This window comes from Coregonus clupeaformis, chromosome 30 (assembly GCF_020615455.1).
Source record: "Coregonus clupeaformis isolate EN_2021a chromosome 30, ASM2061545v1, whole genome shotgun sequence".
NCBI classification, from domain to species: Eukaryota; Metazoa; Chordata; class Actinopteri; order Salmoniformes; family Salmonidae; genus Coregonus; species Coregonus clupeaformis.
In genome coordinates, this window is record NC_059221.1 from 31444053 (window position 1) to 31732410 (window position 288358).

General features: G+C 44.3%; 6 protein-coding genes, 1 long non-coding RNA gene and 1 other non-coding gene across 10 annotated transcripts in view; 6 read left to right on the top strand and 2 right to left on the bottom strand.

The window, feature by feature from the left end:
* The first annotated feature begins 20118 nt into the window (after positions 1-20118).
* LOC121546863 lies at positions 20119-20274 on the top strand. The gene has a single exon (XR_005996452.1). It is a non-coding gene; the product is annotated as a U1 spliceosomal RNA (small nuclear RNA).
* A 16498-nt stretch (positions 20275-36772) lies between these two features.
* LOC121545424 (cadherin-4-like) lies at positions 36773-183696 on the top strand. Its single transcript, XM_041855951.2, has 15 exons — positions 36773-36806; positions 43181-43401; positions 62606-62818; positions 106309-106464; positions 113109-113253; positions 114831-115003; positions 116641-116778; positions 126652-126837; positions 133289-133542; positions 157087-157229; positions 169275-169511; positions 169614-169847; positions 175618-175757; positions 175965-176129; positions 181280-183696. Exons 1-15 carry the CDS (start codon positions 36773-36775, stop codon positions 181484-181486), a joined length of 2646 nt encoding a protein of 881 aa, XP_041711885.2. The 3' UTR covers positions 181487-183696.
* A 37176-nt stretch (positions 183697-220872) lies between these two features.
* LOC123482297 lies at positions 220873-222656 on the top strand. Its single transcript, XR_006657662.1, has 3 exons — positions 220873-221364; positions 221400-222347; positions 222417-222656. It is a non-coding gene; the product is annotated as an uncharacterized LOC123482297 (long non-coding RNA).
* Positions 222657-222668: 12 nt separating this feature from the next.
* LOC121545421 (transcription initiation factor TFIID subunit 4-like) lies at positions 222669-235901 on the bottom strand. The gene is made up of 16 exons (XM_041855946.2): positions 234983-235901; positions 234036-234830; positions 232003-232157; positions 231755-231877; positions 231519-231656; positions 231304-231426; positions 231097-231186; positions 229094-229336; positions 228173-228308; positions 224931-225042; positions 224664-224833; positions 224168-224298; positions 223539-223664; positions 223387-223443; positions 223045-223164; positions 222669-222833 (listed from the first exon to the last, which is right to left on the bottom strand). Exons 1-16 carry the CDS (start codon positions 235212-235214, stop codon positions 222669-222671), a joined length of 2916 nt encoding a protein of 971 aa, XP_041711880.1. The 5' UTR covers positions 235215-235901.
* Positions 235902-236307: 406 nt separating this feature from the next.
* LOC121545422 (protein LSM14 homolog B) lies at positions 236308-242288 on the top strand. Of its 3 annotated transcripts, none has more exons than XM_041855948.1 (9): positions 236308-236516; positions 236840-237003; positions 238163-238295; positions 238446-238634; positions 238960-239049; positions 239203-239364; positions 239610-239748; positions 239897-240069; positions 241754-242288. In XM_041855948.1, the coding sequence occupies exons 1-8, from the start codon at positions 236396-236398 to the stop codon at positions 240048-240050; spliced, it is 1152 nt and encodes a 383-aa protein (XP_041711882.1). In that variant the 5' UTR covers positions 236308-236395; the 3' UTR covers positions 240051-240069; positions 241754-242288. The 3 variants fall into 3 exon arrangements, with proteins under 3 accessions (XP_041711882.1, XP_041711883.1, XP_041711881.1); XM_041855949.1 differs by having other exon boundaries at positions 239897-240061; XM_041855947.1 differs by having other exon boundaries at positions 239897-240057.
* A 45-nt stretch (positions 242289-242333) lies between these two features.
* Positions 242334-256890, bottom strand: LOC121545423 (proteasome subunit alpha type-7-B). Its single transcript, XM_041855950.2, has 7 exons — positions 256574-256890; positions 245239-245365; positions 243470-243594; positions 243280-243402; positions 243075-243194; positions 242904-242966; positions 242334-242797 (listed from the first exon to the last, which is right to left on the bottom strand). Exons 1-7 carry the CDS (start codon positions 256667-256669, stop codon positions 242696-242698), a joined length of 756 nt encoding a protein of 251 aa, XP_041711884.1. The 5' UTR covers positions 256670-256890; the 3' UTR covers positions 242334-242695.
* Positions 256891-266342: 9452 nt separating this feature from the next.
* Positions 266343-280788, top strand: LOC121546440 (calcium-responsive transactivator-like). The gene is made up of 6 exons (XM_041857722.1): positions 266343-266388; positions 278217-278318; positions 278896-278988; positions 279216-279335; positions 279522-279649; positions 279874-280788. Exons 1-6 carry the CDS (start codon positions 266343-266345, stop codon positions 279898-279900), a joined length of 516 nt encoding a protein of 171 aa, XP_041713656.1. The 3' UTR covers positions 279901-280788.
* Positions 280789-285427: 4639 nt separating this feature from the next.
* Positions 285428-288358, top strand: part of LOC121546545 (mitochondrial ribosome-associated GTPase 2) — a 3079-nt gene continuing 148 nt past the window's right edge. The window contains exons 1-6 of the mRNA XM_041857798.1: positions 285428-286105; positions 286473-286620; positions 286907-287022; positions 287385-287603; positions 287750-287888; positions 287975-288358. The exon at positions 287975-288358 is cut by the window's right edge and continues 148 nt beyond it. Of these exons, the coding sequence (XP_041713732.1) occupies positions 285869-286105; positions 286473-286620; positions 286907-287022; positions 287385-287603; positions 287750-287888; positions 287975-288358 (1243 nt within the window). The 5' untranslated portion in view covers positions 285428-285868. The remainder of the gene's footprint in view (positions 286106-286472; positions 286621-286906; positions 287023-287384; positions 287604-287749; positions 287889-287974) is intronic.

Below are 288358 nucleotides of genomic sequence, written 5' to 3' on the forward strand. Positions count from 1 at the left end.
TGTTTTCCTCTTTATATTGAATTTGTGACCCACCGCCTCGATTCTTATGTAGCAAAATTTGAAATGGTGTTTTTACATTGGATAAAAGTAGAGACTCAGAGGTAGAAAATGGTATATCATACACTGCAGTTGAGGAACAATGGCAAAGTTATTCAGCTTAGAAAGTTGATAAACTTGTAACCCCACTTTTGAGAAAATGATCCTTGAATGTTTTGGTACAGCTACTGGATAGCTCTTCTTTGTCTACACCCATTCAGCATCGTTCGCACCCTCTTAATCCTTAGCCCAACCCATCTCTTTAAGGAATCACATGTGAGGACATGTGGTAAACACACACTATATCAAATAAAATCTAAGTTTATTTGTCACATGGGCAGGATGCAGTAGGTGTAGCAATATCAAAAACAGAAAGTGTCCAGATACAAATATTTTATCGTTATTAGATGACGCTTACCCAACACACTTGTCTAAATTGATGGGTCATGTGAAGGAAATGGTATAACTACATTTTACATTTTAGTCATTTAGCAGACGCTCTTATCCAGAGCGACTTACAGTTAGTGAGTACATACATTTTCATACTGGCCCGCAGTTGGAATCGAACCCATAACCCTGGCGTTGCAAACGCCATGCTCTACTAACTGAGCTACACGGGACTAACTACCCCTCACCCACATCTAGCTAAGTGGATGGGTCAATATTGTCTAGACATGTACACATGTTCATGAAATACAATCGATGGCCGTAATCACCACCAGACACACCTGCTAATTTGATGGGTCATGTAATAATCCGGCCAAAGTGGAGTCTTTTGTTTAGACATGTAGCTAGCTAGGTAGCTAGCTACAGTGCCTTGCAAAAGTATTCATCCCCCTTGGCATTTTTTCTGTTTTGTTGCATTACAACCTGTAATTAAAATGGATTTTTATTTGGATTTCATGTAATGGACATACACAAAATAGTCCAAATTGGTGAAGTGAAATGAAAAAATTACTTATTTCAAAGAATTCTGAAAAATAAATAACGGAAAAGTGGTGCGTGCATATGTATTCACCCCCTTTGCTATGAAGCCCCTAAATAAGATCTGGTGCAACCAATTACCTTCAGAAGTCACATAATGAGTTAAATAAAGTCCACCTATGTACAATATAAGTGTCACATGATCTGTCACATGATCTCAGTATATATACACCTGTTCTGAAAGGCCCCAGAGTCTGCAACACCGCTAAGCAAGGGGAACCACCAAGCAAGCGGCACCATGAAGACCAAGGAGCTCTCCAAACAGGTCAGGGACAAAGTTGTGGAGAAGTACAGATCAGGGTTGGATTATACAAAAATATCAGAAACTTTGAACATCCCACGGAGCACCATTAAATCCATTATTTAAAAATGGAAAGAATATGGCACCACGACAAACCTGCCAAGAGAGGACCGCCCACCAAATCTCCCGGACCAGGCAAGGAGGGCATTAATCAGAGAGGCAACAAAGAGACCAAAGATAACCCTGAAGGAGCTGCAAAGCTCCACAGCGGAGATTGGAGTATCTGTCCATAGGACCACTTTAAGCCGTACACTCCACAGAGCTGGGCTTTACGGAAGAGTGGCCAGAAAAAAAGCCATTGCTTAAAGAAAAAAATAAGCAAACACGTTTGGGGTTCGCCAAAAGGCATGTGGGAGACTCCCCAAACATATGGAAGAAGGTACTCTGGTCAGATGAGACTAAAATGTAGCTTTTTGGCCATCAAGGAAAACGCTATGTCTGGCGCAAACCCAACACCTCTCATCACCCCGAGAACACCATCCCCACAGCATGATGCTGCCCCCACCATCCTTCACTGTGGGGATGTTTTTCATCGGCAGGTACTGGGAAACTGGTCTGAATTGAAGGAATGATGGATGGCGCTAAATACAGGGAAATTCTTGAGGGAAACCTGTTTCAGTTTTCCAGAGATTTGAGACTGGGATGGAGGTTCACCTTCCAGCAGGACAATGACCCTAAGCATACTGCTAAAGCAACGCTTGAGTGGTTTAAGGGGAAACATAAAAATGTCTTGGAATGGCCTAGTCAAAGCCCCGACCTCAGTCCAATTGAGAATCTGTGGTATGACTTAAAGATTGTTTCTTGTTTGTTTCACAATAAAAAATATTTTGCATCCTCAAAGTGGTAGGCATGTTGTGTAAAACAAATGATACAAACCCCCCAAAAAATCTAATTTAAAAACAGGTTGTAAGGCAACAAAATAGGAAAAATGCCAAGGGGGGTGAATACTTTTGCAAGCCACTGTAGCTAAACAATGAACCTGCATAACCCCAACTCATACTACTACCAATACAAACATTGTCATTGCTGTATGAATCTGCAGGTAGCTAAAGCTAACAAACTAATATTATATAATAATATTATTACACAGATCATACATGTAACGTTATATCTTTTAAAAACGGCGCAGTAGAAAGGACTGTCAACACATACTGAGCAGCTCTGATCTCCACTAGCCCTTTGTGCTGATGGGTATAGGGTGACTAAAAGCTATTTTATGTTCATTCCGGCATCTGCATTGAAGTCAGAGTGTCACGGTTTCGGCCGAGGCTGCCTCTCTTCCTTGCTCGGGCAGGCTTCGGCGTTCGTCGTCTCCGGAATACTAGCTGCCACCGTTGCATGTTTCTATATTCGTTTGCTTTTGTCTGATTGTTGTTACACCTGTTATCGTTTAGTGTCATTAGTGTCCTATAAGTTCTCGTTGTGTTTGTCTAGTGTTGTGTGTGTTTGTTTTACTGTCGTGCGGTTGGCTAGTACTTCTACTGTTTGCTCGGTTGAGCTGTACTCCATAGTGTTTGGAGTGTTTTGTCACACCTGTGTAGTGCGCCCGTTTGTTTTCGCCTGCGTGCGGAGTTCTCGCCTCAGGGCATTTATTCGTGCTTGTGTTTTGTGCATCTACTAAAGTCTTTTGGACTAACGTTCTGCGTCCTGCGCCTGATTCCACCACCACACCCACCTACAGCTACACTGACAGAAACACACACCCGCTCGAATGGAATCAGCAGGAGCCGCAGCCGCACAGGAGACGTTGGAGGACAGAGTCCGGGAGCAGAATGACCAGATCCTGCGGATGGGGTCCGCCCTGCAGGAGGTGATCACCACCCTCCAACGCTGGGAGACCCGAGGGGACACCCCCAACGCCATCTTCCCTGCCCTCACCATCGGCAAGTCAGCCCCTTCCCGCTCCGGAACCCAGAGGAGTTCGACTCTCGCTCCCGAGGGCCTACGATGGGACCGCTGCCGGGTGTCAGGGCTTCCTTCTCCAGGTGGAGCTTTACCTGGCCACCGTGCACCCGGCGCCCTCGGGACACGAGAGCGTGTCCGCCCTGATCTCCTGCCTTTCCGGCAAAGCGTTAGAGTGGGCCAACGCTGAGTGGAGGAGAATAGACGCTACTACCATCACGTACGCCGAGTTCTCCCGCCGCTTCAGGGCGGTGTTTGACCGGAGGGGAAAGCGGCGGGGGAGCGTCTGTTCTGCCTCCGGCAGGGGAGGAGGAGTGCCCAGGAGTTTGCGTTGGAATTCCGGACTCTAGCGGCGGATGCAGGGTGGAATGAGCGGGCCCTCATTGATCACTACCGCTGTAGTCTACGTGAGGACGTCCGTAGGGAGCTGGCCTGTCGGGACACCAGCCTCTCGTTCGACCAGTTAGTCGACATGTCCATCAGGCTGGATACCCTGCTAGCTACCCGCGGACGTCCCCGAGGGGGTCCGTCCATTTCACCCTCCAGCGCCTCCGAGCCGTGCCCCATGGAGCTCGGGGGCGCTGGCACTAGAGAGAGGAGGGGTTGGAGTACGAGGGGGTCCATCTCCTGCACCAACTGTGGTCGGGGAGGACACACCGCGGCTAGGTGCTGGGGATGGCCTCCTTGGGGAGAAGACGACAGGCCCCGCACTGGGGAGCCCTTCCAGGTGAGTAGGCGCCCCACTCACCCAGAGCTCTCTGTTGCACACTTCTGTATACCTGTGCGTTTTCCACAGGTCGCACCTCATTCCCAGCATAAGGCGCTGGTAGATTCAGGCGCGGCTGGGAATTTTGTTGATAAGAGATTTTGTTTAGCCTTAGGGATTCCCCTTCTCCCTGTTGACGTCCCCTTCCCCGTTCATGCCCTAGATAGCCGTCTGTTGGGTGCGGGCTTGATCAGGGAGGTCACGGCGCCACTTAGGATGTGTACGCAGGGGGGTCATCAGGAGATGATCCAGCTATTTCTGATCGACTCGCCTGCGTATCCGGTGGTGCTGGGCATGCCCTGGTTGAGTACCCATAACCCGTCTATTTCGTGGCAGGAGAGGGCTCTGATGGAGTGGTCTGCCCAGTGTGTGGGTCGATGTTTAGGCGTTTCCGTAGGGGCTACCTCGGTGGAGAGTCCAAACCAGGTGCCCGCATTGCACGTTCCCCCTGAGTATGGGGATTTGGCTATTGTGTTCAGTAAGTCGAGGGCGACGCAGTTGCCTCCCCATAGGTAGGGAGATTGTGCGATAGACCTCCAGGCAGGAGCTGCGCTCCCACGGAGCCATGTGTATCCTCTGTCTCAGGAGGAGAAGAGAGCTATGGAGACTTACATAGACGAATCTCTGAGACAAGGATACATACGCCCTCCACTTCCCCCTGCGTCCTCGAGTTTCTTTTTTGTGAAGAAAAAGGATGGTGGGTTACGCCCGTGCATTGATTACCGTGGTCTCAATCAGATCACGGTGAAGTACAGTTATCCACTCCCGCTGATTGCGACCATGATGGAGTCATTGCACGGGGCGCGTTTCTTCACTAAATTAGATCTCAGGAGCGCGTACAACTTGGTGCGCATTAGGGGGGGCGATGAATGGAAGACAGCCTTTAGTACCACCTCGGGCCATTACGAGTATCTTGTCATGCCATACGGGTTGATGAACGCTCCTTCAGTTTTCCAATCATTCGTGGATGAGATCTTCAGGGACATGCAGGGGCAGGGGGTGGTCGTGTACATAGATGACATTCTCGTGTACTCACCTACCCGAGTCGAGCATGTGGCCCTGGTGCGCCGAGTGTTGCGGAGGCTGTTGGAGCACGACCTGTATGTCAAGGCAGAGAAGTGTCTGTTTTTCCAGGAGTCGGTCTCCTTTTTGGGTTATCAGTTGTCTGCGTCAGGGGTGAAGATGGACGTAGACCGGGTGTCAGCCGTGCGTAATTGGCAAACGCCAACCACTGTGAAGGAGGTGCAGCAGTTTTTGGGGTTTGCGAATTACTACCGGAGGTTTATCCGGGGTTTTGGACAGGTGGCAGCTCCCATAACGTCTCTTTTGAAGGGGGGTCCGGTGCGTCTGCAGTGGTCAGCCGAGGCGGACAGGGCGTTTGGGAGGCTGAAGGACCTGTTTACCTCGGCCCCGGTGCTGGCACATCCGGATCCCTCTTTACCATTTCAGGTAGAGGTGGACACGTCAGAGGCCGGTATAGGAGCCGTGCTTTCGCAACGGTCCGGCGCGCCACATAAACTCCGCCCCTGTGCTTTTTTTTCCAAGAAGCTCAGTCCGGCGGAGCGAAATTATGACGTAGGGGACAGGGAGCTGTTAGCCGTGGTACAGGCCCTAAAGGTGTGGAGGCACTGGCTTGAGGGGGCTCAACACCCTTTCCTCATTTTGACGGACCACCGTAACCTGGAGTACATCCGGGCAGCGAGGAGACTGAACCCTCGCCAGGCGAGGTGGAATATGTTTTTGACCCGGTTCATATTTAAGATCACGTACACAGAATTTAAGATCCCTGGGTCACAGAACGGTAAGGCAGATGCACTGTCTCGGCGGTATGACACGGAGGAGAGGTCCGTGGAGCCCACTCCCATACTGCCGGAGTCTTGTCTGGTGGCACCGGTAGTGTGGGAGGTCGATGCTGAACTCGAGCGGGCGTTACGCACCGACCCTAGTCCACCTCAATGCCCGGAGGGTCGGAAGTACGTTCCGCTCGAGGTTCGGGATCGATTGATCTATTGGGCTCACACGTCACCCTCCTCTGGACACCCTGGTATCGGCCGGACAGTGCACTGTCTTAGTGCCAAGTACTGGTGGCCCACGTTGGCGAGGGATGTGAGGGTTTATGTTTCCTCCTGCTCGGTGTGCGCCTAGTGTAAGGCGCCTAGACATCTGCCTAGGGGTAAGTTACTACCCCTGCCCGTTCCACAACGACCATGGTCTCACCTCTCGGTGGATTTCCTCACTGACCTTCCTCCTTCACAGGGGAATAACACTATACTGGTCGTTGTGGACCGGTTTTCTAAGGCCTGTCGTTTGCTCCCTATGCCGGGCCTTCCTACTGCCCTGCAAACCACCGAAGTGCTATTCACCCATGTGTTCCGGCACTACGGGGTACCCGAGGATATTGTGTCTGATCGAGGTCCCCAATTTACCTCCAGAGTCTGGAGAGCTTTTATGGAGCGGTTGGGGGTCTCGGTGAGCCTCACCTCGGGTTACCACCCGGAGAGTAATGGGCAGGTGGAACGTGTGAACCAGGATGTGGGTAGGTTTCTTAGAACATACTGCCAGGACCGGCCGGAGGAGTGGGCAAGGTACGTTCCCTGGGCCGAAATGGCCCAGAATTCCCTACGCCATTCCTCCACTAACCTAACCCCTTTCCAATGTGTGTTAGGTTACCAGCCGGTTCTGGCACCTTGGCAGCAGAGCCAGATCGAGGCTCCTGCGGTGGATGAGTGGGTGCGGCGCTCGGAGGAGACATGGAACGCTGCACACGTCCACCTGCAGCGGGCCCTCCGTCGTCAAAAGGCGAGCGCCGATCTCCACCGCAGTGAGGGACCGGTGTACGCACCTGGTGATCGAGTCTGGCTCTCTACCAGGAACCTGCCCCTCCGCCTGCCCTGTCGGAAACTGGGTCGGCGGTTTGTAGGGCCATTTAAAGTCCTGAGAAGATTGAACGAGGTGTGTTACAAATTACAACTACCTGTTGAGTATAAAAGTATTAACCCCTCGTTCCATGTGTCTCTTCTCAGGCCGGTGGTAGCTGGCCCACTCCAAGAAAGTGAGATCAGGGAGACTCCTCCGCCTCCATTGGACATCGAGGGGGCACCGGCGTACTCCGTGCGGTCCATCTTGGATTCGAGACGTTGGATGGGGGGTCTCCAATATCTAGTGGAGTGGGAGGGGTACGGCCCGGAGGAACGGTGCTGGGTGCCGAGGAGAGACATTTTGGACCCGTCTCTCCTGACGGAATTCCATCGTGGGCACCCGACGAACCCTGCTCCGCGTCCTCCTGGTCGTCCCCGAGGCCGGAGTCGGCGCACGTCTGGAGCCGCGCGTCAAGGGGGGGTACTGTCACGGTTTCGGCCGAGGCTGCCTCTCTTCCTTGCTCGGGCAGGCTTCGGCGTTCGTCGTCTCCGGAATACTAGCTGCCACCGTTGCATGTTTCTATGTTCGTTTGCTTTTGTCTGATTGTTGTTACACCTGTTATCGTTTAGTGTCATTAGTGTCCTATAAGTTCTCGTTGTGTTTGTCTAGTGTTGTGTGTGTTTGTTTTACTGTCGTGCGGTTGGCTAGTACTTCTACTGTTTGCTCGGTTGAGCTGTACTCCATAGTGTTTGGAGTGTTTTGTCGCACCTGTGTAGTGCGCCCGTTTGTTTTCGCCTGCGTGCGGAGTTCTCGCCTCAGGGCATTTATTCGTGCTTGTGTTTTGTGCATTGTGATGTCACGAGAGGCTACACAGCTTTCAGCGGGATTGCTCAAGTAGTGCAAGGAGACCAGGTTCAACCAAAACAAGGATTTTATTAAAGGTCTTGGGAAACTAACGAAAGTATAACACAATTCTGTTCTCTGGTGGCTCTTAAGGGTTAACAGTTCAGGGATGTCTCTTCCACATCCAAAATCATAACTCTCCCTCGCTCAAATAACTTTTCCCCAGTCTTACTGTATTCCACGTTGCAGCTAGTGGCCAACCCAGCAAAAACGTCCTTCCAAATGTCCCACACGTATTTCCACAGGTGCATATATCCAAAGGTGAGTATTTCCCAAAGGTAAGTATCTCCAAATCCTTATATTCCTCATGGAAGTGGACGTGCAGCACTCTTGTCCTCCAGAGAGCCCAGCTTGGAGACCGTGTCTCTTCCCTTCCAACAAACCTTCAGCTCATCAGCTCCTGATTGGTTTCAGCTGCGTGGGAAGATTGGCCATAGAGGGTTGGAGTTCCCGACCATACCAGCAGATGGAGCCATAGCTGTCTGGGTTTGCAGCCATCTCAGGGGGATGTAACGTCCCTCCAGGACACAGCCTCTCGTGACATCACACATCCCCCTCCTCGGGACCGACGTCCTCGTCGGGGTAAAGGCAGCGAAGAAGGCATCACGCCGGGAGAGGGCGTCCGCATTGCCGTGGTGCTTGCCAGCCCTCGGCTGTTTCCACTCCATCCGGTGAGTTGGTGCTGTGTTGTACAGTGCCGGTCTCTGGGGTCTCTCCTTGAGTTTCTTACTGAACGCATCAGCCTTGGTTTTAGCAGAGTTTAGCTTCTGTTGAGCAGCTTTCAGTTCCTTCTCTCTCTCTGCCTCCGCATTCTTCAACTTGTTCTCCAACACCTTGTACTTCTCCTCTGCCTTCTTCTGGACCTCCTTACTACTGCGCAGGGTCTCCTCACACTCCTCGATGGTCCTGCGCAGCATCTCCAGCTCCTCCTGTTGCTTAGGGAAGGAGCTCTGTTGGAGTTTAGCCTGGAGGATATCTAACTCTTCTGTCTTCATGTCTAACTGTTGCTTTAACAAACGATACCTCTCAGCGGTCCCCTTCAGACCAGACAGTTCTTTGTCCAGATTCTGTAGCTCCGTCTCTGTGTCGGTCTGGGCACCTGCCATCCCTATCAGAGCCCGGGCGGGAGTGAGTAATTCGGAGGATTGCACCGGAGCCTTCCCAGGATGAGTCTTGCCTCTCCGTTTCCGAGGTACTCGGGTTATCCTCTCCTGAGACTCTCTCCAGAGTGGGTAAAAGGCTGGGCAGTCTCGTCCAATTAGGACAGGGACGGGGAGGGGAATCAACCACCCCCGCCGTCGTGTGTATGGTTCCCCGTGTGCTGGTCAGTGTAAGTTCAGTAATGGGGTATTCTCTGGTGTCCCCATGGACACAGGAAACTGGGAGGACTTTCCCCGGGGTCAGACACGTTGGGCCCACCAAATCCCTTACGCACCAGGGTGGCCCGGCTACCAGAATCCAGTAAGGCCTCCACATCATGGTGATTCACAGTTACCGGGCAGGTGGGGGTCGATCTGGGCCGCCATCTACGACTCCCAAGAGCGAGGCAAAACGGTGTGTGGGTGCTGAGCTGGAGGACTCCGCAGTGGGCATAGGTTCATCGGCTGGTTTCCCACACTGCCAGGAGATATGTCCCATCTCCCCACACCGGTAACACTGTCGAGTTTTCCCCCTCCTGGTGTACTCTTCTTGGACCCGCCTGGTTTCTGGCTCCCCCTGAGCCGGGATAAGTCCTGACGTGGCTGGGTTCGAGACCTTGGGGTCCTTTGGACGGGGTTCTTCCCATTTGTGGTGGGGCCGCACTCCTGGGGTCTTTTTCGGGAAGCATTCAGCATCTCCGCTGTGGCCTGGTACTTTTCCACAGCTTCCACGGTCAGATCAGCCGTGGTCAAGGCCTGTTGACTGATGAACCGTTTTGCCTCATAAGGCAGGGCGCGTAGGTAACGATCCACCACAACGGCCTCCACCACCGCCGCTGCTGTATTCCTCTGCGGATCCAGCCATTTCCCTTGCGATTCGGACAAGTTCATGCATCTGCGCCCGAGGAGGTTGGTCTGGTTGGAAGGTCCAGCTGTGAAAGCGCTGGGCCATACCAAACTTTGTGAGTCCATATCTGCTGAGGATCTCAGACTTCAGGGCATCATAGTCAGTAACCTGGTCAGGGCCCAGGTCCCGGACAGCATTCAGCGATTCCCCGGTTAGAAAGGGGCCTAACAGACCAACCCACTGTTGCTTGGGCCAGGCTTCCCCTAGTGGCCGTGGCCTCAAATGCATGCAGGTATGCCTCAATGTCATCGGTAGCTCCCATCTTAGATATAAAGTCACTTGCCTTTATTGGGCGGTTATTTTGGACCACCCTCTGTCTCTGCAACTGCAATTCCTCTGCCTTCAGAAGGTTGGCTTTCTTTTGCTCCTCCAAGAGAGCCACGTTTGCTTGCATCTGGGCTTGCTGGCCAGCAACAAGGGCTTTCAATATGTCCTCCATTTCAGTCGGCGGGAGCCTACGGCCAACTTGGAAAACTGGGTGATCAAACCTTCGGTATCCTCCTCTGACATGCACTATTAACGCTTGAGCGTGCCTGTATTCTCCATCATCTGTGATGTCACGAGAGGCTACACAGCTTTCAGCGGGATTGCTCAAGTAGTGCAAGGAGACCAGGTTCAACCAAAACAAGGATTTTATTAAAGGTCTTGGGAAACTAACGAAAGTATAACACAATTCTGTTCTCTGGTGGCTCTTAAGGGTTAACAGTTCAGGGATGTCTCTTCCACATCCAAAATCATAACTCTCCCTCGCTCAAATAACTTTTCCCCAGTCTTACTGTATTCCACGTTGCAGCTAGTGGCCAACCCAGCAAAACGTCCTTCCAAATGTCCCACACGTATTTCCACAGGTGCATATATCCAAAGGTGAGTATTTCCCAAAGTTAAGTATCTCCAAATCCTTATATTCCTCATGGAAGTGGACGTGCAGCACTCTTGTCCTCCAGAGAGCCCAGCTTGGAGACCGTGTCTCTTCCCTTCCAACAAACCTTCAGCTCATCAGCTCCTGATTGGTTTCAGCTGCGTGGGAAGATTGGCCATAGAGGGTTGGAGTTCCCGACCATACCAGCAGATGGAGCCATAGCTGTCTGGGTTTGCAGCCATCTCAGGGGGATGTAACGTCCCTCCAGGACACAGCCTCTCGTGACATCACAGCATCTACTAAAGTCTTTTGGACTAACGTTCTGTGTCCTGCGCCTGATTCCACCACCACACCCACCTACAGCTACACTGACACAGAGCATTCATACTTCTTGCGCTTCGTGGAGCAGAGCTGTTGTGAAGGAAGTTGTTAAGGAAGTGAGTTTGTGTTTATACAGGTCGTACTGCACCCACCTACCATCAACCAATAATGTAAACGCGGAGATATATGGAGCTATACAGAGCCCTCCGCATTGTTACAAAATTTGGGAGGCGCACGGCGATGTGGTACGGAGCTTGATTTGGCCTCCGCCAGCCTCCGGAGGCTTCGCAATTGCATCACACCCTCCATTTTTGTTGTTGTTTACCTTTATTTAACTAGGCAAGTCAGTTAAGAACAAATTCTTATTTACAAATTTACAATGACGGCCTACACCGGCCAAACCCGGACGACGCTGGGCCAATTGTGCGCCGCCCTATGGGACTCCCAATCATGTCCTGTTGTGATACAGGCATACAGAGCCTCTGGATCACATAATTCGTCTTTCACTCTGGACAGAAAGCGAGGAACAGCCAATGGAGGAAGATGAAAAGGGAAAACTTTTAATTAGGTTTTGATAGGACTTTGATAGGACCACTGTGTTGTATCATTTACCCTTTGATACAGAGGGCCATAGAAATATGACACAGAAACTAGAGTTTATATGCAAAACCAAACCCATCTCATTCTGTGGGACAATGGGGAAAGGGAAACTGTCATTAGTGAGGAAGTCAGTCTGTGAGTTTCTAGATGATAACTTAGGCCCGGGGTTTGATGTATGTTTGACATGGTCTGACAGGCTCTTTGTGTCTGTGTCTCCCACAATGCAAAGCATCTCCATCCCAACTGACAGCCTTATTCTTGTTGCAGATCTAATTATCTGCTTTCAGAGTGCCATGCTTTAGCTTTCGTCTCTCTTTTCTTACAGTGTTTTTCTCTCTCAACCTCTTTGTCTCACGGTGGCGTTAAGTGTTGTCTTTGGCGGTTGGTCTGTCGATGTCGTGACTGGGTATCTCAGCGAAGGGCACGAACAAGCACAAATCACATTCCAGCAGGATTCCAAAGAAATTTCACTTCTGTTACACCCAGGGAGACAAGTTTATATTTGTTTGTTTGTTGGTCTAATGTTAACCAGCCATGGTAATTAGCCCGGTGGCTGTGATGGGTCCATCTGTCTCAAGTCTGACAGCCAGAAGAATACAGTAACCTAACCCTCATTAAAGCAGTAGTACAGTCTCTGCTCTGCTAGATAAGAGGCTATTTATTTACTGGTGAGGTCGAGGGCAGCTCACTGGGGTCCTGGCATCATAACACAGTAGGAGGCCGTCATGCTTCTACCTCCAGCCTCAGAAGTGCTACTCATTATGGACTCTTCCAGGGAACCTTACTACTGTGTTCAGAGCCATCGGTAAACGCTTCTGTGTGTGGTTAATGTGTTTGTATTGATTGAGATCCTTGACCATCTTGAGACATCTTTGACACAGCCCTGAGAGCTGCTTTAGCCTGTTAGCCTTGTTTGTATATGGATCAACCGCTACTATAGCCCCTTACTCCTCCAGCAGATGCCTGTAGTATCCATGCAACATACGTTCCGCGCCATTGGCTCCATGCAGCCCCCTCTCCTCCTCTCTCCTCCCATAACGCTATCCTCCTGCCCTCCACTTCCTCTTTCATGTGCCAAGAGATGGTGCTGGAGGCGAGCGCTGACAAAACGTTGTAATTATCTTAGCGTTAGCGGGGCCGCCCACGCCACGCCTCTCATTCATTCCACAGCTAGCCCAATGGCCCAAGAGGGAGAGAGAGGAGCATGTGGGCGAGAGAGAAGGCATTCACTTCTGAACACATGACACCCTCATCAGTGCTGCTTCAGGCTGGACTGGGAAGGCAGAGAGAAAGAGAGAGATAGCGAGGGAGAGAGAGAGAGAGAGAGAGAGAGAGAGAGAGAGACAGAGAGACAGAGAGACAGAGAGACAGAGAGAGACAGAGACAGAGACAGAGAGAGACAGAGACAGAGAGAGAGACAGAGAGAGACAGAAACAGAGAGAGACAGAGAGAGACAGAGAGAGAGACAGAGAGAGACAGAGACAGAGACAGAGAGAGAGACAGAGACAGAGACAGAGACAGAGACAGAGACAGAGAGAGAGACAGTAGTAGTAAAATAATACGACATATGAAAAGAACAGTGATTTGATTGTAAGCCAAGCTGTTCTAATAGAGATAGAGTATATAGGAAATAGATCAAGCTAGTCTCGAAGTAACAGGCGTGAAATGGCTATGATGATTGTTGGGCTGGCAGTTATAACATAGACGAGAGCCTGCAAAAGAGAGCCATTTTCGATATATATCAATATTGTCCGCCTTTGTGCCACTTGCCACCACCCCACACTCTGTCTTCCCTGTGGAGTGTCATTGATATGGGTATATATCACAGCACCTAACATTAAACACAAACACACATGTATGCACAAAAGCCATGTGATTTGTCCCACAGAGAGCAGTGTCTTGCTGGGTGTTTGTGACAGCGGTATCAGTAGGAGAGAGAGCGTGGGCCAGACTAAGAAAAGACAAGTTCAGTGCTGGTGATTCAGCTCTTAAGTCCAGCTGTGAAAACTGATTAATTTTCTCTTTAATGGCAATCATAACTCACTGTGCATTTGTAATGTCTTATACATGAATAGTAGGGGAGCTTTATAATGGCCCAGGCCTTCGCTGGCTGAGTGTGTTTAATGCACTGCTGCAGGGTGTAGAGTTCTACAAATGCTGTGTTCAACAATCACTTTCCTCTTTCCAAGAGTCATCATTTGTTTTCTTAGTGCAATGTGCACTCGAGGGGGTTTTGAGTAAAAGTTTTTAGAAGTACTCTTTATTTTAGTGCAGCTATTTTTGTGTTTGGGTTCTTCTGACAACTCCAGTTCGGTAGTTCCTAATTTAGCGAACAGAGGTTGGGGTTGCTCATTATGGGGTGATTGGACCGTGGTAAAGTGTCACTTGTCGGGGTGCAGAGTGTGGTACGATGCTAATGAGTTGAGCTGGAGGACGTTTCTCTGGGCCCGTCTTGGGAGAGTGTGCGAGTGTGATCGTACGTGTGATCTCACTGCTGGAAGTGTCCCTTGCTGTATCTAAGAATCGAATGAACCAGAGCTAGGCTATAATACCGTATATTTGGTGAGAATGTGAGACAGCAGGACCATTATAAATGTGTTCAGTCTCAGGCCCAACACTGGTGAGGAAAGATGGTTCCAAGTGGTGAAAACACACCATGAGATGGCACATCTATCCCACTCCTGTGTACAAGACAATGGCTTGATGTGTGATTTCAAGGAGAGACATTCACTCATTTTCAGTCTCTAGAATAGCCTAACAACTATCATAGTAAGTCTTGCTTTCACCCCCCGCCCCCAACCCCAACCATGTTAAACCCAATGTCCTTAGCCTGAACTCTCGTTAGTGTGACCCCCCCACTCCCCCCACCAGAAATCTCCAGTGCCCCTAACCCAGAAAACTGTAATTTCTCCTTCAGCATTAAATATCATTCAATTTATTTCCTTTCCCTTCATCTTCCTCTCCTTCCTCCTCCGGGGAGTTTTCCTCGCTTGCTTTTGACACGGATAAACTTGTGAGGGCTTCTAGAAGTGACAAGGTGTGACTGACAGGGGACTCTGTCTAATCCGTAGCTACATATTCCCCCACCCCCCACACACACACGTCTACCACCCAGTTTACCCCCTCCCCTCCCCTCATCCCCAGGGTTATACAACTTTCCTTCCACTCTCTCCATGCCTGTTTTGCCAGACGTGTGGTTGGGATTAGCTAAAGCGATTATCAGGAGCTTTTGCAGTTTTGTGCAGATGAATCATGGTAATGCTACACAGTGAAGCGCCTCATGCATTCCTAAGCCCCCTCTACATTCCTCTATGATTCTTCCAAACGACACGGCGAGCAAGTTGGCTTCACCTCACTAAGCCAGGTGGAGGCACCTTCAAACACACACACGAGAACGTGCACACATGCGCACACACACACACAAACACACCTGGATCTGTATGGTTGCCAGGACAAATACAGGAATAAGAATCAATGGGCGCTAGCGGACAATTCTCACATATTACGTTTATTGTGAGGAAGGATGTTTAACATGTTTTTTACATTTGTATCACTAACAATTTTTTTTGAAAATCCCGATACATGCCTCCTGTAAGACCCTATGATCAAATCAAATCAAATCAAATGTATTGGTCACATACACATGGTTAGCAGATGTTATTGCGAGTGTAGCGAAATGCTTGTGCTTCTAGTTCCGACAGTGTAGCAATATTTAGCAAGTAATATCTAACAGTTCCACAACAAATACCTAATGCACACAAATCTAAGTAAAGGAATGGAATAAGAATATATAAATATATGGATGAGCAATGATCTGTGAACCGTACATGATACAGACAATATCTTGGTGTCATTATACTCCAAGTGTTCTCTAAAATATGGAGTATGTCTAGATTCTGAAATACACATTTTCACATTCATTTATTCAACATGAAAATATAAAAACGTATATCTCAAAACTACCCTTTTTTGACTTTGCATATTTTTTTTTTACATATTGTTTGTAAGAATATACCCTTCAAACAAGTCACATATCCAGAGTGGGCTCTCTGTTACTTTTAATGATATGACACATTTTATACATATAAATTGACATTATAGGTCATTAAAACCCCTTTAGGTCTAAGCCCTTAGATCGCAATGTGTACGAAGCTAAGATTTTGAATTGTTTTAAGATGGTCATAAAATGCATGTGGTTATTGTAGAGCGAAACAACCAACACTGTCACTGTTCGTGGTGGTGACTTATTAGTTTGTAGCTCAAACGGTTCGGATTTTACAGACGATTTCGTGACAATTTTATTTTCCGGATCCTCTCATGTGTAGAAAAAGATCGCTTTCACAAGCCCCATGTTATGGAATAGGCGCATACTTTATATTGGCAGAAAGAGTGGATTGAGCTGCAGCCACTACGGTAAGTCATTAAGTCATTAACATTAACACACCGGGAGATATTCAATGTTCAAAATGACATCACCGCGTGATGCACGGGTGCGTCAATCCACTCTAGGGGTTTTTAACCAATCACAGCCCTCCTTTAGGATTACACATTCAGCAAGTCACCAGCAGAGGGAGTTCCCTTTGAATCCATTTTCCCATTTAGTGTGTTGGTGGTGCTCATAAAATGGATCATACTTTCAGAATTAGCAGAGAGCCCACTCTGGAAATTTGATGTAGGCCTATTTGTATAGTATTTTGTTCCAAACAATATGTCCTAAAATGAACAAAATCAAAAAGGGTTGTTTTGAGATACTGTTTTTTATGTTGAATAAATTAATGTGATTATAAAAATAAATAAAAATTAAGACATAATATATATTTTAGAGCACACTATAAGGAGTATAATGACACCAAAATGTTTTCTATATCATGTATGGTTCACAGATCATAGGGTCTTATAGGAGGAATGTATAGGTCTAAAAAGGGCTTAAAAATGGCCACTTTCATCATGATTTTCTCAAAGATGGTTTGTGATACAAATGTAAAAAGCATTTCAAACATCCTTCCTCCTAATGAAGTTTCTATGTGAGAATTGCCAGAACAATCTGAGATACCAAAAATGGTTTCCGCTCCCTCTGGCGTGGAGTCGCCTCCGATGCGGAGAGAAAACTAGACTGTAAGATATTTCACTGCTGTGTACAGTTGTAATTTATTGGATTCGGATGCACACTATATCCTCCCCTGCTTCTCTAGTCCTAGGCATTAAATGTGACATGATAGCTTTGTTTTTTTACCCTCACTCAGATCACACACACCCTGTGGGGGAGAGGAATGCCTTTGGCACTTTCTGACTTTGCTACAATGTTAAACATTTCTCAAACATGTTCGCCTTAAGGGTAGTTTAACTCCAATTGGCGTGTACTGTTCAACATTACCATAGTCGATTGCTATCAAATGTCCATACTTCAACACAAACAATAAACTATTTATAATATGCACTTCTGATCACAATCACTGTCACCATTGTGACTTCTGTCATCAAGTTGAAGTTAAGAACATTTTGTTTCTCTCCCTTTTCCAACTCTATCTTTCTTGTTCTCTGCATTCCTCTCCTCTCTCGATCAGACTTTTTGCTACTCAATAACTCTGCTCCTACAGATGGCTTGGACTAATTGCAAAGCCTTGTTGCGGTTCTTCTTCACACTCCATCCTCCTTTCCTCACAAACAGATAATCATGGCCCCTGTTTTTTCCTGCCTCTTCCAAAAACTCTTGAGGATGTTCTCATTAACAGGACTTGTCAGAGCAACCTGCTAGGGCTGCTCATTTATTTCCCCCCCTTTCAACCACCCGCCACCCAGCACCCCCTCCTCCTGGCGGGTGCGTGTGGTTTCTCCCTGGAAGCTCCAGGGCCCTCTCCTTCTAAACCACACAAAAATTAGCTGCAATGAAGCCATGTGGCTTCTCAGACAGCCGGTTTAAAAGAGTATCTGTGCATGGGGGGTGGATGGTGTAAGGTGTGTATTTGTGTGTGTGTGTGTGTGGGTGTGTGCGTGAGTATGTGTGTTTATTCGTTTTTGCGTGCATGCACACGTGTGTGTGTGTCAGAAAATAAAATGTGTATGTGTTGTACAACTAGGACCTCTGTATGCTATCTGCCAGGCTCCTCAGGCTCAGCGGTGATATCAATCCTCCTCCTATAGAAACACTCTTACACTGGCGTGTGTAGACTGGAGTGTGTAGACTGGTGTGTGTGTAGACTGGCATGTGTAGACTGGAGTGTGTAGACTGGTGTGTGTGTAGACTGGCATGTGTAGACTGGAGTGTGTAGACTGGTGTGTGTGTAGACTGGCATGTGTAGACTGGAGTGTGTAGACTGGTGTGTGTATAGACTGGCATGTGTAGACTGGAGTGTGTAGACTGGTGTGTGTGTAGACTGGCATGTGTAGACTGGAGTGTGTAGACTGGAGTGTGAACTGTAGAGTGTCTCTGAAGTGTCTGTATTGTGTGAAGGTGAGTGACGTGGCAAGGCTAATTGGTCCATCATAGGAGTGCGTGTCTTAACAACAGCTGCATTCCCAGTCACACAGGGAGAGATGGAGAGAGGAAGAGATAACAAATCACTTCCAAACTGTATGACTCTGCCTCTCTGCTACTGCTATGTTTTTAAATCAAATAAAAAATCCAATCCAATCCAATTTTATTTGTCACATGCGCCGAATACAACAGGTGTAGACCTTAACGAACAATGCAGTTTTAAGAAAAATAAGTGTTAAGAAAGTATTTACTAAATAAACTGAAGTAAAAAAATATATAGAAAAATAGAAAAATAAAAAATAATTAAAGAGCAACAATAAAATAACAGTAACGAGGCTAAATACAGGGGGTACCGGTACAGAGTCAATGTGCGGGGGCACAGGTTAGTTGAGGTAATTGAGGTAATATACATGTAGGTAGAGGTGAAGTGACTATGCATAGATAATAAACAGAGAGTAACAGCAGTGTGAAAATGGGGGTGGGGTCAATGCAAATAGTCTGGGTAGCCATTTGATTAGCTGTTCAGGAGTCTTATGGCTTGGGGGTAGAAGCTGTTAAGAAGCCTTTTGGACCTAGACTTGGCGCTCCGGTACCGCTTGCCGTGCGGTAGCAGAGAGAACAGTCTATGACTAGGGTGGCTGGAGTCTTTGGCAATTTCTAGGGCATTCCTCTGATACCGCCTGTTATAGAGGTCCTGGATGGCAGGAAGCTTGCCCCAGTGATGTACTGGGCCGTACGCACTACCCTCTGTAGTGCCTTGCGGTCGGAGGCCGAGCAGTTGCCATACCAGGCGGTGATGCAACCAGTCAGGATGCTCTCGATGGTGCAGCTGTAGAACTTTTTGAGGATCTGAGGACTCATGCCAAATCTTTTCAGTCTCCTGAGGGGGAATAGGCGTTGTCGTGCCCTCTTCACGACTGTCTTGGTGTGTTTGGACAATGATAGTTTGTTGGTGATGTGGACACCAAGGAACTTGAAGCTCTGAACCTGCTCCACTACAGCCCCATCAATGAGAATGGGGGCGTGCTCGGCCCTTCTTTTCCTGTAGTCCACGATCATCTGCTTTATCTTGATAACGTTGAGGAAGAGGTTGTTATCCTGGCACCACACTGCCAGGTCTCTAACCTCCTCCCTATAGGCTGTCTCATCTTTGTGGTATCAGGCCTACCACTGTTGCAGAGGGAGGTGTTTAGTTCCAGGGTCCTTAGCTTAGTGATGAGCTTTGAGGGCACTACGGTGTTGAACGCTGAGCTGTAGTCAATTAATAGCATTCTCACGTAGGTGTTCCTTTTGTCCAGGTGGGAAAGGGCAGTGTGGAGTGCAATAGAGATTGTATCATCTGTGGATCTGTTGGGGTGGTATGCGAATTGGAGTGGGTCTAGGGTTTCTGGGATAATGGTGTTGATGTGAGCCATGACCAGCCTTTCAAAGCGCTTCATGGCTACAGACGTGAGTGCTACGGGTTGGTAGTCATTTAGGCAGGTTACCTTGGTGTTCTTGGGCACAGGGACTATGGTGGTCTGCTTGAAACGTGTTGGTATTACAGACTCGGTCAGGGACAGGTTGAAAATGTCAGTGAAGACACTTGCCAGTTGGTCAGCGCATGCTCGGAGTACACGTCCTGGTAATCTGTCTGGCTCTGCGGCCTTGTGAATGTTGACCTGTTTAAAGGTCTTACTCACATCGGCTATGGAGAGCGTGGTCACACAGTCGTCCAGAACAGATGGTGTTCTCATGCATGCTTCATAGAAGTAATTTAGCTCGTCTGGTAGGCTCGTGTCACTGGGCAGCTCGCGGCTGTGCTTCCCTTTGTAGTCCGTAATTGTTTGCAAGCCCTGCCACACAGCTCTACCCTTTAGCTCAGTGCGGATGTTGCCTGTAATCCATGGCTTCTGGTTGGGGTGTGTACGTATTGTCATTGTGGGGACGACGCCATCGATGCACTTATTGATGAAGCCAGTGACTGATGTGGTGTACTCCTCAATGCCATTGGAAGAATCCCGGAACATATTCCAGTCTGTGCTAGCAAAGCAGTCCTGTAGCTTAGCATCTGCGTCATCTGACCATTACTTACCTGGCAATGGAGATACCGTGATCAAGAAGGCGGTTCACCCAGGGCGAGGCTCTGCCATTGCACTCCGGCTGTGCTGACCCTTGCGAATTTCCCAAATATCTCGATTGCATAAATTCTGGTAGTGGGGGAGGTTTCTACTGTATCTTACATACGCTCACATATCCACTCTGTCTGTCACCCACAATGACAAACAAACACAGATATACACACATATGCATGCACGCACACACACAGACACTAAACTCACACACACACACACGTAGACACACAGACAATGTAGGATTTACTCTCCTAATGCCTCCAAGCTCTTGGAAACATTTAGCTGACAGGTTTAAGACTGATTGATCACTGCTCTGCAAAGCCTCCTCATTCTGCCTGCAACAGGGTCTCAATGATGCAATCTGGCATCAACACACACACACGCACACTCACCATACACACAACACACAGACACAACCTTGAGGAGGTTTTGTTAGCCATAATCAGTGACAAATGGCTCTTCTTCACCTCAGTCATAAGACACCATACCCTAAGCACACAGGTTGAGGGCGCATTGCACTCTAGTCACTGTGAGGAAGGAGCAGCACTCTAGTCATTTTGAGGAAGGAGCATACACACACACACACAATCACTGTCTCGATGACCTTACCTGTGTCTGGTGTGACCGCAACTGTTACCTCGATTACAGCTGTAGGCTACATATAGACATAGTAGGTTAGCTGTGTCTTAAGCTGTGGCCTGTAGTCTCTTTTGATTGACACAGTGCCACTGTTGCTATATTGAAGTTTTTATTTTTGGCAGTACATGGATGTAGTTAAGCTACAGATGTAGGATCTTAATTTGAAACAGTTTTCTACAGCAAAAAAACGTATCATACAGCAACAGGAAATGTGAATTATTATGTAGATTATAATGAATGGACATTTTTGTAGGGGTTGATACCTTTTTCATAGGGAAAATTAAGTCTGAAATTTCAAAGTGAAAATTACAATCTTCAGTAGCCTTTAAACCTCAAATACACACGTTTTAATAAAGGGGAGTTTTCCTGCAACAGGGTGATCAAATTAAGATTCTACATCTGTACAGCGCGCTACCTCTAGCATTGGATTCTGGTTTGACCGTGTCCTGAACTTTTCCCTCATGGCTACTGTCTATGGGAAACTTTACAACCACTAATTGCACGGTTCACCCACCCCAGTCTCCTTAGTACAGGACCATAGCCTGATGTGAACATGTAATTACATGTGTATGTTTTTGTAGGGTTTGAGTGACTCAAAATGTATTTGTTTTCTCTCTACGCAAAGCTAATAGGACCTCTGTTGTATATTGCCTGTCCGGTCAAGAAACGGAACATCTGAAACACTTTAGAAAACAGTTGATTGAAGATAATGTTGATTAGACTACAGAAACAAAGTCTTGTTTCCTCCAACAGTTTGAGGAAGTAAGTGCCTTAGGTATGTGTAGTCCTCCACAGCAGAGCAGTCTGTGTGAATAGTGTGTGGGAGTGGGTTGGGTTGTGGGTTGGGTTGGGTGGGGTGGGGGTTTTGGGAGTGGGGTGGGTTGGGTTGGGTGGGGTCAGTGTGGGTGGGTTGGGTGGGGTCAGTGGGGTGGGTTGGGTGGGTGGAGTGGGTTGGGTGGGTGGAGTGTGAGTGGGTGGGTGGGTTGTTTGGGGAGTTGGTTTTGGGTGTGATGGAGTGACAGGGCGCATTGGCAGAGTGGGCATATTGGCTGGGACTCTGTTCCCTCAACACACAAACACACACACACATACACACTGACCTTGAGTGCCCTGTCTCAGAAAAATACTTAGGAGGATGGGGGACGGGGTGGGGACGGGGGGATTTAGAATTTGTTGCTGCCTGAGTGGAGAGTGCTGAAAGCAGCAGTCTGTGTCAAAAACATGGTGTTCTCTGAAAAGTCAAGACGCCCCCAAACACACACTGAAACCCCCTCTCCACATCTCTGACCACAGAGGACACAGCAGCATAGGCATACAGTGATCCAATAGACACCAGACCCTCATCAAACTAGCTCTCTCTTTTTCTCTCTCTCTCTCTCTCTCTCTCTCTTTCTCTCTCTCTCTCTCTCTCTCTCTCTCTCTCTCTATATATATATATATATATATATATATATATATATATATATATATATATATATACTACCTACTCATTCAAGGGTTTTTCTTTATTTTTACTAGTTTCTACATTGTAGAATAATAGTGAAGACATCAAAACTATGAAATAACACATGGAATCATGTAGTAGCCAAAAAAGTGTTAAACAAATCAAAATATAATTTATATTTGGAGATTCTTCAAATAGCCACCCTTTGCCTTAATGACAGCTTTGCACACTCTTGGCATTCTCTCAACCAGCTTCATGAGGTAGTCACCTGGAATGCATTTCAATTAACAGGTGTGCCTTGTTAAAAGTTAATTTGTGGAATTTCTTTCCTTCTTAATGCGTTTCAGCCATTCAGTTGTGTTGTGACAAGGTAGGGGTAGTATATACAGAAGATAGCCCTATTTGGTAATAGTCCAAGTCCATATTATGGCAAGAACAGCTCAAATAAGCAAAGAGAAATTACAGTCCATCATGACTTTAAGACATGAAGGTCAGTCAATACGAAACATTTCAAGAACTTTTAAAGTTTCTTCAAGAGCAGTTGCAAAAACCATCAAGCGCTATGATGAAACTGGCTCTCATGAGGACCGCCACTGGAAAGGAAGACCCAGAGTTACCTCTGCTGCAGAGGATAAGTTCATTAGAGTTACCAGCCCAAATAAAAGCTTCACAGAGTTCAAGTAACAGACACATCTCAACATCAACTGTTCAGAGGAGACTGTGTGAATCAGGCCTTCAGGGTCAAATTGCTGCAAAGAAACCACTACTAAAGGACACCAATAAGAAGAAGAGACTTGCTTGGGCCAAGAAACACGAGCAATGGACATTAGACCGGTGGAAATTTGTCCTTTGGTCTGGAGTCCAAATTGGAGATCTTTAGTTCAAAACGCAGTGTCTTTGTGAGACGCGGGGTGGATGAACAGATGATCTCCGCATGTGTATTTCCCACCGTAAAGCATGGAGGAGGAGGTGTTATGGTGTGGGGGTACTTTGCTGGTGACACTGTCTGACACTGTCTTATTTAGAATTCAAGGCACACTTAACCAGCATGGCATCCCATCTGGTTTGGGCTTAGTGGGACTATCATTTGTTTTTCAACAGGACAATGACCCAACACACCTCCAGGCTGTGTAAGGGCTATTTGACCAAGAAGGAGAGTGATGGAGTGCTGCATCAGATGACCTGGCCTCCACAATCCTCCGACCTCAACCAAATTGAGATGGTTTGGGATGAGTCGGACCGCAGAATGAAGGAAAAGCAGCCAACAAGTGCACAGCATATGTGGGAACTCCTTCAAGACTGCTGGAAAAACATTCCAGGTGAAGCTGGTTGAGAGAATGCCAAGCGTGTGCAAATCTGTCATCAAGGGAAAGGGTGGCTATTTGAAGAATCTCAAATCTCAAATATATTTTGTTTAACACTTTTTTTGGTTACTACAAGATTCCATACAGTGAGGGAAAAAGGTATTTGATCCCCTGCTGATTTTGTATGTTTGCCCACTGACAAAGACATGATCAGTCTATAATTTTAATGGTAGGTTTATTTGAACAGTGAGAGACAGAATATCAACAAAAAAATCCAGAAAAATGCATGTCAAAAATGTTATAAATTGATTTGCATTTTAATGAGGGAAATAAGTATTTGACCCCTCTGCAAAACATGACTTAGTACTTGGTGGCAAAACCCTTGTTGGCAATCACAGAGGTCAGACGTTTCTTGTAGTTGGCCACCAGGTTTGCACACATCTCAGGAGGGATTTTGTCCCACTCCTCTTTGCAGATCTTCTCCAAGTCATTAAGGTTTCGAGGCTGACGTTTGGCAACTCGAACCTTCAGCTCCCTCCACAGATTTTCTATGGGATTAAGGTCTGGAGACTGGCTAGGCCACTCCAGGACCTTAATGTGTTTCTTCTTGAGCCACTCCTTTGTTGCCTTGGCCGTGTGTTTTGGGTCATTGCCATGCTGGAATACCCATCCACGACCCATTTTCAATGCCCTGGCTGAGGGAAGGAGGTTCTCACCCAAGATTTGACGGTACATGGCCATCGTCCCTTTGATGCGGTGAAGTTGTCCTGTCCCCTTAGCAGAAAAACACCCCCAAAGCATAATGTTTCCACCTCCATGTTTGACGGTGGGGATGGTGTTCTTGGGGTCATAGGCAGCATTCCTCCTCCTCCAAACACGGTGAGTTGAGTTGATGCCAAAGACCTCGATTTTGGTTTCATCTGACCACAACACTTTCACCCAGTTCTTCTCTGAATCATTCAGATGTTCATTGGCAAACTTCAGACGGGCCTGTATATGTGCTTTCTTGAGCAGGGGGAGCAGGGGGCACTGCAGGATTTCAGTCCTTCACGGCGTAGTGTGTTACCAATTGTTTTCCTGGTGACTATGGTTCCAGCTGCCTTGAGATCATTGATAAGATCCTCCCGTGTAGTTCTGGGCTGATTCCTCACCGTTCTCATGATCATTGCAACTCCACGAGGTGAGATCTTGCATGGAGCCCCAGGCCGAGGGAGATTGACAGTTCTTTTGTGTTTCTTCCATTTGCGAATAATCGCACCAACTGTTGTCACCTTCTCACCAAGCTGCTTGGCGATGGTCTTGTAGCCCATTCCAGCCTTGTGTAGGTCTACAATCTTGACCCTGACATCCTTGGAGAGCTCTTTGGTCTTGGCCATGGTGGAGAGTTTGGAATCTGATTGATTGATTGCTTCTGTGGACAGGTGTCTTTTATACAGGTAACAAGCTGAGATTAGGAGCACTCCCTTTAAGAGTGTGCTCCTAATCTCAGCTCGTTACCTGTATAAAAGACACCTGGGAGCCGGAATCTTTCTGATTGAGACAAATACTAATTTCCCTCATTAAAATGCAAATCAATTTATAACATTTTTGATATGCGTTTTTCTGGATTTTTTTGTTGTTATTCTGTCTCTCACTGTTCAAATAAACCTACCATTAAAATTATAGACTGATCATTTCTTTGTCAGTGGGCAAACGTGCAAAATCAGCAGGGGATCAAATACTTTTTTCCCTCACTGTATGTGTCATTTCATAGTTTTGATGTCATCACTATAATTCTACAATGTAGAAAATAGTAAAAAATAAAGAAAAACCCTTGAATGAGAAGGTGTTATAAAACTTTTGACCGGTAGTGCATTCGGAAAGTATTCAGACCCCTTGACTGTTTCCACATTTTGTTGCGTTACAGCCTTATTCTAAAATGGATTAAAAACATATTTTTCCTCATCAATCTACACACAATACCCCATAATGACAAAGATATCAGGTTTGTAGATATTTTTGCAAATGTATTAAACATAAAAAACAGAAATACCTTATTTCTATAAATATTCAGACCCTTTGCTATGAGACTCAAAACTGAGCACAGGTGCATCCTGCATCCATTGATCATCCTTGAGATGTTTCTACAACTTGATTGGAGTCCACTTGTGGTAAATTCAATTGATTGGACATTATTTGGAAAGGCACACACCTGTCTATATAAGGTCCCCCATTTGACAGTGCATGTCAGAGTAAAAACCAAGCCATGAGGTTGAAGAAATTGTCCGTAGAGCTCCGAGACAGGATTGTGTCGAGGCACAGATCTGGGGAAGGGTACCAACACATTTATGTAGCATTCAAGGTCCCCAAGAACACACTGGCCTCCATCACTCTTAAATGGAAGATCTTTGGAACCACCACGACTCTTCCTAGAGCTGGCCGCCCGGCCAAACTGAGCAATCAGGGGAGAAAGGCCTTGGTTAGAGAGGTGACCAAGAACCCAATGATCACTCTGACAGAGCTCCAGAGGTCCTCTGTGGAGATGGGAAAATCTTCCAGAAGGACAACCATCTCTGCAGCAGTCCACCAATCAGGCCTTTATGGTAGAGTGTCCAGACGGACGCCATTCTACAGTAAAAGGCACGATAGCCGGCTTGGAGTTTTCCAAAAGGCACCTAAAGGCTCTTTTCAGGTCTCTCCAGATATGTTCGATCGGGTTTAAGTCCGGGCTCTGGCTGGGCCACTCAAGGACCAGAGAATCTTGTTTCTCATGGTCTGAGAGTCTTTAAGTGCCTTTTGGCAAACTCCAAGCGTAATGTCATGTGCCTTTTACTGAGGAGTGGCCACTCCACCATAAAGGCCTGATTGGTGGAGTGCTGCAGAGATGGTTGTCCTTCTGGACGGTTCTCCCATCTCCACAGTGGAACTGTAGAGCTCTGTCAGAGTGACTATCGGGTTCTTGATCACCTCCCTGACCAAGTCCATTATCCCCCTATTGCTCAGTTTGGCCATGCAGCCAGCTCTAGGAAGAGTCTGGGTGGTTCCAAAGTTCTTCCATTTAAGAATGATGGAGGCCACTGTGTTGTTGGGGACTTTCAATTCTGCTAGGTCAACTGTGGGACCTTATATAGACAGGTATATGCCTTTCCAAATCATGTCCAATCAATTTAATTTACCACAGGTGGACTCCAATCAAGTTGTAGAAACATCTCAAGGATGATCAATGGAAACAGGATGCACCTAAGCTCAATTTGGAGTCTCATAGCAAAGGGTCTGAATACTTATGTAAATAAGGTATTTTTGCTTTAAATGTTTTATATATATTTCTGTCTCTGTCTCTGTCTCTGTCTCTCTCTCTCTCTCTCTCTCTCTCTCTCTCTCTCTCTCTCTCTCTCTCTCTCTCTCTCTCTCTCTCTCTCTCTCTCTCTCTCTCTCTCTCTCTCTCTCTCTCTCTCTCTCTCTATCTCTCAAACAGACAATCAAACACACAAACACCAGCAGTCACTGATTGCTCCTGGGAACGCACTTGGCCCTTGTCTTTGATAGTTAGTTTCATAAAAGTGTCTAGACTTCAGTGAATATCTATCTTATCATTGCTTTAGCATCTCAGCAGCTGTAAGTGATACAGGATCTGGGCTGTATGTCAAGGGAATGCCACGCTACGTATTAAATTCATCATTGAATTTGTAGGTTATCGATCCACAGAACCCAATGAACAGCAACCACCAGAGTGCTTTACGTCTCTTTCCCCATAACCACAGAAAGCCAGCGTAAAAGGCCACATTGAATGAAGTGGAGACATGATTGCTGTGTGGAAATGAGAGGTGCACATGGGGGATGTGGGTTTTGGTTATCAGTGTGTGTGTGTGTGTGTGTGTGTGTGTGTGTGTGTGTGTGTGTGTGTGTGTGTGTGTGTGTGTGTGTGTGTGTGTGTGTGCATGTGTGCATGTGTGTATGTGTGTGTGTTTGAGCTGCAGCACTATGTCTGACGGTCCAGCCTCCAAACCTTGACTGATGGGGAGGTTCACATACATGCCGACTAGGACTTACTGTGTCTTGACTGGGGCTTTGGGCACAACTCAACAACAACAGACTAGATGGCTGTAAAGAAGAGTTGGAAGTTGCTGCTCACTTCATCTCTATTCTTCTCCCCTGTTTTCTCTTCCTCTGCAGTGAGGCTTTCCTATGCCTAGGAGAGGCTTTATTGTGTCTGATTCTCCTCTCTTTCCCTCTCTCTCACTCTCTTTCCCTGCATACTCTTATAATCACTAATAATGCCTTTTCTAATTGCCAAAAGAGTCTGCTTTCTCTCACAGGCCTTCTCTCTCTATCTTTCTTTCACAGGCCTTCTCTCTCTTTCTCTCACAGGCCTTCTCTCTCTCTTTCTCTCACATGCCTTCTCTCTCTTTCTCTCACAGGCCTTCTCTCTCTTTCTCTTCTCTCACAGGCCTTCTATCTTTCTCTCACAGGCCTTCTATCTTTCTCTCAAAGGCCTTCTCTCTCTTTCTCTTCTCTCACAGACCTTCTATCTTTCTCTCACAGGCCTTCTTTCTCTTCTCTCACAGGCCTTCTATCTTTCTCTCACAGGCCTTCTCTATCTTTCGCTTCTCTCACAGGCCTTCTATCTTTCTCTCACAGGCCTTCTCTCTCTTTCTCTTCTCTCACAGGCCTTCTCTCTCTTTCTCTCACAGGCCTTCTCCATCTCTTTCTCTTCCACCACTGCTCCCTCTACTCTATTTATCTTCTCTCTGTCTCTCTCTTCCTCCCTCTCTTTCTTCTGTCTCCATCTTCTTCTCTTGCTCCCTCCCTCTCTTGTTCTCTTTCTCTCCTTTTCCTTTCCCTTCCTCAAACCCCAAGAAAAATATGAATAATTAATGAAATCTATGAATCTTTGTTTTTAATCATTTGAATGTGATTTACTAAGAAATAATAGTTAAGAGAATTGGTCTCTTGAGAAGAAGAAGGTGGTTTACAAGTGTGTGTGTGTGTGTGTGTGTGTGTGTGTGCACACGCGTGCGTGTGTGTGTGTGTGTAACTCTGGCTCACACACACGGTAGATAGTTTGGAGTGTAGATGTCTGTTGGGGCTCTTCTTCAGTCCACTCTGTGGGAGTAGGGATAATGGGGGAGAATTGATAAAGCCCAATCAAGCGTTCCAGAGCTTGTTTAGACTAATACTAATCCTTCATTAGTGAGGCACTGATTAGCCAAAACAACGTGTATGTATTTGTGTTTTTTTTTCTGTTTGTCTGTCTGTGTGTGTGCGTGTGTTTGTATGTATGTGTGTGTGTGTGTGTGTGTGTGTGCGTGTGCGTGTGTATGTGCGTGTGTGTGTGCCTATGACTGTGTTTAACCTCTATGCCTCACTCAGTACTGTATAATGCTGTACAAGTCAACAGAAGAGAAAATACCAGTATGGTAGATAGAATATTCTAGCAAATCAGGAAAGACTGGAGGATTTCTTAGTTTTAAAATGTTTCTTTTTTTAAATATTAAAACGCTTATAAGCCTTCTGATGGACCTGACGTGGTGTGTTGCTGACATTTTCCCTTTGTTACCCGAAGAAGATTGAGCAGTGAAGTAAAGTGTATCTCTATGGAATGAAAAACAGAGTAAAGCTTCTTAATTTTAAACAAGACCCTAAAAGCCTTCCATATAAAAACCACACACTCCACCACAGTCTAGTTCAGCTCTCTTCTATTGGCTCGCTGTTAGCCTGTCTTTGTGAATACTCATAATGGCAAACAGTGGGCTAAAGTCCCCTGTAGCTCAGTTGGTAGAGCATGGCGCTTGCAACGCCAGGGTTGTGGGTTCGTTTCCCACGGGGGGCCAGTATGAAAATGTATGCACTAACTGTAAGTCGCTCTGGATAAGAGCGTCTGCTAAATGACTAAAATGTAAATGTAAAGAGCCAGTCATGGTTAACAAATATGTTCAAAGTTGGACTTCTGGTCTGGGTCCATTGTTCAAGTGGTGGGTTGAAAGAGTGTGTGTGTTGGCAGACAGCATGATAGGTGCTGCGTCTGATGATAGTTCTGTCTTAGGAGCTGTCTGCAGGATCCCTAGAGTACTACACACACAGTACACGCACAATGGCAGAGAGAACCAACATACAGCATGCAGTTGTGTGGCAGTACTTATGGCCATGCCCAGTCAGTCAGCCTGTCCTTAGCCAGCCTGCTCTAATACTCTGATTATACACTACACACTGCCCACAGTTACTCTGATCCCCAGCCATATCCCTCCCTCTCTCTCATACAATCTATCCATCTCTCACTCCCTCGCCTTCCATTTCTCACTCATTGTATTGTATTGTTGTATGTTTTAATTCTGTAATGTATTGATTGTTGCTGCCTTCTTGGCCAGGTCTCCCTTGAAAAAGAGACGCTGGGTCTCAATGGGCTTGTCCTGGTTAAATAAAGGTTAAATAAACAATTTATAAAAATCTCTGGGGAGGCCAGGCCATTGAACCTGTTTAAACAGCTATCTGAAGAAGCCATCCATTCCTGTGTGAGAGAGAGCCAGTACTGTCAGCCTGAGTCCCAGCTCCAGTCACCATCAAATCCCCCTCCTCCTAAATGAATGGGCAGGCCCACAGTATCACACTGTCCACTAGAGCATAAATCTCTCTCTTCCTCCTTCCTGTCCCTTCTCTAACAGTATCCCTCCATCCAATACAGCATTAATTTTCTTCTGACTCATTTCAACTCACTCTCCTCTCTTCCTTTCCTGATTGTGTCCACTAGAGCATCCATCTCTCTCTTCTTGCCTAATCACTGTCCCTCTATCCACACACTCCAACTATCTAGGCCTACTCCTTTCATTCCTGTTTTCTCATAGTATCCTTCCTTCCACCACAGCCTACATCTTTCTCTGCCTCTCTCTATCTTCTCTCTTCCTTCCCTGATTTTGCTCTTCCTCACTTTCCTTTCAACAGCTGTCAGACTGACTGGTCATAGAGGACATTGCAGCAGATCGAGGCCTTAACAGACTTTCTAACTAAGCCTGTTCTAAAACCCTGTTAACAACAAGAGGAAGAAAGAGAAAGAGTGTGAGAGAGAAAGAGTGAGGGAGAGAGGCAGAGAGCGAGGGATTGAAAGAGAGAGAGAGAGAGAAAGGGAGAGATGTAAGGGTTGGTGTGAGGTGTGGGTAGCGGTTTTTAACCGTGATGTCGTTGAGCGCCCGGTAATCAATGCACGGCCGCTGCCCACCGTCCTTTTTCCCCACGAAGAAGAAGCCCGCGCCCACGGGTGAGGTAGAGGGACGGATGTGACCCTCGACGAGTGCCTCGTCGATATGCTCCCTCATGGCTTGCATCTCCAGCCGGGACAAGGAAAGCAATCAACCTTGTGTGGGCATGGCGCCCGGCAGGAGATCGATAGCGCAGTCGTATGGCCTGTGAGGAGGTAGGCCCTTGGCACGCCTCTTACTAAACACCTTCCCCAGATCCCAATACTCCCGGGGAACGCCTGCCAGTTCTGGGCCGGTGACGGAGTCTGTAGCCGCCATCCTCCCGCTAGGGCGGTAGACAGTTCGGAGAGCGGGACCTGGGGCAAACTACCCGCCCTCCAAGACACCTACAGCACCCGATGTCACAGGAAGGCCAAAAAGATCATCAAGGACATCAACCGCCCGAGCCACTGCCTGTTCACCCCGCTATCCAGAAGGCGAGGTCAATACAGGTGCCTCAAAGCTGGGACAGAGAGACTGAAAAACTGCTTCTATCTCAAGGCCATCAGACTGTTAAATAGCCATCACTAGCACATTAGAGGCTGCTGCTGCCTATTGAAATCACTGCCCACTTTAAGAAATGGAACACTAGTCACTTTAATAATGTTTACATATCTTGCACTACTCCTCTCATATGTACAGTGGGGAAAAAAAGTATTTAGTCAGCCACCAATTGTGCAAGTTCTCCCACTTAAAAAGATGAGAGAGGCCTGTAATTTTCATCACAGGTACACGTCAACTATGACAGACAAAATGAGGAAAAAAAATCCAGAAAATCACATTGTAGGATTTTTTATGAATTTATTTGCAAATTATGGTGGAAAATAAGTATTTGGTCAATAACAAAAGTTTCTCAATACTTTGTTATATACCCTTTGTTGGCAATGACACAGGTCAAACGTTTTCTGTAAGTCTTCACAAGGTTTTCACACACTGTTGCTGGTATTTTGGCCCATTCCTCCATGCAGATCTCCCCTAGAGCAGTGATGTTTTGGGGCTGTCGCTGGGCAACACGGACTTTCAACTCCCTCCAAAGATTTTCTATGGGGTTGAGATCTGGAGACTGGCTAGGCCACTCCAGGACCTTGAAATGCTTCTTATGAAGCCACTCCTTCGTTGCCCGGGCGGTGTGTTTGGGATCATTGTCATGCTGAAAGACCCAGCCATGTTTCATCTTCAATGCCCTTGCTGATGGAAGGAGGTTTTCACTCAAAATCTCACGATACATGGCCCCATTCATTCTTTCCTTTACACGGATCAGTCGTCCTGGTCCCTTTTCAGAAAAACAGCCCCAAAGAATGATGTTTCCACACCCATGTTTCACAGTAGGTATGGTGTTCTTTGGATGCAACTGAGCATTCTTTGTCCTCCAAACACGACGAGTTGAGTTTTTACCAAAAAAGTTATATTTTGGTTTCATCTAACCATATGACATTCTCCCAATCCTCTTCTGGATCATCCAAATGCACTCTAGCAAACTTCAGATGGGCCTGGACATGTACTGGCTTAAGCAGGGGGACACGTCTGCCACTGCAGGATTTGAGTCCCTGGCGGCGTAGTGTGTTACTGATGGTAGGCTTTGTTACTTTGGTCCCAGCTCTCTGCAGGTCATTCACTAGGTCCCCCCGTGTGGTTCTGGGATTTTTGCTCACTGTTCTTATGATCATTTTGACCCCACGGGGTGAGATCTTGCGTGGAGCCCCAGATCGAGGGAGATTATCAGTGGTCTTGTATGTCTTCCATTTCCTAATAATTGCTCCCACAGTTGATTTCTTCAAACCAAGCTGCTTACCTATTGAAGATTCAGTCTTCCCAGCCTGGTGCAGGTCTACAATTTTGTTTCTGGTGTCCTTTGACAGCTCTTTGGTCTTGGCCATAGTGGAGTTTGGAGTGTGACTGTTTGAGGTTGTGGACAGGTGTCTTTTATACTGATAACACATTCAAACAGGTGCCATTAATACAGGTAACGAGTGGAGGACAGAGGAGCCTCTTAAAGAAGAAGTTACAGGTCTGTGAGAGCCAGAAATCTTGCTTGTTTGTAGGTGACCAAATACTTATTTTCCACCATCATTCGCAAATAAATTCATAAAAAAATCCTACAATGTGATTTTCTGGATTTCTTTTCTAATTTTGTCTTTCATAGTTGTCGTGTACCTATGATGAAAATTACAGTCCTCTCTCATCTTTTTAAGTGGGAGAACTTGCACAATTGGTGGCTGACTAAATACTTTTTTTCCCCACTGTATATACTGTATTCTATTCTATAATATTCTACTGTATCTTAGTCCATGCCGCTCTGTCATTGCTTGTCCATATATATGTATATATTCTTAAATTCCATTCCTTACTAGATTTGTGTGTATTGGGTATATGTTGTGAAATTGTTAGATATTACTTGTTAGATATTACTGCACTGTCGGAGCTAGAAGCACAAGCATTTCGCTACACCCGCAATAACATCTGCTAAACACGTGTATGTGACAAATAGGAAGAGGTGAGGACTGGTAGGTGGTCTGGGACGGTGGTTTGGGCTGATGAGTGGTCGGTGGAGACCGGAACAGGTTCTCCCATCTCTACAGAGGAACTCTGGAGCTCTGTCAGAGCTCCCTGACCAAGGCCCTTCACCCCCAATTGCTCAGTTTGGCCGGGCGGCCAGCTCTAGGAAGATTTTCTTTTGGTTCAAAACTTCTTCCATTTAAGAATGATGGAGGCCACTGTGTTCTTGGGGACCTTCAATGCTAAAGACATTTTTTAGTACCCTTCCCCAGATCTGTGCCTCGACACAATCCTGTCTCAGATATCTCCGGACAATTTCTTCGGCCTGATGGCTTGGTTTTTGCTTTGACAGGCACTGTCAACTGTGGGACCTTATATAGACAGGTGTGTGCCTTTCCAAATCATGTCCTATCAATTGAATTTACCACAGGTGGACTGCAATCAAGTTGAAGAAACATCTCAACTATGATCAATGGAAACAGGATGCACCTGAGCTGAATTTAGAGTATAATAGCAAAGGGTCAGAATACTTATGTAAATAAGGTATTTCTTTTTTTTAAATATAAATTTGCACAAATTCTAAAAACCTGTTTTTGCTTTGTCCTTATGGGGTATTGTGTACAGATTTATGAGAAAAATGTATAATTTAATCCATTTTAGATAAGGCTGTAACGTAACAAAATGTGGAAATAGTCAAGGGGTCTGAATACTTTCCGAATGCTCTGTATATCAACAAATTGGCAAGGGCACTAGAACAGTCTACAGCACCCGGCCTCACCCTACTAGAATCTCAAGTCAAATGTCTACTGTTTGCTGATGATCTAGTGCTTCTGTCCCCAACCAAGGAGGGCCTACAGCAACACCTCGATCTTCTGCACAAATTGTGTCAGACCTAGGCCCTGACAGTAAATCTCAGTAAGACAAAAATAATGGTGTTCCAAAAAAGGTCCAGTTGCCAGGACCACAAATACAAATTCCATCTAGACACCATTGCCCTAGAGCACACAAAAAACTATGCATACCTCAGCCTAAACATCAGCGCCAATTGTAACTTCCACAAAGCTGTGAACGATCTGAGAGACAAGTCAAGAAGGACCTTCATACGCCATCAAAAGGAACATAAAATTCAACATACCAATTAGGATCTGGCTAAAAATACTTGAATCAGTTATAGAACCTATTGCACTTTATGGTTGTGAGGTCTGGGGTCCGCTCACCAACCAAGAATTCACAAAATGGGACAAACATTAAATTGAGACTCTGCATGCAGAATTCTGCAAAAAATATCCTCAGCGTACAACGTAAAACGCAAAATAATGCATGCAGAGCAGAATTAGGCCGATACACGCCCAATATCAAAATCCAGAAAAGAGCCGTTAAATTCTACAACCACCTAAAAGGAAACGATTCCAAACCTTCCATAACAAAGCCCTCACGTACAGAGAGATTAACCTTGAGAAGAGTCCCCTAAATAAGCTGGTCCTGGGGCTCTGTTCACAAACAAAAACAGACCCCACAGAGATCCAGGACAGCAACACAATTAGACCCAACCAAATCATGAGAAAACAAAAAGATAATTACTTGACACATTGAAAAGAATTAACTAAAAAAATGAGCAAACTAGAGTTGGACATAAACAGAGAGTAGAATACCTGACCACTGTGACTGACCCCAAAGGAAAGCTTTGACTATGTACAGACTCAGTGAGCATAGCCTTGCTATTGAGAAAGGCCGCCGTAGGCAGACCTGGCTCTCAAGAGAAGACAGGCTATGTGCACACTGCCCACAAAATGAGATGGAAACTTAGATGCAGTTCCTAACCTCCTGCCAAATGTATGATCATATTAGAGACACATATTTCCCTCAGATTACACAGACCCACAAAGAATTTGAAAACAAATCCAATTTTGATAAACTCCCATATCTATTGTGTGAAATACCACTGTGTGCCATCACAGCAGCAAGATTTGTGACCTGTTGCCACAAGAAAAGGGCAACTAGTGAAGAACAAACACCATTTTAAATACAACTCATATTTATGTTTATTTATTTCCGCTTTTGTACTTTAACTATTTGTACATTGTTACATCACTGTATATAGCCATAACATGACATTTGAAATGTCTTTATTCTTTTGAGCTTTTGTTTGTGTAATGTTTACTGTTCATTTTATATTGTTTATTTCACTTTTGTTTATTATCTATTTCACTTGCTTTGGCAATGTTAACATACGTTTCCCATGCCAATAAAACCCTTTGAATTGAATTGAGTGAGAGAGAGAGAGAGAGAGAGAGAGAGAGAGAGAGAGAGAGAGAGAGAGATACGAGAGAGAGAGAGAGAGAGACAGAGAGAGAGACGGAGAGATACAGAGAGAGAGAGAGAGAGACAGAGAGAGAGACGGAGAGATACAGAGAGAGAGAGTGGTTCCTTCACACATTGTCCTGACCTGCCTGCCCATGTCAGCATGTCCACTGAAGCAACCCCTTTAAACGTTTCCCTTTTATTCTCTCCAAAGGAATATTGTTGGAGAGAAATCAAATAGATTCACCCCTGGGGATGGAACATTTGTAGCATAGCTGTGGCCATAGCCGTAGTGGTTTATTGCCGTGACTGCTCTGAGTGACTGCCTTCTGGGTTAGCGGTTTTAGCGATTGAGTGCTAGCTGCTTTGGCACTGTTGGTGTTGGGTCTTATTTGTCCGATCAATGCAGAGCACCGTCCAGCTTTAGAGGGCTTGTTTATGTGCAGCAGTGAAGTGGACCATTGGGCTTCAGTGCCGCTGTTGTGTGCAGATTTGTATAATCGCTCTCATTCTGCTATCGACCTGACATAACCATTAAGAAGTGGCACTCTTTGGAGTTTTGTATAAGTGCGTGTTTGTGTGTGCGTGTGTGTGTTTGTGTGTGTGTGTTGTGCTGTGTATCGGGGGGCTGGGGGGCTGTTGACAAAGAACTGGAACTGGCAGTGTTCTTTTATTTCTGATTGTTCCAACAATAGGTGCCTCTAGGTACCTCTGGGTATTCCAATTGGATACTTGGCCTGTCATTCATGTAGATTGTTTGTTTGTTGTTGCAGAATCTGTTTGTTCAGCTTTTGTCACCACGCGACAGACAGACACACTGGCAAACACACGCACAAACACACACACGGACACAGGCACACACACACACTGACACACTCTACCTCTGTCACACATAGAGAGACAACTGAAGAGAGAGAGACAAAGGAACAAATGAGGTTGCCTCCGTTGGGGATGGAGAGAGAGAATGGCGAAGGGCTCCACACAGAGAAAAAAACTGGGAGATATTGGCAGGCAGCAGTGGTGCTTGTTCAGCTGGTATTGACACATCCAGCAGACAGGTTCTCATACAGCTCTCCTTTGGCCTTGTTGTGTTTTTATGAACACACAGAGATGCACTGTGTAAACCCAATGTAAAAACAACTCTCAAATCAAACAAAACCCATGACAGAGGTACAACCAAAGTGTAATCAGCCAGTTCAGAGGTGGTCCTCCACATGCCTGTCCAGAATGCCGTAAGGGAGAGTGTCGGTAAGAGGGGAAAGAGAGTTTCCTCTTTCCTTTGTTGTTTAGGCATCTGGCATTGTAACACAGGGAATGTATTAGGGTGGATATAAGGGCTGTGAAGGTGAGTTAGTATATCAGGTAAAGGCTTTATACACACCTGCCTATTAGCATGTCTGAGTTACAGTTTTTCTCAATTGCTAAAACACTAAACCCTATTGTCTGAACCAAATGCTCAGTTGCCTGAACCCACTGATTGAATCAATCACTCTTTTGGCAAAACCATAAGCACTTTTCACCTGTTTAGACACAACTTGCCAACACATTTTCATTGTGATGCACCCGTGCTGCATAATGGTGAGCACAGGTGACAAAAGTCAAACACAATTAGAGCACAGGTATCACCACTTGAACACAACAACTCAAAATTGATCACACTTGTGGCTAATGATGTGAGGGAACATATACAGTAAGCCAGTTCAGAGAGCACTGGTTTGTGAGGCCCCTACAATGGATAGAAATATGAGAGGAAGAGTTCGTGTGAGAGGAGGTCGAGGTGGTCGAGGTGGTCAGCGAAGACAAAGAACAGTAATATCTGATGAAATCAGAGCTACTGTGATTGACCATGTTCTTGTCCATGGTATGAACATGAGGGAGGCTGGACAAAGGGTACAACCAAACATCAGTAGATTCACTGTGTCCACCATAATCCGAAGATTTAGAGAAGAGAACAGGTAATTACCTTTTTTGACATTATAGTACAGTATGTAAATGTTGACAGCAATTACTGTATGACATACTATATACTGTACCACAGTATACTGTAAGTGAATATATGTTTCAGTACATCACTGTACCAATGTACTGTAGTATTGTAATGGAGGGTTGGTCTAACTGTTTGTAGGCCTAGTATTCCATGTATATTTTTTGTAACTCCATGTTCTCTTTTTGTAGAATTGAAAGACTGCCACATGGGGGTGGGAGGACAGGTATGTTCTCCCCACACCAAGAGACCCTAATTGTTGATATGGTCCCGTGAGAACAATGCCATTAAACTGAGCGAAATTCAGCAGAAGATCATTGAGGACCATTTACATTTTGAGGGTATCAACAGTGTCAGCCTCTCTACTGTTGATCGTGTCCTCAAGCGCAACAGACTGCGCATGAAACAGCTATACAGAGTGCCCTTTGATCGCAACTCAGACAGAGTCAAAGAGCAAAGATTCCAGTATGTACAGGTTGGCATATATCCAGACACATTCAATGTTGATTACTCTAAGTAGTGATTTACTGTAGTGGCCTAAATCACTTTTTCCGTATCACTTACAAAACTATATCTATTTCTACAGAGGGTTTTTCAACTGGATGCAATGGAAAGACCCCATCAATACATCTACATGGATGAAGCTGGGTTTAATCTCACCAAAAAGGAGAAGGAGAGGCCGAATGTGATTGGCCATCGGGCCATTGTTGGTGTTCCTGGGCAGCGTGGTGGCAATGTCACATTATGTGCTGCCATCAGCAATCATGGGGGTTGTCCACCATCATGCCAACCTGGGGCCCTACAACACTCACCAGCTCCTCATTTTCCTCAATCACATGCGAGATGCTTTGTTAGGGCAGCAGGATGAGCATCCCATCTATGTTGTTGTTTGGGACAATGTGACTTTTCACAGAGCCCTCCAGGTTAGAGAGTGGTACAATATGAACCAAGGTTTTATCAATCTTTGCCTTCCACCGTACTCCCCTTTCCTAAACCCCATTGAGGAATTCTTCTCCTCATGGCGGTGGAAGGTATATGAACGCCAACCTTACACCAGGGTAAATCTCCTGCAAGCCATGGGACTTGCCTGTGGTGACATAGGTGTGGAGGCATGCCAAGCCTGGATACGGCATGCCAGGGGTTTTTCCCCGTTGCCTGGCCAGACAAAATGTGGCCTGTGATGTGGATGAAGTCCTGTGGCCTGACCCAGTACGGAGACATGATGCTGTGGCTGAGTAATGCACTTATTTGTATATTTTTGTACTTTATTTTTACATGGGCTTACTGTACACAAGTGGCAAACGCATAAGATTTCTGTTTGTTTTTACAAGTGCTACATGTAAATGCACAAGATTTCTGTTTTGTCTTTTTGTACAAGTGCTAAATGCACAGTTTTTTTTGTTTTGCAACATGCATTTAGCCTACAGTGAACAATAAACATTTATTTCTCCAGCTTCATGTCCTGAGCATTGTGTTTTCTATTTTTCTACGTAGTGTTTAGTGACTGTTCAGTAGTGTTTTTATTTTGATTGACTCGGGGCACGATTTGAAAACATAGTTCAGTTTTGAGCACAGATTGAACTGTTTTGAGGTGAAAGTTTGGTTTTGCAAGAAGAGTCTGAGGTTTTGTGAATGTAGCTTGAAAATTGGGTTTTGTGTTCACAGTTAAGAGAAAATGAGAGCAGCTTTCAAGAAATGTGTCTTAGCAATCGAGAAAAACTGTAAGTCCCCATGCAGTCCATCAAATGGCTGGAATGACCCCCCTACACTCAAACAAACACACACACACATGCAAGTCTATCAGATTGCTAAGCTCTCCCTCCCTTTCTCTGTGGTTCTTTTGTATAAGGCTGCCAACCACAACTGCAATACTACTGCACCACTGGCTCTGTGCCCAGAGAGAGAGAGAGAGATGGAGAGAGAGAGAGAGAGAGAGAGAGAGAGAGAGAGAGAGAGAGAGAGAGAGAGAGAGAGATGGGAGAGAGCGAGAGAGAGAGAGAGAGAGAGAGAGAGATGAGAGAGAGAGAGAGAGAGAGAGAGAGAGAGAGAGAGAGAGAGAGAGAGAGAAGGATAGAGAGAGAGAGAGGAAGATAGATGGAGAGAGAGAGGGAGAGAGAGAAAAAGAGAGAGAGAGAGAAAGAGGGCGAAACCCCCTGCTGCTCTTTATATGCACATATTTGACTGCTGCATCGATACATGAGCACTTGTCATTACAATAAAACATTTTTGAATTTGAATATGACTTCCTCTTTGCTAATATAATCAGGCAGCTTTCCAAAATGGTATCAGCGCTTGTTTGCCAACTGTAGCGTTTGTTTGTCCAAAAGCTGATCTCTGCCAGAGTGGACAGATGCTGAAGAGAGAACAGAGAGAGAAGAAAGAGAGAGAGATCAGAGAGAAGAGAGAGAGAGAGGGAGGGTAGAGAGAGATAGAGAACAGAGAGAAAGGAGAAGATAGAGGCCAGGGAGAGAGGAAGAGGGAGGGAGAAGGAGGGGACAGAAAGAGGGAGAGGAAGTGGACAGAGAGAGAGAGGCAAATAAAAAAAAATACAGTGAAAGAGAGTGTTGAAATGTGTTGAGATATATTGATGTTTATGGTGGATGGAGACACAGGACTCATCTGTTGTATCACAAAGCACAGGGCCACTACTGTTTTGTCCTCTCTCTTAGTAATTTACAGTAGCCTCTTCAGTTCCCCTAACACCACAGTCTAGACTGGGACCCCTGTCCATAGACAACACCTGTTGCCAGGCATTGACTGAGTCATGTTCTGTCTGGGCTCAGTTTCAGAGAGAGGGTTAATGATGTTATAACATATATGTCACCAACACTGGGCCCAGAGGAGGGAGAGGGAACATGGTTAGTTACAGAAAGATAGTTCATACTGTACTGTACATGGAGCCCTGGTTCAGTTGTTGTAGTGGTGGAGGTGGCTGGGGGATGGAAATCTTGAGAAAGGATGGGAATGGGAACAGACTGGTGAGTTTCATCCTTCAGCCCAAGGTTTCTCTCTCAAGATGCTGTCTAGACACGGTAATCCCTGGGAAGGAGGGAGGGAGAGAGAGAGAGAACAGAGAGAGAGAAAAGAGGGAGGAGAGGTAGAGAGACAGAGCGAGACATACACTGAGTGTACAAAATATTTAAAAAACCTGTTCTTTCCATTACAGACTGACCAGGTGAATCCAGGTGAAAGCTATGATCCCTTATTGATGTCACTTGCTAAATCCACTTCAATCAGTGTAGATGAACGGGAGGAGACAGGTTAAAGACTGATTTTTAAGCCTTGAGACAATTGAGACATGGGTTGTGTATGTGTGCCATTCAGAGGGTGAATGGGCAAGACAAAGGATTGAAGTGCTTTTGAACAGGGTATGGTAGTTGGTGCAAGGCGCACCGGTTTGTGTCAAGAACTGCATTGCTGCTGGGTTTTTCATGCTCAACAGTTTCCCGTGTGTAACGATAATGGTCCACCATCCAAAGGACATCCAGCCAACTTGACACAACTGTGGGAAATATTGGAGTCAACATGGGCCAGCATCCTTGTGGAACTCTTTCGACACCTTGTAGAGTCCATGCCCTGACGAATTGAGGCTGTTCTGAGGGCAAAAGGGGACGGGGGGGAGGGGGTACAACTCAGTAATAGGAAGATGTTCCTGATGTTTTGTAGACTCAGTGTAAGTTGACTGCCCTGGTCCCTGGGCTTGGAGATGGGTGTGGAGGCGTGGATGTGTTGGTGGTGGGCCGAAGGCAGAGAACAATAGTCTGGCTCTTCCAGGGGTCTGTAGCTGGTGGGAAAGTGTTTGGACACAGAATAATAAACCCATAATAGGAGATAACACATACATATGACGAGGCCTTCTTCTTCTTTGATTTGATGTCTACATTGTGTTATGTGGGGTAACTGAATCTCTCCCCTCCCCTCCCCCCTCCCTCAATTGTTTAGTTTTTCAGGGAGGTGAAGGATAAGGACATTTTCTCAATTTCATGCTAATTTGCTGCATATTAGCCTGTGGTTGGAGTCAATAGTGTGTTCAGTCAGCCGCGGAGTCGGGAGGTTCAGACTTATAGTTGGGTTTCAAGTTTCATTCAATCTCTGCTTCCGTCTAATAGGCTGTTCCACTGCCTCTGTTTAATGATTGTGTGTAATTAGTGAAACTGGATATATACACATCTATCTCTCTCTCTCTCTCTCTGTCTCTCTCTCTCTCTCACTCTCTCTCTCTCTCTCTCTCTCTCTCTCTCTCTCTCTCTCTCTCTCTCACTCTCTCTCTCTCTCTGTGGAGGAGTGTCTAGAGGTTATTTCCCAGGGAATTAAAAGAGGACTTTATTGAATAGAGATAATACTTATCATTAACATAAATCTAAACAGGAATCGTTGATACGGGTCATTTCATATCACATTCTCTGAATACTTTATTGTATTTGTTATGAATAGAATAAGTGTGTGGAGTGTTTATTTGCCTTGTTTCCGTGGCCAGTGTGCAAGACCTTATAGGCCAATGTCCATTACATTGTCATATTTGTGTCTTGGTCTTTACATGTACAGTATGTCTGTGTTCTGATTCTATAAGTATTGTATAGTAGGCTATTAAATATTGTATAGAAGGTTATAATATATTGTATAGAAGGCTATAATATATTGTATAGTAGGCTATAATATATTGTATAGAAGGCTATAATATATTGTATAGTAGGCTATTATATATTGTATAGTAGGTTATAATATATTGTATAGTAGGCTATAATATATTGTATAGAAGGCAAGGATATAATATATTGTATAGAAGGCTATAATATATTGTATAGTAGGTTATAATATATTGTATAGTAGGCTATAATATATTGTATAGAAGGCTATAATATATTGTATAGAAGGCTATAATATATTGTATAGTAGGCTATAATATATTGTATAGAAGGCTATAATATATTGTATAGTAGGTTATAATATATTGTATAGTAGGATATAATATATTGTATAGAAGGCTATAATATATTGTATAGTAGGTTATTATATATTGGATAGTAGGCTATTGTACTGTCCATTAACTTGTCATATTTGTATCAGAGCTTTTGTGTTTTGACCAAATGCTATGTTTTCTAATCTATACTGTAAGTCTGTATGTGCTGTACAGTATAAAAGCCTATTATTCTCTCTCCAACAGAGAGGATAAGATGTCAACGTGAAGCGCATCTCATTCTCTCCTCTATTTCTACCCTGTTCCTTTAGTAAAGTTGTGACATTATCAGTGCTATTTCTCCAAACATAATGACACAGAAAGACAGGCAGGCAGGGGGGAGAGATGAGGATGTTTGGAGGGGAGGGGAGTGGAGACAACATCAAACAGCTCATTGCAAAATACCACACTGCTGTAACCTTTTTATTGAATAAGCATGGTATCCACGACCATGAATGAATAATCATTCACAAATGATAATGCAGACCATGCATTAGTAGTATTAAGAATATGTTCCAGTCAAAGCTATGCATTAATTACATATCCCTCCTCCTCCCTCCTCTCTCTCTCTCTCTCTCTCTCTCTCTCTCTCTCTCTCTCTCTCTCTCTCTCTCTCTCTCTCTCTCTCTCTCTCTCTCTCTCTCTCTCTCTCTCTCTCTCTCTCTCTCTCTCTATTTCCAGTGGGTTTTGATGACTGTATGGAGAATGAGGGGGTGGTCTTTCAGAGCAGTGACGCCAGGTTCAGCATTGGCGCTGACGGGTCCATCTACGCCCAGAGAGAGGTTACCAGCCTGACTGCACCGGTCCAGTTCACGGTCACTGCCAGCGGTCCACACGTGTGGGAGACCACGGTCAAACTGGCCCTGATGGAGCTACCCACTCCCTCACCGCCAGGCAATCAGGTATGAGAATCACTCGGTTCATAGATATACATACGTGCACAGGCAAACACACACACAGGAACACATACACACATATACACACACACACCTTTCAAACGTAACTCTGCAAAGTAATCAAGATTCATACAAACCAACCATACAACTCCCATCCTCAGTGTCAGTCAGCGATGAGCCCAGTGTGCTCTCCCTTACTCCCCTGTCTTCTGCTGGGGTCTGGAAGTGTGTTCAGAACACATTTGGTTCAGAAGGAAAGTAAAGGTGTGATAGCAACATCCCACTCCCACAGGGAAGAGTACGGTACTCATCCGTAAGCTGTTATTGGAAAACATTCCTGTGTCTGTCTGTCTGTAGAGTCGTTGTCAAAAGTTTTGAGAATGACACAAATTCTAATTTTCACAAAGTCTCCTGCCTCAGGTTTTATAATGCAATTTGCATATACTCCAGAATGTTATGAAGAGTGATCAGATGAATTGCAATTAATTGCAAAGTCCCTCTTTGCCATGAAAATGAACTTAATTGCAAAAAAAACATTTCCACAGCATTTCAGCCCTGCCAGAAAAGGACCAGCTGACATCATGTCAGTGATTATCTCGTTAACACAGGTGAGAGTGTTGATGAGGACAAGGCTGGAGATCACTCTGTCATGCTGATTGAGTTAGAATAACAGACTGGAAGCTTTAAAAGGAGGGTGGTGCTTGAAATCATTGTTCTTCCTCTGTTAACCATGGTTACCTGCAAGGAAACACGTGCCGTCATCATTGCTTTGCACAAAAAGGGCTTCACAGGCAAGGATATTGCTGCTAGTAAGATTGTACCTAAATCGCACCTTTCCCCCTTGCGGCAGATGTGGATGCGGGTGTGTTTGCACGCTCGGCCCATTTCTTCCGCAGTCAACCATGTGGTGTGCATTTTTGTGTTTGAAAAGGTGCTTTTGACCACGACTGTATGTCCCTCTCTGTCCCCGGTTGCCCCTGGCTGACTTTCTCTGGCGGTGTTAAAGAGCAGGTAGTGACTTCAGAATCCTGACTACAGCATGTTGCCTCATCTGATAGACAATACCATCCTAGAGGAGAGCAGGAGCGCTGCTAATGTCAACCACATGAAGTAACAACAACACACACTGTACTGATGTCACAGCGAAACTCTAGAAGACCACAGGAGGTAGAGGGGACAAGCACACACTCACCCCCTGATGGGAAGGTGTCCAGCCACCCAGATCAAATCCATCAGATACTGGCTTACAGTCTTAATGTCTGACTGCACTCACACTTAGGGCTCTATTTTGGGCTGGCGTTAAGGCGGCACTAGTGCCCTAACGCCAGGTTTGGCAATATACCTGTCTAACATCAGCATGCTTGATGGGAAAACATGAGTGCTAATTTCAGGCAGTGATGGTAGGGATATTTAAGACCAACCAAAAGCTGGTTTTAGCGGTAACGCAGTTGGTTATGGCATGAATTTTGACAGCAGAAACGCAGCCTATCCAGCCGTGACACACACTGCCAATATGCGCATGGAACAAGATGTGATTTGGTGCCTGTATACTTCGTATTTAGAAACATAAGAAACACTAATGTTTTTTCCCCATTTCATTTTGTTTGATTAAAAACCATGTATAGCCTCCCCTCCTCTCAATGAAGTCTGTTTTCTTTTTGTCCTGCCCAATGTAATCAAGACCGTTGATAAAGTGTTTGGTTCGTAGTGAGACCGCTTGGAAATAAATCTTAATCACCAAAGCTTTATTAAAATATCAAGTTTAAAAGGAGCAAAACAGTGAGCTGATGTTCACTTTTTATATATGTATGGTAGGCAGGCCTACATTATTTTAGTCATGCTTTGGAGATGCATAAAACCCCCTCCATGATGTAGGCTACATGTGTCCATGCCCATCATGAAATGAAAGAGGAGAACCTATGAATATCGGTGAACCTCGTATTTAGAAGTTATTTTCCAGTAACAATTCTTTGTTTTCTGTAATATATTGTTAAAACCCAAGCCTTCCGTAGGCTACCCTTAACCTAGGCCTACTATAACGAATGCTGGTTCAACAGCAATGCATTGTGTCTTTTTTTATGATGCCAATTTTATGATATCATTATATTTTACATTTATTGTTGTTGAAAACAACGAACAGATTGCTTGTTTTCCGTTGAATTTTATTAAAACCAATCGTAATAAAATGATTCACTGTCCTGGTTTTATGGTGAGAATGTCCGTGGCACGCATGCAATGCAACTTCTGGAGAAGTGTGAATGCGATCTGTAAAATGGTTCCAATATGTATATAAAACATTCTATTTGGGAGAGGTGTAACGGTGAGTGGACATTCTCCCTTTCTCTTTACAGTGGGGAAAAAAAGTATTTAGTCAGCCACCAATTGTGCAAGTTCTCCCACTTAAAAAGATGAGAGAGGCCTGTAATTTTCATCATAGGTACACGTCAACTATGACAGACAAAATGAGAATTTTTTTCCCAGAAAATCACATTGTAGGATTTTTAATGAATTTATTTGCAAATTATGGTGGAAAATAAGTATTTGGTCAATAACAAAAGTTTCTCAATACTTTGTTATATACCCTTTGTTGGCAATGACACAGGTCAAACGTTTTCTGTAAGTCTTCACAAGGTTTTCACACACTGTTGCTGGTATTTTGGCCCATTCCTCCATGCAGATCTCCTCTAGAGCAGTGATGTTTTGGGGCTGTCGCTGGGCAACACGGACTTTCAACTCCCTCCAAAGATTTTCTATGGGGTTGAGATCTGGAGACTGGCTAGGCCACTCCAGGACCTTGAAATGCTTCTTACGAAGCCACTCCTTCGTTGCCCGGGCGGTGTGTTTGGGATCATTGTCATGCTGAAAGACCCAGCCACGTTTAATCTTCAATGCCCTTGCTGATGGAAGGAGGTTTTCACTCAAAATCTCACGATACATGGCCCCATTCATTCTTTCCTTGACACGGATCAGTCGTCCTGGTCCCTTTGCAGAAAAACAGCCCCAAAGCATGATGTTTCCACCCCCCATGCTTCACAGTAGGTATGGTGTTCTTTGGATGCAACTCAGCATTCTTTGTCCTCCAAACACGACGAGTTGAGTTTTTACCAAAAAAGTTCTATTTTGGTTTCATCTGACCATATGACATTCTCCCAATCCTCTTCTGGATCATCCAAATGCACTCTAGCAAACTTCAGACGGGCCTGGACATGTACTGGCTTAAGCAGGGGGACACGTCTGGCACTGCAGGATTTGAGTCCCTGGCGGCGTAGTGTTTTACTGATGGTAGGCTTTGTTACTTTGGTCCCAGCTCTCTGCAGGTCATTCACTAGGTCCCCCCGTGTGGTTCTGGGATTTTTGCTCACCGTTCTTGTGATCATTTTGACCCCACGGGGTGAGATCTTGCGTGGAGCCCCAGATCGAGGGAGATTATCAGTGGTCTTGTATGTCTTCCATTTCCTAATAATTGCTCCCACAGTTGATTTCTTCAAAGCAAGCTGCTTACCTATTGCAGATTCAGTCTTCCCAGCCTGGTGCAGGTCTACAATTTTGTTTCTGGTGTCCTTTGACAGCTCTTTGGTCTTGGCCATAGTGGAGTTTGGAGTGTGACTGTTTGAGGTTGTGGACAGGTGTCTTTTATACTGATAACAAGTTCAAACAGGTGCCATTAATACAGGTAACGAGTGGAGGACAGAGGAGCCTCTTAAAGAAGTTACAGGTCTGTGAGAGCCAGAAATCTTGCTTGTTTATAGGTGACCAAATACTTATTTTCCACCATAATTTGCAAATAAATGCATAAAAAATCCTACAATGTGATTTTCTGGATTTTTTTTCTCAATTTGTCTGTCATAGTTGACGTGTACCTATGATGAAAATTACAGGCTCTCATCTTTTTAAGTGGGAGAACTTGCACAATTGGTGGCTGACTAAATACTTTTTTTCCCCACTGTATATTGGATCTTTGTCCAGCTACTGTGAAAAGTATGGATGTGTATAAAACCCTCCAATTATGTTGCCTGTAAGTGTATTTAGACATAGCCTATTTAAAACAAGTTGTTGTTTTGTTTTGTTTAGAATTTTATCTTATCAGGATTGAATTTAGTCTTGCTTATTGACAACATTTGGCATGTCCATGCTCAGCTATAATGCAATTTACAGTAGGCCTAGTCTCTATATCAGGGCAAATGCTATGTGTATATTTCCACATTGAAGCCATGCAATTACATAGAACATGTGGACTGCAAACATGTTCAAGTTAACATATTTAGCAAAGAAGGGATAGGTCTGGATTTTGTTATTTTGCTTCTGTAAGCTGTTTAACAAACTATAACGGACTAACATTGGAATTGGAGTAAATACACAACTTGAAGCAACCACATATTTAGCCATGGAGCACGTTGGCCAGCGAACAGCCAAGCCTCGAAACACCCACAAGTTGTTTATTCATCAAAACCCAGCCCTTTCGCGCCAACTCCAGCAACAGTGCCATAATTGTGGTTGTGAAAATAGCACAAATATTTCTGACACCCCCCGAATCCTATAGCACTACCGCCAGCAATTAGCTTGACCATTGCGTTAGGTTTGTTAAAATAGAGCCCTTACACTCAATTAGTAATAGAGCCAGGGGAACACAGATAGGAGATGTGCAATGCATTGTGAGATTTAGTCTCCTCAGGGAAAAATCTGTTGGGTGTCAGGGATGTGTGTTCCTGGGTCAAGGGACATGTGTGATACATTGTTAAGACTGAAATAATAGGTGAATGAGGGTGTTTCTTGTGTGTGTGTGTATGTGTTTCCACAGAGGGTTCTACATTGAACCCAAAAGGTTTTTACCTGGAACAAAAAGGGGTTCTGCCTCGAGCCAAAAAATGGTTATTCTATGAGGACAGTCAAAGAACCCTTTTAGAACCCTTTTGGAACCCTTTTTTCTAAGAGTGAATACAGTGCATTCAGAAAGTTTTCAGAACCCTTCCCTTTTTCCACATTTGTTACGTTACAGCCTTATTCTAAAATTGATTAAATGCATTTTTTTCCTCATCAATATACACACAATACCCCATAATGACAAAGCGAAAACAGGTTTTTAGACATTTTTGCAAATTTATAAAAAATTAAAAACAGAAATACCTATGAGACTCGAATACCTAGTATTCAGACCCTTAGCTATGACACTCGAAATTGAGCTCAGGTGCATCCTGTTTCCATTGATCATCCTGTTTCTACAACTTAATTGGAGTCCACCTGTGGTAAATTCAATTGATTGGACATTAATTGGAAAGGCACACACCTGTCTAAATAAGGTCCCACAGTTGACAGTGCATGTCAGAGCAAAAACCAAGCCATGAGGTCGAAGGAATTGTCCATAGAGCTCTGAGACAGGATTGTGTTGAGGCACAGATCTGGGGAAGGGTGTCAAAAAAGGTCTGCAGCATTGAAGGTCCCCAAGAACACAGTGGCCTCCATCATTCTTAAACGGAAGAAGTTTGGAACCACCCAGACTCTTCCTAGAGCTAACCACCCGGCCAAACTGAGCAATCGGGGGAGAAGGGCCTTGGTCAGGGAGGTGACCAAGAACCCGATGGTCACTCTGACAGAGCTCTTGAGTTCCTCTGTGGAGATGGGAGCACCTTCCAGAAGGACAACCATCTCTGCAGCGCTCCACCAATCAGGCCTTTATGGTGGAGTGGCCAGACGGAAGCCACTCCTCAGTAAAAGGCACATGACAGCCCGCTTGGAGTTTGCTAAAAGGCACCTAAAGGATTCTCAGACCATGAGAAACAAGATTCTCTGGTTGGATGAAACCAAGATTGAACTCTTTGGCCTGAATGCCAAGAGTAACGTCTGGAGGAAACCTGGCACCATCCCTACGGTGAAGCATGGTGGTGGCAGCATCTGACTGGGAGACTAGTCAGGATCGAGAGAAAGATGAACGGAGCAAAGTACAGAGAGATCCTTGATGAAAACCTGCTCCAGAGTGCTCAGGACCTCAGACTGGGGCGAAGGTTCACCTTCCATCAGGACAACGACCCAAAGCACACAGCCAAGACAAAGCAGGAGTGGCTTCGGGACAAGTCTCTGAATGTCCTTGAGTGGCCCAGCCAGAGCCCGGACTTGAACCCGATCGAACATCTCTTAAGAGACCTGAAAATAGCTGTGCAGCTGTGCTCTCCATCCAACCTGACAGAGCTTGAGAGGATCTGCAGAGAAGAATTGGAGACAGGTGTGCCAAGCTTGTAGTGTCATACCCAAGAAGACTCGAGGCTGTAATCGCTGCCAAAGGTACTTCAACAAAGTACTGAGGGAAAAGGTCTGAATACTTATATCAATGTGATATTTCAGTTGTTGTTGTTTTATACATTTGAAAACATTTCTAAAAACCTGTTTTTGCTTTGTCATTATGGGGTATTGTTTGTAGATCGATGAGATAAAAAAGAAAAATACATTTAAGAAGAAGGCTCTAACAAAACAAAATGTGGACAAAGTCAATGGGTCTGAATACTTTCCGAATGCACTGTATGTATGTGCGTGCCCGTGAGCAATGTATATGTTTCTGTATTTATTTATTTTATTATTTTTTTATTTGCACCAAAGAAAACAAGTGATAAACAACAATACAGATAAAAAAATTATTTCAAAAAGAGAAATGGTGTGTTGGTGTGGTTGGAAGCCCAAGGTCTTATATGAAAACCACAACACAAGAAAACTATATACAATACATAAGTACAAAAATAAAAAAGGTTTGTTAAAACAGATTTTAAAAAACGACTAATTATAAATGTATTCATTAATTGATCAGTAATCACAATATTTGTTTTGTTTAAATATATGTGTGTATGTGAGTGTGTGAGAGTTGGGCTATATGGAGGAGATTACTGAGTAGTTTGGTTCATCAGGCTGACCCCCAGTCTTCGCTTGAAGTTATTGAGGGATGATGATATTTTGGCAATGTGAAGATAAGAATTCCAGAGTATGGTACCTCTACTGTATATCTGATAGAGAATTGACTATGTGAGGTGCGGCAGTGGGGAGGGTGAAGGTTATCGCAGTGTCTTGTGTTATATAGATGGATTTCAGAATTAACCTGGAAGAATCCATTGAATGGTTTAGGTAAACTGTCTGGGAGGTATGAGTATTTGTAGATTGGCGTACATTAAAGTCGTAAATAGACATGATATTGAGTTTCTTAAACAAAGGAGCCAGGTAATTAGAGGAGGTGGCTAGTCTTGCAAATGTATTTTGTATGATGAGTAATTTGTGTAGGTAGGAGGCATATGTACTGGCCCAGACAATATTACAGTAAATTAGATATTGGTAAATGAAGCTATAGTACAGAGTTAGGAAGCAAGCCTGATGACCAAAACCACTAATCTTTCTGATGATACCAATAGAGTTCATCACTTTGCTGCAGACAAATTGAATATGATCTTGTGAATATTAATCTAGTGGATGTGACTTGTTCCATTTAATTCCCACCAATTGAGATTCTGGCATTATTTTGTATTTATTTATTACAATATTTGTTATTCTTACTAGTGAATACAATAATGTTTTTTAAACATTTAAAGATAATTTGTTTATCTGGAACCATTCAGAAAAGTTGGCCATGCCTGAGTTGGCTTCATTAATTGCTGATTCCAAAGTATTGTGTGATAAAAACAAATTGGTGTCATCAGCAAAGAGAATGGGAAGTATGGTAGAAGACAAAGCAGCAAGGTCGTTGAAATAGATTACGAATAACAAAGGTCCAATTATCGAACCTTGTGGCACACCACAGGATGTCTTGGCCCTGGTAGATGCACAGCCATTTGCATAAACAAATTGTTTTCTATCATAAACATAACTATATAGCCAATTATATGCATAATCCTGAAAACCGTAATAATGCAATTTAGAAAATAATATTTCATGATCAACCGTGTCAAACGCTTTGGATAAATCAAAAAAAATGCCAAGAGCCTATTCATTGTTGTTCAGGGCTGTAAAGATTTTATCCACACGTTGCAAAAGAGCCATATCTGTGGAGTAGTTTTTAAGAAAACCATATTGTTGTTCATATAGAATACAGTGTTGAAACCATACTGGTGATCATATAGAATACAGTGTTGAAACCATATTGGTGCTCATATAGAATACAGTGTTGAAACCATATTGGTGATCATATAGAATACAGTGTTGAAACCATATTGGTGCTCATATAGAATACAGTGTTGAAACCATACTGGTGATCATATAGAATACAGTGTTGAAACCATATTGGTGCTCATATAGAATACAGCGTTGAAACCATACTGGTGCTCATATAGAATACAGTGTTGAAACCATATTGGTGCTCATATAGAATACAGTGTTGAAACCATATTGGTGATCATATAGAATACAGTGTTGAAACCATATTGGTGCTCATATAGAATACAGCGTTGAAACCATACTGGTGCTCATATAGAATACAGTGTTGAAACCATATTGGTGCTCATATATAATACAGTGTTGAAACCATACTGGTGCTCATATAGAATACAGACAGTGTTGAAACCATACTGGTGCTCATATAGAATACAGTGTTGAAACCATATTGGTGATCATATAGAATACAGTGTTGAAACCATATTGGTGATCATATAGAATACAGTGTTGAAACCATACTGGTGATCATATAGAATACAGTGTTGAAACCATACTGGTGCTCATATAGAATACAGTGTTGATTTAAATGTTTCAACGTTCTCTTATACACCCATTGTTCTAGGATTGATAATGGGCGATAATTAGTGAAAGATCTGGGATGCCCAGATTTATAGAAGGGGATAACTTTGGCAATTTTCAAATATTTAGGAACAATACAAGTTTGCATTGATTTGGTGAAGATATATGTTAGAGGCTGTCACGATCGTCTAACAGAGATGAGGACCAAGGCGCAGCGTTGCAGGCAAACATACTCTTTATTAGAGACACGATCAAAACAACAAAACGATAACGTGACAGTTCACGGTCTAACACAACAGACTAGAAACAAGATCCCACAAACTCTGTGGGGAAACAGGCTGCTAAAGTATGGTTCTCAATCAGAGACAACAAGCAACAGCTGAATCACGTTGCCTCTGATTGAGAACCACACTGGCCAACATAGAACAACAATACTAGAATGTGAAACCTAGAACAAAACACATAGACTTTACACACCCTGGCTCAACATATTAGAGTCCCCAGAGCCAGGGCGTGACAGAGGCGCAGTAATTGAGGAAGACACTGATTTCACCAAAGAGGTACCAATCTAATCATGACCTGCTGCTGATAGATTTAAGTTACCAATTACCTCCATCACCTCCATTACATAAGGAGGATCAAACTGAAGCAGAGAAGGGAAGGGATTTCCATAAATCCAAGGGATTTCCATCAGTTTTCTCTATTTCCTTTGACAGAGAAGAACCCACATTCACAAAAAAAGTTATTAAATTCACATGAAATACCATCAGGATCACTATAGGTCTTATTTCCAACAATAAATTGAGATGGGATAGTTGTAGAGGCCTTTTTCTTATTCAAAAGTTGATTGATGATTTTCTTTATATTATTTAAGGATTCTTGGAATTTGTTAGTAAATATATATATATATTTTTGGATATCCAAAGTAGATGAGTAAATTTGTTCTTATACTTTTTGTAATTTGCAGAATTCAGGGGAGAGGAATTTGTGAGAAACTTAATTTTTTGAGACCGGTTGTAAACCAAGGTTTCCAGAACCCTTCTGCTGCTCTCTTACGTGTTTTAACTACGGGAAAGCAGTGCTGAAATACAGAACTGAAAGATGTGAGAAAAGTCTGGTAAGCAGATTCACATCGGCCTGATTATTAAAAAAATCCCATGAAATATCATCAATCAACATCTTAAAGCGCTCATGATTACTTTTGTTAAATATTCTACCCTTAATGCTACTAATCATTCCCATCTGTTCATTTATGATCAATAAGGGTGGCAGATGAACTGGTCACTCTTGTGGGCTTATAGATGAGGGGATACAGATAGCTGGAGTATAAAGTATTAAAAAAGTCAGATGTTGGTGAGTGGTTCTCAGTTTTAAATAGGTTTATGTTGTAATCACCCAATAGAAAACACATTTTGCCTTTATTATTAATCAAATCCAAGGTTAATGCAAGGATATCAATTAAACTACCAATGTCAGAACCGTGTGGCCGAAAGATGCATCCAATTACCACTTTTTCACCACCAAAAAATGAACAGGAGGAAATTTCTATAAAAAGAGATTCAACATCAATGTTATCAGATGTAAGTGTGAGGTCCTCTCTTACAAATAATTGAAAATATTTATGAACAAAAATGAACACTCCTCCTCCCACTCTTGAGGTTCTACAGTGGGGAACAGCATTATAAGGAGACATGTCATAAAGCATGGCTGTCTCTTCAGTGTCTGAAAGGGCAACAATGGAAAATTCATGATTGAGAGAAGACAGATAATGAACAAGGTGGTCATGATTTTTAGGAAGAATGCTAACGTTCAAATTAAAGGTAGAAAATAAGCTTGTCTTGGAATTAGATAAACAGCTGTAGAGGTTGTTAAATTGCTTAACATTATAGTAATCACAAGTGATAGACTCATCTCTGGTAAATCTCAGGAAATTTGAATCTGGATCAACGCAATCATTATATTTATAATTAGCTTCATTAATTTCTAATGGGTTGAAGAGCATGTTATCAGGGTTGATATCCTGCCCAACTAAGAGAGATACACAGTCGGAATGACCAGCTGATCATACTTTTTTCATTATTCAATTAGTCGTGGCAGCAGTTCCTTTCTTTTGGGGCGTACCTTTTCGGAGAAGTCTTCATTGATTAAGATTTTGGTTCCCTTCAGGCACTTGCCTCTCCTGAGAATCTCCTCCTTGTCTTTTAACCGGAGCAGTTTCACAACTATAGATCTGGGCCGTCCATCGGGGAAGAAAGTGCCATTCTTGTGCGCTCTCTCCATCTCAATGAGTTTAGGATCCAATTTGAGTTGATCTTTCAGGAGTTTCTTGGCCTTGACTTCTGTGTCATGCCAAGTTTCAGTCTTTACGTCATCAGTTCCATCGATTAAAATGTTATTGCGCCTCAATTGGTTTTTGAGGTAGTGTCCTTCGGAAGAGTGCTTGTCAAGTGTTGTTTGGAGAATTGCGAAATCCTCAGACATGGTTTTGAATGTGGTCTAGCTGGTGACATTCACTCCCTTTAGCTCCTCCACCTCTGACTGCGTAAACTCCAAACGGTGTTTAAATTCCATTACATCCTTAAACAGATCATCAACCCTTTTGTTGGTAGAACCCATAAAGAGTTGCAGGAAGGACTTAAAATTATTTTCCTGCAGATCTGTTAGATCTTTATTGAACTATTTTTGTTGATCGAGTAGTTCATGGAGTGTAGTGCTTGATACTTATTCCTTTTCCGCATTGACCTTTGCTGAGTTTTTCTGTCTAGTATTAGCCATGCTATATGCTTGTTGTGAGCTAAAATGAGTTTGCAAACACAACCCACTTCCCGCCTCCTGAAAACAAGCTCTGCCAGTGAAATGGCAAACACACACACAAGCAACACACACTTGATCTAAACAGAGAGAAAGTGGAGAACTTGCTCACTGTATACATCCTTGCTGCACTTTACTAAACGAGCGGAGATTACCAACTCACCAGTTAGTGCTGTGGATACAAGCAGTGCGCAGGACAGTAAGCCAAAACACCGGTCAAAGATGCCTGGGAGAGACAGTGGTAGAAAAAAACCCACAACTGATTTCACGCTGCTGCCTACACAGAGACTGTCACACATAGCTAGTCAGCCTGGACTAGGAGCCGGACACTGGGTTCATCAGGGCTTGGCATGGCATTTATCTAAACCATTTAGAGTAGAAGTGAAGGCTATTCTAAGGAGTGGAATGTAGTTAGAGTGACAGTAGGCTTTGAGCTCTGGCTATATCATGAGATCCAAGACTCATCTCTCTCCCTGAACCCCATTGGTTTATCCAGCATCTAATCAGCATCTAATCAGTGCAGTGATTCCCATGTATCCCTGCCACCTGGTAACACATTTCCCACTGAAACAGAGAGGGGTAGAGGCAGCCTGGGCACTCTGAATCACAGGATCATCCAGAATTATCCATGTCCAGAAGAGCCCATGTGTCACTCAGTTCTCTGCCATCACACTGATTCACCAAGAGGACCTCTTACTGTGGGCAGCCAAGATGGGGTCACACTATGGCTGCCGTACTAGAGACCAGAGTATGTTTGTATTTGTATTTATTATGGATCCCCATTCTTCCTGGGGTCCAGCAAAATTAAGGCAGTTTATACCATTTAAAAAACATTACAATGCATTCACAAATATCACAACACACTGTGTGCCCTCAGGCCCCTACTCCACCACTACCCCATATCTACAGTACAATATTCATGTGTACGTGTGTGTATAGTGCATATGTTATCGTGTGTGTGTATGCATGTGTCTGTGCCTATGTTTGTGTTGCTTCACAGTCCCCGCTGTTCCATAAGGTGTATTGTTATCTGTTTTTTAAATATAATTTTAATGCTGTCATCAGTTACTTGATGTGGAATAGCGTTCCATGTAGTCATGGCTCTATGTAGTACTGTGCGCCTCCCATAGTCTGTTCTGGACTTTGGGACTGTGAAGAGACCTCTTGTGGCATGTCTTGTGGGGTATACATGGGTGTCGGAGCTGTGCGCCAATAGTTCAAACAGACAGCTCGGTGCATTCAACATGTCAATACCTCTCATAAATACAAGTAGTAATGAAGTCAGTCTCTCCTCCACTTTGAGCCAGGAGAGATTGGATGCATATGATTAATATTAGCTCTCTGTGTACGTCCAAGGGCCAGCCGTGCTGTTTCCTAAGTCCCTTTTTGTGGCACCTGACCACACGACTGAACAGTAGTCCAGGTGCGACAAAACTAGGGCCTGTAGGACCTGCCTTGTTGATAGTGCTGTTAAGAAGGTAGAGCAGTGCTTCATTATGAAAAGACTTCTCCCCATCTTAGCTACTTTTGTGTCAATATGTTTTGACCATGACAGTTTACAATCCAGGGTTACTCCAAGCAGTTTAGTCACCTCAACTTGCTCAATTTCCACATTATGTATTACAAGATTTAGTTGAGGTTTAGGGTTTAGTGAATGATTTGTCCCACATACGTTTTTCCAGCAGCAGACTATGATCGATAATGTCAAAAGCCACTCTGAAGTCTAACAAAACAGCCCCCACAATCATTTTTATCATCAATTGAGTCCAAGGGAGTGTGTGTGCGAGTGCCCATGGACCCAAGGCATCTCCACAGGGAATTTAACACCCAAATCCAACTGGGTTCACAGACTTTGCCCCACAGTAAGAGGCATCGATAGCCAGTCGAACTAAAGAGCAGGTCTTAGACCCTAAGCAGCTAATCCATTGTGTGTCCATTACACATTCATACTATTTAACTTAGATACTGAAGAGGGAGAAGAATTCTACTACAGCTGTAGTAATGCAAGCTGTTATATAGACAGAAGAGACAGCAAGGACACTGAGCACAATGTGATGTTTCATTATGGACATAGCGTTTTGTGGCACTCTGCTAGTAGAATAATAACTTCCAGATGTGTGTGTCGCCAAGGGCTGACTCATATCAAAGTGAGCGGGGCAATGGGAGGCTGGTAGGGGAGGGGAGGGGAAGGCCGGGATAGGAGCCAGCTGGCTGGTTACTGGTGGTACCGGAGCTGGGGGCCGCTTCCATTTCACACTCACTGACTCCTGTTCACACAGCGGGTGTCTGTGAGAGAATGGGTGTTTGTTTCTGTGTGTGTGTGTCTGAGAGAGGGATTATGTATGATCATGTGTGAATATGTTAAGTGTGTGTGTTTTAGTGTACATTTGTGTTTGTGGATAGAGTGTGTGTGTGTGCGTGCATGTGTGCGTGTGTGTGAGCTTGCATGCGTCAGTTCCTGCATGTGTGTGTATGTGTGTGCATGCATGCATGCAAGCATGTGTGTGTCTGAACTTGTGTTTGCACGTGCATGTGCATGCTTGTGTCTCTGTATGTTTTTGTGTGTCTCTGTGTGTGTTCTGTGTGTGTTCTGTGTGTGTCTCTGTGTATGTGTGTTATGTGTGTGTCTCTGTGTGTGTTCTTTATGTGTCTGTGTGTGTGTGAGTGTGGGCTAGAGAAGGGAAGAACATGTTGGAAATCTGTTGACTCTATTAAGCTGTTGTTCCAAACTTTTGAGCCTATGTCTGGCTTGGTTCTCTTCCTCTCCTCCTCTGCCATCCCTCTGTTCCTACAGCGGATGGAGGGAATGTGTTTAATTTGCTGCAGAGGAGCGCAGGCATTTCCCCTGTTAACACTTAATCAACAGTGAGTTAAACATAGTGGTCTACATGGTCGTGTCGTCTGGGCTGGTTGTGGTACACTGTTAATTTTTAAGTGCTCAGACCGTGCAGCCAGACACTGGTAGACCTCTTAGCAGGCTGTTCTGATAGGTCTGATGATGATACAGTCAGAACTAGGAAGGACAGTGACACCCTTTGAGTTAGCCCCTTGTTTGATGATTGACAGTCTAACACAATCCCCTCACCCACCAAATTATTATTATTTATTACTATCTAGTCCATTGTCTTGATTGTGTGTGTGCATGTGTGTGTGTTCATATTCATGTGTGCATGTGTGTTATTTCTGAGTTATCTCTCTGTCTCTCTCTCTCTCTCACTCACTCTCTCTCCACACACACACACACACACACACACACACAAAGACACACACACACTTACTCACCCTGTTAGAATCTGCAGATGAAAGGATTTGGAGCATGACTTATTTAGACAGGAGGGTCACATCTGCTTCTTAATATAACCACCCCCTATTTCAACCTTCCTCTTCCCCTCATCCTCTCTCCCTCCCTGATCCAATCCCTAATAACCCCAGAACCCTCCTCCCTCCCCTCCCTAGTCCCCCCACCGTGGCACTCTGAACTGGGGCAGCCAGCCCCTGCAGTCAGGCCCACTAAGCCCTCCTCCCGCTGAAGAAATAGAATACATTTGTCCAGAACCCAGCGCACATCTGTCTCCTCTTTCCATCTGACAAACCCAGTTTGGATCCATGTGCCGTAGCTGGCTAACACACTGGGTACCGGAGAGAGAGAGAGAGAGAGAGAGAGAGAGAGAGAGAGAGAGAGAGAGAGAGAGAGAGAGAGAGAGAGAGAGAGAGAGAGAGAGAGAGAGAGAGAGAGAGAGAGAGAGAGAGAGAGAGGTGTCCCCCTGAACACACACCATATGGATCTGATTCAGGCAACATGGCACATGATGACATATGATGACACATGTTACATGCGTGTTTGGAAGGGTAGTCTGTGCCTGGCACAGGAGAAGAAGAGGGTTGGATTAGATAACTGGTGATATCTGGATCGTGAAAACTTGGAAAACCATGCTAGGCAGAGAGACAGAGCTTGGGCTGTATGTGGGGCTGCAGCTCCCCTAGTGGCAGAGAGATGAAGCGCACCAACTACACTCATTCCTATGATGTTGGATACAGGAATAATTATTAATTGAGGCTGAAATCTAAATAGATGAGTCACCAAAGGAAGCATGGAATTTAAGACCAACTCCCACATTCTCAACTCCAAAAAGATTGGACAATATATTGGACAACGTCAAACATTCTAAACACGAAATGGCCAAAAGATATTTGACAGCAATGACAGAGCCAAAAAATGTCTTGCCTCTCTCTCTCCATCATGTTAACCACCAACCCTTTCCTTCCCTTCTCCCTCACCGCTCCCCTTCTTCTCACTCCTTTCCAAACACTCATCCTCCTCCCTCCCATGTTCCGTGCCATACCTGATGTTTGAAATTTGGAGCTGGATTGAAGAAACTGAACACTAAACGTTTACCCATGGGCATTGTCCCTCCCCTCTCCCCATTTCCCAAACACAGAGCGTAAACATGTCAACCTCTCCAACAGACAGGCTTCCTTTAATGCAGCTTGAAAAGCCTTTCTCCTGGACCTCCATCTGATGAACTCAGCCTGAAGGCATTGTTTCCACTGGAAGGTACAGTCCACCTTCGGAGGCATCCAGACAGCGGGGCATACAGGGGGGAGAGAGAAAAGAAGAAGTGCTTTATAGACTGTGGAAAGTTCCACGGGGCGGTAATTAGAATAAACAGCTTGTGGTGCACCAGAGCCCTGAACTTTCAATGTGTGCCAAGATCCCCTTATTTTATTCTTCCACTGTTGTATCCCTGTTCCTGCATACTTCCTGGGTTTCCCCTTGACTTTTAAATAGCGGTAGGAATCCGCAAGGCCACACATAGCAAGAAGTTTAAAGAGCGAGGGAGGTAGTGAGGGGAGGCAAGGTAGAATGAAATATTGGAATATGTATTAAAACACAAGGCTCTTTAAATGTCAATATATGGTGATTGGACCTCTCTCTTATCCGAGGAGCGGAGTTTGTTCTCACAGTCGTGATAGTGCACACACACACACATATAAACACACACACACACTCACTCACACACACAATACACTCCTGGTGGCACACAAAACCTTATCTTGCCACTGCATCTCACCCGTTAAGGTGGAAATGTCTATAACAGCTCCCTGCCCTGGAACAATGAGCAACATGAGAGCAGATGATTTGGTGAGACCTGGGGAGAGCTAAGAGACACCTGGGGTACTGTGCGTTAGCAAGGCATTATCCTAGCCCGCTGGCACACTTAACCTGTCTCACACTCCATCCACCTAGCAGCATAACAATCCCCAGCTTCTGATGAATAGTTATTATTGAGACAAGCTGTCAGGATCAGCCTACAGGGAGGAGAGGAAAAACAACAAGATGGAAATGGAGAGATGGAGAGGGCTGAGCGATGTGGTGAGATGATGATTCTGACTGAACTCTGGGCATTTGTATACTTTGTGTTATAACCCTGAGGTTTGTCAGTTTACACTGAAAACCAGAGGTGCAACTGCATGCTATCTCCATGTTAATAGCAGAGTTACCATATCCCCTGGACATACAGGATACAGTGTGTTTCTCCTAGCATAGCCTTGTATTATTCATGTGGATCCCGATCCATACAGGACACGACCCTGAGAAGCTAAAAGACTGGTTTTAGTCATACAGCAGCCCCCAGATACACATACATGAGTGTTGACGTGACATACAGTACCAGTCAAAAGTATGGACACATCTACTCATTCAAGGGTTTTTCTTTATTTTTTACGATTGTTTACATTGTAGAATAATAGTGAAGACATCAAAACTATGAAATAACACATATGGAATCATGTAGTAACCAAAAAAGTGTTAAACAAATCAAAATATATTTTATATTTGAGATTGTTCAAATAGCCACCCTTTGCCTTCATGACAGCTTTGCACACTTGGCATTTTTTCACATATGAGTTCCCACATATGCTGAGCACTTGTTGGCTGCTTTTCCTTCACTCATCCCAAACCATCTCAATTGGGTTGAGGTCGGGGGATTGTGGAGGCCAGGTCATCTGATGCAGCACTCCATCACTCTCCTTCTTGGTAAAATAGCCCTTACACAACCTGGAGGTGTGTTGGGTCATTGTCCTGTTGAAAAACAAATGATAGTCCCACTAAGCCCAAAACAGATGGGATGGCGTATCACTGCAGAATGCTGTGGTAGCCATGCTGGTTAAGTTTGCCTTGAATTCTAAATAAATCACAGACAGTGTCAACAGCAAAGCACCCCCACACCTTAACACCTCCTCCTCCATGCTTTACGGTGGGAACTACACATGCGGAGATCATCCGTTCACCCACACCGAGTCTCACAAAGACACGGCGGTTGGAACAAGAAATCTCCAATTTGGACTCCAGACCAAAGGACACATTTCTACCGGTCTAATGTCCATTGCTCGTGTTTCTTGGCCTAAGCAGGTCTCTTCTTCTTATTGGTGTCCTTTAGTAGTGGTTTCTTTGCAGCAATTCGACCATGAAGGCCTAATTCACACAGTCCCCACTGAATAGTTGATGTTGAGATGTGTCTGTTACTTGAACTCTGTGAAGCATTTATTTGAGCTGCAATTTCTGAGGCTGGTAACTCTAATGAACCTGTCCTCTGCAGCAGAGGTAACTCTGGGTCTTCCATTCCTGTGGCGGTCCTCATGAGAGCCGGTTTCATCATAGCGCTTGATGGTTTTCGTGACTGCACTTGAAGAAACTTTCAAAGTTCTTGAAATGTTCCATATTGACTGACCTTCATGATGGGCTGTCGTTTCTCTTTGCTTATTTGAGCTGTTCTTGCCATAATATGGACTTGGTCTTTTACCAAATAGGGCTATCTTCTGTATACCCCCCTACCATGTCACAACACAACTGATTGGCTCAAACGAATTAAGAAGGAAATAAATTCCACAAATTAACTTTTAACAAGGCACACCTGTTAATTGAAATGCATTCCAGGTGACTATCTCATGAAGCTGGTTGAGAGAATGCCAAGAGTGTGCAAAGCTGTCATCAAGGCAAAGGGTAGCTATTCAAAGAATCTCAAATATAAAATATATTTTGATTTGTTTAACAGTTTTATGGTTACTACATGATTCCATATGTGTTATTTCATAGTTTTGATGTCTTCACTATTATTCTACAATGTAAAAAATTGTAAAAATAAAGAAAAACCTTTGAATGAGTAGGTGTGTCCAAACTTTTGACTGGTGGTGTATGTCTGCTTGTTACGGGCTTGTCAGATATTTGATTAGATATCGAACCAATAAAATATGCAAATTAGCAACTTATCTAACTTCATACTTGGCCCTGGAAAACAATAGTTTCATAGATGCACCCAGAGTTTTGAATTGACTAAAATGTTGAATAAATGAAATACTGCATTTACGTTGTATTTACTTTGTAATTATGGATCTCAACAGTTGCCAATGCAATTCAAACTTTGTTGATACTGCATCTCACTTGATTGCACCCCACCAAAACCCACCTCACTGATTACAATCAAGACATCATTAACAACAAGACTAGGGAATGCAGGTTCCTTGTAGCCATCTTTTTCCTGATGAGAACACTAGCCTGTGGATAGAGAGTGACTCACAGTGTCCCTGGCTGTGCTGAGGGAATAGGGGTGTAAATCACACACGCACATGTGCACGTCACCATTTTATCACATAGCAACCCGCTCAACTGTATCTTTGTCCTTTTTGTCATGTTTTTCAGATCACAGAGGAAGAGGGGAAAGGAGGGGAGAGGAAGGGGGAAGAGGAGGTCAAAGCACCACCAGAGTTCCAGGCTCCACCCACTGTCATCATGTTTCCCAGGCAACAGGAGATAAGCTCCAAGGGGCTGCGGAGACAGAAGAGGGACTGGGTGATTCCACCAGTCAACGTACCTGAAAACTCCAGAGGGCCCTTCCCACAGATGCTCGTCAGCGTAAGTGACCTTTCTGATTGGTTAACTCCCAAAGTTAGACAGGAAATACTCATGACTTGAACCCTTTTTTAAAGCCCTAACAATAAATGGTTCCATGTATGGCAATTGCTATTTTAGCTACTGCAAAACACCTCATGCACCTCAATACTTTGGATTGCACACTAATGCTAACAAGTGTAATTCAAATGTCGCTGTTAGCATATCAAGTCCTTGGGTGGTCAAAACCATTTAAGAAGCAATGACCACAATGTTTTCATGAGTGATGTAAGTGTATGGTAAAAAGCCCTACAGGAGAAACGAAGAGAAGTTTATCACAACTGGTTTGAGCCTACTTCCTCTCTTTCCTCATTATGACTGGCTGTCAAGCTTGGAAGGTGATTATGCTGTGTATCTGTGATATGTGCTCAGGTATTCTAACTCCACTGATTGGGCTAAGAGCTTTTCCCCTTGGACTGAGAGCTCTGTCGCCAGACACACCAAGGCTCTCTCTCTATCTCTCTAAGCCTATACACAGTCTTTATTTTGTCTGCTGGGCTTTCACTGTGAAATAACGGTATATTGTCCCCTTTATTCAAACAATTCAGGAGTTCAGTTTTCACTTTCATAATTTAGTAAGAATTGTGGTGCCATGTTTGTAGACTTAGATAGGGTTGGGTAATGATGCATAATTATCTCAATGACAGAACTCAGGCCATCAAGGTAGATGGGGTCAAATCTGAGTTCCTTGAGTTACATAAAGGGGTGCCCCAAGGTTCGATACTCGGCCCACTACTGTTTACAATCTATATAAATAACATTGGTAATGCTGTAAAAAAGCCTTTTCACATTTCAAGTCTGATTTTCAAGCACTGCATTCAAGCACTGCCCCTATTGGATCTAAAGTTAGTGCTAAATGAAAACAAAACAAAATGCATGCTTTTATCTAGGTCCCATAACCCAGCTTTAAATGAATTTGTAATGACTGGAGTTCCTTCCTACAAATATCATGTTATCTGGCTTGATGACAAACTGTCATTTAAAAAACATGTCACTGAGCTGGTGAAGAAGTTCAAGTTCAAGGTTGGTTTATTTTACAGAAACAAAGCATGTCTGACTTTTGTTAATAGGAAGGAAATTGTCCAGGCCACTTTTATGTCTATTTTAGATTATGGGGATATTTTCTATATGCATTCAGCAGCATCTACACTTAAACCACTAGATGCTGTGTTCCATTGTGCCCTTAGGTTTATTTCTGGTGATGGTTATAAAACTCACCATTGTGTTTTGTATTAAAAAGTGGGTTGGTCCTCTTTGTATGTAAGAAGAGAGCAGCATTTTCGTGTGTTAATCTACAAAACACTCATGCAGAAACGTCCTATGTATCTATCATCATTAATTCAATTTAGCCTTACAAATGACCAAACCCGGTATCAGGTTTGGATAACACTGGAGGCCCCTTCAGTCTCCACAGAGTTGGGTAAAGCTGCTTTTAGTTTTTTTGCACCCTTTATGTGGAACAACTTACAGAGCTCTCTGAAATGAGATGTTCTGGTCCCCCTTGGTCAGTTTAGAGTAATGATTGGAGACCTCTATGTTGATAAAGGTGTCTGTTCTTCTTAATATGTTTTGTCATTTTGTATATTGATGTGTTTGATGTATTTATGCAGGGCTCATCTGTAAAAGAGATCCTAGTCTCAGTATTACTTCCCTGTCGAAATAAAGGTTAAATACAAATTTAATAAAATAATAATATTTGCACAGCTCCTTTTACTATGTAATTTGCCTCAGAAGAGTAAGTAAAAACCTTGGTCTGGATCCTGATATAAAGGAAAGTCTTGAGCGACATTAAGTAAGACAAAGTCCCTACAGTGTATCTTCAGCTAGCCAAACCAGGGCAAGAGTTCATCCCTCAAGGTGGTTTTGGGGCATTTACAAACCACAGATATAAAGCATGTTGTTTTGAACTGGGAAGATATGATACGCTTGTTGTTCAGATAGAAACCACCCCCGCAATTATGTGTTCCCATGGCCTAAACCATGCACATATCTTTCATACGTCTGTGTCCTGTGAACTGGGGATAAATATGCTCTGATCCACAAGTCTGCTGCCTGCACTATGTTTGATCATTATTCAACGGAGCTCTGCTCATTTCATATTCAAGATACGGCAGCAGTGAATAACACAAGTGACTACCATCGTAACAAATTACATTTCAGCAAAACTGCTAGTTTTCAAAAGTATGGAAAATAAACAGAAACACAGAGGGGGTTGGGGGTCGAGATTGTAAAAGCCGCACGGAAAAGAAAAGAACATGATTAAATAAATGCTTGTGTAAATGCGTTGTTGTGCCGAGCACTGCATAGTGCAGAGTCTTTCAAATTCAGAGGTTCTGAAGGCGAAAAACCTCTGGAACCCAGGCCTATGCTGTGTGCCATAGTTAATCAAAAAACATCCCTGCCAATGAATGAAACCCTACTGTTTTTTGCATCCCTTTCCCCTCTTTCCCTCCCTTTCTCTCTCTCTCTGTCTCTCTCTCTCTCTCTTTATCTGAAATATCTAGCCATCAGCTTTTCTCCCTGTTTACAGAACCCTCGTAACTTTGTGTTTGGGTTTAGATTGCGCAGAAGTAGCATTTTCCTTTTCTTTTTCTTCTTTCTTTTTCATCGTTTTTCACCATGTTTTCATTCCCTCCCAAGGGAAGGCCTGCGCAGCCACTTGAAGGAATCCCCCCCAAAAAGACAAGTCTGGGAATGAAAGGAGGAGGAGAGAAGTTTCTCTCCCTTTGTTAGACAGCAGGAGGGAGGATGGGAGGAGTATTTATAGATCTAATGTGTGTGTCCCATCTCTCCCTGGCAGGGTCTGTTCTCGTCAGAGCCCCGAGCCCCCGCTGCAACGAGACAGCTCTCCTGGGTCGAGGGGTCAGTAAAAACCAGAGAGCTGAGGAGGGAAGGAGGATAGGAGAGGGGGGAGGAATGGAGGAGAGAAAATCAAAGGAGTGTTTGGAAACGTTAGCGTGCAGCCAACACAATCCACTGCCTGTGCTGTAAATAGGCCCTGTAGGAGCTGGTGGAGGGCTGAGAGTAAACAGTTAGGAGTAGAAGAGAAGTGATGCATGCTGATGCCTCCACCAGGTTCCTATAGGCTCCTGTCTCTCTCTTTAACGATGACTGGAGGGCAGTCAGGGCCATCCTGAGACTGAGCTCCACGTACCGAGGAGAGATTTTAACAAGGCGCCAGATAGCTTTTTGTGGGGGTTTGATGTCGTTATCCTTTTTGTTGTTGCTTTGTGTGTTTGTGCTTTTGTTTTGAGGCAACCGTTCAAAGATGGCTGGTCAACATGTGAGGCAGATCATCTTTAACGATTCCCTGGTTAGACAATCCAGGAGTGTGCATTTCAATGTTCACTCTTTTATTTGACGCTATTGAGACCAGTGAAAGTGAAGATAGCTAGCTGGATAAAAGACTGTATACGTCAAGGCATATGTTTCTTTTTAATTGCTTTAAAGAAGTCTTACTACTTCAAAACTAAACCATATGACTGAGTTATGGCTATTGTCAGTTGTAGACGTCTGATCATAAAAAGCATTGTATGAGTCCCTTTGCTGTAGATGATGCCTGTATGTCAGCACGGTCAGTGTGCGTGTGTGTGTGTTTTAGAATTTGGCACAGAAGAGGGAGAGTGAGAGACAGAAACACAGGGAGGAGAGAGATAGCGCAAGAGAGAGATAGCGCAAGAGAGATACAGAAGTCCAACAGAAGGATGGAGAAGAGCAATACTATGGAGACAGACAGATGGACAGAGACATAGCTTTCAGATTGTATGTGGTGGAGGAGAGAACACCATTCTGCAGAGCTATGCCATTTGTGGGTCTCTGAAGCCTATACCTTTCTCTCCTCCCTCTCCTTCTCCCTCTCCCTCTCTTCTTTTCACTCCCTCTCTGTCTCCCTCCCTACCTCACCATTACTCAGTGCTCTGTGTGGCGTGGCTGTGAGGCTGACAGTATGATGCCTACCTTGCCTAATGGTCTGTGAAGCCAATCCGATCCTTAATGGCCTGTTCTGTCATCCGCCGCCCAACTGAATGACATCCCAGAGATGCTTTGGTCCTACCATCACACCGCTACTCTCCCCTTCTCTCCCCTGCCTGGCAGAGGGGCCGTCAGCGGGACAGACAGGGTGACAGCAGCCCTCACTTCCCCTCTGCCTCTCCGCCAGACCAGGCTCTGTCACTTTGATCAGGCCACCGCTGCAAGGGACAGGTTTGGTAACAAGGCCGCGGCCACTACCCAGGAGTCTTCCCCAGGCCCTGGGCCCTGTCAGTGGGGTTGTGACTGGGGGAAGTGTTGATTGGATGAGTGAGGTGCTAGTTGACACGCCGAACAGTGCCCAGACTTGTTGTACTCCATGGCCAGGGAAGTGTAAGCGAACTCAGAGAGACTGCTTTAGGCCCAGTGCCGAGACTACTGCTACTGTATCGAGGTCCTTAGCCTCTAGCTAGCATGTGTTAATCAAGGCTTATTGCCATCAGTCCTACTGTACTGTACAAAGCCCTACAGCGTTTAGTGTGTCTGTATCAACACATATAGCGTTGTACAATTGAGTGCTCAAATATCTGGGCCTGTAGACTGTAGTCTCTAGTTCGACTGTACGAAGAACCTTAACCTTTATCTCGACTGGCTACGGGGTCCTCATGCCAGCAGCTCTGTTTGAGGCTGTTTTCAGAGTTCCCAGTGAAGTATCTTTCTAGCACTACTCTTCTCTAGAGCAGATGGAGCTGAACGATACACAACTTTAACAAGCTGCAAGAAGAAAGACCAACAAAGAGACAGGCTTGGACAAGGCAATGAAAACATGAGAGCCTTTCTAGAAGAAGAAGTAAAAAGCAAGAAAGCTAAGAAAAGGAGAAAAAAAGCAAAGAAAATAGGGAAATAATGAAGCAGGAATGTTATGATTTAACTGGATAGAACCCAAATGCAGACAAGTACACCAAGCCAGAGAAGTTTTAACAGGTTTATTATAATGTTCAATAGTCCAGGTTTCCAATAAATGGGGAAGAGCAAGTCCAGGTTACAGGGAGGGTACAGATCCAGGTCAGGGCAGGTGTGGTACCGTAATGTCCTAGTGTCCGTGGTGAGTCCAAAGGAGAGGCCCGATAGTGGAGAGCAGGATGGTGGTGGCAGGAGTGAAGCGGAGGCAGGAGTCAGGTTCCAAATATCTGTGGCACAGGAGAAAAAGTAAATAAACAGTCCAAAAAAACACAAGAGCGAAAACAGACAGGTTGAGTCGGCAGCGAGACTAACATGGTTGTCTTGACTATGATCTGACGATGAGTGGAAAGTTTGACCGGGTCTTAAAGGCTGAGGTGATTATGGTGAATGAGCTGCAGCTGGAACCCTGACTCCCGCACACCAGACTTCACTCCTGCAATCAAGGACAGACAGAGGGGAGGGGAGAGCAGAGAGAGAGCTACCTAGCAGCAGTAGGCCTAACAGTACCCCCCTCTACGGACGCCACCTGGCGGCCGACAGGGTTTATCAGGATGTAACCTATGAAACTCACGAACCAGAGCAGGATCCACAATGAAGCTCCTGGGCACCCAGGAACGTTCCTCAGGACCATAACCCTCCCAATCCACCAGGTACTGGAAACCACGACCCCGGCGGCGAACATCCAGAAGTCGCCGGACAGTGTAGACCGGACCCCCACCCACGATCTTGGGCGGAGGAGGGGGACGAGAGGGCGGGCACAAAGGGCTAACCGACACAGGCTTAATCTGGGAAACATGAAAGGTGGAATGAACCCGTAGGGAGGCAGGAAGCTGTAGCTTAACCGCGCAGGGGTTAACAATAGACAGTATCTTGAACGGTCCTATAAAACGAGGCGCCATCTTCTTCGACTCCACCTTCAATGGAAGGTCCCGTGACTTCAGCCATACCTCTTGACCAGGAGAGTAACCGGGAGCCTGGGACCGGTGACGGTTGGCTTGCCTCTGCATGTACGCGAAGCTCGGGACAGAGCTACCCTGGCCTTCCTCCAGACCTTGCAGCAGCGGCGCATGTGGGACTGCACCGAGGGTACCGCAAGTTCCCTCTCTTGGGAAGGGAACAGGGAGGTTGATAACCCAGAGCACACAGAAAAGGAGACAAACCAGAGGAAGCGTTAGTCAAGGTGTTATGAGCATATTCCACCCAGGGGAGCATGGAGCTCCATGACCCAGGGTTAGACCCAGTGACACAGCGAAGTGCGGTCTCCATCTCCTGGTTCGCTCTCTCGGCTTGCCCGTTGGTCTGGGGGTGATATCCAGAGGACAGGCTGGATGTAATGCCCAAAGCTTTACAGAAAGCTTTCCACACCTGGGAGACAAACTGGGGACCCCTGTCAGAGACAATATCCGTGGGTAGACCATGAGAGCGGAACACATGTTCAACCAAAATATCAGCCGTCTCTCTGGCAGTGGGCAGTTTAGGTAGGGCCAAAAATGAGCGAACTTAGAAAAACGATCAATCACCGTAAGAATGACAGTCTTACCAGATGAGGGGGAAGTCCAGTGACAAAATCCATAGCGATATGCGACCAGGGCCGGCTGGGTATAGGTAGAGGTCGTGAGATGACCAGCGCTGGCCTGGGTGGAGTTTTTACTTCGTGCACATACCGTACAAGCAGCAATGAAGGCTCGAGTGTCCGCCTCCATCGTGGCCCACCAGAACTTCCGTCGCACAAAGTCAAGGGTCCGCGAAACTCCAGGGTGACAGGTAAGGGAGACGAGTGAGCCCACTGAAGTACCTGGGAGCGAGCAGACTCAGGGACAAACATCCGGTTAGGAGGACCCCTCCCAGGGTCAGCTTGATGATGTTGAGCCTGTCTAACAATCCCCTCGATGTCACATGTGATGACTGCAATACTGCAGGTAGGAGGCAAAATGGGTTCAGGGTTACTACCAGTATCAACAGCCGAATGAACACGAGACAGGGCGTCAGGCTTGACGTTGCGTGACCCAGGACGGTAAGACAGAGAAAAATTGAATCTCCCAAAAAATAGTGCCCACCTGGCTTGACGGGGTTGAGCTGCTTCGCTGACTGGAGGTAAGCCAGATTCTTATGATCCGTCCAAACGATGAAGGGTTGTTCCGCCTCCAACCAATGTCGCCACTCCTCGAGAGCCAGCTTAACGGCGAGCAGTTCACGATTTCCAACATCATAATTCCTCTCTGCCTGAGAAAGTTTCCTTGAGAGAAAAGCACAGGGATGCAGTTTGTTATCTTCAGGAGAACGTTGTGACAACACTGCACCTACCCCAGTGTCGGATGCATCCACCTCCACGACAAACTGGCGGTCGGGGTCCGGCTGCATCAGAATGGGAGCCGAGGCGAAGCGATGTTTCAGTTCTTCGAACGCTGATTCGGCCCCTTCATTCCAAGCAAACGGTCGTGAGATGGAGGTGAGAGCGGTGAGTGGCGCCGCAATGCGGCTGTAGTCCTTGATGAACCTCCTATAGAAGTTCGCAAACCCCAGGAATCGTTGAAGTTGTTTGCGGGTAGAGGGAGCTGGCCAGTCCGTGACAGCAGAGATCTTAGCTGGGTCCATCCGCAGCTCCCCCTGAGCTATGATGTAACCCAAAAAGAGGTCTCAGACACATGAAATTCACATTTCTCCATCTTCACAAACAGTTTGTTCTCCAACAACCTTTGCAACACCTGGCGCACATGCAGTTCATGTTCCTGGGAGGACTCTGAGAAAATCAAGATATCATCCAGATAGACAAAAACAAACCGATTCAACATGTCCCGAAGGACATCATTGACTAGTGCCTGAAAAACAGCAGGGGCATTAGACAACCCAAAAGGCATAACCCGATACTCAAAATGTCCCAAGGGTGTGTTGAAGGCAGTCTTCCATTCATCACCCTTACGAATGCGCACCAGGTGATACGCATTTCGTAGATCCAGTTTCGTAAAGATGGTAGCACCATGAAGGAGGGGAAAAGCAGAATTAATCAAAGGCAGAGAATACTTGTTCTTAATGGTGATGTTGTTAAGTCCACGGTAATCAATACAGGGTCTGAGGGTCTTATCCTTCTTAGCAACAAAAAGAATCCCGCTCCTACAGGTGACGAGGAAGGACGCATAATACCTGCCGCCAAGGAGTCCCGAATGTAGTTCTCCATAGCCTCCGTCTCCGGCCGGGAGAGATTGTACAGGCGACTGCTGGGGAGCGGGGCTCCTGGCTGGAGGTCAATGGCGCAGTCGTAAGGCCGGTGAGGAGGAAGAGAAGTAGCTCTGTGTTTGCAGAAAACGGATGCCAGGTCATGATACACGTCAGGAACAGCAGAAAGATCCATGGACTCCAGTGGAGGTTGAGGCACAGTACTGGCAGGGAGTCTGAGCAGAACACAAACAATTCACATGACAAAATGTGCGCCATGAAACAATGCTACCTGTCACCCAATCAATGTGTGGATTGTGTTTTATGAGCCAGGGGATACCAAGGACCAGGGAGTCTGTGGGCAGTCGATAATATGGAATTGAATGTTCTCCTGATGATTTCCCGACACTCTAAGACAAACAGGAACAGTCTGATGGGTAATGCGGGTCAACAATTGTCCATTTAGACCCTTAGCCTGCAGCGGACAGTCCATAGGAACAGTCTCCAAATCCATTTGTTGAGCCCACTCTCTATCCAAAAAGCTTTCGTCGGCACCAGAGTCAATCAGCGCACTAACAGAGAAATTCTGGGACTGCCACTGGAGGGATGTCTGGAGCAGAATGCGGGGAGAAGAGGAAGAATCCGCTGCTCGGCTCACCAAAACTTCTCCCATAAATGATGAGCCGGCCCTTTTCCCGGACGAACTGGGCAGGAAGGAACGAAATGACCAGCTTCTCCACAATACAGGCAGACCCGAGCCTGAATACGACGTGCACGCTCCTCTGAGGACAACCGTGCACGACCCACCTCCATGGCTTCGGGTTCCAGTGCTCCTCGTATCGACTCGGGAAGACACGGCTCTCTCCGTAGGGACGATGCAGGGAGGAGTTTGTTGATGACAGACAGGTTGCTTGGAACTAACACTCCTCTCCCGGCGGCGCTCCCGAATCCGATTATCCAACCTGATAGTGAGTGAAATAAGATTATCCAGCGTAGGCGATTCATCATATGACACCAATTCATCTTTTAAAGTCTCAGACAAAGCATTGATGAACACTCCTTGTAATGCCTCGTCATTCCAACCACTCACTGCTGCTAAAGTCCGAAACTCCACTGCCATCTCCGCCACACTACGAGCCCCCTGCCGAAGAGAAAACAACCGTTTCGCAGCCTCCTTGCCTCGTACGGGGTGGTCAAAACCTTCCTCATCTCCGTGGTGAAGGCCACGTAAGCGTTGCAAATGTCCGACTGACTCTCCCAGACCGCGGATCCCCAGGCACGAGCGGAACCGCTAGTAGAGTTGATAAGGTAGGCAATACGGGCTCTTTCTGAGGCGTAGGTGAGGGGCTGTTGTTCAAACACTAACGAGCATTGAGTCAAAAAATCGCCACAGGTTCCCATGTTCCCGTCATAGCGCTCTGGAGCAGGAACAAAAGGCTCTCTGATCTGGGCTGAAGGGGTAGTAAGGGCAGACACTTGATTGGTGAGTAATTGAACCTGATTAAGCAGCACCTGACTGTCCTCAGCAATCGTCTTAAACAGGGTATCATGTTGGCCAAGTAGAATGCCCTGATTGGCTATGGCAGTCCAAATTTGAGTGCACTCTGGGGTGGTATCCGAACTACTGTCTGCTGGGTTCATGTTGGTCAGATCATACTGTTATGATTTAACTGGATAGAACCCAAATGCAGACAAGTACACCAAGCCAGAGAAGTTTTAACAGGTTTATTATAATGTTCAATAGTCCAGGTTTCCAATAAATGGGGAAGAGCAAGTCCAGGTTACAGGGAGGGTACAGATCCAGGTCAGGGCAGGTGTGGTACCGTAATGTCCTAGTGTCCGTGGTGAGTCCAAAGGAGAGGCCCGATAGTGGAGAGCAGGATGGTGGTGGCAGGAGTGAAGCGGAGGCAGGAGTCAGGTTCCAAATATCTGTGGCACAGGAGAAAAAGTAAATAAACAGTCCAAAAAACACAAGAGCGAAAACAGACAGGTTGAGTCGGCAGCGAGACTAACATGGTTGTCTTGACTATGATCTGACGATGAGTGGAAAGTTTGACCGGGTCTTAAAGGCTGAGGTGATTATGGTGAATGAGCTGCAGCTGGAACCCTGACTCCCGCACACCAGACTTCACTCCTGCAATCAAGGACAGACAGAGGGGAGGGGGAGAGCAGAGAGAGAGCTACCTAGCAGCAGTAGGCCTAACAAGGAAGGAGTAATTCCTCACACTAAACAGTTCTTTGTCATTTCCTTTCTGCTCCAGCCAATCAGACATCAATAGCATATATTGATTTTGAAACTCTCCATTGATCTCCTGCGGCAGAGAGGCATCGATATCTCCTGCTCGGTTAAATAAAGACTCAACTTGGCCCCCTCTGATCGCAACCAACCACCTTCAGCAAAAAGCCAACAACACCTCTGATGAAAGAATACGCTTAACCAGAGAACATACTTGGAGTACTGTATCTACCAACAGCCTATTTGTATCGTAACTCACAGTGGAAGCTGTGTGGTTTGGGGCATGAAGAATAGCATGTTTACATGGGTAAGATAATGATGGGTATGGGATACCTGGAAGGGGCTTCCTCATTGCTGCTTGTTAACCTTTTACTGGAGTGGGTTAAATCAGGGTCACACAGAGAGTTTCTTGGTAGTTTTAAACAAATCTACTTTGAAACAAAAGCATACACCTCACACACATGTTTTTTTTTTAACATTTTAATCATTTAGCAGACACTCTTATCCAGAGCGACTTACAGTTAGTGAGTGCAAACATTTTTCATACTGGCCCCCCGTGGGAAACGAACCCACAACCCTGGCGTTGCAAGCGCCATGCTCTACCAACTGAGCTACACGGAGCTAACTCTCCCACTTCTTTTCCTTTAATCTCTCCATTTTCTCAATCCTCTCTCTCTCTGCCCTCTCTCTCCTCTCCTTCCACTCTGAGTGAGAGCTAATGGCTCCATGTTTTTTAAGAATCAGTCTGGTTATGTGAGCAGACAGACAATTATCTAACGCAGGAGATGAGCCCTGAAATTATACCTCTGAATAATGCTGCAATTTCAGCCAAAGCTCCACCACTCTGAGTCGGAATGCTGCCTGCACTTCTTTGGGATGTTATCTTTGGTTTGGAGAGTTTAAGGAATTGTCCTTGGGGTTGAGTAGTTTTATCTGAGGATAAAAGTCAGTAGACATGATCTTGACTGATGTGCCACAGAAAAAGGGTTTTGTTGTCCACAGTTAGGCTGAACGACTGCCCTGGTACAAGTGGGTAATTGTCAAAGGCCCTTATTGATTTGGAAGAAGGGGAACATTTTGATTCAAACATTTATTTGTCCCATAGTGTGCTTTTATTGACTGTTAATTCAGGCCTTACAGAGTCAGTCCTACTGGACGGTTGTTGGGATGTTCATGGTGGAAGTTAAAAAATCAAAGCTGTTGTTTCTTATCAATGTCCTCTTGTGTTTCTTTGTGCAATTGCCCCCACTGTCACGCTCGTCTAAGGAGGAGGACCAAGGCGCAGCGTTGAAGGCAAACATATTATTTATTTAATAAATGATCACACGATCAAAACAACAAAACGAAACCGTGACGTCCCTGGTTACATACACCAACCAACACGGAACAAGAAACCACAAATAATGCATGCCTAACGGCTACCTAAGTATGACTCCCAATCAGAGACAACGAGCTACAGCCGTCTCTGATTGGGAGCCACCCTGGCCAACATAGAATTACAACAACTAGAACATAAACAAATGAAAACTCACACCCTGGCTCAACATACTAGAGTCCCCAGAGCCAGGGCGTGACACCCACTTCATAGCTAAGATATAATAAATAAAATAATATGCCATTTAGCAGACGCTTTTATCCAAAGCGACTTACAGTCATGTGCGCATACATTTTTACGTATGGGTGGTCCCGTGGATTGAACCCACTACCCTGGCAATACAAGCGCCATGCTCTACCAATTGAGCTACAGAGGACAACAAGATGAGTCATACTGGTAAAGTATTCTGTGTGGTGTGTGTGTTTATGTGTGTGTATAAATGTGTGTGTGTGTGTGTGTGTGTGTGTGTGTGTGTGTGTGTGTGTGTCTGTGTGTGTGTGTGTGTGCGTCTGTGCATCTCTGTGCTTACAGTACCTGCCAGAGCACCTGTGCTCCAGTTTCTCCTTCTCTCAGGAGCTCATTTAGTACACCATTTTCAGAACCCAATGAGAGAAACCCCCTGAGGTGGCTGCTTTCTTTTCAGCGTACATTTACCCTTGATTAATGACTACAGCGCTCCATTGACATACGCAGCAACAACAAAAACAGCAAGCAGAAGAGAGAAAGAGACAAAAGAAGAGGGGGGGGGGGACATTGAAAGACAAAAAAAACTAAGGATTGTGATGTATTGGAAGCGATGGGTGTGTTTGTGTGTGTGTGCCTGCGTGTGTGTGTGGGTGTCACTGCGTGTGTGTGTCCCTGTGTGTGTGTGCATGTGTGTGTGTACAGGTGTGTGTAGGGAGACTCCAGAAGGATTAAACGATAGGCTGGGTCTGTGTTTGGGTCTGATAGACTTCCCAGAGCCCTAGCAGCCATGGCCTCTTCCCCCAGCTCTAATGAAGCCTTCTGGCCTATGCCTCCTCTGGCCATGCCAACACTGCACCGCTCCAATCTACCACTTCACCCTTCTCTCTTTCTCTCCCTTAATCTCTCTCTCTCTCCCTTTTCGGTCCCCTGCTGAGTCTTACAGCACTTAAAATCACACTCATACACACACATAACACATACAGCTTGTCCTAAACAGACTGCAAACTGGGTGTGTCATGCTGCTGCCTTTGTACACACACATTGTTTGGTAAAAAATGTTTTATCCTGGAACAATGGGACCTAGAAAGTTGAGCCAAGTACACAACCATCTTCTTTTGTCGAGCCAGTCCACCACAGAGCGTGCGGGAGGGGAGAAACACAGGGTTGAGAGTATTTAAGAATCACAGGCCCATCCAATTCCCAAGTCACCAGGAAACCGCAGTGTTCCCCATATGGAATGCTTTATGAATGTGAAATTACAAATAACTAATTTTCTGGGCAAAATAAGTCCAGGCTGTGAAAATAGAAAACAGTGACGCACACACGCATGTATGCACGCACATACACGGATGCACCAGTGGAGGCTCCTCAGAGGAGGAAGGGGAGGACCATCCTACTCAATTAATTTCATAACAATAAAAATGGTGAAACATTAAAAAAGTTATCCTTTTTAGATAAAACAGTACTAAATATATTCACGTCACGAAATAATTGATTAAAACAAACTTTTTTGCAATAAAGGTCTACAGTAGCCTCAACAGCACTCTGTAGGGTAGCGCCATGGTGTAGCTGGAGGACAGGTAGCTTCCGTCCTCTTCTGGGTACATTGACTTCAATACAAAACCTAGGAGGCTCATGGTTTTTACCCCCTTCCATAGACTTACACAGTAATTATGACTTCCAGAGGACGTCCTCCAACCTATTAGAGCTCTTGCAGCATGAACTGACATATTGTCCACCCAATCAAAGGATCAGAGAATGAATCTAGTACTGAAAGCATAAGCTACAGCTAGCTAGCGCTGCAGTGCATAAAATGTGGTGAGTGGTTGACTCATAGAGAGAAAGACAATAGTTGAACAGTTTTGAACAAATTAATTTATTCAAAAATGAAGGAGAAGCAAGAGCGAGAGAGAGATTTTGTCATTTGTTTTCACTTTCACTTTCAGTTACTTAGCTAGCAAATGCAGCTAGCTAGTTTAGCCTACTCAAACACCCGGCTCAAACAGAGGGATGTTATGTTAGCTAGCTGGCTATGACTATCCAACACAACACTGGAACTCTTCCAAGTCAAGGTAAGCTTTTAGTTGAAAAAATGTATTGCCACCGGGGCCCGCCGGTGTAAATGCTATACTGCTTACTGACTGTACACTGTACTGCATGATTGTAGCGGGTTTACTAACGCGTTAGTTCTATTAGCTGTGTTGACTATGACATTGCATTAGCTAATACAGTGGGGAAAAAAAGTATTTAGTCAGCCACCAATTGTGCAAGTTCTCCCACTTAAAAAGATGAGAGATGCCTGTAATTTTCATCATAGATACACGTCAACTATGACAAAAAAAATGAGATTTTTTTCCCCAGAAAATCACATTGTAGGATTTTTTATGAATTTATTTGCAAATTATGGTGGAAAATAAGTATTTGGTCAATAACAAAAGTTTCTCAATACTTTGTTATATACCCTTTGTTGGCAATGACACAGGTCAAACGTTTTCTGTAAGTCTTCACAAGGTTTTCACACACTGTTGCTGGAATTTTGGCCCATTCCTCCATGCAGATCTCCTTAGAGCAGTGATGTTTTGGGGCTGTCGCTGGGCAACACGGACTTTCAACTCCCTCCAAAGATTTTCTAGGGGGTTGAGATCTGGAGACTGGCTAGGCCACTCCAGGACCTTGAAATGCTTCTTACGAAGCCACTCCTTCGTTGCCCGGGCGGTGTGTTTGGGATCATTGTCATGCTGAAAGACCCAGCCACGTTTCATCTTCAATGCCCTTGCTGATGGAAGGAGGTTTTCACTCAAAATCTCACGATACATGGCCCCATTCATTCTTTCCTTTACACGGATCAGTCGTCCTGGTCCCTTTGCAGAAAAACAGCCCCAAAGCATGATGTTTCCACCCCCATGCTTCACAGTAGGTATGGTGTTCTTTGGATGCAACTCAGCATTATTTGTCCTCCAAACACGACGAGTTGAGTTTTTACCAAAAAAGTTCTATTTTGGTTTCATCTGACCATATGACATTCTCCCAATCCTCTTCTGGATCATCCAAATGCACTCTAGCAAACTTCAGACGGGCCTGGACATGTACTGGCTTAAGCAGGGGGGACACGTCTGGCACTGCAGGATTTGAGTCCCTGGCGGCGTAGTGTGTTACTGATGGTAGGCTTTGTTACTTTGGTCCCAGCTCTCTGCAGGTCATTCACTAGGTCCCCCCCGTGTGGTTCTGGGATTTTTGCTCACCGTTCTTGTGATCATTTTGACCCCACGGGGTGAGATCTTGTGTGGAGCCCCAGATTGAGGGAGATTATCAGTGGTCTTGTATGTCTTCCATTTCCTAATAATTGCTCCCACAGTTGATTTCTTCAAACCAAGCTGCTTACCTATTGCAGATTCAGTCTTCCCAGCCTGGTGCAGGTCTACAATTTTGTTTCTGGTGTCCTTTGACAGCTCTTTGGTCTTGGCCATAGTGGAGTTTGGAGTGTGACTGTTTGAGGTTGTGGACATGTGTCTTTTATACTGATAACAAGTTCAAACAGGTGCCATTAATACAGGTAACGAGTGGAGGACAGAGGAGCCTCTTAATGAAGAAGTTACAGGTCTGTGAGAGCCAGAAATCTTGCTTGTTTGTAGGTGACCAAATACTTATTTTCCACCATAATTTGTAAATAAATTCATAAAAAATCCTACAATGTGATTTTCTGGATTTCTTTTTTCTCAATTTGTCTGTCATAGTTGACGTGTACCTATGATGAAAATTACATGCCTCTCTCATCTTTTTAAGTGGGAGAACTTGCACAATTGGTGGCTGACTAAATACTTTTTTTCCCCACTGTATGGTGACAACGATGTAGGTGATATGGTTTGGCTTGGAACATTTTATTTTGCCTGGTCACATACAGCTGATGTATTGTGCATTGAAGTCCACAAGCGAAGGGAAAAGGTGAGCGGAGAATAGCACATAGATGCGAGAAGGAATGCAACGTGGCTGCTAAGGAGTGTATTTATTTTAGCAGATTCTGTTGAAAAACGTTTCTTAAACGGATGTAAACGGAACGAAACGGGGATAAACATACCTGATTTTGTCCAATAGAAACTCTCGTTTGCAACTGTTGGACTAATGATTACACCCCAGATCAGATAGATGCAGGCAAGAGTGTGCAAGGTGGTATTGAATATGTCACTGTCTGTCCATGTTTCACTGGCTGTCGCCTCAAATATTTATCTCAACCTGTGTGCACCTACGCTGTAAACTTTCATTCATAAGCTAGGTTATAGCAACCTCATGATGGGTATCGGTAAAATTTGATTATCATGTAAACCTATGGATGTTACATTGAACTGGGTGAATGGAATATGAATGACAGTCATCCAATATGCTGTAATAGAAATAAGGCCATGCTCATGAAAAAAAATTATCGTCTTCCCTCATCTTAAACGGCACCGACCGCCTTTGGGACGCACAAACACCCCCCACACACACACACACACACACACACACACACACACACACACACACACACACAGAGAAACACGCACACACACACTCACATACACACACACACACACACACACACAGCCCACAGCCAGCCAGGAAGTAAGGAGTTCATCATGTCAAAGGGAAACAGAGGGATCAGGAAAGAGAAGAAACAGCCTCTTAAAAGACAGGGGAAACGAGGGAGGAAATGGAGGAGAGGAGATCGCTGTCTTTAAATCTCTCCTCTATTGGAGCAGGGGCCAATAGCAATGTCAACGTTTCATTCACTCCTTGTTTTATTCAATAACACATCTTGGCTCATTTCTCAACCTCTTTGTTTGATTTAATCTCCTAAAGAATTCACATTGAATGTTTTCCTTCCAAACCCCATTTGTGTTTCTCTTCCAGCTTTCCCAGTCTGAGACGCAGTAAATCACCTCACTAAATACACACTCTAATATTTATTTTTCGTTTCAACATGACAGTTGAAAAAATGCCTTTTCAGCGATCGTCTTTGCTCAAAATGTTAAGCGATAATGTGCATGAGGCTGACGAAAGGAGCTCTGGCAGACCTCTCTAGGATATCAGAGGTGCTGGTACTCACACAGACTGAATATTCATACTGTGAATAATGTAGAATAGCCCTCATGATGCTATAATCATAATGGGGTTGGAGGAGCTCATCTTTAAATTCTTAGAGGTGGCCATTTTCCATTTCCCGACTGACCCAGTCCATCAGTCTTTAGTGTATGTGAGTTATGATTACATTAGAAGAAAAATAATGGGAGAAAGATAGAGAGAAAGTGAAAGTGCTTTACATTATGAGCTAGGCTAATGGAGTCAGCGGAATGGAGGTTGCTGTGTCCTCTGCCGTTAGCTTTGACAGATCAGATCAAACCGTTGGTGTAACATGCAGGGAAATATAACCATTATCTTGATAGCGTGACTGGATGGTCGGGGCAACAAAACTGTAGATCACCTTTACTCCACACACAGAAACGCATACAAGACTCTCCCTCGCCCTCCCTTTGGCAAATCTGACCATAACTCTATGCTCCTGATTCTTGCTTACAAGCAAAAACTCAAACAGGAAGTACTATTGACGTGCTCAATACAGAAGTGGTCCGATGAAGCGGATGCTAAGCTACAGGACTGCTTCATTAGGACAGACTGGAATATGTTCTGGATTCATCCAATAACATTGATGAGTTTACCACATCAGTCACCCGGCTTCATTAATAAGTGCATCGAAGACGTTGCCCCCACAGTGACCGTACATATATACTTATCCCAACCAAAAGCCATGGATTACAGGCAACATCCGCACTGAGCTAAAGGCTAGAGCTGCTGCTTTCAAAGTGTGGAACACTAATCCGGACGCTTATAAGAAATCCCACTACGACCTCCAACGAGCCACCAAACAGGAAAAGCGTCAATACAGGACTAAGATCGAATCCTACCACACTGGCTCTGACGCTCGTCGGATGAGGCACGGCTTGCAAACTATAACGGATTTCAAAGGGAAATCCAGCCGCGAGCTGCCCAGTGACGTGAGCCTACCAGATGAGCTAAATGCCTTCTATGCTCGCTTCGAGGCAAGCAACACTGAACCATGCATGAGAGCACCTGCAGTTCTGGACGACTGTGTGATCTCACTCGCCGTAGCCGATGCGGGTAGGACCTTTAAACAGGTTAACATTCACAAGGCTGCAGGGCCAGACAGATTACCAGGACACGCACTCTTAGCATGCGGTGACCGAGCACGCCCCTATCCACATCGATGGGGCTGAAGTGGAGCGGGTCGAGAGCATGAAGTTCCTCGGTGTCCACATCACTAAGGAATTAACATGGTCCACAAACACAAACACTGTCGTGAAGAAGGCACAACAATGCCTCTTCCCCCTCAGGAGGCTGAAAAGATTTGGCATGGGCCCTCAGATCCTCAAAAAGTTATACAGCTGCACCATTGAGAGCACCTTGACTGGCTGCATCACCTCTTGGTATGACAACTGCTTGGCATCTGACCGCAAGGTGCTACAGAGGGTAGTGCGTACGGCCCAGTACATCACTGGGGCCGAGCTCACTGTCATCCAGGACCTCTGTACCAGGCGGTGTCAGAGGAAGGCCCCAAGTCACAGACTTGCGGCAAGCGGTACCGATGCACCAAGTCTGGAACCAACTAGATCCTGATCAGCTTTTACCCCCAAGCCATAAGACTACTAAATAGTTAACAAAATAGCTGCCCGGACTATCTGCATTGACCCTTTTTGCACTCACTTTTTTGACTCATCACATACTGTATGCTGCTGCTACTGTTTATTATCTATCCTGTTGCTAGTCACTTTATCCCTACCTGTATGTACCTATCTGCCTCAATTACCTCGTATCCCTGCACATCAACTCTGTACTCCTGAGTGGCGCAGTGGTCTAAGGCACTGCATCGCAGTGCTAACTGTGCCACTAGAGATCCTGGTTCGAATCCAGGCTCTGTCGCCGCCAACCGGGAGACTCATGGGCGGCGCACAATTGGCCCAGGGTAGGGGAGGGAATGGCCGGCAGGGATGTAGCTCAGTTGATAGAGCATGGCGTTTGCAACGCCAGGGTTGTGGGTTCGATTCCCACGGGGGGCCAGTATAAAAAAAATATGTATTCACTAACTGTAAGTCGCTCTGGATAAGAGCGTCTACTAAAATGTAAATGTACTGGTACCCTGTGTATATAGGAAAGTTATTGTTACTCATTGTGTATTTATTCCTCGTGTTATTATTTGTTCTATATTTTTCTCTCTGCATTGTTGGGAAGGGCCTTTGAGTCAGCATTTCACTGTTAGTCTACACCTGTTGTTTACGAAGTATGTGACAAATACATTTTGATTTGATTTGGTACTTAAAAGGAGGTTAGAGTGTGTGAAGGAGTTGGGTGCCTCACGTGAGGAGGAGAGAGAGGGAGGTAAAGAAGAAAAAGAAGATGATGAAGAAGTCTGAATATCCCCTCCCAGCCTCCCTCAAGCTCCCCCATATCTTGTAACCAGCTCTCTGTGATAGTAAATGACTTAGAAAGTGAATTTATTTTGCTCTAATTGGCAGATTAATGTAATTACTTTTATCGGCCCCAGGAAGTGGAATCTCCTACAATCCCGCATTTAGACAGGAAAACTAATCATTACTACATTTATATAATTGTCAAAAAAAATCCACTTGGCATTTTGCTGGCGTGTTTGTCGAGGCAAGACTAAAAATCTAATCAAATCAAATTTTAAGTAAACAGCAGGTGTAGACTAACCCAAAAAATGCACAGAGAGAGAAAATAGAGAAATAATAGAAAAAGTTATAACACATAATAATGAATAAAGTAATTTTAACTTGGCTATATACACGGGGTACCGGTACTGAGTCGATGTGCAGGGGTACGAGGTAATTGAGGTAGATACTATATGTACATATAACTAGGAATGAAGTGACTAGGCAACAGGATAGATAATAAACAGTAGCAGCAGCATATGTGATGAATCAAAAAAGTTTGTGCAAAAAGGGTCAATGCAGATAGTCCGGGTAGCTATTTGGTTAACTATTTACCTAACTATTTAGCAGTCTTTTGGCTTAGGGGTAGAAGCTGGCTTGCCGTGCGTTAGCAGAGAACAGTCTATGACTTGGGTGGCTGGAGACTATGACAATTTTTAGGGCCTTCCTCTGACACCGCCTGGTACAGAGATCCTGGATGGCAGAGAGCTTGGCCCCAGTGATGTACTGGGCCATACGCACTACCCTCTGTAGCGCCTTACGGTCGGATGCCAAGCAGTTGCCATACCAAGCGGTGATGCAGCCAGTCAAGATGCTCTCCACGGTGCAGCTGTATAACTTTTTGATGATCTGAGGGTCCATGCCTCCTAAGGAGGAAGAGGCGTTGTATTGCCCTCTTCAGGACTGTGTTGGTGTGTGTGGACCATGATCCTTAGTGATGTGGACACTGAGGAACTTGAAGCTCTCGACCTGCTCCACTACAGCCCGATTGATGTGGATGGGGGCATGCTCGGCGGTCCGTTTCCTGTAGTCCACGATCAGCTCCTTTGTCTTGCTGACATTGAGGGAGAGGTTGTTTTCCTGGCACCACACTGCCAGGTCTCTGACCTCCTTCCTATAGGCTGTCTCATCGACATCAATGATCAGGCCTACCACCGTTGCGTCGTCAGCAAACTTAAAGATGGTATTGGAGTAGTGTGTGGCCACGCAGTCATGGGTGAACAGGGAGTACAGGGGGGGACTAAGCACGCACCCCTGAGGGGTTTCCGTGTTGAGGGCCAGCATGGTGGATGTGTTGTTGCCTACCCTCACCACCTAGGGGCGGCCCATCAGGAAGTCCAGGATCCAGTTGCAGAGGGAGGTGTTCAGTCTTAGGGTCCTTATCTTAGTGTTGAGCTTTTGGGCACTCTTTTCAAGGTGGGAGAGGGCAGTGTGGAGTCCAATAGAGATCGTATCATCTGTGGATCTGTTGGGGCAGTATGCGAATTGGAGTGGGTTCAGGGTGTCTGGGATGATGGTGTTGATGTGAGCCATGACCAGCCTTTCAAAGCACTTCATGGCTACAGATGTGAGTGCTACGGGGCGATAGTCATTTAGACAGGTAATCTTGCCGTTCTTGGGCACAGGGACACCAACTTCCGGAGACACTTGAAACCCCACCTCTTTAAGGAATACCTGGGATAGGATAAAGTAATCCTTCTACCCCCCCCTTACCCCACCCCCCAAAAAATAAAAAAAATAAAAGAATAATAATTGTAAAGTGGTTGTCCCACTGGCTATCATAAGGTGAATGCACCAATTTGTAAGTCGCTCTGGATAAGAGCGTCTGCTAAATTACGAAAATGTAAATGTAAATTAAACATGTACAGTGGGGAAAAAAAGTATTTAGTCAGCCACCAATTGTGCAAGTTCTCCCACTTAAAAAGATGAGAGAGGCCTATAATTTTCATCATAGGTACACGTCAACAATGACAGACAAATTGAGGAAAAAAAATCCAGAAAATGACATTGTAGGATTTTTAATGAATTTATTTGCAAATTATGGTGGAAAATAAGTATTTGGTCAATAACAAAAGTTTCTCAATACTTTGTTATATACCCTTTGTTGGCAATGACACAGGTCAAACGTTTTCTGTAAGTCTTCACAAGGTTTTCACACACTGTTGCTGGTATTTTGGCCCATTCCTCCATGCAGATCTCCTCTAGAGCAGTGATGTTTTGGGGCTGTCGCTGGGCAACACGGACTTTCAACTCCCTCCAAAGATTTTCTATGGGGTTGAGATCTGGAGACTGGCTAGGCCACTCCAGGACCTTGAAATGCTTCTTACGAAGCCACTCCTTCGTTGCCCGGGCGGTGTGTTTGGGATCATTGTCATGCTGAAAGACCCAGCCACGTTTCATCTTCAATGCCCTTGCTGATGGAAGGAGGTTTTCACTCAAAATCTCACGATACATGGCCCCATTCATTCTTTCCTTTACACGGATCAGTCGTCCTGGTCCCTTTGCAGAAAAACAGCCCCAAAGCATGATGTTTCCACCCCCATGCTTCACAGTAGGTATGGTGTTCTTTGGATGCAACTCAGCATTCTTTGTCCTCCAAACACGACGAGTTGAGTTTTTGCAAATGCATCCAAATGCACTCTAGCAAGCTTCAGACAGGCCTGGACATGTACTGGCTTAAGCAGGGGGACACGTCTGGCACTGCAGGATTTGAGTCCCTGGCTGCGTAGTGTGCTACTGATGGTAGGCTTTGGTCCCAGCTCTCTGCAGGTCATTCACTAGGTCCCCCCGTGTGGTTCTGGGATTTTTGCTCACCGTTCTTGTGATCATTTTGACCCCACGGGGTGAGATCTTGCGTGGAGCCCCAGATCGAGGGAGATTATCAGTGGTCTTGTATGTCTTCCATTTCCTAATAATTGCTCCCACAGTTGATTTCTTCAAACCAAGCTGCTTACCTATTGCAGATTCAGTCTTCTCAGCCTGGTGCAGGTCTACAATTTTGTTTCTGGTGTCCTTTGACAGTTCTTTGGTCTTGGCCATAGTGGAGTTTGGAGTGTGACTGTTTGAGGTTGTGGACAGGTGTCTTTTATACTGATAACAAGTTCAAACAGGTGCCATTAATACAGGTAACGAGTGGAGGACAGAGGAGCCTCTTAAAGAATAAGTTACAGGTCTGTGGGGGCCAGAAATCTTACTTGTTTGTAGGTGACCAAATACTTATTTTCCACCATAATTTGCAAATAAATTCATTAAAAATCCTACAATGTCATTGTCTGGATTTTTCTTCCTCAATGTGTCTGTCATAGTTGACGTGTACCTATGATGAAAATTATAGGCCTCTCTCATCTTTTTAAGTGGGAGAACTTGCACAATTGGTGGCTGACTAAATACTTTTTTTCCCCCACTGTAGGTATTACAGACTGGGTCAGGGAGAGGTTGAAAATATCAGTGAAGACACTTACCAGCTGGTCAGCGCATGCTTTGAGTACGCATCCTGGTAATCCGTTTGGCCCTGCGGCCTTGTGAATGTTAACCTGTTTAAAGGTCTTACATCGGCTACGGAGAGCGTGATCACACAGTTGACTGAAACAGCTGGTGCTCTCATGCATGGTTCAGTGTTGCGTGCCTCGAAGCGAGCATAGAAGGCATTTACACTGAACAAAAATATATTAAGCAACATGTAAACTCGTGGTCCCATGCTTCATGAGCTGAAATAAAAGATCCCAGAAATGTTCCATACTGTATGCACAAAAATATTATTTCTGTCAAATTTTGTGCACAAATTTGTTTACATCCCTGTTAGCATTTCTCCTTTGCCAAGAGAATCCATCCACCTGACAGGTGTGGCATATCAAGAAGATGATTAAACAGCATGAACATTACACAGGTCCACCTTGTGCTGGGGATAATAAAAGGCCACTCTAAAATGTGCAGTTTTGTCACACAGATTTCTCAAGTTTTGAGGGAGCGTGCAATTGGCATGCTGACTGCAGGAATGTCCACCAGAGCTGTTGCCAGATAATTTAATGTTAATTTATCTACCATAAGCCGTCTCCAACATCGTTTTAGAGAATTTGGCAGTACGTCCAACCGGCCTCACAACCGTCAGCCCAGGACCTCCACATTCAGCTTATTCACCTGCGGGATTGTCTGAGACCAGCCACCCAGACAGCTGATGAAACTGTGGGTTTGCACAACCGAAGAATATCTGCACAAACTGTCAGAAACCATCTCAGGGAAGCTCATCTGCGTGCCCGTAGTCCTCACCAGGGTCTTGACCTGACTGCAGTTCGGCATCATAACCAACTTCAGTGGGCAAAGGCTCACCTTCGATGGCCACTGGCAGGCTGGAGAAGTGTGCTCTTCACAGATGAATCATGGTTTCAACTGTACCGGGCAGATGGCAGACAGCGTGTGTGGCGTTGTGTGGCGAAGCGGTTTGCTGATGTCAACGTTGTGAACAGCATGCCGCATGGTGGCGGTGGGGTTATGGTACGGGTAGGCATGAGCTACGGACAATGAACACAATTGCATTTTATCTATGGCAATTTGAATGCACAGCGATACCGTGACGAGATCCTGAGGCCCATTGTCGTGCCATTCATCCACCGCCATCACCTCATGTTTCAGCATGATAATGCATGGCCCCATGTCGCAAAGATCTGTACACAATTCCTGGAAATATCCCAGTTCTTCCATGGCCTGCATACTCACCAGACATGTCACCCATTGAGAATGTTTGGGATGCTCTGGTTCGACGTGTACGACAGCGTGTTCCAGTTCCCGTCAATATCCAGCAACTTCGCATAGCCATTGAAGAGGAGTGGGACAACATTCCACAGACCACAATAAACAGCCTGATCCACTTTATGTGAAGGCGATGTGTTGCGCTTCATGAGGCAAATGGTGGTCACACCAGAAACTGACTGGTTTTCTGATCCACGCTCCTACCTTTTTTTTAAGGTACTGTATCTGTGACCAACAGATGCATATGTGTATTCCCAGTCATGTGAAATTCATAGATTAGGGTCTAATGAATTCCTTTCAAATGACAAAAATCTTTGACATTGTTCCATGTTGCGTTTATATTTTTGTTCAGTGTAGCTTCTCTGGTAGGCTCGCGTGACTGGGCAGCTCGCGACTGGGTTTCCATTTGTAATCCATGATAGTTTGCAAGCCCTGACACATCCGAGGAGAAAAAAAACCTATTCTGTGTCCTTCTCCCTGTGAAAACGTGTTTCCGTGGACCCAGCCTATGCACACAACCATCCCCAGAGCTGTGATTTCACTGGCCTCCCACTATCAAGCTGAATCACACTAGCTATACCCAGAGTCTGGGGAACGCTAAATTAAACAGTAAATAATATCCCCAAAAGGCACAACAGTGATGTGTGGGTCAAGGGCAGCAGTGCTTTAATAGGGAATGAGAGGCAGTTTATGGGAGAGATAAATAACAACTTAAAAAATGGCCTCTGTCTGGACCCCTGCACTCTAGACAGGGAGACCCTGTGGTGGAGCAGTGGAACACAGAGGGTGGTGAGATACAGTAGAGAATGATGAGTTACAATACACTCTGGAATAGAAGAAGAATGAGAGAGATGTGAATGACAAGATACAGAGAAGTAAGACACATAGTACACACTAGAAAGAAGAAGAAATGTCTGTGTGTTTGGTTGTTGTGAGGCATTAAGTTGAATGGCATTAAGTTAAATGCCTTGTGGCATGTGGCCATCTTAGGTAGATTGATAGATAGGCCCTAGATACGCAGATATATATAAAGTCAATGAATATTTGTGTTTCTCTAGCATTCCTTTCCTTCTCAGTAATGCTGCCATGTCTCCCAGAGGCAGGAGCTCAACAGGAGAAAATCAGATTCAACACAAAAAAGGCATTTAGGGGAGAATGGAAGAAAATAGTAATTGCTAAGGAAAAAGTCCTTGGGCATGAGGTTGAATTGAATTGGAGTGCTTTGGGATCCAAGTCATGTGATGTAAAATTCTAATCTCACTTAATGTGCTTGTGTTTTTCCATTTCCCCCTCTTTCTTTCCCCGAGGTAAAATGTGAAGCAAATCGAAATCAAGGCCTGTACCAGAAAAATCTGATCCTATTTAGTTTGTCATTTAGAATGAAAGCCCTCAGTCAGAATCAGTTCATGTAAATATAATGGATACTGTCATGGGGGTGATTGTTTTCTGTTATTCCCGCTGGTAATATCCCCACCACACGCATGCAGGCATGCACACACACACAAACGGACGCACACACACACACATTTGCACTACAGCAGATAGCAGTTTAGGCCTCCCCTGTGTGCGCACAAATGGGAATCAGTTTATGAGTTTTTCAATCTAGTTTTACAAATTAAGAATCTGTGTATCTTTGTTCTGTATGTGTGTGTATGCCTGTGTGTGTAACACTTATTTATATGTGTGTGGTCAAACACTACGGCTCCATGAACACTTCATAGCATCTTGAGACCAAACTGCTCTTCAGATAAACAGTTTAAGAGCAGATAAAAACAGCTATTTTTTTACTCCCAAACCCCTTACCTTAGTAGCTTCCTCATTGCCTCTGACTTATAGAAGCATCCTTACAAATCGTCACAGATGTTATTGCCCGTGTTTTTATTTTGTTTTCATTCCCACAAGAAAATAACATTTCCTCTAACATCCTATAAAGGGTTTTAATATCCCACATTGTTCATAAACTCCAACCTGAGGTAGTGATAGAGAGAGAGAGAGAGAGAGAGAGAGAGAGACAGAGACAGAGACAGAGACAGAGACAGAGACAGAGACAGAGACAGAGACAGAGACAGAGACAGAGACAGATAGAAGCTTAACAGTTATTTCCACCGCTCTTGGTATTACAATACCAGCATCCCCAGAGGACTTCTCTGATATATGGTTCAAATGGGGCCATACAGTACAGTACATGTTAGAGCATGCTAGTTTTGATCCATAAGCAGTTGTGAATGACTTGCTATTAGGTGCCGGTCAAGCTGGCTGGGTCCTGGTTTGATCTTTAGGTTTTCAGCTGATTTTCCCACTGGTTTAATCGAACACCATAGGGGATTACAGACATACAGCAGCAAACCCACATTGGCACGGACAAAGTTTCTGTGGTGTTCTCTGGTCCATTTCAATCAGGAAGAGGAGTGTCAGGATAGAACAATATAATATCCTCATACCTACACTCATCATCATATGAGTCCAGTGCACACACACACACACACACCTCTCTCCCCAGTGTGGTTTATTTGTCAAACTGACAGCTGGACTCCCAGGCTGAGATAGAGTTGGCCAAACAGACTCCCTCCCTGGGTTAGTCTGAGCCAAAACATCCTGAGAAACACAGACAGACTGGCTGAGGTGCACACAACACCACAGTAAGATCCAGCCTCTCTCCAGCTTGTTTGTGCTTGGCATGGACAGTCCTTGGCAGGGAGAGGTCCATTTTGTCAGACATCCAGTGTAACATCAAACATGAATACACACACTCCTCTCATCTTTTCCTCTCCTCCCTCTGTCCGACCATCCCTCCGGCCCCAGCCCCTCAGCCGGGTGGTCCTCAGACATCTGTTTACCAGGTGAGATTTCCAAGGTGCTTCCTCCTTTGGGCTGGAAGAGAGCCGCATGCTGTCCTTACAGCCAGCTGTGTGTGTGTGTGTGGGGGGGCTTTATACATTTTCAAATTTTGAAAGTGTTATCAAATGTATAAGATGTGGGAGAGGACTGAGGAATATGAGTTGATATAATTGGGTTAGAGGGTGACAGTATGTGTTTGTGTGGGAGATTATCTAAGGATACACAAATATCATTATGTATAGCCATGGCTACATATTAGGTTGCAGGGATGTAGCTCCATCTCCCCTCTCTTCTATTTTAAACCCTGTCTTCACCTCTATAACCACTTCTCCAGCTAGGTTAGTGTGTCTACAAGCACCAATCAAGGCACAGTATACCCCCTAGCTGCGTTTCTATTGGTCAGTTGTCTTCATGTGGCCAGCCAGTTAGGGCTCATACCCCACTGCAGGATTCTGCTGATGCAGTGTATTCACCCCTCCCCCTCCCCTCCTCCCTTTTCGTCTCTCACTCGTTCTTTCCCCATTTTCTCTCTAGTCTGCATTTCTCCTCCTCACTGCGGTCTGATGGACTCCGAATATGAGTGAAGGAAAGGAGGGAACGGATGGAGAGAGAGGGGGAAAGGAGGGTGTACGGAGTGGGGGAATGGGTGGGGGTAAATGGCGAGGAAAGTGCAGTAGCAACACATTCCCCCCTCTGTCTCTCTGCCCTGAAAGTCTCCCATATTCTTCAGTCTAATTATCCAGATTGGGTTTTCTTGTGATTGGGGGTGGAGGGGTTGGCGGGGAGAATGGGGGGCCCTTCATATTATCCTTGTGAAAAGCCTCTGGGAGCAGCTAAGGAAGTAATTCATGCATCCATCGTTCTCTGAGTTCATGATTCAATCAATTATAGAATAATGAAGGAGAGAGTAAGATGGCGCCGACAGACATGGCAGCTCTGCTTCTAGCTCCTAAGCAACTTTGCAGTATAATATTTTTTTTTGTTGTTGTTATTTCTTACATTATTAGCCCAGAACGTTTTTTGTGTTATTACATACAGCCAGACAGGGGCGGCCTGTTCAATAGGGCGATATGGGCGACGCACTGCCAAACGGGAAAAGGAAGGGATTTTTTTTCTAATCAATTATATCACGGCAACAGTAGTTATCAGTGTTGTAATCTATACGTCTGATCTGCCACAGTGCCACACTGCCACTAAATGTCGAATCAGGCTAAAGTCGTGCTTCAAATGGCTCCCCCCCCCTTTTGGGGCGATTTCAGTCAGGTTGAAAATCGCCCAGAAGTCTGTCATAGACTCCCATGTAAAATCTATTTTTTTCAAATTTCAGAGCCTTCAATACAATCTCAATGGGTGTCTGTGGGCTTGCACTTACGCGCTTTCGTCATACGTTACGTAACCATGAACGTAACTGAGAAAAGAGCGGATTGTGTCTTTGAAAGAAGTTCCTTTTTGTCGGCGAGCAAATGAAGATAAATTGGCAACGAAACAATTAGGACCTCCCAGACCAAATTTAATAATTCAACAGGTTTCTACTAAAGGCGGAAAGTCCTACACCCGAGGATTTTCCAAAAATTGGTACGAACGAAAAAAGACATTGCCACTCACTCAACTGGATGAGGGATACAGGCTAGCTGTCCGCCGCCACAACGATGAGGTTAGTGTTGATAATCACAAGTTTACTGGAGAACTGAGACCAAGTAGAGACTTTGGACAGGGTGGATATGGTATAATAAAGGCAGTTTATTCAGAGGTAAAGATATCTGGAATCGCGTGCACGGACCCGTTCGTCAAACTCTTAGGGAGCTATAAATTAAGCCCCATTACTTACCATATCAGATAAGAGAAATTGCTGCAGCTACATATATTTTACATCCTGGCCCTACATAGTTCACTATTTGCATCACTTACCAAAATATTACATGTGGTCATATATGCTTGGAAAGTGGAGATGCCATAGAACGTCAAAAAAGTAAACATTGCTGGAGACACATTGCCGTTTTGGAGAAGACATCGCGTTTGCTAGCGAAGAGATTTGTTGTGGCAAATGAACTTGGGCTGGGAATTGCCAGGAACCTCACGATAAGATATATGCATCAGCATTGCGAGTCTCATGATTCTATACGTATTGCGATTCGATACTGTGATTTTATTGCGCACCATATGTCTGTTGCAGAGGGATCAGAAAGCCATGAGAACGAGTTTTGATCAGTCATGGAAATAAAAGTGCTGAAAACAAATTGGCTCCCAATGTGAAAAGATTGAGAACAAGCTATGAAGGAACAATAATGGTGTTTTGGTGCAGGTACAGCCAACTAGCGCTAAAATATTGCGATATTGTCAATACAGTATATCGTAAAGTATCACTATGTAACTCGATTTCTTTCACCCCAATCCCTCAAATTAACGGTAAATAACTGAATTGTTTGCCCCACATTTAGCTAAGATGATTAGCTAGCCAGCTAAAATGTTTTATTTAGTTAGCAGTCGCATCTACAATAGTTTACTGTCAATAACATGTCTCCAAAAATGACGTGGTGTCTCCAATTGTGTTGACATTTTACAATTGCGATGCGCATCCATGAGTATCCACTTTCTGTAGCTCAGCTGGTAGAGCATGGTGCTTGTAACGCCAAGGTAGTGGGTTCGATCCCCGGGACCACCCATACACAAAAATGTATGCACGCATGACTGTAAGTCGCTTTGGATAAAAGCGTCTGCTAAATGGCATATTATTATTATTATTATTATCTGAAGAGAGCCCCGAAATATTGTGTGCAGACATTTTATGCAATAAATGAAGTAGGTTGAATCTAGTAGTTCTGATCTTCTGATTGGTCCTGATGAGTTGGGCGAGGTCCCCTCCAGGCTACTGTCACTGTTGCATTGGCTCTGAGTCGGGTTCTCTGTCTTCAAATGTTCAGCCTAAGAGAGGGGATTTTTGTGTGTGTGTGTGTGTGTGTGTTTAACAGTGATGATGTGTGTGTGTGTGTGTGTGTGTGTGTGTGTGTGTGTGTGTTTAACAGTGATGATGTGTGTGTGTGTGTGTTTGTGTGTGTGTGTGTCCTCAGAGCAAGAACTCGTGAGTTGGAAGAACTGAGAGGCCTATGGCGTGGGTGTTGTCCTTGGCCACCTGCTGACAAGGCTGACAAGATAGGACCCTTTTGTCCATTGTTATTGGATAGGAACAGAACTTATAACCAGCTCCTGACCTAAATAGATCTTAGCACAACATTTTACTCAACATATCATATTCCATATTCACTATAACAAATATATTTACTACGACATTAGCAAGAACCGCCACATCCTCAGCCGGCTAATCCAGTGTGTGAAGTTTTGCGGAGTGTTTGAGTTAGCTTTGCGAGGCAAAGATGAAACTGAGGGCTCCACCAACCCTGGTAAGCCAACACTTTTGAGATCAGTCAATAAATGCTTCTGGTATTGACTTATATGCTGCCCCTGTCTTCATGTTGTTGCTGGACATATCTTTTTTAAAATGTGTGTAGGTCACCTAAATCATCAGAAAAATTGCCCCTCCTGAGAATTTTTTCAGGAGCCGCCACTGCAGCCAGAAATAACTTTTGGATGTCAGAGCGGCAGTAACTCACCAGCATTCCGACCAGAAATACGACTTTCCCGAATTGGATCCTATGTTCGTACCACCCAAGGCAATTTAACTTATCCCAGAGTCCGACTCAGGAGGCGTGCACACCATCCACTGCTTCTGAGTATATTACTTGCTAATGTTCAGTCCCTGGACAATAAAGTAGACAAGCTCAAGGCGAGGATCTCCTTCCATAGAGACATCAGAGACTGTAACATACTCTGTTTCACGGAATCATGGCTCACTCCGGATATACTCTCCCCGTCCATACAGCCAGCTGGGTTCTCAGTACATCACGCAGACAGGAATAAAGAACTCTCCGGAAAGAAGAAAGGACGGAGGTGTATGTTTTATATGATTACCTACTCATGGTGTGATTGTGATAACGTACAGGAACTCAAGTCCTTTTGTTCACCTGACCCTGCATACCTCACAATCAAATGCCGACCGTATTACCTCCCAAGAGAATTATCTTCGATTGTGATTAGTGTGATGGAAGGAGTCAGGCGCAGGAGGGTAATCACCGAATACAGAGTTTATTCCTTCATGGACACACAAATGCGCTCAAATAGCGATCAACGAAACAGGCACAGGGGAAACTCTCATCCCTGGCAAATACACTATAACGGTAGAATCCAATAATACATAGGCACAGGGGAAAATCTACCCTGGCAACAAAATGTACGAGTAGCTCCACCGAGCTACACTACTCTCACAAATAACAATCACCCACAAGGACAAGGGGGCAGAGGGAACACTTATACATGGACTAATAAGGTGATGAGAACCAGGTGTATGTGATTGACAAGACAAGACAAAGGTGATGATGATTGGGGCGGTAGTGGTTAGTAAGCTGGTGACGACGAACGCCGAAGCCTGTCCAAACAAGGAGGGGAGGCAGCCTCGGCCGAAGTCGTGACAGTACCCCCCGCACCTCAGACTCCTGGAGCGGACCAACCACCACCGGCATGAGGAGAGACACATGAAACGAGGGGTTAATATGGTAATCAGGGGGGAGTAACAACCTATACCTGACCTTGTTGATTCTCCTCAGGACTTTGAATGGCCCCACAAACCGCGGGCTCAGCTTCCGGCAGGGCAGGCGGAGGGGCAGATTCCGGGTCGAGAGCCAGAACCGATCCCCCAGTACGAAGACCGGGACCAATTGGAATCCATGCTTCACAAATAACAATCACCCACAAGGACAAGGGGGCAGAGGGAACACTTATACATGGACTAATGAAGGGATTAGAACCAGGTGTGTGTGATTGACAAGACAAGACAAAGGTGATGATGATTGGGGCGGCAGTGGTTAGTAAGCTGGTGACGATGAACGCCTAAGCCTGCCCGAACAAGGAGGGGAGGCAGCCTCGGCCGAAGTCGTGACATCGATTATTGTCACAGCCATGTATATTCCCCCTCAAGCCGATACCATGACAGCCCTCAAGGAACTACACTGGACTTTGTGCAAACTGGAAACCACATATCCTGAGGCCGCATTTATTGTAGCTGTGGACTTTAACAAAGTACATTTGAGGAAAATGCTACCGAAGTTCTAGCAACACATTGCCTGTAGTACTCGAGCTTCAAAAACTCTCAACCATTGTTACTCTCCCTTCCGGGATAGCTACAAGGCCCTCCCCCGCCCTCCCTTCGGCAAATCAGATCACGACTCCATTCTGCTCCTCACTTCCTATAGGCAGAAACTCAAACAGGAACCGTGTTAAGGTCTATTCAACGCTGGTCTGACCAATTGGAATCCATGCTTCAAGATTGTTTTGATCATGTAGACTGGGATATGTTCCGGGTTGCCTCTGAGAATAACATTGACGTATAGACTGACACGGTATCTGAGTTCATCAGGAAGTGTATAGGGAATGTTGTTCCCACTGTGACTATTAAAACCTACCCAAACCAAAAACTGTGGATAGATGGCAGCATCCGCGCAAAATTTTAAAGCGCGAACCAACGCATTCAACCACGGAAAGGTCACTGGGAATATGGTTGAAAACAAACAGTGAAGTTATGCCCTCCGTAAGGCAATCAAACAGGCAAAACGTCAGTACAGAGACAAATTGGAGTCGCAATTCAACGGCTCAGACATGAGACATATATGGCAGGGTCTACAGACAATCATGGATTACAAAGAGAAAACCAGCCACGCCGCGGACACTGACGTCTTGCTCCCGGACAAGCTAAATACCTTCTTTGTCCGCTTTGAGGATAACACAGTGCCACCGACCCGGTCTGCTCCTAAGGACTGTGGGCTTTCATTCTCTGTGGCCGACGTGAATAAGACATTTAAGCGTGTTAACCCTTGCATGGCTGCCAGCCCAGACGGCATCCCTAGCCGCATCCTCAGACCATGTGCAGACCAGCTGGCTGGAGTTTTTACAGACATATTCAATCTCTCCCTATCCCAGTCTGCTGTCCCCACTTGCTTCAAGATGTCCACCATTGTTCCTGTACCCAAGAAAGCAAAGGTAACTGATCTAAATGACTATAGCCCAGTAGCACTCAGTTCTGTCATCATGAAGTGCTTTGAGAGGATAGTTAAGTATCATATCACCTCCACCTTACCTGACACCCTAGACCCACTTCAATTTGCATACCACCCCAATAGGTCCACAGACGATGCAATCGCCATCGCGCTGCACACTGACCTATCTCATCTGGACTAGAGGAATACCTATGTAAGAATGCTGTTCATTGACTACAGCTCAACCTTCAACACCATAGTACCCTCCAAGCTCATCATTAAGCTCTGGGCCCTGGGTCTGGACCCCGCCCTGTGCAACTGGGTCCTGGACTTCCTGACGGGCCGCCCCCAGGTGGTGAAGGTAGGAAACAACACCTCCACTACTCTGATCCTCAATACAGGGGCCCCACAAGGCTGCGTGCTCAGCCCCCTCTTGTACTCCATGTTCACCCATGACTGCATGGCCAGCCATGCCTCCAACTCAATCATCAAGTTTGCAGACGTCACAACATTAGTAGGCCTGATTAACAACAATGATGAGACAGCCTACAGGGAGGAGGTGAGGGCCCTGGCGGAGTGGTGCCAGGAAAATAACCTCTCCCTCAACGTCAACAAAATGAAGGAGCTGATCGTGGACTTCAGGAGATAGCAGAGGGAGCACGCCCCTATCCACATTGACAGGGCCACAGTGGAGAAGGTAAAAAGCTTCAAGTTCCTCGGCGTACACATCACTGACAATCTGAAATGGTCCACCCACACAGACAGTGTGGTGAAGATGGCGCAACAGAGCTTCTTCAACCTCAGGAGGCTGAAGAAATTCTGCTTGGCCCCTAAGACCCTCACATACTTTTATAGATGCACCATTGAGAGCATCCAGTCAGTCTGTATCACCGCCTGGTACGGCAACTGCACTGCCCGCAACCGCAGGGCTGCCCAACGCATCACCGGATGTCACAGGAAGGCCAAAAAGATCATCAAGGACATCATTCACCCAAGCCATGGCCTGTTCACCCCGCTATCATCCAGAAGGCGAGGTCAGTACACGTACATCAAAGCTGGGACCGAGAGACTGAAAAACAGCTCCTCTCTCAAGGCCATCAGACTGTTAAATAGCCGTCACTAGCCGGCCTTCACCCTGTACAGTGCCGTGAACTTAGTCACTGTCACTAGCCGGCTACCACCCGGTTACACAACCCTGCACCTTAGAGGCTGCTGCCCTATGTACATAAACATGTAATCACTGGTCACTTTAAAAATGTTTACATACTGTTTTACTAATTTCAGATGTATATACTGTATTCTACTGCATTCTAGTCAATGCCACTCCGACATTGCTCATCCTAGTATTTATATATTTCTTAATTCTATTCTTTTACTTTTAAATGTGTGTGTATTGATGTGAATTGTTAGATACTACTGCACTGTTAGAGGAACACAAGCATTTCGCTACACCCGCAATAACATCTGCTAAATATGTGTATGCGACCAATAAAACTTGATTTGATTTGATTTGAGAGAAAGAGGGAAAGAGAAAGAAAGATGGAGAGAGACATTGTCGCCTCAGCACCTGACCCATAGCGAACAAAGGTAAGGGGGCCCATTCACAGCCTCTCTTTCTCCTCTGCCATAATGGCTGCGTTCTATCCATTCTTCCCTCCCTGAGCAGAGGAGAGAGAGCTAGGAGAGTCAGACCATTGTTACCTCCAGGGAGAATGGGCTCCTGATTTACCATCAGCCTCTACTATTGAGGACCAGGCTACTTTCACCATGGTGTCCTGCTAATGCAATAATTGGAAAAGTCATTCACTACTTAACTTCCATTTATTCATGTTCTATTTTATTGCTCTCGCCCTCTTCACCCAGAGCCTGCACACAGTCCATATATGAGTCTATATCACGTATGCACACACGCTCGCAAACATGTACGCACACACACACACACACACACACCTCCGGACAAGGTCCCTAGGAGGGAGAATCACCCCTCTCATCCACCGGACAGTTTCACAGCTCGGAGGAGATAGGAATGTCAAGTATTTTGTGTAGGTGTGTGTGAAGTGTTGGAGTGTTGTTGGAGTGTGTACTGGACCACTCAGGGGAGAGGTAAAGCTTACCTGTCAGGTGTGTCTGGAACAAGTGAGAGGAGGGAGAGCAATTTATGACACACACTCACACACTCACACTGAGACACATTCGCGCACACACACACACACACACACAATTGCACATAGAAACGGCTGTAGATGGCAATACTGTTCTTAGGGCATTGCTTGTCCTTTGTTTTGAAGGTGATGTGTGTGCATTTGCAAATCCTTTTTAACAGATACAATGCACATCAAAGGACTATAAAACTTAAAAAGAGTCAGGGAAAGAGGTCTTAATACAAAAGCATTCCTGACTCAATAAAACTAGACTGAACAAAAATATCAACGCAACATGCAACAATTTTAACGATTTTACTGAGTTACAGTTCATATAAGGAAATCAGTCAATTTAAATAAATTCATTAGGCCCTAATCTATGGATTTCACATGACTGGGCAGGGGTCAACCATGGGTGGGCCTGGGAGGCCCACCCACTTGAGAGCCAGGCCCAGCCAATCAGAATGCTTTATTACAGACAGAAATACTCCTCAGTTTCATCAGCTGTCCGGGTGGCTGGTCTCAGACGATCCCGCAGGTGAAGAAGGCGGATGTGGAGGTCCTGGGCTGGCGTGGTTACACGTGGTCTGCGGTTGTTTGAGTTGGTTGGACGTACTGCCAAATTCTCTAAAACGACTTGGGAGGCGGCTTATGGTAGAGAAATTAACATTACATTCTCTGGCAACAGCTCTAGTGGACATTCCTGCCGTCAGCATGCCAATTGCACACTCCCTCAAAACTGGAGACATCTGTGGCATTCTGTTGTTTGACATAACTGCACATTTTAGAGTGCCATTTTATTGTCCCCAGCACAAGGGGCACCTGTGTAATGATCATGCTGTTTGAATCAATGTTGTTTCCACGTCATTTCAATTAAATTAAATTGAACCAACGTGGAATAGACGTTGAATTAACATCTGTGCCCAGTGGAATGGCATTGCCACTCTCTCCCCTCTCTCTGGTTGCAGCTCTTTCCCCTCAGTTCCTCACAGTTTGTTTGTGACCTGGTGGATAATACCTGTATCTCCGCCTGCCTGTTGGGCTTTACTCCTTTTTTTCTGCTGCTTTGTAGAGCTAAAGGTAGATATCTAGCGGTTTGTTCCGCTGTGTTTTTTCGTGTTTGGAATGGATGTGTCCCTATTTGTCTGGCTTTAGCCCAGCGTCGGGTAGATATCTCCCTGGCTTTGAGGATGTTTGGTTGTGTGTGTGTATGTGTTTGTGTGTGTGCTTGTGTGTGTATGTGTGTGTGTGTGTGTGTGTGTGTGTGTGTGTGTGTGTGTGTGTGTGTGTGTGTGTGTGTGTGCGTGTGTGTACGTGCATCCGTGTGAGTGAGTGAGTGAGTGAGTAAGTGTGTTCGTGCTTACATGTGCATATATGTATTTATGTATGTACTGTATATCTCTGTATGTGTGTGTGTGTACTTGTGTGTGTTTCAGAAGGGCTGCAGAGTCTGATCCTGATTTTCAGTGAGTGAATGTCAGTCCCTGAAACAACAGGCAGACCACAGTCCCTAATTGGCACAGTTATGACAGGCCAGCAAGTGAGTTTGTGTGCATTGGCACTGATCTCAAACTGTGCCTCCAAGACTATCTAAAGGCTGTTGTACCAAGGCAACTGCATCTCCTCTTCTTCTTTCCAAAATACTTTATTTCCCCTTGTTGTTCAGAGAAAAGATTCACAAACTATATAGATAAAGTTCTGAGAATGAGAGAGAAAGAGAGAGAAAGAGAGGTAAAGAGAGAAAAGTATTTTCATAATAGCGCCACTTTTTAGCACTGTCCATAGGATTACCCAAAAAGATTTTACAATAATGTTTTTGTTTCATGTTAATTGTCCCAATATAAAATTAGGAAATGGGACTTTTCCTTTTGAAAATATCTGGAGAGATATCCTTTCTTATTTTCCCAAACACAAAAAGAAATAGAAAATCCTTTCAATATTTGAAGTCGTTATAGATTATATACAAAGCTGTAAATAAATTAAAGTAAAAAAAAATAAGTTTTCCCTTTTCATTTGTCCTTTAAAATCCACTCGTTTGTTCCATGGATGGCTTATTTTGGTTGTGAGGATTGCAAAGAAGGCAATATTATTGTATTTCTATGCATGTGTTTGTCTGTGTGAGTGAGTGAGTGTGTTCGTGCTTACATGTGTTTATCCACATTTCATCCAAACCTCAACTAAAACAATAACACATGGTCAATTTGTAACCACACTCTATTACCAAATACAGACAATATGGGAAAATGTCTAGAAAGCCCTTCCTGTGAGAAGACATCTGTGCTGGATAAAATGCACCAGTCATGTTATGAGATGGTTGTAGCGTTGTAATTATTATTTTTTTAACTATGTTTTATTGTCACATACACCGGATAGGTGCAGTGAAATGTGTTGTTTCACAGGGTAAAATAGAGTCTGGTGCTTATATTTGTCCTGGTTCACATATGTACAGGTGTGTGGGGTGAAATGGAAATGTATTTTTTACATAACCCACTCAGACTCGGAGAGTGGGGTCACGGCCAGGGATCAGCCATTGTTGCCGGCGACCCTGGAGCAATGAGGGTTAAGTGCCTTGCTCAAAGGCACATTGACAGATTTTTCAACTTGTCGGCTCGGTTATTTGAACCAGCGACCTTTCAGTTCCTGACCCCACGCTCTAACCACTAGGCTACGTGTGCCCTACCTACACCCTACCTGCCATTTAGTGAGTAAGGACCCTGAGATTTAGTGAATCAGGTTTGATAGATCTTGTCCAATGGGAGGAGGTTTAGCTGGGGTCATGGATAAGAGCGTCTGCTAAATGACTAAAATGTAAATGTAAATATACATTTGTCTTTGTACATACCTCTCTTTATTTGCGTCTGTCTCCTTCTCACTCAATCTGTACTGCGTGGGCTGAGCTAAGCTAAGAAGGGCTCTACTGGGGACAAACACACACAGAGCTACAATACTGTGCTCAAACACACACACTGTCAGTATGCTCTCCACGCTGCACTCCTATCATATGAAAAAAAGATATCCAGTGTTTCGTGAGTTTTCCCTTCAAACAACAGTGCTAAACCCTGCATGAGCTAGCTAGACAGCGCTAAACCCTGCAGGAGCTAGCTGGACAGCGCTAAACCCTGCAGGAGCTAGGTAGATAGCGCTAAACCCTGCAGGAGCTAGCTAGACAGCACTAAACCCTGCAGGAGCTAGCTGGACAGCACTAAACCCTGCAGGAGCTAGCTGGACAGCACTAAATCCTGCAGGAGCTAGCTGGACAGCGCTAAACCCTGCAGGAACTAACTAGACAGTGCTAAACCCTGCAGGAGCTAGAAAGACAGCGCTAAACCCCCAGTGCTTATACTTCTCGGGAGTCCAATCTGTCATCTCCACTAGAGCTAACTTAGCCCTTAAACACACAGACAGACAGACAGACAGACAGACAGACAGACAGACAGACAGACAGACAGACAGACAGACAGACAGACAGACAGACAGACAGACAGACAGACAGACAGACCACCTAGTTACAGCATGGAGTGGTAATGGAATCAGTGTGTTTCAGTGTTTCATCCATACAGAATGGAGACGGTTATTATAAAAAGTAAAGTAGGCCTATTTTAAATGAGAGCAGGAAGGAATGACATTATAAAATAGTTTTTCTCTGTTTTGTTATTCCTCAATAGTGTACAGGAAGCATTAATGTAAACATGACTATAATAATTACATTCTTGTATACTATTACTCAGCATTAGTAGAATAACGCTGTGCAAATAACATAGAAACGTTGTGGAAATGTTGCAGAGACATTTAGGAGCTGATTTCCCCCTTCCTCTCTGCACCCCGGTGGCAGCAGTACATATAGCATCACTCCTCTATCATATTCCTCCTCTCTTTTATTCCCCTCCTCCTCTCCTTTCCTCTCCCTTGTTTTCCCCAGAGAGCCAGTAGCACGATAATTTGTCATTTGATTCAGTTTTGCCAGGCAGACGGGAGCTTAGCTCACTGATAAGATATCCTTAAGACTCAGACAAGTTGCCAATAATGAGGAGGTTTACTTTGATCCGTCAACAAATAGGTCATTTAACCAGTGTCTGCTTTCTGACGAGAGACGATCCACTGTCTCACACATTCTCACACACACATCTACATACACACACATGCATGCACACACAAACACAACCCTTTGTCTCTAACAAGAGGAGAGAAAATAAGACAGAGAGAGAGAGAGAGAGAGAGAGAGAGAGAGAGAGAGAGAGAGAGAGAGAGAGAGAGAGAGAGAGAGAGAGAGAGAGAGAGAGAGAGAGAGAGAGAGAGAGAGAGAGGAAAACTGCTCTTGATTATTAGCGACTTCAAAATCTATCCCTTTATCATTCATTACCCAGCGGAGGGCTGTGACCGTGTACACACATCTCACACACCCACAGTGACATACACACAAACACACATGCATACACACAGACACACACAAACAGACATACACACAAAATTGGAATCAAATTACTGTTTTTTGGGCAGTGTCCCTTATTGTTACACTGATGTTGTATGAGCGTTGTGGGATAGAAAGACTGGGGAGACATGTGTGCAGCTGATTCCCCCCCAAGCAGAAGGACTTGAGAGCGGGTGGGAAATCAGGGGGCGGGAAGAACTGGGAATAAATGAAGAAGTGCTATCACTTCCTAACTGGGAAGGATTTATGCGCCACCGCCAAGGCCAACAGATTGAAGTAATTTCATTTTTCATGCATGGTTTCTGTCCCCATAGTAACTCCCTGAAACGGAGAGAAAGAGAGAGTGAGACAGAGAAGGATAGGAGGGGGAGGTAGTTTGGCAGTGGAGTGTGTAATCGCTCCATGTGCCTTGTTGGGACTGGAAGCAGCATAAGAAGTCGGTGAGGTTTTTATCCTCAAGCCCCGACTTGATGCCTCAACTAAATGAGCAGAGAATAGTAGGGTAGGGAGAGTTCAACCCAGCTGCTAGTTACACTTATAGCTCTCTCTCCTCTGTTTGCTGTTGTTGCTGTTGTTTTGAGGATGGATCGTATTTGAAGTACTAGTAACCAATGCTTAAAAACAATTTGTAAATTATCATTGCCGTCAGCTTTCAAGTACTTCACTGTTCCTAATGTAAGGCCTTGCACACACACACACACACACCTGCAGCAGCTCTTCCAAACTGCATTAGTACTATGTCCTCTGATCCACTGACAACTCCTCTGATCTTTCAGAAGGAGAACATGTGTGGTTCACTTTCCACCTTTTATCTTTAGTAATTTTACATTCTCTCTCCCATTCCCAGTGTGTGTGTGTGTGTGTGTGTGTGTTTGTATGTGTATGTGTCTGTGTGTATGTGTGTCTGTGTGTGTGTGTGTATGTGTGTGTGTGTCTGTTTGTGTGTCTGTGTGTGTGTGTGTTTCTTTGTGTCTGTGTGTGTGTGTGTGTGTGTGTGTGTCTGTGTGTGTATGTGTGGCCATAAAGCTGTGGATGGTGTGGCTGGAGATGATATGGAGATTAAATGTACTATTTTATTTATTCCCTCTCAGTGGAAGAATCAGGGAAATAATCTCTGTGTGTGTGTGTGTGTGTGTGTGTGTGTGTGTGTGTGTGTGTGTGTGTGTGTGTGTGTGTGTGTTTGCCATATGAAAGGACTGTGGGGTGGGGTGGGAGATGTTGTTATTACAGCAGTGGAGAGTGCAGAGAGAAGAGGATGAGGACGATGATGATGACAGGTTGTTATAGTGGTGTTAGGAGTAGTCTGGATGACACCTGTCTGATACAATATGTCCTAGTCCTTCCCTGGTCCTTGTTAGTCTCAGGCCATTCTCTCCCTGGTGTGTCAAAAGGACTGCCAAATTGGTACCATGAGTGCTGAAAGATGGAGACAACTTTGGGGGGACTCTTTCTCTTTAGGAGCACTCATGGCTTTCTCCTGAAATAGTCACTGATTGGAGATGAGGTGGTGGATAGGAGGACTGTGTGTGTGTTTGTGTGTTATTGAGGCATGCTGAAATAGCATCACTAGCTCCCTTTCCTCTAATGGAAGGAGGTTGGAAGGCTGACTAGGACCTTATGTGGCAGCTAAATGAAAGACTCCCTCAAATGAAGCCCAATTGCTCTGCACTTCAGCCCAAATCACACTCTGTGCAGTGTACTTAATGTACTTAATAGCTCTTCTGCTCTTGAAAGCTGTGAAGATGTGTGTGTGTGTGTGTGTGTGCGTGTGCATGTGTGTTTGTATAGTCATGTGTGTAATAAATCACCAGCTATTCTCTCCTTAGGTTCATCTTTGTTTTTCTTGGAAACTGTGTATTCTTAATTTGCTTGCTGTCACTTTCCTAATTACGGTGTTTACGAGATGACATTTTAATTTTCTTATTTGTCTTTTTTTGCTCATGTTGTGACAGTGTTCTAAGCACAGTCCCTGTAAGAGCTGTTTACATCTCCAACTGTCAAGCAGAAGAAAATGCTCTTTGCCAAATGCATGTTGATTTCCTTTTCCATCCCCTGATGGAAGTACTTGGGTTGTGCACAATTCTATAGCACTAATAACATTCACTGCTATAGCTGTGTGCCGAGCTATGATGGATGTGTTTGTTTGTGTGTGTGTGTGTGTGTATGTGTCTGTCTGTCTGTGTGCACGTGTATGTATATCTTTGATGAATATATAATATCTGATGATTGTCCCCTGGCTCTGGCCCACGGTATCATTGGTCTCCCAGCTTCTATATGATAGTCCTGTAATAAACACCTTACCAATCACACCAATGGATGCAGTGGCATGGAGGAGATTATGCAGTGTTTTCCATTAGCGCCGGCCGTCGGCTAATCATCCGGTTACAGACTCATTTTCAGCCTGATACTTTTTCCACTTCATATTACCTAGGCAATTATATATATATATATTTTTAAAAAATTGGGTAGTCCGTTGAGTCCTCTCCCGCTTGAATGAACGATATGCATCTTCTAGCAATCTATTGATAGAATTTGCGCCTGTCAGTCACAAAGCAAGCGATGACAGGGAAACGCAGTGAACAGAATGCATCAGTGATTCGTATTTTCTGAAACATTCTGAAGAGGCAATGAGAATGTCCCTGTGTGTGTGTGTGCGGTGCACTTTGTGTAGCCGTTAGCGATGATGCTAAAAAAAATATATTCTGGCAGATGGAAAGGCTTTCGCAAAAACCTTCTCAATATAATGTTAACTACAAAGTAGCCTATGCTTACCTGGCAGGATGATATCATGATTGTTTTAATCAATCCAGTGGGTATTTGTTTTGCAAACTGTACCATCACATGTGAGCTATAAAAACATTGCTAAACAACAGCTTCTTGCTAAGTGCACACTTGAATTAAAGGGTAACTTCAACCAAAAATCTAAATTTTCGCAGATTTTTCCCAGACCTCAAAAGTGGTCTCCTGATGTGGTTTAAGCATTGTTGTGGACTTCAAACATCCAATTTTGTTGTTTTTCTATTTAGAAAGTGTGATTTTGAGAGGGAAAACCTGAAAAAATTGGGAAAAACTGAAACCATGAAAAACTAAATGGAGAAAACTGAATTTGGGGGAGAAAAAAAACAGAATCAGCCAAAACATAAAACAGATTTTATAGGGCCCTACCTAATGAGAATTGTTTTTTAATTTAGGCTTTTTAAAATCTGAAAGATATGATACTTAAGATATAACCTTTAATTTATTTTTCAAGATAATGTGGGCTATTTACTACATTTCTCTGTTTGAATAAATACATAATTTGAGGAACAAACATCATTGTGGTAATTCATATCTTGCAGTAAAACTGTAAATAGGACTTTAATCTCAAGAAATACAGGTTAAATGTTTAAAAAAGTTACAAAATAGTCCTGAACATATAGGCCTAGACCTAAACGATATCCAAAACAACAAACAATACACTGATTTCATACATTTACAGTAATTTAAATTGTAAAGTCATGTCTTTCTACACAAGACCACAGCAAAGGTTCCAATCTGGGAGATAAACTCGATAAAATAGAGCTCCTTCGGCAAAATATGTTGTACCGGGGGCTTCTGGCTGGCTGCTATTGTGGAAAAAACTGGATTATGTGTGTACCGTCAATGCGTGGTATTATTATTCTATGCAGCATCAGAATCTACCAGTAGGGAACAAACAGATCTGTCAAGGCATTGTTATTTCTCCAATCTCCCATATTACTCAATGATTGAATGTGTTATGAAAGATGAAACCCATTTCAGAAACAGTAGTAGACCACAGAGTAAAAACGGACATTCTGTGTCTGTGTGTCTTGTTGCAGATCCGTTCGGACCAGGACCGGAACATCTCCATCCGATACAGCATCACGGGGGTGGGAGCGGACCAGCCACCCAATGAGGTGTTCAGTATCGACCCTGTCGCCGGCAAGATGTTCGTCACCAAGCCCCTGGACCGAGAGAGGAGATCATCTTACCATGTGAGTAACACACACAACCACACACCTCTGTAATGAGTTGGTGACAGGCTGGTCGGTTGTGCAGATGGACTATAGATTGACAGAGTGAAGGGTGAGGAGTGGTGGCTACAGCCACATGACATTTAACAAGTACCAATGCTCGTACAGACAATGAGAATGACTCAACCACTGTGAGTCACACACACACACATACACACGCAGACACGCACGCACCCACGAACACACACACACACACACACACACACACACACGTAGTGCAGTATTAAAGTTAATATGCTTAGCAGACGCAATTTTCCCATGCTACCGACAAACACATCTTCAATATGTGGCTCATGTGGGATTTTGCCCACAAGCACCGTGCTAACACCAACTAATTATTATCATTAACCCGCCACTTTGATGTAGCTACTGTAGGAATTATGCTTGTTGCTTTCACTCCACAATTGCATCTCTCTCGCATTTTCTCTCTCTCTCTCCCTGCTCCTCACATCTCTCCCTCTGTTTACCATGTCTTTGTTTATTTGTTGGACTGAACTCTGTCTAAGTTACAGTCACAGAGAACTCAGAGGCCCAGCTTTCCATTGAGAGGCTGAGCTGGGCAGATGTATGCCCAGGAGGATGCAGGATCGATGGGGTGATTTGTTAGGAAAGGCCCAGGCTTGGTGACGGGTGCTTGAATTAAAGCCCAGGCTGTATGTGTCTCAAACTTTGGTAAAGAACCAAATGTAGCCACACAGTCAGAACTTCTGACTCAGAAGCTATATAAGCTATCCTCTATGTAAGGAAGACTAAAATAACATAAGCTATGAAACTACCATCCAGTTTTTTTTTATTTAAGAAAAAAATGTTGTGGTAAAGGTTATCTTTCATTATCTTACAACTGCAATATCCTTGAAGGGGAGGAATAATTCCTCAAAGCGACATTGTTGCCAGCTTTTTCATCCGACATTGGGTATTAATGTGTGTGGTAACACTTAATTTTAAGGGGTTATTATACAGTGTAATTACATGTGTAATTACACTAACAATTATTGTAGTTCATTGTAATAACTCATAGTTACACTGTAATAACAACATGTAACTGGTGGTAATTGCAGACTGTAATTACAGAGGTATAACAACAAATGCTTGTTACCATGCTTGTTACAAATGGGCAAGTTTTCACTAAATTCACCAATTTAGTTTCTTCTCAGCTGCATCTGATTCAGTAATAACTGTCACAAGGTTGTAATGTCTTGTGGACAGAAGCGCTGGGTGTCCAAGATTACAAAGGTTGGAGGCTCAATAGCTCTAATTACCTACCCGTGAATGCGCACTCTTCAAAATCTCCACTCGTTGTTGCGCGCAATTGCCCCCCAAAAAGTTTACCATCTGGGTTAACTTGGTTGAGTTTACAATAACAGATCAGATATAGGTCAGCCTCACTGACTGGGGTCTACCATATGGGTGTATTCCCCAAAAATGTATAATTAATGTGTATGTTACCCATTATAACAACCTGAACCTCCTTGCCCTCCAAGTGAGAGGATAAACCTACTAGTACACCACAGAGTACATGTAATATCTGCAGAAGTACAATGTAATTACTAGGTGTTACACAGAATTTAGATAGTTAAAATTAAGTGTAACTTGAAGGGTACTTACTTGTAATGAATGTGTACTTATATAGTAAGTTACCAATTCTGACAATCTAATCGTCAGCTTCTGAAAGCGCCAGCCAAGTGAGAAAATAAACACACTAATACACAACAGAGTACATATCTGTAATATCTGCATAAGTGCAAGGTTGTCGGTTGTTTTTACACAGGATTTAGCTATTTAAAGTGAAGTTTAACTTTATAGTTACTTATGAGCAATTTCTATATAATAACTTATTACTCATTACCAAGTGTAAATACCTACAAACAAAAGATGAGCTTCTACTTTAGTCAACTTTATTGCAACATGTAAAAATACTTTACATTTCTTACATAATAATAAGCATTTTTATTGTTAGATTCATAATTTGATTAATTAAATTAAACAAAGATATATAGGCCTACTCAATATAAACATAACTTTTCTAGTGGCGACTCAAATCTGTGGCCTATAGTATCACGAGTAGCCTAGATAGCTAGCTAATTTAGAAAAATGGGATTGTCTTTTTCTTCCCTTTGTAGCCCTTTCCTGCAGTCAATGACCAAAAGTGCCCTCTTTGGCCTCATGGGTGGAATGTTATTAATATTTTTCAGAAATGCATCAATAATAAAGATTTATTATTTTTTTACGACGAAAATCGGGTGTTTTTATGTCAAACAGTTTTGTTATATTTCAGTTTTCTGTGATGTATATAAAGTGTAATATTGGGATGCAAACTCAAAATTGAATGCATTTTACCTCTATATCTGATATGATACAGGTGTCTTCTTTTCATTAAACCATGTGTGTGAGGTGAATACTTTTGTTTCAAATTAGATTTGTTTAAGTACCAAGAATCTCTTGGCACAATAATCGCTCAGTGGGCCACACTCTCTGTGCATTTTCCCATCCCGGAGTCTGAGACCTTGTGGGAATCTGTAGTAGAGAAGAAGAATGTATGAAAATTTAGCATAGACACTATAAATTAACCCTAGTTATCATCATCATGATTTCTATAGTTTAGGCATATAGCTAGCTAGCCCTAGGTAGTTGTTGTGTTATCCAGCTATCAATAATAGTGCTTGTGTTGGCACAAGTAGCTAGCTAGCTAGCTAGTTAACGTTAACATGCTGGGTGTCTCACATAATACCCTTAGGGTACAGATACCCTGAGAACAAGGTTCAGGGAAGATAAGACCATCGAGCACAGCTAACGTTAGCTAGTGAGTAGCACCATAGCATATTTGCCACTTTACCGTCTAAACCACTGTGAAATATATTTTCTACTACCAAAACGATTGTATTTTCAGCTGTTTGAAGCTGATGTAGAAAACCGAAAGTAAAAGTAAAAATTAAACTTAAGAATGGGAATCATACAAATAGCACACATAGAACAGATCTACCGCTTCTTAGACTTGCTTTCAATGAGAGTGACAGCTCTATAACACACATTTCAGACTGCAATTACCACCAGTTACATGTTGTTATTACAGTGTAACTATTAATTATTACAGTTAATTACAATACGTGTTACAGCATAATTACACTGTAATAAGGACCCCTTAAAATGAAGTGTCTGATTTCATAGCATGGATTAAACAAAGACACTAGAAAAGTTGGGAGGCCAAAACGTCCTTATCTCCAAAACAAGCACGCTCCAATTCATAGCAGGACATTCAGTCAGATGCATCCAAGGGAAAAATACTTCAGGGCTCTGGGTCTTGTGTTCTTTAAAGGCCCAGGGCAGTTAACAATGTGATTTTCCTGTGTTTTATATTTCCACACTATGAGGTTGGAATAATACTGTACAATTGTGAAAATGATGATAATGCCCTTTTAGTGTAAGAGCTGTTTGAAAACACTGCCTGATATTTCAGCCTGTTTAGGTGGGATGGAGTTTTGGCCTTCCATGGTGACATCACCATGTGGTAAATTAGTTAGTAGACCAATAAGACAAAGTTCCAAACCTATCTGCCAATAACAGCACATTTTCAGTTTTCCCCTCACCACTCAGACCACTCCCAGACAGTTGCTAAGAAGCTATTTTGGTTCTTTTTGACAATTTTAATTGAAAACTATCACAATAAGGTACTTAACTGTTACACAGAAATGATTTGATATTGAGATAAAAACGGCTGCAGTGGACCTTAAAACACGGCTGGTAATCTCTGACTGGCGGTGTTATTGAATGAGGGTGTGGGCGCCGCGTAGCGCAGCGCTGGGGGAGAGATAAAGTTTTGTGGGCTCCCAGGCTGCAGTTTAGCAGGGAGCGATGGCAGGGCACGGATATTGGGTGCAGGGCCAGATCAGACAATGCAGAGGAAAAAGTAAAGTCAAATTAACCTTTGGGAGACCCGGCGATGCAATTTTTGTGAAGGCGGAGAGGAGAGGGGAGGGGAATGTAGAGAGATTGGAGAGGATGTTCACCTGTCTTAGAGGAAGGAAGTGGATGGGGCATCCTACTGATTATTTTTCCTGTCACAAGGCCACAACCCTCCTGGCAAGAGGGTAAGGTTTTTATTTGATAGTTGTCATGGCGATACCTCAGTTGACGCCCTCTCACTGTCCTATCAGAAGCACATAATAGAGAGGTTCTGCTGCTCCAGATTGTAACTATACATTCCTCCCCTTCTCCCCTCTCCTCTCTTCACTTTCCTTCTCTTCTCCTCCTTTTTTTAAACTTCTTCCCACTTACCTGCTCTTATCTTTTTACCTCCTCCCCTCCGTTCCTCCTCTCCCGCCCTGTTCTCTCTTTTGAAGCTTATACCCTGAGAATCAGATAGGGTGGTGGAAGGTCTTACTACGTCCGCTCCTGTGTCCTGTTGATAGTCATCTCAGACATTCTAACAGGCTACATATTTGCCAGCATTTGCCTGTAGCAGTGGAATGTTGATGTCATCCTGATTCCAGTGGTCCATCTGAAACACCAAATCGTTCCTAAACCTTCGTCGTTTCACGCAGTCTACAGGGATATTGTTGAATAAATCATTGTCGATGATATAAAGTATGCTAGTAAGGTCAAATAGTGAAATATAACTCCCTGATTCTAAAAGATATCAGAATGACCCTCTCCCTGGGTGCAGTAAAAATAGAGCACTGATGTTTATTGAATCTTAACATATCCTCTACGGCTAACCAAGATATATTACCAGCATTTTTCTCCTGCAGTGTTCTTTATCAAAATATTTTTATTTTAAGATTTCTGGGGAGGGAAAGGCTGTCTGGACAGGCTTTCCAGCCTGTATAGATTTCGGTATTAATTTCGGTGTCCAAACTATGTGTGAAATCCTACTGCTGCTATTGCTCTAGATTAGGATGCAGTCGAGCAGCAGTTCACATCGACTCACTGTGTTTGTGATGTTGGCTATAAGATTAAGAGATTTTGGGATTCCCTTTCAAATAAACCAACCACAGAATGTTGGAGTGAGATCCAAGAAGACTAGGAGAAGAAGGAAACAAACAAATAGAGAATATTTTGAAGGGAAGCCAGCTCTTTAAAACGAGAGAACTGTGTTGTTTGTTACTTTCAAGAAACTAGTCCTGAGAATTAGGTGTTGGAGATAAGAATGCTGGGATAATATTGTAGTGTGGGAAATTTCTCTCACAGAACTTTACATTTAAATGAAATGTAATCATAGTTGTTGTTTTGTTGGTATATGTGACCGACCGCCTTGAGTCGGTCTTATGTATAAAAATTTGAAATTCTGTTTTTTACTTTGGAAAAAAGTAGAGACTCAGAGCTAGAAAATGTTATATCATACACTGCAGTTGAGGAACAAATGGGAAAGTAATTCTGCTTTGAAAGTTGATAAACTTGTAGCCCCACTTTTGAGAAAATGTCCCTTGAATGTTTTGAGACACCTACTGGAGAGCTCTTCTTTGTCTACACCCATTCAGCATCGTTCATATCCTCTTAAGCCTTAGCCCCACCCATCTCTTTAAGGATTCACGTGAGGCCATGTGCTAAACAGTGCGTACGGTAGTGTACAACCAAAGATTTCAAGACTAAAGGCTGGTTTATGCTACTTCTATCGACATGTCTGTATACAGTTGTTCTATTGTCGTCCGACATCAAACTTGTCGTTATGAAAAAGTATAAACACAAAAACGACAGGCTGCATGACATCAGCATCCTTGGGGTCCAAAATAGCATAACTGGTGCATTTTAACACCAATAAACCCATATTTTTCTGAAAATATAGCTTGCTAGACTCTCTTACCCGTATACATGGATGAACGCTTCTCCCTCTCTGTCGCGGTTGACATGGTTGCCCTTAGTTTGAAGATGTAATCCAGACAGGTGTTTTATACAACAGCCTTCTGTGTTCTCTTTTCGACTCCCTCTGCATTTGCAATCAAACGCCTGAATTTTCTCCTTAGCTATCATACTCTGCTTCCACCGGGCATTCCACTGATTTCAAAACTCTGTCCTCCAGAAAGTGGAGAGCCTTAGCATCACCTGTGCAGTTCTTTGTCATATTTTTTTTTTTTACGCTTTAGAAAGGATTACCTACACATACTAAGCAGCTCATGTTATAGACAGAAGCGTGCTACATGGCAGACCAATCCGAGAACTCATCTCTTGGCATGTCCAGCCCATCCATTATCTCAGCCAATCATGGCTAGCGGGAAGGTTCCTGTCTTTTTCTATGGCTAAACCAACAAGGCTCGTAATTTAACAATTGTATTTGTATTTACAGATAGCAGACAAGTTTGTTTTTAAGGCAAAACAAATATTTTCAAATGCTTCTCCTGTGAAGTAGTGATGCGCGTCATACGCCTAGTTTCCTGAATCGAGTCACATATATTATTGGTGCTGGGTACCCATTGGGCTGTGCAGTTATGCAATGCAACGTTGTTCATTTCTCTCTGGTCCTGTTGTTTTTCAGAAATATGCCATAAGGCAGTGCATAGCTTCGGTTACCACACTGCATATCAAGCATATCATGTTACCGATGTTGAGTTTGTTAATGGCAGCATAACTGACCCTCTATCTCTATCTCTCTCTCTCTCACCCTCTCTCTCCAGCTTCGTGCCCATGCAGTGAACATGAATGGTGAGCGGGTGGAGAGCCCCATAGACCTCTACATCTATGTCATAGACATGAACGACAACCGGCCTGAGTTCAAGAACCAGGTCTACAATGGATCTGTCGACGAGGGCTCCAAGCCAGGTAAACATAGGGATGGATGGATGGAACATTGTCTCTTTCTCACTGACATGGACAGAAGAAAGTTACTACATAAATCACACTGTAAAGAATAGTGAGTTTTACCGCAGTCTTTGCACATTAATTTGCTGTTCTGCGTGAGAAAAATGGAGCCCGTAGAGAATACATACAGATATATATATATACTTTTTTTTTGATTGATAGATAGATTGATTCAGTTTCACATTCCACTTGATTTAGCCCAGAGGCATTTGCTCAGATGGAGAGCTTCTGTCCTGCAGTGTGCTCATTTAGCTAGCTCTGCTGCTGGCTGCATGGCCATAAAGCTGTGGATGGTGTGGCTGGAGATGATATGGTGCATAAATGTACCACGCTTTAGCTGCAGCTCCACTGACTTATTTTATTTATTCCCTCACAGTGGAGAGAAAGGCTGATGAGCCAGATCATATTGCACTAGAGGTGATCTGAAATCTGAAGAGGTGTCCAGGTGCTACATGCACTTTCCTTTTCTCACTAACTCTCTCTTTCTTTCTCCTTTTTCACCCTGAAGTGATTTTTCTACAAACTCCCCCACCCCAACACAGACACACACACGCACATGCACAAGCACACACACACATCACCAAACCTCTGCAGTAGTATGCGTGACATTCAGCCGAACAATAATCATTAAAAAGATAGTTTTAGAATTAAGAGCTCCAGTCATTTCAATGGTAAGCCAATTACAGAGTTGAATTAGTTTTCAAATTAAAGACTCATTTAGGCCCCTAATCCTGTCAGGCACAGAGTAGGACGCCCGTACAAAGGGTCCACATTAAGCCCCCTAAGAGCGCCCCTTAATGAAATTACCCAGGCAATGGGTGACACAGTGTGAGTCTCCAGAGAGAGAGAGAGAGAGAGAGTGAGAGAGAGAGAGAGAGAGAGAGAGAGAGAGAGAGAGAGAGAGAGAGAGAGAGAGAGAGAGAGATGGGTGAAAGATTGATAGTCTCCCTAGTTGGAACCAAATGCAGAGCCCCTCTCTGTCTGTCCTTTATCCCTCACTCTGTTCCTCTGCTCTTTCTTCCTTTCCTTTCTCTCTGAGTCATTTGGAATCCTATTTCTCTCTCCTCGGCCCAATGGACAAATGTTGCTTTGAAATGGTGGTGGCGGCTGGAATTATCTCCGGACGGAGCTTGTTACTGGAATGATATCACTATCTCTAATAATAACAATTGGAAGCAACTGGTGGAGAGGAGAGGAGAGGAGGCAGAGGGAGAGAGGGAGAGGGAGCGAGACAGCTGGAGAGAGAGAGAGAGAGAGAGAGAGAGAGAGAGAGAGAGAGAGAGAGAGAGAGAGAGAGAGAGAGAGGAAGAGAGCAAGACAAGACAGCTGGAGAGAGAGAGAGAGAGGGGGGGGGCAGAGAAATGAGAAAGGAGAAAGGAGACAGGAGCAGAGACTGGGACAGAGAGAGAGAGGAGCGTAAACAGGGACAGAGAGATAAAGAGAGAGAGTGAGAGATCAGTGTGTGCGTGACTGTATGTGCTTGTGTATCTGTCCCTGTGTATGTATGCCCCATCTGACTGTTGCCTCCTCTTCCTCAGGTACGTTTGTGATGCACCTGGCAGCCTTCGATCATGATGACAACACCACGGCCAATGGGATGGTGCGCTACCGGATCCTGTCCCAGACGCCACACAGCCCCATCCCCAACATGTTCACCATCAACAGTGAGACCGGAGACATTGTCACCGTGGCAGCAGGCCTCGATCGCGAGGTCAGTAACCCTGGTAACGCTGGTGGGATGTGTTCTCACTCAAAAGTAGGGCCCAGAGTTTTTCCTGTTCAGGTCAGAAAAACTCCTGGCCCTCCACATAAGGAAAGAGGATAATGTCATGTGAAACTCAAGGTTCATTTCCCACAGTGTGTTTGTGTTGTGGTAATAGCAGTGCTGGAACTGCCTCTGGGAACAACCTGTTCTCAGAGCATTTCGTATTATTTTGTATGTAAATCCGAGACTCTCCATTTAGTATGATACAGTATGTTACGTTTCATATGGTATGTATTAATTTGTGAATGTCCATCACCCATTTCGTATGATATGTTACGAATTACAATTTGTATTATATGTTTTGAATTTTCAAAACATACAATATATTACGGATTTGCTAAACGTACTATATGTTATGATTTCTGCTAAATGTATGATATGTCACGAATTCTAGATAGGTGGCTAGGTGGCTAACGTTAGCTAGCTGTCTAACGTTAGCTAGGCTAGGGAATGGGTTAGGGGTTAGGGTTATGGCTGGGTTAAGTTTAGGAGTTAGGTTAAAGGGTTAAAGTTAGGGTTAGGGGAAAGGTTAAGGTTAAGTTTAGGAGTTAGATTAAAGGGTTAAAGATAGGGTTAGGGTTAAGTGAAGGGTTGGCTAAAATGGTTAAGGTTAGGGTTAGTGGAATTGTTAGCTAACATGCTAAGTAGTTGCAAAGTAGCTAAAAAGTAGTAAGTAGTTGAAAGTTGCATACATTTTTAAAGTTGTCCGTGATGAGATTTGAACTCTCAACTTTGGGTTAAATACCTACCCATCCACCCCAACCAACCACCCTATTTTCATTTTTGCTTTAAGTAACCATCTGTCTTATGTAACCATACCAAATGTAACATACAGTATCATACTTATTTGAGTGTCTCTGATTTTACATCTAGTCTATGAGACCAGGCTGCTGGGAAAGACTTCTGTAGCAGAATCATTCAGATGATGGGATGTTTGTAGGCTACACTGAGTGTACAAAACATTAGGAACACCTTCCTAATATTGAGTTGCACCCGCTTTTGCCCTCAGAACAGCCTCAATTTGTTGGGGCATGGACTGCAAGCTGTCGAATGCGTTCCGCAGGGATACTGGTTCATGTTGACTCCAATGCGTTCCACAGTTGTGTCAAGTTGGCTGGATGCCCTTTGGATGGTGGACCATTCTTGATACACACAGGAAATTGTTGAGCATGAAAAACCCTAGCAGCACTGCAGTTCTTGACACACTCAAACTAGTGTGCCTGGCACTTTCTACCATACCCTGTTCAAAGGCACTTCAATCTTTTGTCTTGCTCATTTACCCTATGAATGGCACACATACACAGTCCATGTCTCAATTGTCTCAAGGCATAAAAATCCTTCTTTAACCTGTCTCCTCAACTTCCTCTACACTGATTGAAGTGGATTTTACAAGTGACATCAATAAGGGATCATAGATTTCACCTGGATTCACCTCGTCAGTTTATGTCATGAAAAGAGTTCCTAATGTTTTGTACACTCAGTGTATTTGACCATTGAGTGCTTTGTTTGACTGTGTGTATGTTTGATCACTAGTTGCTCTGCTTAACTCTTTATTTTCTTCTTTCTGTGTGTTTGTCCTGTAGAAAGTGTCCCAGTACAGCATCATCGTCCAGGCCACGGACATGGAGGGCAACCTAAACTTCGGCCTGTCCAACACGGCCACCGCCATCATCTCTGTCACAGATATCAATGACAACCCACCCGAGCTCACCTCCAGAACCGTGAGTGGAGGGAGGAGAGAGAGGAGGGGAACAGGGAAGGGGAGGGGGAGGGAAAGGGGAGGGGGAAGATGGGGAAGGTATGGGAGATGGAGGAGTGGAATTCAGGGAGAAGGGTAGAAGATGAGAGGGATGAGGAGAGAGGGGAGAGGGGAAGGGGTGAAACACAGCCCTTGTATCATCTCAGAGAAAGCACACACACCTGACCTGAGTGAAATAAATGTCCAATCTTGAGCTTTCATCACCTAGAAAACAATAGCAAGCAGACCTACCTATGATAATAGTGGTGATAATGGTTATAAGTATGATCCTTACCGTATATTTAAAAAAAGTAATTATTGGAGGCACAGGACCAAATCAAAGTAGAGAATGAAGTGTGTGATCAAACGGCATGGAGACTAGCACACATTGCTGCCAACGTATCCATACATCTTCTGGTTACCCAGGGAATGTTGATTGTTATAGCCGGGTCTCCAAAAGTGCACGCACGCACACATACACACACGCCCCCACAAAAGAGACAGACAGACACACACACACAGTCGTACCCTGGAAGCACTACCAGCCAGACATAGTAAATGTGTGGAGGGTGAGTGGAGGGATGCAGGGTTAGGGGGGGTGGGGAGGGGAGGGGTGAGGTTGAGGTTGAGGTTGAGGGGGGAGGTGGGGGGGAGGGGGGAGGCAGGGAGTAGAAGAAGTATTCCTGATAGTTGGGAAATGAGAAAACTCCAAGAGTGATTTGTTATCTGGATGGCTGGAATGGGTAGGATGGCTAAAAGAGTAAAGGAGGGTTAGCTGAGAGGAAACAGTAAGTAAGTGTATGTGGGCTGTAATTTCTACAGCGAGGTGCTTGACACAAAAGTGTATAGGGAGAAATGATTCTGTGTTGCTTTGTTGGAGCGTGTGAGAGCGTGTATAGCAGGGGAGGGGTATACTTCAGACCTTTTAAGTTATTTATGTGAAAACAATTAAGCAGTTAGATCATCTTATGATTGTAAGCAAGGATATGTCAGGTCATGAGCTGAATTGAAATCCGGGTCCTGGGTATGTGTGATAGGTACTACACAGTGCAGGTAGCAGGTGGTAAGAGTTTGTATATGTGTTAACTTATATGCCTTATGTGGCAAACAAAATGAAATATCCCTCTCACACCCCATCAGCTAGAGAAGGTGGGGGAAGGTGAGAATGAGGAGAGAGAGAGAGAGAGAGAGAGAGAGAGAGAGAGAGAGAGAGAGAGAGAGAGAGAGAGAGAGAGAGAGAGAGAGAGAGAGAGAGACAGAGAGAGAGACAGAGAGAGAGAGAGAGAGAGAGAGAGAGAGAGGGGGATGCTTTAGCGTTGATATGAGATTGTTGTAAAATTTGGGGACAGGCCCTTGAGCAGGTGTAGTCATGTGTGTGTGTGTGACTGTGTGTGTGTGTCTCATTAACCCTGTGTCAGTCATTAAGGCGTGCTGAGCCCTCCGGTGGCCCAGGTGGCGATCTGAGCTGATTAACTCAGCTGTTTATCAGTGCAACAGGAAACAGCTTACGCAGGTGGAGCGCTTCACGACACAATCATTAGGAGAGCACTGAGAGTTGAGGAAGAAGGGGAGGGAGGAACGAAGGACATTTAACAAGAGAGAGGGAGATGGGGAGAGAGCAGAGAAGACAGGGGTATAAGAAAGGTAAGAGACAGAAGTGAGAGGAAAGAAAGGGATATTAGAAAGATGACCTAACAGTTTAGAATATGATGCTTCACACATACAGTGCCTTCAGAAAGTATTCGCACCCCTTGACTTTTTCCACATTTTGTTGTGTTACAAAGTGGGATTCAAATGGATTTAATTTACATTTTTTGTCAACGATCTACACAAACTTCACTGTAATATCAAGGTGGAAAAAAATTCTAACAATTGTCAAACATTTATGAAAAATAAAACACTCAAATATGTCTTGATTAGATAAGTATTCAACCTCCTAAATCAATACATGTTAGAATCACCTTTGGCAGCGATTACAACCGTGAGTCTTTCTGGGTAAGTCTCTAAGAGCTTTGCACACATGGACAATATTTGCACCGTATTCTTCTAGGATTTTGCCTGTGCTTACCTCTAGTCCTTTTTATCATAAAAAACTCCATAGTCCTTGCTATTGACAAGCATTCCCATAACATGATGCAGCTACCACCATGCTTTAAAATATGAAGAGTGGTACTCAGTGATGTGTTGTGTTGGATTTGCCCCAAACATAACGCTTTGTAATCTGGACATAAAGTTAATTTCTTTGCCACATTTTTTGCAGTTTTACTTTAGTGCCTTATTGCAAACAGGATGCATGATTTGGAATATTTGTATTCTGTACAGGCGTCCTTCTTATCACTCTATTAATTATATAAACAGTACCAGTAAAAAGTTTGGACACACCTACTCATTCAAGGGTTTTTCTTTATTTGTACTATTTTCTACATTGTAGAATAATAGTGAAGACATCAACACTTTGAAATAACACATATGGAATCATGTAGTAACCAAAAAAAGTGTTAAACAAATCAAAATATATTTTAGATTTTAGATTCTTCAAAGTAGCCACCCTTTGCTTTGAGGACAGCTTTGCACACTCTTGGCATTCTCTCAAACAGCTTCACCTGGAAGGTTCCCACATATACTGAGCACTTGTTAGCTGCTTTTCCTTCACTCTACGGTCCAACTCATCCCAAACCATCTCAATTGGGTTGAGGTCAGGTGATTGTGGAGGTCAGGTCATCTGATGCAGCACACCATCACTCTCCTTCTTGGTCAAATAGCCCTTACACAGCCTGGAGATGTGTTGGGTCATTGTCCTGTTGAAAAACAAATAATAGTCCCACTAAGCGCAAACCAGATGGGATGGCATATCGCTGCAGAATGCTGTGGTAGCCAAGCTGGTTAAGTGTGCCTTGAATTCTAAATAAATCATAGACAATGTCACCAGCAAAGCACCCCCACACCATCACACCTCCTTCTCCATGCTTCACGGTGGGAACCACACATGCGGAGATCATCCTTTCACCTACTCTGCGTCTTACAAAAATACGGCTGTTGGAACCAAAAATCTCAAATTTGGACTCATCAGACCAAAGGACAGATTTCCACCAGTCTAATGTCAATTTCTCGTGTTTCTTGGCCCAAGCAAGTCACTTCTTCTTATTGGTGTCCTTTAGTAGTGGTTTCTTTGCAGCAAAATCGACCATGAAGGCCTGATTTACGCAGTCTCCTCTGAACAGTTGATGTTGAGATGTGTCTGTTACCTGAACTCAGTGAAGCATTTATTTGGTCTGCAATTTCTGAGGCTGGTAACTTGATATAACGACTTTTGATACAGGATGTATTAATGTACAGTGGGGAAAAAAAAGTATTTAGTCAGCCACCAATTGTGCAAGTTCTCCCACTTAAAAAGATGGAGAGGCCTGTAATTTTCATCATAGGTACACGTCAACTATGACAGACAAATTGAGGAAAAAAAAATCCAGAAAATCACATTGTAGGATTTTTTATGAATTTATTTGCAAATTATGGTGGAAAATAAGTATTTGGTCACCTACAAACAAGCAAGATTTCTGGCTCTCACAGACCTGTAACTTCTTCTTTAAGAGGCTCCTCTGTCCTCCACTCGTTACCTGTATTAATGGCACCTGTTTGAACTTGTTATCAGTATAAAAGACACCTGTCCACAACCTCAAACAGTCACACTCAAAACTCCACTATGGCCAATACCAAAGAGCTGTCAAAGGACACCAGAAACAAAATTGTAGACCTGCACCAGGCTGGGAAGACTGAATCTGCAATAGGTAAGCAGCTTGGTTTGAAGAAATCAACTGAGGGAGCAATTATTAGGAAATGGAAGACATACAAGACCACTGATAATCTCCCTCGATCTGGGGCTCACGCAAGATCTCACCCCGTGGGTCAAAATGATCACAAGAACGGTGAGCAAAAATCCCAGAACCACACGGGGGGACCAGTGAATGACCTGCAGAGAGCTGGGACCAAAGTAACAAAGCCTACCATCAGTTACACACTACGCCACCAGGGACTCAAATCCTGCAGTGCCAGACGTGTCCCCCTGCTTAAGCCAGTACATGTCCAGGCCCGTCTGAAGTTTGCTAGAGTGCATTTGGATGATCCAGAAGAGGATTGGGAGAATGTCATATGGTCAGATGAAACCAAAATAGAACTTTTTGGTAAAAACTCAACTCGTCGTGTTTGGAGGACAAAGAATGCTGAGTTGCATCCAAAGAACACCATACCTATTGTGAAGCATGGGGGTGGAAACATCATGCTTTGGGGCTGTTTTTCTGCAAAGGGACCAGGACGACTGATCTGTGTAAAGGAAAGAATGAATGGGGCCATGTATCGTGAGATTTTGAGTGAAAACCTCCTTCCATCAGCAAGGGCATTGAAGATGAAACGTGGCTGGGTCTTTCACCATGACAATGATCCCAAACACACCGCCCGGGCAACGAAGGAGTGGCTTCGTAAGAAGCATTTCAAGGTCCTGGAGTGTCCTAGCCAGTCTCCAGATCTCCACCCCATAGAAAATCTTTGGAGGGAGTTGAAATTCTGTGTTGCCCAGCGACAGCCCCAAAACATCACTGCTCTAGAGGAGATCTGCATGCCAAAATACCACCAAGACTTACAGAAAACGTTTGACCTGTGTCATTGCCAACAAAGGGTATAAAACAAAGTATTGAGAAACTTTTGTTATTGACCAAATACTTATTTTCCACCATAATTTGCAAATAAATTCATTAAAAATCCTACAATGTGATTTTCTGGGAAAAGATTTCTCATTTTGTCTGTCATAGTTGACGTGTACCTATGATGAAAATTACAGGCCTCTCTCATCTTTTTAAGTGGGAGAACTTGCACAATTGGTGGCTGACTAAATACTTTTTTCCCCCACTGTATATATATATATATATATACTGTATCCAGTCGTGGTCAAATGTTTTGAGAATGACACAAGTATTGGTCTTCACAAAGTTCGCTGCTTCAGTGTTATGATATATTTTTGTCAGGTGTTACTATGGTGTACTGAAGTATAATTACAAGCATTCCGTAAGTGTCAAAGGCTTTCATTGACAATTACATTAAGTTTATGCAAAGAGTCAATATTTGCAGTGTTGACCCTTCTTTTTCAAGACCTCTGCAATCCACCCTGGCATGCTGTCAATTATCTTCTGGGCCACATCCTGACTGATGGCAGCCCATTCTTGCATAATCAATGCTTGGAGTTTGTCAGAATTTGTGGGTTTTTGTTTGTCCACCCACCTCTTGAGGATCGACAACAAGTTCTCAATGGGATTAAGGTCTGGGGAGTTTCCTGGCCATGGACCCAAAATGTCGATGTTTTGTTCCCGAGCCACTTAGTTATCACTTTTGCCTTATGGCAAGGTACTCCATCATGCTGGAAAAGGCATTGGTCGTCACCAAACTGTTCTTGGATGGTTGGGAGAAGTTGCTCTCGGAGGATGTGTTGGTACCATTCTTTATTCATGGCTGTGTTCTTAGGCAAAATTGTGAGTGAGCCCACTCCCTTGGCTGAGAAGCAACCCCACACATGAATGGTCTCAGGATGCTTTATTGTTGGCATGACACAGGACTGATGGTAGCGCTCACCTTGTCTTCTCCGGACAAGGTGTTTTCCGGATGCCCCAAACAATCGGAAAGGGGATTCATCAGAGAAAATGACTTTACCCCAGTCCTCAGCAGTCCAATCCCTGTACCTTTTGCAGAATATCAGTCTGTCCCTGATGTTTTTCCTGTAGAGAAGTGGCTTCTTTGCTGCCCTTCTTGACACCAGGCCATCCTCCAAAAGTCTTCGCCTCACTGTGCGTGCAGATGCACTCACACCTGCCTGCTGCCATTCCTGAGCAAGCTCTGCACTGGTGGTGCCCCGATCCCGCAGCTGAATCAACTTTAGGAGACGGTCCTGGCGCTTGCTGGACTTTCTTGGGCGCCCTGACGCCTTCTTCACAACAATTGAACCTCTCGCCTTGAAGTTCTTGATGATCCGATAAATGGTTGATTTAGGTGCAATCTTACTAGCAGCAATATCCTTGCCTGTGAAGCCCTTTTTGTGCAAAGCAATGATGACGGCACGTGTTTCCTTGCAGGTAACCATGGTTAACAGAGGAAGAACAATGATTTCAAGCACCACCCTCCTTTTAAAGCTTCCAGTCTGTTATTCTAACTCAATCAGTATGACAGAGTGATCTCCAGCCTTGTCCTCGTCAACACTCTCACCTGTGTTAATGAGAGAATCACTGACATGATGGCAGCTGGTCCTTTTGTGGAAATAGGGATGAAAATAGGGCTGAAATACAGTGGAAATGTTTTTGGGGGATTAAGTTCATTTTCATGGCGAAGAGGGACTTTGCAATTAATTGCAATTCATCTGATCACTCTTCATGACATTCTGGAGTATATGCAAATTGCCATCATCAAAACTGAGCCAGAAGACTTTGTGAAAATTAGTATTTGTGTCATTCTCAAAACTTTTGACCACGACTGTATATTTCTCTATATACTGTATGACTTTTAGCATGTGTGTTTTCCCCATCTGGACATCAGCAGCATCTCCAGTTGTGAGTAGACAGGAGTCTTGGGGAGCTTAGGAATTAGCATTAACATGCACCCTGGGGGCCATTAAGATCCTTATGATTAGGAGTTAACGGAGTTGCTAAGCATGTCAGACGTAAGGTTCATCAACGATCTGCTGCTACACAGCTACACAGCAGGGGCAAGCACAGATAAAGGGATAGAGAGGAAAGGGGAGAGGGAGGGAGAGAGGGGAGGGGAGAGGAGAGGGAGGAGAAGAGAGAAGAGAGGAGAGGGAGGAGAGAGAGAGAGGAGAGGAAGGAGAGGGTTGTGGCCTGCAAGGGAGAGCGTTGATAAATGGGGATAGGGTGGAGGAGAGAAAGAAATTATAGAAGGTGGTGGGTTAAAGGAGAAGAGAGCGTGGTAGGTAAGAAACGTGTAAGGAGCTGCAGTATTAGATATGATGTGCTATTCTAGCTATACCATGTCCATAAGGAGAACATACACACAGTCAGGCCTATTTTAAATCAGACCCTTTTTTACTGCATTAGGATTCTACAGTTGTGGTAGCGTATTGATGATAGTAGTTTGTAACAGATGGAGTCTCATCCACTGTATTTGTGTGGGTTTAAGTGCATTTCAATCACCCAGCACAGATGGGGGTAGCTAAATAAATGCAGTGGCTGATATTGATGATGATTGGCCCTGCTATTTTGCAGAGTGTAGGTCTTGGAGCCACGATGAGCGGAACACTTTTTACAAGCTCCCTATATAAATCATTCAGTTCACCAGTGGGCTACATAAAAGCCATTTTGTCGACAACGCAGGCCATTATGCAAATATTTAGGGTTTGCAGTAAATCTATCAAAGTGTCCCTGAAATATTACTTTTGGGGAATTTCTCTTTAATGTTTGAGATTAATATTTCATCAGGCCTATCAGAGCCTGGCCTATTTTTCAAGGCAGGCAGACAGGCAGTGGGTGGGGTGCGTGTGTGTTTCAAAGTGGATGTGTTTGTCTGTTTGTGTGCTTATCTGTAATAGAGTATAGCTGTATTCGAATACTCATACTAACTGCACTAACCATACTATTTGTGATGTAAATTGAATGTATGTTTATTGGTCATAGTATGGATATAGTTAGTATGCCAAAAGTTCCCGGATGTCGTACTACATTCGCCAAAATATGAAGTATACAAGCAGTGGACACTATTTCCGTGCTTTTAGGGCCCTTAATGCAATTCTTCAGAAAATGGGCGTGGCTTCACAACATTTTCAAATTTGAAGAAAATGGTGGAAAATATGCAGCTGAAGTCCGACAAGAGCGGATACAAATTAATTGCTTTAACCAATTATGAGCAATGTAATAAAGTAATGACTTTTCAAATAAGTTACGTTACACGTTATGTTGGCTGACAATTTGTTAGCTACGCTTTCCTTACGAACCGCATAGCATATCATTACAGCTGTATGTACCGGTATGTTAGCTAGCTACATAACATTAGTTGGCTACTAATACATCGAACTTGCCAGCATATTAACTATATGCTATCTAACTAACTACCCAACGTTTATTGACTTGATTATTCACGTCATTCTTAGCATAGCTAAGTGGTATTGTTGTTGTGTGTTCTCAATGGACATTGTTAATGAAGTCGTAAGATGTCTAGCTAGTAATTTGTTATGCTAACAAGCTAGCCAGAAGTTGGATAGCAACAGCATCCACTTCCGGTAGACAGGCGAAGCGCTAGTACCATCAACTGAAAGGATACCGTTTGTTTACAGTATACTAAAATGAACATATAATTTAGTATGTAGTATATACTCATTAAGTACGTAGTATACAGTATGTTAGTATGGGTATTCGAACACAGCTTATGTGTGTGTGTATTGGTGTGTAGTTTATTCCTGTGAGTTTGAGAAAAAAGTAGACGTGTTTGTGTGTGTGCATGCATGTGTGTGTACCCCATGCTCATTAGTGAGGAATAACCCCAGCCAGTAGGAACACCAGATTGGCCTGCATCTTGTTCTCCTGTCTCATTTTACATCACCTAGGCCCCATGATGAAGCTCCCTGTCACCCCCTCTCTCCCTCTACCTCTCCCTGCCTCCCCCTACCTCTCCCTACACCTCCCCCTACCTCTCCCTACACCTACTCCTACATCTCCCCCTGCCTCCCCTACACCTCCCCCTGCCTCCCCTTCACCTCCCCCTGCCTTAGTGTGGTTATATATGGTCCCTACATGTCCCTAGATGTCCCTATTACAGAAATAACTTTTCTCAAATTAGTATGGAGGATAACCTTGCCTAGCCGACAGCAGCAGCAAAGCAGACTTAGTTAAGAGTGTACACACACACACGCTGCATCTTTATCCAATCCTAGCAGACCAACAGGACCACCCCTCTGTTTCCTTAAGAATGTCATTGGTTCTCTAGAGACAACCCTCTTGCCACAGCTCCCTAATCTGCCTGTGTCTGTGTGCTGGGTATTATGGTCTATTGGAGTGTTTAGGCCGGGGCTTTACTCTTTGATATCCCACACTCACCATAAGAGGCTCTGCGGCTCCTCCATGCCTGTTACCCATGACGACATGGTGACTTTGTGTGGCGGTGCTATAGCTGCACTACACGTCTGTTGCTATGACGAGATGAAGAAAGATGCGGAAACCATGCCGGCCTGTTCCCCCGTGCCCCTCTGCTAGTGGTGGTGATGGGGTGGATAGGTAAGGGTGGTAGGGGGTATTTGGGGGGTCAGGGGTAGGTAAGGGGGCTAATGTTGTTATTGTGTATGGTCCAGGCACACAGAGAGGGTCCCCTGACCCTGTAGCGGCTGTAGAGCTGTGATCAGTTCCCAACCATTACAGACAGACATATGACAGGCAGCAGCTCACTCCTCTGCTCTATGGTCTTATCAGGACAAAGCACATGTTTCTGCTGCTAGAGAACCTCTAAAACCCGCTGAGAAAGAGACACAAACACATACACACTGCTGCTTGAGCCCTCACAAAATCAGGCCTTTTCTCTCCCTCCATCCATTGCTCTCTCTCTCCCTCCCTCTGTCTCTCAGAAGAACAGAAAGGAAGAACACTCTGTTCTCACCCAAGATTGGAGGAGTAGGAGGGCGCAACAAGAAAATGATTCCAAACAAGACAAAATGTGGAGGCAGAGGACAGTAGTGTGTTTAGTTAGTTTAATGCTCCGGAGTAGAGTTTGTGGAGTGACGAGGTAATTAAGCCATTTGACTGCCTACAAAGGAGGAGGAGGAGGAGAAGACTTCCTCTGACTTCCTCTAATCTCTCTCCCTTTTTCTTTCCCCTCCCAGTTTTCAGGGGAGGTTCCAGAGAACCGGGTCAATGTTGCGGTTGCCAACCTGACCGTGATTGACCGCGACCAGCCACGCTCGCCCAACTGGAACGCTGTGTACAGGATCATCAGCGGTGACCCCATAGGTCACTTCACCATCATCACCGACCCACACACCAATGACGGCATGGTTACCGTGGTGAACGTAAGAACCTGTGACCAACCAAAACAAATCTAATCAAAGTCTATTTGTCGCGTACACAGATTAGCAGATGTTAAAGCAGGTACAGTGAAATGCTTATGTTTCTAGTTCCAGCAGTGCAGTGTCTAACAGTACAATACTAATACGCAAATAATAAATAAAATAAAATAAAATATAAAAGAAGAAACAAGAAGAGCTTGAGTCCTCAAAAGTGACTACACCTCAGCAATTTATAACTATTTTTACCAGAATGGTGAAATTTTACACTTTCTTGGAGTATGCAGCATTATTAGTTATTGTTAATGGCCCTCTCATGATAAATAATTACTCCTGGGGATTACCTAGATTACATTTTAGCATTTAACTCAGAACGAGCAATATCAGAAGGAGCAATGTCAGAGTCCTGAATATAGATCCGTGGTGTGTATAGACAGTATGGGCAATATACAGTATAAGTAGGAAAAGGTATGTACAGCAGTAGTTACAGTATATAGGATGAGCTATGTCGAGAATACAGTATGCACGTACAATGCCTTCGGAAAGTATTCAGACCCCTTGACTTTTTCCACATAAAATTGATACTTTTTTTTACCCCCCTCAACAATCTACACACAATACCCCATAATGACAAAGCAAAAACAGGTTTTTAGATTTTTTTCTTCACATTTACAACAAATAAAAAACGGAAATATGACATTTACATAAGTACTCAGACCCTTTACTCAGTACTTTGTTGAAGCACCTTTGGCAGCGATTACAGCATCAAGTCGTCTTGGGTATGACGCTACAAGCTTGGCACACCTGTATTTGGGGAGTTTCTCGCATTCTTCTCTGCAGATCCTCTCAAGCTCTGTCAGGTTGGATGGGGAGCGTTGCTGCACAGCTATTTTCAGGTCTCTCCAGAGATGTTCAATTGGGTTAAAGTCCAGGCTCTGGCTGGGCCACTCAAGGACATTCAGAGACTTGTCCCGAAGCCACTCCTGCGTTGTCTTGGCTGTGTGCTTAGGGTCGTTGTGTCACGGTTTACTAAGCCAGAACCCAGAAGCAGACCAGGACAAGGTAAGTGGTGTCAAAGGTGAGTGTTTATTTAACTGATCCACGAGTGCTGCTGAATAATCCAGGGAACAGAGCGGGCGGCGTGGATGAGTTGTTGAGGGTGCAGTAGTTGATCCAATGATGGCTCGGCAGCCGCCGACCATCAGGCAGAGGTTGGGTGAAGGTTCCGGACGAGTGACTGCAGGGAGAACAAAACGGAGGTAAGCATACAACAAGCAAACAAGGTGCAAAACAACAAAACTAATGCTCTAAGCTCTAAGACTGATCCGCTGATAAACATACTGTTCATGGCTAACGATCCGGCAGGGAATGGATGTTAGGACAGAGCCTAAGAAGGGTGATGATCAGGACCAGGTGTGCAGATTGCTGATGGGATGCAGGTGCGGAAATCAAGAGAGCTCCCGCCTAGCAACGTTGCCCGGCAACCAGGCAGGGAGCGTTCCAGAACCCTCGGGAAACTGGAGATCCCGAGCAGAAAAACTAATACCCAGACAGAAACCGACTCAGACTGCAGGGATCGTTACACGTTGTCCTGTTGGAAAGTGAACCTTTGCCCCAGTCTGAGGTCCTGAGCACTCTGGAGCAGGTCTTCATCAAGGATCTCTCTGTACTTTGCTCCGTTCATCTTTCCCTCGATCCTGACTAGTCTCCCAGTCCCTGCCACTGAAAAACATCCCCACAGCATGATGCTGCCACCACCATGCTTCACCGTAGGGATGGTGCTAGGTTTCCTCAGGATGTGACGCTTTGCATTCAGGCCAAAGAGTTCAATCTTGGTTTCATCAGACCAGAGAATCTTGTTTCTCATAGTCTGAGAGTCCTTTAGGTGCCTTTTGGCAAACTCCATGTGGGCTGTCATGTGCCTTTTATGAAGAGTGGCTTCCGTTTGGCCACTCCACCGTTAAGGCCTGATTGGTGGAGTGCTGGAGATATGGTTGTCCTTCTGGAAGTTTCTCCCTTCTCCACAGAGGAACTCTAGAGCTCTGTCAGAGTGACCATCGGGTTCTTGGTCACCTCCCTGACCCTTCTCCCCCGATTGCTCAGTTTGGCCGGGTGGCCAGCTCTAGGAAGAATCTTGGTGGTTCCAAACTACTTCCATTTAAGAATGATGGAGGCCACTGTCTTCTTGGGGACCTTCAATGCTGCAGAATTATTTTGGTACCCTTCCCCAGGTCTGTGCCTTGACACAATCATGTCTCGGAGCTCTACGGACAATTCCTTGGACCTCATGGCTTTTGCTCTGACATGCACTGTCAACTGTGGGACCTTATATAGACAGGTGTGTGCCTTTCCAAATTATGTCCAATCAATTGAATTTACCACAGCTGGACCAATCAAGTTGTTTTTGCTTTGTCATTATGGGGTATTGTGTGTAGATTGCTGAGGATTATTTATTTTTTAAAGCAATTTTAGAATAAGGCTGTAACGTAACAAAATGTGGAAAAAGTAAAGGGGTCTGAATACTTTGTAGATGCACTGTAGAAAGTGAGTAATCAATTATCTTAATTTCTCAGAGATCAAATAACATTTCAACAAAAATAATGTTGCAGGAATGCTAATCTGATCTGTTTCTAACTACAGAAAAAATTTCAGAACAATAAACACTATGTAAACATTATTAAAGTGACCAGTATGAAAAATGTATGCACTCACTAACTGTAAATCGCTCTGGATAAGAGCATCTGCTAAATGACTAAAATGTAAATGTAATGTCAGATCTACACCGAGTGTACAAAACATTAAGAACACCCTCCTAATATTGAGTTGCACATCCCCCCCTCCCCCTTTTTTGCCCTCAGAACAGCCTAAATTCATAAGGGCATGGACTCTACAAGGTGTTGGAAGCGTTCCACAGGGATGTTGGCCCATGTTGACTCCAATGCTTCCCACAGTTGTGTCAAGTTGGCTGGATGTCCTTTGGGTGGTGGACCATTCTTAATACACATGGGAAACTGTTGAGCGAGAAAAACCCAGCAGCATTGCAGTTCTTGACACAAACCGGTGCGCCTGGCACCTACTACCATACCCCGTTCAAAGGCACTTCAATATTTAGTCTTGCCCATTCACCCTCTGAATGGCACTCACACACAATCCATGTCTCAATTGTCTCTAGGTTTAAAAATCCTTCTTTAACCTACACTGATGAAGTGGTTTTAAGTGACATCAATAAGGGATCATAGCTTTCACCTGGATTCACCTGGTCAGTCTATGTCTATGTCAGGTGTCCTTAATGTTTTGTACACTCAATGTATAAGCCACTGAGTGTAAGCCCCAGGCTGTACTCTGTCTATAGGCTGGGGGGCAGGTAAGGACACAACAGAATGGGAGATTTGACTTTGAAACCCCCTAGAAAAGTCTACATGAGGGATAGGATAACGGCCAGCAGGTCCTTCTCAAGGCCATGCACGTACGCATACACACGCACGCACACACAAACCGTGAGTTCCTGCAGACACACACACACACACACAAACAATGGCTACTAAGACCATTGCAGAAAATTAGATATTGATTTCTCAATTACAATCGCAGTGGTTTTTATGCACCTGTGGTAAATGGGTGCATCAACAACACAGCCGTGTCTTGTAAGGGCCTAAGGGGAAAACTAAACTGAGAATGGGTGTGTGCGTGCATGCGTGCGCGTGTGTGCAGGTATAGTGTATATGGTGTGTATATTTGACTAGTGTTATGAGCTACCCCTGCAGAGCCAGTGGTATTCCTCTGCCTATTCCACTGTGTGTGTCACTCAGAGCTGATATCTTACAATAACACCTGTCTAATTCCCCTAGCACCTCCAGCAGAGAGCACTGTCCTTTTGCTTCTCTTCAACATCTCTCGGCTTTTACAATCCTTTTCCACTCCATTCGCTCCCTGATCTGAAATCATAAAATAAGAGCCAGGAATGGCTGCCGACTCTAATCGGTTTCACATCAGAAAAACTTCAACGCATAGGTAGCAGGGAAACAGGGAAACATCACTGAGACATATTTGAATTGATGTGGGATGGTTTTTCCGAGAAGACCTCTCTGGCTGCTAGTGGAGCCACATCAGCAGAACACACTGACATCTCTCACAAGTTTACTTTGACGGCCCACCTGGGACCATGGCTGCTCTATAAACATGGACTGAGGTCTTAACCTGCACAGTTAGAGAACTCTCTGGGGAACCAATAAGGGTACATTTAAATCCTGGATTAAAACAGAGGCACCACACAAACAGACAAACATGCACAAACATGCGCACATACTTACGCACACAAACCTACACACACACCCACATACACATTTGCCTTTAATAAGTCATTAGGATATGTAAATTAAAGTTTGTGATGAACACAGGAAATGACAGGGGTGACTACACGCCAGAGAGAGGAAAGGAAAGGAGAAGGGGAGGATAAGAGAGCTGGTGATGAGGAGTGGAGGAAGGGTAGGTGATAGGAGGAGGATGGGGAAGGAAGGAAGGAAGGAAGGAAGGAAGGGGAGGGAGGGAGGGAAGAGAAGAGGGAGCAGGGGAAGGGAAGCAGTTGGAGGAGAGGGGATGAAGAGCACAGGACAAAAATAAAAGAGGGAGGGAGAGGGGGAGGGGGAGCACTGCACCACTGGCTAAAGAAAAGAGGGAGGGGGGGGGGGAGCACTGAACCACTGGCTAAATAAAAGAGGGAGGGAGAGGGGGAGGGGGAGCACTGCACCACTGGCTAAAGAAAAGAGGGAGGGGAGAGGGGAGGGGGAGCACTGCACCACTGGCTAAAGAAAAGAGGGAGGGGGGAGCACTGCACCACTGGCTAAAGAAAAGAGGGAGGGGGGAGGGGGAGCACTGCACCACTGGCTAAAGAAAAGGGGGGGGGGGGGGGGGAGCACTGCACCACTGGCTAAAGAAAAGAGGGGGGGGGGAGCACTGCACCACTGGCTAAAGAAAAGAGGGAGGGGGAGGGGGAGCACTGCACCACTGGCTAAAGAAAAGAGGGAGGGGGGAGGGGGAGCACTGCACCACTGGCTAAAGAAAAGGGGGAGGGGGAGCACTGCACCACTGGCTAAAGAAAAGAGGGAGGGGAGGGGGAGCACTGCACCACTGGCTAAAGAAAAGGGGGAGGGGGAGAACTGCACCACTGGCTAAAGAAAAGAGGGAGGGGGAGGGGGAGCACTGCACCACTGGCTAAAGAAAAGAGGGAGGGGGAGCACTGCACCACTGGCTAAAGAAAAGAGGGAGGGGGAGCACTGCACCACTGGCTATGGATCAAAGAGCTCCAAGTACATTCAGCCTTCTGATAGGGCCCCAGTACACCCCCCCCCATCCCATCCCATACACATACACAGATAGAAGGAAAGGGCACATCAACACCAGCCTCCTCTTCTCATGATCAGTACACACACACGCAGGCATGCACGCACACACACACACCACCATGGCATCTGTCAGATCCAATCCCCTCTTCACTCTGGCTGCTTTATTATGAATGCTTTTATATCGTCGCCCGCCGCGTCCGTTAACACTAACGCTAATCATCAACCGGATTGCTATCTGTACTCAGAGCCAGCCAGCATCACGCAATAACTAACATATTTGTTCTGTGTATTTCTGCTGGTTACCTGAATCTGTGATTGTGTTGTTGTCATTAAGCCAGGCCAGAGCTGTCACTTCGTTTTAGGCTCACACGACAGACCGCCGTGTAGGTGTCTGGAGCTAGCCGACACACACACATATACCCACGCATGCACACACACACGGTGAGGGGAGTCTACCCAGCCACGATGGCAGCCGGTCCATGAATAGTTTAAGACCTGCCTAACCCACTCAGTGTTAGCAGGGTAATTACAGGTAGGGGTGCAGAGGTCCCTCTAAGTTTAGCGATAACGCTGTTCCAATTCATCCCAGCTAGTGCAGAGTTAGCGCTGCTCAGCACCCGGACTGTTCATTGCTTCCTTTATCATCAACAGGGGTCCGCTCTGCGCTCTCTCTCTCTCTCTCTCTCTCTCTCTCTCTCTCTCTCTCTCTCTCAAGGGCTGCAGGTGGAGGATAGAGGGACAGAGGAACTGGAGGAAAATGTTTAAGTGTTCTGGGGATGGGGGGGTTAGATATCACACAGTTTGATCTCTCTCTTGATTTCTCTCCCATGTATTTATTCTAACCATAGTGTAGGGTTTCTTTCTTTCTTTCTTTTTCTCATTTTATTTGACTACGCCCCTTCCTAGTATTATTTTATTATCTCTCTCTCTCCGCCTCCTCTCTTATATTTTCTTCTTTTTGTATTCTTTTGCTACAGCTTCACCTCTTTTTCTCTAAACTTCTTCTGTCACTCATGTGTGATTGCTCTTACCATGCCATTTGATATGACTAATCCTAACCTAATTATCTACCTCCCCCTCCCCCCCCCTCCTCTCTCACCCCTCTCCCTCTCCAGCCGGTGGACTTTGAGCAGAACAGGGCTTTCATGCTGACGGTGGTGGTCAATAACCAGGCCCCGCTGGCCAGTGGGATCCAGTCGTCCCTCCAGTCCACATCCGGGGTCACCATCTCTGTGGTAGACGTCAATGAACCGCCCTTCTTCCCCACCAACCCCAAGTCCATCCGCTTTGAGGAAGGTGTCCCTGCTGGCACCTCTCTGACCACCTTCTCAGCCAGCGACCCTGACCGCTTCATGCAGCAGAGCATCAGGTGCTGGACACACGCACGTACCTACACGCAATTGCACACATGCACACTCTAACACACAACACACACACACATTTACACACACTCACAAACACACACACACACATTCATGCACACACACACACACCCTCTCGCTCTCTCTCACCACCTTCTCAGCCAGCGACCCTGACCGCTTCATGTAACAGATCATTATGTACAGTGGGGAACTATACAAACTGAGAGAGAGAGAGAGAGAGAGAGAGAGAGAGAGAGAGAGAGAGAGAGAGAGAGAGAGAGAGACAGAAAGAGAGACAGAGAGAGAGACAGAGAGAGAGAGAGAGAGAGAGAGAAAGAGAAAGAGAGAGAGAGAGAGAGAGAGAGGGAGAGATGGTGCCCGTCTCTCAGTGGTCCAGACTGCCAGCGCTCTGCGCCAGCACGGGGAACTGCGTAAGGGGTTAATGAGGAGCACTGCCCCCTGGGTAATAAGAGCCATGTGTATTCTAAAGGTATAGATAGGGGACACACACATACTTTCAAACACACACACACAGCACCTGGCCCCAACCCAAATGCCTGACACAGCACTCTGTATACCTGCAGTGTTCCTAGGGTTCTCACACTGTTGGCTGTGAATCTAAAATGATTATGTTGATTACCCATACACACTGAGTACTTCCTCTCAGAGACTGTGTCCAGTGTGAATGGATGGCTGGTTCACCCTCTCCAGCGCCAAGCCCAGAATCATCCTTGTGTTCCGTTTTCCCCTCTCTCTCTCTCTCTCTCTCTCTCTCTCTCTCTCTCTCTCTCTCTCTCTCTCTCTCTCTCTCTCTCTCTCTCTCTCTCTCTCTCTCTCTCTCTCTCTCTCTCTCTCGAAAAGATCGAAACAAATTTGCCAGTTAATTTCACAGCAAATTAGAGTAAATTGGGTGTGCCAGCTGGGCTCTGTATCTTGCTACAGCACCCTCTCTCCTCTCTCTTTGCTTTCCCTCTCCCCCTCCTTCTTTTCCCTCTCTCTCGATCTGCCCTTCCTTTTCCGTACACCAGTTTCAGCCTGCAGTACATCTTGGAGATAAGTTTGGCTAGCAGAGGCACACCATGTTCTGTCACGGTCTGCTACACACATTCAAACTCACACACACACACTCACTCGCTCTCTCCCTCTTTCTCTTGCTCCCTCTTTCTCTCTCGCTCTCCAAACCCCTCTCTCTTTCTTTCTCTCTCTCACATACACAGACACACACACACGCATACACTGATACTCAGTCAATTCTGCTGCCCATCCAGCATGATTTACCATAGTCCCTCCCTAGAGCCTTAACAAACTAGTGGGACAGTTTGTCCACCTCAGCCTCCAATGTGGTTTCATCTGTACTGTAGTCCCCCACATGAAAAAAAATACTATAGTATTCACTGTAGTGTTTTTGCGAACTGTACTGTAGTATTTACTGTAGTATACTGTAGTATTTACAGTTAACTATAGTATAAATACTGTAGTAAAAGAAAACTGTAGTATATACTTTAGTATTTACTGTAGTGTTTTTTTCATTATCAGTTGAAACTTTTGATCAGAAACCCCCTTCTTTAACCAATGCGCAGAGTTTGTGTCTCTATTGACTAGCTAGCATATTGTCACAATTGATTCTGTAACAGCTGATCTAAGATCAGCAATATCTCTATGTGACTGAGGGAGATGGCTGAAAAAGTGTAGGAAAATGTAGGAAAGCGGAGGGGAGCTGATAAATAAGAGAAAGGGAAAGGTAACGAACAAGATAGAAGGGAAGAAGAGTGAGAAAAGGTCAAGGAAAAGCAGGGGCACGGGAGGTTTGGAGAGTTGAGAGAGGGGAGGTCAGGGCTAGAACTTGACAGTAGAGGTCTTCACGAAATTTCCGAAATTAACCTTGGGCTTTCCCACCTGGACCCAATATGCATTTCAATATAGAGACCCGTTCCGAACAGACCCGAGGACAACTAGACCAGTTCCGTATAGACCTGGTTGGATCCAGACCCGGACCGATCTGAGTGAGGGAAGCAGCAGAAAAGTCATTTTTTAAGCTACTTTATTTATTGGAGCTGATAAAGTGTGAGAGGAGGGAGAAAGAGGTGCAGCTCTAGCAGGCGGGGAAGGGGCCGTACTGTGAGCGAGTGACACAGGGAGCAGGAGGGAGGGAGAGACAGCAAACAACCATGCCGACTCACGCTATAGTAGACTAATAGCTGCCATAGCAAGGTTATTTATCATAAAATATGATCACATTCAAACCGGGAGAAGCTAACATTATCTAGCTAGGCTAATTGAGGCTGCAGTGCATTCGCTTTTTCATCCTACAGTTACAAAAACTCCATTCAGAATATTAAGTAGCAGCCTACCTGTTGGCTCTTGGTCGTTGTAGCCTATCCTTCTCCTTTAAATTCCGCCATTTTAATTCCATCTTCCAATGATTTTTACTTCAGACCAGTGGCAGGCAGTGAGTTCTAGGGGGAGGTTTAGGGGCTTCCTCTACCACTAGCATGGTAGACCACCCTGCATGGGCTGGAGGAAGGCTAGGAGGATATGCATTTTTGATTCTCAGGGACAGGCTTCCTCTACCACTAGCATCACTAACCCCACCAGACTTCATACTAGATCTTATTCACTCCTCACACCCACTTTCTGGTACCACCAACCTGGATATACATTGCCTTGCAAAAGTATTCATCCCCTTGGCGTTTTTCCTATTTTGTTGCATTACAACCTGTAATTTAAATGGATCTTTATTTGGATTTCATGTAATGGACATACACAAAATAGTCCAAATTGATGAAGTGGAATTAAAAAAATTACTTGTTTCAAGAAATTCTAGAAAAATAAATAACGGAAAAGTGGTGCGTGCATATGTATTCACCCCCTTTACTATGAAGCCCCTAAATAGGATCTGGTGCAACCAATTACCTTCAGAAGTCACATAATTAGTTAAATAAAGTCCACCTGTGTGCAATCTAAGTGTCACATGATCTGTCACATGATCTCAGTATATATACACCTCTTCTGAAAGGCCCCAGAGTCTGCAACACCATTAAGCAAGGGGCACCACCAAGCAAGCGGCACCATGAAGACCAAGGAGCTCTCCAAACAGGTCAGGGACAAAGTTGTGGAGAAGTACAGATCAGGGTTGGGTTATAAAAAATATCTGAAACTTTGAACATCCCACGGAGCAACATTAAATGCATTATTAAAAAATTGAAATAATATGGCACCACAACAAACCTACCAAGAGAGGGTCACCCACCAAAACTCACGGACCAGGCAAGGAGGGCATTAATCAGAGAGGCAACAAAGAGACCAAAGATAACCCCGAAGGAGCTGCAAAGCTCCACAGCGGAGGTTGGAGTATCTGTCCATAGAACCACTTTAAGCCATACACTCCACAGAGCTGGGCTTTACGGAAGAGTGGCCACAAAAAGCCATTGCTTAAAGAAAAAAATAAACAAACATGTTTGGTGTTCACCCCCAAACATATGGAAGAAGGTACTCTGGTCAGATGAGACTAAAATTGAGCTTTTTGGCCATCAAGGAAAACGCTATGTCTATGCCCAGTGGCTAGATGTGCCAAGCTTATAGAGACATACCCCAAGAGACATGCAGCTGTAATTGCTGCAAAAGGTGGCTCTACAAAGTATTGACTTTGCCAAGGGGGGTGAATACTTTCGCAAGCCACTGTACATTACATTTTAGTCATTTAGCAGACGCTCTTATCCAGAGCGACTTACAGTTAGTGAGTGCATACATTTTTTCATACTGGCCCCCCGTGGGAAACGAACCCACAACCCTGGCGTTGCAAGCGCCATGCTCTACCAACCGAGCTACACAGGGCCATAGAGAGAGTGATCAAGGTATTATATGAAGACATTGGAATTGTATAACTGAATATTAAGACTTTATATACATTTTACTTATCCTTTGTGTCTTTCAAAGCACCAGAGCAAACACAGACTTTAAGTTCCAGACAGTAGAGAAGCAATAAGAACCAAATAAACGTAATCATAAAACTGACTCCAACTAATCAAACTGTTTCACTAGGTTTTAAATCAGCAATTAAATCAAAGAATTCACTCTGGCCAACCAAACCAGATCGTTGTTACTTGAAAAGCACATTCCCTCCAGCCGTGTCAGTTGGAGAAGGCAGCAGTAGTCTGTGTTGTCCTGATGATGGTTCTCTCCCATCTGGCCTCATACAGAGAGTGTCTGATGTCACACACTGACACACCCATCAGCTGCTGTGTTTAGGTCTATGTGGTGTTGCATGTGTGTGTTTATTTAGTGTGTGTTTATTTAGTGTGTGTGTGTGAATCATGTGGGATCAGTGAAGGTTGGGTGGTGGGTGACTGAGATCCGTTGGGTAAATTCTAAATTCTAGGTTCCAAGTTCCAAGTTCCAAGAGCAGCTGGTAAAATGATGAGCTCCTAATATCTAGTATTATATATCATATTTGAAATGATTTAGAGGAAGAGTACATTTGAGAAAAACGAGTGAAAGATAAAGGAAGAAGAACTAAGAGTATAACATCAGAAGATAGCTAACAAGCTAACAGTTATTTACACATTGCTAGGGAGTTGCTAAGAGTTTCTCGCTACTGGCTACCTGCTGTTAGCAAAAAAAAAACCTAGTTAACAAATAACAAAAAGGACAATCAAAAAGGACAAAGGACAGGACAAAAGACAGGAAAACTAGTACATAACCTTACACAAGGTAATTTAAAACAATTCAGACAAAAAAACAAGAAAGGTAGGCTTTGTTTACATAAAAAAAATGCCAAGCTACAACTAGCCAAGTGCAAACCAGCTGTAACATACAGTATACTGTATCCAGCTGTAATCAACTAAGATGGATACATTTACAAGCCCCAAACTCACCAACCTTGCAATCCAATATGCAGAAGGTATTGCCAGTGAAGCAGGGAGGACAAAATATTAAGCAAAGGTTTTAAAAGAACACCCAGAGACCCTAAGAGTAGACTTTATGCAACAAAAATACAAAGAAATCAAATTTTCACTGAATGTCCAAATGCTTGGCATGCAGCCCTGTGCAAGGCAAACAAACATCTTAAAATGTCTGGAAACAAGACCATGAGACAATTGTATGTGGACACAACCCCAAAATGTAATATTAATATATATAACAATGGAACAGTAATGATGTAAGGCTCTGAGGCCAGTCTAGAGCAGACATGTCTCCACTAACAATGCCTGCAACTCCCAAAACCTGGGCTTCAAAACAGGAGGCCCACAGTATATCCCTCCCTCCCTCACCTGTAGCAGCTGTGTGCACACCAGAAACAATATTGGTGAAACGAATCCAGAACTGCCTCTCCCTACTTGAAGTTAAGATTACGGAATTTTGTATTTTATTTTATTTATTAGGATCCCCATTAGGATCCCCATTAGCCGACGCCAATGGCTACAGCTAGTCTTTTCTTTTTTTTTGGGGGGGTAGATCAGCTTAATATTGCAGATAGATTGTAACTTCCATCAATGTAATTGTCTGCATCACTTCACTTCACTTCCTACCAAGGAAAGATCTCCCCTGGCAAATGATCCAAAATGTCAACCAAAAAATCACCATGGACTGCTCCTCACTACCAAATGTCAGCATCTCTCACCACCACACCCTGACATGTGAGCACTTGTATGACCATGTATACCTGGACCATGAGGGAGTCAGAATCTTTGCCAAGAACCTGAAGGATCCACAGTCATACCAGGCCAGTAACAAAGCCCCACCACTTCCCCGCAATCAAGGGAGAGAGAGGAGGCCAATCTCATCTCAGCTGAGCCCAACATAGACATCTCCAGCCCCTACCAACATGTCCGAACCCAACGGCGCTAGACCCAGACCAGCTCAGCCCGGCGGTGCCAGAACCAACCCAGCTCAGCCCAGCGGTTCCAGAACCAGCCCAGCTTAACCCAGCAGTGCCAGACACAGTTCAGGTCAGCCCAATACAACCATTCACAGCACTGGACTGTACGTGGTCCTCTGTAGCTCAGCTGGTAGAGCACGGCGCTTGTAACGCCAAGGTAGTGGGTTCGAGCCCCGGGACCACCCATACACAAAAAATTTTTTATGCACGCATGACTGTAAGTCGCTTTGGATAAAAGCGTCTGCTAAAATGGCATATTACTCTAGGTGTAGGACAAATAGTGGCCAACAGGAGTGTATCCCAGCCCAGCCCAGACCATACCTCAGCCTCAGCCTCACCGCCAGCCCACATATGCTGAGGCAGCCTCTGGTAAGAGTCAAATAGACCCTTCAGTCATCTGAGAGACAACCAGACCCGGCCCGCCTCAGCACAGCTCAAGCAGACCCGGCCCATCACAGTACAGCTCAACCAGACCTGGCCCGCCTCAGCACAGCTCTACCAGACCCAGCCAGCCTCAGCACAGCTCTACCAGACCAGGCCCATCACAGCACAGCTCAATTCAGCCCAGCTCTACACAGCACCGACCACTACCCTAGGGTCTGGCAAAACTCTGTTGAGGGTAGTGCATCACATGATGCAGTCCACACCATGTATCATTCTCATCATCAGCCCTCATATGCTGAGAGTTTGGAGCTTCGCCAGTGCCCTTCACACCACCCTCCTCAATTCCCCCCATAACCTCCCTCCCAGGCTAGTTTTGGTTACCCTCCCTACTCCCATCCCCAGGACAGTCCTGGGACACTCCTGCCCCCAATGGCAGGCTCAACCCTGCAACAGGAGCCACACCAAGGCCTCCTCTGCACACCCAGAATGGAGCATTGGCAGCCACTCCGGTCCCCTGCAGCAGCTCCACTCCTTTGGCGGGAGCTTAATCCGGGTGGACTGAGCTCTGCCAACACTGGTCTCCCAGTTCCCGCCCCAGCCCCTGCATCCAGCGACTTGGGGGAGGTCTGTCAAATGCTCTCACGTGGTTGGCCATGGACCTTGGCAAAGTCTCAGCTCACTCAACAAATAGCTGCAGATGACCCTATGCCTGTTAGCTCTGATGGGAATGAGCTGAATACTCCCTCTGACTTTAAATCTCGTAGGGGGTTTGGGCTAATGCACCTAAATGTATGATACAAAAATGGACACAATTGACATTTGGGTACAGGACTCATGTCCTGACATTCTGGTTCTCTCGGAAACATGGTTAAATGGTTCTGTCTCTGATAAAGACATTGAAGTAAATTATTATAATGTATTTAGATGTGACAGATTACAGAAAGGGGGAGGAGTGGCGATATATGTAAAATCTAATTTCATGGCATCCCCAATCTTTAAATATTTCTGTGCCCAATAAATTTGAGCTCCTGGTTTTAGATGAGTCCACAAACCAGAATACACATTTATTTGTTGCTGGGATTTACTGCCCACCTGCTGCCAAGGTGGATGCTATTGGTGCTATGTCTGAGTGTTTAACACCTTTTCTGTCCTCGGAGTTGGTCATTTTAGGTGATCAATTTAAGAGTACATGCACTGATTTTAATCTGACTCAATTGATCTCAAAACCCACACGGCTAAATGTGAAAAACCCTTTTAACTCCTCATTGATTGATTTAATTCTTACTAATAACCCCCATAAATATTTGTCTAGTCGAGTATTTGCATATGATCTCAGTGATCATTGTCCCATACTATGTATTAAAGATATGACACAGCAAAATACTAATCCTCATTTAATTAAGATACATTTTAAAAAGTTCTCTCCTCAAAGGTTTTTACATGACATGTTCTACTCTGATTTAGCCACTGTCTCCTGTATTCATGACCCTGAGTTGGCTCTAGAAAATGTATCCTCCATATTTATTTATCTGGCAGATAAACACGCCCCTTTAAAAAAATTCAGAGTGAAAGATAGATCTAACCCTTGGTTTTCTTCTGAGCCGTCTGAGCACATTCAGATGAGAAACTGGGCCAAACCTGGGCCAAAGCAAGGAAAACATACTCTGTAGTGGACTGGCAATTTTTCAGAGAATTGAGAATCATATGTACTATCTCGATTAAGAAAGCTAAATCAAGCTACTTTTTAAGCTCTATCTCTGACTCTGCTGGTGATACTTCTACATTTTGGAAAAGAGTAAATGCACTAAAGCGTACAAATTCCTCTTCTTCCCTGCCTAAGCAAGTTCTGTCTGACTGGCATTATAACTGAGAAGAAGGGGATAAGTGATGCTTTTAATCATCATTTTATCTTGGCAGGCTTTTTATTAGAGATAAACAGTGGTTTAATTGACACTGAACAGTCAATTGACTGCTCTTCCCTCTGCCAGCCTCTAGCTAACTCCACGGTTAACACGTCAACTTCTAGTGAATCTTTGTTTTCATTTCAGTAATTTACTATCTGTGATGTGCTAGATGCCTATCTTAAGATTTATGTAAATCGACTGGGGCTGATATGCTTGATCCATTTTTGCTGCAGCTCTCTGCCCCCCTGATTGCTGAATCATTAACCCATATTTTTAACCTGACGATTATATCTGGTAATATCCCCAAGGTTTGGAAGGCGGCCCATGTACTCCCCCTTCACAAAAATGGTGACCCTTGTGACCTAAATAATTACCTAGATAAAATATTAGAATCCTTGATTAATTCTCAGCTAAGGTCTTTCTTATCTTTGAAATGTGTTCTAAACGTACATCAGTCGGGTTTTAGACCAGGTCATAGAACTATCTCTCCTGCATCCCTAGTTATAAATGGTGGTTAATTGTATGGATAAAAGGCAACATTGTGCTGCCCTCTTCATTGACCTGTCAAAGGTTTCGATACTGTTGATCACTCACTGCTAATTCAGTGGCTTTCCTCAATTGGCCTAGACCAGGCTGCATGTAACTGGTTTAAAAATTACTTGTCAATGTGTATCTACTGATGGTGTTAAATCAGGTTTCCTGGCTATTATGAAAGGTGTCCCGCAGGGGTCGATTATGGGTCCTGTACTTTTTACTGTTTACATTAACTATATTGACTTGTCTGTAAAACATTGTAACCTACACTTGTATGCCGATGATACTGTTGTGTATGCTATTGCCACCACGGTTGACCAGGCTCTATCTGAACTACAGTCTGCCTTCATTGTATTAGAGAAAAAACTTTATTGACCTCAAATGAGTATTGAATGCAGGTAAAATGAAGTATATGTTGTTCTCTAGAGCGCATAAAAATAACTCTGATGATTTAAGCATAATATGTACTTTGGATGGTGTCCATATTGATCATGTCGCTGCTTACAAGTATCTGGGCATCTGGATAGATGAAAAGCTTTCTTTTAAAAAGCATATTGACGAGTTAGTTAAGAATCTGAGAATGAAAATGGGCTTCTTCTATAGAAATAGGTCCTGCCTCTCGATAAATAGTAGAAAGCAGATTATTCAGTCGATGTTCCTACGGGCGACAGTTGTATTTATTAAAGATCCCCATTAGCTGCTGCCAAGGCAGCAGCTACTCTTCCTGGGGTCCAGCAACATTAAGGCAGTTATATACAAGCTAAAATATTACATGACATTACATTTCATAACACTTTTCACAACACATTAAGTGTGTGCCCTCAGGCCACTACTCTACTATCACATACAGTACCTACAATGCAAAATCCATGTGTACGTGTGTGTAGAGTGCGTGTCTTATCATGTGTATGTGTGTCTGTGCCTGTGTGTGTCTCTTCACAGTCCCTGCTGTTCCATGATATGTATTTCTATCTATTTTTTTAAATCTGATTCTACTGCTTGCATCAGTTACCTGGTGTGGAATAGAGTTCCGTGTAGCCATGGCTCTATATAGTACTGTGCGCCTCCCATAGTCTGTTCTGGACTTGGGGATTGTGAAGATACCTCTGGTGGCATGTCTTGTGGGGTATGCATGGATGTCCGAACTGTGTTCTAGTAGTTTAAACAGACACCTCGGTGCATTCAGCATGTCAACACTTCTTACAAAAACGAGTAGTGATGAAGTCAATCTCTCCTCCACTTTGAGCCATGAGAGATCTACATGCATATTATTAATGTTAGCTCTCCGTGTACACTCAAGGGCCAGCCATGCTGTCCTGTTCTGAGCTAATTGTAATTTTCCGAAGTCCCTCTTTGTGGCACCTGACCACACGACTGAACAGTAGTCCAGGTGTGACAAAACTAGGGCCTGTATGAGCTGCCTTGTTGATAGTGTTGTTAAAAAGGCAGAGCAGCGCTTTATTATGGACAGACTTCTCCCCATCTTAGCTACTGTTGTATCAACATGTTTTGACCATGACAGTTTACAATCCAGGGTTACTTCAAGAAGTTTAGTCACCTCAACTTGCTCAATTTCCACATTATTTATTATAAGATTTAGTTGAGGTTTAGGGTTCAGTGAATGATTTGTCCTAAATACAATGCTTTTAGTTTTTGAAATATTCTCTACCAAAAAGTTGGTAGGCCCTCTTTGATGTCACATATACATTGCTATGTTTTCATTTATAAAGCCCTTTTACAAGAAGTCCCACTGTACCTAACATCATTACTAAACTTTAGACATGAGCTACCACACCCGGTCTCAGGGATGGCTAACTCTGGAAATTCCTTTGGTCTCTACTGAGTTAGGTAAATCAGCTTTTAGTTTTTTTTCACCTTATTTGTGGAACAATCTTCAAAATGTTCTGAAATTTGATGTTTAGGTGCCTCTAGGCCAATTCAAAACGCTGATTGAGGACCTTTTTAGTGATTAATGTCTTTGTTTTTAATGACTGTGTTTTTCTTTCTGCTTGCATTGTGTGTATTTTCTGTAATTTATGTCATTCAGGGCTCACCTGTAAAAGAGACTTCTGGTCTCAGTATGACTCCCTGATAAAATAAAGGTTAAATACAATTTAAAAAATTAAATATAGCTCTGAGCCAGTTTGGAACATATCAATGTCTGTCAACCGTTGCCATCCCAACAGAAACATGAAGTGACACTTCATTAGCAGTTAGCTATGGCGACTGCCAATCACCTAGGCAGTGCGGAACTGTGGTATGACAATGATGCAGTCGCTATACTTACAACGAGGCAAAACCAAGCACCACACTCCCTTATATCTGAGACATCATCCTTCTTTAGAGCTTACAGTCAAATGAAATCGCTGCTGAAAATCTGACATTCAAACTATAAATGAATTAAGAGGAAGAGATGTTTAAAGCGAGCTGCTCAGATTGACATCTCCATTCAGAACCCACTGAGGTGCCCTTAATGTGCATGATTGTTTAAAGAAAATGTCTAATTACACACACGATTGTCCCTTCAATGCAGGGGAAATTGACGTGCGTTGGAGGACTATTATGCACTTAATATACTTGATATGTTTTATTTGAACTGTTTTAGGCACTGTTAGAGGGATTTAATTAAAGAGTAGTGTTGGAGTGTCTGGCTTGGGTAGCAGACCTTTTTGTAATGCCTTTTATCATCACAGGCCTCTAATCCACTTTTAATGTTACCAGATAGCGAAAGAGAGAGAGAAGGATGAACAAGGAGAGGACCTGGTCTTTTTGTGACCATAATGGAGGGGAGGGACAAAAGGGTGTGTCTCTTTCCCAGAGGTGTGGACTCGAATCACATGATTTGGACTTGAGTCTGACTGTAGTCACAAATTGTATGACTTGAGACTCTACATGATAGAAAATAAATTAACTTGAGACTTGACTTGGACTTCGGGACTCTTATTTGACCAGCAAACTGTCAATCAACACAGGTCGGGTGAGCTTGCGCAGTGAGAACGTTTTGGGGGGTTGCGTTTTGGAAAAATATATAGTTTTCATACATATTTTATTAGGCTACATAGCCTACCAATTATATTTTATATGTATACCTTTGCTTATTCGATCTGGTCACTAACACAGGCTTACGGCATTGCACCATATTCTTGTTTAAAAAATATCTAATTTGTGCTTCAGAACCAAAAAGTTGCCCGTCTCGACTGTTGTCCAATGACCAGTCATCAGCTTTGTCACACAGAGGCGGGCGCACACATCCAGATTAGTCACCAGAAAGCACTTGTTTAGTTAATTTTCTCCAGTTTTGTCTGGCAAAAACAGAGTAGCCTACCTACTTATAAAGTACTGTATAAAGTACATATAAAGTAGGCCTATGTATAAAGTAAATATAAAGTACTGTTTAGCAATCTGCTACTGACTAATATTTGCCACAACAATAGGCTACCTGGTGATTTCATTGATCTTTTTCGTATTTCAGACAGACCTAGTTAAAGTGGGTTATATTTACAGTGCCTTGCAAAAGTAGTCATCCCCCTTAGCGTTTTTCCTATTTTGTTGCATTACAACCTGTAATTTAAATTGATTTTTATTTGGATTTCATGTAATGGACATACACAAAATAGTCCAAATTGGTGAAGTGAAATGAAAAAAATAACTTGTTTCAAAGAATTCTAAAAAATAAATAACGGAAAAGTGGTGCGTGCATATGTATTGACCCCCTTTGCTATGAAGCCCCTAAATAAGATCTGGTGCAACCAGTTACCTTCAGAAGTCACATAATTAGTTAAATAAAGTCCACCTGTGTGCAATCTAAGTGTCACATGATCTGTCATATGATCTCAGTATATATACACCTGTTCTGAAAGGCCCCAGAGTCTGCAACACCACTAAGCAAGGGGCACCACCAAGCAAGCGGCACCATGAAGACCAAGGAGCTCTCCAAACAGGTCAGGGACAAAGTTGTGGAGAAGTACAGATCAGTGTTGGGTTATAAAAAAATATCTGAAACTTTGAACATCCCACGGAGCACCACTGAATCCATTATTAAAAAATGAAAAGAAAATGGCACCACAAGAAACCTGCCAAGAGAAGGCTGCCCACCGAAACTCACGGACCAGGCAAGGAGGGCATTAATCAGAGAGGCAACAAAGAGACCAAAGATAACCCTGAAGGAGCTGCAAAGCTCCACAGCGGAGATTGGAATATCTGTCCATAGGACCACTTTAAGCCGTACACTCCGCAGAGCTGGGCTTTACGGAAGAGTGGGCAGAAAAAAGCCATTGCTTAAAGAAAAAAATTAACAAACATGTTTGTTGTTCACCTAAAGGCATGTGGGAGACTCCCCAAACATATGGAAGAGATGCTCTGGTCAGATGAGACTAAAATTGAGCTTTTTGGCCATCAAGGAAAACGCTATGTCTGGCGCAAACCCAACACCTCTCATCACCCCGAGAACACCATCCCCACAGTAAAGCATGGTGGTAGCAGCATCATGCTGTGGGGATGTTTTTCATCGGCAGGGAAACTGGTCAGAATTGAAGGAATTCTTGAGGGAAACCTGTTTCAGTTTCCAAAGATTTGAGACTGGGACAGAGGTTCACCTTCCAACAGGACAATGACCCTAAGCATACTGCTAAAGCAACACTCGAGTGGTTTAAGGGGAAACATTTAAATGTCTTGGAATGGCCTAGTCAAATCCCAGACCTCAATCCAATTGAGAATCTGTGGTATGACTTAAAGATTGCTGTACACCAGTAGAACCCATCCAACTTGAAGGAGCTGGAGCAGTTTTGCCTTGAAGAATGGGCAAAAATCCCAGTGGCTAGATGTGCCAAGCTTATAGAGACATACCCCAAGAGACATGCAGCTGTAATTGCTGCAAAAGGTGGCTCTACAAAGTATTGACTTTGGAGGGGTGAATAGTTATGCACGCTCAAGTTTTCTGTTTTATTTCTTGTTTGTTTCACAACAAAAAATATTTTGCATCTTCAAAGTGGTAGGCATGTTGTGTAAATCAAATGATACAAACCCCCAAAAATCTATTTTAATTCCAGGTTGTAAAGCAACAAAATAGGAAAAATGCAAAGGGTGGTGAATACTTTCGCAACCCACTGTATGTACCTCAGTGGTGGTAATGGTTATACAGTATGTCTAAAGATAGCTGTAACATTGCACTACCTTCAATACTTATGGCATGAAGATGTAACATATTCTGGCAAATTAATTAGGACATTTGTGAGTAAGAAAAAAGCTACAGACAGATCATGCTTTCCATGATATCCGTATCCCTAGTTGATATTGACTTCTAACATGAATGACTTTCAGCTCAAAATGCAGGTGTAAAACGCAGTTTACAGTCATATGAAAAAGTTTGGGCATCCCTGACAATTTCCATGATTTCCATTTATAAAAAATTGGTGTTTGGATCAGCAATTTCATTTTGATCTATCAAATAACTGATGGACACAGTAATATTTCAGTAGTGAAATTAGGTTTTTTGGATTAACAGAAAATGTGCAATATGCATCAAAACGAAATTAGACAGGTGCATGAATTTGGGCACCCCAACAGAAAAATCACATCAATATTTAGTAGAGCCTCCTTTTGCTAAAATAGCAGCCTCTAGACGCTTCCTATAGCCTCTAATGAGTGTCTGGATTCTGGATGAAGGTATTTTGGACCATTCCTCCTTACAAAACATCTCCACTTCAGTTAGGTTTGATGGTTGCCGAACATGGACAGGCCGCTTCAAATCATCCCACAGATTCTCAATGATATTCAGGTCTGGGGACTGGGATGGCAATTCCAGAACATTGTACTTGTTCCTCTGCATAAATGCCTGGGTAGATTTTGAGCAGTGTTTTGGGTCGTTGTCTTGTTGAAATATCCAGCCCCGGCGTAACTTCAACTTTGTGACTGATTCTTCAACATTATTCCCAAGAATCTGCTGATATTGAGTGGAATCCATGCAATCCTCAACTTTAACAAGATTCCCAGTACCGGCACTGGCCACACAGCCCCACAGCATGATGAAACCCCCACCAAATTTTACTGTGGGTAGCAAGTGTTTTTCTTGGAATGCTGTGTTCTTTTGCCGCCATGCATAACGCCCCTTGTTATGACCAAATAACTCAATCTTTGTTTCATCAGTCCACAGCACCTTATTCCAAAATGAAGCTGGCTTGTCCAAATGTGCGTTTGCATACCTCAAGCGACTCTGTTTGTGGCGTGTGTGCAGAAAAGGCTTCTTCCGCATCACTCTCCCGTACAGCTTCTCCTTGTGCAAAGTGCGCTGAATTGTTGAACGATGCACAGTGACACTATCTGCAGCAAGATGTTGTTGTAGGTCTCTGGAGGTGGTATGTGGGCTGTTTTTGACCGTTCTCACCATCCTTCGCCTTTGCCTCTCCGATATTTTACTTGGCCTGCCACTTCTGGGCTTAACAAGAAATGTGCCTGTGGTCTTCCATTTCCTCACTATGTTCCTCACAGTGGACACTGACAGCTTACATCTCTGCGATAGCTTTTTGTAGCCTTCCCCTAAACCATAATGTTGGACAATCTTTGTTTTCAGGTCATTTGAGAGTTGCCACTCTTCAGAGGAGAGTCAAAGAGAACAACAACTTGCAATTGGCCACCTTAAATACCTTTTCTCATGATTGGATGCACTTGTCTATGAAGTTCAAGGCTTAATGAGCTCACCAAACCAATTGTGTGTTCCAATTAATCAGTGCTAAGTAGTTACTGGTAATCAATTCAACAGAATGACAAGGGTGCCCATATTTTTGCATAGCCTATTTTTCACATCTGATTTAATTTCATACAACTTAATATTGCTACACAAAAAATATTTGACTGGACAATACCCCAGTACTCAGCTTTTATTAGAAAATGAATGGCATGCCACTGTGATCATTTTCTGTGACGACAGAGTAAATTATTATGCAGCCTCAGAAGGGTGCCCAAACTTTTTCATACGACTGTATGTCTGTGTCTTGCATTTTGGAAATGCATCACCATTTATGGCCGTAATGACCGGCTACATTTGCACAGCGATTGTGTGCGCGTTCGCCCTGTGCGCATAGCTGCTGGAAGAAGGGGTACTGAGGGTGCTGCAGCACCTACTAAAAAATCTGAATGACAAAAAAATAGTACTGGGCCTTTACTAGTCCTGTATTAGCAGACCGATATAGCTGTCTGTAGTGCGGGCAAACATGTTTTCTGGCTCTTGTGACTTGAGACTTGCTTGTGACTCTAATAATAGTGACTTGGTCCCAGTGGCGTCTATTCATGGACACCAAGGGAAGCCAGGCTTCCCCAAATATTTGACCAATAAAAAAATTAAAATTATAAAATAATTTACCTTTCGTCTCTCTGTGTTTTCATCATTTTTCGTCAATTCTCAAGTGGCTGAATCTCACCGGAGAATTCATCCGAGCAAGGAAACAGCGCCCCTCACTCTCAGTATGTGTAGCCCATGTATCTGATGCTGTCTGGACCAAAAGAGTATGACATGTTGCCGCCGTAGCATTTGATTGATTGATACCAGCAAGCATTTGGCCTCCCTTGATAAAACAAACTATAAAATAATTAGCCAATCAGCGTTGCTGTCCTGGTGCAGCAAAACGCCCCCCAAGGGAGGACAGTTTGGATATGGCTTCACACTAATCAAATCACTTTCTAAGCAAACGTGTCTGTTTCTGGTCTGCTTGTGTTAATGTCCTGCAGTAGCAAGCTTGCTAAATCTGGCCTTTGCTAAGCCATGGATGGAGATGGGGATTTGGACTTGTGGTTTTCAATTAATTCTCTGTACAGGCCAATGATTATGATGGTGATTCTGATCTAACCATGAATATGTTGTGCCACTGGCCTGAGACGATTGAAGTTCAATATGTAGCCTAGATGTAGCCTAGTAGGCTCACGTTAACTAGCTAGCTAACTTAGCTGGTTCATTGTTGCCCATGCGAGGAAGTTAGCTAGCAAACATTTGAGCTAGGTAGCCTATGATAACAAAAACAAAGCCATAGACTGTTTTGCCAACATGAAAAAGAGGAGGATGGCATTGGCGTTCAACTAGTCTACAAGTAAGTTGAGTCAACATGATCTGTTTTGCACGCATGCACACACACACAGAAATCAGTATGGACAGCCACATGATATTTTGCAACGGTGATTGGACTAAATCGTTTTTGGTGTCTTTAAGTTTGTTTTCAGTGTATTAAACTAAGCATATATAGCCTTGTTGATTTGATGATGTTTAAATGTTTAAGTTGAAATGGTGCTGGAACAGCGGAGGCAGTGCTCCTGTTTTATGCTGACTTGTGGTAACTCTGTGGTTCTAAATCAGTTGTTTTTTAGTAAACTGTCGAAAACATAAACTTGCTTGACCATGCTGCAGGCAATATTTGCTTTGTGGACTTCACCGGACAGATGTTGCTCTCCGGTTTTGTGATGAAACAAAGAATGTGTAGTTTAATTTATTATTTCACTGTGTGAACGTTTTCTTTTTCTTCTCATGGCCTTATTGTATATCACGGTGGCGTATGAACAAATTGATTATAGAGCAAACAACGCAAATATCACAACATAGGTTGTAATATGTCTTTTTTATTGGCTTGGCTTGGCTTCTTCAGTGATTTTACCCACACACCGCTACTGATTGGTCCCACCTCTGTCCTTTCCCCATCTCTATCTCTTTATTTCTCTCTCTCCTGCTCAGCCACTCCAGCCCCAGCCTCTCCTTCTCAGGCGTGACTGCCCTCCACTGGAGAACCAGAGTACAACCTGAACCTTCCTCCACAGACAGACAGAAACAGAGACCTAGATAGACAATGAGAAAAATACACATTCATAGGCAGAGAGTGAGAGAGAGAGTGAGAGAGAGAGTGAGAGAGAGAGAGAGTGAGAGAGTGAGAGAGAGAGAGAGAGAGAGAGAGAGAGACCATTATATAAAGCCAAACATCTTCCATCTGATTCCATGGGATACTAACCTCAACTACAGTAAGCCTCAGCAGCTTCCTAATAAAGTTAGTTACTGTCTTTCCACCCTCTCCCCTCCCTCTCTCTTTTATCCCCTTGCCCCCCTCTGTGCCGGCCACGCTCTCTCCCCAGTGGTGATTTCACAGGCTGCCAGTTCCAGTCTGCAGGTAGCTGCCAGCCCTGCTGACCATCCCTCTCACCCCGTTCCCATGGCCGTGTAGAGCCTGGGATACAGCCCACTAGCCCACTAGCCCGCTGGGAAAAGCACCCCTCCTTCTCTGCAGGGGAGAGGAGATTACTCCCTCCATCCCTCTCTCTCCATCCCTCCATCCCTGCAGCTAGGCCTGCTCTCTAGCCCACTTACCGTAGTGCAGGGCAAGCCTACTGGAACATAGTATACATGGTGGGAGAGCCTGAGTGGGAGGGTATGGGTATTAGGCACTGAAGCCTATTTGCAGCTGTGAATGTGTTCTCTAGATCAGTGCATATACACCGATGTAGAGAACAATGACATTCCATTCCGTTCTCCCCCGGCCAACTCTAGGAAGAGTCTTGGTTGTTCCAAACTTCTAACATTTAGGAATGATGGAGGCCAGGGTGTTCTTGGAGACCTTCAATGCTGCAGACATTTTTTGGTACCCTTCCCCAGATCTGTGCCTCGACGTAATCCTGTCTCGGAGCTCTAAGGACAATTCCTTTGACCTCATGGCTTGGTTTCTGCTCTGACATGCACTGTCAACTGTGGGACCTTATAAAGACAGGTGTGTGCCTTTCTAAATCATGTCCAATCAATTGAATTTACCACAGGTGGACTACAATCAAGTTGTAGAGACATCTCAAGGATGATCAATGGAACCAGGATGCACCTGAGCTCAATTTCGAGTCTCATAGCAAAGGGTCTGAATACTTATGTAAATAAGGTATTTCTGTTTTTTATTTTAAATACATTTGCACAAAATCTAAAAACCTGTTTTCGCTTTGTCATTATGGGGTATTGTGTGTAGATTGATGAGGGAAAAAATAATTTAATCCATTTTAGAATAAGGCTGTAACGTAACAAAATGTGGAAAAAGTCAAGGGGTCTTAATACTTTCCGAATGCACTGTACATGACATCAGAGCTCTGGCTCTGCACTTTATTTTTATTTATTTATTTTTATTATTTTTTATTCACCTTTATTTAACCAGGTAAGCCAGTTGAGAACAAGTTCTCATTTACAACTGCGACCTGGCCAAGATAAAGCAAAGCAGTGCGATAAAAACAACAACACAGAGTTACATATGGGGTAAAACAAAACAAAGTCAAAAATACAACAGAAAAAAATATATATATATACAGTGTGTGCAAATGTAGCAAGTTATGGAGGTAAGGCAATAAATAGGCTATAGTGCAAAATAATTACAATTAGTATTAACACTGGAATGATAGATGTGCAAGAGATGATGTGCAAATAGAGATACTGGGGTACAAATGAGCAAAATAAATAACAATATAGGGATGAGGTAGTTGGGAGGGCTAATTTCAGATGGGCTGTGTACAGGTGCAGTGATCGGTAAGGTGCTCTGACAACTGATGCTTAAAGTTAGTGAGGGAGATAAGTGTCTCCAGCTTCAGAGATTTTTGCAATTTGTTCCAGTCATTGGCAGCAGAGAACTGGAAGGAATGGCGGCCAAAGGAGGTGTTGGCTTTGGGGATGACCAGTGAGATATACCTGCTGGAGCGCATACTACGGGTGGGTGTTGCTATGGTGACCAATGAGCTAAGATAAGGCGGGGATTTGCCTAGCAGTGATTTATAGATGGCCTGGAGCCAGTGGGTTTGGCGACGAATATGTGGTGAGGACCAGCCAACAAGAGCGTACAGGTCACAGTGGTGGGTAGTATATGGGGCTTTGGAGACAAAACGGATGGCACTGTGATAGACTACATCCAATTTGCTGAGTAGAGTGTTGGAGGCTATTTTGTAAATGACATCGCCGAAGTCAAGGATCGGTAGGATAGTCAGTTTTACGAGGGCATGTTTGGCAGCATGAGTGAAGGAGGCTTTGTTGCGAAATAGGAAACCGATTTTAGATTTAACTTTGGATTGGAGATTCTTAATGTGAGTCTGGAAGGAGAGGTTACAGTCTAACCAGACACCTAGGTATTTGTAGTTGTCCACATACTCTAGGTCAGACCTGTCGAGAGTAGTGATTCTAGTCGGGTGGGCGGGTGCAAGCAGCGTTCGGTTGAAGAGCATGCATTTAGTTTTACTAGTGTTTAAGAGCAGTTGGAGGCTACTGAAGGAGTGTTGTATGGCATTGAAGCTCGTTTGGAGGTTTGTTAACACAGTGTCCAATGAAGGGCCAGATGTATACAAAATGGTGTCGTCTGCGTAGAGGTGGATCTGAGAGTCACCAGCAGCAAGAGCGACATCATTGATATACACAGAGAAAAGAGTCGGCCCAAGAATTGAACCCTGTGGCACCCCCATAGAGACTGCCATAGGTCCAGACAACAGGCCCTCCGATTTGACACATTGAAATCTATCTGAGAAGTAGTTGGTGAACCAGGCGAGGCAGTCATTTGAGAAACCAAGGCTATTTAGTCTGCCAATAAGAATGCGGTGGTTGACAGAGTCGAAAGCCTTGGCCAGGTCAATGAAAACGGCTGCACAGTACTGTCTATTATCGATCGCGGTTATAATATCGTTTAGGACCTTGAGCGTGGCTGAAGTGCACCCATGACCAGCTCGGAAACCGGATTGCATAGCGGAGAAGGTACGGTGGGATTGAAATGGTCGGTGATCTGTTTGTTAACTTGGCTTTCAAAAACTTTTGAAAGGCAGGGCAGGATGGATATGGGTCTGTAACAGTTTGGATCTAGAGTGTCACCCCCCTTTGAAGAGGGGGGATGACCGCGGCAGCTTTCCAATCTCTGGGGATCTCAGACGTTACGAAAGAGAGGTTGAACAGGCTAGTAATAGGGGTTGCGACAATTTCGGCGGCTAGTTTTAGAAAGAAAGGGTCCAGATTGTCTAGCCCAGATGATTTGTAGGGGTCCAGATTTTGCAGCTCTTTCAGAACATCAGCTGTCTGGATTTGTGTGAAGGAGAAGCGGGGGGGGCATGGGCAAGTTGCAGCGGAGGGTGCAGAGCTGGTGGCCGGGGTAGTGGTAGCCAGGTGGAAAGCATGGCCAGTCGTAGCAAAATGCTTGTTGAAATTCTCGATTATTGTAGATTTATCGGTGGTGATAGTGTTTCCTAGCCTCAGTGCAGTGGGCAGCTGGGAGGAAGTGCTCTTATTCTCCATGGACTTTACAGTGTCCCAAAACTTTTTGGAGTTAGTGCTACAGGATGCAAATTTCTGTTTGAAAAAGTTAGCCTTTGCTTTCCTAACTGCTTGTGTATATTGGTTCCTAACTTCCCTGAAAAGTTGCATATCGTGGGGGCTATTTGATGCTAATGCAGTACGCCACAGGATGTTTTTGTGCTGGTCAAGGGCAGTCAAGTCTGAGGAGAACCAGGGGCTATATCTGTTCTTAGTTCTGTATTTTTTGAATGGGGCATGTTTATTTAAGATTGAGAGGAAATTACTTTTAAAGAACAACCAGGCGGAATGAGATCTATATCCATCCAGGATACCTGGGCCAGGTCAATTAGGAAGGCCTGCTCGCTGAAGTGTTTTTGGGAGCGTTTGATAGTGATGAGGGGTGGTCGTTTGACCGCGGACCCGTTACGGACGCAGGCAATAAGGCAGTGATCGCTGAGATCCTGGTTGAAGACAGCGGAGGTGTATTTAGAGGGTAAATTAGTCAGGATGATATCTATGAGGGTACCCATGTTTACGGATTTAGGGTTGTACCTGGTAGGTTCGTTGATAATTTGTGTGAGATTGAGGGCATCTAGTTTAGATTGTAGGATGGCCGGGGTGTTAAGCATATCCCAATTTAGGTCACCAAGCAGTACGAACTCTGAGGATAGTTGGGGGGCAATCAATTCACATATGGTGTCCAGGGCACAGATGGGGGCTGAGGGGGGTCTGTAGCAAGCGGCAACAGTGAGAGATTTATTTCTGGAAAGGTGGATTTTTAGAAGTAGAAGCTCAAACTGTTTGGGCACAGACCTGGATAGTATGATAGAGCTCTGCAGGCTATCTCTACAGTAGATTGCAACTCCACCCCCTTTGGCAGTTCTATCTAGACGGAAAATGTTATAGTTGGGGATGGAAATTTCAGAATTTTTGGTGACTTCACAGCGCTGTATGGGTTTGACTGACAGCCATTCTGAACTTGAGCACTTCACGCGACAAGAAGTTGCCCCCATCCCTCACGCTAATTGGACAACTTTTGCAAATGTTTTGTTGTCTTGTCTGAGAGAAATGCTGTAAATTAAGATGACTCTATGTATTTTGAAAGATGAGACGTTGAGGATTATAATACAATAAATATCGCTTTGATGTCATACAAGCAAGCCAAACAGCCATGAGTCCAAATGTGCACGTCACATTTCCATATAATAAAACGTGTGTCATATACAGTGTCAACTCTTATGATCACTATGTTTGATGTACAGTTACTTGGTTGTTCTGAACAGAATTAGCCTATATTTGTCTATTGTGAAGAAAATTCGCCTCGGCACACGCACCTGAATGCACACATGACTCCTTTCTATGCGCATCAAAATTATCTGTTTCCCTGAATTGCATTGTCAAAGCCTAACACTGTAATATCGTATTTTATAACTTAGCTAGTCATGATGGCAATAGAACAGAACTTTCAGATGATGCTCACCTTACCCAGATTGTAATTTATAATGGACCATTTTTGAATTGCATAAAGAACAGTAATTGTGTGAGGGCAGGGATGCAGGGTTGTTTTCCAAAAAAAACAACTACAAGTGTGTTTGCTCTAGTTCCTCAATGGCACAGCTAGGAGAGCAAAATTTTTTTTTTAAACAGTCCGTTCAAGATTGACGGCGAAATTGGAGGTCTATCCATGTCATGAAGATGTCGGAAAATGCCTTCAAAACTGGCCACTGGGGGGGGGGGCAACATTGAGCGCTATTACCATCAAGTTCAATCCCAGTAGTGGACACTTAACCCTTACCTTGACCATTCAGAATGAGTGCCTAAACTTAACCATTAACTTCTAAATTTGACGTTTGGAGAAATGGAACGATACAGAGCAGCAGGAGCAATAAAACACTTTGAAATGTGACGTTTGGAGAATGTGGATGAACGTCTAATTCTGCACTGAGACCCTTGAGAGCTTTTAATTGAAGACTTATAAAGCACCTTATAATTGAAGACTCTTCTTTGAGTCATAGAAGTGCATTGACATTTCTTAAGAACTATGCACACTTTGGAGAGGTGTGTGGCCACTTGGAGACACCAGTTAGTCCTCTCACTCAAACCCTTGTAATTTTTTGTCTTATGTTGCACCTACCCCACATTTTCATGGAATAGTCTTATCATGTTACTGAATGTATCCAGAGTATCTTCAGATTTTGTTATAAACAAATGCGGCAGAAAGTACAGTAAATGTAAAATTAACATAAAATCAACAGTGTAATGTTTGGATTCAGTCTTGTGTAAGGTGAACTGTTGTATACTCACCGTTGGTCTAATAAATTCCTCATACTCTCCAAACTGTTTCCTTTCAATTGCTACCATGGTTATGCATGTGCTTTTCATATTTCTTCTGTAAGAAACATTTCAATTTAGCCCGATCCATATAAGCCAATTCCCACGAGTGTAAAGGGTTAACATGCTACCCTCCTCCTCCTCGCAGATAAAGAGTGAGTACAGTATGTGTACTTTCTTTGAACCTGTTGCTCTAACCCCATCTCCTCCTCTCCATTTCTCCTCCTCTCCATCTCTCCTCCTCCCTCTGTCTGTCCAGGTATTCTAAACTGGCCGACCCAGCTGAGTGGCTGTCCATCAACACCACCAACGGTCAGATCGTCACCACGGCAACCCTGGACAGAGAGTCCATCTACGTCAAAAACAACATCTACGAAGCCACCTTCCTCGCAGTCGATAACGGTGAGTCTGTGTCCACTATGTGTGTGCGTATGTGGTGGGGCATGTGTGGCAGAAAGACAAGACAGAGAGAAAGGAGACATGATGTGCAGAAGATAGAGGTGGTCCCAGTGGGGTTGAGCAGAGACATAACTAAAGCTGAGTTAGATCTGAAACTCCTGGTTACAGAGAGCTAGTCATGCTGTATCGATCCGTTGCCCTTCCTCTTCTCTTTTCCTCCTCTCTTCCTTTCTCCTCTCTTCCTTTCTCCTCTGCCCATGGCATTGAGTGTGGCACATCCAGTTTGTTCTGCCGCCCAGTCAAAGCTCAAGCTTAACCGAGCACAAACTCAATCGCAGCAAACAAAAATACTATTTTTTTCTCCTGCGGAAGCAAACAGAGTACTATTCCCCCCCCCCCAAAGTGCCTTATCAGTGACATGCAGTGCATTGGTGTGTTTACCTAAAGTTGGGATGGCTTTGAAGCATGATTGACATTGCCTGTGCATGTGCGTGTGCGTGTGTGTGCGTGTGTGTGTGTGTGTGTGTGTGTGTGTGTGTGTGTATGTGTGTGTGTGTGTGTGTGTGTGTGTGTGTGTGTGTGTGTGTGTGTGTGTGTGTGTGTGCGTGCGTGTTCACAGTGATTGACAACTTCAGAAACCATGATGTGTACTTCCTGTGTTGTTTTCTGCAGCAGAGGGGGGGATTAGACAGCAAACCCATTAGGGCTGACACGCTCCCATCATTTCCATGCCTCCGCTCGCGCTTTCTCTCGTTCTCTCCTTTCCCTTCTCTTTTTCCATTTCATCTTCTCTGTCCCTGTCTCTCTCCTTGCAAACTTTTTCAAAGCCCTCTGACCCTATGAAAGTTCCATGTGACATGTTTTCTCTGCACTCCGCTTCTGTATTTACCTCTTCCCTCTCATTATGTAGATCACCGTTTTTAGGTTCGCCACCAGTGGTATTATTGGGAAATTATGGCTGTGTGTGTGTGTGTGTGTGTGTGTGTGTGTGTGTGTGTGTGTGTGTGTGTGTGTGCGTGCGTGTGTGTGTGTGTGTTGCAGACTGTGTGGGTGTAGGGAGAGTGTCTGCTGTGATAAAGTGAGAGGGATTAAGGAAGCGCTGGGGGTGGTGGGAGGATGAGAGGATGAGAGAAGGAGGCAGAAAGAGAAAGAGGGGGGTGACAGTATTTAGGAGAGAAACACAGTCAGAGAGAGCTAACATATTATCATGGCTGTCACCACCAAATCACCTACACACACATCTGTTTTAACCCACCTATGGATTTGTTTATTTCTTCTTTTGCTAGAAGTCCTTTCTTCACGCCTGAAATCTTTTAGCCGACATGAAGAAAAAAAATATTATTACAAATCCTTTTGAGGAATTTACACAAACATAATTATTTATTTAGCTGGTTAAAACCCCCATAATTCTCCTATCAGCCTCAGCAAGCTGCTTCCACATGTCCCCCATACATGACTGGGATTAACAAACTAAACCACCAGACAGGGGAACTAAACCACCAGACAGGGAAACTAAACCACCAGACAGGGAAACTAAACCACCAGACAGGGGAACTAAACCACCAGACAGGGGAACTAAACCACCAGACAGGGAAACTAAACCACCAGACAGGGGAACTAAACCACCAGACAGGGGAACTAAACCACCAGACAGGGAAACTAAACCACCAGACAGGGAAACTAAACCACCAGACAGGGGAACTAATCCACCAGACAGGGGAACTAATCCACCAGACAGGGAAACTAAACCACCAGACAGGGAAACTAAACCACCAGACAGGGGAACTAAACCACCAGACAGGGAAACTAAACCACCAGACAGGGGAACTAAACCACCAGACAGGGGAACTAATCCACCAGACAGGGGAACTAAACCACCAGACAGGGGAACTAAACCACCAGACAGGGGAACTAATCCACCAGACAGGGGAACCCTTCCAGTCTGTATGTGCACGCATGCGGGGACATGTTTGTTTCTCTCTGTGTGTGTGTGTGTGTGTGCTTTTGTGTGCATAAGCTATGTGATGTGTGTCTTACCACTCTCCCCTCACTGCTTTGTTCCAATAGAGAAGATATGGACTCAGGAGTAGAGATGGATACAGTGAAGTGGAATTAGGGAAATAGTATCCACAGACTTGATGAAAGGAGAACATACAGTATGGTCCGTCTGTCACCATACAGACTACAGAGAACGCGCTGTAAGGTAGCTACCCAGTTTACACACCTCTGTTGGTGGTGAATATGGTCATCATAGTATTGGAGACTAGTACTGAACAAAAGTCAACATTGAGATGATAATCCCCCCATGTTAAATGTCATGCCTCCTATTTGACTTCTTCATCTGTCAGTTAGCAAGCCTTCTGCTGTTGCTGATAAGGTCAAGGGTTATGAAATGGTAACTGATGTAAATTATCATGACTGCAGGATTCCTCTGGTACCCCTGTCCCTCTCTCTCCTCTCTCTTTCTCTCTCCCGCTCCTCTGTAGTACTCTTTATCTCACTCTCCCCGTCTTTCTCCCTCTTTGTCAAATGTCTTGCACCGTTGCCAAGTTTAATTGCCAGATCTGTGAGCTTTACATAAATCTTTGGTAAATGACAGAGCTCTTATCTCTGTCCCGGGCTTGGTTCTGGGACACTTCCCCACTAACCATTGGCTGAGCCAGCGGGGCGTGGCAGGTAAATTACTTCTAATTGGAGGCAGCAAAGGGTCACCGGCCCCCTGACACACACTCAATAAACAGCACTGAGCTGATAGTACTGCTGCACACAGTCTCTCTCTCTCTCATTTAGACTGAGACAGTCACTCTTTTTATTTATTTATTTCTTTTTAACACACACACGACTCTCTTTTTCTCTAGTATACTGTCTCTTCCTCTCTTATACACATTTGGTATTTTTCTCTTTCCTCTTGCTGTACTTTCTCGTTCTGTCTCTCTTGTCGTTTCTCTCTGATTGCTGAAGGCCTTTTCTCTCTTCAGTCTTTCCCTGACATCTAAATGTTATGTGGCCATGTTCCATCGGTTCACTCAGTCAATGCAAATGGCCTTCACATTGTGTATGTATACATGTTTACACACACACACACACACACACACACACACACACACACACACACACACACACACACACACACACACACACACACACACACACATACATATACACACACCTCAGAGAAAATATCCACAGACTGTTTTATTGTGTTATATTAATTGTTATTGTCTCTGGCGAGTGTGTGAGCTGTGTATGTAGGGAGATGGGTTGTGATGAGAGGGATTTGGCTGTAAGAAATAAGGGGAAGGGGAGGTTGAACAGTGTCAAAGTGCGACGTGAATGCGGTAGGCGAAGTCAAACGCAGGACACCGAGCTACTGGAAACGATACTTTACTAACAAAGTAACCAGAATACAAAACAACCTCCAAACAGGGAGGGAATACCCGCACACTAGCAACTGCCGAAAATGACGAGAACAATCACACACAACACACAATGAACGACAGAGGGTTAAATAGGGAATACAATACAACATAATAGGAAACAGGTGTACACAATCAAGACAAAACAAGTCAAACACAGAAACATAGATCGGTGGCAGCTAGTACTCCGGGGACGACGAACGCCGAAGCCTGCCCGAGCAAGGAGGAGGAGCAGCCTCGGCTGATTCCTTGACAAACAGCCAAATAGTCAGATGTTTTCCTCTGGCACCAAAGCTCCCTAGCAGTTCTCTCTCTCTCTCTCTCTCTCTCTCTCTCTCTCTCTCTCTCTCTCTCTCTCTCTCTCTCTCTCTCTCTCTCTCTCTCTCTCTCTCAATTCAAAGGGCTTTATTGGCATGGGAAACATATGTTTATATTGCCAAAGTAAGTGAAATGGATAATAAAAAATGAACAGTAAACATTACATTCACAAAAGTTCAAAAGCAATAGAGACATTTAAAATGTCATATTATGGCTATATACAGCGTTTGTTAGGATGTGCAAATAGCTCAAGTACAAAAGGGAAAATAATTAAACATAAATGTGGGTTGTCTATATGGGTTGTATTTACAATGGTGTTTGTTCTGCACTGGTTGCCGTTTTCTTGTGGCAACAGGTCACACATCTTGCTGCTGTGATGGCACACTGTGGTATTTCACCCAATAGATATTTTTTTTTATTGGATTTGTTTTCGAATTCTTTGTGGGTCTGTGTAATCTGAGGGAAATATGTGTCTCTAATATGGTCATACATTTGGCAGGAGGTTAGGAAGTGCAGCTCAGTTTCCAACTCATTTTGTGGACAGTATGCACATTGCCTGCCTTCTCTTGAGAGCCAGGTCTACCTACGGCAGCCTCTCTCAATAGCAAGGCTTTGCTCACTGAGTCTGTACACAGTCAAAGCTTTCCTTAATTTTGGGTCAGTCACAGTGGTCAGGTATTCTGCCACTGTGTACTCTCTGTTTAGAGCCAAATAGCGTTCTAGTTTGCTCTGTTTTCTTGTTAATTCTTTCCAATGTGTCAAGAAATTATATTTTTGTTTGCTCATGATTTGGTTGGGTGTAATTGTGTTGCTATCCTGGGGCTCTGTGGGGTCTGTTTGTGTTTGTAAACAGAGCCCCAGGACCAGCATGCTTATAGGACTCTTCTCCAGGTTAATCTCTCTGTAGGTGATGGCTTTGTTATGTAAGATTTGGGAATCGCTTCCTTTTAGGTGGTTGTAGAATTTAATGGCTCTTTTCTGGATTTTGATAATTAGCGGGTTTCGGCCTAATTCTGCTCTGCATGCATTATTTGGTGTTTTACGTTATACACTGAGGATATTTTTGCAGAATTCTGCATGCAGTCTCAATTAGGTGTTTGTCCCATTTTGTGAATTCTTGGTTGGTGAGCGGACCCCAGACCTCAAAACCAGAAAGGGCAATGGGTTCTATTACTGATTCAAGTGTTTTTTGCCTGATCCTAATTGGTATGTTGAATTTTATGTTCCTTTTGATGGCATAGAAGGCCCTTCTTGCCTTGTCTCTCAGATCGTTCACAGCTTTGTGGAAGTTACCTGTGGCGCTGATGTTTAGGCCAAGGTACGTATAGTTTTTTGTGTGTGCGCTAGGGCAATGGTGTCTAGATGGAATTTGTATTTGTGGTCTTGGCAACTGGACCTTTTTTGGAACACCATTATTTTTGTCTTACTGAGATTTACTGTCAGGGCCCAGATCTGACAGAATCTGTGCAGAAGATCTAGGTGCTGCTGTAGGCTCTTTAATAGTTGATTCTAAGATTTGTATTTGATCATGTATATGTTTTTGCTGTTTGTTCTTTGTTATAGAACCAAAAAGATTGGAGAAGTGGTTTATCCATACATCTCCGTTTTGGATAGATACTGTAACTCTTCGTGTTGTTGTTTGTTTGGTGTGTTCCAATTTTCCCAGAAGTGGTTAGATTTGATGGATTCTTCAATTTCATTGAGCTGATTTCTGACGTGCTGTTCCTTCTTTTTCCGTAGTGTATTTGTGTATTGTTTTAGTGATTCACCATAGTGAATAGGCGTAGGCTCAGGTTCTCTGTTTTCTCTTTCTTAGGTTTTTGCATTCTTCATCAAACCATTTGTCTTTGTTGTTAATTTTCTTAGGTTGTCTGCTTGATATTTTTTAGATTTGATAGGGAGCTGAGAGGTGAAATATACTGTTTAGGTTTTCTACTGCCAAGTTTACACCTTTACTATTACAGTGAAACGTTTTGTCCAGGCTGTCTTTCTCTCTTTCTCTCTCTCTCTCTCTCTCTCTCTCTCTCTCTCTCTCTCTCTCTCTCTCTCTCTCTCTCTCTCTCTCTCTCTCTCTCTCTCTCTCTCTCTCTCTCTCTCTCTCTCTCTCTCTCTCTCTCTCTCTCTCTCTCTCTATCTCTCTCTCTATCTCTCTATCTCTCTCTCTCTCTCTCTCTATCTCTCTCTCTCTCTCTCTCTCTCTCTCTCTCTCTCTCTCTCTCTCTCTCTCTCTCTCTCTCTCTCTCTCTCACTCTCTCTCTCTCTCTGTCACAATCCGGGTTAGAACTCCGGTCTCAGAAGTGTAGAGCTGGGGGTACTACCCCTTAGCAACAGAGGAGATGTTGTAGGACCCAAATGAAACACCCAAGGCAATACTCCAGGCAAGTAGATTTAATGTTCACAAAACAGGAGGCAAAACAAAACAACTCCACGAGGGGAGAAAAACAAACTAAAGATAACTTCAAAAACTTACTAGGACAGACACGGTGAGACAAAGCAGGAGACACACAGTCAGGACGCAATAACCAAGTGACAAACAAGGGGAAAACACACAGCTAAAATACACAAGGGGGAAACAAGGCACAGGTGACCTGGATAAGCTAATTAGGACACATGAGGAAGAACTAAGGCAAAGGGGGAACACAGCTGACCTCTAGAGGCCAGGAGACAAACAGGGGAAGCAGGAAGCTGACAGGACCCCCTCCTCTAGGAACGACTCCTGACGTTCCTTCCAGAACACCCTGGCCCCAGGGTGCGAAAATCTCGGATCAACCCAGGGTCCAGGATGTCCCTGGCTGGAACCCAGGAGCGCTCCTCTGGCCCGTAGCCCTCCCAGTCCACCAGATACTGCAGAGAGTTCTGGACCCTCCGGGAGTCCAGTATCCGGCGGACTGTGTAGGCTGGCTGGCCGTCTATGATCCTGGGAGGTGGCGGGGGTCTGTGGGGGGGGCAAAAGGAGAAGACAAGACAGGTTTAAGGAGTGAAACATGAAAAGTGGGGTTAACTCTAAGGGAGCGAGGCAGAACTAAACGATACGAAACAGGGTTAACCTTTCTAGCAATGCGGAAAGGGCCGATGTATCTCTGGGAAAGCTTCTTGGATTCGACCCGGAGGGGCAAGTTCTTAGTGGCCAACCAAACTCTCTGACCAGCTCGGAAACTAGGGGCCGTCCGGCGGTGGCGATTAGCCTGACTTTGGTATCTCTGGGAGGTCCGAAGGAGGGTACACCTGGCCTTCTTCCAGGTCCGCCTACAGCGTTGGACAAAGCGCTGGGCCGAGGGAACACCAACTTGCGCCTCTTCCTCTGGAAATAATGGAGGGTTGTAACCGAACTGGCATTCGAAGGGGACAATCCGGTGGCTGAGGACTGGAGGGTGTTGTGGGCATATTCAGCCCAAATGATATAGGTGGCCCAAGACGTGGGATTACTGGCCGCCATACACCGCAGGGTGGTCTCCAGATCCTGATTAATCCGTTCCGTTTGGCCATTAGACTCTGGATGGAATCCTGACGATAGGCTGGCTGTGGCCCCAATAAGCCTGCAGAAGGCCCCCAAAACCGGGACGAGAATTGGGGACCTCGGTCAGAGACCACGTCCAGGGGAATGCCAAATATCCGGAAGACATGGTTCATGAGGAGCTCAGCAGTCTCCTTAGCCGAGGGCAGTTTGGGCAGGGGAATAAACTGGGCAGCCTTAGAGAAACGGTCTACCACCACAAGGATGACGGTGTTGCCCTGGGATAGAGGAAGTCCCGTAACAAAGTCCAGAGAAAGGTGTGACCATGGCCTTCGAGGAACAGGTAAGGGATGGAGCAGTCCCTGGGGTCGCTGGCGTGTCGACTTTCCCTGGTTGCACACAGGGCAGGCCTCAACATAGACCTGCACGTCCTTCTTGATGGACGGCCACCAAAACCGCCGTCGGAGGAACTCCAGTGTGCGAGCACTGCCAGGATGGCATGTCAAGGGCGACTCATGACCCCACTGCAAGACGCGGGCCCGAACCGAGAGAGGAACGTACAGGCGACCGGCAGGACCACCGCCTGGATCGGGCTCATGGGCAAGAGCTTCTCGTACCCCTCTTTCTAGTTCCCACTGAAGAGGTGCGACGATCCTAGACCTCGGAATAATCGATGCCAAGGGCTTCTCTTGTACCTCGGGAGAATAGACTCGAGACAGAGCATCCGGCTTGACGTTCTTGGTGCCAGGTCGGTAAGTCAGGAGGAACTGGAATCGATTAAAGAAAAGGGACCATCGTGCTTGCCGAGGGTTCATCCGCTTAGCCTGTTGGAGATATTCCAGGTTCTTGTGGTCTGTGAGAACCTGGAAAGGGTGCTGAGCCCCCTCAAGCCAATGGCGCCACTCTTCCAAGGCCAGTTTTACCGCAAGCAACTCTAGATCCCCCACGTGGTAGTTGCGCTCGGCCTCAGACAGGCGGCGAGACATGAAGGCACAAGGGTGTAATCTCCCATCCGCACCCCTCTGTGACAGGACGGCTCCCACCCCCACCTCTGAGGCGTCCACCTCCACCACGAAAGGTCTCTCTGGGTCAGGGGTCACCAGAATCGGAGCAGAAGTGAAGCGGCGCTTGAGATCCTCGAAGGCCCCTGCTGCTTCCGGACCCCAGTGAATCTTGGTCCCTCCTCCCTTGGTAAGCGTCGTCAAGGGGGCTACCACCGAGCTGAAATTCTTGATGAACTTCCGATAGAAGTTAGAAAAGCCAATGAACCGTTGAACCTCCTTGACCGTGGCAGGTGTGGGCCAATCGTGGACCGCCTTGACCTTCTTGGGATCCATCTCTAGGTGCCCGGGAGTGACAATAAACCCGAGAAACTGAGTCTGAGAAACATGAAATTCACACTTCTCAGGCTTAACGTAGAGGTGATTGTCAAGGAGCCTCTGGAGAACCCGGCTAACATGCCCTCATGTTCCTTCAGTGACCTCGAGAAGATGAGGATATCGTCCAGGTACACGAAGACGAACAGATTAAGCATATCCCGGAGAACATCATTAATCAGGGCTTGGAATACTGCGGGGGCATTGGTGAGCCCGAACGGCATCACCCGATATTCATAGTGTCCCGTGGGCGTGTTGAACGCCGTCTTCCATTCGTCTCCTGGCCGGATCCTGCACGAGATGGTAAGCATTGCGGAGATCCAGCTTAGTAAAAATGGAAGCCCCTTGAAGCAGCTCAAAAGCAGTGGCCATGAGAGGAAGAGGGTATCGATTCCGAACCGTGATCTTGTTGAGTCCCCGGTAATCAATACAAGGCCTCAGACCCCCGTCTTTCTTTTCAACAAAAAAGAAGCCCGCCCCAGCCGGGAAGTAGAGGCATAGATGAGGCCGGCTGCCAAGGACTCCTTAATGTAGGTGTCCATAGCTGCGTGCTCGGGGAGGACAAGGAAAAGATCCGACCTCTAGGAGGGCAGCACCCAGGGAGTAGATCAATGGCACAGTCATAAGTGCGATGAGGCGGTAAGGCAGTAGCCCGGGCCTTGCTGAACACTGCCTTGAACCGATGGTAAACACTGGGGACTCGGGAGACGTCAACAGACTCTTGAAACTGGGTACTAGGGGCTGAGGAACTCTGAAGCATGCAGGTGAGTTGGCAAGTGGGACCCCAGCTAAGAATGGTGCCAGTAGGCCAGTCGATCTGGGGATTATGTCTGCATAGCCAAGGGTGACCCAGGATAATAGGATACTCGGGAGAGTCAATGAGATAGAAGGTCTCCTCCTGCTGGTGTTGAGAGATGGTAAGTCGCAGGGACTGAGTCGCCTCAGTAACTTTTCCTGGTTCCAGAGGTCTGCCATCTAAGGCTGTAACTGCCTGGGGTTGAGGAAGTAGTTGGGTAGGGATCTTAAGTTCCTTAGCCAAGGTTACATCCATAAAATCACCTGCGGCACCGGAATCGATCATAGCCTGGACCCGATGCTGGTGGCCCTCCCAGGACAGAGTGGCTGGAATAGCTAGGACCGCGTTAGTAGGAGGAGCTCTAATTTTCCCCATCACAACCCTCCTGTAGCTGGGCGGGGACAGGCGTTTCCGAAAGCTCGGGGCAAGTGGAGCGGAAGTGGCCGGCAACCCCGCAGTAGAGGCACCGACGCTCCCTCATGCGACGTTCCCTTTCGTTGGAAGAAAGCCTGGAACGGCCTAACTGCATGCTCTCCGGGGAATCCTGGGGCAGTTCAGGAGCCGGGGCAGCTCTGAATGACGGAGTCCAAACAGGAGAAACAGAGCTGCTCAGAGGAACTTGGGACTGAGACACCTGACGGCGAGCCGTTCTCCGCTCTCTTAGACGATTGTCCAGGCGGATGGCCAAGGCTATGAGGGACTCGAGATCTTCAGCTGGTTCACGGGTGGCTAACTCATCTTGAAGGGGCTCAGATAACCCTCCCTGAAAGCAGACCCTCAGCGCTTCATCATTCCATCCGCTCCTTGCTGCCATGGTTCGGAACTCAATGGCAAAATCTGCCGTGCTTCGGGGGCCCTGACGGAGAGACAGTAGGCGCTGGAAGCCTCCCCGCCCACTGACAGGATGATCGAACACCCGCTTGAACTCTTCTACAAATGCAGCGTGGGAGTCACAACAGGCCTCCTGGGACTGCCACACCGCAGAGGCCCAGGCGAGCGCCTTGTCTGAAAGAAGGGTAATGAGGTAGGCAATCTTGGAACGGTCTGTGGGAAAACTTGAGGGTTGGAGCTCGAAGGTGAGGGAGCATTGGGTGAGGAAACCCTGGCAAGAGCTTGGATCCCCAGAAAAGGGCTTGGGAGGTGGTAGTCGGGCTCCGCCAACCGAGAAGGCCTGTCGTCACTGGGAGGTGACCGGGGGAAGGGGGAGGACCAAGGAGGCGTTCAAAGAGCTGGTGAAGGGAACTCATCATTTCGGCCAGGAGTTGAGAATGTCTAGCCATCAGCTCCTCTTGTCGGCTGAGAACGGCTTCATGGCGCTGGAAAGAAGCCTCATGTCGAATGATCACCGCCAACAGGTCCTGGGAACTGAGTGTTTCTGGGTCCATGATTGACTTGGTTATTCTGTCACAATCCGGGTTAGAACTCCGGTCTCAGAAGTGTAGAGCTGGGGGTACTACCCCTTAGCAACAGAGGAGATGTTGTAGGACCCAAATGAAACACCCAAGGCAATACTCAGGCAAGTAGATTTAATGTTCACAAAACAGGAGGCAAAACAAAACAACTCCACGAGGGAGAAAAACAAACTAAAGATAACTTCAAAAACTTACTAGGACAGACACGGTGAGACAAAGCAGGAGACACACAGTCAGGACGCAATAACCAAGTGACAAACAAGGGGAAAACACACAGCTAAAATACACAAGGGGAAACAAGGCACAGGTGACCTGGATAAGCTAATTAGGACACATGAGGAAGAACTAAGGCAAAGGGGAACACAGCTGACCTCTAGAGGCCAGGAGACAAACAGGGGAAGCAGGAAGCTGACACTCTCTCTCTCTCTCTCTCTCTCTCTCTCTCTCTCTCTCTCTCTCTCTCTCTCTCTCTCTCTCTCTCTCTCTCTCTCGCTCTCTCTCTTTCTCTTTCTCTCTCTCTCTCGCTCTCTCTCTCTCTCTCTCTCTCTCTCTCTCTCTCTCTCGTCTCTCTCTCTCTCTCTCTCTCTCTCTCTCTCTCTCTCTCTCTCTCTCTCTCTCTCTCACTCTCTCTCTCTCTCTCTCTCTCTCTCTCTCTCTCTCTCTCTCTCTCTCTCTCTCTCTCTCTCTCTCTGTCTCTCTCTCTCTCTCTCTCTCTCGCTCTCTCTCTTTCTCTCTCTCTCTCGCTCTCTCTCTCTCTCTCTCTCTCTCTCTCTCTCTCTCTCTCTCTCTCTCTCTCTCTCTCTCTCTCTCTCTCTCTCTCTCTCTCTCTCTCTCTCTCTCTCTCTCTCTCTCTCTCTCTCTCTCTCTCTCTCTCTCTCTCTCATTACAGGAGATACACTTATCTCTCGGTATATCTATCTTTCTCCCTTTCTGTCTGTCTTCCTTTATTTGCTTTCTCACTATCTCCACTTCCAGTCCTTTTCTCTAGTTCTCTCACTCTATCTTCCTACCCTGTCTCTGTCGTCTCTCTCTCTCTATCTTTCTCTCTCTGCCCCCTTGAAGAGAAGTCATTGTTCTGTTAGGGTATTGTTTGGAAAGGGCAGTGAGTGTTCTGATCAGTGTGCAGCTGTGAGGCCATGTGTGTGTGAGGGTTAATGGAGACACGCATGGCCGTGAGTGTTTGCTTAACAATAACAACAACAGTAACAATAACCCCTTCCCTTACCTCATCTCCCCCTTGCCTTTCCTCCACTCTCCCCCTCTCCTGTCCTCCCAGGCTCTCCCATGGCCAGCGGTACAGGAACCCTCCAGATCAATCTGATAGATGTGAATGATAATGCTCCGTCTCTGCTGCCCCGTGAGTCTCAGATCTGTGAGCGCATCAACCGCAACACTGGCATCAACATCACGGCTGCAGACTCAGACACGGACCCCAACGTAGGCCCCTTCGTATTTGAGCTGCCCACCTTCCCCACCAGCGTACGACGCAACTGGACTGTGTCACGTCTCAACGGTGAGGGGTGGGGGGGTAGTAAAGGCAGTGCCTAAGAATGTTTTGATATTGGATATTAACAGTATGTATCTGTCTGTTCCCTCTCTCCCCTCCCCTTCCCAGGTGACTATGCCCGGTTGAGTTTGCGGATCCAGTATCTGGAGCCTGGGGTGTATGAGGTGCCTGTGATTGTGAGCGACTCTGGGAACCCTCCGCTCTCCAACAGGTCCATTATAAAGGTCAAGGTGTGTCCGTGTGATGAGAACGGAGACTGCACCCTGGTCGGGGCTGTGGCTGCCGCTGGACTGGGGACTGGAGCCATCATAGCCATACTCATCTGTATCATCATACTGCTCAGTGAGTAGATACACACAAACTATTTTTCTTGTATTCACAAGCACACACAGAGAATACACATACACACCTGCCATACCTCCAGACGCTTCACTTAGTTTCGCTCAGAGCCATCACTTTCTTATTAACAGCAAATTGTGTTCACCGCTCTCAGAGAGTATAGAAACAGACTAGGGCAGTCAGAGTTTACTCGAATTCAGTTGTAGTAATTTGAGGGTAGACATTTTTTTCAATTGTGATTGATCGCATTGTCTGAGATCGTTGAAAATATGCTGAAAACATCCCAAATACATCATCTATACAGCTAAAAACAACAATGCAATGTAGAAACAAGTTGACTTTGAGGTTAAAGAAAGTGTGCTTTCTCAATTTACCTAATTTTGCTGAACGTTACTTTAGACAAAATCAAGACGTCAATATTCTTGTAATGTTTATTGTAGGAAAAATCGTAAATGACAGCTTAATCAGAATTTGCTATTAAACGCGATTAATCAAATCAAATCATGTTTTCTTTGTCACATGAGCCGAATACAACAGTGTAGACCTTACAGTGCGGTAGCAGAGAGAACAGTCTATGCATCATCTGAAAGATCTGTTGGGGCGGTATGCAAATTGGAGTGGGTCTAGGGTTTCTGGGATAATGGTGTTGATGTGAGCCATGACAAGCCTTTCAAAGCACTTCATGGCTACAGACGTGAGTGCTATGGGTCGGTAGTCATTTAGGTAGGTTACCTTAGTGTTCTTGGGCACAGGGACTATGGTGGTCTGCTTGAAACATGTTGGTATTACAGACTCAGTCAGGGACATGTGAAAATGTCAGTGAAGACACTTGCCAGTTGGTCAGCGCATGCTCGGAGTACATGTCCTGGTAATCCGTCTGGCCCTGCGGCCTTGTGAATGTTGACCTGTTTAAAAGTCTTACTCACATCGGCTACGGAGAGTGTGATCACACAGTCGTCCGGAACAGCTGATGCTCTCATGCATGCTTCAGTGTGCTTGCCTCGAAGCGAGCATAGAAGTAATTTAGCTCGTCTGGTAGGCTTGTGTCACTGGGCAGCTCGCGGCTGTGCTTCCATTTGTAGTCCGTAATAGTTTGCAAGCCCTGCCACATTCTACGAGCATTGGAGCCGGTGTAGTACGATTCGATCTTAGTCCTGTATTGACGCTTTGCCTGTTTGATGATTCGTCGGAGGGCATAGTGGTATTCATAATAAGCGTCCAGGTTAGAGTCCCGCTCCTTGAAAGCGGCAGCTCTACCCTTTAGCTCAGTGCGGATGTTGCCTGTAATCCATGGCTTCTGGTTGGGGTATGTACGTACGGTCACTGTGGGGATGACGTCATCTATGCACTTATTGATGAAGCCAGTGACTGATGTGGTGTACTCCTCAATGTCATCGGAAGAATCCCGGAACATATTCCAGTCTGTGCTAGCAAAACAGTCCTGTAGCTTAGCATCTGCGTCATCTGACCACTTCTGTATTGAGTGAGTCATTGGTACTTCCTGCTTTAGTTTTTGCATGTAAGCAGGAATCAGGAGGATATAATTATGGTCAGATTTGCCAAATGGAGGGCGAGGGAGAGCTTTGTATGCAACTCTGTGTGTGGAGTAAAGGTGGTCTATAGTTATTTTTCCTCTGGTTGCACATTTAACATGCTGGTAGAAATTAGGTAGAACGGATTTAAGTTTCCCTGCATGAAAGTCCCCGGCCACTAGGAGCGCCGCCTCTGGATGAGCATTTTCTTGTTTGCTTATGGCCTTATACAGTTCGTTGAGTGTGGTCTTAGTGCCAGCATCGGTTTGTGGTGGTAAATAGACAGCCATGAAAAATATAGATGAAAACTCTCTTGGTAAATAGTGTGGTCTACAGTTTATCATGAGATACTCTACCTCAGGCGAGCAAAACCTCAAGACTTCCTTAAAATTAGATTTTGTGCACCTGTCTTGTATACAGTTCCTTGCAAAAGTATACATCCCCCTTGGCATTTTTCCTATTTTGTTGCATTACAACCTGTAATTTAAATGGATTTTTATTTGGATTTCATGTAATGGACATACACAAAATAGTCCAAATTGGTGAAGTGAAATTTAAAAAATAACCTGTTTCAACAAATTCTAAAAAATACATAACGGAAAAGTGGTGCGTGCATATGTATTCACCCCCTTTGCTATGAAGCCCCTAAATAAGATCTGGTGCAACCAATTACCTTCAGAAGTCACATAATTAGTTAAATAAAGTCCACCTGTGTGCAATCTAAGTGTCACATGATCTGTCACATGATCTCAGTATATATACACCTGTCCTGAACAGCCCCAGAGTCTGCAACACCACTAAGCAAGGGGCATCACCAAGCAAGCGGCACCATGAAGACCAAGGAGCTCTCCAAACAGGTCAGGGACAAAGTTGTGGAGAAGTACAGATCAGGGTTGGGTTATAAAAAAATATCAGAAACTTTGAACATCCCACGGAGCACCAAAAATTGAAAGAATATGGCACCACAACAAACCTGCCAAGAAAGGGCCGCCCACCAAAACTCACGGACCAGGCAAGGAGGGCATTAATCAGAGAGGCAACAAAGAGACCAAAGATAACCCTGAATGAGCTGCAAAGCTCCACAGCGGAGATTGGAGTATCTGTCCATAGGACCACTTTAAGCCGTACACTCCACAGAGCTGGGCTTTACGGAAGAGTGGCCAGAAAAAAGCCATTGCTTAAAGAAACAAATAAGCAAACACGTTTGGTGTTCACCAAAAGGCATGTGGGAGACTCGCCAAACATATGGAAGAGGTACTCTGGTCAGATGAGACTAAAATTGAGCTTTTTGGCCATCAAGGAAAACGCTATGTCTGGTGCAAACCCAACACCTCTCATCACCCCGAGAACACCATCCCCACAGTGAAGCACGGTTGTAGCAGCATCATGATGTGGGGATGTTTAGCATCGGCAGGGACTGGGAAACTGATCAGAATTGAAGGAATGATGGATGGCGCTAAATACAGGGAAATTCATGAGGGAAACCTGTTTCAGTCTTCCTGAGATTTGAGACTGGGACGGAGGTTCACCTTCCAGCAGGACAATGACCCTAAGCATACAGCTAAAGCAACACTCGAGTGGTTTAAGGGGAAACATTTAAATGTCTTGGAATGGCCTAGTCAAAGCCCAGACCTCAATCCTATTGAGAATCTGTGGTATGACTTAAAGATTGCTGTACACCAGCAGAACCCATCCAACTTGAAGGAGCTGGAGCAGTTTTGCCTTGAAGAATGGGCAAAACTCCCAGTGGCTAGATGTGCCAAGCTTATAGAGACATACCCATTTTTACATTTACATTTTAGTCATTTAGCAGACGCTCTTATCCAGAGCGACTTACAGTTAGTGAATACATTTATGTTTATTTTTTTAATTTTTTTTTATACTGGCCCCCCGTGGGAAACAAACCCACAACCCTGGCGTTGCAAACGCCATGCTCTATCAACTGAGCTACATCCCTGCCGGCCATTCCCTCCCCTACCCTGGACGACGCTGGGCCAATTGTGCGCCGCCCATGAGTCTCCCGGTCGCGGCCGGCTGCGACAGAGCCTGGATTCGAACCAGGATCTCTAGTGGCAGAGTTATTTTTTGTATTATTATTATTATTTTTTTTATTTTTTTTCACCTTTATTTAACCAGGTAAGCCAGTTGAGAACAGGTTCTCATTTACAACTGCGACCTGGCCAAGATAAAGCAAAGTAGTGCAATAAAAACAACACAGAGTTACATATGGGGTAAAAAACATAAAGTCAGAAATACAACAGAAAATATATATACAGTGTGTGCAAATGTAGCAAGTTATGGAGGTAAGGCAATAAATAGGCTATAGTGCAGAATAATTACAATAGTATTAACACTGGAATGCTAGATGTGCAAGAGATTATGTGCAAATAGAGATACTGGGGTGCAAAAGAGCAAAATAAATAACAATATAGGGATGAGGTAGTTGGGTGGGCTAATTTCAGATGGGCTGTGTACAGGTGCAGTGATCGGTAAGGTGCTCTGACAACTGATGCTTAAAGTTATTGAGGGAGATAAGAGTCTCCAGCTTCAGAGATTTTTGCAAAAAAATCAGTGCCTTAGACCACTGCCTTAGACCACTGCGCCACTCAGGAGTACCCCAAGAGACTTGAATTTTAAACAATGTCACGGGTCTGGGTCGGATCTTATATGATTGTCACGGGTCTCGGGTATGTGTAATTTTAACTGACTTGTCCGGAAGGGCCCGTACAGATCCGAATGCGACTGCTGCAGTAATCTATGCTGCTGCTCCGTCTTTTCACGAGTGTGGAGCATGGCGCGTGTAGCATGTTGTTGTTGTTGGCCAATCATAAGTCATCAAAGCGGTAATAGGCTACAGTCATAGAGCCTCCGTGAGTGGCAAAAGTTAGGGGATATCTAATGAATGGAAGATGGAATTAAAATGGCAGAACTAAAAGGAGAAGGATAGGTTACAACGACCAAGAGCCAACAGGTAGGCTGCTACTTAATATTCTGAATGGAGTTTTTGTAACTGTAGGATGAGAAAGCGAATGCACTGCAGCCTCAATTAGCCTAGCTAGATAGATTTCTCCCGTTTTGATGCAGTCAAGACAGGTACTATGTAATCATATTTTAGGATAAATAATCTAGCTATGGCAGCTATTAGTCTACTATAACTCGAGTCGTCTCTCCCACCTACTCCCCATGTCACTCACTCACAGTACGGCCCCTCCCCCACCTGCTAGAGATGCACCTCTCTCCCCCGCCTCTCGCACTTTAGCAGCTCCAATGACTAAAGTAGCTTAAATTATGACTTTTCTGCTGCTTCCCTCACTCAGATCAGACCGGATAGGGTCTGGATCTGACCAGGTTTATACGGAACAGGTCTAGTTGTCCTCCGGTTAGTTCGGAACAGGTCTCTATATTAAAAAAAAAAAAATAGTTATGCATATCGGGTCCGGGTGGGAAAGCCCCAGGTCCATTTCGGAATGGGTCCAACTTTTTGGACCCATGAAGACCTCTATCTGTAGCTACCACTACCTCCTCACTACACACTGTACATCAGATGCCTCCCTATGATCACATGTTATATTAAACCACCTTTCTTACCAGATGCTGAAGTGGGTTATGATTTGCTGTTCTCTCATTTGGGCCTTCAATTCATCAAACATTTACCATACAGTAAACACAATAGCATACATGTTGTATTATAGATGAATGCCTAGCTGGCCATCAGAATGTGTTCTCTCTGAGTTGGTGACCCCATGGGTTTTATTATTGGGTTCTGTCAGACAGAGGTTGTAATGCGGACTTGTCTTGCTAAGGTGCTGCTGGTGGTTTGCTGTGTGGTGTGTGCTCATGGATTACATTTACATCATGCTTTTCGCTCTTGTGTATGGTAGTACAGTCCTATCCTCCACAAATGTGTAGAGCTTTTTGTGTGGTTGTGTATTTTGCAGTAGGCCAATAATGTGGTTTAAGCTTTGTTGGTTGTGTGTTTTGCAGTAGAAGTGTGTTGACAAAGGTTTGTTGGTTGTGTGTTTTGCAGTAGAAGTGTGTTAACAAAGGTTTGTTGGTTGTGTGTTTTGCAGTAGTAGTGTGTTAACAAAGGTTTGTTGGTTGTGTGTTTTGCAGTAGTAGTGTGTTAACAAAGGTTTGTTGGTTGTGTGTTTTGCAGTAGTAGTGTGTTAACAAAGGTTTGTTGGTTGTCTGTTTTGCAGTAGTAGTGTGTTGTTAAAGGTGTTGTGTGTGTTGTGTTCCAGGTATGGTGCTAGTGTTTGTGGTGTGGATGAAGCGCAGAGAGAAGGAGAGACAGACCAAACAGCTACTGATCGACCCAGAGGACGATGTCAGAGATAACATCCTGAAATACGACGAGGAGGGAGGGGGAGAGGAGGACCAGGTACACACACACACACACACACACACTGAGACACACACACACTCAGAGACACACACACACAGATACAGACTTATAAACATATACATGTATATTTACAGTATATATCACATACACACATATATTACACATACACCCACAAACACTGAGTGCAAGTTAGTTATGTCTTGAGGTTGACTGTATCATCTGTCTGTGTGTGTCTCTGTGCAGGACTATGACCTAAGCCAGCTGCAGCAGCCTGACTCTCTGGAACACATCATCAGTAAGCCCCAGGGGGTACGGAGGGTGGATGAGCGCCCCATCATCCCTGAGTCCCAGTATCCCATCCGACCTGCGATCCCCCACCCTGGGGACATCGGGGACTTCATCAACGAGGTGAGGGGGGCAACCAGGGGTCATATTATTGTTTTGTTTATACCGTTTAGTCCGTCAGCACTTTTCTACTTGTGACTTGACACAAACACAGACACAATTCCACATACAAGGCACAATGACTAACCTACAATACACAACTTCAAACACACAACATGAGACATTGAAATAAAAAATGAATATATCTGTAAATACATGGTGGTGCATATACTGTGTACCTCCTTATTTCTAAGATACATTTGATTCACCTTCTGTTTCAGGTAAATGTGTGAGATCTGAGGATAATATTGCTTAAATGTAGGCATTTTCTGCATGCTGTTTGTTTACAGGCTTCAATGCTCTGAGCTCTGGCAACAGTGGAGATGGAGATTACCTGACAGCTGTTATCACACACACAAACACATACACATACATGTACGCACACACGCGCGTGTTTGTAACTCATGCAAGAAGGCTTTGATTGACAGGCGCCATGACAACATGTTCACACTTGAGAAGTATTGGCAGCTGTTCAGCTTTGATCCATCCTGCCTACACATACACACACACACACACACACACACACACACTGATCTCGCTCCATCAGTCTGGCAAAACACAAACACATGGTGGCTCGGCTGCCCACTGTATCCTCCTCCTTGGGGATTCTACATCCCTGCCAATGACATCACTTTGTCACTCCCAATATATTGCCTGTATGCCAACACTTCCCATCTCCTCTCTGGTGTTTCCTCAGCCTGTGTATGTTATCTTACTGAAAGCCTACCCTCCTCTGTCTCTATATAGTACTATACACTAACCTTGCTAATCCTGTTGGCCTACGCTGTGGTGTTTCCTCAGCCTGTGTTTTTATTAACTCCCTCCCTCCCTCCGTCCAGGTCAGCCTGTGTTCTATTAAAGTGGAACTGACAGCGTTTTAACTACTTTGCAGATAAATCAAATCAAATCAAATCAAATTGTATTGGTCACATGCGCCGAATACAACAGGTGCAGACATTACAGTGAAATGCTTACTTACAGCCCTTAACCAACAGTGCATTTATTTTAAACAAAAAAAGTAAGAATAAAACAACAACAAAAAAAGTGTTGAGAAAAAATAAAGTGACAGTAGGGAGGCTATATATACAGTAAAATAAAGTGACAGTAGGGAGGCTATATATACAGGGGGGTACCGTTGCAGAGTCAATGTGCGGGGGCACCGGCTAGTTGAGGTAGTTGAGGTAATATGTACATGTGGGTAGAGTTAAAGTGACTATGCATAAATACTTAACAGAGTAGCAGCAGCGTAAAAAGGATGGGGTGGGGGGGCAGTGCAAATAGTCCGGGTAGCCATGATTAGCTGTTCAGGAGTCTTATGGCTTGGGGGTAGAAGCTGTTGAGAAGTCTTTTGGACCTAGACTTGGCACTCCGGTACCGCTTGCCCGTGCGGTAGCGAGAGAGAACAGTCTATGACTAGGGTGGCTGGAGTCTTTGACAATTTTGAGGGCCTTCCTCTGACACCGCCTGGTATAGAGGTCCTGAATGGCAGGGAGCTTTGCCCCAGTGATGTACTGGGCCGTACGCACTACCCTCTGTAGTGCCTTGCGGTCAGAGGCCAAGCAGTTGCCATACCAGGCGGTGATGCAACCAGTCAGGATGCTCTCGATGGTGCAGCTGTATAATTTTTGAGGATCTGAGGACCCATGCCAAATCTTTTTAGTCTCCTGAGGGGGAATAGGCTTTGTCGTGCCCTCTTCACGACTGTCTTGGTGTGTTTGGACCATGATAGTTCGTTGGTGATGTGGACACCAAGGAACATGAAGCTCTCAACCTGTTCCACTACAGCCCCGTCGATGAGAATGGGGGCGTGCTCAGTCCTCTTTTTTTTCCTGTAGTCCACAATCATCTCCTTTGTCTTGGTCACGTTGAGGGAGAGGTTGTTGTCCTGGCACCACACGGCCAGATCTCTGACCTCCTCCCTATAGGCTGTCTCATCGTTGTCGGTGATCAGGCCTACCACTGTTGTGTCGTCGGCAAACTTAATGATGGTGTTGGAGTCGTGCCTGGCCATGCGGTCATGGGTGAACAGAGAGTACAGGAGGGGACTGAGCACGCACCCCTGAGGGGGCCCCCGTGTTGAGGATCAGTGTGGCAGATGTGTTGTTACCTACCCTTACCACCTGGGGGCGGCCCGTCAGGAAGTCCAGGATCCAGTTGCAGAGGGAGGTGTTTAGTCCCAGGATCCTTAGCTTAGTGATGAGCTTAGAGGGCACTATGGTGTTGAATGCTGAGCTGTAGTCAATGAATAGCATTCTCACGTAGGTGTTCCTCTTGTCCAGGTGGGAAAGGGCAGTGTGGAGTGCGATAGAGATTGCATCATCTGTGGATCTGTTGGGGCGGTATGCAAATTGGAGTGGGTCTAGGGTTTCTGGGATTATGCTGTTGATGTGAGCCATGACCAGTCTTTCAAAGCACTTCATGGCTACAGACGTCAGTGCTACGGGTCGGTAGTCATTTAGGCAGGTTATCTTAGAGTTCTTGGGCACGGGGACTATGGTGGTCTGCTTGAAACATGTTGGTATTACAGACTCAGTCAGGGACATGTTGAAAATGTCAGTGAAGACACTTGCCAGTTGGTCAGCACATGCTCGGAGTACACGTCCTGGTAATCCATCTGGCCCTGCGGCCTTGTGAATGTTGACCTGCTTAAAAGTCTTACTCACATCGGCTACGGAGAGCGTGATCACATAGTCATCCGGAACAGCTGGTGCTCTCATGCATGCTTCAGTGTTGCTTGCCTCAAAGCGAGCATAGAAGTGGTTTAGCTCGTCTGGTAGGCTTGTGTCACTGGGCAGCTCGCGGCTGTGCTTCCCTTTGTAGTCTGTAATAGTTTTCAAGCCCTGCCACATCCCACGAGCGTCAGAGCCAGTGTAGTATGATTCAATCTTAGACCTGTATTGACTCTTTGCCTGTTTGATGGTTCGTCGGAGGTCATAGCGGGATTTCTTATAAGCGTCCGGGTTAGAGTCTCGTTCCTTGAAAGCGGCAGCTCTACCCTTTAGCTCAGTGCGGATGTTTCCTGTAATCCATGGCTTCTGGTTGGGGTATGTACGTACGGTCACTGTGGGGACGACATCATCGATGCACTTATTGATGAAGCCAGTGACTGATGTGGTGTACTCCTCAATGCTGTCTGAAGAATCCCGAACATGTTCCAGTCTGTGCTAGCAAAACAGTCCTGTAGCTTAGCATCTGCGTCATCTGACCACTTTTTATTAACCGAATCACTGGTGCTTCCTGCTTCAGTTTTTGCTTATAAGCAGGAATCAGGAGGATAGAGTTATGGTCAGATTTGCCAAATGGAGGGCGAGGGAGAGCTTTGTATGCGTCTCTGTGTGTGGAGTAAAGGTGGTCTAGAGTTTTTTTCCCTCTGGTTGCACATTTAACATGCTGGTAGAAATTAGGTAGAACGGATTTAAGTTTCCCTGCATTAAAGTCCCCGGCCACTAGGAGCGCTGCATCTGGATGAGCGTTTTCCTGTTGATTTGAAACAAACAGACAATCGTAATATCAGTCCAAAATATAAAATTCCCAGTTTATGCTACAAAACCAACTTTATAAGAGGTTTTAAAAATAGGTTATATTTCATTCAACATTCCATGACGTACACTAAGCCATTGTTGGCATTCGGGAAGCACTGTTTCAGTTTCAATGACTCAATATTTTTGACAAACACTGACAAATATAACTAAGGCTGGGAATGTCAATATAATCAAACTAGCAAGGGCAATGATCACAAGTCAGTTATAGCGTGGCTAATAGGCTAGTGTATCTATTTATGTAGCAAGCTAAAAACACAGAGCTTAACGTTAGCTAGATAGCTAGCTAGCTGCTAGGAGGATGTCATGTCATGTCATGCCATTGGAGGAGTGGGTGAGTGACTGACTTTTTACCCTCATATCGTTTTTCAGTGGCTATACACAGCTAGAGATGCAGGTGTCATTTGGTTAGCTTCCAAGAACTTGAACAACAGTTATCCAGTTAGCATATCTCTTGCGTTCACAAATTCACTCTGGCTATGTAATCTGATTTCAGAGCAATCTAGTCTGAGTGTGGCAGAGCGCAGAATAACTGATGAATTTACGAACGCGCAAAACCCGCTGAATATGACCGGTGTCAGTAAACTTAGGCAAAAAAAAGTAATAGTGGTGTCACGAACACTCTAGATAACATGTAAACAGCCTAACCAGCTCTGCTACGGCGAGTAAAATGGTCAGAGTGAGGTGTTCTCTCATTTGTGTCTGGAAGTAGCTAGCTAGCAAGCTAGCCAACTTTAGCCAGTTAGTTTGGGTGCTTGGTTGGGACAAGCATGCATTGGCAGGCAAGCTGCAGATGGACAAGTAGGCTACAATTCCCCATCGTTTATCAGTGCAATTTTGATGGCCAACTAGCTGAAAAAGTTTGAGTGGGTTTATCTAATGTTCCTTAGTTAGATTTTATCTAATCTTGCTCTGGCTAGTATTAGTTGTTGATCTTGTTATTGTTGATGTGTATAACTGAGGGAGAGAGAGCCTACCTTTTCATGGTTGTTTGATCAATAGGACTGTACAGTTCCCAAATGTAAGAGGACTCCCGTGGTATTTACATATTTTCAGAAATCCATTCAGGTGTATTTTGTGGCTTTTGGCAAATGCGTTCTAATGATCTAAAATTGTGCTGTTGCAACTGCCTGTAAACACACAGTCCAGTTCAAAGTGAATGATGGCAGGCCAATGTGGCAAATGGCTTGTTTGCATAAAGGCCTACTGTAGCTCTGATTGGCTATAGCGCACCGGTCTGCGTAGACTCTTGTCTTGGATGAGACAGATGTTTTTATTCGGTTTTGTTTACTGCAGTGTCTATTAGTTGTCCAAACGCACGGCCGCTTTCCCACTCTATATTTTCACAAATGCCTTAGTATACAGTATGTAATTCCCAAACATTCTAATAATTTATGAACATATCTAAGTCCTCGCTTGTTTAAAAAAAAGTGTAATATTCTTCCTGGGGGTGTATATGAACCAATTTTAATAAGATTTAATGTTGCCAAAATACTGTCAGTTCCACTTTATAGCTCCCTCCCTCCAGGTGAGCCTGTTTACTATTAACTCTCTCCTCCCTCTATCTCCCTCCAGGGTTTGCGGGCAGCAGACAACGACCCCACGGCCCCTCCCTATGACTCCCTCCTGGTGTTTGACTACGAGGGCAGTGGCTCCACGGTCGGGTCCGTCAGCTCCCTCAACTCCTCCAGCACAGGGGACCAGGACTACGACTACCTCAACGACTGGGGCCCCCGCTTTAAGAAGCTGGCCGATATGTACGGGGGAGGGGAAGACGACTAGGGCCACAGGGGGCCCTGTTAAAGATCAACTTCCCCAATCCACCCTACTCAGCTGGTCTGCCATGCTCTCTCTGTCTCTACAATCTTGGGAACTTTAATACACACCACACACACACACAAACCAACCAACTGAACTGACCTAGCAACTGACCAATCAATTAAGCAACCGCCATAGTGGACTGTGCAGCATGGCAGCTTTGGGTCCTACTGTATTATACTGTACTGTACTGTACTGTACTGAGCCCTCTCCTGCTCCAAGACTGTCTGAGACTGAAACTTATGCTCTGATTTACAATTTTTTCCCAGGTTTTTTGGTAGATTATGGGGTTAGTTACTTTTGTTTTATATATATTTTTATTTTTTATTTTATTATCTCTTGCTGTCTTCACTGTCCTTAAAAGCAAGCTATTTTCTGGTGTTGGGAGGCCATTGGCTCCCCATTTCCCCATCAGCCCGCAGCCATCCCTTTGCAGATAGTCCAAGCTGCATATTGCGTGACGGCGAAGATAATAAAAAATAAACACCGAAAGTCAATTATTTCTTCTGCGTGGAAGGCCCTGGTTTAATCTGTCTGAACTTTGAATTCCATAGAACAGAAGCACTGTTGTTTAAGAAGTGCCTTCAGTGGTGCGTATTTTGGCTTACTCCCGCTAACTCAGGATTGGTTCCCATTTTCTGGGCTAACATGGGGCAACGCCCCCTTATAACCCCTCACCTTAGAACTCTGTCCTTCACGTCCCACTTCCTGTGTGTCATGTCCATCACCCTGTCATGGAACCTGGTCAGACACAGGAGAAGTTGCAGAGGGGATTTGCCTTTGGGGGTGAGGGGGTATCAGGAGAGGAAGTGTTCTGTACAAAGACATATATCTCCTTAGGTGAAGGACAAATCTTTTATTTCCAATTTTTTATTTCCTTCCAGTCTGAGGTTCTGATACAAAGCCATCATCAGTGTCACAATAGGAATTATCACACAGATCCAGGATTGGGACTGTGTCGTTAGACAACATGTATTTACTGTATTCAAACCGTTAGTTATTGCGGCTCTAAGAGCAATTGAGTTTGGATGGCTTTGTGACTTTGCATTTTTGAGTTCACATTACTTTGCACTTTTAACTTAATGAGGCTGGGGAGCTCGGGACAGAGGGATGACATGTGTCACTTTATATGTGAAAGAAAATAATCAGTAGGAGGACGAAGGATGAAGGTGGGTTGCATGGTTCTGTCCCCTGTTTCCAAAGGTTATCTACATAGTTATATTGTGGTCTGGTTGATCGATGTGTTGAGGTAAACTATATAAATTGTAAAAAATAGAAAGGTGTGAAAGTAGATATTTTTGAAGTATTAGTAAACGTCAAACAGTTTGTGCTCCATGTCTTCTTGCACTGCTGGCTGAGAAAAAAAAAGTGTGAGACCCAAAGTTTCAAGCTTCGGATTTTGTGCTGATTCACTGTTGTGTCCTGACACACTTTTGATATACAATCTCTGATGCTGGTCCCTGTCGCAGCAACAACACAGAGAGAGAGAGAGAGAACTGAGATTCTGCCAGGGACTTAGCAAGCACCACAATCTGTCTCCCCTCAGACATTTTCATTCATATGAAATTTTGGTGCAAGAGGTTTCGAAAATCAAGTTGGGGAAAATCTCTCGTACAAACTTTTTGGAAAGAGAGAAAGAAAAGAACTGCAGTTTACCAAAGCAGTGTTTAGTAGTGCTAAATGTACCATAATATGTTGGCATTGAGGAACGGCAATTTTATTGTCTTTCATGAAAACACCACTACCCATGCATCATTCCTATGATACAGTATACAGTACATTTCCCCCAATGTCATTCAATGTCATTTCAGTTGAGATTTACACTCGAGAGGAATGTGATTTCTACATAGACATTCTCTCTTTTTCTCTCCCTCCTCTCTATCTCTCTCTCGCTCTAATAGTAGATTTGATAGGGATTGGGGAGGGTTATGTATTTAATCCATCCTCCAGTTCTCCTAATAATTAAGAGGATGTTGGATCCCTCCAGGTAATCTCCTTGACGAAGAGAGAGAGCTCTAAACTCCTAGATAAGATGTGAGGACAGGAGGACTCAGCCTCCTATGCTCTTCCTCCAAGCTCCCCCTTCGCTATCAGGTTCTTTCCCTTTACACTGCACCCAGTGTCTCTCCCTCACATCTCCCTTTGGTGAAAAAATATATGTACAGTATGCCTTACAGAGAGAGAGGGGGGGGGATAGGAGCAGAGAAGAGGGGAGGAAGGGCACTGGAAGAAAATAGAAGTCTCCTCTAAAAGGGGACTAGGTCATATACTGTATATACAGTTGAAGTCGGAAGTTTACATACACTTTTTTTTTTTACATACACTTAGGTTGGAGTCATTAAAACTAGTTTTTCAACCACTCCACAAATTTCTTGTTAACAAACTATAGTTTTGGCAAGTCGGTTAGGACATCTACTTTATGCATGACACAAGTAAGTTTTCCAACAATTGTTTTCAGACAGATTATTTCACATATAATTCACTGTATCACAATGCCAGTGGGTCAGAAGTTTACATACACTAAGTTGACTGTGCCTTTAAAAAGCTTGGAAAATTCCAGAAAATGATGTCATGGCTTTAGAAGCTTCTGATAGGCTAATTGACATCATTTGAGTCAATTGGAGGTGTACCTGTGGATGTATTTCAAGGCCTACCTTCAAACTCAGTGCCTCTTTGCTTGACATCATGGGAAAATGAAAAGAAATCAGCCAAGACCGCAGAAAAATAATTGCAGACCTCCACAAGTCTGGTTCATCCTTGGGAGCAATTTCCAAACGACTGAGGGTACCACGTTCATCTGTACAAACAATAGTATGCAAGTATAAACACCATGGGACCACGCAGCCGTCATACCGCTCAGGAAGGAGACGGGTTCTGTCTCCTAGAGATTAACGTACTTTGATGCGAAAAGTGCAAATCAATCCCAGAACAACAGCAAAGGACCTTGTGAAGATGCTGGAGGAAACAGCTACAAAAGTATCTATATCCACAGTAAAACGAGTCCTATATCGACATAACCTGAAAGGCCGCTCAACAAGGAAGAAGCCACTGCCCCAAAACCGCCATAAAAAAGCCAGACTACGGTTTGCAACTGTACATGGGGACAAAGATCGTACTTTTTTGAGAAATGTCCTCTGGACTGATGAAACAAAAATAGAACTGTTTGGCCATAATGACCATCGTCATGTTTGGAGGAAAGGGGGGGCTTGCAAGCCGAAGAACACCATCCCAACCGTGAAGCACGGGGGTGGCAGCATCATGCTGTGGGGGTGCTTTGCTGCAGGAAGGACTGGTGCACTTCACAAAATAGATGGCATCATTAGGAAGGAAAATTATATGGATATATTGAAGCAACATCTCAAGACATCAGTCAGGAAGTTAAAGCTTGGTCGCAAATGGGTCTTCCAAATGGACAATGACCCCAAGCATACTTCCAAAGTTGTGGCAAAATGGCTTAAGGACAAGAAAGTCAAGGTATTGGAGTGGCCATCACAAAGCCCTGACCTCAATCCTATAGAACATTTGTGGGCAGAACTGCGTGTGCGAGCAAGGAGGCCTACAAACCTGACTCAGTTACACCAGCTCTGTCAGGAGGAATGGGCCAAAATTCACCCAGCTTATTGTGGGAAGCTTGTGGAAGGCTACCCGAAACGTTTGACCCAAGTTAAACAATTTAAAGGCAATGCTACCAAATACTAATTGAGTGTATGTAAACTTCTGACCCACTGGGAATGTGATGGAAGAAATAAAAGCTGAAATAAATCATTCTCTCTACTATTATTTCACATTCTTAAAATAAAGTGGTGATCCTAACTGACCTAAGACAGGGCATTTTTACTAGGATTAAATGAACTTCCGACTTCAACTGTATATATACATTACCAGTCAAAAGTTTGGACACACCTACTCATTCAAGGGTTTTTCTTTATTTCTACTATTTTCTACATTGTAAAATAATAGTGAAGACATCAAAACCATGAAATAACACATATGGAATAATGTAGTAACCAAAAAAGTGTTAAACAAATCAAAATATATTTTATATTTGAGATTCTTCAAATAGCCACCCTTTGCCTTGACGAAAGCTTTGCACACTCTTGGTGTTCTCTCAACCAGCTTCACCTGGAATGCTTTTCCAACAGTCTTGAAGGAGTTCCCACATATGCTGAGCACTTGTTGGCTGCTTTTCCTTCACTCTGCCGTCCGACTCATCCCAAACCATCTCAATTGGGTTGAGGTCGGGTGATTGTGGAGGCCAGGTCATCTGATGCAGCACTCCATCACTCTCCTTCTTGGTAAAATAGCCCTTACACAGCCTGGAGGTGTGTTGGGTCATTGTCCTGTTGAAAAACAAATGATAGTCCCACTAAGCCCAAACCAGATGGGATGGCGTATCGCTGCAGAATGCTGTGGTAGCCATGCTGGTTCAGTGTGCCTTGAATTCTAAATAAATCACAGACAGTGTCATCAGCATAGCACCCCCAAACCATAACACCTCCTCCTCCATGCTTTACGGTGGGAAACACACATACAGAGATCATCCGTTCACCCACACCATGTCTCACAAAGCTATTGCGGTTGGAACCAAAAATCTCAAATTTGGACTCTAGACCAAAGGACAAATTTCCACCGGTCTGATGTCCATTGCTCGTGTTTCTTGGCCCAAGCAGGTCTCTTCTTCTTATTGGTGTCCTTTAGTAGTGGTGTCTTTGCAGCAATTCGACCATGAAGGCCTGATTCACACAGTCCCCTCTGAACAGTTGATGTTGAGATGCGTCTGTTACTTGAACTCTGTGAAGCATTTATTTGGGCTGCAATTTCTGTGGCTGGTAACTCTAATGAACCCTCTGCAGCAGAGGTAACTCTGGGTCTTCCTTTCCTATGGCGGTCCTCATGAGAGCCAGTTTCATCATAGCGCTTGATGGTTTTTGTGACTATACTTGAAGAAACGTTCAAAGTTCTTGAAATGTTCCGTATTGACTGACCTTCATGTCTTAAAGTAATGATGGACTGTCGTTTCTCTTTGCTTATTTGAGCTGTTCTTGCCATAATATGGACTTGGTCTTTTACCAAATAGGGCTATCTTCTGTATACCTACCTTGTCACAATTTTTGTACATTTTAAATTTTTAGTCTTTTAGCAGACGCTCTTATCCAGAGCGACTTACAGTTAGTGAGTGCATACATTTTCATAATGGCCCCCAGTGGGAAACGAACCCACAACCCTGGCTTTGCAAGCGCCATGCTCTACCAACTGAGCTACAGATTGGCTCAAACGCATTAAGAAGGAAATAAATTCCACAAATTAACTTTTAAGAAGGCACACCTGTTAATTTAAATGCATTCCAGGTGAATACCTCATGAAGCTGGTTGAGAGAATGCCAAGAGTGTGCAAAGCTGTCATCAAGGCAAAGGGTGGCTATTTGAAGGATCTCAAATATAAAATATATTTTGATTTGTTTAACACTTATTTGGTTACTACATGTGTTGATGTCTTCACTATTAGTCTACAATGTAGAAAATAGTAAAAATAAAGAAAAACCCTGGAATGAGTAGGTGTGTCCAAACTTTTGACTGGTACTGTAGGTTCTTGGGGGTGTTATTATAGCTGAGTAACAGTGAGTGTAGGTAGACCCTAAACCCACCTGATGTAGCTACAGGGTATCAGGGTGAATGACCTTTGACCCTCTGATCCTGCTGTGTACCCACAATGCCTCTGGGTGACAGAAGCAGAAACAGGAAGCAGTATTTAGGATTTCCACCTCACCTCTCGCTATCACAAAGTAGGATTAGTGCTCCTTTCTTCACTAGAACGTAACTCAGCTCAATGCACCCACTTGCACACATACACATGCTCACTCACGTGCACGCACACACGCGCACACAAGCACATACACACATTACACAGCTGTTGCTGCTAGTGATTCATGATTATCTATGACATATAAATGTTGTACATATACTTTTCTTTACACATTTTGTTGGTTTTTACATTCGCTCTCTCTTTATATTCTTCACCCTGTGTTCTGTTGTCTTTGTTGTTCGACGAGTAGCCTATCGAGCCTGCTCGCAAGCTTCAAATTACCATAAAAGCCATTTGCGTTCACTGAAGATTCAAAGAGACTTGTACGCTCACAGCCATTCTTGTTTATGTGTCGCTGTTCAAGATTGACTTCATTATTACATTACAAGACGTCCTACTGTACATATTTACACTCACCTTCTCTGGGCATCATCCTACATGTCATCCATATAGATGAGGCCTACTTGCTTTGCTCTAGCCCCATCAGAGAGAGTCCAGCAGTGCTGAAGGCCAGACAGTATTCAGAAAGACATGTTTTATGACTGCCTCATGCTCCCTCATGTCTGTCAGATATACACCTGCCATGGGGACAGCAAACAGAGAGGAGATAGACCCAGGCACTTCATGGTCCCACTTTGCATAGTGCTTACTGTCATAAGCATTACATAGCATCATCACATGAATGGCCTAATGCCTGTCATAGTGAATGTGTCATTATCACGGCTAGGAGTTATTTTGGAGACAAATGATGCCGTGCCATTCCAACACTATGAGCGGCTGAGAGGGAAGCCAGGGATGGGTTAAATGAAGATTTTGGCGAAATGAAGGCTTGAATTGGAGGGTTTAAAGTTGTACATGTAAATATGCAAAGGTAGTTGGGTGGTTAGGTTGAATGGATGCTATTGATGTGACAATGACACACAGGGGAACTGGGATCAGGATGAATGGATTTGAGCATTCCACGCTTCAGTTTGACATATTGAAGGTAGAGTAAGCGGGAGGCTTAAGGTGTGCAAATCAATTCCTTGAGTCAAAGCTTGGGGTGAATTATATAGTGGGAGGAACGCATTATGTTTAGCTAGTGCAGATGTATTTCAGACCTGCCATGTAGTATCTGTATGTACTAGTTACCCCCTTTACCATAAGGCCTGCACACAAACAGTCAGCATGTCTGTCCCTGTCTGTCTGTCTGTCTGTCGCTAGAGAGAAGTGGTCATCTTCTTTAAGAGTGGTGTTAGCCTTTGAACAGTTACCCTCACTGAGGACCACTGATCCTGACAGCTCTCACCAACCCATGGAGTGTACTGCACACTATTCAACTGCAGGAGACTCCAACAGGGGTGAGATTATAGCGTTAGACATAGCCTTCGCTATCACCAGGACTGCACCGAAACATGACAGTATTTGAGTCTCAAATGGCACCATATTCCCAATGTAGTGCACTACAGTGATTGAAAGTAGTGCACTATATGGGGAATAGGGTGTGATTTGAGACGCAACCAGTGCCATATTGGAGTGGTCCTGATGTTGCTCACGTCTGAGTGTACATAATGTAGTAATTGCTTAAAGCTAAACAGATCAAGTTAGGCAAAATATAACTGTACAATTTGAGCTTTTTTGCATGTGTCTTTTTATAATGGACTGAAGAAGAATTCTATAACAGTTATCATAAAGATTATTTTAAAACATGTAGCAGCCCGCATGACCGAGGTTGCGGTCCAGAATGACTTCTGGTGTGTAACATACTCACATAAACTAAAGTTAAAAGTAATATGAAATACAAAAAAACACAAAACGCTTAAAAAAATAATAATTGCACAGTTATCAAGTTAAAATACTTTTTTTGTAAACTGTCAACAGCACAAGTATTTTGTATTGTTGTTTGTACCATTTTGTATGAAAAACAAATGAAAAAAAGGGAAAGAGTCTGTTGTTTTAAGCGTGTGTTTCTAGTGCCACTGCAATCTTGGTTTCCAAATACAGTAACAGTACATATGCAGCCTTGCAGATAAACCTTGTAATATAGTAGTTGAGCTGGCAACTCCATGTCAGAGCCCCTGTGTTATAAATAAAGTTTCCCCTCCTTATACAAACACTGCTTCCTGTCTCCACATTCTGTTCCTGTTTTACATGTGAAGTTGTTGATTATGATGATGAGGATGAGGATGATGATGATGATGATGATGATTATGAACAAAGACACAGATTATGTCACTATTTTCGAATACTTTCAATGTGTTTGACCCCAGTTTATTTGCAGATGAGGCTTGTGAACCTTCTTATTTGTTTTATAAACGTGTTGCTGAATTGCTTTTAAGCAAAACAATACATTTCCAAAAAGCAAGTTATTGAAACACTGATCTCAGGTTAGAGTTCTAAGGTTAATGCATTTACACACATTTCCTCATTTACACTATGTTGTCACCACATTTAAGGGCTGTTCTAAATATTTAAATATATTGTTTTCCACGTGCGTTAAGTAAAGGAATGCACAACAATGCATACACGTCACAGTTCACTCGCCAAATAAATCAACTTAATTACATTTTTGCAAACATTGTAATTTCTGTTTTAAATTAACTCCGGCAATGGTCTATTTTTCGAAACACAAATTATTATCTATAAGCGAACAAAAAAAAAGCCATAATGTACAGCAAACACTAGCCTATAAGCATAATGCGTGCTCAAGCTTTTTTGTCCTCCATATTGGTAAAACATATTCTAATTTGTTATGACCATTTCGGCTGTTTACTATTCCAGTTAAGTCAGCTATGTTTGAGCCAGTCTATCAACTCACTGTCTCCGTCTCCAAGCCTTTAGCATCAGGGGACCACAGATTGAACCTGAGGGTAGTTATATGTGATTTGGTAACTGCATTTGATTATGGCCCCGGAAAGGCAGAGTGCAATTTGATGGGAGGCCCCCAGCCTCATATAGAGTAACACTCACCTTGATAGAGTGAGCGTGCAAACTGCATGATAACTGGATTACAAGAACCCATCAGCCAAGACCCAGACTGGGGGGCGTCTTGTCAGGGGGAGTGTGTGTGTGTGTGTGTGTGTGTGTGTGTGTGTGTGTGTGTGTGTGTGTGTGTGTGTGTGTGTGTGGGGCATGGCTTTCCAATGACCTTGATCAAAATGCTATCAATCCTCATGTTTTCAGGCAGAGGACTGATTCCGAGGCTCACTGGGGAAAAAAAAACTTCACTCAATCACTCAAACACATACACATACACACACAGGGTACAGCAGTGAATTTCTACCAGGGAATTACTCTGCTTCCACTTCTATGGTACAATACAACTTTATTGGTGATGCACTGAAGACAGTCTGACTTCAAAGTTAAACTTAATGCTAAACATTGTGATTTATTTCACAAAAAATGACTGTGAACAATGAACAAATCAACTTTCCAAAACCATCATTGAAATCTCTCTGCGATGGGACTCATTTGTAAGATCTCAAACTTCTGCTAGTATCTGTGATGATTCAAGACACAGATGAATGAGCTTCACCTTAGTTAAGTAGCAGTCATGAAGACAGAGACACAAATGATCAACACAATTAAGTCTGTGCATTTGTCTTCTCTCTCCCTGAGCTTTTACAAGGTGTGGGAATGAAGTCTGTACCAGCTGCAGCGGATGCCATGAAAATAGGAATAAAGCCAATATGCTAATACATGACGGGTGCAGATTGTATTTGCCTAGGGATCTATTCAATCCGTATTGCGAAAGTTCAGAGTTACAGCGTAATTGAAATTTAAAGGCAATGTTCCTGCGTTAGCGGAGACTACATTCAAGGTAAACGCTGCATATGTCGGCTCAATCGGAAATTACCTTTACATTTCTCTCACGCAATCTGTAATGCTTCAGTGATACAGATTGAATAGAGCCCCCTAATGTGCTGCTCAATGTTTGATTTATACACTGCCGCTTAAGATTGTGTTACCATGATAACTCCTCGCCACTCAAGTGCAATCATTGATAGATAGTTACTGCTGTACAGTAACACACTAGTAAATTGAAGACTGGCAAAAAGTGGGGACAAACAAACAGCTTTGAGAGAAAACAGAAGAAGATCAGTTGAGAGAGAGAGAACAGAAGCCCCACCCAGATGAGGAGAGGTGTGAGACAGCGGGCGCTGAGATTGACCTCCAGCTGTACTGTTACCAGGGCCCGGGCAGGTCAATGAAACAGCAGCAGGCCAGACGGCAGCTCCTCCACATCGATTGGCCTGTCACTGGACGTCAATGCTCTAGCAGACAGAATATCTCCCACCGGAGCCAGGCCAAGTTCCAGACGCACACCCTCACAATGCCCTCCATCAATACCCCACCCACGGTGAGAATCTGCAGGAAGCCTGATCTATTCGAATCCTTTCACCTGCTCTCTGACACACAGACATGCTCATCTGAAAGAAAGGACACAGTGAGGCAGAGAGACAGAGGGCGGAGGATGATTGTTAAAGAGAGAGAAAAACAGAGGGATGCAGGTAAAAGGAGTTGTGCTCAGCAGTTAAATGGTCAAGGTTGACAGGATGAGGCAGTATAGATTAACCCAGCCAGGTAGCCTATGGTTATCTGGACCAAACCATGCTGCTGCATTTTGAGTTATTATAGATTCATAGAGGTAGGTAGTCTAGGATCGTATTGATCAAATGAAGCAGCGTTTACTCATGCCGGCAAGGCTGTCTTGTCTGGTCACCACTGTTTTACTCCATAGACTAAACAGTAGCAGTGTGTGGATAAAATCACTGGAGAAGTGTAATGGGACATTTTTATTTTATGTGTCCACATAACTGAGTATGTGACTAACCTTGTGAAACTGTGTGAAACTGTCCTATTATAATATCCTGTTCTTGGGAGTATCATCCTGTGTTGCAAACCAGCTTGCACCTGCGTCCTTGTATAGATAAAGTTCCACCCAAGAACAGGAAACTATAAAGATATGTGCTTATCACCAAACGCTTTGGAATTCCGACTGACTACACTGCACTGTGTAATTCTGTTATTCTCTCTGAGCTCAGAAATAAAGAATCTTGGTTTGATTGGACTCCAGCAAATCCTTATTTTATAATAACCACCACAGAAGCCAAGCCGGAAAAATAAGTCATATAACAACCTATGTGTTGTGATAATTGCGTTGGTTGCTCTATAACCTAACAGCACATATAGTGGCTTGCCAAAGTATTCACCCCCCTTGGTATTTTTCCTATTTTGTTGCCTTACAACCTGGAATTGAAATGGATTTTTTGGGGGTTTGTATCATTTGATTTACACAACATGCCTACCACATTGAAGATGCAAACAATTTTTTGTTGTGAAACAAACAAGAAATAAGACAGAAAAACAGAAAACTTGAGCGTGCATAACTATTCACCCCCCCAAAGCCAATACTTTGTAGAGCCACCTTTTGCAGCAATTACAGCTGCAAGTCTCTTGGGGGTATGTCTCTATAAGCTTGGCACATCTAGCCACTGGGAGTTTTGCCCATTCTTCAAGGCAAAACTGCTCCAGCTCCTTCAAGTTGGATGGGTTCTGCTGGTGTACAGCAATCTTTAAGTCATACCACAGATTCTCAATTGGATTGAGGTCTGGGCGTTGACTAGGCCATTCCAAGACATTTAAATGTTTCCCCTTAAACCACTCGAGTGTTGCTTTAGCAGTATGCTTAGGGTCGTTGTCCTGCTGGAAGGTGAACCTCTGTCCCAGTCTCAAATCTCTGGAAGACTGAAACAGGTTTCCCTCAAGAATTTCCCTGTATTTAGCGCCATCCATCATTCCTTCAATTCTGACCAGTTTCCCAGTCCCTGCCAATGAAAAACATTCCCACAGCATGATGCTGCCACCACCATGCTTCACTGTGGGGATGGTGTTCTCAGGGTGATGAGAGGTGTTGGGTTTGTGCCAGACATTTTCCTTGATGGCCAAAAAATGTTTAGTCTCATCTGACCAGAGTACCTTCTTCCATATGTTTGGGGAGTCTCCCACATGCCTTTTGGCGAACACCAAACGTGTTTGCTTATTTCTGTCTTTAAGCAATGGCTTTTTTCTGGCCATTCTTCTGTAAAGCCCAGCTCTGTGGAGTGTACTGCTTAAAGTGGTCCTATGGACAGATACTCCAATCTCCGCTGTGGAGCTTTGCAGCTCCTTCAGGGTTATCTTTTGTCTTTTTGTTGCCTCTCTGATTAATGCCCTCCTTGCCTGGTCCGTGAGTTTTGGTGGGCGGCCCTCTCTTGGCAGGTTTGTTGTGGTGCCATATTCTTTCCATTTATTAATAAAGGATTTAATGGTGCTCCGTGGGATGTTCAAAGTTTCTGATATTTTTTTATAACCCAACCCTGATTTGTGCGTCTCCACAACTTTGTCCCTGACCTGTTTGGAGAGCTCCTTGGTCTTCATGGTGCCGCTTGCTTGGTGGTGCCCCTTGCTTAGTGGTGTTGCAGACTCTGGGGCCTTTCAGAACAGGTGTATATATACTGAGATCATGTGACAGATCATGTGACACTTAGATTGCACACAGGTGGACTTTATTGAACTAATTATGTGACTTCTGAAGGTAATTGGTTGCACCAGATCTTATTTAGGGGCTTCATAGCAAAGGGGGTGAATACATATGCACACACCACTTTTCCGTTATTTATGTTTTAGAATTTTTTGAAACAAGTAATTTTTTTCATTCCACTTCACCAATTTGGACTATTTTGTGTAAGTCCATTACATGAAATCCAAATAAAAATTGAAATTACAGTCTGTAATGCAACAAAATAGGAAAAACGCCAAGGGGGATGAATACTTTTGCAAGGCACTGTATGCCTTGCCACCGTGATATATAGGCCTAAGGCCGAGGCAATAAGAAGACACAGTGGCAGAATAAATTCAACCACACCTTTGTTTCATCACAAAACCGGACAGCAACCTCTGTCTGGTGAAGTCCACAAAGCATATTGAATTTAACAAACAGTTACATGACCTACAGCATGGTCAAGCAAGTTAATGTTTCCGATATTTTTGGACTACTAAACAACTATTGATTTAGAACCACGGAGAGTTACCGCATGTTGTAAAGAAAAGAGGAGCTGCCTCCACTATTCCAGCACCATTTGAACTTTAACATTTCAACATAATCATATCACCTAATGTATGCTTAGTCTAATACAATGACAACTAAAAGAAACCAAAAACAATTTAGTCCAATCAATGTAAGCTAAATATGATGTGGCTGTCCATGGTTCTGATTTCTGTGTGTGTGTGTGTGTGTGTGTGTGTGTGTGTGTGTGTGTGTGTGTGTGTGTGTGTGTGTGTGTGTGTGAGTGTGTGTGTGTGTGTGTGTGTGTGTGTGTGTATGTTTGAAAGTATGTGTGTGTTCCCTGACTCACCCTACTCTCTTTCATGTTGACAAAACGGTCTATGACTGTCATATAGTATACGCTTTTAGTTTTTGTTGTCCTAGGCTACCTGGCTAAAATGCTTGCTTGCTAGCCTAACTTCCTTCCATGGGCAACGATGAGCCAGCTAGTTAACATTAGCCTACTACATGATATATCTAGCTACAATGTATGGATTTATGGTTGGATCAGAATCAGAGAATTAAGTAAAACCACAAGTCCAAATCCCTATCTCCATCCATGGCTAATTTAAGAAAGGGCCAATTTTAGCTAGCTAGCCACTTGAGGACAATGACACAATGAGATGCAACAATTCAAGTTTTTTCTGGCAATGACGTTTTGCTTTTGATGTGATGTGATTGGTGTGAAGCTAAATCCAAACTGGCTTCCCTTGACACTTTTTTTTTGGGTGCACCAGGACCATTCACAGTTGAGCTCACTCAGTTTAGCTCAATGCTGATTGGCTATTATTTGATAGTTTTTTTATCAAGGGAGGCCAAATGCTCGCTGGCTTCCCTTGCATTCAATGCTACGGGTGGCAACAATGTCATACTTATTTAGAACAGACAGCATCAGATAGATGGGCTACACGTACAGAGACAGAAGGGCGCTGTTTCGCTCACTCGGATGCTTTCTCCGGTGAGATACATTCAGCCTCTTGCGAATTGAAGGAAGATTATGAAACACTGAGAGACGAAAAACATACATTTTTATTTTTTATTGGTCATTTTTTGGGGGAAGCCTGGCTTCCCTTGGCATCCATGAATACACGCCACTGATGTAATACGTGTAAGAGAAAAATATTAACTAAATTCCACAAAAGTATGCTAAAATTGGAGAACATTCCATTAGCTTGGCTCTATATCCAAGTCGTGCTGTGTTTGAAAATACGCTCAAGGAGGAAATATTTAATCATGAAGTCAGTCCACAGAAAAACACTCATTATACTCCACTAACATGTTAGTTGTTCATGTTCTTTCCAGAGAGGGTCATATTGACCAATGGAGCCCGACTGTTCATGTTCTTTCCAGAGAGGGTCATATTGACCTGTGGAGCCCAAATTAGTTGGTAGCAGGAAGTCGAATATTACAGGCTTGAAGAGAAACACACGCAGGCACACAGGTGGGCTCTGGAAAGGAGGGTTGCTAGGGGAGCTAGTTGTCATCAGAGACAAGTGTGTGTGAGGGAGGCTATGTGCAATATTACCTATCTCCTCATCCACTTGAGCTTTAATGACATACTGGATTGTAAGAAGTGTTGACATGCTGAATGCACCGAGGTGTCTGTTTACACTACTAACACACAGCTCGGACACACATGCATACCCCACAAGACATGCCACCAAAGGTCTCTTCACAATCCCCAAGATGGAGTAGCAGTGCGGTCGTGTTCTCTTGTGTGTCCATGTAAATAGCTAGTTTTTTGTATTTTTTTTGTATTTTACGTATATATTTCCCTATCACACTTTTCATCCTTCTACTAAATATACTTTCCTGCAACCTGCCTCACTCAATGTAGAATGGATTCTATTATTTACTCACCTTTATCTAGAATCTCCAGTTGAAACTAGCCAGCCAGCTAACTAGCTACTTGCTATTAGCCACCGTTAGCGGTTTTCACCCAGAACATCTGATTTTCTGCCGGAATAACTGAATCACTGGACCTTAACAGCGGATCGCAACTAGCTAGCCGCAACCGAATGGATGTCGAATGGATGTTGCTGTAGGCTAATCACCACTGCCCCCGAAGCAAGCATCAGTTAGCCTCGAGCAAGCCCATATCCCGGCTATCTACCTCTCTGTCTAACCAGCTAACTAGCTACTTGCTATTAGCCACCGTTAGCAATTTTTCACCATTGTCCGTGGCCTGCACTATCTACCAGCCAGCTCTAGCCTGGACTATTATCGGCCAGTCTGCACTGTCTGCACAGCGGGTTATCAACCCAGAACCTATTGGATTTTCAGCCGGAAACACTGAATCACTGGACCTTTAACACTGGATAATCGCAACTAGCTAGCTGCAACCAAATGAATGTTGATGTTGGCTAATCAGCCTTGAGCTAGCCTTGAGTCAGGCACATCTCCCAGCTATCTACCTCTCTGTTAACTGGACGGGACCTCCTAGAGTCGACACGGAGCCCCGCCAATCCATCACGACTGGTCTGCCGACGTAATCATCTGTGGTTTCAACAGGCTTCCCGTTGCGACGACCACGAAGATCCATCTGCTAGCCCCGGCCCGCTAGCACACGCAAACGACAGCCGTGCTTCCTGATCGCTGTGCTCTCGGACTCACATATTGCTGTTCACTGGACCTTATGATCACTCAGCTGCACAGCTGATGCCTGCTGGACTGTTCCTTTACACGGTACCCTGTCCTGTTTATCTGTTTAGCCTCAGCCCAAACTTTATCGCCATTGCCAGTTGTTGTCTTAGCTCTCTCTAATAACACCTGTGATTGCTTTATGCCTCTATCCCATGTCAATATGCCTTGCCTATTGCTGTTCCAGTTAGTTCTTGTTATACAATTTCACTGTAGAACCCCAAGTCCCTCTCAAACTGCCTCAAATAGTTCCTTTGTTCAACCCCCCATACACGCCGAGACCGGCTCAATCGGTGCCTCCAGTGATGCTATCTCTTTCATTGTTACCCAACGCTTAGGTTTACCTCCACTGTACTCATATCCCCCAGCTGTGCCTTGGACACCACATGTGAATTGATTGCCCCGGCCAACCTACAATCTAAACTAGATGCCCTCAATCTCACACAAATTATCAACGAACCTACCAGGTACAACCCTAAATCCGTAAACATGGGCACCCTCATAGATATCATCCTGACTAACTTACCCTCTAAATACACCTCCACTGTCTTCAACCAGGATCTCAGCAATCACTGCCTTATTTCCTGCGTCCGTAATGGGTCTGCGGTCAAATGACCACCTCTCATCACTGTCAAACGCTCCCTAAAACACTTTAGCGATCAGGCCTTCCTAATTGACCTGGCCCAGGTATCCTGGATGGATATCAATCTCATTCCGTCAGTAGAGGATGCCTGGTTGTTCTTTAAAAGTAATTTCCTCTCAATCTTAAATAAACATGCCCCATTCAAAAAATACAGAACTAAGAACAGATACAGCCCCTGGTTCTCCTCAGACTTGACTGCCCTTGACCAGCACAAAAACATCCTGTGGCGTACTGCATTAGCATCGAATAGCCCCCGCAATATGCAACTTTTCAGGGAAGTTAGGAACCAATATACACAAGCAGTTAGGAAAGCAAAGGCTAGCTTTTTCAAACAGAAATGTGCATCCTGTAGCACTAACTCCAAAAGGTTTTGGGACACTGACACCGACAATTTCAACAAGCATTTTGCTATGGCTGGCAATGCTTTCCACCTGGCTACCACTACCCCGGCCACCAGCTCTGCACCCTCCGCTGGACTCTTAGATCCACCTCTACGCAAACGACACCATTTTGTATACATCTGTTTTAACCTCCAAACGAGCTTCAATGCCGTACAACACTCCTTCAGTAGCCTCCAACTGCTCTTAAACACTAGTAAAACTAAATGCATGCTCTTCAATCGAACGCTGCTGGCACCCGCCCACCCGACTAGAATCACTACTCTCAACGGGTCTGACCTAGAGTATATGGACAACTACAAATACCTAAGTGTCTGGTTAGGCTGTAAACTCTCCTTCCAGACTCATATTAAGCATCTCCAATCCAAAGTTAAATCTAGAATCGGCTTCCTATTTCGCAACAAAGCCTCCTTCACTCATGCTGCCAAACATGCCCTCGTAAAACTGACTATCCTACCGATCCTTGACTTCGGCGATGTCATTTACAAAATAGCCTCCAACACTCTACTCAGCAAATTGGATGTAGTCTATCACAGTGCCATCCGTTTTGTCACCAAAGCCCCATATACTACCCACCACTGTGACCTGTACGCTCTTGTTGGCTGGTCCTCACTACATTTTCGTCGCCAAACCCACTGGCTCCAGGCCATCTATAAATCACTGCTAGGCAAATCCCCGCCTTATCTTAGCTCATTGGTCACCATAGCAACACCCACCCGTAGTATGCGCTCCAGCAGTTATATCTCACTGGTCATCCCCAAAGCCAACACCTCCTTTGGCCGCCATTCCGTCCAGTTCTCTGCTGTCAATGACTGGAACGAATTGCAAAAATCTCTGAAGCTGGAGACTCTTATCTCCCTCACTAACTTTAAGCATCAGTTGTCAGAGCACCTTACCGATCACTGCACCTGTACACAGCCCATCTGAAATTAGCCCACCCAACTACCTCATCCCCATATTGTTATTTATTTTGCTCATTTGCACCCCAGTATCTCTATTTGCACATCATCTCTTGCACATCTATCATTCCAGTGTTAATACTAATTGTAATTATTTTGCACTATGGCCTATTTATTGCCTTACCTCCATAACTTGCTACATTTTAACACACTGTATATATATTTTCTGTTGTATTTTAGACTTTATGTTTTGTTTTACCCCATATGTAACTATGTGTTGTTGTTTTTATCGCACTGCTTTGCTTTATCTTGGCCAGGTCGCAGTTGTAAATGAGAACTTGTTCTCAACTGGCTTACCTGGTTAAATAAAGGTGAAATAAAAATAATAAATAATGAAAAGAACAGACAATGGGAGGCTCACAGTACTACATAGAGCCATGGCTCCATGGAACTCTATTCCACATCAGGTAACTGGTGCAAGCAGTAGAATCAGATTTTTTTAAAAACAGATAAAAATACACCTTATGTAACAGGGGACTGTGAAGAGACACACACACACACACATGGGCTCCCGAGTGGCGCAGTCGTCTAAGGCACTGCATCTCAGTGCTTGAGGCGTCACTACAGACCCCCCGGTTCGATTCCAGGCTGTATTACAACCGGCCGTGATTGGGAGTCCCATAGGGCGGCGCACAATTTGCCCAGCGTCGTCCGGGTTTGGCCAGTGTAGGCCGTCATTGTAAATAAGAATTTGTTCTTAACTGACTTGCCTAGTTAAATAAATAAAAAAAACAGGCACATAGACATGCACCCTGTAAACATGGATTTTGTATTGTAGATATGTGATAGTAGAGTAGTGGCCTGAGGGAACACAATGTGTTGTGAAAAGTGTTATGAAATGTAATGTTGTGTAATATTTTAAATTGTATATAATGTTGCTGGACCCCAGGAAGAGTAGCTGCTGCCTTGGCAGCAGCTAATGGGGATCCTTAATAAATACAAAAATACAAATACTGTACTGTTTAGTGAAAGAAGACCATATAATAACACTTCAGGGGGACTATGGATGATGCTGGTAAACATATCACACAAGAAGAGATGTAGTTGTCAAGAAAGGGCAGCAGGAAACCCAATGACTGTATCAGATTATTTTGAAATCACCGTCTCACATATTGCCCTCATTATAAATGTTTTTGACTGAACCAAAGTCATTGTCACAGCTCAGAATTAGTCCATTCACACGTTTTAAATGAATATGCCGTTACCATTAAAGGACACAACAAACAAACACATTTTTTCTGCAGACTCTGACTTCAAAGAAGTTGAAGTCTTACTTTCAGACCCTTGCTCCTGAAAACAAGGGATGACAGACAGTGTTTGTCACGGATTCAGCCGAGGCTGCCCCTCCTCCTTGCTCGGGCAGGCTTCGGCGTTCGTCGTCACCGGAGTACTAGCTGCTACCGATCCATGTATCTATGTTCGACATGTTCTGTCTTTATTGGTCACACCTGTTTCCCATTATGTAGTGATGTCTTCCCTATTTAACCCTCTGTCTCACACTGTGTGTTGTGTTTGTTTGTTCATGTTTCGGCTGTCATTAGTGTGCGGGTTTGTTCCCTCCCTCCGTGGAGGTTGTTGTTCTTTCTTTTACCTTCGAGTAAAGTATGCCTTCTGATTAGCTCTGTGTCCTGCGCCTGACTTCGCCTACCGCATTACACTGATGCCTTGACAGAGTTAGACCCCAGGATAAAAAAAATACACAAATCACTGTGGAGAGCATGCTGGGTGATCACCAGCAAGAATACACTGTTTACCACAACATCTATCACTTGTAATCACTTGACATGTAAATCAGAAAACATCATGATGATGCAAATGACTGTAATTATCTATCGCTCACCCACCACCTCAATATTACGTCAATTTAACAAACACTTCGAACACAAACTCTCGGCACATACAGTGCCAGTCAAAAGTTTGGACACACCTACTCATTCAAGGGTTTTTCTTTATTTCTACTATTTTCTACATTGTAGAATAATAGTGAAGACATCAAAACTATGAAATAACACATATGGAATCATGTAGTAAGCTAAAAAGTGTTAAACAAATCAAAATATGTTTTATATTTTAGATTCTTCAAAGTAGCCACCCTTTGTCTTGATGACAGCTTTGCACACTCTTGGCATTCTCTCAACCAGCTTCACCTGGAATGCTTTTCCAACAGTTTTGAAGGAGTTTCCACATATGCTGAGCACTTGTTGGCTGCTTTTCCTTCACTCTGCAGTCCAACTCATCCCAAGCCATCTCAATTGGGTTGAGGTCAGGTGATTGTGGAGGCCAGGTCATCTGATGCAGCACTCCATCACTCTCCTTCTTGGTAAAATAGCCCTTACACAGCCTGGAGGTGTGTTAATAATATAATAATAATAAAATGCCATTTAGCAGACGCTTTTATCCAAAGCAACTTACAGTCATGCGTGCATGCATTTTTAGGTATGGGTGGACCAGGGGATCGAACCCACTACCCTGACGTTACAAGTGCCATGCTCTACCAACTGAGCTACAGAGGTGTTGGGTCATTGTCCTGTTGAAAAACAAATGATAGTCCCACTAAGCGCAAACCAGATGGGATGGCGTATCGCTGCAGAATGCTGTGGTAGCCATGCTGGTTAAGTGTGCCTTGAATTCTAAATAAATCACCAACAGTGTCACCAGCAAAGCACCATCACACCTCCTCCTCCATGCTTCACGGTGGGAACCACACATGCGGAGATCATCTGTTCACCTACTCTGCGTTTCACAAAGACACAGTGGTTGGAACCAAAAATCTCCAATTTGGACTCATCAGACCAAAGAATAGATTTCCACCGGTCTAATGTCCATTGCTCGTGTTTCTTGGCCAGAGCAAGTCGCTTCTTCTTATTGGTGTCCTTTAGTAGTGGTTTCTTTGCAGCAATTTGACCATGAAGGCCTGATTCACACAGTCCCCTCTGAACAGTTCATGTTGAGATGTGTCTGTTACTTGAACTCTGTGAAGCATTTATTTGAGCTGCAATTTCTGAGGCTGGTAACTCTAATGAACTTATCCTCTGCAGCAGAGGTAACTCTGGGTCTTCATTTCCTGTGGCGGTCCTCATGAGAGCCAGTTTCATCATAGCGCTTGATGGTTGTTGCGACTGCACTTGAAGAAACTTTCAAAGTTCTTGAAATGTTCCATATTGACTGACCTTCATGTCTTAAAGTAATGATGGACTGTCGTTTCTCTTTGCTTATTTGAGCTGTTCTTGCCATAATATGGACTTGGTCTTTTACCAAATAAGGCTATCTTCTGTATATCACCCCTACCTTGTCACAACACAACTGATTGGCTCAAACGCATTAAGAAGGAAAGAAATTCCACAAATTAACTTTTAAGAAGGCACACCTGTTAATTGAAATGCATTCCAGGTTACTACCTCATGAAGCTGGTTGAAAGAATGCCAAGAGTGTGCAAAGCTGTCATCAAGGCAAAGGGTGGCTACTTTGAAGAATCTCAAATATAAAATATATTTTGATTTCTATAACACTTTTTTGGTTACTACATGATTCCATATGTGTTATTTCATAGTTTTGATTTCTTCACTATTATTCTACAATGTAGAAAATAGTAAAAATAAAGAAAAACCCTGGAATGAGTAGGTGTGTCCAAACTTTTGACTGGTATTGTATACTGTAGCGACAGAGAGCGGAAAAGAATAGAAGGGAGAGAGAGAGAGAGAGAGAGAGAGAGAGAGAGAGAGGATTGGCTCTGAAGCATATGTTCAGACATGAGTTTGCCTTCAAGGGCTCTGACTCAACAAGTCCACTCCATCCATCCATTCATCTATCCACATCCGTCCATATTCTCCCTCTGTGATTCTCATTTCAAGCCTGATCGCCTTAGAACTAGATGAAGAGAGGAGAGTACATGAGAGGAGAGGGACAAAGCTGATAACGAGAGAAATGTTTTTCCCTCTGTTATGCATCTGATGGGTGTGTTAGCGGTGTTCCTGTGGCCTCTGTGGAGACTGGTGAAATAAAGCCAGTGGGGATCTGTGCTCTGTGGTCTCACAGTAATGTGTTTGCTCAGAGGTAGACATGTCACTCTGGGTAATAGGAACAAAACAAACGCTGTGATCACATTGGCTTTACTGTCTTACACATGCGTTCATTTATTCGTAACTGTGGTGGGCTATATGCAAATTAGCTGTTGGCCGCATCATGAACTCCTCATTTCCTCCTGGCAGAGAGGAGAGGGTTCAAACAGTCAAACAGACCTCAAATGGTGCGGAGAAAAACAATCACACAACTTCGCTCTCTTATCACATAACAAGATATTTTCAATCTATATGCACCTTCCCAAAACGACAGTTGGCTGGACAATTTGATGACGAATGTATATGATGCAGGCCATTTTGTAAAGTACCTAGACCTGTGGACCTCTGGCTGTGGGATGATGGGATAGATATGAGAATGTGTCCTTCCCTGATCGTCAGGACAATGCCCCAGGGTAGATAGCCTCCCGGCTGGGAGCTGACCACATTAAGGATGCTGAGGGATGGAGATGGAGGAGGGTGGGGTGCTGGGTCCATTCTACTGGCCAAAATTTGATTTACATTCCACTCACAGCAGCATCCAAATCACGTTAGTCTCCACAGCTATTCACAGAAGTCTTATTTATCACTCAGTCAGTCACACAATGTCAAAACAGCCATCAGCCCATCCTCACCAGCACACTCATTACCTACTGAACACTAGAGTGCTTCATGATTTCTCACTGAGACCTTTCATTATTTCTCTTCATCAGTCTCACCACTGAAGGGCAATTTTCCTACTAGAATAACCATGCTAGATGCCACTGGACTTGTCCTTTTTTCTGCCTATTGTGATGTACAGTATGAGAGGGGAAGGAACGAAGATCAGTTAAATTAGTCTTGAAAATATTCTGAAACTTCGTCACCTGTTGCATGCATGACCAACTGTAGTGTGATCCATTTGACAATGTGTGTTTCTGTATAGTGTGTGTGTGTGCGCGCGCATGCGCACGCACACGTGTGGGTGCGCTGATCAATACATTACTTTAGCATCATCCTTGTCTGTCTCATATTTAGTAGATACACATTCATCACAATGTTTAGGGAAATAATCCACACGGTCTCATTATACAAACAAATAAATTAATATGTAATATTTAGATTTGCGCAACCATTTCAGTTTCTTTCACCCACAAGGAAAAACAAACCGTCTTTCCCTTCTGTAAAACACACTTTAAATAAATGCCACAAACCGACCTAGATTTGAGTGATGTACGCAAGCACTGACATGCTTGATTGATGAGATCTTGGTGAAAGTATTGCTTTTGTGTACTGTGACTCAAGGCTGAAATACAGATATAAAGATATAAAGATTTTTGGTTTGTTCAAATCAACAACAAATGAGAGAATCAAATAAGCGAGCAGGTCTACAGAAAGGTCAGTGTTGGGAAGTTTTATTATTGTTTTATTGCGTTAGAAATCTAATTTAATCTCTCTATCCTTTCTCCGTTTCGCATGCTTTTTCATATTTTGTTGTTGTTGTTGTTTTGTTTGGTTTGGAAGAGAGGTGATGAGATTAGGTTGGACCCAGCCAGGTTTACAGTCTCTCTACAAGGCATCTCTAAAGGATCTGGCCTTTTCTCTGTCAAACTGAAGTTTGAAATATTGCTAGAATGTGGCAGGTTTTTACTGTATAAATACATATAGCTATTATACATTGAGCAGGTCGACTTTACCCTAACCAAATACTACTAAGAAGTCAACAACTTGTTATGTGCTCACCCACTTATGTGCAATACTTCTGTATATTCATAAAATAGGTAATTGAGCTATCAGGCTTTGTTTCAGAGGGCAGAAAGAGTAATGGTGTTTTCCATAGATGGCCTGATTAAAAATGCCCATTGTAAATGACCCGGGGGCCAGACGAACAGTGACCTGCTAAATGTTTCGATTTAGGACTTTAAAGAGACCTCTCAACCTTTCAGCTAGCGTTGGGCCACCAGACACCTTTCATTTAATTCTGTCTCCTGCAGATGTAATGATGATCAGCCATGATCTCTGTCTCTCCCACTGGGTGGGCTGGACCTGCACTAAGGTGAACCACAGCCAGAAGGTTAACAATTAAATGATCACACTGCAGTTTAACACCGAAATTATCACACTGCAGATTATTAACACTGAAATGACCACACCGCAGGTTATCACTGAAATGATCCATGTGTGGAGTGTATGTGGGGAGCAGGCTTACTGGTGATCATGGCTAGATGACAGTGGACTGGACAGATGGGTTAGGTTTGTACATGTTACTGCCAAAATAAAGGAAACACCAACATAACGTGTCTTAATAGGGCTTTGGGCCACCACGAGCCCCCAGAACAGCGTCAATGAGCATTGGCATAGATTCTACAAGTGCCTGGAACTCTATTGGAGGGATGCATGTGATACCATTCTTCCATAAGAAATTCCATCATTTGGTGTTTCGTTAATGGTGGTGGAAAAAAGTCAGGCACCGCTCCAGAATCTCCCATATGTGTTCAATTGGGTAGAGATTTGGTGACAAACACACACACACACACACACACACACACACACACACACACACGCACGCGCACACACACACACACACACACACACACACACACACACCCTTTAAACCCCCTATGCTCCTTTGAGAACCCTTTTTCAAAGTCACTGAGATCTCTTCAGCTAGCTATGGTAGTCAAAATAATGTGCAACTGGGCATTTTTATACATGACCCTAAGCATGATGGGATGTTAATTGCTTAATTAACTCAGGAACCATACCTGCGTGGAAGCACCTGATTTCAATATACTTCATATCCCTCATTTACTGAAGTGTTTCCTTTATTCTGGCAGTTACATGCATGTGTCCATGTTGAAAATAGTATAGGCTAGTCTTTTTTGGATGAATCTCTGGCTGAGGAAATCTATCGTCAAAAACAAACATTTCAGATTCCGTTTACACTGAGATTACTCGAAGCCCAAAATCAGTGGATGGAATGACAACCAAGAGGATGAAATTACAATCTAGAGTCTAAGCCATGTCTAAGCATGGATCAACAGATACAAAAAAAAATAAGGAAAAGGAACTTTGTTTTGAAGTGTCTGTCCTGTATCTGAGAGATTTTCCCTTATTTTGGGCACTAAACTATCTCCATATAATTTTTTTTACTGGTACTGGGGACCTTCAGATGAGGGCTTTCTAGAGCAAAACAACCGACATGTACAGTTGAAGTCGGAAGTTTACATACACTTAGGTTGGAGTCATTAAAACTTGTTTTTCAACCACTCCACAAATTTCTTGTTAACAAACTATAATTTTGGCAAGTCAGTTAGGACATCTACTTTGTGCATGACACAAGTAATTTTTCCAACAATTGTTTACAGACAGATTATTTCACTTATAAATCACTGTATCACAATTCCGGGTGGGTCAGAAGTTTACATACACCAAGATGACTGTGCCTTTAAACAGCTTGGAAAATTCCAGAAAATTATGTAATGGCTTTAGAAGCTTCTGATAGGCTAATTTACATCATTTTAGTCAATTGGAGGTGTACCTGTGGATGTATTTCAAGGCCTACCTTCAAACTCAGTGCCTCTTTGTTCGACATCATGGGAAAATGAAAAGAAATCAGCCAAGACCTCAGAAAAAAATGTGTAGACCTCCACAAGTCTGGTTCATCCTTGGGAGCAATTTCCAAACACCTGAAGGTACCACGTTTATCTGTACAAAGCCGTCATACCGCTCAGGAAGGAGACGCGTTCTGTCTCCTAGAGATGACCATACTTTGGTGCGAAAAGTGCAAATCAATCCCAGAACAACAGCAAAGGACCTTGTGAAGATGCTGGAGGAAACAGGTACAAAAGTATCTATATCCACAGTAAAACAAGTCCTATATCGACATAACCTGAAAGGCCGCTTAGCAAGGAAGAAGCCACTGCTCCAAAACCCCATAAAAAAGCCAGACTACGGTTTGCAACTGCACATGGGGACAAAGATCTTACTTTTTGGAGAAATGTCCTCTGGTCTGATGAAACAAAAATAGAACTGTTTGGCCATAATGACCATCATTATGTTTGGAGGAAAAGGGGGAATGCTTGCAAGCCGAAGAACACCATCCCAACTGTGAAGCACGGAGGTGCCAGCATCATGTTGTGGGGGTGCTTTGCTGCAGGAGGGACTGGTGCACTTCACAAAATAGATGGCATCATGAGGAAGGAAAATTATGTGGATATATTGAAGCAACATCTCAAGACATCAGTCAGGAAGTTAAAGCTTGGTCGCAAATGGGTCTTCCAAATGGACAATGACCCCAAGCATACTTCCAAAGTTGTGGCAAAATGGCTTAAGGACAACAAAGTCAAGGTATTGGAGTGGCCATCACAAAGCCCTGACCTCAATCCTATAGAACATTTGTGGGCAGAACTGAAAAAGCGTGTGCGAGCAAGGAGGCCTACAAACCTGACTCAGTTACACCAGCTCTGTCAGGAGGAATGGGCCAAAATTCACACAACTTATTGTGGGAAGCTTGGGGAAGGCTACCCGAAACGTTTCACCCAAGTTAAACAATTTAAAGGCAATGCTACCAAATACTAATTGAGTGTATGTAAACTTCTGACTCACTGGGAATGTGATGAAATAAATAAAAGCTGCAATAAATCATTCTCTCTACTATTGTTCTGACATTTCACATTCTTAAAATAAAGTAGTGATCGTTACTGACCTAAGACAGGGAATTTTTACTAGGATTAAATGTCAGGAATTGTGAACAACTTAGTTTAAATGTATTTGGCTAAGGTGTATGTAAACTTCCGACTTCAACTGTACGTGTCCGTGAGAGATTCCACAGAGGGGTCAAACTTTTCTGGCGCTACTGACAGAAGTTGACAGAAGAGGCTGTACCGACTTCAGACGAGTCATGTGATGCTTGTGGGAGTCGTAGTTCGTGAGAGTCTCTCATCTTTCCATATAGTGCTCATAATATACAGAACAAAAAAATTTACGCAACATGTAAAGTGTTGGTCCCATGTATCATGAACTGAAATAAAATATCCTCAACATTTTCCATACACACAAAGAGCTTATTTCTCTCAAATTCTGTGCACAAATTTGTTTACATCCCTGTTAGTGAGCATTTCTCCTTTGCCAAGATAATCCATCCACCTGACAGGTGTGGCATATCAAGAAGCTGATTAAACAGCATGGTCATTACACAGGTGCACTTTGTGCTGGGGACAATAAAAGGCCACTCTTAAATGTGCAGTTTTGTCACACAACACAGTGCCACAGATGTCTCAATTTTGAGGGAGCATGCAATTGGCATGCTGACTGCGGGAATGTCCACCAGAGCTGTTGCCAGAGAATTGAATGTTCATTTCTCTACCATAAGCCGCCTCCAATGTAATTTTAGAAAATGTGGCTGTACGTCCAACCGGCCTCACAACCTCAGACCACGTAAAACCACGCCAGCCCAGGACCTCCACATCCAGCTTCTTCACCTGTGGGATCATCTGAGACCAGCCACCCCGACAGCTGATGAAATTGAGGAGTATTTGTCTTTAATAAAGCCCTTTTGTGGGGAAAAACTCATTCTGATTGGCTGGGCCTGGCTCCCCAGAGGGTGGGCCTGGTTCCCAAGTGGGTGGGCCCAGTCATGTGAAATCCATAGATTATCGCCTAATGAATGTATTTCAATTGACTGATTTCCTTATATGAACTGTAACTCAGTAAAAATGTTGAAATTGTTGCATGTTGCGTTCATTTTTGTTCATGCTTTGTAGGCCAAACATTTCAGATGTTTTCGTTAGAAGACCGATTTTCGGGATGTCTCATGGTTTGACAAACACCGCAGATGCGGAAGGGCGATATCGGCAAATGCGGTACTTGAGACGCAGCCATGCAAAAAAACACATATCTCTAGTTTAAACTGACAGATTTTGATGGGGATTTTTTTATTATGTACAGTGGGGAAAAAATTTATTTAGTCAGCCACCAATTGTGCAAGTTCTCCCACTTAAAAAGATGAGAGAGGCCTGTAATTTTCATCATAGGTACACGTCAACTATGACAGACAAAATGAGAATTTTTTTTCCAGAAAATCACATTGTAGGACTTTTAATGAATTTATTTGCAAATTATGGTGGAAAATAAGTATTGGTCAATAACAAAAGTTTCTCAATACTTTGTTATATACCCTTTGTTGGCAATGACACAGGTCAAACGTTTTCTGTAAGTCTTCACAAGGTTTTCACACACTGTTGCTGGTATTTTGGCCCATTCCTCCATGCAGATCTCCTCTAGAGCAGTGATGTTTTGGGGCTGTCGCTGGGCAACACGGACTTTCAACTCCCTCCAAAGATTTTCTATGGGGTTGAGATCTGGAGACTGGCTAGGCCACTCCAGGACCTTGAAATGCTTCTTACGAAGCCACTCCTTCGTTGCCCGGGCGGTGTGTTTGGGATCATTGTCATGCTGAAAGACCCAGCCACGTTTCATCTTCAATGCCCTTGCTGATGGAAGGAGGTTTTCACTCAAAATCTCACGATACATGGCCCCATTCATTCTTTCCTTTACACGGATCAGTCGTCCTGGTCCCTTTGCAGAAAAACAGCCCCAAAGCATGATGTTTCCACCCCCATGCTTCACAGTAGGTATGGTGTTCTTTGGATGCAACTCAGCATTCTTTGTCCTCCAAACACGACTGAGTTGAGTTTTTACCAAAAAGTTCTATTTTGGTTTCATCTGACCATATGACATTCTCCCAATCCTCTTCTGGATCATCCAAATGCACTCTAGCAAACTTCAGACGGGCCTGGACATGTACTGGCTTAAGCAGGGGGACACGTCTGGCACTGCAGGATTTGAGTCCCTGGCGGCGTAGTGTGTTACTGATGGTAGGCTTTGTTACTTTGGTCCCAGCTCTCTGCAGGTCATTCACTAGGTCCCCCCGTGTGGTTCTGGGATTTTTGCTCACCGTTCTTGTGATCATTTTGACCCCACGGGGTGAGATCTTGCATGGAGCCCCAGATCGAGGGAGATTATCAGTGGTCTTGTATGTCTTCCATTTCCTAATAATTGCTCCCACAGTTGATTTCTTCAAACCAAGCTGCTTACCTATTGCAGATTCAGTCTTCCCAGCCTGGTGCAGGTCTACAATTTTGTTTCTGGTGTCCTTTGACAGCTCTTTGGTCTTGGCCATAGTGGAGTTTGGAGTGTGACTGTTTGAGGTTGTGGACAGGTGTCTTTTATACTGATAACAAGTTCAAACAGGTGCCATTAATACAGGTAACGAGTGGAGGACAGAGGAGCCTCTTAAAGAAGAAGTTACAGGTCTGTGAGAGCCAGAAATCTTGCTTGTTTGTAGGTGACCAAATACTTATTTTCCACCATAATTTGCAAATAAATTCATAAAAAATCCTACAATGTGATTTTCTGGATTTTTTTCCCTAATTTTGTCTGTCATAGTTGACGTGTACCTATGATGAAAATTACAGGCCTCTCTCATCTTTTTAAGTGGGAGAACATGCACATTTGGTGGCTGACTAAATACTTTTTTTCCCCACTGTAACTAGATTTCCACAGGGCCGCAGAAATTGTGGGCTAGGTTTTTTTTTGTCCATGACCATGTGTGTGAGGTGTATACTTTTGTTTCAAAGTAGATTTGTTTAAGACTACCAAGAAACACTCTGTCTGACCCTGATTTAGCCCACTGCAGTAAAAGGTTAATGTAATGTGTGGCGTGATAGAAACAAATATATATACACTACCGGTCAAAACCTTTAGAACACCTACTCATTCAATGTTTTTTTTGTTTTTTTTACCATTTCCTTCATTGTAGAATAATAATGAAGACATCAAAACTATAAAATAACACATATGGAATCATGCAGTAACCAAAAAAGTGTTAAACAAATCAAAATATATTATTCAAAGTAGCCACCCTTTGCCTTGATGACAGCTTTGCACACTCTTGGCAATCTCTCAACTAGCTTCACCTGGAATGCTTTTCCAACAGTCTTGAAGGAGTTCCCACATATGCTGAGCACTTGTTGGCTGCTTTTCCTTCACTCTGCGGTCCGACTCATGCCAAACAATCTCAATTTGGTTGAGGCCGGGGGATTGTGGAGGCCAGGTCATCTGATGCAGCACACCATCACTCTCCTTCTTGGTCAAATAGCCCTTACACAGCCTGGAGGTGGGTTGGGTCATTGTCCTGTTGAAAAACAAATGATAGTCCCACTAAGCCCAGACCAGATGGGATGGCGTATCGCTGCAGAATGCTGTGGTAGCCATGCTGGTTAAGTGTGTACCCCCACACCATAACACCTCCTCCTCCATGCTTTACGGTGGGAAATACACGTGCGGAGATAATCCGTTCACACACACCGCGTCTCACAAAGACATGGTGGTTGGAACCAAACATCTCCAATTTGGACTCCAGACCAAAGGACAGATTTCCACTGGTCTAATGTCCATTGCTCGTGTTTTTTTGCCCAAGCAAGTCTCTTCTTATTATTGGTGTCCTTTCGAAATTGTTTCTTTGCAGCAATTCAACCATGAAGGCCTGATTCACACAGTCTCCTCTGAACAGTTGATGTTGAGATGTGTCTGTTACTTGAACTCTGTGAAGCATTTATTTGGGCTGCAATTTCTGAGGCTGGTAACTCTAATGAACTTATCCTCTGCAGCAGAGGTAACTCTGGGTCTTCCATTCCTGTGGCGGTCCTCATGAGAGCCAGTGTCATCATAGCGCTTGAGAGTTTTTGCGATTGCACTTGAAGAAACGTTCAAAGTTCTTGAAATGTTCCGTATTGACTGACCTTCATGTCTTACAGTAATGATGGTCTTTTACCGAATAGGGCTATCTTCTGTATACCCCCCTACCTATTTGAAGAATCTCAAATAGAAAATATATTTTGATTTGTTTAACTTTTTTGTTTAATACATGATTCCATATGTGTTATTTCATAGTTTTGATGTCTTCACTATGTAGAATGTAGAAAATGGTAAAAATAAAGAAAATCCCTTGAATGAGTAGGTGTTCTAAAACTTTTGACCGGTAGTGTATGTATATTTTCTAAACCTTTCGAGACAACAATTTGAGGTCAATTAGAGAGAAAGTGTCCAATATCCAGCAAAAGTAACTAAATCTCTATGAGCAAGGAAAGTATCTAAGCAACTGTAGGTGGTCTGTGTACTGATGGGACTTGAGTCTCAAACCAATCAAACAGCATTTCAATGTTTTTGCACACATACCCTCGTTAAACAAAATCACTTCAGTCTCAAATAAAGCAGTCCTTGGTAGGTCTACCCGTGGGTTTACCTGTAATGAAAGGCCTAGAGAATGGCATACATTATCACAGGCCTATGTCCATTACAAGGTTTTGTACCAGTCAGAAATTTGAGTGTTTGCTGTTTCTCTTTAAAATCCCAACAGAATCAAGATAAAAACCAGCTGCAACGACCATGTTGGAAACCATATGTAGGCCATGGCCTGCCATCATGCCTATTCACAATTAAAACTGTGGACCATTCTCCTCTCTCTGTGTCCTCTCAGACAAGCAACATACGAAGCACCATGAGGTCCTAATAAGCTTTACATTACAGGTTATTTTATTCCCTTAATGAAAACGGCTTAACAATGTCGAGCCACCGGAACAGAGCGGAGAGCCTACTGGAAGACTGCGGCTGTAATTGATGGACACTTGGCATGCTCGGTGAGCCTGGCGATTTGTCGAATCCATAAAAAGAGATGTTGAGGTAATTATGTTTGTCATGATATATTGAAAGTAGGAATGGGCGAGCTAATCAGAATGCCTGACAGCTGTGGTGTGCAGATGCTATCAGACCTCTTGTCCACGGCGATAAAATGAAAGCGGGTCATTTTAACAGCTAACAGCTGTTCATGGCTAATTTGTTCAATTACGTGTGGAGGAGGCACGAATAGGTTGTTTCTGGGCCCTAAGGGACTTCCACTCCTCCTAGATGTTCTCTCTCTCGCTCTCTCTCTCGTTCTCTGAGAATGAACAGAGAGAAAATCCATACCTGCAAGCAGAGCGACTTAGCATTCTTAACATTCAGCAGCAAGGGAAGGCTCCGATGATGACATTATTGATGTTGTTGTTTCTATGACGGTAGCTCATGTTGAGCAATTCATCATCAAGAGATATGTATTTATTGCAGTGCAACTGTCTTAATAAAAGGACACCAAGAATAGAAATCCCTTGATGACTTATTGCCAGAAATGTTTTTCCCATGAGTGAGATGTAAAACTACTAGTGTGTAAAGTTACAGTAGTTGTCTTACTGATGTCAAAACCATATAAAGCTTATTTTAAATATTTGAAGTGTGTTTATTGGTCTGTGTGGCACAACAGGACGTGTGTGTAAGGGGGAGTCGACATGTGTGTGTGTGTGCATTTGTGTGTGTGTGTGCAGAGCCGTGGCTAGGGTCTGAGTTTTAGTCAGGTCCCGGGGGGGACGACGACTCTAAAACTCTAAAATGCTATTTGGAGAACAGCAATAACAAGCTAAAATGACCCCAGCCCTTATCACATTGGTTGCTGTAGGTTCATTCACTTCAGTCTATCTACAAACACATAGCCTATTAGCTATGCAATTAGCCGCTGCACATTAACTCAGCACCGGGAAAACTATAATTTACACTGAACAGAAATAAAAACGCAACATGCAACAATTTCAAAGGTTGTACTGAGTTAAAGTTCACATAAGGTAATCAGTCAATTGAAATAAATTCATTAAGTCATAAACTATGGATTTCACATGACTGGGAATACAGATATGCATCTGTTGGTCACAGATACCTTTTTTTTTAAGTAGGGGCGTTGATCAGAAAACCAGTAAGTATGTGGTGTGGATATTGGCCATGAAAGTATGTGGTGTGGATATTGGCCATGAGGTCCTAATAAGGAACTGCAAACTGCTCGCCCACACGACGCCATCTGCCCGGTACAGTTGAAAACAGGATTTATCCGTGAAGAGCACATTTCTCCAGCGTGCCAGTGGCCATCGAAGGTGAGCATTTGCCCACTGAAGTTGGTTACGACGCCAAACTGCAGTCAGGTCAAGACCCTGGTGAGGACGAGAAGCATGCAGATGAGCTTCCCTGAGACGGTTTCTCATTATTATTTGGTTGTGCAAACCCACAGTTTCATCAGCTGTCCGGGTGGCTGGTCTCAGACGATCCCGCAGGTGAAGACGCCAGATGTGAAGTTCCTGGGCTGGCGTGGTTACACGTGGTCTGCGGTTATGACGCCGGTTGGACGTACTGCCAAATGCTCTAACAACGTTGGTGGACATTCCCGCAGTCAGCATGCCAATTGCACACTCCCTCAAAACTTTAGACATCTGTGGCATTGTGTTGTGTAACAAAAATGCACATTTTAGATTGGCCTTTTATTGTCCCCAGCACAAGGTGCACCTGTGTAATGATCATGCTGTTTAATCAGCTTCTTGATATGCCACACCTGTCAGGTGGATGGATTATCTTGGCAAAGGAGAAATGCTCAAATAACTAGGATGTGAACAAATTTGTGCACAAAACTTTTTGTGCGTATGGAACATTTCTGGGATCTATTATTTCAGCTCATGAAACATTGGATCAACACTTTACATGTTGCATTTATATTTGTGTTCAATATAATACATGCTGAGGGATCTGAAGCAGAAAAAGTATTAGGTAAACAAATAAGTTTGATAGCACATTTCCTGAAATTCTACACATTTTGCCATGACTTATGCCAGGTTAATATGATATCTGAGTGAGAGTGACTAACAAAATCAATGGGGCCCCCCTGGAGGTCAGGGTCCCTGGGCATTAACTGTCATGGGCTAATTGAGTGACTGTCAGTGAGTGATATAACAAGAGCAAAACTGCTGCAACCAAGTTTCGAAATTGTACCTTGTGTTTTATAACTTTTAACAGTAAATTGAGACTCCGACTGAGTTCCAAAAAATACTCTGTGTACTAAAGAGTATCGCTGTCTAATCCTCTCCCACTGATAAAGAACCGCTCAGTGGATGAGAGTCACTGTCTCTCTCGCTCGCTCTCTCAGCCCCACTGCTCAGAGAGATTTGGCTCCTTGGTGATGCTAACATATTTCTGCCAATGAGGTTAGATACGTGCAAGGCAATATGTATGATTACTCAGAAATGATGAACATGCCTTCGGAAAGTATTCAGACCCCTTGACTTTTCCCATATTTTGTTACGTTACAGCCTTATTCTAAAATTGATTAAATTGTTCCCCCCCCCCCATCATCAATCTACACACACAATACCACATAATGACGAAGCAAAAACTGATTTTTAGAAATGTTTGCTAATTTATTAAAAATAAAAAAACGGAAATATCACATTTACATAAGTATTCAGACCCTTTACTCAGTACTTTGTTGAAGCACCTTTGGCAGCAATTACAGCATCGAGTCTTCTTGGGTATGACGCTACAAGCTTGGCACACCTGTATTTGGGGAGTTTCTCCCATTCTTCTATGCAGATCCTCTCAAGCTCTGTCAGGTTGGATGGGGAGCGTTGCTGCACAGCTATTTTCAGGTCTTTCCATTGATGTTCGATCGGGTTCAAGTCTGGGCTCTGGCTGGGCCACTCCAGGACATTCAGAGACTTGTCACGAAGCAACTCCTGCGTTGTCTGGGCTGTGTGCTTAGGGTCGTTGTCCTGTTGGAAGGTGAACCTTTGCCCCAGTCTGAGGTCCTGAGCAGGTTTTCATCAAGGATCTCTCTGTACTTTGCTCCATTCATCTTTCCCTCGATCCTGACTAGTCTCCCAATCCCTGCCACTGAAAAACATCCCCACAGCATGATGCTGTCACCACCATGCTTCACCGTAGGGATGGTGCCAGTTTTCCTCCAGACGTGACACTTGGCATTCAGGCCAAAGAGTTCAATCTTGGTTTCATCAGACCAGAGAATCTTGTTTCTCATGGTCGGAGAGTCTTTAGGTGTGCCTTTTTACTGAGGAGTGGCTTCCGTCTGGCCACTCTACCATAAAGGCCTGATTGGTGGAGTGCTGCAGAGATGGTTGTCCTTCTGGAAGGTTCACCCATCTCCACAGAATAACTCTGGAGCTCCCTGACCAAGGCCCTTCTCCTCCGATTGCTCAGTTTGGCCGGGCGGCCAGCTCTAGGAAGAGTCTTGGTGGTTCCAAACTTCTTCCATTTAAGAATGATGGAGGCCACTGTGTTCTTGCAGACATTTTTTGGTACCCTTCCCCAGATCTGTGCCTCGACGCAATCCTGTCTCTGAGCTCTACTTACAACTCCTTCGACCTCATGGCTTGGGTTTTTGATCTGACATGCACTGTCAACTGTGGGACCTTATATAGACAGATGTGTGCCTTTCCAAATCATGTCCAATCAATTGAATTTACCACAGGTGGACTCCAATCAAGTTGTAGAAACATCTCAAGGATGATCATGGAAACAGGATGCACCTGAGCTCAATTTCGAGTCTCATAGCAAAGGGTCTGAATACTTATGTAAATAAGTTATTTCAGTTTTTATTTGTAATAAATGTGCTAAAATTCTAAAAAACTGTTTTCGCTTTGTCATTATGGGGTAGTGTGTAGATTTGAGGCAAAAACATATTTAATCATTTTTAGAATAAGGCTGTAACGTAACAAAATGTGGAAAAAGTAAAGGGTCTGAATACTTTCTGAAGGCACTGTAAGTATTTGGGTAGACTTGCGATGCTGCCCATGTATGGGATATAGACTGGATGAAGACACAGGGATTCACAGGCATCTACTGTGTCTGCAGAGTGAACAGAAACAAACTACATAAGCCTAATATCCACACTATCTGAAACAGGGACATGACTGTGTGTGCTTTACTGTGAGCCCTCAATGAGCTGCCCAACTGTGTGTGTCTGAGTGTCTGTAGTAATATGAAAAAGTATGAAAATGTAGGCACTCACTAACTGTAAATTCGCTCTGGATAAGAGCGTCTGCTAAATGACTAAAATGTCAAATGTAACCCAGTGGTGTGTACCTACAGATCAACAGCCTGCATTCTCAAGCCACTGGAGCCGGAGCACAGCCAGAGACATGACTCCTGGTGCTGCTTGGCTAGCTAGTGTTGCTCATAAAATCTATCAGTCTGGCATTCTCAGCTCATATCGCTTGCTGTTGTTGCTGAGCTAAGGGGAGGTTTGGGAAACTGACGGTATGCTCCGAAGACTGCTGTACTGATAGAGAGCCATATGCAGGGGTGGAATTGGAAAAATATCACTCTAGGGACTAAGCATTCAGCTTAGAAACATTTTAGCATCTCAAAATGCTCCCTCCTGGGATTTTCTCTTTGTGAACTCCGTTCAGATGTTTAAGTGTGACTTTGGCCGCATTGACTTGGATCATGTCCACATACATGTGAGATTGCTCTCACTCCCAAAGACACAAAGCTAATTCATTTGTTTTTCTGACTTTGACTGTTTTCTGCCTATGGTGCTGCCTCGCTCTGTTTGAGGGATGTAGAGATTTAGTGATGCAATAGTGCCCTCCTCTGGAAGAACTATGCACTTTAACTCAGGAACTATATCAATTCAAATGTAAATCATTCATCATAACTACATCTTTGGAGCCCATCTGTCTGTGGGTTAAAAAAGTTGATAACCACTGTATAAGACAAACTATAAAACACAGCCATTGGCAAGATCCACCCATAGGATTTCACTGGGACCAGGCAGAAAGACATAGTACAACATAACCTATTTTTTAATGTAGATCATTCTCTCTCAATCCTCTATAAAAACAACTGCAATTAAAAACCATTTTTTCAATTAGAATATTTACATATTAACAAGTGACTGTGCAAAATGTACAAGATATTAATACATAATCTGTTTCAGGTTTTTCACTGAAAGCTGTTCTCTGATAGAACATAAAGGGAAAGGTGTGTAACAGCTGCTAGGGATGATGGTATAGAAAAGTATGTACAGTCAAAAAGGTTTCATCAATACCATCCAAAAGCTTATTAAGAAACAACCAATTAGTATGTGCGCTAAGAAATATAAAAAAGATACATAAAGTGGGGTATCCCTCTGACCGACTGCTTGATTCAAAAACGGATCGTTCGGGGGGTGCAGTCCGTATAGTCTGTCCATATTCTGCATTCCATCACATCACCATGGCAGCCAGCAATGGCCTCCCTCCAATCATAAAGGTTATCTATTGCCAACTTTGCATCAGTCTCACTTTGCAATGTTGTATCAATTAATTAATGTAAATTGTTTTACATTACTTTCTGAAAAAAGAAAAAAGATATTAATAAACATCTTGTTTATCAATTTCTTCACACGGTCTACTGATAAAAACCTACAATTGACAGACTGCTTCCATAGGGTGTGTGTGTGTTTGTGCGTGTTTGCATATGTGCATTTACATGTACAAAATGTTATCAACAGACATGTTGACATATACAGTGCTATGAAAAAGTATTTGCCCCCTTTCTAATTTTCTCTACTTTTGCATATTTGTGATACTGAATGTTATCAGATCTTCAACCAAAACCTAATATTAGATAAAGGGAACATAAGTGAACAAATAACACAACAATTACATATTTATTTCATAAACAAAGTTATGCAACACCCAATTCCCCTGTGTGAAAAAGTAATTTCCCCCTCACACTCAATAACTGGTTGTGCCACCTTTAGCTGCAATGACTCCAACCAAATGCTTCCTGTAGTTGTTAATCAGTCTCTCACGTCGCTGTGGAGGAATTTTTGCCCACTCTTCCATGCAGAACTGCTTTAACTCAGTGATGTGTGGGTTTTCAAGCATGAACTGCTCGTTTCAAGTCCTGCCACAACATCTCAATTGGGATTAGGTCTGGACTTTGACTAGGCCATTCCAAAACTTCCAATTTGTTGCTTTTTAGCAATTTTCATGTAGACTTGATTGTGTGTTTTGGATCATTGTCTTGCTGCATGACCCAGCTGCGCTTCAGCTTCAGCTCACAGACGGATGGTCTGACATTCTCCTGTAGAATTCTCTGATACAGAGCAGAATTCATGGTTCCTTCTATTAAGGCAAGTCGTCCAGGTCCTGAGGCAGCAAAGCATCCCCAAACCATCACACCACCACCACCATGCTTGACCTTTGGTATGATGTTCTTACTGTGGAATGCAGTGTTTGGTTTTCGCCAGGCATAATGGGACCCATCTCGTCCAAAAAGTTGAGTCAAGTTTGCCAAAAAGCACCTGGATGATTATCAAGACTCTTGGAAGAACGTTCTATGGACAGATGATTCAAAAGTATAACTTTTTGGACGACATGGTTCCAGTAATGCCTGGCGAAAACCAAACTTTGCATTTCACAGTAAGAACATCATACCAAAGGTCAAGCATGGTGGTGGTGGTGTGATGGTTTGGGGATGCTTTGCTGCCTCAGGACCTGGACGACTTGCCTTAATAGAAGGAACCATGAATTCTGCTCTGTATCAGAGAATTCTACAGGAGAATGTCAGACCATCCGTCTGTGAGCTGAAGCTGAAGCGCAGCTGGGTCATGCAGCAAGACAATGATCCAAAACACACAATCAAGTCTACATGAAAATTGCTAAAAAGCTACAAATTGGAAGTTTTGGAATGGCCTAGTCAAAGTCCAGACCTAATCCCAATTGAGATGTTGTGGCAGGACTTGAAACGAGCAGTTCATGCTTGAAAACCCACACGTCACTGAGTTAAAGCAGTTCTGCATGGAAGAGTGGGCCAAAATTCCTCCACAGCAACGTGAGAGACTGATCAACAATTACAGGAAGCATTTGGTTGGAGTCATTGCAGCTAAAGGTGGCACAACCAGTTATTGAGTGTAAGGGGGCAATTACTTTTTCACACAGGGGAATTGGGTGTTGCATAACTTTGTTTATGAAATAAATATGTAATTGTTGTGTTATTTGTTCACTTATGTACCCTTTATCTAATATTAGGTTTTGGTTGAAATCTGATAACATTCAGTATCACAAATATGCAAAAGTAGAGAAAATTAGAAAGGGGGCAAATACTTTTTCAGAGCACTGTAAATAATCATTATAAGTGATTAAAAACAAAACTCAAACACACAAGCACCTGGGAAGAGATGCTAAAACAGAAATCAAACAAGCCTAAAAACTCAGTGGAAAATTGACTGTTTAAGAAGGAGTGCTCCTGTTCTGTCATCAGAGTTCTGGAGAGTTAGAGATGTATGATTCATGGCTTATTTTGGCTGCAAGGCAGCTCGGTGGAAACGTAATATCAGTCAAGTTAAAATAATCCACAGGCAGTAAAAGAGCACTAGAATGAATGACTATAAAATAGGGGAAATAAAAAATGCCCAGAGTTTCTGTATCGTCAGGTATTTGACGTTACTCCTGCAGGTTTGTACATTTCTTGGTTAAATGTGTTAAAAGGATCCTCGCTGGGGATCTTTATAAAAAAAAGTCTAATCATATATTGCATGAGGTTAAAGGATGTAAAAGCTAATGCATGTCCCTACTGCAAAACATGAGGATGTTTCCAGACCCAAAGGAGACCTCACAAACAAGAGCATTTCCCCTCCAGGGCACCAGAGGGCAGTGTATGGGAGGGGACCTGGTTGCCAGTAGCAGGTCTCTAACATAGAGAATGATTGAGGCCTCTAGTGGCAAAAGGCCGTATTAGCATGGGCAGTGCCATTGAGGGCATCCACCATTTTAATGTTATCAACTGGGTGGGACTTCCAACTTTATTGGCAGATCCCTCCTGGTGACCCCGTTGGAGTCATGTCCAACTGGGTCATCAGGAGGGATCAGCCAATCATGAAGAAGAAAATTGACTACTTCAAAATGGAGATCGCTTCACTGGAGCTGCCCATGCTGTCAGACGCTACAATGGCACAGATACAAAGACGAGTCCTCTATCCATCTTTATGGTCCCTACAGAACCGTGAGAGGCACTGTAAAGGAGAGCCCAGAAGAGCTAGTCTGATAGGTCAGTCCCACCAGCTCACTGTTTCACAGCTGCAACAACCTGGTCTCTCTTTGAGGAGGGTGTGTAGGGCTCAGCTGATGATTCATATTCCAGGTGTCGTTGGTCTCTCCTCTAGTCTAGGAGGTAATGATTCTAGGAGACCACAGAAGAAGAGAAGGTACCATCAAGTGTAGCTGGTCTATCTGACCCTTTGAGGGAGGTGCAATTGGTTGCTCTCATCTCTGGGGGAGGTGCTATAGGGAGTGGCTGGTCTCTGTCGGTTAGGGAGGTGCTATAGAGAGTGGCTTGTCTCTGTTAGGGAGGTGCTATAGAGAGTGGCTTGTCTCTGTTAGGGAGGTGCTATAGAGAGTGGCTTGTCTCTGTTAGGGGAGGTGCTATAGGGAGTGGCTGGTCTCTGTCGGTTAGGGAGGTGCTATAGAGAGTGGCTTGTCTCTGTTAGGGAGGTGCTATAGAGAGTGGCTTGTCTCTGTTAGGGAGGAGCTATAGAGAGTGGCTTGTCTCTGTCTGTTAGGGAGGAGCTATAGAGAGTGGCTTGTCTCTGTTAGGGAGGTGGTATAGAGAGTGGCTGGTCTCTGTTAGGGAGGTGCTATAGAGAGTGGCTTGTCTCTGTCTGTTAGGGAGGTGCTATAGAGAGTGGCTTGTCTCTGTCTGTTAGGGAGGTGCTATAGAGAGTGGCTGGTCTCTGTCTGTTAGGGAGGTGCTATAGAGAGTGGCTTTTCTCTGTCTGTTAGGGAGGTGCTATAGAGAGTGGCTGGTCTCTGTCTGTTAGGGAGGAGCTATAGAGAGTGGCTGGTCTCTGTCTGTTAGGGAGGTGCTATAGAGAGTGGCTGGTCTCTGTTAGGGTGGTGGTATAGAGAGTGGCTTGTCTCTGTTAGGGAGGAGCTATAGAGAGTGGCTTGTCTCTGTTAGGGAGGTGCTATAGAGAGTGGCTGGTCTCTTTCTGTTAGGGAGGTGCTATAGAGAGTGGCTGGTCTCTGTCTGTTAGGGAGGAGCTATAGAGAGTGGCTTGTCTCTGTCTGTTAGGGAGGTGCTATAGAGAGTGGCTGGTCTCTGTATGTTAGGGAGGTGCTATAGAGAGTGGCTTGTCTCTGTTAGGGAGGAGCTATAGAGAGTGGCTGGTCTCTGTCTGTTAGGGAGGTGCTATAGAGAGTGGCTGATCTCTGTCTGTTAGGGAGGTGCTATAGAGAGTGGCTTGTCTCTGTTAGGGAGGTGCTATAGAGAGTGGCTGGTCTCTGTTAGGGAGGTGCTATAGAGAGTGGCTGGTCTCTGTCTGTTAGGGAGGTGCTATAGAGAGTGGCTGATCTCTGTCTGTTAGGGAGGTGCTATAGAGAGTGGCTTGTCTCTGTTAGGGAGGTGCTATAGAGAGTGGCTGGTCTCTGTTAGGGGAGGTGCTATAGAGAGTGGCTGGTCTCTGTCTGTTAGGGAGGTGCTATAGAGAGTGGCTGATCTCTGTCTGTTAGGGAGGTGCTATAGAGTGTGGCTTGTCTCTGTTAGGGAGGTGCTATAGAGAGTGGCTTGTCTCTATCTGTTAGGGAGGTGCTATAGGAGGAAGCATCAGGTGCATCAGAGTGAATGGTTTCTCTCATTCATTTCTTGTCCTTTAGGAAAGTGTTATTGGGCATGTCTGGTCTCCCTGTGTGTTATTTGAGGAAGCCTTTATAGAGCAGGTGTGAGCGGCTGGTCTCTCTCTCATTTTCCAGACAGAAGAGCAGGTCCCTGAGGTTGACCCTGGTGATGCGCTGGCGCTGAGGCCTGGAGCCTCCGCTATTGTACACACCTGACGGAGAGGGACCAGAGCAAGAATCCTGAAGAGAGAGAGAGAGAGGAGGGAGGGAGGGAGAAGGGGAGAGAGAGGTGGGGGAAGACAGAGAAAGTAAAGTAATCCATGTTGATCTTCAAAAATATGTGTATGCATAAACTGCTATCAACTAAAAGCATTGTTTTCTTTGTTAAGATCAATCAAGAGTCAATGATCCAGCCCACAGTACTGGTCTATGTTTGGTTATGATACTCTACCTCAGCCCCGGCTCCGCTGACGGGGGAGTTCATTTTCCGTTTCTTCCTGGGGCCGATGGCTGCCAGGGCCGTCATGTTGGCCTCCTTCTGCCTGATCTGATTCAGCTCCTGCTGCTGCATCTAGAACACACACACACACACAGGGACCAGGCATTACAATACAAGACTCCTGTGCCTGAAGACAGAGACACATGACATGCTCACACACATACCCGCACCCACTATACATGAACATCTTGACACACAAAGAGTATGAGAAACACTACAATTCATTCACATACGACATGTTACGCTAATGCTACACACACTATGTATACAGCTACACAAACCCTGTACTCTCACCTCTTTAGCCTTCTGTTTAAGCCGAAGCTGCTCTGGGTCCTCTTGCCGTGATCGAGACTGGGGGAGGAAAGAGGCACAGTATTCAGCATCACCACTACTGGCACTTACAGTATATGACCACTAGATGGCACAAACTGCTATACATCAGTTACCTTAGCTGCCTTCATCAGGATCTCTCTCTCCTGCTCCTCCTTCCTCTGTTTCTCCATCTGATCCAGCTGCTCAAAGAACTTCAGCTGGGCTCGCACGTCACTCACCTGTTCATACTTATCATCCTCCTGAAGGAGAGATAGAGAGAGGGGGAGGGAGGGAGAGGGGGAGGGAGAGAGAGGGGGAGGGGGAGGGAGATAGAGGGGGAGGGAGATAGAGGGGGAGGGGGATGGAGGGGGAGGGGGAGAAGATAAATAATGAATTACGAGGGTAAAATGGTTCATTTTACATTTTAGTCATTTAGCAGACGCTCTTATCCAGAGTTAGTGAGTGCATACATTTTTTCATACTGGCCCCCCGTGGGAATCGAACCCACAACCCTGGCGTTGCAAACACCATGCTCTACCAACTGAGCTACATGGGACCATGGTTCAATCAGATATTATCATTGGCATCATCAAATTATTTCAGCACTTTTTGCGAACCCGTTGCCATTAGCACCAGTGAAGATGAAAGACCAAATCACAACCCCGTTTTGACTAAATATAACATACAACTTCAATAGCTCATTAAATAACTTCTCTAGTGAACCTCTTCCACACAAACACCCACAGAAGCTATGTTCTCTCACCTTGAAGGTGATGTTTTTCTGCTGCGCCACCTCCGTCACTTTCTCCAGCAGGTTCTGCAGCCGCTGCTGTGTAGCATGGGAAACGTAGTTGATCACCTCCGGCCCCAGGTCAGTCACCCCTAACCTCCTGCCTGTTACAACACAACAGGACAGGAGATGTCAGAGATTTTAGGTATAGAATGTGTGTGTGTGTGTGCGTGTTGTGTCTGTGTCTGTGTGTGTGTGTGGTGTGTCTGTGTGTGTGTGTGTGGTATGTGTGTGTGTGTGTGGTGTGTCTGGTGTGTCTGTGTGTGTGTGTGGTGTGTCTGTGTGTGTGTGTGTGTGTGTGTGGTGTGTCTGTATGGTGTGTCTGTGTGTGTGTATGGTGTGTCTGTGTGTGTGTATGGTGTGTCTGTGTGTGTGTATGGTGTGTCTGTGTGTGTGTGGTGTGTCTGTGTGTGTGTGGTGTGTCTGTGTGTGTGTGGTGTGTCTGTGTGTGTGTATGTGCGTGTCTCACCTATCTCATGTACTCTCTGTGTTAGTGAGGAGGTGTAGAGGAAGGCCTCGTCCTTACAGGAGCGGGTCACCGCGCCGACCATCTCAGAGTTGGTTGCCAGAATGCGGGCACTCTCCTCTGATAGGTTGACTCCAGCCATAGAGGCCACGTCATTTATGTCATCATCATCCCTGGATGGAGGGAGAGAAACTGTTTATAAGGCCTCATTTTAACGAAATCATCGGATTTGTACATGGATGTCTGTGTGTGTGTGTGTTTTGTGTTTACTTGAAGATTCCTCCGCCTGCCTCCTGCCTGTTTTTCTGTACTACGTGGAGCATAGACTGGGGCCCCAGTGTTACCTTGGCCCCTGGTGCTAGAGCCTGCTTCACTACAGGAACTGAGAGCGAGAGGGACAGAAGGAGAGAGCGAAGGGAACAGTTACATAACAGACAGACACTATACCTTTATTCAGCCTCCTAACCCTTTCATATCATATATCATAATTCATCAATAAATAATTTACTTTGTCTTGGTAGAGTTGCTGTGAGCAGAAGAGTGAAGCGGACCTCAAGAGGAAGTGAGATGGAGGAAGAAAACATTTCACAGATGAGAGAGCTTTCTATGGGTCCCTCAAACCCCATCCATCAATAGACGTGATCAATATAGCATGCAGTTATATACATATGTCACAAGGGGCAGTGTTTCTATACAGTCCCTGGTCAGTGAAGCCAGCAAGGCAAGCCAGGGGGACAGTGGACACACGGACACACACACACACAGCAGCAGCAGCACTTATCACATCACTGCCGTCTCCACTAGCTAATAGCTGCCGGTCACATACAGAACCAATACACTTCTTTCTGTCTGTTGCCTTTGATCACAGACACTGCTAATTGGCATTGTTCACACCATGTGTGTTTGTCCCAGAGCCTCCCAGCCCAGTGGAAAAATACCTCACACAGGAAAGATCCAATCCTGCACATGAGTCGTATCACATTCTACAGTGATGGTGTATCAAAGCACTAGATAATAAGATAAAGATTAATAAGGTAATACAAACTACTATTAGGCCTATAGTATATTTTATCCTTTGTATAAACAATATTTATATTAGAGATGTTCACGTATGATGAGTACACAAACGCACGCATCAAACACACAGGCAAAATGCAGTTAATAGAGTCGATGTCTGCGCCCCCGCGGAAATCTAATTAGCGTAATAATAAAAATCACCATGAAGATCTGTCAGTTTAAGCTGGAGATATGTTTTTTTTGCATTGGATGCGTCTCAATCCGAGATATCGCACTTCCCCATCTGCGGTGAAACAGTTTGGGCTACACACTCTGTGGAAAGGTGAAACTCACGAAAACGTACAGGTCCCCCCCGTACCAGTTGGAAAAAATGAATGGAAGTACAGTGCATTCGGAAAGTATTCTGACCCCTTGATTTTTTCAACATTTTGTTACGTTACAGCCTTATTCTAAAATGGATTTAAAAAATAAATAATCCTCAATCTACACACAATACCCCATAATGACAAAGCGAAAACAGTTTATTAGAATTTTTGCAAATGTATAAAAAAACAAAAAACAGAAATACCTTGTTTACATAAGTATTCAGACTCTTTCCTATGACACTCGAAATTGAGCTCCGGTGCATCCTGTTTCCATTTATCATCCTTGAGATGTTTCTACAACTTGTGGCCTCCATCATTCTTAAATGGAAGAAGTTTGGAACCACCAAGACTCTTCCTAGAGCTGGCTGCCCGGCCAAACGGAGCAATCGGGGGAGAAGGGCCTTGGTCAGGGAGGTGACCAAGAACCCAAAGTTCACTCTGACAGAGCTCCAGAGATCCTCTGTGGAGATGGGAGAACATTCCAGAAAGACAACCATCTCTCCAGCACTCCACCAATCAGACCTTTATGGTAGAGTGGCCAGAAGGATGCCACTCCTCAGTAAAAGGCACATGACAGCCCGCTTGGAGTTTGCCAAAAGGCACCTCAAGGACTCTCAGACCATGAGAAACAAGACGCTCTGGTCTGATGAAACCAAGATTGAACTCTTTGGCCTGAATGCCAAGTGTCACGTCTGGAGGAAAACTGGCACCATCCCTACAGTGAAGCATGGTGGTGGCAGCATCATGCTGTGGGGATGTGCTTTTCAGCGGCAGGGACTGGGAGACTAGTCAGGATCGAGGGAAAGATGAACGGAGCAAAGTACAAAGAGATCCTTGATGAAAATCAGAGCGCTCAGGACCTCAGACTGAGGCGAAGGTTCACCTTCCAACAGGACAACAACCCTAAGCACACAGCCAAGAAAATGCAGGACTGGCTTCGGGACAAGTCTCTGAATGTCCTTGAGTGGCCCAGCCAGAGCCCGGACTTGAACCTGATCGAACATCTCTGGAGAGACCTGAAAATAGCTGTGTAGCGACGCTCCCCATCCAACCTGACAGAGCTTGAGAAGAATGGGAGAAACTCCCTAAATACAAGTGTGCCAAGCTTGTAGCGTAATACCCAAGAAGACTTGCGGCTGTAATCGCTGCCAAAGTTGCTTCAACAAAGTTCTGAGTGAAGGGTCTGAATACTTACGTAAATGTGATATTTCCGTTTTTTATTTGTAATAAATTTGCAAACATTTCTAAAAACCTGTTTTGCTTTGTCATTATGGAGTATTGTGTGTAGATTGATGAGGGGAAAAAAACTATTTTATCCATTTAAGAATAAGGCTGTCACGGGGTCTGAATACTTTCCGAATGCACTATATACTGTATATGGAGACTTTAGTGCCAAAAATAAGGGGTTGTATATATATCCACACTACCAGTCAAAAGTTTGGGCACACCTACTCATTCCAGGATTTTTCTTTATTTTTACATTGTAGAATAATAGTGAAGACATCAAAACTATTAAATAACACATATGGAATCATGTAGTAACCCAAAAAGTGGTAAACAAATCAAAATATATTTGAGATTCTTCAAATAGCAACCCTTTGCCTTGATGACAGCTTTGCACACTCTTGGCATTCTCTCAACCAGCTTCATGAGGTAGTCACCTGGAATGCATTTCAATTAACAGGTGTGCCTTCTTAAAAGTGAATTTGTGGAATTTCTTTCCTTCTTAATGTGTTTGAGCCAATCAGTTGTGTTGTGACAAGGTAGGGAGGGTACCTCCAGGCTGTGTAAGGGCTTTTTACCAAGAAGGAGAGTGATGGAGTGCTGCATCAGATGACCTGGCCTCCATAATCCACCAACCTCAACCCAATTGAGATGGTTTGGGATGAGCCGAACAGCAGAGTGAAGGAAAAGCAGCCAACAAGTGCCCAGCATATGTGGGAACTCCTTCAAGACTGTTGGAAAAGCATTCCAGGTGAAGCTGGTTGAGAGAATGCCAAGTGTGCAAAGCTGTAATCAAGGCAAAGGGCGGTTACTTTGAAGAATCTCAAATATATTTTGATTTGTTTATTTCATAGTTTTGATGTCTAAAAATGGGACACAGACAATACAAAACAAACACACACACACCTGTCTGCAGCTGTTTGACCACCTGCGGCTGTCCCATGATGATGCGACTGTGGTGCTGGCCTTGGAGCGTAACCATGGGTGACTGGGCCAGAGTCACCTGAGGCCTCGCCATTGCCCCCTGCTGTTGAGGAACCATCTACAGAGAGAGAGAGACCAAAGAGAGAGAGCCAAAGAGAAAGAGACGAGAGACCAACCAGAGAGGCCAGAGAAAGAGACCAGAGAGAGAGAGAGAAAGAGAGGCCAGAGAGAGACAGAGCCCAGAGAGAGAGAGATACCAGAGAGAGAGGCCAGAGAGAGACCAGAGAGAGAGACACCAGAGAGAGAGAGGGAGAGGCCAGAGAGGCCAGAAAGAGAGGCCAGAGATGGAGAGAGAGAGAGGCCAGAGAGAGAGAGAGGCCGGACAGTGAGAGAGACCAGAGAGAGGCCAGAAAGTGAGAGACCAGAGAGAAAGAGACAAGAGACCAGAGAGAGAGCCAGAGAGACCACAGAGAGGCCAGAGAGCCAAGAGAGTGACCAGAGAGAGCCCAGAGTGAAAAAGACAGAGTGAGAGAGAGACCAGAGACCAGAGAGAGAGAGAGAGAGACAGAGAGAGACCAGAGAGAGAGAGAGAAAACAGAAAGAGAGAAAGCGAGAGAGGCCAGAGGAAGAAAGAGAGCAGACCTGAACCTTACTGTACAGGCTCGGGTATTTCCTTTTCACATTGTCCTTTCCAGTATGGTTTCAGCAACTATGTGGCTGCGTAACCAGGCCAGCCGACTGCAGCTCGGCTTGGCCAAGTAGCGTGAAAAGGGTGATACACTTGGGGTCATCCCTCAACATAACATACAGTCATATAGACTTCATATGACATTAAAACAACAAGGCACCCCGCCTATACAATAGGGGAAACACACAGTGGAGTATCATTAGGATATAGTATACCAGGCCAGGCTTGCTATGAGGCGTCTGGGCCAGGCTGATGACAGGAGACTGGTGCACGGTCCCTTTGGCCCCAGGGCTGCTGCTGTTGAGAGGGGATCTCTGTGCGGCAGCCATGCCCCCCAGCACCACAGCAGTCAAGGCCTTGGAGGAGGCGACAGGCTGGGCGCTAGCCTGAGGCAGCTGGCTCTGCTGGATGAAGGCTGCCGAGTCTGGGGTCATTTGACGCAGTGCAGGAAGACTCCTCTGGAGATGGGGAGGAAGAACACAATTCATTCTCTCATCTACAGTATATTGCATCGTTGGCCACTTGAATTTGTTTGTGTGTATAGCTACAGATGAAGTCGGAAGTTTACATACACTTAGGTTGGAGTCATTAAAACCCGTTTTTCAACCACTCCACAATTTTCTTGTTAACAAACTATAGTTTTGTCAAGTCGGTTAGGACATCTACTTTGTGCATGACACAAGTAATTTTTACAACAATTGTTTACAGACAGATTATTTCACTTATAATTCACTGTATCACAATTTCAGTGGGTCAGAAGTTTACATACACTAAGTTGACTGTGCCTTTAAACAGCTTGGAAAATTCCAGAAAATGATGTCATGGCTTTAGAAGCTTCTGATAAGCTAATTGATATAATTTGAGTCAAATGGAGGTGTACCTGTGGATGTATTTCAAGGCCTACCTTCAAACTCAGTGCCTCATTGCTTGACATCATGGGAAAATCAAAAGAAATCAGCCAAGACCTCAGAAAAAGAATTGTAGACCTCCACAAGTCTGGTTCATCCTTGGGAGCAATTTCCAAACGCCTGAAGGTACCACGTTCATCTGTACAAACAATAGTACGCAAGTATAAACACCATGGGACCGCGCAGCCGTCATACCGCTCAGGAAGGAGACGCGTTCTGTCTCCTAGAGATTAACGTACTTTGGTGCGAAAAGTGCAAATCAATCCCAGAACAACAGAAAAAGGACCTTGTGAAGATGGTGGAGGAAACAGGTACAAAAGTATCTATGTCCACAGTAAAACGAGTCCTATATCGACATAACCTGAAATGCCGCTCAGCAAGGAAGAAGCCACTGCTCCAAAACCACCATAAAAAAGCCAGACTACGGTTTGCAACTACACATGGGGACAAAGATCGTACTTTTTGGAGAAATGTCCTCTGGTCTGATGGAACAAAAATATAACTGTTTGGCCATAATGACCATCGTTATGTTTGGAGGAAAAAGGGGGTTCTTGCAAGCCGAAGAACACCATCCCAACCGTGAAGCACGGGGGTGGCAGCATCATGCTGTGGGGGTGCTTTGCTGCAGGAGGGACTGGTGCATTTCACAAAATAGATGGCATCATGAGGAAGGAAAATTATGTGAAAATATTGAAGCAACATCTCAAGACATCAGTCAGGAAGTTAAAGCTTGGTCGCAAATGGGTCTTCCAAATGGACAATGACCCCAAGCATACTTCCAACGTTGTGGCAAAATGGCTTAAGGACAACAAAGTCAAGGTATTGGAGTGGCCATCACAAAGCCCTGACCTCAATCCTATTGAAGATGTGTGGGCAGAACTGAAAAAGCGTGTGCGAGCAAGGAGGCCTACAAACCTGACTCAGTTACACCAACTCTGTCAGGAGGAATGGGCCAAAATTCACCCAACATATTGTGGGAAGCTTGTGGAAGGCTACCCGAAACGTTTGACCCAAGTTAAACAATTTAAAGGCAATGCTACCAAATACTAATTGAATGTATGTAAACTTCTGACCTACTGGGAACGTGATGAAAGAAATAAAAGCTGAAATAAATAATTCTCTCTACTATTATTCTGACATTTCACATTCTTAAAATAAAGTGGTGATCCTAACTGACAGGGAATCTTTACTAGGATTAAATGTCAGGAATTGTGAAAAACTGAGTTTAAATGTATTTGGCTAAGGTGTATGTATGTAAACTTCCGACTTCAACTGTAGCTACATTAGAAGGGAAAAGCCATCAGTCTCACCTTGAGGAAAGGCACGAGATATGGCTGAGGAGAGGAGTTGAGCTCCCGGTATAACTGACTGGTGAAGTCCTCCGCTTCGATCTTACCCTCCTGCGGTGGTAGAAAAACAGACAATGTAGAAAGACAGAGTGAGAAAAATAGTGAGAGTGAGTGCAAGAGACAGAGAGATAGACACATACGGCCAGACAGATGACCAGACAGGCGTACCAGCAGGCTCTTGACTAACTCCTTGACGTTGGCTGTGGTCTCAGGCGACTGCTTCCCGCTAGATGCCAGCTTGATCAGCGTGGACAGGAAGTTCTTACACTTCTTCACGTTCTCCAGGATCTCCTACACACACAAATACACAAGTTAGGACCACTGCATGACTATTTAGGAGTAGACAAATGCTGGAAGGAGGGAGTAGATGAGTGTTGTCTGACCGTGGTAGAAGCGACTATGGGGGTGCCTGGTGTCCCAGTAGTTCCAGGGGTCCCTGCTCTCTGGGTGACTGCTGCCGAGCCAGGCTGTACTGGGGCCTGACCTGGGGTGGCAGCCACCCCACCCAGCATAATGGTGTTCTATAGGAGATGGGTCAGAGGAAGCAGGGTATGAAAGGAGACTAAGGGGGGAGATTGAAGAGAATGGAAGAGAATAGGGGGATGAGTTGTGTACCTACCTGCTGTAGTACAGGAGGCCTCTGGAGGGTAGTGGTGGCCTGGACAGCAGTCTGGGCCGGGGAGCCCTGCTTAGTGATGGTGGTGGGGGTCACTTGACGGGCCATCATGGGCATCCCTGGAGCCTGCAGGACAGAGGAGAGGACAAGGGTTCAGGATGTCACACTGTGATCTCTCCATCACTGTAGGTAAGAGATGATTTGTGTGTGTGTGTGTGTGTGTGTGTGTGTGTGTGTGTGTGTGTGTGTACCTGTACAGAGGTGATCTGGACAGGGGGAGTGCTGGTGGGGGTGGCTGCCCGTGGGGTCATGGCGCTCTGGGACTGGGACTGGGCCTGCATCTGGGCCAGGGTCTGCTGGTGGATCATCAAAAGTTGCCCACTCTCACTGCGCACCAGCACCATGCCTGCACAGGGCATGGAGGAGTCAGGGGTAAGAAGTCAAACAGGGGTCATAGATCAACAGACAGACACTTACTGGCTAAATACAAATACATATCTTATTAATAACTATGGAACACTTTGTTTGGTTAGAAAATACAGTGTTAGCCACTCTTCGCAGAAAAGTGACAATAAAAAAGCACTTATCACAACAACAACAAAAAAACGTTCAGCTCTCAGTGGAGAGCTTAACTAGAGCTAGCATTGTTAGACAGAACCTGTGAGACATGCAACTCCCACAGAAAATTTGACACGTGCATGAAACTACGTTACATGATGCGCTATGGTGTCAGCGTGCCTATTGATAATCGATCCATGGTATGTGTGCCAGGGTAGCCTGTGTGTGATTTTACAGGCGACACAAGTAGGCAGAATCAATAGAACGTTCCCACAGGTCAGTGTGCTCGTGGAGCATAAACAACTGACAGCAAAACACACATGCACAGGGAGTTTTGTCTGATAAACCAAAGGTGCAGCAGCGATGTCAACTGTAGCTGATACAACATAGCGAATGTTAACTACAAGTTTGCAAAAAAGTTTATGTTTCACAGAGAGTGTTGAAAATAAACACTATGCTGCCAGCAAGCTACATTGTATCCTCTCTCGACTCACTGTGGCTAACTGACATAGGGTGAAGTCAGCGTTAGTGGGACACTTTTTGGTAGATCGCTATGTAGACAATCAAAATCAGTGTACCCCTACTCAAGTGATGTTTATTTCAATTAATTCAGGTGCTACAACCCCTAAAACAACATCAGATCCCTACTTTTGATGAAGTGTCTTTCAATGCTAGTGGGACACTTAAGTAGATGAAGTGGGACACTATTTTCTCATTAAGAACACAGCGTCCCACTTCACCTGACACTTGTTGTGAAATCATCAATAATACTTTGTAGAGGCTTATAGATAACACACCATCTGTAAAAAAAAAAAAAAAATAAGACAGCCAACTAGACCCTCTCAATGTCCTTGGAAAATGTATTTGGGGACATTCCAAGCTCTTGATGAAAATCTAACTAACAGAGTCTTCACAGCTTTTACTTGATCCTGAAACCCCTCTATTGCCCCACCAAACGATGTCCCCTTTCATAAATCATGCCTCTTCTATCCTCCCTTTCTTACTTGTCATTGGCCTTTCTTTCCTTTCCTACTCTTGCCATTTCCCACTAATTCCATCCACCGTCATCCTATGCTGTTTATGTGCTAAATAGCATCTAGAAACGATTTACAGATGTTAGAAACAACTAAAAGAACATATTTCAATGTATTTTAGAATATCTAATGAAAGAATTCACATTTAAATTGATTAAAAGTTTATTTTGTGTATTTTAATAGCTGTAAAGGTCCCTGTCCCACTATTCAAACACCATTCAGGGTAAGTGGGACACCACTATAATCAGATTTTCATAAATATTATTACTATTTACATGAATGGTTATTATATTTCAAAACACTACCAATAACTATTCATTTTAACATGAAAAGCTAGATTGTTTAATTATAATTTACAGAATGACAGCCTTATCATTATAGTGCAATGTTTCCTATGTATGCCGGTTTTTCATGAGTTTCAACAAGTCACTCCATCTAAGAAACCTGACCACACACACTAAAATGATGTCACACTCACCAAAACCATTTTTTCATGCACAGAACACATTCAGCAACAACCAAATAACATGTGTTGTGATTGGGCTGCAAAATTATAGTACAGTTAAGACAGTACCCTCAAAAAAATGTCCCACTAATGCAGACTTCTCCCTAACTGGCTACTGTACCACGTCAAAACATGCCACATGCTTCAATGAATCAGCTATACAATGTCACCTGAGAATGAAAGTTACCTGGAGGGAGCTGAATGTTTTGGATGTTTGAAGCATTCTGTTGGGGTTGCGGAAGTCTCGGGGAGAACACCTGTGGCACGATCGCCTTTATCCCGCCAGGACTGCCTGCAATAGTCGATGGGATGGAGGTCCTCACATTTTGTAAAACCAGACTTTTTCCTACAACACTGGGGGCGGCGACTTGTGAAGTCGTTTGTATGGTCGTTTTTGGCAACTCCAACTTGTTGATTTGAGCTCCTGAACTTGCAGGGTGGGCAACGTCGACAGATGGTATCAGAACGGTATTATTACTCCCGCTCTGCGAGGTGACTGTTCCGGGTGTTTGCATAGGCGGCCTCACGAGCGTGACAGTGGGCACACCGTTTAGAACAGACAGCTGAGACGATATCACAGGTGAAGTGACAGCATTGTGCATAACAGGTGTTTGAATAACAGTGCTGGAAGTTGAGGGTAAGTTTGTGTTTCCTTTGACCACGGAGCTCGGTCCGTTGTTGACAACCGCGACGGCGGCCACTGTGCTGCCTGCTGAGCACCCCAAAGCGGCAACACTTCCTGAATTATGAGAGTTTATCACAACGCTACTTCCATTTAAAGTTTGTACACCAGCCGCCACAGTTTTTCTGATCCCTACCCCGTGATCGGGAACCACCGTTACCACACCACTGACTGTCCCAGTCTTGCTCGGACTGTGCCCGGCTGTCATGCTCGAGCCCGCCGCCGTCGTCCCGATCGCTGCATACATGGTTGAACCCTGGGACCTCCTACTATTAATGACACCCCCTTGCACGCCAGTCCCTACAGGAGAGGAAACACATGAGAGGGATGGAAATATCGAATATCTATCAATTGAAAATATGCAGCTGTATAAGCAGGAGTTGTCAAATTGTGTGGCTAAAAGAGACGAAAAACTACGTGACCAAAATTAGCTAACCAGTCAGCTATCTTACCTGGTTTAGCAAGCTCTTGTGAAAGTCCCATTTTGCTGTCCTGGACATTGGAATTGCGACCTACAGCGGAGTTGTCAATGTGATTTGCTGCAGACTGGACCCTGACCGAAGAATTTCCACGACCCGATCCCGTGAGCTCAGACTCCAAAGATCCAACTAGATCACTAACTACTTTCTCGTCCACCTCTGTGTTGAAAAAAACATCATCCAGTAAATCGGAGCCCGCCGCCATCTTCACTCTGCTACACAGCTAGTGAGACGCATGCGCCGATTGGATACGCCGTCACTGACATCGGATTCCGGGGTGCGCTGATTGGTTATTGCTAGATTTACAGTTTGGGATGAATTGTTACAAATTGCATTTAAGGAATGCCAGCCGGATGTGATAGCACGGGCGAAAAATTGGGACAACAGTACAGACAGGATTGCATTGGGTAGTTGTACGGCTGGCGTTGCAAATGGAAACGAACCACACGATACGTCGATTATGTTGCCGACTGTACTTATTTTGAATTATTATAGAGGAAATAGAGTGGATTTCTTTGAGCTTTTGAGTTTTTATTCTCGACTCAAAATGGCTGCGTTGTTTTTCAGGCGGTCTGTCCTACAGCTGCTGTTACCGCCCGCACGGGGGCGCGTAATGTGTGCTCGCTGCTGACTGTCAGAACTAGACAGCCAGCTTCGTGCCCACTGACTGACACTGACACCAATGCAGGACAATAAAGCATCTGAAATGTATTTTGTTTTACTGCGTACATGTATGTACCAGTAGCCTATTCATACGTAAGAGATTGATGTACCATGTGATATTTTAACTTTCACTGGGTATGCCAATTTGTAAGTCGCTCTGGATAAGAGCGTCTGCTAAATGACGTAAACGTATGCTGGTGCTATTGAATAATGCGCTCGAGAGAGAATTTGTAGGCTAAATTGAATTTTAATAAAGTTTAATAAAAACATATATAGGCCTATACAATTATTATATATTATTTTGTTTCAGTCATAGTGTATATTTGTTTGGATTAGCCTATTGACATTTAGCCTAGTTTATAGGCTACAATAAATCCTATAGAATGGAATTGCATGAACTCGGAATAGCATATTTCCAGCGACACTTAGCCAATATTCCTTGGCTATATGCCATCAATAACTGTTGCATACAGAGTATAGTTGATGAAGTTCCAATTAACTTGTAGCTATCACTTTTTTCAGAACATGCAATCCAACCATGACTCCTTGAGGCACAGGTGCACCTGTAAATGAGAAGGCGTGGCTCACCTTGGTGTGATGGTCCATAAATTCCCTCTCATGAGCCGCATGTTGTCTTGCTGTCATGTGAATCTAAACATTTTTAAACAACGCAGAGATTAGGCTTCTTGACGATTACTTGTTGCCATCAGTTCACCCGCTACCATGAGCGTCGGGACTCCTTATATCGGCAGTAAAATCGGCTTGATTTCCAAAGCTCTAAATCGGTATGAGGGCATCTTATACACCATTGATACCGTGAATTCAACGGTGGTGTTGACAAAAGGTAAATTATGTGAGCGGCCAAAGAGACGCATATTCACTCTCAGACAGCAGTAGTAGTCAAAGAAGACATGTTTGCTCCTAAAATAAGTCATTGTGATCACATGTGGCACTACAAATAGATGTTGGAGCCCATACTTCACACAGGGACAATGTGGGCTGTGAAAGTAACGTTTCTAGTTTGGTCATTTAGGTCTACTGTTATTGTATTTTACCGGATAGTTTATTTGGTTTGTGTCCAGTTATGTCAATGGATTGCATAGTGAAAACATAACATCTGATTTGGCCTGTCAATTAACTTCCATGATTTCTCTTGTTCATGTGCAGTGAAGTCATTTGGATCAGAGGGCCGACTCACAGACAGGCCAACCCCTCCCAAAGATGACGTCTATGAGTACATCATATTCAGGGGAAGTGATATCAAAGATATCTCATTGTGTGAGCCTCCAAAATCTCACCATGGCCTGCCCCAGGACACTGCCATAGTGCAGGTAGGCAGACAGGCTATGCCTAGCTCGCAAACTCTAGGCGAACTCTGTTCTCAGCCATTAGATTTGCCCAAGACTGCCTAGTGTGAACTACGATACTGACGCTGTGTTTTAGCGTTTAGAAACGTCAATCATCACTTGCGATACTGCTTTTGAAACATATGGCCATTTCATCAGGGAGAAAGAGTCGTTTAAATAATGAGAGACTTACTGTAGCAGTTTTGCACAGATCAATACAGAGTGTTGCCAACTCCTCAGTAAGGAAAGTAGCTATTGGCTGTCCTAAAATACGCTAAATGACGTAATCACCTAATTTGCATAATTGGCCATGTACATGTAATTGTACGCTGTAGGAGAGAGGAAAGCCAGGGCGGGATCAGCCAGCGGCGGCTTCCCGCATGCGCAATTCATTTGCAGTCTGGACGCGGAGGGGTGAACATCTCCTGCTCTGACTGCATCGAGAGGACAGGGCCGCCTGTGAGTGCTTTGGGACCGGAGTAACAAAGCACCCGCTGCTCGTTGAGAAGATTAAGAACAATACGTGCTTTCATGTCGGACTCTCCAATAACACCAGAAAAAGTCGCTAGATTTGTCGCATTTTTAAAAATGTGTCGCTAGAGGGGTCTGAAAACTCGCTAAATATAGCGACAAAGTCGCTAAGTTGGCAACACTGCAGCTATGGGTGCCTCATCCAACAAAACTACACTTCCGCTACATTTCCAGAGTTGGCTTACACAGGCGTTTGGAGCATGCTAGATAGCTAATTAGCACAGGTGGTCGCTTGTCTTCCATCTGTTTTCCATAACATGGAGATATGGCCTTGTGTGAACACTAACCCTAAGGTGTTTATCAATTTAACCTTTTTACTTTTTCAAATGTATTTCTCGGTGTCGTGTAATGAAAGATAATTGCCGTCTGCTTCCCGGACTGTACCGCAAACGACACGTGTTAGTTTAGATTGAGCATCCGGGTATTAACAAAACTCCCCACTACAGAAGACGCCTTCGTCCAATGACTTGTGTAATGTAATTGAGTCATGATCAAGTGCTAGGCTATGCCATGAGGCCGTCCATGTATCAGTGTTTCGAGTAAATTATTTATCAATTTGCTGTATTCTTTCCTCGTTTTTTTTTTTGGGGGGGGGTGGGTGGGGGGGGTTCAGTCATCACTCAGCACATCAGCGTCCTCCTATAATCCAACTCCAGGACCAATCAGTCCCTACAGGATCCCATCTTATAACCAGCTAGCAGCCAACTATCTGCTCAACCAGCAGTATGCTGCAGCCCTTGGTCTGGGTGAGTCAGTGAATAACAGACAGGGAACTGTTGGGAATGATTCAAATTGCAACACTATTCATTTGAATGATAAAATCCATTATCGGGTGCTTGCTTCCAATGATGATATACAACCTCTCTCTTGGACCTGTTCATTCCTGGTCTCCTCAGGTGGAACTCCAGGCCCTCAAGTGAGAAGGGGTCCTATGGTGGAGCAGGCTGTCCAGACTGTGCCTCTAGATGAGCCAGGGCAGAAGAAAGGCCAGAGTGTGTCTCAGGAGCAGCGCAGGGAGACCAGTAGGCCCATGCAGCGAGCTGCACGAGTGAGCCCACAGCCCCAGAGACGCTCTGGACTAGGCAGTAAGCAGACTGGGGGCAAGCTGGGATGGGCTGATGGGGGGGCTCGGTATTTACTTTATCCATGTAGAATATGAAAAATAAAAGGACCTGAATGTGTGTTATTCAGCTTTTGCATCGTAGAAGATGCACTACTTCCCATAGTATGTCAGGCATAATGCCTGATTTTGAATTTTTAAACTAATGTAATTTCACTTGTTTGCTCTGGTTAAGTTGTAGACGTAATAAAAAATTACCCATGTGCAAAAACATACATTCATACTGTAAAACTGAAGGCCAATACTGTATGACTATGTAATGTGATTGACAACTTGTTTTCTACAATCAGGTGGGTCCGATGTACAGCGTCAGCGTACAACTTCCCAATCCCAGAACGAGGCCAATGATGAGAACAGGCCACCACCAAGGAGGAAACAAGGTAATCCCCCACTGTAATGGGTGTCTTTTTAGCTCTTGGGTCAGGGACAAATGTCATTTGCTTTAGATGGTTGTATAGTAAACCCTTTGGTTGTAGAATTTCTCATACCTTAGAATGAATGACTTATCAAATTCTTTCCATTTTGTCCTGCAGGAGCTCGTAGGCCCAGGAATCGTAATCAGGGCCAGCTCCTTGTGAAGAGCTCCAAGCCTAGCACACTCAAGTTTGAGTCAGACTTTGACTTTGATTCTGCAAACGCCCAGTTCAACAAGGAAGAGCTGGAGAGGGAGATGCAGGACAAGTTGAACATCAAAGGTTGGTTGCATTAAAATAACCACAGGTCCGTCACCATGTGACAAATGGGCCTCTGTGCTTTGTACTGTAGTTGCAGGAACGCGGCAATTCGATCATGATTTGGCCATCACTGATTGGGGAAATTACTACAAAAGGGGACTTCTATCTCTGGTGGAAATGTATCCTTTAATTTTTGTCTGGTATCATCTGCAAGCTTTTCAGAACCATGGTTAGTCATTGTTCATCCATGCTTGCATTTTTACTAGAAACAAAGGATGAAGGGAAGGTGAAACCAGGAGTAGAAACTGGTGAGAAGACAGTGGAGAGGGATCCATTTGGGCCCAAGTGCTACTATGACAAGGCCAAATCCTTCTTTGACAACATCTCGTCAGACCATAAATCCAGGTGAATTTATATTTATTTTGTAAATGTGCTCTAAAAGTGACTAACCTGTCTATTATGCTGTCTGAGTCAATTTCATGTCACAAAATGCTTTCGAAGATCTGACTACGTAGTCTCTGTGCTTGTTTAATCATGTTACACTATGACCCAGACGCACTACCTGGGCAGAGGAGAGGAAGCTGAATGTTGAGACCTTTGGGGTTCCTGGCCGCTTCCTGAGGTTCCGTGGGGGCTACCGCAGCCGGAGAGGGCTAGGGTCAGCACAGCGCCGGCCCTCCCAGCGAGCTGGGACTGGGAGGCTGTGAGGGTCAAGTGAGTAAGGACGTGCGTGTTTATTCAAAAGCCTGGGTACAGTGGGGGAAAACAGTATTTAGTCAGCCACCAATTGTGCAAGTTCTCCCACTTAAAAAGATGAGAGGCCTGTAATTTTCATCATAGGTACACGTCAACTATGACAGACAAAATGAGAGAGAAAAAATCCAGAAAATCATTGTAGGATTTTTAATAAATGTATTTGCAAATTATGGTGGAAAATAAGTATTTGGTCAATAACAAAAGTTTCTCAATACTTTGTTATATACCTTTTGTTGGCAATGACACAGGTCAAACGTTTTCTGTAAGTCTTCACAAGGTTTTCACACACTGTTGCTGGTATTTTGGCCCATTCCTCCATGCAGATCTCCTCTAGAGCAGTGATGTTTTGGGGCTGTCGCTGGGCAACACTGACTTTCAACTCCCTCCAAAGATTTTCTATGGGGTTGAGATCTGGAGACTGGCTAGGCCACTCCAGGACCTTGAAATGCTTCTTACGAAGCCACTCCTTCGTTGCCCGGGCGGTGTGTTTGGGATCATTGTCATGCTGAAAGACCCAGCCACGTTTAATCTTCAATGCCCTTGCTGATGGAAGGAGGTTTTCACTCAAAATCTCACGATACATGGCCCCATTCATTCTTTCCTTTACACGGATCAGTCGTCCTGGTCCCTTTGCAGAAAAACAGCCCTAAAGCATGATGTTTCCACCCCCATGCTTCACAGTAGGTATGGTGTTCTTTGGATGCAACTCAGCATTCTTTGTCCTCCAAACACGACGAGTTGAGTTTTTACCAAAAAGTTATATTTTGGTGTCATCTGACCATATGACATTCTCCCAATCCTCTTCTGGATCATCCAAATGCACTCTAGCAAACTTCAGACGGGCCTGGACATGTACTGGCTTAAGCAGGGGGACACGTCTGGCACTGCAGGATTTGAGTCCCTGGCGGCGTAGTGTGTTACTGATGGTAGGCTTTGTTACTTTGGTCCCAGCTCTCTGCAGGTCATTCACTAGGTCCCCCCGTGTGGTTCTGGGATTTTTGCTCACCGTTCTTGTGATCATTTTGACCCCACGGGGTGAGAACTTGCGTGGAGCCCCAGATCGAGGGAGATTATCAGTGGTCTTGTATGTCTTCCATTTCCTAATAATTGCTCCCACAGTTGATTTCTTCAAACCAAGCTGCTTACCTATTGCAGATTCAGTCTTCCCAGCCTGGTGCAGGTCTACAATTTTGTTTTTGGTGTCCTTTGACAGCTCTTTGGTCTTGGCCATAGTGGAGTTTGGAGTGTGACTGTTTGAGGTTGTGGACAGGTGTCTTTTATACTGATAAGTTCAAACAGGTGCCATTAATACAGGTACCGAGTGGAGGACAGAGGAGCCTCTTAAAGAAGTTACAGGTCTGTGAGAGCCAGAAATCTTGCTTGTTTGTAGGTGACCAAATACTTGTTTTCCACCATAATTTGCAAATAAATTCATAAAAAATCCTACAATGTGATTTTCTGGAAAAAAAAATCTCAATTTGTCTGTCATAGTTGACTTGTACCTGTGATGAATTACAGGCCTCTCTCATCTTTTTAAGTGGGAGAATTTGCACAATTGGTGGCTGACTAAATACTTTTTTCCCCCACTATATATTGCTTGCGACTGCGTCTATCCAGGCAAGGCTAGTAATGTTGTTGTTTTTCTACCCCACAGGCCTCATTTGAAGCTTGGGTTACCTTGTGCTTGAGTTGCCACGACGTGTTTGTGTATGTACATTTGTTTTTGTAGTTAAATATAACATTTTGCAGTCCATTATTTTTCTCTACCAACATGAAGTGTTTTGAAATGAAGAAACATTGAGAATTTATTTTTACTCTTGGGACCCCACACCTGAATAAGTATAGAGAAGCTAAATGCATTGCTGTTTCTTTATTTTCTTTGAGCCTAAGGTACATTTTGGCTTTTGCATTTGAATTTGCCTTTGCTTTTCATCCTTTTCTGTATTCTGATAAATGGATGACATGCAAACTTTCTAAACTATTCAAGGAATCAATTTGAAGATTAAATTGGTGAGGGGGAAATAGTTAAAGGTATTGTTAATATTACTTAATATAATTATATATAACTTAATTAAAACAGAGCAAATGTCTGCCATAAATATTGAATTCCCATGTATTGGTTTGTTTTCTATCATTTTGAGAATAAGTGTTCAATTGTTTAAAATCTAATAAACATGGGAAAAGGCTTATTTTCTTGTTCATGTTCTGTGTTCAATGATAGTAGGTGGAAGTTGTAGTTTTTAAATGCAGATATTTATTCATTACAAGAATAAGGTAAAATCTTAAGTTTTCATGTGATCCATTAGGGCAGCAGTGTTTCTCAATCCATTCCATTGGGACTCCCAGGGTGGGAGCATTTGTTTGAGCTCAACACTGAGAACCTTGTGAGCGCTGGAGAGTCTACCCATCACTACCATAGCCTATCTGATTCAACCAAACAAGAGCCTGCTGATTAGTCAAATCAGGTGTTTGTGCTGGGCTAGAATAAAAATATGCAATCCTTGGGGGTCCCTCTAGCAATGGATAGAGAAACGAAGAGATTCCTGATGCAATATTGAAGATGGACAAAGGCACATGTTTGTTTAATCATGACTGGTCAATCAAAAAGGGTTAATGTTTTCTTCTTTTGTTTCTCTGCTTTCTCCTTTTCTGTTTCAATAGCTGTGACATATTCCTCGATTTCCTCTTGGACCAGAATCTATTTACAGTGGAAAATAAGTTATTAGGGGAACATTTTAAGTTGCATTATTACACAGGTGAGAGCCTCTGGTGGATTTGCTGAGGTGTCACGATTTCAAACAGACCTTCATTGATTCATCCCGCTTCATAATGGCTAGCTCAATGTTCTTTCCCCCTGACTGGACAACCTGCGAACACGGGGAGCAAACCTTGTGACGGAGGAATATCTTTGCTTTGCTTTCCAATCACTACATTGTTGCCATCAAATGTTAGCTCTAGAGTGGTGTAAGCCTCACCTCAAGTAGCGCTCTGATGGCAAGCTTAATGGTGTCTGTATCGGACTCCATATCTTCCTCTTTATAGTTTTTCTCTAGAAACTCCCGAACAGTCTTGGCAGATCTTCCAATGGCATTTGCCTATGTACACAAATACATTTAGTTTTCCACATTTTGAAGCATCTTATCAACGATTCAGATGTATGGGTCAGAAAAACACCCCTACCTTCCAGGCATGGTATGTTCCTGAGGGGTCTGTTTGGTACAGATGGGGTGTTCCATCGAAATCAAACCCCACAATGAGGGAGGAGATGCCAAAGGGCCTTCGTCCATTGCTTTGGGTGTAGCGCTGAAAGTCGGAATATATAGAAGTGATGTATCCGCATGTGTGTATTTTGTGTGTGTGTGTGGGGTACCTGTTTTATGCTGGAGATGTAGCGTGTGATGTACTCTACTGTCGCAGGGTCTTCCACTGTGAGCCTGTGACTCTGACACTCCACCCTGGCCCTGTTAACAATGATCCTGGCATCTGCGGTCAATCCTGCAGGCCATTTGATAAGGAGAAAGTATGTCACACCAATTAAAAACCTCAACCAACTAGGTGAAAAATCGAATTGCTCAATTTCAGCATTAACATTACATTTATCATTCAAAGTAGGCCTATAGTGCCTTCAAAGTATTTGCACCCCTCGACTTTTTCCACATTTTGTGCTACAAGGTGGGATTAAAATGGATTTAATGTACATTTTGTCAACTATCTACACAAAATACTAATGTCAGTGGAAGAAAAAATTCACATTTTAAAATCTTTTGGTATTCTTGATTAGATAAGTATTCAACCCCCTGAGTCAATCCATGTTAAAATCACATTTGGCAGCAAATACAGCTGCGAGTCTTTCAGGGTACATCTAAGAGTTTTCCACACCTGGATTGTGCAACATTTGTCTGTTTTTTTCATTGATTGTTGATCATTGCTAGACAACCATTTTCAGGTCTTGCAATAGATTTAAGTAGATTTAAGTCAACTAACTCAGCCACTCAGGAACATTCACTGTCGTCTTGGTAAGCAACTCCAGTGAAGATTTGGCCTTGTGTTTTCAGTTATTGTCCTGCTGAAAGATGAATTCATCTCCCAGTATCTGGTGGAAAGAGGACTGAACCATGTTTTCCTCTAGGAATTTGCTTATGCTTGGCTCCATTCTGTTTATATTTTATCCTAAAAAACTCCCCTTTCCTTAACGATTACAAACATACCCATAACATGATGCAGCCACCACTATGTTTGAAAATATGGGGAGTGGTACTCCGGAATGCATTGGATTTGCTCCGAAACATAACACTTTGTATTCAGGACGAAAAGTTAATTCCTTTCCCACCATTTTTGCAGTATTACTTTAGTGCCTTGTTGCAAACAGGATGCATGTTTTGGAATATTTTTATTCTGTACAGGCGTCCTTCTCACTGTCAATTAGGTTAGTATTGTGAAGTAACTACAATGTGACATCCCTGAGCGGTTTCCTTCCTTTCTGGCAACTGAGTTAAGAAGGACGCCTATATCTTTGTAGTAGCTGGGTGTATTGATACACCATCCAAAGTGTAATTAATAACTTCACCATGCTCAAAGGGATATTCAAATGTCTGTATTTTCATTTTTTTTACCCATCTACCAATAAGTGCCCTTCTTTGCGAGCCATTGGAAAACATCCCTGGTCGTTGTGGTTCACTGCTTGACTGAGAGACCTTACAGATAATTCTATGTGTGGGGCACAGAGATGAGGTAGACATTCAAAAATCACGTTAAACACTTATTGCACATAGAGTCCATGCTACTTATTATGTGACCTGTTAAGTACATTTTTACTCCTGAACTTATTTAGGCTTGCCATAACAAAGGGGTTGAATACTTACTGACAAGACATTTCAGCTTTTCATTTTTTTATTAATTTGTAAAAATGTAAAACATTATTCCACTTTGACATTATGGGATATTGTGTGTAGGCCAGTGCCAAACCTCAATTTAATCAATTTTAAATTCAGGTTGTAACACAAAGTGGGAAAAGTCAAGGGGTGTGAATACTTTCTGAAGGTACTTGTAAAATGTTGATGACAAATTATATCAGACAAACGGTAATTACATATTTGCAATCACCACTTTGGTGTGCACTGTCCTATGTTTAAAAGTTACCTGCAAAGGCCATGAAGACATGGTTGTCCAAGGAGCAGATTTTGCGCACAGTTCTGTCATCTTGGAGCTTGGCAACAGATTTCTTCTCCACTCCTAGAACAACAACATTTTTTCCTCGCACTCCAACCTGTAAAATAATTAAGCATAATTGATACAGTTGCGCCAGTTGGAGCTCAATTTGGGTAGTGCAGTCCAAAACATGTTTTTCCTATTTTTGTGTATGTATATACACAGTTGAAGTCGGAAGTTTACATACACCTTAGCCAAATACATTTAAACTCAGTTTTTCACAATTCCTGACATTTAATCCTCGTAAAAATTCCCTGTCTTAGGTCAGTTAGGATCACCACTTTATTTTTAAGAATGTGAAATGTCAGAATAATAGTAGAGTGATTTATTTCAGCTTTTATGTCTCACGTTCCCAGTGAGTCAGAAGTTTACGTACACTCAATTAGTATTTGGTAACATTGCCCATTCCTCCTGACAGAGCTGGTGTAACTGAGTCAGGTTTGTAGGCCTCCTTGCTTGCACACGCTTTTTCAGTTCTGCCCACAAATTTTCAATAGGATTGAGGGCCTTTGATGGCCACTCCAATACCTTGACTTTGTTGTCCTTAAGCCATTTTGCCACAACTTTGGAAGTATGCTTGGAGTCATTGTCCATTTGGAAGACCCATTTGCGACCAAGCTTTAACTTCCTGACTGATGGGATGGTGTTCTTCGGCTTGCAAGCCTACCCCTTTTACCTCCAAACATAATGATGGTCATTATGGCCAAACAGTTCTATTTTTGTTTCATCAGACCAGAGGATATTTCTCCAAAAAGTATGATCTTTGTCCCCATGTGCAGTTGCAAACTGTAGTCTGGCTTTTTTATGGTGGTTTTGGAGCAGTGGCTTCTTCCTTGCTGAGCGGCCTTTCAGGTTATGTCGATATAGGACTCGTTTTACTGTGGATATAGATACATTTGTACCTGTTTCCTCCAGCATCTTCACAAGGTTCTTTGCTGTTGTTCTGGGATTGATTTTCACTTTTCGCACCAAAGTACGCTAATCTCTAGGAGACAGAACGCGTCTCCTTCCTGAGCGGTATGACAGCTGCATGGTCCCATGGTGTTTATACTTGCGTACTATTGTTTGTACAGATGAACGTGGTACCTTCAGGCGTTTGGAAATTGCTCCCAAGGATGAACCAGACTTGTGGAGGTCTACAATTGTTTTTCTGACGTGATATATATATATATATATACAGCTCTGGAAAAAATTAAGAGACCACTGCAAATTGTTCTTAAAGCAGCATCTCTACATGTATGACAGCCATTCCATTCCAGTGTCTGTTGAATTCCAACACAGGCCCACTCATTCTACTGAATTAGGTACTAATTAGGTGATCACCTGAACCAAATCTTATTTAACAAGGAAAAGTATAAAAACCACTGCTGTGGTCATCACTATCCTCTTGCAATAGGACCAGCTGGATGGCAAAAACAGTGCTAATAGTACCTCAAAAGTAATATTAATTTAAAAAAATAACTATTGACCATGCCAAAAGAGTTGAAAAGGAAAGTTTTGAGTGAGGAAAAGAAGGGTTCAATTCTGGCAGAGGGATACAGGTGAGCGTCGGGTTGCTTCCATCCTTAAAATGTCAAAGATGGCGGTTCATAAGAACAAGGTCAAGCAGCAGACATTGGAGACAACAAAGCTACAGACCGGCAGAGGGCGAAAACGACTCTCTACTGACCGGGATCACCGCCAACTCATTCGAATGTCACTCAACAACCGTAGGATGACATCAAGTGACCTACAAAAAGAATGGCAAACGGCAGCTGGGGTGAAGTGCACGGCGAGGATGGTTCGAAACAGGCTCCTAGGGGCAGGGCTGAAGTCGTGCAAAGCTAGAAAAAAGCCCTTCATCAATGAGAAGCAAAGAAAAGCCAGGCTGAGGTTTGCAAAAGACCATAAGGATTGGACTGTAGAGGACTGGAGTAAGGTCATCTTCTCTGATGAGTCCAATTTTCAGCTTTGCCCAACACCTGGTCGTCTAATGGTTAGACAGAGACCTGGAGAGGCCTACAATCCACAGTGTCTCGCACCCACTGTGAAATTTGGTGGGGGATCGGTGGTGATCTGGGGGTGCTTTAGCAAGGCTGGAATTGGGCAGATTTGTCTTTGTGAAGGACGCATGAATCAAGCAACGTACAAGGTTGTCCTGGAAGAACTTGCTTCCTTTTGCTCTGACATTGTTCCCCAACTCTGAGGATTGGTTTTTCCAGCAGGACAATGCACCATGCCACACAGCCAGGTCAATCAAAGTGTGGATGGAGGACCACCAGATCAAGACCCTGTCATGGCCAGCCCAATCTCCAGACCTGTACCCCATTGAAAACTTCTGAAATGTGATCAAGAGGAAGATGGATGGTCACAAGCCATCAAACAAAGCCGAGCTGCTTGAATTTTTGCGCCAGGAGTGGCATAAAGTCACCCAACATCAATGTGAAAGACTGGTGGAGAGCATGCCAAGACGCATGAAAGCTGTGATTGAAAATCAGGGTTATTCCAACCAAATATTGATTTCTGAACTCTTCCTAAGTTAAAACATTAGTATTGTGTTGTTTAAAAATGAACATGAACTTATTTTCTTTGCATTATTCGAGGTCTGACAACACTGCATCTTTTTTGTTATTTTGACCAGTTGTCATTTTCTGCAAATAAATAAATTTTTATTTGGAATTTGGGAGAAATGTTGTCAGTAGTTTATAGAATAAAACAAAAATGTTAATTTCACCCAAACACATACCTATAAATAGTAAAACCAGAGAGACTTATATTTTTGCAGTGGTCTCTTAATTTTTTCCAGAGCTGTATATACAGTTGAAATCGGAAGTTTACATACACTTAGGTTGGAGTCATTAAAACTTGTTTTTCAACAACTCCACAAATTTCTTGTTAACAAACTATAGTTTTGGCAAGTCGGTTAGGACATCTACTTTGTGCATGACACAAGTAATTTTTCCAACAATTGTTTACAGACAGATTATTTCACTTATAATTCACTGTTTCACAATTCCAGTGGGTCAGAATTTTACATACACTAAATTGACTGTGCCTTTAAACAGCTTGGAAAATTCCAGAAAATGATGTAATGGTTTTAGAAGCTTCTGATAGGCTAATTGACATCATTTGAGTGAATTGGAGGTGTACCTGTGGATGTATTTCAAGGCCTACCTTCAAACGCAGTGCCTCTTTGCTTGACATCATGAGAAAATCAAAAGAAATCAGCCAAGACCTCAGAAAAGAATGTAGACCTCCACAAATCTGGTTCATCCTTGGGAGCAATTTCCAAACGCCTGAAGGTACCACTTTCATCTGTACAAACAATAGTACGCAAGTATAAACACCATGGGACCATGCAGCCATCATACCGCTCAGGAAGGAGACACGTTCTGTCTCCTAGAGATGAACGTACTTTGGTGCGAATAGTGCAAATAAATCCCAGAACAACAGCAAAGGACCTTGTGAAGATGCTGGAGGAAACCGGTACAAAAGTACCTATATCCACAGTAAAACGAGTCCTATATCGACATAACCTGAAAGGCCGCTCAGCAAGGAAGAAGCCACTGCTCCAAAACCACTATAAAAAAGCCGGACTATGGTTTGCAACTGCACATGGGAAAAATATTGTACGTTTTGGAGAAATGTCCTCTGGTCTGATGAAACAAAAATAGAACTGTTTGGCCATAATGACCATCGTTATGTTTGGAGGAAAAAGGGGAATGCTTGCAAGCCGAAGAACACCATCCCAACTGTGAAGCACGGGGGTGGCAGCATCATGCTGTGGGGGTGCTTTGCTGCAGGAGGGTCTGGTGGACTTCACAAAATAAATGGCATCATGAGGAAGGAAAATTATGTGGATATATTGAAGCAACATCTCAAGACATCAGTCAGGAAGTTAAAGCTTGGTCGCAAATGGGTCTTCCAAATGGACAATGACCCCAAGCATACTTCCAAAGTTGTGGCAAAATGGCTTAAGGACAACAAAGTCAAGGTATTGGAGTTGCCATCACAAAGGCCTGACCTCAATCCTACAAACCTACAAACCTGACTCAGTTACACCAGCTCTGTCAGGAGGAATGGGCCAGAATTTACCCAACTTATTGTGGGAAGCTTGTGGAAGGCTACCCGAAACAATTGACCCAAGTTTAACAATTTAAAGGCAATGCTACCAAATACTAATTGAGTGTATGTAAACTTCTGACCCACTGGGAATGTGATGAAAGAAATAAAAGCTGAAATAAATCATTCTCTCTACTATTATTCTGACATTTCACATTCTTAAAATAAAGTGGTGATCCTAACTGACCTAAGACAGGGAATTTTTACTATGATTAAATGTCAGGAATTGTGAAAAACAGAGTTTAAATGTATTTGGGTAAGGTGTATGTAAACTTCCGACTTCAACTGTATATATACAGTGGGGAAAAAAAGTATTTAGTCAGCCACCAATTGTGCAAGTTCTCCCACTTAAAAAGATGAGAGGCCTGTAATTTTCATCATAGGTACACGTCAACTATGACAGACAAATTGAGAAAAAAAAATCCAGAAAATCACATTGTAGGATTTCTAATGAATTTATTTGCAAATTATGGTGGAAAATAAGTATTTGGTCACCTACAAACAAGCAAGATTTCTGGCTCTCACAGACCTGTAACTTCGTCTTTAAGAGGCTCCTCTGTCCTACACTCGTTACCTGTATTAATGGCACCTGTTTGAACTTGTTATCAGTATAAAAGACACCTGTCCACAACCTCAAACAGTCACACTCCAAACTCCACTATGGCCAAGACCAAAGAGCTGTCAAAGGACACCAGAAACAAAATTGTAGACCTGCACCAGGCTGGGAAGACTGAATCTGCAATAGGTAAGCAGCTTGGTTTGAAGAAATCAACTGTGGGAGCAATTATTAGGAAATGGAAGACATACAAGACCACTGATAATCTCCCTCGATCTGGGGCTCCACGCAAGATCTCACCCCGTGGGGTCAAAATGATCACAAGAACGGTGAGCAAAAATCCCAGAACCACACGGGGGGGACCTAGTGAATGACCTGCAGAGAGCTGGGACCAAAGTAACAAAGCCTACCATCAGTAACACACTACGCCGCCAGGGACTCAAATCCTGCAGTGCCAGACGTGTCCCCCTGCTTAAGCCAGTACATGTCCAGGCCCGTCTGAAGTTTGCTAGAGTGCATTTGGATGATCCAGAAGAGGATTGGGAGAATGTCATATGGTCAGATGAAACCAAAATATAACTTTTTGGTAAAAACTCAACTCGTCGTGTTTGGAGGACAAAGAATGCTGAGTTGCATCCAAAGAACACCATACCTACTGTGAAGCATGGGGGGTGGAAACATCATGCTTTGGGGCTGTTTTTCTGCAAAGGGACCAGGACGACTGATCCGTGTAAAGGAAAGAATGAATGGGGCCTTGTATCGTGAGATTATGAGTGAAAACCTCCTTCCATCAGCAAGGGCATTGAAGATGAAACGTGGCTGAGTCTTTCAGCATGACAATGATCCCAAAAACACCGCCCGGGCAACGAAGGAGTGGCTTCGTAAGAAGCATTTCAAGGTCCTGGAGTGGCCTAGCCAGTCTCCAGATCTCAACCCCATAGAAAATATTTGGAGGGAGTTGAAAGTCCGTGTTGCCCAGCGACAGCCCCAAAACATCACTGCTCTAGAGGAGATCTGCATGGAGGAATGGGCCAAAATACCAGCAACAGTGTGTGAAAACCTTGTGAAGACTTACAGAAAACGTTTGACCTGTGTCATTGCCAACAAAGGTTATATAACAAAGTATTGAGAAACTTTTGTTATTGACCAAATACTTATTTTCCACCATAATTTGCAAATAAATTCATAAAAAATCCTACAATGTGATTTTCTGGATTTTTTTCCCCTCATTTTGTCTGTCATAGTTGACGTGTACCTATGATGAAAATTACAGGCCTCTCTCATCTTTTTAAGTGGGAGAACTTGCACAATTGGTGGCTGACTAAATACTTTTTTCCCCCACTGTGTATATATATATATACACAGTGAGGGAAAAAAGTATTTGATCCCCTGCTGATTTTGTACGTTTGCCAACTGACAAAGACATGATCAGTCTATAATTTTAATGTTAGGTTTATTTGAACAATGAGAGACAGAATAACAACAACAAAATCCAGAGAAACGCATGTCAAAAATGTTATAAATTGATTTGCATTTTAATGAGGGAAATAAGTATTTGACCCCTTTGCAAAACATGACTTAGTACTTGGTGGCAAAACCCTTGTTGGCAATCACAGAGTTCAGACGTTTCTTGTAATTGGCCACCAGGTTTGCACACATCTCAGGAGGGATTTTGTCCCACTCCTCTTTGCAGATCTTCTCCAAGTCATTAAGGTTTCGAGGCTGACATTTGGCAACTCGAACCTTCAGCTCACTCCACAGATTTTCTATGGGAGTAAGGTCTGGAGACTGGCTAGGCCACTCCAGGACCTTAATGTGCTTCTTCTTGAGCCACTCCTTTGTTGCCTTGGCCGTGTGTTTTGGGTCATTGTCATGCTGGAATACCCATCCACGACCCATTTTCAATGCCCTGGCTGAGGGAAGGAGGTTCTCACCCAAGATTTGACAGTACATGGCCCCGTCCATCGTCCCTTTGATGCGGTGAAGTTGTCCTGTCCCCTTAGCAGGAAAACACCCCCAAAGTATAATGTTTCCACCTCCATGTTTGACGGTGGGGATGGTGTTCTTGGGGTCATAGGCAGCATTCCTCCTCCTCCAAACACGGCGAGTTGAGTTGATGCCAAAGAGCTCCATTTTGGTCTCATCTGACCACAACACTTTCACCCAGTTCTCCTCTGAATCATTCAGATGTTCATTGGCAAACTTCAGACGGCCCTGTATATGTGCTTTCTTGAGCAGGGGGACCTTGCGGACGCTGCAGGATTTCAGTCCTTCACGGCGTAGTGTGTTACCAATTGTTTTCTTGGTGACTATGGTCCCAGCTGCCTTGAGATCATTGACAAGATCCTCCTGTGTAATTCTGGGCTGATTCCTCACCGTTCTCATGATCATTGCAACTCCACAAGGTGAGATCTTGCATGGAGACCCAGGCCGAGGGAGATTGACAGTTATTTTGTGTTTCTTCCATTTGCAAAAAATCGCACCAACTGTTGTCACCTTCTCACCAAGGTGCTTGGCAATGGTCTTGTAGCCCATTCCAGCCTTGTGTAGGTCTACAATCCTGTCCCTGACATCCTTGGAGAGCTCTTTAGTCTTGGCCATGGTGGAGAGTTTGGAATCTGATTGATGATTGCTTCTGTGGACAGGTGTCTTTTATACAGGTAACAAACTGAGATTAAGAGCACTCCCTTTAAGAGTGTGCTCCTAATCTCAGCTCATTACCTGTATAAAAGACACCTGGGAGCCAGAAATCTTTCTGATTGAGAGGGGGTCAAATACTTATTTCCCTCATTCAAATGCAAATCAATTTATAACATTTTTGACATGCGTTTTTTTCTGGATTTTTGTTGTTGTTATTCTGTCTCTCACTGTTCAAATAAATCTACCATTAAAATTATAGACTGATCATTTCTTTGTCAGTGGGGAAACGTACAAATTCAGCTGGGGATCAAATACTTTTTTCCCTCACTGTGTATATATATATATATATATATATATATATATATATATACAGTGGGGAGAACAAGTATTTGATACACTGCCGATTTTGCAGGTTTTCCTACTTACAAAGCATGTAGAGGTCTGTAATTTTTATCATAGGTAGACTTCAACTGTGAGAGACGGAATCTAAAACAAAAATCCAGAAAATCACATTGTATGATTTTTAAGTAATTAATTTGCATTTTATTGCATGACATAAGTATTTGATACATCAGAAAAGCAGAACTTAATATTTGGTACAGAAACCTTTGTTTGCAATTACAGAGATCATACGTTTCCTGTAGGTCTTGACCAGGTTTGCACACACTGCAGCAGGGATTTGGGCCCACTCCTCCATACAGACCTTCTCCAGATCCTTCAGGTTTCGGGGCTGTCGCTGGGCAATACAGACTTTCAGCTCCCTCCAATGATTTTCTATTGGGTTCAGGTCTGGAGACTGGCTAGGCCACTCCAGGACCTTGAGATGCTTCTTACGGAGCCACTCCTTAGTTGCCCTGGCTGTGTGTTTCGGGTCGTGGTCATGCTGGAAGACCCAGCCACGACCCATCTTCAATGCTCTTACTGAGAGAAGGAGGTTGTTGGCCAAGATCTCGCTATACATGGCCCCATCCATCCTCCCCTCAATACGGTGCAGTCGTCCTGTCCCCTTTGCAGAAAAGCATCCCCAAAGAATGATGTTTCCACCTCCATGCTTCACGGTTGGGATGGTGTTCTTGGGATTGTACTTATCCTTCTTCTTCCTCCAAACACGGCGAGTGGAGTTTAGACCAAAAAGCTCTATTTTTGTCTCATCATACCACATGACCTTCTCCCATTCCTCCTCTGGATCATCCAGATGGTCATTGGCAAACTTCAGACGGGCCTGGACATGCGCTGGCTTGAGCAGGGGGACCTTGCGTGGGCTGCAGGATTTTAATCCATGACGGCGTAGTGTGTTTCTTTGAGACTGTGGTCCCAGCTCTCTTCAGGTCATTGACCAGGTCCTGCCGTGTAGTTCTGGGCTGATCCTTCACCTTCCTCATGATCATTGATGCCCCACGAGGTGAGATCTTGCATGGAGCCCCAGACCGAGGGTGATTGGCCGTCATCTTGAACTTCTTCCATTTTCTAATAATTGCGCCAACAGTTGTTGCCTTCTCACCAAGCTGCTTGCCTATTGTCCTGTAGCCCATCCCAGCCTTGTGCAGGTCTACAATTTTTTCCCCTGATGTCCTTAGACAGCTCTCTGTTCTTGGCCATTGTGGAGAGGTTGGAGTCTGTTTGATTGAGTGTGGACAGGTGTCTTTTATACAGGTAACGAGTTCAAACAGGTGCAGTTAATACAGGTAATGAGTGGAGAACAGGAGGGCTTCTTAAAGAAAAACTAACAGGTCTGTGAGAGCCGGAATTCTTACTGGTTGGTAAGTGATCAAATACTTATGTCATGCAATAAAATGCAAATTAATTACTTAAAAATCATACAATGTGATTTTTTGGATTTTTGTTTTAGATTCCGTCTCTCACAGTTGAAGTGTACCTATGATCAAAATTACAGACCTCTACATGCTTTGTAAGTAGGAAAACCTGCAAAATCGGCAGTGTATCAAATACTTGTTCTCCCCACTGTATATACTACCAGTCAAACGTTTGGACACCTACTCATTCAAGGGTTTTTCTTTATTTTTACTATTTTTTACATTGTAGAATAGTGAAGACATCAAAACTATGAAATAACACATATGGAATCATGTAACCAAAAAAGTGTTAAACAAATCTAAATATATTTTATATTTGAGATTCTTCAAATAGCCACCCTTTGCCTTGATGACAGCTTTGCACACTCTTGGCATTCTCTCAACCAGCTTCATGAGGAAGTCGCCTGGAATGCATTTCAATTAACAGGTGTGCCTTGTTAAAAGTTAATTTGTGGAATTTCTTTCCTTCTTAATGCGTTTGATCCAATCAGTTGTGTTGTGACAAGGTAGGGGTGTTATACAGAAGATAGCCCTATTTGGTAAAAGACCAGGTCCATATTATGGCAAGAACAGCTCAAATAAGCAAAGAGAAACGACAGTCTATCATTACTTTAAGAAATGAAGGTCAGTCAATACGGAAAATTTCAAGAACTTTGAACGTTTATTTAAGTGCAGTCGCAAAAACCATCAAGCGCTATGATGAAACTTGCTCTCATGGGGACCGCCACAGGAATGGAAGACCCAGAGTTACCTCTGCTGCAGAAGATAAGTTCATTAGAGTTACCAGCCTCAGAAATTGCAGCCCAAATAAATGCTTCACAGAGTTCAAGTCACAGACACATCTCAACATCAACTGTTCAAAGGGACCGTGTGAATCAGGCCTTCATGGTCGAATTGCTGTAAAGAAACCACTACTAAAGGACACCAATAAGAAGAAGAGACCTGCTTGGGCCAGGAAAAACGAGCAATGGACATTAGACCGGTGGAAATTTGTCCTTTGGTCTGGAGTCCAAATTTGAGATTTTTGGTTCCAACTGCTGTGTCTTTGTGAGACGCGGTGTGGGTGAACGGATTATCTCCGCATGTGTAGTTCCCACCGTAAAGCATGGTGTAGGAGGTGTTATGGTTTGGGGGTGCTTTGCTGGTGACACTGTCTATTATTTATTTTGAATTCAAGGCACACTTAACCAGCATGGCTACACAGCATTCTGCAGCGATACGCCATCCCATCTGGTTTGGGCTTAGTGGGACTATCATATGTTTTTAAACAGGACAATGACCCAACACACCTCCAGGCTGTGTAAGGGGTATTTTACAAAGAAGCAGAGTGATGGAGTGCTGCATCAGATGCCTCCACAATCCCCCGACCTCAAACCAATTGAGATGGTTTGGGATGAGTCGGACGGCAGAGTGAAGGAAAAGCAGCCAACAAAGCTCAGCATATGTGGGAACTCCTTCAAGACTGTTGGAAATGCATTCCAGGTGAAGCTGGTTGAGAGAATGCCAAGAGTGTGCAAAGCTGTCATCAAGGCAAAAGGTGGCTATTTGAAGAATCTCAAATCTAAAATATATTTTGATTTGTTTAACACTTTTTTTGTTACTACATGATTCCATATGTGTTATTTAATAGTTTGATGTCTTCACTATTATTCTACAATGTAGAAAATAGTAAAAAAATTAAGAAAGACCCTTGAATGAGTAGGTGTGTCCAAACTTTTGACTGGTACTGTATATTATATATATATATATTTATATTTCCACACTGTTGGAATAATTCTGTGAAATTGTGAAAATGATGATAATGCACTTAGTGTAAGAGTTTGAAATGACCACCAGAAATGTCAGCTTGTTTGGCTGGGTGGGGTTTTGGACAGCCTGGTTATTAGACCAATAGCAAATGGAGTTTGCCCTCCTCTCTGCCAATAACAGTTAGTTTTCTAAGAAGCTATTTTTGTTACTAATATATATATATATATATATATATATATATATATATATATATATATATATATATATATATATATATATATATATATATATTTAAAACAATCACAGTAAGGTACTGTTACCCAGACATTATTTGATATTGAGATTTTTTAAAACGGCTGCATTGGAACTTTAATAAGAACATAACGTGAATCTATATGGTACTTACAGCAGTTGAACCTTTTTTGACCGCTTCCTGTGCGTAGTCCACCTGGAATAAGTGGCCATCAGGTGAGAACACTGTGATGGCACGATCGTAGCTCATCTTTCATTCAATTCACTTTTGCATAAAATATTATTTCTGTGTCCTTGACTTGCCTACGCTCTATAAACAAAAGTGAAAGTAATCAGACTGAAGGGAACAGCATATTCAAATTGAACACAGCGCCTCATCCTGGTCATGTCTAGAAGGATACAGCTTTTGTAAAATTTGACGTCAAAAGTAGAATATTTGTATTTGTATTTTCGCTAACACTAACCCTTTTCCTAATTTAAACCTACTTCTCCTAACCTGCTACGTTAATGATCCTAACCTGCTAAGTAAATTATCCTAAAACGAATGTTGACAAAATCTGTATCCCTTCTAGACAAAACCCCTCATCCTGACCTCTGTCAAATATATTTTTATAAGTAACCCAGGATAAACCACAGTTTATCGTTTCCAATGGGAACAAATGAGTCATAGTGGGCAGAACAAGCATGAGCTTGAACAAGCACGAGCTAGCGAGATCCTATTGGGGCGTTCTAGCATGTATTTGCATATTTCCGTTAGGGAACTATGCCTACTCTGTAAAGTGCGCATGTACAATAACTCAATTCGCCCTTTTACTCCTTCTAAACAACGCAATTTGGCAAAGGGTAAAAGCTACCAAATTTTGTCCACTCGGTTCGTAACAGATTCTAGTTTTGGGAACAGGAAACTGTATTGAGATCAAATGAGAAAAATTAAAAAGTTAGCATAATGTCAACCAAAATCCATCTTCTCCCACTGCCGGCCACCAGGCTTCCTCTCATCACCATATTTGGTAGTGAGTGGAAACGCCAACCGGATGCTTCACACTTACACATCCAGTGAAATATCTGTATTATTGTTCTATCTGTGTGGAACCGCCAACGTTTGATTTATTGCGGCCATCCACCTGTTGCTGTTTACGTTGGAGAGCGAGGGTAGTAAATCAAAAAACACCCCTACCACAGTTTCTAAACCCAGATGCGCAACATCGCGAGACTTCCTGGAACGCTTGCGAAACAGACTAGGACCTGGGTTTGGAAGTCAATGAGAGAAGTGAAAAATTCTTCCCTAGATGTTATTTTTCTAGAAATCTAAAAGGTACAACCTAGATTCAAGCCAATCTCTTAGGTAGTTGAGCATGTTATTACTCCAACCTCGTGAAAGTGACAAACTGATACATTTTCGTCAAAAACAACTTTATATCGAAGGAGTGCCTTTGATTTTGACGACCTCCACCAGCGAAGTTCGGCGCGAGACGACCCGATTACGTGTTTTTACGCATTAGTTTAGCTAGCCAATGTCGCCATGACATCGCCTACAAGTGTGATCGGGGATTTCTATTGGAGAAGCAGTTATACCAAGATATAACTAACCCAAGATAGCTAATCTGTGTCGTTCACAGTGGGCGCAAATTAAGCATAGTGGGCAGAACAAGCAAGGAGGTCGGCAAAGCCAAGTACTAGCTAGCGAGATCCTATTGGCGCGTTGTAGCATGTCTTTGCATATTTCCGTTAGGGAACGACTCCTCTTTGAAGTGCGCTTGTGTACGAACTCAATTCACTCCTTCTAAACAACGCGATTTTTACAACTTTGGTAAAGCGTCAAGTCTATAAATGTAGTGCACTGTGTTCGTAATAGATTGTAGGTTTGGGAACAGAAAAAGGTATTGAGATCAGATGTTTAATCGATGAGAAAATTTGCAGAATTTCGGCCCAGTTTCACCTAGTTCCATCCCCGCCACCCGCGACTGGACTTCCTCTCACTACCATATTTGGTGGTGAGAAAACGTTCTAAACGGATGCTTCAGATTTATAGCCCTGTGACGTGTCTGGGTTAACCCTTCTCTCTGTGGTTTTAGCCTGTCTTCATAATGTACTGTCTTTACCCCTACTACTGCGTTGTCTGGCTATCGTAAAAATTTATGATTTTTTTTGTTGCTTTTTGGTCTTAATTTGAGGTTAGGTTTAAAATCATATTTTAAGAAGACAAATTGTAAATAATAGGCGGGGTTTATGACTTTGTGGCTGTGGTAACTACTTACTACCCTACTACTGTGAGCAATTCTACTGCAGCCTATATACGACTGGTTTATACCAAAAAATTACTGAGTGAGCGTCTCGACCAAGGCGAGTCTTTTCATAGACATTATGGAATTCTGATCAACTCTCCATCTTTGCAACATCACTAAATGTAGAGTAAGCTATCAATTTGCATGCATCCAGGAGGATATTGTTGTTTATTCATCATTTATTTCCATTTTGGAGTAATACAGGGGTTCACACACCCCTATGATTTTCAGAAAATGAGAAACCTAACTATGTTACGGAAGGCTGCGCGCAAGATATAAGGTGAATATTAGAATAAAAAGGAGCTTAGAATTTTTTTGTTTCCTATTATCACAATGTCTGTGGCATTTTCATCGGCGCGCCCAAGTAGTAAAGGGGAGGTGACACAACAAACTATACAAAAGGTAATGCATTTTTTTCTCCATCACGTCGTCAAATAGGACATATTTTGTCGACTTGAGAGCTTGCATAGTCAGTCAGTGTCAATGGTGGGAAAGTAGTGAACAACAGCACACAGAAGGCAACTGGTACAGTAGAGCGAGCCAAACGGCGACGTGATGATATGACGCTATTAAAAACAGAATAACATTACTCCAAGGCTACTTTTTGTTGTTGTTTCCGTTGCCCCCTAAAACTTCAGTGTGGCTTTCTATGGAAGCTTACATAACGCCTACTATGTTATGCGTTAAAACAACAACAAATGTTGTCTAATAATAGATCATCAACATCCTAGAAAAATAATGCAAGTTTGTCCCGAGTCTGACTGAAATATTGCTTATTCTGGTGCATGAACTTCAAGGGATTTTTTTGTGAACTGTTGAGAGTGATTTTTTTATTGGATCAATATTGTATCCTTTGAAAACCAAACTCCATATTGTTACCAAAAATAGCCAGGGGTGCCAGAGACCTGAGAGTAGACTAGTGAGAATTCTTTGGACAGCCAGTGGTAAGAGGCAGGTGCACTCGATTAATGGATAGTCTGACAGTGGCGACAGAGAGTGATTAATTGAAGGTGTGTGGATCACAGTACAGTCGGAGCCTACGTGCAACATCCTTGGCCCATTGTTTATCCTCCAAGGAACGGGGCAGGCATTGCATTAACTTTGGGTGGCTTTCAAAAATTTTAGGGCATCCGAATGTATTTTAATCAAACACGGTTAGAGCGCTTAATTTGGATATGTGTACCATAGTTTATAGAGGACAGTGTAACAGATGTATATCGTACTCTCCTTGCGTTGTGTTTTCTCTTAATAAATCACATCAGCCAGTGGTCCCAGTTGAGCATCATTTATTTCTGTTGTTAAATGGGAAACAGCACGTTAGTTGTGCGGAGCTTAACGATATTGATGGCTGTCGATGGCAAAATCCCTTGCATCACATTTTCATACTGGGCGAACAAAATACAAAAATACAATACAAAATATAACATGTGTAAATACCTGTTGTTAAATGGGAAACAGCACGTTAGTTGTGCAGAGCTTAACGATATTGATGGCAAAATCTGTAACATGAAGGCAACTGTGTTAGCAGTGGGCTCATGTGACCATTACGTCGGTGTATGCTAGCTAACACACTTATCTACAGCAATCATATGCCAAAGCACATCCCAGAAAGCCCCTCAATCCCTAACAGGTACCATATACCCACACATGTATGAATCAGTAACGTACAGCAACCTTGTACACATTGTAAAATATATAATAAATAAATAAATATCTCCCCCTAGCTGCAAGCGGGGCCAATCACAACACGCCTTATTGTCATCAGAGTTGAACCAACCAATAAGAATGCTTGAACATTAAATACACATTTCTTTAGAGGCAAGTGGAAACATAACCAACCCTGTTACATTCTCCCCTGCTGAATTACACTTGCATACTATAAAGAAACAAAATGAGGTATGCAATACATATGCCACCAAATATTCCAGTGCAAAGACTATTCTCTAAAGAGAATTAGGGGAATTCAAAGACCCCGTAGGAAAACCACAACCACCACTGGTGGGTCACTGTCCACAGTCGGTGGATAGTCAAGGTCAAGGGTTCTGTGACTGTTGCTGGAGCTTGTGCTACCAGCGGCATCTTCAGAATGCCTTTCTTCTTCAGAGGGTTCTGATATTTCTTCTCCAAAGGTTAACTCTGACATGCTTGTGCCACCAGTGGCACCCTCAGAATGTGGTGAGTTCTGAGGATCCCTCCCCAGTGGCCCATCTTCCAGCACATCTGGGGTTTCTTTTTCAGAGTGCTCCGGCTGTGCTTCCCCCGAGGTCTGTTCTGATACCCACACCCTAGTCCTCTCACCAATGTCCATTTCTGGTATATCGTTCATGGATGAGTCCTCCATCTCCTCACTCGGATCCTCACGGTCTCCCGTATTAGGTGTCTCCAAGGCAGTGTCCGGGAGAGGCAAGAAGTTTACAGGCATTATCAGATTACGGTGGACCGTTTTCTCCTGGCCAGTTGACATGTTCTGTATCTTGAAGATGTGGATGTCACTATTCTTCTCCGTAACAATATAGATCTGCCAGCTTTCTCTTTCCACGTTCACCCTTATTCGCCAGCAGCACCCGATCACCGACCTCCACTGGAGCTCCTCTGATCTTCCTGTCGTAGAGGCCTGCATGCCTCTTCAGCTGTTTGGTTGCCGACACCTGTACTGTCTCCATGGCCTCCCTCAGGTCTCTCGTCAGGGACTTGATGTACTCGTCATAGTCTACAACCTCTGAGTCTTGCAGCACAGTACCAAACATCATGTCGACAGGCAGACGTGGGGTTCTCCCAAACATCAACTGGAAAAGGGCGTAGCCCGTAGTTTCATGGACTGTACAGTTGTAGGCGAAGGTCAACGACTTCAGCTTCTGGGGCCACCTGTGCTTCGCTCTCGCAGGTAAAACCCTGATCATGTTACCCAGCGTTCTATTGAACCTTTCGACTCCCCCATTCCCCATCGGATGGTAGGGAGTTGTGTGCAACTTCTGGACTCCTGCAGCACTCAACAACTCAGCAATCAATTTACTTTCAAAGTTGGCCCCTTGGTCAGAGTGGATACAACGAGGAAAACCATACACACAGAATATGTTGTTCCACAGCTGAAGTGCCACTGCTTTAGCTGATTGGTTCGGACACAAGAAGGCATGGGCTATCCAGAACATCCAAGGACTTGTTGTTGGAGTCTTCAGCAGACCAGAAGTCCACACACACCAACTCGAGGGGCTCAGTCGTGATGATGTTCTCCAGTGGAGCTCTGGCCTCTGGCTCGGGGGCCTTACTGAACACACACCTCTTGCAGGGCTTGACATACACTCTCACATCTGAATCCAGACCGTGCCAGAAGAACCTCTGTTTCGTCAAGTACAACGTCCGCTGTTGCCCCTGATGACCTGCTTCATCGTGGACACCCTTCAAAACTGTCGCCCTCATTGAGGTGGGTACTACATACTGGTACGTCTTCTTCTTTGACAGCAAACTTTTGGTAACGCGATATAGTACACCCATTTTCAGAGTGAGCTTCTCCCAGGTCTTCAGAATCCGCAGAGCCTCGAGTGGTTCATGGCCACGTTCCCTCCTAGAAGGTCTACGGCCCCTGTCCACGTAGAAGACAACTCTGGCGAGTGCATCATCCTGGCACTGCTTTGATATCAGGTCATCACAGGATAGCACTCTCACATCTGACATCTCAGATGGCACCAGTGACTGAGTGAGCTGAGGCAGTAGCAGCGCATAGTTCTGTAGACCAGCCTCCCCTTGCGACCTCAGGACTGCTGACACCACTTCCTTTGTCAGAGAACCAGGAGAAGGATAGGAGGTAGTTTGGCAGTCCATGACAATTTCACAGGCATCTGCCTCAATTGACGGTGAGCAGCTTTCGAGGTCGAATGGGTGGTTCGACCAGCAGAACACATCTTGCAACTTCTCAGCATGTACTCCCGCAGCTTCTTCCAGCAAGGCCTTGTATGGAACCCTTGTGATGCGGTGGAGAGCGCTCGGCTGCACAAATGGCTGTCTACTGAGTGCATCAGCAATGACATTTTTGGGACCGGGGATGTACTTGATGTCAAACTCGAATGGAAGAGAGTTTAGCAACCCATCTCTGTTCACAGGCGTCCAATTTGGACTTGGACAGGATGTACGTTAATGGGTTGTTGTCTGTCCATACAGTAAAAGGCTTGCCCCTTAGCCAATGACTAAACTTCTCGCAGACGGCCCAGCGTAAAGCAAAAAACTCTAACCTATGGGCAGGATACTTTGACTGTGCATAAGTAAGTCATTTGCTAGCGAATGCTACGGGTCTGGCTGCAGACCCATCCTCTGGCACCTGGGAGAGGACAGCACCTAATCCATTACTAGATGTGTCTACAGACAGCAAGGAAGGTCTACTAAAATCAGGGTGGGCTAGCATGACCTGATCGAGGAGAGCTTGTTTCAACTGACTAAAGGCCTGTTTGCACTCACCAGTCCAGTCTGCTGCTGTGAGTTTCCTATGTATTCCTCTTTTCCTCTTACCTTTCCCATGGCGTGGTGCCTTCGTCCCCGTTGTCAGCCCATGCAGCGGCTTAGCGATGGTGGAGCACCCCTCAATGAACTGCTGGTAATAGACTATCATTCCGAGAAAGGACCGAATCTTCCCTTGAGAGGGCACGTCCGTGTTATCCTCCATGAGATCCTTCTCTGTCATCCCTGCAATAGCCTTCACTTTTTCTGGGTCTGTGGCCACACCTCCTTCACTGATGACATGCCCCAAGAACCGCACTGACCTCTTCATGAAATGGCATTTCTTTGGAGACAATTTCAGATTATGGGCTTTGAGACGCTCAAAAACTGACTCCAAGCGTTGCAATCCAAGTTCTTCAGTCGGGGCAAAAACCAGCACATCGTCCAGGTAGCATAGAAGGCTAGAAAAATGTTGATCCCCAAAAATGCTCAACATTATCCTCATTAATGTAGCTGGGCTGTTGCATAGTCCTTGTGGAAGACGGTTATATTCATATAACCCAAAAGGAGAAGTGAAGGCTGTAAACTTCTTGTCGTCTTCATGCACCTCCACATTGTAGTAGCCTGAGGTCAAATCCATTGTAGAGAAGAAGGCATTGCCACCCAAGGCCGCCAGAGCATCAGCTTGGTGAGGTAGAGGGTGAGCATCCTTTACGGTGCGAGCATTGAGCCATTGGAAGTCTGTACACAGTCTCAGATCACCAGACTTCTTCCAGACCAGCACGAGCGGGGAGGCATACTCACTGCTGGATTTCCTGATTATCTCTCGCTCTTCCATCTCATCCAAGGCCTGCCTGAGCTTGTCATAATGGTTAGGCGAGAGCCTACGGTAAGGTAGCCTAAAAGGCTTAGTGTCACTGAGTCTGATGCGATGGACATATCCAGTAGCCTTCCCACAATCTAGTTTGTGCTGGGAGAAGATAGACTCGTAGCGGGCGATAAGCTGAACTAGCCTGGCCTTACACTGTTGCGACAACTGAGTGGACTCAATGTCAATGTCACCTAGCCCTAGCTCGTTCAACACCTCACTTGTCACTCTGTGCGGTTTGACGGTACTGTCAACGGTCAAGCTATCTCCACTACCATTGTCAAAGTCTGGATTGTCCTCCATTTTGTGTACCTGCTGCACCAGGGGGACCGGTTCGACAGTGGGCCCATCCATATAGTCAGTGTCAAAGTCCTCTAATGCCATGCAAGGAAAAAACGTCCGCTATCTTGGCATTGCGTCTCACTGTTACTGGCTTTGGTGAGGGATTGATAACTTTGACAGGGACCCAGCCATCGCTCCACAATGTCGCTACTGTTCTCCCCACTATAATGTTTTTTGGTCTTGAGCATGCCCTCGTAGGCTCAATAACGATAGCACTGCCCGCGGATACATTTTGAGGCGTACACAGCCGGCCCCAGACTGAATGTTCCTGCATAGGCTCCAATGTGACCGCCCGCTTCAGCCTTACTGTGCCCACTCTTTCTGGCACTTCGGTCCCTTTCCATCTCTCTACATTAGCAGACGGAACAGTTTGTCATCTCCATTGTGTTCAGATGATGACATCTTCTCCCAGAAGTCACCAGTCGTCTTCAGCTCCCTGATGAGGTGTTTTATCACATTGCTGCCTAGGATGAGCTCATCACGTTGGCCATCCACTACTAGAACAGGGACAGAGACACTGCTGCCATACACAGACAGATTCAATTCACACACACCGACAGGCTTGGTCTTCAACCCCCCGCAGCCAACCAACACCACTTCAGTCGGACTGAGTGAGCCACTCTTGAGCACACCTGCTTTCTCAAGGCGTTGCACCACTGTTGAGCGCAATGTGCATGCCATAGAACCGCTGTCAATCATAGCGCTCACCTCTATAGCATCCCCCAGTAACACCCTAGTATAGAAGAGTTCATCGTTGTGGAGCACTCTCTGTGTATTTTGCATAATGACTTTTTGACTTCATCACAAACCCTTGAATATATTGACTCTAAATCTACACCACTATCTGATTGGGGCACCTCACAAGGCCCAGCACTTCCCCACATCCCGTGCGGGCCAGCTAGTTTTCCTGCCGCTGTGTCGTGTTGCTGTCTGATGGAGGGACGGGAGTTACCGATGAAGTGCGAGGGCATTCTTGACGTGTGTGCCCCGCTGCATAACAGAGGAAGCATAGGTGGTTAGAATAACAATGATCCATTGTGCTGTGATTCGCATCCCCACACACTTTGCATTGCAATGACGGGTTCTCCCTTCTCCTGGGCCTCCTCTGGAAACGGTTATTATAGCCGCCTACAGGTTGCTGTGGCCTCTGCTCCAAGACCCGTTCAAGCATGCCAATCACACGATCCAATGCCTCGGATGAGCCATTTGTGGGCTGCTGCAAGCTGTCCGGGCAGTTTGCAACAGCCGACACTGGCCTACTTACTTCCTGCGTCAGTGTGGTGACCAGTGGGGCCAGCCGCAAGGGACGTGGAGCCTTGCACTTCCTCTGGTACTCCTCCAGCCTGCCATGGACCTCCGCAGCCGTCCACTCATGCGATGGTTTGCACATGAATATCAATGACAGCTCTGGGTTCGGACAGTGCTTGATGAACATGACAGTCAGAACACGTGATGGATTGTCTAGCTCCTTGTTCTGCCTCTTCAAACAGTCCTCTGCCACCTCTATGGCCCTGTTCAGTCTGATCCAGTAATCAAATGGAGTCTCCCCTTCCATTGGCAACGTAGAATAAACATCAGCTAGGGGCATGTCGGAGTTGATTGTGTCGCTAAAGTGATGCTTCAGAATGTCAAAAACTGGTCTAGGGCCCTGGCTTAAGTCAACTGGGTTACTGCGTAGGCTTACTCTTTCCACGTCACGTGCCCGACCTGACAGCTTACCCAAAACTTCATCTGACCTCTCCTGCCCACCATAGCCCTTCTTCTGCATGTACACTAACATGGTCTCCTCCCACTCATGCACTGTGCATTCCTCTGAACCATCCCCCCTGAAACAGACTGGTTCCCTGACATCATTTTTCACCACTACATTTAGACTAGAGCTGGCCCCAGCCTTGGTACCACCAACATTATCAACCCTCTGTCCCACCCCATCTCCCATAGCCTTTGATTCCAAACAAGAGGCAATATTTTCACCTATGGAGTAACCTATCTGCTTAACAATGCCCGCCAGGAAATCCATAGACACATCCTCCATCCTAGGACTAGGTGAAACTGGCTCGAATGCACCAAGTTGAGGTAGCTCTAAATCATGTGGAAAGCGCACACTTGCCTGTGCAGTTGGCCTGGCCAGAGGTGTGGAAGTAACTGGAGAAATAGTTGCCCCCCTACCCACTGGCGGTGAAGGGTTAAACATGAAAACTCCCCTACCTCTCCCAAAACTGTCCATTTTTTAAATATATATATATATTAAAAAAAATATGTTTTACTAAATCAATATGAACACTTCTATAAAATCAGCTTCAACATAATGCGCTCAAAATAAAAGTTTAGTAGTAGTTGTCTAACAAGACCAAGAATCAACACAGAAAAGTAACAAGAAACGCCTTAATAAATAGTTGTCGCCACCGTGTGGTAGGAAATGGCGTCGCCCTCACGTTAATTTGCTTCGGAAGGTTACTAGCATAACAGCACAATTACATCAATAAATAATCATAGCATCACCACATACAAGTAAAAACAGTACATAAAATTTCCCCCACTCACTCATGCTACCAGGAGCTCCCTGAGAATTCCACTTGTGCAGAAAGCGAAACCTAGGCCTCTGGCGTGCATCAGCAACCACAGTAGTTCTTGAAGCCGGGTCTCGGATCCCTCCACGTGACGTCCGGCGAAGACAAGAATCCAGGTCACGGCACCAGTGTAACAGATGTATATCTGTCACGCCCTGGCTCTGGGGACTCTTAAATGTTGAGCCAGGGTGTGTAGTTTCTATGTTTAGTTTTCTATGTTTGAGTTTCTAGATCTTGTAGATCTATGTTGGCCAGGGTGGTTCCCAATCAGAGGCAGCTGTAGTTCGTTTTCTCTGATTGGGGACAATACTTAGGCAGCCTGTTTGGCACCAGTCTGTGTGGGATCTTGTTCCGTATAGGTATGTTATTAGTCTACCTTGGACTTCACGTATCGTTTGTTTGTTGTTTTGTCGTGTGTCTAATCGTTAATAAATATGTACGCTTATCACGCTGCGCCTTGGTCCGTCTCATCCGTTAACGATCGTGACAGAAGATCCCACCAAATGAGTACCAAGCAGCGTGCCCAGGAAGAGAGAATAGCGATGTCTCAGGTGGGCAAATGGTGGTCATGGGAGGAGATATTCGCGGGGAAAGGGCCATGGGCGAAGGTAAATGCCCAGGCAGGAGAGGAGAAACGGCGCCAACCGTGCCGACGACGGACACCCGAGAGGCAACCCCGAGAAAAATTTTTTTGGGGGGCACACAGTGTGGACGACGAGGCAGCAGGAGGCAGCGACAGGGCGAATCTGCAGACTAGGAGAGGAGGCCACCAGGTTACGGGGGCTATTGGTCCAGAGGGAGCAGGAGTTAATTGGTCAGAGGGAGGAGCTACAGGAGGCGATAAGGGAGAAGGAGAGTGTAGAGGCACGGCGAGAGGAGCTGGTTAGGCAGCAGAAGGAGCGGGGGTTTATAAGGGAACCCAGTCCCGCTCCTCGCACCAAGCAAGTGGTGTGTGTCGCCAGTCCGGTCCGGCCCGTTCCTGATCCCCGCACTAAGCCAGTGGTACGTGTTCCCAGTATGGCCCGACCCATTCCTGCTCCCCGCACAAGGCCAGTGGTGTGTGTTCCCAGTACAGTCCAGCCCGTTCCTGCTTCCCGCACCAAGCCAGTGGTGCTGGTTCCCAGTCTGGCCCGGCCCGTTCCTGCTCCCCGCACCAAGCCAGTGGTGCGTGTTCCCAGTCCGGCCCGGCCCGTTCTTGCTCCCCGCACCAAGCCAGTGGTGCGCATCGTCAGCCCGGTCCGGCCCGTTCCTGCTCCCCGCACCAAGCCAGTGGTGCGCGTCGCCAGCCCGGTCCGGCCCGTTCCTGCCCCTCGCACCAAGCCAGTGGTGCGCGTCGCCAGCCCGGTCCGGCCTGTTCCTGCACCTCGCACCAAGCCAGTGGTGCGCGTCGCCAGCCCGGTCCGGCCTGTTCCTGCCCCTCGCACCAAGCCAGTGGTATGCGTCGCCAGCCCGGTCCGGCCTGTTCCTGCCCCTCGCACCAAGCCAGTGGTGCGCGTCGCCAGCCCGGTCCGTTCCTGCTCCCCGCACCAAGCCAGTGGTGCGCGTCGCCAGCCCGGTCCGGCCCGTTCCTGCTCCCCGCACCAAGCCAGTGGTGCGCGTCGTCAGCCCGGTCCGGCCCGTTCCTCCTCCCCGCACCAAGCCAGTGGTGCGCGTCGTCAGCCCGGTCCAGCCCGTGCCTGCTCCCCGCACCAAGCCAGTGGTGCGCGTCATCAGCCCGGTCCGGCCCGTTCCTCCTCCCCGCACCAAGCCAGTGGTGCGCGTCGTCAGCCCGGTCCGGCCCGTTCCTGCTCCCCGCACCAAGCCAGTGGTGCGTGTGTCCAGTCCGGCACGGCCCGTGCCTGTTCCACCGGTGCCTGGTCCGGCACCGGTCAGCGGATCCACTCCGGAGCCAGAGCAATCCGCTCCACCGGTGCCCAGTCCAGTCCGGAGCCTGTACAGTTTGTTCCACCGTCGTCGGGTCCAGCTCCAGTCAGCGGTGCCAGACCAGACCAGGGGCGCAACAGGGAGGTGGAGAGAAGGTGGTGGTTACGCCAGGAGCCGGATCCGCCTCCGAGGCGGAATGCCCACCCGGCCCCTACCCTGTTATGTTTATGGGGCGCGGTCGGAGTCCGCACCTTTGGGGGGTACTGTCACGCCCTGGCTCTGGGGACTCTTAAATGTTGAGCCAGGGTGTGTAGTTTCTATGTTTAGTTTTCTATGTTTGAGTTTCTAGATCTTGTAGATCTATGTTGGCCAGGGTGGTTCCCAATCAGAGGCAGCTGTAGTTCGTTGTCTCTGATTGGGGACCATACTTAGGCAGCCTGTTTGGCACCAGTCTGTGTGGGATCTTGTACCGTATAGGTATGTTATTAGTCTACCTTGGACTTCACGTATCGTTTGTTTGTTGTTTTGTCGTGTGTCTAATCGTTAATAAATATGTATGCTTATCACGCTGCGCCTTGGTCCGTCTCATCCGTTAACGATCGTGACAATATCGTACTCTCCTTGTGTTGTGTTTTCTCTTAATAAATCACATCAGCCAGTGGTCCCAGTTGAGCATCATTTATTTCTGTTGTTAAATGGGAAACAGCACGTTAGTTGTGCAGAGCTTAGCGATATTGATGGCTGTCGATGGCAAAATCCCTTGCATCACATTTTCATACTGGGCGAACAAAATACAAAAATACAATACAAAATATAACATGTGTAAATACCTGTTGTTAAATGGGAAACAGCACGTTAGTTGTGCAGAGCTTAACGATATTGATGGCTGTCGATGGCAAAATCTGTAACATTTTAATATTAATTAATTAAATTAATTAATTAATAATTAATATGCCATTTAGCAGACGCTTTTATCCAAAGCGACTTACAGTCATGCGTGCATACATTTTTTTGAAGGCAACTGTGTTAGCAGTGGGCTCATGTGACCATTGGCAACTGTGTTAGCAGTGGGCTCATGTGACCATTACGTCGGTGTATGCTAGCTAACACACTTATCTACAGCAATCATATACCAAAGCACATCCCAGAAAGCCCCTCAATCCCTAACAGGTACCATATACCCACACATGTATGAATCAGTAACGTACAGCAACGTTGTACACATTGTAAAATATAAAACAGTATTCAGAACATGACCTACCCCTTGCATCACATTTTCATACGGGGAAGACCTGATGTTCAAGATCTCCCCCTAGCTGCAAGCGGGGCCAATCACAACACGCCTTATTGTCATCAGAGTTGAACCAACCAATAAGAATGCTTGAACATTAAATACACATTTCTTTAGAGGCAAGTGGAAACATAACCAACCCTGTTACAACAGCACACGTTCCCCTTTCTAGTTCACTCTGGCTTTTTGTCACTGATGCCGGAATGTTATGATTGGCTGAAGATAATGAAAGACTTGAGTACGTGCGCGCCAGTCCAGAGTATTCAGGACACCTTATTATAGTGTAGTAGTGTAGTAACATTATAGTTAAGCTACTCTCCTAACATGTTTTTTTTTGCTAACACTTTACGTGACACCCAGTGTCATGACACAGTCATAACCATGTCATAATATGTCATAACAGCTGACATAACTTGTCATAATATGGTCATGACCCATATATTTACACCTGTTGTGACATGCACTATATATACAAAAGTATGTGGACACCACTTCAAATGTTTTATTTTTATTTGCATATTTTTTTTTTTTTGGGGGGGGGGGAATGGATCAGCTTAATATTGCAGATAGATTGTATCTTCTATCAATGTAATTGTCTGCATCACTTCCAATCCCCCATGTTTTTTTTTATTATTATTATTATTTTTTATATATATACTCCCCTTTATTACTTTTCAACCCCACCATCCTTTCCCTACTTGGAGTAAATTAGTGAACAACAATGCCCAGGCCTCTACTTCCGGTCTATACTTACTATCTACACCTTATGGACAGAGTTAATTTTATATATATATATATATATTATTTTTTTTTTTTTTTTTTTTTTTTTTTTGCTCCTGAACTTCTTCTACTCTCAACCTCTCCGATCATTTTCATGATGTCCATCCGGTTTGCTTCTATATGCCATATCTTTCTAACTGTGCTCTTTCCCAAAAGCTCCCAACATACAACCTATATACTTATTATGGACACAGTATGCTTACATTATTAGCTATCTTTGTTATTATTTGTTGTTATTTGTTATTAGTCCCATCCTTCAACTCTATTCAATACCTCCCATCTATCTCTTAACACCATCCATCCTTAACACCATCCACCCCTTCAAATTAGTGGATTTGGGTATTTCAGCCACACCCGTTGCTGACAGGTGTATAAAATCGAGCACACAGCCATGCAATCTCCATAGACAAACATTGGCAGTAAAATGGCCTTACTGAAGAGCTCAGGGACTTTCAACGTGGCACCGTCATAGAATGCCACCTTTCCAACAAATCAGTTCGCCAAATTTCTGACCTGCTAGAGCTGCCCCAGCCAACTGTAAGTGCTGTTATTGTGAAGTGGAAACGTCTAGGAGCAACAACGGCTCAGCCGCGAAGTGGTAGGCCACACAAGCTCACAGAACGGGTCTGCCTAGTGCTGAAGCATGTACCACGTAAAAATCGTCTGTCCTCGGTTGCAACACTCACTACCGAGTTCCAAACTGCCTCTGGAAGCAATGGCCTGCACAGAGCCCTGACCTTAACCCCATCGAACACCTCTGGGATGAATTGGAACGCAGACTGTGAGCCAGGCCTAATCGCACAACATCAGTGCCCGACCTCACTAATGCTCTTGTGGCTGAATTAAAGCAAGTCCCCGCAACCATGTTCCAACATCTAGTGGAAAGCCTTCCCAGAAGAGAGGAGGCTGTTATAGCAGCAAAGGGGGAACCAACTCCATATTAATGCCCATGATTTTGGAATGAGATGTTAGACAAGCAGGGGTCCACATACTTTTGGTAATGTGGTGTATATTGCATTATCTTATGGCTGGTTATGACACCTACATGAGAGTGTCAAAACCCACATTTATTCAACAACAAAAAAATTCCCTGCCAAGAAGTTTATTTCGTTTGAAAGTTTGTTTCTTAAGTCCTTTGTTGTTGTAATGAATTCTTTACAGTCATGTTTTTTTCATCATATTTTAATTAACTTGTAGAAAATACACTTTATGACAGTCCCATGAAGTATTATGAACATCCTGTGTCACTTTACGTGGACTAATAAAATGCACTTTATGACTATCATAATAATATAAGCAAGATAGGCCTATCACATACATGTCCTTATGTCAGTCATCAGTCAAAAAGAAGGTGTCTTGTCCTTCTCCTGAAATCTGCTCCTGCATTCATTCCAGTAATCAGCAACAGAGCATTGGGGTAGGTGCATGTCTGATATCAATGTGCGCGCAATTACAATGACAATTTAATATGGTACATTGAAAAAATATATATACAACATAAACAGACTGTTGACGCGTAGGCTATGGTGTAATGAATTGTTTTGCCTTGTGTGGTAGGTTTTGTGGGTTTTTACACTATTATGTAGGTGTCATAAACAGCCATAAAATAACGCAATATATGTCACAACAGGTCTAAATATATGTGTCATGACAGTGTTATGACCATATTATAACAGGTTATGTCAGCTGTTATGACGTATTATGGCATGTTTATCAAAAAGTGTTACCTTTTTTTTTTACTCCCCAAGATGCTGGATGAAAATCAACATCTGATACAATGTATAATGGATTACCAGAGTAAAGGAAAAACAGCAGAATGAACACAGTAGGAGTCACTTCTGTCCTCATAGGCCTACTGTTGTGCACAGATGCATGTTATAGGCTACTGTATAGCAGATGTTTGCCTGGAAACCCGTCGTTGAATTGCGTTGAATTCTACTTTGGGCAGAAATGAGCGTTTGAATCAGGAATGTTTCCTTTCATGACCTCTACAAGCCAAAATGTTGAATAAAATGATATTTTAACATACTTTACCGGTTTTCTGTGCGGTTGGTCCTTTTGGCAGTAGGAATGTGAGACAATATATCCACAGGAAAGTATAATTAAGTAAACTTTTCAAAGCGCTGATGAATGAATGAATGAATAAATGAAATGTTATTTTTGTGTCAAATCGTCAGTTGGCAACCCATACTTTATGGGATTAATTGACACATAAACAAACATTATAATAATTCACTGTGATAATTCAGTGATAATTCTTCTTCCGGTGTTCTCTGCAGTGCGCATCGCATAAAAAGTGAAAAACATTAAAGATAAAAATCAATACATAATAATAAATAAGGTAATTATAATCCAAACAATAATTATATCCAGGAGCAGTAAAAAATATGCATACATACATACATATACATACAGTGGCTTGCGAAAGTATTCACCCCCCTTGGTATTTTTCCTATTTTGTTGCCTTACAACCTGGAATTAAAATAGATTTTTTGGGGGTTTGTATAATTTGATTTACACAACATGCCTACCGATGCAAAATATTTTGTATTATTAAACAAACAAGAAATAAGACAAAAACACAGAACTTGAGTGTGCATACAGTTGAAGTCGGAAGTTTACATACACTTAGGTTGGAGTCATTAAAACTTGTTTTTCAACCATTCCACACATTTCTTGTTAACAAACTATAGTTTTTGCAAGTCGGTTAGGACATCTACTTTGTGCATGACAAAAGTAATTTTTCCAACAATTGTTTACAGACAGATTATTTCACTTATAATTCACTGTATCACAATTCCAGTGGGTCAGAAGTTTACATACACTAAGTTGACTGTGCCTTTAAACAGCTTGAAAAATTCCAGAAAATGATGTCATGGCTTTAGAAGCTTCTGATAGGCTAATTGACATAATTTGAGTCAATTGTAGGTGTACCTGTGGATGTACAGTCGTGGTCAAACGTTTTGAGAATGACACAAGTATTGGTCTTCACAAAGTTTGCTGCTTCAGTGTTTTTAGATATTTTTGTCAGATGTTACTATGGTATACTTTTTTCAAGACCTCTGCAATCCGCCCTGGCATGCTGTCAATTAACTTCTGGGCCACATCCTGACTGATGGCAGCCCATTCTTGCATAATCAATGCTTGGAGTTTGTCAGAATTTGTGGGTTTTTGTTTGTCCAGCCGCCTCTTGAGGATTGACCACAAGTTCTCAATGGGATTAAGGTCTGGGGCGTTTCCTGGCCATGGACCCAAAATTTCGATGTTTTGTTCCCCTAGCCACTTAGTTATCACTTTTGCCTTATGGCAAGGTGCTCCATCATACTGGAAAAGGCATTGTTCGTCACCGAACTGTTCTTGGATGGTTGGGAGAAGTTGCTCTCGGAGGATGTGTTGGTACCCTTCTTTATTCATGGCTATGTTCTTAGGCAGAATTGTGAGTGAGCCCACTCCCTTGGCTGAGAAGCAACCCCACACATGAATGGTCTCAGGATGCTTTACTGTTGGCATGACACAGGACTGATGGTAGCGCTCACCTTGTCTTCTCCGGACAAGCTTTTTTCCGGATGCCCCAAACAATCGGAAAGGGGATTCATCAGAGAAAATGACTTTACCCCAGTCCTCAGCAGTCCAATCCCTGTACCTTTTGCAGAATATCAGTCTGTCCCTGATGTTTTTCCTGGAGAGAAGTGGCTTCCTCGCTGCCCTTCTTGACACCAGGCCATCCTCCAAAAGTCTTCGCCTCACTGTGTGTGAAGATGCACTCACACCTACCTGCTGCCATTCCTGAGCAAGCTCTGCACTGGTGGTGCCCCGATCCCGCAGCTGAATCAACATTAGGAGACGGTCCTGGCGCTTGCTGGACTTTCTTGGGCGCCCTGAAGCCTTCTTCACAACAGTTGAACCTCTCTCCTTGAAGTTCTTGATGATCCGATAAATGGTTGATTTAGGTGCAATCTTACTAGCAGCAATATCCTTGCCTTTGAAGCCCTTTTTGTGCAAAGCAATGATGACGGCACGTGTTTCCTTGCAGGTAACCATGGTTAACAGAGGAAGAACAATGATTTCAAGCACCACCCTCCTTTTAAAGCTTCCAGTCTGTTATTCTAACTCAATCAGCATGACAGTGTGATCTCCAGCCTTGTCCTCGTCAACACTCTCACCTGTGTTAACAAGAGAGTCACTGACATGATGTTAGCTGGTCCTTTTGTGGCAGGGCTGAAATGCAGTGGAAATGTTTTTTTGGGATTAAGTTCATTTTCATGGCAAAGAGGGACTTTGCAATTAATTGCAATTCATCTGACCACTCTTCATAACATTCTGGAGTATATGCAAATTGCCATCATAAAAACTGAGGCAGCAGACTTTGTGAAAATGTTTATTTGTGTCATTCTCAAAACTTTTGACCACGACTGTATTTCAAGGCCTACCTTCAAACTCAGTGCCTCTTTGCTTGACATCCTGGGAAAATCAAAAGAAATCAGCCAAGACCTCAGAAAAATTGTAGACCTCCACAAGTCTGGTTCATCCTTGGGAGCAATTTCCAAACGCCTGAAGGTACCACGTTCATCTGTACAAACAATAGTACGCAAGTATAAACACAATGGAACCACACAGCCGTCATACCGCTTCGGTCTCCTAGAGATGAACGTACTTTGGTGCGAATAGTGCAAATAAATCCCAGAACAACAGCAAAGGACCTTGTGAAGATGCTGGAGGAAACAGGTACAAAAGTGTCTATATCCACAGTAAAATGAGTCCTATATCGATATAACCTGAAAGGCCGCTCAAAAAGGAAGAAGCCACTGCTGCAAAACCGCCATAAAAAAGCCAGACTACGGTTTGCAACTGCACATGGGGACAAAGATTGTACTTTTTGGAGAAATGTCCTCTGGTCTGATGAAACAGAAATAGAACTGTTTGGCCATAATGACTATCGTTATGTTTGGAGGAAAAACGGGGAGGCTTGCAAGCCGAAGAACACCATCCCAACCGTGAAGCACGGGGGTGGCAGCATCATACTGTGGGGGTGCTTTGCTACAGGAGGGACTGGTGCACTTCACAAAATAGATGGCATCATGAGGAAGGAAAATTATGTGGATATATTGAAGCAACATCTCAAGACATCATTCAGGAAGTTAAAGCTTGGTCGCAAATGGGTCTTCCAAATGGACAATGACCCCAAGCATACTTCCAAAGTTGTGGCAAAATGGCTTAAGGACAAGAAAGTCAAGGTGTTGGAGTGGCCATCACAAAGCCCTGACCTCAATCCTATAGAACATTTGTGGGCAGAACTGAAAAAGCGTGTGCGAGCAAGGAGGCCTACAAACCTGACTCGGTTACACCAGCTCTGTCAGAAGGAATGGGCCAAAATTCACCCAACTTATTGTGGGAAGCTTGTGGAAGGCTACCCGAAACGTTTGACCCAAGTTAAACAATTTTAAAGGCAATGCTACCAAATACTAATTGAGTGTATGTAAAGTTCTGACCCACTGGGAATGTGATGAAAGAAATAAAAGCTGAAATAAATCACTCTCTACTATTATTCTGACATTTCACATTCTTAAAATAAAGTGGTGATCCTAACTGACCTAAGACAGGGAAGTTTTACTAGGATTAAACGTCAGGAATTGTGAAAAACTGAGTTTAAATGTATTTGGCTAAGGTGTATGTAAACTTCCGACTTGAATAGGGCTTTTTTTTTGCCATGGAAGATTCTTTCTTCTCTAGCTGTTGACTACTGTGATAATGGTCCTTTTGCATTACGTCATAGGATCAATATGTTGTAGAATATTTATATTTTGCGAGACTGTAAGTTTCTGTCTTGCAGATACAGTGATATTTCCAGCAATACATCTGGCAACAGAAATAAATATATTTGGTTTTTGAGTTGGAGGTTTGTGATGTAAAGGGAAGGAGTGGCATCTGGAGTTTTTGCACACCACCAAGACCACCACTAACACCACCACCACCAATACTACCAACACCACAACCACACCAACACCACCACCACCACCACCACTGCTTTCTCATGTGATTGACCCACTGGGATTTCTAAAACCTTCCCTCTCAGTCATTGGTCTTTTCAGAAAGTCATATTTCATTTAATTCTCATAGAATTCTATCAGTTTTCAGATCATGGTTTGGATAGGGCTGAACATTCTGAAATTAGAATGACTGGACTCAAATGGCAGCCAAAATCCTTCAGTTCTTAGATGCATTTTCTTCCCATGACAAACATTACCAATTCACATTTCAGATACAGTAGGGAATAGCCATCCTTCGGAAACAAAATAAGTGAAAACCAGAATACGTGGGTTTCAACAAGAGACTTCAGTCTACTTAACGCCTCCTACACTATCATGTATTCAGTCTAAATTTACTTGAACTTCAGTCATTCAACCACAAAAAAGCTTCTCATGACATAATTTGCACCCATAAGACGGCACTTCTCAGTAAGGCCATTCTACTGCCAATGTTTGTCTTCTCTCTCTCTCTCTCTCTCTCTCTCTCTCTCTCTCTCTCTCTCTCTCTCTCTCTCTCTCTCTCTCTCTCTCTCTCTCTCTCTCTCTCTCTCTCTCTCTCTCTCATATGCACAGACACACACTACTAATGCACGCAGGCACACATCGTGCCTCTCTCACTCTCTCATGCCTCTCTCTCTCTCTCTCTCTCTCACACTCACTCACTCTCTCACACACACATTTTGTTATTCTATCCTTGTGGGGACCTATTGTCCCTAACCTTAACCCCAGCCCTAAACCTAACTTCTAACCCTAAACCTAACCCTTTATCCTAATTCTAACTCTAATTGTAACCCTAACCTTGAACCTAACCCCTAATCTTAAAATAGCCTTGTCCTCATGGGGATGTGGGAAATGCCCCCACAAGGAAGAATTGTCCTTGTTTTACTACCCTTGTGGGGACTTTGGGGGATTTTAGGTCCCCACAAAGACAGAAGAACCAACACACACACACACACATACACACACACGTTTGTTTTACAATCCTTGTGGGGACCAAACATTTGAATCACAAATCCTATTGTCCCTAACACCTAACCCTTAACCTCTAACCCTAACTCCTAAATCTAACCCCTAACCCTAATTCTAACCCTAAACCTAACCCCTAAGCCTAAAATAGTCATTTTCCTTATTGGGACCGGTGAAATGTCCCCACTTGTCTGAATTTTCCTTGTCTTACTATCCTTGTGAGGACTTCTGGTACCCACAAGGATAGTAAAACCAAACACGCAGACACTCCCCTCCAACTCTCCAACTGCCAAAGTGCCCCAGCCCCCTTTAGTCACCAACAGAGGCCCATTGGTCGGACCAGCTGATTAACCAATCCTGGTGTCGCCTGTCTTGCAGGATGTGCACTGCAGTACATGGGACAAGACGAGTTCTATGGAGAGCAGTATGGACACACTCAGAGCTCCAGTGAGCCTATAAACCAGCAGTATTACCCTGATGGTAATCATTCAGAGACTTGACCCTCACACACACAACCACTCCAAAACACATACACACTTTTCAGACATCTCAATCACACACACACATATACATGTCATCCCACTGCTCTGTCTTCAAGTAATACTGCAGCGCTGAACTCAATATATCAATCCTCTGGCTTCTTGTCTTGTCTTTATCTTCATGTGGGAGTTTAATGGGAGTCTTTTGTACGTTCATAATATGGATGGATTATGATTGTTATGGCAAAGTGCAGAGGTTGGTCCCAGAACTGTTTCCTCCCGGTGTGTCTGTCAATAGTGTTCCCCTTTGGTGTACCTAAACTTGCAGATGTCCCTTTTTTTTCATTGTTCAGGCCAGAGCTCCAACTGATTGTAGGGGGTTTGTGTGTGCTTTGTTTGTTTGTTTGTGAGTTTGTATTTGAGTGTCCGAGGCACGGCAAATATCTGTTTGTGCTCTTGTCATCTTATGGGTGCACACCTATGTATGTATAAGCTTTTTATGAACTGTGAGAGGACCAATGACCCACATTGTTTTTAATAGAGTGGTTTTGGCATGTGCTCATTCCTGCCCCCTCCAGGTCATGGCGAGTACTCCTACCAACAGTCGTCCTATGGTGAACAGGGCTATGAGAGGTCCTTTGACGAATCCTCACAGCACTACTACGAAGGAGGTATGTTCCCAAACTACATCAGGCTCATGCCTAATAAGCATTAATGTTGTGATAATATTGTAGCTATGTGCCACACTAGGCCTAATCTCGGACACCCAGAACTAAAATATTGCAGATGCTTGATTACTATTTATGTTACGTGCATCTGTCCACGAGGAACTACAGTCGGTCTAATACAAGTCTGAAGTAAGTCTTGAAGTAGTTACATTCCTACTTCTGACCCCCAGGCAACTCCCAGTACAGTCAGCAGCAAGCCCAGTACCAGCATGGCTCAGGCCAGCAGCAGCCCTTCAGCCAACAACAATACCCCTCACAGCAGGGATACAGCGCACAGCAACAGGGCTACGGTTAGGAACATACACACAGGTGCGCACTTGCCTATGTTTTGCTATGGACATGTTGATGCTGATAGTTGGGATGGTTGGGAATTGAACATTAAATCAGTAAATTTGTATTTTGAGAAGATGATTGTTTTACTGTTACATCTGTCAGTGTGATTGAATACTTGGTTGATTGACTGATTTGGTCTCCAGATCCAGGTCAGGATGCGTCGTACCAGTACCAGCAGGGTCAGGGCCAGCAGGACAGCTCCTCCCGCTCCTACCGCTCCTCCCAGGCAGCCCCTGGGGCACAGACACAGAGGCCCTATGCCTACCAACAGGTACAGCTACAGCTAACCCCAACCCCACGTTTTGAGGAAGACGGTGCTGTCCAACCAAATATTGGGTAAATTGGGCAACTCACACCGCAAATTACCACAATGGCAATGCCCATGGATTGCTTTTAATCATGAGAAAGTATTAATGAACAAAAGTATTCCCCATCTCATGCTGACCTGAAATGACTAAATATTTGTGTTTTCTTTTCTACCTCCCACTCTCTTAGGGTCAATATGGAAACTACCAGCAATAAGGCACCACCTCCTGGGCAAACTGGTGGACAGGTTAGGCAAGGGAACAATTCTGTAAATGCCCCTTAACAGTTGTGTGTAAACCAGTCTCTGAGTAAATTAGTTAGATTACGCTCTGAATCCTTTTAGTTTGTTGAGAGACAGGTTAGCAGGCTAGACTGTCAGCTCCATTGTCCGCTTGTTCACTATTTTCTAGCTGAGTAGAGGTGAACTGGTTCAGGAGATCCTGTATGAAGCACCTCTCATCTCTGCTTTTTCTCCTCCTCACCCTCTATAAGAGGATTTGAATTAGGGAGGTATCTGGTAACAAATCGGGGCACCCTCAATAGCATTATTATATTAACATGGGCACCATAAGTCTTTTAAACTCATGTGAAATTTGAAACCTGCCTCTAAATGTCTTCCTTTCTTGGTCTATGTCCTCTATCACCCTCCATCTGGCTCCCTCATATCCTCCTTTTCTGTCTTTGTCTTTCACAGGGTGCACAATACAAGTGCTATCCTCTGTCTTTAAGAATGTAATTGCAAATGTGCCAATTAGGTTGGTCACATTTACATAAGATTGATCTAATATAATACATTCAGCATCTTTTATTCAATGTAGAGTATAACTTAGCGTTAACTCATGATAAGTGTACTCTGATTAAGGTGAAAATGGGGCTTGTTTGTGGTGTTCAACCTGATGTGTTCAGGTTGTGTTTTGTTTACTGTGAAGTTGTGTAGGTCAGTGTGCGGTGTGACCGACTGTTTTGTGTTACCACTCTCTCTGTGTAAGAAGAACCAATGTTTTAGTAAGGTAATACGCACAATAGCTGGTGAATTGACAAGTGTGCATCAACTACACTACATGACCAAAAGTATGTGGACACCTGCTCATCGAACATCTCATTCCAAAATCATGGGCATTAATATTGAGTTGGTCCCCCCTTTGCTGCTATAACAGCCTCCACTCTTCTGGGAAGGCTTTCCACTAGATGTTTGAATATTGCGTCGGGGACTTGCTTCCATTCAGCCACGAGCATTAGTGAGGTTGCGCACTGATGTTGGGCGATTAGGCCTGGCTCGCAGTCGGTGCTCCAATTCATCCCAAAGGTGTTCGATGGGGTTGAGGTCAGGGCTCTGTGCAGGCCAGTCAAGTTCTTCCACACCGATCTCGACAAACCATATCTGTATGGACCTTGCTTTGTGCACGGGCATTGTCATGCTGAAACAGGAAAGGGCCTTCCCCAAACTGTTGCCACAAAGTTGGAAGCACAGAATCATCTAGAATGTCATTCTATGCTGTAGCGCTAAGATTTCCCTTCACTAGAACTAAGGGGCCTAGCCCGAACCATGAAAAACAGCCCCAGACCATTATTCCTCCTCCACCAAACTTTACAGTTGGCACTATGCATTCGGGCAGGTAGCGTACCCCTGGCATCCACCATACACAGATTCGACCATCAAACTGCCAGATGGTGAAGCGTGATTCATCACTCCAGAGAACGCGTTCCACTGCTCCAAAGTCCAATGGCGGCGAGCTTTACACCACTCCAGCCGACGCTTTGCATTGCGCATGGTGATCTTAGGCTTGTGTGCGGCTGCTTGGCCATGGAAAACCCATTTCATGAAGTTCCCGACGAACAGTTATTGTGCTGACGTTGCTTCCAGAGGCAGTTTGGAACTCGGTAGTGAGTGTTGCAACCGAGGACACACCATTTTTACGCGCTTCAGCACTCGGCGGTCCCGCTCTGTGAGCTTGTGTGGCCTACCACTTCGCGGCTGAGCTGTTGTTGCTCCTAGATGTTTCCACTTCACAATAACAACACTTACAGTTGACCGGGGCAGCTCTAGCAGCTGTAGCAGGGCAGAAATTTGACGAACTGACTTGCTAGAAAGGTGGCATCCTATGATGGTGCCACATTGAAAGTCACTGAGTTCTTCAGTAAGGCCATTCTACTGCCAATGTTTGTCTATGGAGATTGCATGGTGGTGTGCTCGATTTTATACACCTGTAAGCAACGGTTGGGGCTGAAATAGCCAAATCCACTAATTTGAAGGGGTGTCCACATACTTTTGTAAATATAGTGTATCAACAACCATCATAATCTTACAACTAATACAGTATGTAAAATCCATGTCCATGATCAACTCCTTTTGTTAATTTTGTCTGATTGCCTTTATATTTTTTTACTAAGTATTTTTTAATTAAGCAAAATTATTTTTAACTTTTTAAACTGTATATTGGAACTTTTCCCATCCTATATTTATTTATTTATTTATATACTATTTATTTTATTTATTTATCAGATGTTTCAGGATTTATTTTTCTGTTTCATTCTCTGTAATGCAGTTTTATTTATCATACTGTCATTCAAGTTGTTTCTAATAAATGATTTCCAAACAGCCAAAGTACAGCACACACAGGGTGAGGAATGTGTTTGGTAATCGGCACAACACTTTTTCAATACGAGCAATAGAGTCAGTCACTGGAGCAGAGTGAGATTATCAGTAGGCTTGTTATTAGACGTTCTGTGTGCTACCACACATTTTTGAGTCTATAGCCTATTATGGTACAAAAATAAAGTCTTATTAGCCTTGTGTCTTGTTGAGTACATAACCCAAAATATTATTTTTGCCAATTGGGTTTGAATTTTGCTTCAACTGTCTTAGCCCATATACAGGAATTTTTCGTTTAAACAAATTAAGCCTATGTGTGCATGTTTGGTGAATGTTTCCAGCAACAAAAAAGTTTGCCATTTGTCTTGCTCAATTTACTTTATTTGATGTGATCATAGATCAAGTTGGGGGGTAAGTCCTTAGTGTTATAGAAGACAATTGTCAAATCAGTTTGTCCCACAAACACACTTGCCTTATTATTTATTTGACAATGTACAATAAAGAGATTTTGTAAAAAGATTTTGTGGCGGTTTTTATTTACCTCAAAAGATTTGATCATTTTTGAAAATCATGGTTTGCTTTGTTGTATAGGACACCAGTAATATATCCCCTGTAATAATCCTAGTACTGTCAGACTGGAACTTTACTATATGGTGCTGAATTTATATTCATCTCAAAAGGGGACAGCACAACTAATTACAACTGTAAATTGCCATAACTTGCCTAGACAGTGGGAATAAACAGAGGGGCACCTGATCGAGGTACCTGGCTGTCAAACAGCTCACCTGTACGTTAACTCAACTCTACAGTGACAATCACAGGCTTCTTTACATTGCATAATAATGTATTAATTTCCTGTGAATTGGATATGTACTGTGGCCTTTTACTTATAATGCAGTGTGTATGTATGTCAGTCCCGAGGACTGTGGGCTCTCATTCTCCATGGCCGACGTGAGTAAGACGTGTTAACCCTTGCAAGGCTGCCGGCCCAGACGGCATCCCTAGCCGCGTCCTCAGAGCATGCGCAGACCAGCTGGCTGGAGTGTTTACGGACATATTCAATCTCTCCCTATCCCAGTCTGCTGTCCCCACTTGCTTCAAGATGTCCACCATTGTCCCTGTATGCAAGAAAGTAAAGGTAACTGAACTGAATTACTATCGCCCCGTAGCACTCACTTCTGTCATCATGAAGTGCTTTGAGAGGCTAGTTAAGGATCATATCACCTCCACCTTACCTGACACCCTAGACCCACTTCAATTTGCATACCGCCCCAATAGATCCACAGACGATGCAATCGCCATCGCACTGCACACTGCCCTATCCCATCTGGACAAGAGAATACCTATGTAAGAATGCTGTTCATTGACTATAGCTCAGCCTTCAACAGCGCCTCTTCAACCTCAGGAGGCTGAAGAAATTTGGATTGGCCCCTAAGACCCTCACAAACTTTTACAGATGCACCATTGAGAGCATCCTGTCGGGCTGTATCACCGCCTGGTACGGCAACTGCACCGCCCACAACCGCAGGGCTCTCCAGAGGGTGGTGCGGTCTGCCCAACGCATCACCGAGGGAACACTGCCTACCCAATGTCACAGGAAGGCCAAACTGATCATCAAGGACTTCAACTACCCGAGCCACGGCCTGTTCAGCCCGCTATCATCCAGAAGGCGAGGTCAGTACAGGTGCATCAAAGCTGGGACCGAGAGACTGAGAAAGCTTCTCTCTCAAGGCCATCAGACTGTTAAATAGCCATCACTAGCCGGCCTCCACCCAGTGCCCTGAACTTAGTCACTGTCACTAGCTGGCTACCACCCGGTTACTCAATCCTGTATCTTAGAGGCTGCTGCCCTATTTACATTTACATCATTTAGCAGACGCTCTTATCCGGAGCGACTTACAAATTGGTGCATTCAACTTATGATAGCCAGTGGGACACCCACCTTTTTTTTTTATGGGGGGTGGGGGAAGAAGGATTACTTTATACTATTCCAGGTATTCCTTAAAGAGGTAGGGTTTCAAGTGTCTCCGGAAGGTGGTCAGTGACTCCGCTGTCCTGGCGTCGTGGGGGAGCTTGTTCCACCATTGGGGTGCCAGAGCAGCGAATAGCTTTGACTGGGCTGAGCGGGTGTAGGGTCTGATCAGAGCCTGAAGGTAAGGAGGTGCCGTTCCCCTCACAGCTCCGTAGGCAAGCACCATGGTCTTGTAGTAGATGCGAGCCTCAACTGGAAGCCAGTGGAGTGTGCGGAGGAGCGGGGTGACATGAGAGAACTTGGGAAGGTTGAACACCAGACGGGCTGCAGCGTTCTGGATAAATTGTAGGGGTTTAATGGCACAGGCAGGGAGCCCAGCCAACAGCGAGTTGCAGTAATCCAGACGGGAGATGACAAGTGCCTGGATTAGGACCTGTGCCGCTTTCTGTGTAAGATAGGGTCATACTCTTCGAATGTTGTAGAGCATGAACCTGCAGGATCAGGTCACCACTTTGATGTTAGCGGAGAACGACAGGGTGTTGTCCAGGGTCACGCCAAGGTTCTTTGCACTCTGGGAGGAGGACACAATGGAGTTGTCAACCGTGATGGCGAGATCATGGAGCGGGCAGTCCTTCCCCGGGAGGATGAGCAGCTATGTACATAGACATGGAATCACTGGTCACTTTGATAATGGAACACTGGTCACTTTAATCATGTTTACATTCTGTTTCACTTATATCAAATGTATATACTGTATTCTACTGTATTCTAGTCAATGCCACTCAGACATTGCTCATCCTAATATTTATATATTTCTTAATTCCATTATTTTACTTTGAGATGTGTGTATTGTTGTGAATTGTTAGATACTGCTGCACTGTTGGCGCTAGGAACACATTTCGCTACTCCCGCTATAACATCTAAATATGTGTATGTGACCAATAAAATTAGATTTTAATATATATATATATATATATATATATATATATATATATATATATATATAAAACCAAATATGAATGTTTAGTTGCTTGTTCATCTTGGATTTATTTTGTTACTGTTTTAATATGTAAAATACATTGACTTTCACCTTGTTTTGTATCCGCATTGTATATTTTATGAAGAAGCAATGTAACGACCCATCGCTTTGACTTACTGTGCTTTTTGACCCTCCGTAGTTCCCATAGCTATGTCTCGTTGAAGTTGACATTCAAAATAGTTACCAGCTAGCTAGCTTGATCTAAAAGCTACATTTTACTTAGCGTTGCAAGATTGCGATGTTTTGTGTAACCTCTAGATATATTATTGTTGTAATTTGTTATGTTTGTTGCCGATTTAATTATTATTGACAGTGACTTCGCTAGCTAGCTGTAGCTAACATCATTAGCCTGCAGCTGCTCTAACGCGGGGTTTCCCAAAATCGGTCATGAAGATTAGTTGGTTATTAGAATCAACTGTGTAGTTCTAGGGCAAAAACCAAAACGTGCACGGGGGAAGGGCAGGACCGAGTTTGGGAAACCCTGCTTAACGAAACGTTACGAGGTCAGGGCGACACTGGCTGTCTCACTCCGACACATAAGTACGGTCTATGCTCTGACATTACATTTGATTATTTTACAATGTTAACTACATTGACCAAATTTCAAAGCCGAAGATGGTTTGTCCGAGAGATAAACCGAATATTTGCACAAGTTTGCGTTAGGAACGAGTTGAATGGCAGCTTGTTGCTAGGGCTCAGAAGCAACTTTGCAGCACAGAGAAAAACTACTGGAATCAGGAACTACGTCACTACGTCCTGTGCATTGTGCGCCAAACCTCGAATATCTAAAAAGAAAGAACTATCAGAAAAGAAACTGGTATGTCATGATATACTAGGCAGATACCTATCTCATATCCTTTGTCCTCATCACACTAGCCATGCACAAATTGGTTTGTTTACATGTCCAATAGCCTACTTAGCTAGTTTGTTTGGAAAATTCTGGACACATCTGGCTTTCACTGCTCTATCACGCACTCAAACATGGATAAGCAAATATTGATGACACTATGAGATAAGATGAAACAAGGGAGCCATGCCAGTCCAGTGTGATATGAATTTAGACCAATGACTTGTATATAGACTGCAGGTAGCTAGTTAACTAAGCTTATGTTAATGTTAACGCTGGACTGCAGGTAGCTAGTTAACTAAGCTTATGTTAATGTTCATTCTTCTCTGTTGCTCAGACTCGCCACTTTGTGGACCACCGCAATGTAAAGCTACTGGCTGGAGCAGGTGGAAAAGGGGCCTGCACCTTCCACAGTGAGCCCCGGAAAGAGTGGGGTGGACCGGACGGAGGGAATGGAGGAGATGGTGGGAACATCATCATCAAAGGTGGGTCAGAGACACCATCACTCTCATGTGTTGCACTATTCCCAAACAGAACTGTTTATAATCTGGTTACAAAGTGTTGGTCTTCTGAGTTGCTCTCGTTTGGTTATTCAGATCAACGTTTTGATCATCAGGAGATCCACAATAGGCTCATAATTTCACACAAAGATATAATCAGGCCGAATAACATTTTTAATTTGTAGGGATTTTTTAACCAGGACATGGAGACGGTTTTCGGATGCATACTTCAAGCCCTCAAGTCCTATATCTGTTATTTGCTTGCCTCCAGTTGACCGGCAGGTGAAATCCCTGGCGCAGGTTGCCCCTGTTTACAAAGGATACGACGGCGATTCAGGAGGCAGTAAGAACTGCTACGGACGCAACGCCAGCACAACCTACATCGCTGTGAGTTAGTTCCCATGACTACAGCTGGGGTGTTCATATAAGAGCTAGGGGCTCTTATATGAACAATGTTTTTTATTACTTTCATTTTGCCATGTAATTGCCACGTAAATACCAGATACCAAAATGTTGACTGTAAAATACAGTGTAACTCAGGGTTCTTCAATCCTGGTCCTGGAGGGCCGAAACACTTCTGTTTTTTATTTCTACCTGGTAGTTAATTGCACTCACCTGGTTTTCCCAGGTCTGAATTAGCCCCTGATTAGAAGGAGAGGATGAAAAACAGAGGTGTTTCGGCCCTCCAGGACCAGGATTGAAGAACCCTGGTGTAACTGAATGTTGTATGGTGTTTTGGGACGGTGCAGGTGCCAGTGGGCACGGTGGTGAAGGAGCAGGGGAAGACTGTGGCAGACCTCTCCCAGCACACCCAGGAGTACGTGGCTGTGTTTGGAGGGGCGGGGGGAAAGGGGAACCGCTTCTTCCTGTCCAATGAGAACCGCGCCCCCATGACGGCCACCCCGGGAGAGAGGGGACAGGAGAGGGTCCTCCAGCTGGAGCTGCGCACCATGGCCCACGCCGGACTGGTGAGACACGGAAGAGGGACTAACTCCACTGACTAGGCCTTGTTGGTTACAATAATATTGTAGAAATATAAATTGTATGTACTCTATTCCCCAAAAATGTATAACATTTTCTTGATTTACCTGTTTGTTTGTGTTTTCCACTCCAGGTTGGGTTTCCCAATGCAGGGAAGTCTTCCCTTCTAAGGGCCATCTCCAATGCCAGGCCTGCTGTGGCTGCCTACCCCTTTACCACCCTCAACCCCCACGTGGGCATTGTCAACTACAGGGACCATGAGCAAGTGGCAGGTAATGGAGTTTTTGATCTTCGTGTTGTATATTATGTTGGGCACAAAGGTTGGTCTTGTAGTTTACCGTCCTTTCCCTGTGTCTAGTGGCTGACATTCCTGGTATCATCTGTGGGGCCCATCTGAACCGAGGCCTGGGGATCTCCTTCCTGCGCCACATTGAGCGCTGTCGCTTCCTTCTCTTTGTTCTGGACCTGTCCTCCCCAGAACCCTGGACCCAGCTCCAGCAACTGCGCTACGAGCTGGACAAGTATGAGCCCGGCCTCTCCCACCGACCCCACGCTATCATAGCCAACAAAATGGACCTGTCTGGGGCTCGGGGAAACCTGGAGGCCCTCCGGTGCCACGTGGCCCACAGGGTGATCCCTGTGTCCGCCCTCACTGGCCAGAACACAGAGGAGCTGATCCTCCACCTCAGGGAGCTATATGATGGCTACCTACTGACCCATGGACAGGGCAGTGGGGAGGACA

Coding starts and splice junctions, on each gene's coding strand:
- LOC121545421 (XM_041855946.2), bottom strand. CDS start 235,214: ATGGCGGCGGGCTCCGATTTACTGGATGATGTTTTTTTCAACACAGAG. Junction 231,657..231,754: donor GGCCTCCTGTACTACAGCAG/GTAGGTACACAA, acceptor CATCTCCTATAG/AACACCATTATGCTGGGTGG. Junction 228,309..229,093: donor CTCATAGCAAGCCTGGCCTG/GTATACTATATC, acceptor CTCTCTCTGTAG/ATGGTTCCTCAACAGCAGGG.
- LOC121545424 (XM_041855951.2), top strand. CDS start 36,773: ATGCCTGTCCAGAATGCCGTAAGGGAGAGTGTCG. Junction 43,402..62,605: donor CCTCACCGCCAGGCAATCAG/GTATGAGAATCA, acceptor CATGTTTTTCAG/ATCACAGAGGAAGAGGGGAA. Junction 169,512..169,613: donor GACTGTGTCACGTCTCAACG/GTGAGGGGTGGG, acceptor TCCCCTTCCCAG/GTGACTATGCCCGGTTGAGT.
- LOC121545422 (XM_041855948.1), top strand. CDS start 236,396: ATGAGCGTCGGGACTCCTTATATCGGCAGTAAAATCGGCTTGATTTCC. Junction 237,004..238,162: donor AGGACACTGCCATAGTGCAG/GTAGGCAGACAG, acceptor GGGGGGGTTCAG/TCATCACTCAGCACATCAGC. Junction 239,749..239,896: donor TCGTCAGACCATAAATCCAG/GTGAATTTATAT, acceptor ACTATGACCCAG/ACGCACTACCTGGGCAGAGG.
- LOC121545423 (XM_041855950.2), bottom strand. CDS start 256,669: ATGAGCTACGATCGTGCCATCACAGTGTTCTCACCTGATGGCCACTTA. Junction 243,195..243,279: donor GAACATACCATGCCTGGAAG/GTAGGGGTGTTT, acceptor TTGTGTACATAG/GCAAATGCCATTGGAAGATC. Junction 242,798..242,903: donor AGCGGGATGAATCAATGAAG/GTCTGTTTGAAA, acceptor CACTGTAAATAG/ATTCTGGTCCAAGAGGAAAT.
- LOC121546440 (XM_041857722.1), top strand. CDS start 266,343: ATGCCCGCCAGGAAATCCATAGACACATCCTCCATCCTAGGACTAG. Junction 278,319..278,895: donor CCAGCAGTATTACCCTGATG/GTAATCATTCAG, acceptor TGCCCCCTCCAG/GTCATGGCGAGTACTCCTAC. Junction 279,650..279,873: donor GGCCCTATGCCTACCAACAG/GTACAGCTACAG, acceptor CCACTCTCTTAG/GGTCAATATGGAAACTACCA.